The following is a 281866-nucleotide window of genomic DNA, read 5'->3' as shown; positions in this document are numbered from 1 at the left end:
CTCGGATCTTAAATACACACCAGTTGAGGATTACTACGCAGAGAAGCGTCAGGCGGCAATAAACAGAAAAGTGTTAACCTGCTTTCATGGAGGTTTGGTCATGCCTTGTTTGTACATTTTTTTGTTTTTTAAAATATGTACTCTTCTTTTTTGTAGAATTAAATATTATTTAAATCAAGTGGAAGGTTGACTGTTGACATTAGCTGATGAAGCAAATTGAGTGCCCAGGTTGGAACAAAAGATACAAAGGTTTTCATTTAAAAAACCCCAAACACCCAGCAACTCAGGCAAAACCCAATCTTTGACAGTTTTTTTTCCTGGTTGGTGGTTCTTCAACCCTTTGCCAGCTACACGTGTCTTCTAAAATACAGGTTTCTCTGACAACCCAGTTGGGTAATCTTTTTCCTTATATGTGCTTTGAAACACTGAGCATATTTCAGGAATTTGAGCAAAGAATTATCCTTCTGTTATCTGATAGAACTTTACAAATCTCTGAATCACTCACTGAAAAGAAGCAAAGTGAATCCAGGAAGGAACTGGTAACTCTTTGACAGTTCTGATATGGGCTGCATTTAGTCTACATTGCTTGAGCAAAACTGGTAGTGAGAAGTCTGATTTTCACACTCACGTGTCTTTGTTCCCCACCCCAAATTCCTAGACCCAGTTTGCATCAATATAAACACAGTGCAATGAAGCACACATTTCTTTCTAAAAAAACAACAACATACACACACAAACGAAACATGAAGAGTTTTTCAAGCTTTGATTTGTCTACTTGTCATGAGATGGTCATGGATGTATTGTGAGATTGGAGGAAATTGTGGCTAATCTGTGGGAGAAGAAAAGTTGCACTAAAATCTCACAGGAAATTGTACTTAAAAAAAAAACAAGGGTTGTAGATTCATCCCCTACCCTGCCTATCGTAGCTCCACCAGGGAAATGTCATGGTAGAAGGTTTTTAAAACAACATACCTATCAGGTAAAGAAAATAAATCATGCTCTTACTAATCAGGGTGAAACTTTCACACAAGCTAATGCTACATGTCACACTTTTCTGAAGAATATTTACTTAAATACAGTAAGAGCACCAGCGTTGCTGATCATAGTTTGAAACTTTATGTTGAAATGAGCTCTTGGTAAGACAGAAGTCATAGTATCAGCATAGCCAATGACATAACACAAATGGAAGCAAAGTTGCTGGGATGTGTGGTGGTGGGTGGAGCTTGATGAATTCCATATGTTTTATTTGTATTTTTAATATGTTTGTACTTCTATATAGCAAATTCTGCAGATAAAATGGTTACCTTCATACATTTTTGTATTGTGTAGAAATGCAGATTGTGTTTATAGCTTTGTATGTTTTCAGATCTTTAATGTCTTAATGTTTTGATAAATTTTATAAACCCTCCTCTCATTCTGGAACACTGTGATAGATCATCAGTAATAAATGATGGAAGGACAGCACAGTCATGGACTACTTTTGTTCTTGTTGGGTTGCACTCACCTTTCAAACTGTGTGATCATGCTTCACTGACTTTGCCGGCAATGCCTCATGTGGATTATCTCCTAAGAAAAATGTTCTGGACCTGCGATGCTTATAAAAATTTAAAAGAACTCTACGAGAGGTGCTGCACCGGACTCTTACCAGAATCAAGAAGTGGAATAAATCATTTAAACTTCTAATAAGTCTCCCAGTTTAGAAAAGCAAAGCCCAAGTAGGTTAAATGTGTAAGGGCTTAAACATTGTAAGACGTATCAACATGTACAATTCTTTCTCATGGCTCACTCTTTTTGAGAAGGTTTATGAGCTATTTGGCTGGTGTGAGACTCACGACCCACTCCTGTTCTCTCTATGGAATTGTAGGTGCTCAGACAGGTAACCTCTGCTGCTACTGTCTCTTTTTATTTTTAATTTTTCTCTGTTCTAGGAATTCCTAAAATGCAAATTATTGTAGGATTAATAATGAAATGTTACTTTTTTCCTTTAGTTTTCTTTTACTTTTATTTTGAGTCTCCTGACCTTGGAGGGTGATTTTTGGGATGATCTGATGGTGGCTTGGACCATTGTTGGAAGTTTCCATACTCCCCTCATGTACCAGTTTTCAGTTGAATGTCTTTTATTTGATTAATGCACTGTCCATGTTTTAGGGTGGGAATTTGTAGTTCTTGGGGAACACTGTTCTGCTATGTAAACTTTTATATACATAGAATTCATTTTGCTGATGTTTCTAACAGTTCACACTTTCTTACTGTTCTTTGCAAAACTTTTCAGGAGCCAAAAAAGTCAAACAATCCAGAGAAAAACTTCCCTTCTCCCCTTTCTGATGGCAAGAGAAAGAGCTTGTGAAAAATCCTTGAGAATGTTCCTCCCTAAACTTTTCCCCCCTGTGGTAAAACAGTAAACGCAGCAGTTTGGTGGCATCCAGTACCGACCTGTTGGCAGGTAACTTTCAGCTCTTTTGATCATCCCATGTTTGCTAACATTGCTTTCCTTTCTCCTAACACCCTAGTTTTAATATTATTACTGTCCAGAAAGAATGAGGCTTAGGAAGCATGTTGAGTTCTTCTTGTTTTTGTTTTTTGCTTTTTTTGCTAGAGCCATGTTTTAATAAACCTTTTCAGGATCCATGTGTTCAAGTAGGATCATGGCAAGGATGAGTTTAAACAACATGCACTGCTTCAGAAAGGAGTGGTGGGATGGTGTGTAATTCCATAAATTCTGCCATCTCCACCCTCCCATGTTCCTGTCTTGCTCTTCTCACTCCCTTCCCCCTCCCCCCCATATACACTCTTGGCTTAAGTTTTTACAGGGCTTTGGTGCTTTCCAGGGGCACAATCAGCACAAAACTAATCGGCATCAATTAATAACAGGTATGAAAAACTAGCTGTACAAAGTTATATATAAAATTAATTTCTTATAGCAGGGCTGGGGGGGAGGAGGGTGGTTTTCATCCTTTGTTAAGGCCATTTGAGGGTGACGTTTTCAGACATTTTTAGTATGTGCTGTTGAGGATGGTACTCATGTCAGTAATACTTGGTGATTCAAATGATCTTTTGATAACTTTGAAAACAATTTATTAGCAGCCCGAAACTTGTATAGTACTGCAACTACAAAGATATAGCCTATATTGAAGGTACTTTCTAATGAGGAAGAATATAATGCTTCAGATAAACACTCTTAAAATCATTTTTGAGTCTACAAGTTGGAAATAAGTCATTTTTCGATGTTGCTGTATTTTAACATTTTGTGTGCACACCGCCTAAAGCAAAACGTTTCTTTGCCACTTTAACCCCATAGCACATTTTGAAATTTGTAGCTTGGGACATCTTTTAAGCAGCACTAGTGCAGGATTTGCCTTTTTATGTTTTAAGATTTCACAGTTGTTATTGCATATTGTTTTTACTGCTTCTCCTTTTCACTTGGCATGGAAGGGTTACTCCTGAATATATTTTTGTCCTTTGATTGCTGTACCTTTCAGAGCTAGCTGAAGAGGGCACAATAATTTTGCGAACATTTTGACATATGCACCCCCTCTTGTGATTTTTGTTTTCTATGCAAAATGGGACAAAAAGTGTGTGTGTGTGTGTGTGTGTGTGTGTGTGTATGTACACACACACACACACACACACACACACGCATGCATGCTGGTGAGGGGGCTGCTTTTGCAGTGTATTCCCTCCTCCTGTCGATTTGCAAACACCTGGCTAATTTAAAGGAGGTAGTTGAAAGCCTGGTGAGGAATTAAAGCTCTCCTCTTTCGACTTGCAAACAGATTAAGGAAAAGTTCATGCTGCAGATTGCTTCCTTTAAATTGGCTGCACCCTTGTGAATTGACATCTTAAAGGAGATAATCAGTTGCAGTCCCTTTGCTGAAAATAAAAGTATTCTCAATGCATTAGGAACACCTCAGGAAGCATTGTCCCTGCTCCTGGGGGACAGAGATCCAAGGGGGCAGGGAGAAGGATGAGAGTGGTGTTGAAGCAGTAGGAGTCTGTGGGAAGAATGTTTGTGAACAGTGCCCAACAAAGGTTAAAACAAGGTGCTACTTTTTCCCCCTTTGGGAGCCCAGGAAGGTGTTAACGTCTTCAGTAAAAGTTGTTTGGTTCTGTGATGTTCTATGTGGCTCAGGTCGTGTGTTTCAGATCTGTAGCTACTCATATGCTATAAGAAAGAATTAAATAGCCTTCTAGGTTCTACAGTACCTGGAAATTAGTTGAGCTCAACCCAACCAACAAAGCTGCTGCATACCCCTTCCTATTGAAATGTATGGAAGTCACATGGTAGCAGTGCCAGGTGGTATTTGCCTATCCTATTTTAATCTGTCCTTTATCCAGATAGTTCCATCTGTAGGGAGGCCTTCCAGAGCCTGTTACTGAGTATCGTCTGTCCAGAACTCTTTTTGAAGGGTGTGGGTGGATATGGGGGAAAGCTTGAAATAAGCTTTGGTGCCTTAAAAGGATCCCCATTGTATGATTTTTCTGCAAGCTGAACAAGAACTTCTTCTATATACCCTTGTGCTGCAACAGAGTAATAAAACTGGTAGGTGGCAGCAGAAGAAGGAACTTATTCAGATGGCACCCGTGAACTGAGAATGCTGCCATGTGTGGAGAGATGGATTCCAAAACATTAGCTGGTGTAACGTGCAAAGATGAGAGGCAGCTTCCCTGACTTGTCAATCTGCATGGTGAGTCTGACTCTTGGTCAATTCTTATCCACAGTAATGGATCTTTACAGTCCACATTTCTCCTTAATCTGGAATACTGACTGAAAGCCATTATGGAGGGGCTGACAGACCTGTGTGTGCTTGTCTGGATTTCATGTTACACAGTACTTTAAGAGATTGTTGCTGACTAGTTTATCACAACCTTCCCCTGGGGCATTCATTTGCTCATGTTAAAAATATGTAACACTTTCTTCCAAAAAGTACTGCTAGATTGTATTTTTATCACTTCCATTTCAAAGGCATTTTCCATGTAGCATTTATACTTCATATGTATTTCAAGGTGAAGGAAATGACTCTGTACAAATTTCATTATAACAGAAATGGAATGTGAAATTTGACATTTGATCTCACTGTGGCCCAGATTTTCAGTTCCAAGGAATGTTCTGCATTAAAGAGCCATTGGCTCATACTTCATGTAGGCAATGCTGTGTGGAATGAGCAGTTAGAAATAGAACTCATTGGGGAAAATTGTCAGCAGCTGAGTGGAATGAGAAGCAAATATTTATGATCTCAAAACATATTACAGTAAGATTTCTTCGACTTTCATATTTTCCCTACAGACTTTTTCCAAAACTGCCCCTTGAAACTTCATATATTGGAAATCAATTGTAGCTGTACAAACAATTGCCATAAGAAATCTTTTACAACTATTTGCTTGCGATCATTACTGTGCCCATTAGATCACAGTTAATCTGGGAGTTAATGTGCCACAGATTTTAAACACAAGATAAACATTAATAATAAACCTATGAGACATTTCCACCAAATGTTCATGGTTTGCCATCTGAACAGCTTTGTGAAAGATAAGAAGAGTTAATGTGCAAGTGAATGGCTTGTGATTGCAGGAATCACTAGAATCCATGCAGTACTGCTTGTGGGTAATAGGATTCTGTGGAAACAATTCATTGGTGCTGCCACATATGTGAACTTGTTCTGTGTTTTCTTAGACCAAGGTGCCCCTTGCTTCTCAATGATTTTTTGAGTGTCTGAAATATGACACTTCTGAGAAGCACAACATGAGTTTTGGGCTGCCTGTTATTTCAGGGGGGGAAATTGCATGGAAACTGGATATGCTTACAAGACAGAACTTCAGTTAGAAAAAGCAAGGCAACCCTGAATGATATAATAATGCAACAAGTTACTGTATTTTTTGCTCTATAAGACTCACTTATAAAAAAAAAGTAAGGGGAAATGTGTGTGCGTCTTATGGAGCGAATTCAGGCTGCGCAGCTATCACAGAAGCCAGAACAGCAAGAGGGATTGCTGCTTTCACTGCGCAGTGATCCCTCTTGCTGTTCTGGCTTCTGAGATTCAGAGTATTTTTTTTCTTGTTTTCCTCCTCCAAAAACTAGGTGCGTCTTGTGGTCTGGTGTGTCTTACAGAGCGAAAAATACGGTACCTTTTTCCACCTACAGAGCACATAGCAGGGGTGCCTTAGAGGAGCAGGTATCTTAAGCACCCTTTTTGCATTTGAAGAGACTTCCAAGAGATATATGGCAGACTGACTTAGAGAAACAGTGGGGTGGATCAAGGCCTTTATTCACAGTGCAATGTTCAACAGTCATGTTGGAGGTGCAGAGCGTGGGGAGGGAGAAAAGCTGGAGCAGGAGGAAGCAGTGGAGCAGGTGGCAGCTGGACACATTTGCTGATCTGTCTCAGGCAGCAAAACATCTTGAATAGGCCCTGGCTCCCCCCACCCCAATGATATTTACTTGAACTTGCTGAGTGATGGCCAAGAATTTGGGTTGAAGTGACCTTAGTATGTGGGTGTCATCCAACTCCCTCTAATCCAGATGTGGCAACCTCATTTCCAGTAATGGACTGGATGTGGGCTAATAAATTGAAGCTCAACCTAGATATGCTGGAGGTGTAATTAGTGGGTGGGTAGGGGGCATTCAGTTTGTGCAAGATGGGATAGCACTCCCTCTTGAACTGGTTCACAGCTTGAGTGCAGGAAGCTCCTGCAGCCAATCAGAAGCCGCGCCTTGGTTTTCGAACAGTTTCAGGAGTCGAACAGACTCCCGGAACGGATTAAGTTCAAGAACCAAGGTACCACTGTATTGCAGAGTAGCAGGACTAGGAAAGAGTGATGTGGTGCTGGTTATCTCCCAGTGCACCAACTTAACTGTAGTTTAAAGTGATGTGTGAACTGGACCATTGATTGTATGCCTCCCTAAGCTCATTTCGTATAAAAACTTGCTAAAACCAATGTAAATAATAAAATTAAATGCAGTAAAAATAGTCATGCACTAGTCACCTGTGTCTAAGGAGTAATCGATAACCTAGCATCCTTCTACCCAGGTCCTCTCTTTTTAATGTAGCTAAAGAATGCTGATTTCAGTGCATACTCCAAACATGCCTGTAGTTTTTCCACCACACCTGCTTTTCCCAGCTGGCATACCCGATGAGTGTGTTCATGTCACTGGAGGGCCAGGGGAAGCAGCTGGGAGGAAAGCTTTGTAAGTGAAAAGGAGAGAGGAGCATTAGGAACCAGCACTGCAATCTTCCTCTGCTGCTGTGCCACTGTTTAACAGAGACCCAAGGTGTCCGCCTGTCTGCCCCCCGCCTGATATGTAGGTCTACATAAGTACTGCAGACCAATCTCTCAGTTGAGTACTTGTAATAAAATGTGATTTGTGCTTAAAAGGGGGAGTAGAAAAAAGCCAGAGACACTGCACTCTCATGCATTTTTAAAAAAATATTTGAAATCATTGCTACAGCCAGATCCTTCACTGATTGAGTTAATATGCAAAATTCTTCCTCTCCCACCCCCATCTCCCTCTAGTTTCCAGAGCCCCTTTTATGTCCTGCCTGATACAGCTTTCCTTCAGTGCCTTCATTTCTCCAACCCATGCTTCCCTTTGCTCTTCTTTTTCATGGTCCTGCACATAAGGGCTGTTGTTGTTGTTCACATCTGTCTGTCTTGATAGACAACGGAGTGTACCTCTAGGGGCACAGCCAAACCGCTGCATTAGCAGTATTAAAGTGACATCCCTGGGAAGCAAGCCTGGGCAGTGTGTATGGAGGTCCTGGGCTGCCCAGATGACAAAACCCCTGTCTTGGCCTTGCTTGGCTGCAGGATTTGCAGGAAGGAGACGTATCAGGCACCATCCAACCATCTTAGACACTCCATTCTGGATTTGTGTAGGGTTTGCTCCTTAGCGTGCTCTTCTCCTGAATATATCTCATGAGCCAACAGAGGTTTAGGATCAGAGTTTGCCTTTTCCTAGGTGAGCTACCTTCCCAGGTTGGCTAGTCCCATCTGTCCCTCACTTCCCTCTACAGCACGTGCAGAAACCGCCTTCTTGACCGATGGACCCACTCTTGCTCAATCCAGTGGAGCCTGTATTCGCATTCAGGGGAAGTACCTAACTCACCGAGGGTTTGAGACCCATCAGCTACTCTCACCTGGTTTAGTCAGCCAGTCGATGCTGTTCCTGGGATGTGGCCGCTGTCGCTCTGACAGCTTCTAGGAGCCACAGGTGAGAGCTGACTGCAGGGTGGGGACGAATGGTGGACGAACTACCCCAGAAGGAGCATGGCGTGTCCCCCACCAGAGGCACTACTTCTCCCCCAGCACCCTATACACGCCTCATAATGGCTAGTAGTGGTTTAAAGCCACACAAAGCTCATAGAAGCTCCAGGCACACTGCCTTCAGTTCTGTCATGGAAAAAAGGTGTAATTTGAAATAACTTGTCCAGCTTTTTTACACTGCCCTCCTTCGTGCCTCTAGGGCTCCCAAGACCTCAGCTACTTTCTTTACCAGGCACTCCTGTGTCTTCTCAAGATTCCTCCCTCTTGCTCCCTACAGCCTCATCAGTCCTTGGGCTCCGCGTGAAGCTATTCTTCCATCCAAATAGAAACTTTGAACAAAAGGTGACGTGACCATCTATGAGTCAAACTAGATGTGACAAGACAACCGTGTACGTGTGTGTTGTTCATATGCAGAACAGGGGGTTAGGCTGGATCTATTTTTGCATGAAAAGCAGTGTCAGTAAAGAGAATGAAACCCCTCTTGCCTTAGCTTGCTACATTCCAGTATTTCTAAAAATTCACCGCTTCTCCTGCCCAGTCAAGCCCTATTAGCAAAGGAAGCTGAACTCTAGAGAAACTCTTGCTGCAGTGGAATGCAATAAGAGAAGGGAGGAGCTTAGTTTCCCTCAAGTGCATTTTAAAAGAACACGTTCAAATTGCTTACTTTGTGCAACCTGCAGAGTTTATTCCACTTGTGTCCTAACAGTCTTGAGTTCTTGGGCTACTGGATTTTTAGTTTTGACTAAAGCAGACTTTCAATCATATGGTTAGTCTGCAGGTACTGGCAAATACTGCAAATTTATTTGATAAAGGAGCAAAGAGAATTGCTACTAAAGTGTTTTCCCCTTCCTTTCACATGAAGATTTCACACAGACTCACCTATCCCTCAGAAAAGTGGGTAGCAGGAGCCCCACCAGCCTCTGACCCAGTGTTTGGAGGAATAAGCAAGATTACAGTTTGCTCTAGAAGGCCTTGGAGGCAAAACTGCTTCTCCACGAATTCCAGAACTGTTTTTGTTCCAAATGACATTTCCAGAGGCAAGCTTTGTAACTGCAGGAGAATAGAGTACTGTTGAGCTTGTGAAACTACTTATGCACTCCCCCCCCTTTCTATGCAATATTTTCACAGGACTCTGATGCTGGGTCAGCAGCCCCAGAGACTGCCACTATCTCGCCAGAGGACAGGTAATGCATGGCAGGGGGGTAATGGTAGCAACATGCTTGTTTGACCTGAGCTCATATTTTCTACTATACCTCTTTCTTCCCCAATAATGAAGAACCATCTTCAAGGCTAGTCAGTATCCTTGATGAGTGTCTGGTGGCTACCAACGACGAAGCCAACTACTCTGATGGTGGTTTTTGTGCTACTTGTCTCTCCATTCCCCCTCCCCAGCATTCCAGTTCCCTGGTTTTATATTACGGTGACCATTTCTCTCTTATTTCTGTAGGGTATATGAAGCATCAAGAGACCTTCCTTCCTTCTTTTTATGGGTTTTGTTCGTTGCCCTTTGTTTCTCCAGTTGTGAAGGGAATGGTGCAGGGTGGCATAAAGTCCAGAGACTGAAACAAAATGGCATCAGTGGGAATAACGTTTTCATCATATAATAGAAGATGCTCAATAAACTGCAATTAAAGAAAATTATGTGTATGTGATTCTTCTGTAACTAATTGTGGTCAAATCAGTTGGCTCCTCGGGCAAGTTGACCTCTATGTTACTTTGATCAAGCCTGCATCCCAGTGTTAGTACTATACATGTGTACGGATTCTGAAAACATGCCAACAGTGCACAGCTGCCTTCTGTGGAATCTAAGGGGATCTGCAAAGCTTCATGTCCTAATGGGAATTTGTTAGATTATTAGAGTTTAGAGCATGGGGGTGGGGTTTGGGTTTTTTACTTCTCTCATTAACAGCACAGTTCATCCTGATTATTTAGAAATGATCAAGCCTTGGCACTGGAAGTTTTCCGCATGTCAAGAAACAAATAGTTTGTGCCTCATTCCACCTAGTCTTGCATACCAATCAAGACATACACAATCTGGTTTGGGGAGAGGATTGAAGGAGGAATCTGTATCACTTTAGCAAGTCATGTTTCTGTAGGGAGTCTTGCCTCGCAAAGCAGTATCCCTAGATTATTGTAATTATGAATTTATTTTTGTCTGAAGGCTTAAGGCCTTCAAAATTTTTGTTTCTAATGGAAAGTTGCCTTAGCAACTATGACCATAAAATCATTCTGTACAAATATCCCACACGTTGATGGAATGTAGGCTATCATGAATATCCATGACAGATATAGCCATGACCATTTTAAGTATTTCACTAGTTTGAGTATTTCAAATTTAATAATACCTTTAGCAGTTTTGGCCAAATAATGAACTCTAAATATATCTGTTCAGATCCTTTTATCATGGACAAACACTAAATTGCCATCCTAGAAGAGTGGACAACTAAGTATGGTAGTGGACAACTGAAAGCCCCAAATTACATCTCAAGAACAACTTCAGTAAAGCAATTAATATAAAATGCACAGAGTCCCCATGTTCTTGTTTCCCCTTACCAAGAGTATTGTACCCATCCTTGAGAGTGGTGACACCTGAGATAAGCTACATGTGAAAGTCATGATAGCTTAGGGACAGCAACCCAACTCAAAAGTATTGTTTAGTGGCAACCAATGAATAGCTGAGTACCAGCAACTAAGATCTTGCAAAGAGAAGCGGTTCATCACAAAGTGGGTTGGGGAAAATCTCACATAAGCCTGCCAATACATTTTAGGGAACAGTTCCTTTCGTCACTATGGCACTCTGGTGGAAAATGCTGTTTGTTAAAATTTCCTTTCTGTGCTATTAATAAAGCCAGGAGTTTTTACAGAGAGCCTGCTGAATCAGACCAATGGCCCATCTACTCCAGCTTCCAGTTTTCACCAGATACCTGTGGGAAGCTATCAAGCAGGCCTGTGTCTTGTCACATGAAACATACAATTTTGAGATTGTATGTTTGTTCGTTTGCCGTATCAAAGGTTTATGTAGGCTGAAACCCTTCTAATTGTTTAGTGCAATAGGGAGGATTGCTTTGGTGAAACTTAAAAAATGATTTGTTACCTGCTTTTCTGATGAAAACCCGAGCAAATGTGGGATTCTGCCGCTGCATTTTATTCCTATCTTTGTACATGGCCTTGCCCATTCTCAAACGCTAACAGGAAGAATGTTACGAAAATGTTTCTTGTATGCATGTCATTCCACCTAGTCCTGTAATCTAGAGTTTGTGGTATTGGAAAGCATATTTCTGGCAGAAGAGAAGCCAAAATGAGACATTTAAAACACCATTGCCTTGACCCGAGGAAGATTGGCGCCTCTGGAAGACGATAACAGGTTGACCTCCTTCCCATCTTTGATGCCCGGTTTTTTACTCAGTAGTTCAAATGCACAAAATCGCAGATACCACTCCTGCATCCTGCCAGAATAGTTCCCTGCATTTTGTTCTCTGCCTCCTTTTACTGTTTAGTTACTTTAAAAAAACAAAAACACTTTACAACACAAAATAGGACAAAACTATACACAGTATCTAGAATAACCTTTAAAAAACAAAAGCTGCATATTTCATTATAAAGTGTTCGTTTTACAAAAATGAATAAAAGGAGATAAGTTTACAGTAAATTTGCTCCATAGTTGTATTTTTCCTTTTTCTCACATGGTGAGTTTAAGTTCAAAATCCACCATTTGGTTTATCCATTAGCTGAAGGAGGGTGTAACTTGTATTCTCAAATATTATGCACAGAGAATCCTGGCTGTTGTGACTATGAGGGGTGCTAATTCTTTGGTTTTGATTATTTAGTTCATTCATGCAGTTCGTGTGTGTGTGTGTGTATGTACAGTGTATCCAATAGAGCTGAATACACTAGGATCACTCTTTAAAATAATTTTTCCAATGCCTTATGTGCCATAAAGCATTCCTGCCATTTTTGTTAAATTCTTTTTTCATATTTACTTTTTATTGAAAATTTTCAGTGGGAAAGGGAAAAGACAAAAATAAAAAGAATACTTGAAACAGTGATACGGTTGTGGAGTATAGATATATAAGCAATACAGTTATTCCAACTACTGGGGGGGAAATGCTAGCAAGACATAATTTTTATAAATGCGTTTTTCTTAAATTCTTGTCCTTTTTAAAATTTCCAACACATTGCAAGTTAGGTGGGGATGAGTGAACCAGATGAAATGGAGGCTTATTAATATATGTCATGTGGGAGAGGGGGGTTTTCTGTTGTAATTATTTTATATACTGCATTTTTCGCTCTATAAGACGCACCAGACCACAAGACGCACCTAGTTTTTGGAGGAGGAAAACAAGAAAAAAATATTCTGAATCTCAGAAGCCAGACCAGCAAGAGGGATCGCTGCGCAGTGAAAGCAGCAATCCCTCTTGCCGTTCTGGCTTCTGGGATAGTTGCGCAGCCTGCGTTCGCTCCATAAGACGCACACACATTTCCCCTTACTTTTTAGGAGGGAAAAAGTGCATCTTATAGAGCAAAAAATACGGTATATGGCTGTGGACAGGATGCCTGGATTGCAGGGAGTTGGACTAGCCACCTTGATCAAAAAGACACCTACGCCTCTGTCTTATTAAAAATACAATATGCATTGCCTGGATAAGTACTAGATAGCAGCACTCTACAACAGCCATATAACATTGATCATACCGTCTGTCAAGATCAGACCTTTCTTTATAGGAAAGGTTGAGATGTGGTAATGATGAATTAAACAGATGGCTATATCAGAGGAAACAGCAGCACTTTCCCTCTTGTGATTGTGTCAAATTGTGTAAACCCACAATACATTTTGTGCCAACGGTTGTAACATGCAAAAAGCTTCACTCCTGTGATATCAACGTGTTTTATGTTTATTTAGCTCTGTTGGTTGAAGGGGTCTTGGCAGTCAATGCACCTGTGTTGCATCCAGGAGGTTCCAGGTCCAGTCCCATGTAGGGCTTGAAAATACTCCTGCCTGACAACACTCAGACCATGACACAGTTAGCTAAAACCAGTATTAAGGGTATGTATATACAAAGTAATGCCCAGAACAGATCGTCCATATGAAATGCTAAATAACCATTCTTCAACTGGCTGGCTCTCCTCCTCCAAACCCTTTCCCTGCATTTCCATTCTCCCTTTCTTCTCATTCTTTGTCCTCCGTTTTTTATCTTTCCAATTGCCAGTCTCACCAGACACTCCAGCTGCTTCTCTGATTCCAACTGTGGGATAACCAGCATCATACAACCAACATGCTGAATGCATGAAGTGGTTAATACCATAAAGTAAGCTGTCCTTCCAGGCTTAACCTAGGTCACTTCCCCTCACCTTGGGAGGAAATAGGTAAACAAGCTGATTGTTCCCCCCCCCCCTCCATCTGTCTGATGAACTCGGTGTGTAGAAAACTGGTTGATCCAGCTTAGCTGCATGGCTCTCACAAGCCACTTTTGTGTTCCTATACCATTTAGGAATTTTCACTACATTCTAACTAAGCCACGTTTTACTGGCTGTGCAGTTATCTGAAGTCTACAAACCTGACCTTTGAAGAGTTTGGAAGTAAAGTGATTTTTATGCTGGGGGGAGAGGGAAACCTGAGAAAGCAAGTTTGTAAAAGGAGACATTAAGGAACTCTTTTTAAAGAGCATATTTTAAAGGTCTAATCACCTATATTTCCATGCTGTACTTTGCTCCTTATTTTGCGATTTTAAATATCTGCTGGAGTTCTCATGCCAAAGAGTACTTGCCCCAAACCTGGCATCCAGGAATTCTCCTTTCTATATAGTGTTCTGAATTAGGGAAGTTAAACTGGATGAAAGACCCCACTAATCACTGGAACCAGCAAGTGATAAAATCTAAATCAAGCCAAACTATCTTCCTGGTGAGGTGATAGCCTGGGTGATGAACCATTAAGCAGGATTAAGGGATAGTGTGGGAGATCGCAAATACCACCCCTCAATTCAGGGCGGGGGAGAGCCAGGGTTGAGTGTTTGGGGGGGGGGGCAGGGATGTGACCTGGAAGGAGAAACAGCAAGCTGGAGAGAAAGAGAACAATTTTTCATGTTTGTTTGAATCCAAAGCCGTGGCTATGGGAGGACCAATACCCTTTGGGGTGTTAGCTGTGAACCCCTCCATCATAGTCTCAGGTTGTATATACTTGTGAATAAACCATATATCATAAAGACACCACAGTCTCCACTATGCCTCATTCCAAAAGGAAACATGAACCCTAGGTAAGCACCTGGAATCTTGCAGCCCTCAGAGTTTGGGTGGTGTGCATCAATATGTTCTGCACCAGCTCCAAACAAGACTCCCATCGCTTTCCTCTGCTCTCTGGCATACTTCGGCTTATATCCCCTTCTTGATGCTTCCAGGACATTCTTGGGGGATTCCTCCTCACACAGGATGGGATAGTCCTGAACAGATTGTACTGTGTATGTCCCTAAATCTTGTCAATCCTTTTCTTTTGGAGGGAATTTTGAAATTCCTCCATGTGATGTGTCATAAAACAACTGAAAGGGGCGTCACACAAACTCACAGAAGTGATATTCCACACTGTCGCTGTGGAGAACAGGCTGGTCTTCGTGTCTGCCTATAAGACGTGAAAAGGGCTATTTTGCCAGAATTGGAGCAAAGCAGATGCTCCAGGGAAGCCCTACCTGGAGATGTTGATGAGGATAGAACTTCTGCGTGGAAGGAAGGCAGGTGCTTTGCAACAAAGCTGCGGCCCTTAATCCACCTTTCCCATTGGCCACACCCACTTTTCTATGATTGTCTGCACAGAGAGCATAAAGAAGAACTCTTAATATCTTTTAAAATTCTTATCATTGCTGTTACAACGGCAACTTGTTATAATACGCGGATTTCCTTTCCTTTATATTATACATTTTTGCAATGCTAACCCCTTGAAGTGTTATGAAGGTGGCCTGTAGATTCGTAGGATAAATTGATTAAGTGAAAATAAATTGAACACATTTATATGGGTCTTGGATAGTTTTATTTCAGTTTCGACTAGTTTTCAAGATAATTGTGTGACTGGTCGTGGTATTGGTGCATCATCTTGTAACATTTATGGGAATGAGATCCAGCTGATTTTCTTTCCAAATGGGAGGGTTTAGCAACTTTGATTCACACCTTTGCAGTCACACACAGTTCCAGGTTCAAGTGTCTTACTCATGCATCTGCGCAAGAATCTGTGGAATAAAAGAGATAAGCTCTCAGAGCAGGATGTGGAATTGGGACCAAGATACAGAATGCAAGTAAACACCAACCAGGGGCAATCAAGAAATACGTCATACTACTTATTTCCCCAACATAAACTACCTTGATCATCATTGCTAGAAAATTGTGATCCGTTTTGTTTAAAGAAAAAAGAAATTGCATCACTATTTATCTCAAATCTGGAAATAATAAGGCATAAGAGAACCTCGTATTACCAGATCTCTGAAGATAGATGATCTTGTCGACAGACAGATTTATTGACGCTGCAGTCTCCTTGTATATATCTATTGCTTCTGTTGATGCTTCCTCTTCCCTGACTTCAGACCCCCAAAAAGTTGTCACATTGAGAAATAAGAGGGAGAAAAAAGAGATGGAACATACTTATTTTGGATCCCAAGCAACAAATGCATTTTGGATCTGAAGCACATAGTTAAAGGATGAAATCTGCCACGAAAAGAATGTGGATGGCTTCAGAAGGAAGTTTTTAATGGCTGATGTTTTATTGTGATTTTAATATTTGGTTGGGAGTCACGCAGAGTGACTGGGACAACCCAGTCAGATGGGCGGCATATAAATAATAAAATTATTAGATTATTATTATTTTCAAAAGGGGATAGGGGAATAGAACAGACAGTATAAACAAAACATGCTGTGCGGCTTCCCAACATTGCAATGCAGATGCAGTGTATAATATCACATCAGTATACTTTGAAATATCTGCTGTGCTGGCTGAATAGCCTTTCAAATGCTAACTGCACCACAGCACTAAAATATGCTGGACTCGTTTTGGCTTAGAAAGTCTTCAGAGGCATATGGTGGGAGAAGAGCTTCTTGTGTGTGCCTTCACGGAGCCAATTTGTACAGCACATTATGCTGCTGCAGATTCAGAGTGCTCTAAAGCCCTTCTGCAATGCAATGATGCCCAGGCCCAAAAGACTCTGTTTTCACTTTGCTCCTGCTCTCCTGTCTGTGTCTCTGTACCTCCCTTTCTCTAGCTATATCCCACTAGAGAAGACTTTATAAGACAAAACACATCTGGCATGTATGGCAACTACCACCCCCAGTTCCAAACATTCCCTTTTCAGGAAAGGTGCTCAAGAGAACATTGGCTCTGTGGCTTCAGGAATGCTAAGAGGAAACGAGTCATCTAGGCCCATTTCCGGTTGATTTTTGATCTGGGATTGGCACTGAAATGACTCCGCTCAGCACAATAGATTACAGAAGAAGGAAAGAAGAGAGTGGGCCTGCTCCTGCTTCTTCATGGTGCAGTGATTTTGGATACCATTGACCATGGTACAGTGGCCTAGCATGGGTTGCCAGCACCTGGAGCCTTGCAGAGAGGCGGGAGGGAGGGAAATGGATGGAGGACGCATGCGCATTCAACTGCCTAACGGCATTTGTGTCACCTGCAGAGATAAGAAGAGTCGTTCCATTGTCTGGAGAGGTCACTTCCTGGTTTGCATGGAGAAGCTGTTATCAGTGGAGCCCAGCAACAGAAGCATGCTGCTGTATTAAAGCAGCAGCAAGTGTTGAAAATTTGTTCCCCCCAACAATTTTGCACCTGGGGCAACTGCCTCTCTGCTGCCTCCATGCTACACCAGTGCCATCATATTCTCCTGGACCAGCTCTGTGGTTGGGGAGGTAAACACTACTCATTTTGAAAGAGGAGCTTTGGTGGAGGTGATTTGGAGGCAATTTGGATTCAAATTGCACAACAGAGAGTGGAGGAAGGCTTTCAGAGGATCTAACACTCTTGTATATTTGCAGCTAGCCAGTATACCTGACACATTCAGTAGCCTCACATTTACATCGCACAACACACTCTTTCCCATCAATGAAGACACATACCGTATAGCTGCAGGACCTCCATTTCTTTTGTGTAAACGAAAATAATGGCGTAATGGATGTAATCTGTCTTCATGATGTAAACGGTGGTCTTCCCTGCATCTGAATCAGAACCACAAAAGAGATCCTTTAAGGGCACACACTTCTCTTACAGTTTGGAGCAGCAGTTACCTCAGATGCCTTGGGGGGGGTGGCGGTTCCAAGTAGAACTGATTCCACCCCCACCCCAGTTCTCCAATGTATTGTCAATGACATCGCCATACAAGGTTTTGCTGGAGAAAGTGGATAGAAGCTTTCATTCTTCTCTCGTAACACTAGAATTCATGGGCATCCAGTGATGCTGAATGCTGGAAGACTTGGGTCATTTAAAAGAAAGCACTTTCTTACGCAGTGTGTACTTAAACTAACACCGGTCTTGAAAGACCTACATTGGCTCCCAGTACGTTTCTGAGCACAATTAAAAGTGTTGGTGTTGACCTTTAAAGCCCTAAACGGCCTCGGCCCAGGATACCTGAAGGAGCGTCTCCACCCCCATCGTTCTGCCCGGACGCTGAGGTCCAGCGCTGAGGGCCTTCTGGCGGTTCCCTCATTGCGAGAAGCAAAGCTACAGGGAACCAGGCAGAGGGCCTTCTCGGTAGTGGCGCCCGCCCTGTGGAACGCCCTCCCATCAGATGTCAAAAAGATAAACAACTACCTGACATTCAGAAGACATCTTAAGGCAGCCCTGTTCAGGGAAGTTTTTAATGTATGACATATTGGTGTATTTTTGGTCTTGTGGAAGCCACCCAGAGTGGCTGGGGAAACCCAGCCAGATGGGCGGGGGACAAATAATAAATTATTATTATTATTATTATTATTATTATTATTATTATTAAACTATGGAACTCCTATAGGAGGCAGTGATGGCTACAAATATGGACGGCTTTAAAGGGTGGGGGAGATCTATCGATGGCTATTAGTCACAGTAGGTATGCTCTGCTATCCACAGTTGAAGACACCAGTGCTCCTGAATACCAGTTTCTGGACCCCACCACCCGCATTAAATCAGATTTCCTACTTTTCAGCGAAAATCCAATGTTAAATAAACCCATTGTCAGTAATCCATTTGTGATTATCTCAAGTCCCCAACTGCAACATGAAGCCCCCAACTGGAAGCCCCTGTCAGAGGGGGATAGAGGTGGATTGGAAACAACTTGGCTTCCCATGGGAGGGTTGTTGGAATATTGTGATTTCCTTCCACCCTGAATGAACAGTAAATCACTTGCTGTTTACCTGTCCTGTATATTCCAGGCTGCTCATCTGGGGAAAAACGAGTCTGCAATCTTTTACACTCCTTCCCTCTGGAAGGAAAATATAAGATCATGGTGCTTCTGCAGAAGTGAGCTTCCTCCCACTATTTGTACCTGCAGCAGCTGAAATTTGGTATTGGAAGCCTCTCCAGATCATTGCATTTTAGTGCCCCCACCCCCGCCCCCGCCCCTTCACTCCAGCAAGTGAACTGATGGGCCTTGCAAAACAAAGGAAGGTGGTCTCAAAGTAATTCAAGAGAACTTACACTGGAACCCGTGTTTTGAAAGCGATGACGCCATTATCAAGCACAACTGTAGTATGAATCCTGTTGTCATCTGATGGTTGACCTTCTTTCATAGCCAGTGCAATGAGGTTCCATTTTCCAGCAAACTAGAAAGAGGAGTTAAGTCAATTTCCTCGCCATAAATGCATGCATTGGAATGATCCTCTTTCCACTCACATCAGTTCAGGAAGCAATGCTCACTCTTTGATGGTAGTGGGGGGGGCGGCGGAAAAAGTATATAGAAAGGAGAATTGCTGGATGTCAAGATCCAAGTTTGGGGCAAGAACTCTTTGGCAAGAGAATGCAGCAGATATTTAAAGTCATAAAATATGCAACAACAACCCCCCAAAATTATTTATTTATTTATTTATACATACCCCACCCATCTGGCTGGGTTTCCCCAGTCACTCTGGGCAGCTCCCAACAGAATAGCAAAAACAATAAAACATCAAACATTAAAAACTTCCCTAAACAGGGCTGCCTTCAGATGTATTCTAAAAGTTAGATAGTTGTTTATTTCCTTGACATCTGATGGGAGGGCGTTCCACAGGGAGGGCGCCACTGCCGAGAAGGCCCTCTACCTGGTTCCCTCTAATCTTGCTTCTTGCAGTTAGGGAACCAGCAGAAGACCCTCGGAGGAGGACTTCAGTGTCTGGGCTGAACGATGGAGGTGGAGACGCACCTTCAGGTATACTGGGTTGAAGCCATTTAGGGCTTTAAAGGTCAGCACCAACACTTTGAAGTGTGCTCAGAAACGTACTGGGAGCCAATGAAGATCCTTTAGGACCGGTGTTATATGGTCTCGACAGCCACTCCCAGTCACCAGTCTAGCTGCTGCATTTTGGATTAGTTGTAGTTTCCAGGTCACCTTCAAAGGTAGCCCCACGTAAAGCACATTGCAGTAGTCCAAGTGGGAGATAACCAGAGTGTGTACCACTCTGGTGAAACAGTGTGCAGGCAGGTAGGGTCTCAGCCGGCATACTAGGTGAAGCTGGTAGACAGTTGCCCTGGATACAAAATTAACCTGCACATCCATGGACAGCTGTGAGTCTAAAATGACTCCCAGGTTGTGCACCTGGTTCTTCAGGGGCACAGTTTCCCCATTCAGGACCAGGGAGTCCCCCACACCCACACATCCCCTGTCCCCCCCCCCCAAACAGTACTTCTGTCTTGTCAGGATTCAACCTCAATATGTTAGCCACCATACATCCTCTAACCACCTCCAGGCACTCACACAGGACCTTCACTGCACTCACTGGTTCTGATTTGAAGAAGAGGCAGAGCTGGGTATCATCCACAAACTGGTGAACACCCAGCCCAAGCCCCCTGATGATCTCTTCTAGTGGCTTCGTATAGATATTTAGGGTGTAAATATAGGCTGTTAGACTAAAGTTTGCCATGTAAAATGAGTTCCAAAATCCTCCCTTTAAACAGTTTCCTTTCAAGGTTTCCTGCTTCTCCAAGCATAGGAAAAAGACCACATGTTGGGTAAGTGAAAAACTGGTTTCCTTACAAACCCTCCAAAGGTCAGATTCATGTGCTTCAGAAAAGGTTGCACAGGCAGTAAAACACAGCATAGCTACAAATTGATGAAGGTTCCTAAATCAGTGGAATAGGAACTCAAGAGTGGCTGATGAGAGCCATGCAGTTGAACTGGAGCAACCAGCTCAAACCTCTTTACATACTGAGCTTCCCAGGTAGACTTAAAGGAGAACAAAGCTAAGGCTGATGGGACAGCTTATGCTAAAGTATTAACCCCTTCATGCATTAATTAAGCATATTGGAAATTATATATATATATATATATATATATATATATATATATATATATATATGTCAGAGCTGCCCGAGGTCCCAGCTCACAAAGGACCAACGCCACTTCGTTGTTAAATACGCAAGTCTTTATTGAAGTTCAGTTTCACTTCCAGAGCCGCAGCGTGCAGCTCTACGTCTCAACCTTTAGACCGCTGATGCTCCGTCTGAGTCTCCTCCCCCCAGACACCAGTTTAAGACTCTAGCCTTACTCCACCTCTTCCTCTGTTCTTTCCGCCTCTGGTTCCGCCTGTCCGTTGGGGTCTCGCCCTTTCTAGACTCTTCTGACGCTGAATCCCCTGAGCCTTCCCCCTCCCTCCAGCGGGCTTTAGGAGCTGGTTCCCAATCCGGGTCTCCTGCTGTCCCCCGCGCCTGTACATTTGAACTTGGCGCGCGTGCCCAGCCGGCAACTTTCCTCCTGACCGTTTCACTGCTGCTGCCACTGCTTCCCCCTTCGGGGAGGCTAGCTGCAACTGACCTCCCCTCCGTTCCCCCACTCTCCGATGGAGGCGTGGTCAGCCCTGACTCACCTTCTCTCCCCGCTGGAGGAGACGCTGGCCCTGACACATGTGACTCTTCCCCCCCACTACGCTCTGGTGGGGAAACTGGCCCTGATCCCCCGCTGCTGCTTCGGGGTTCCCCGCTGGCTCCTTGTTTCTGGTGCGTCCCCCCTGGGACCCCCCTTGCCCTGACCATCGGCGCCCCCTTCTGGGAATCTTCTGATTCGCTGGAGAAGCTCATGGAATCTCTCGGGCCACTGTCATACTCCCCTACGCTGCCCTCGGATTCTTCCCCTTCGCTCTCCATTTCCTCTCTCCCCTGTGCTCCTGCTCCTGAGCCCCTGACAATATATATATATATATATATATATATATATATATATATATATATATATATATATAAAATGTGTGTATATAGGCACACAAACAGCAGAACAAAGATAACATCCTCTCACTCACTTGCATATAGTTCACAGCTACTGGAAGTGCTCATAACTTCCATAAGAGTAAATAAGAGACCAAATCCCATTGGCTACATATGTCAAAGATCTCCATGTGCTACTATTTTGTGCCCTCCTTAGATTAAAGGATTGTTGGGATATCTCCTACCTCCTGCCCGCAGCCCAAGACAGGTGGTCATTGTGTTCCAAAGTTCAAGGACCCAAAATGGCAGTGTCAAATCATAGCCTCACTGTGGCTTTGGAGCCTTGAACTGACTGCTGGGAGGCATTCAACACTTCTCTTGCTGCCACAACACTGCAGTAGCTGCCATTTTGTAATGGGACAAGTGTCTCCATCAGAAATAGAGCTGACAGATGTAGTGTCCGCTCCTACCCTCTACTTTCTGCTCTGGTCTGGATAAAAACACCCATTTGGAGATACGTTTGTGGTTACCTTTGTGATATCGAAGTCTGGCTGAACATTGACAAGGGCTGAAGCATGAAGCAAGTATAGACAGGTCAATGCCAAACTCAACAGTCGATGTTTCATCCTTGCAATGGTCTCTAGCTGGGCAAGATCTGCAGTGTCAGTATAGATCTTCCTTCCTCAAAACTTATCCAAGAGTATCCACCCACCCATCTCTTTGAAGCTATTTCTGCACCGGAAAGGAAGATTACTGGGTTATTTTGAGAAGTACCGGTAATTGTTTCATTAGTAGGCATCATTTGAAACATATAGGACACTGTGCTCATCACCACTTCTTCTGCTGGGAATCTAATGAGTCAACCTGTGACTAGATCCCACTCCAAAGGTCAATGGGAATATTGCCAACCTTCATCAACGATTTTAGCACCCCCTTTTTATGGAGAGGTGGGAAAGCTTTGGTTGCTCTCAGCAGCCTGGAAGTGTCAATGTTTTATTTAATTATATTTTATGTTCTTCTGCTGAGTCCAGGCATCTGTGGGTGTTGCTATTGAATGTCATGTCGGCTCACAATAAGACCTCCCTCACCCATGATCTGATTATGGATGAGGAGGCTTATCTGGTCTATATAAATGAGACTTGGGCTGCTGAGCAGGGTGCAGTTGGTCTCACTCAGTTGTACCCATCATGCACCTGACCCACCAGGCACACTTGAGGGTTGGGGAGCGGGAGTTGCTGTAGTCTATAGAGATTTGAGGGAGCGGGTGGTGCTGAGGTCTAAACCACTGAGCCTCTTGGGCTTGCCAATTGGAAGGTCAGCGCTTCAAATCTGTGCAACGGGGTGAGCTCCTGTTGTTCTGTCCCAGCTCCAGCCAACCTAGCAATTCAAAAGTGTACCAGTGCAAGTAGATAAATAGGTACTGCTGCGGCGGGAAGGTTAACAGCATTTCCATGCGCTCTGGTTTCCGTCACAGTGTTCCGTTGTGCCAGAAGTGGTTTAGTCCTGCTGGCCACATGACCTGGGAAGCTGTCTGTGGACAAACGTCGGCTCACTCTGCCTGAAAAGTGAGATGAGTGCTGCAACCCAATAGTCACCTTTGACTGGACTTAACTGTCTAGGGGTCTTTTACCTTTATATTTTTTAAAAATAGAGACTCTCTCTCTCCAGGTTCTCTGTCCAGCTGGCAGTGATCTAGTGTGTGTTGGGACAGATTTGGGATTCTGCTGGTTTACCACCCACCTCACTGTCCAGCAGTCTCCCTGCCTGAGCTCAGAGGGGGAGCTAGCTGCTCTGGCACCCAGAGTGGCACACATGCTGTGTACCTGGGGGCAGGGTCATGGGGGAGGGGCAAACGTCCCAGGAGGGTGGGGCGAGACACCCATGGGGCAGAGAAGACACCGCTTCCTGGGCGGGGGGGGGGGGTAGGGAGCTGCGCCGCTTTGCCAGCAGCCTTCCTCCCTTCTCTCTTCCTTTTGACAGCTCTGAGGAGGCTCCCCCCCCCCCCAGTAAGCAGCCCGAGAGCACAGGGCAATGGTGCTCCACCCGCCCAAGCCTCCCCTGAGCTGTCAATGTTATGTGATGAAGTTCTCACCCTGGGCCAGCAGGGGGATACTGTACATAGTTTTCACTCATGTCCACATATGCAAATAAGGGATTGAAAGTGACGTTCAGTGATTGGATAGTTACAGAAAGTGTTACAGTTGCATTGTAGTGGAGCTCTATATAAGCAGGCTGGCTGAACCCTTCAGTTCAGTTCAGTTCTGGCCTGTGAATAAACAAGAGCTGTTTGAAGAATCGCTTTGTCGTCTGATATGTTCACCCACAATCTAACAGTCAAAATGAAGGGGTAAGCGGCGAAGGCCACTGGCAAGGCGGCAGAGCTCTGTCCCTTCCCCAACGGCTTGGGGTAGGCTTGGGAGTTGCAGGCAGGCTCACAATTTCATGACTGCCTCTTAACACTGGCAGAGGAACGGTGTCAAGGAGGGAGCAGACCGCCCCCGGTACTACTATTCCAGTAGGGTGCCATCACAGCGTTCCCCCCAGATACGCACCGTGCACCACCCTGCATGTGCCCGGGCGTCACGCCACCACAGGCGCCACATCACACCCCCATAATGCGCATCACGCCCTCGCGGGCGGCGTACCATGCCCCCAGGATGTGCACCACGCCCCCCAGGGCGCATGCCACACCCCCTGCCTGCTCTCTGCCCCCAGTAGTGGAGCATGCAGCTTCACCACTGCCTCTTAAGATAGTTCAGAAATTTCAGCTGGTTACAGAATTTGGTGACTTGATTGCTCACTGGGGCAAGATGGTTGAGCATATTACACTGATCCTGGCCCAACTGCACTGGCTGCCAATTATTTTCTGAGGCAGACGTATGGATCATCATTACATGCTGAAGGCTGAGGAGAACCTGACGTCAGTTTGCCTCCCTTGTTGTTGTCTGAATTGATCAAAAATACTTTCAGAGGTTTAGGAATGGGAAGTCCTTCACTGTGCAGAACTGGTTATGCTACTGTCCACTTCTTTCCCCCTGTGATGCCTGTGAGGCTTTGCTTTACACTAATGAGAGCATCATCTTATGTCAGAGATCATAAAGCCGAGATGTCATGACTCAACTGCAGGTCATTGGTCCTGGGGTTGGTGTGTATGATGCGATATGGCACTGTATGGTGCAATCAGGAGTATGAAATGCAATGTTGCCAAATGAAATCATGTACACAATGTGGACTGGGTCGTTTATACATGACCATCTTTGTATCTCCTCAACAGGAGCCGGTCAACAAATTTTATTATCATTATTGGGTTCAGCGCCTTGAAATTAGGAAAAGGGAGAGGCTGTTTTCATTTCAGAGGCATTTTGTGAATTGTGAAATTAAGGAAGTTTCACTACTTTCTAACTAAGTTTTACTGCCTATGCAATTTTCTGAAGTCCATGAACCTGACCTTTGAAGAGTTTATAAGTAAATTATGTTTTATTTTCCAAACTTGTGGTCTCTTGGGGGAAGAAGGAAACTTTAGAAAGGTTTTTTTTTTCTAATGGGGACATTTTGGAATTCACTTTAGAGAGCATATTTTAAAGGTCCAACAACCTATATTTCCATGCTTTACTTTGCTGCGCATTTTGTGATCTCGACTGGAGTTCTCTCACCAAAGAGTACTTGCCTCAAGCCTGGATCTTGGAATCCAGGAATTTTCCTTTTTATATAGTGCTATGAATTTGGGGTGTACACATAATAGTTTTTTTTTCTCTTAGGCCAACAGAAGAGAAAACAGTACCACTTATGTGATTAGAATACCATTTATGAATATATATCTGATCCAAATGATTCAAGTTTTCTTTCCAAATGGAATGGTTAACAATGGTGGTTGATATTTGCAATGCAGGAGGCAGATTCCAGGTTGATTCCTCCATCCCCATCCTCACGCAGACATCTTACCCATGTTATTTTTGGCTTTCTGCATGGAATTGCAAAAGACAAGAGATCCCGTTATCACAGCAAGAGGTGGGGACCTTGGCCCATGGAGAAAACCCACAAAAGGTTGCAATTGTATTCCTCTGGACCCTGCTCCTGGTCATTTAACAAAAGCCTGATTTGCCGATGTTTTCAAATGATAATGTTCCTACTCTCCAGGCCATAGGTGATAACTGCCCGGAGACCTCTGGGTAGAGGGTAGTACATAAAATCCTTATAATCTTAATAATAATATCAGCAAATCAGCAGGAAGATGTCAATGTCAGATTCAGTTGCTGGAGGAGTCTCAGGTCTGAACTAGCTAAAATTATCAGTGTTCATGGAGACTTCTGCCTGATGCCTGGGGCTACCTTTGAAGGTGTCCCAGAAACTACAACTAATCCAGAATGTGGCAGCTAGACTGGTGCCTGGGAGTGACCGCTGAGACCATATAACACTGGTCCTGAAAATCTTCATTGGCTCCCAGTATGTTTCCGAGCACAATTCAAAGTGTTGGTGCTGACCTTTAAAGCCCCTGGGACACGAGCCAGCCCCACCCCTGCCTGCTCTCTGTCCCCCGGAGCTGGAGCATGAAGCTCCGCCACTGCCTTAGATGTGTCTACTCATGAGTAAACACCACTGAATTCAATAAAGCTTTTGACCTCCCGGGTAAGTGTGCAGAGGACTAATTATCTTACCTTTTCCATATCTTCTTATATACAGAGATCTGTGGATGAAAACAAATGCTGTCAGTGAATGAGCAAGATGTGGGATTGGGTCCAGGGAACAGAACAAGTTAAGGATGATGATGATGATTATTATTTTGTTCCTTATGGGCCATGCTCCATAGCCAACAATAGACTGGCTCTCAGATATCAGTAGGGCTTCTCTTTTTTAAAAGATCCATAATGCTTATCTACATGTGGAGAAAACCTTCTCTTGATAAAACCTCAAGGGCCGCTTTTCTCCACATAAACCAACCTGGATCCTGCAGTCATCATGTGAGGCCTTTCTTCATGTGCTTCTTCCACAAAAGGTCTGGAAGGTGGCAACACAAGAACAGACTTTTTCTGCAGTGGCTCCCCATTCTGTGGGCATTCTCCCCAGGGAGGATTGGCTGGAACCACCGTTATATGTATTTAGGCACTGGGCAAAAACATTCCACTTCACCCAGGCCTTGGGCTGATGAACAGTCTATGTCCTTTTACATGTGTTTGTGGGAGGGATGGCTTATGGGTAGGGTTTTTTTGTTATTTTTCTCCTTTTTATTATGTATTTTTGTGTTTTTATATTGTATTTTTATACTGTGAACTGTCCCGAGATCTTCAAATTTAATAAATCCTAATAATGTAAGAAAGTACTTCCTGATGTTTAGTTGGAATCCCCTTTCTTGTAATTGGAATCCACTAGTTCAAAAGCTAGCCTCCAGAGCAGGAGAAATAATAATAATAATAATAATAATAATAATAATAATAATAATAATAATAATTTATTATTTGTAACCTCGCCCATCTGGCTGGGTTTCCCCAGCCACTCTGGGCGGCTTCAACAAATACCAAAAATTCACTAATATGTCATACATTAAAAACTTCCCTGAACAGGGAAGAAAAGAAGCTAACTCCATCTTCCGTGTGACAGCCCAGGAGACATTTGAAGAGGACTATCCCATCCTCTCTCAATCTCCTCTGCTCCAGGCTAAACACCACCCAACTCCCTCAACTGTTCCTTATCAGGCTTCATATCCAGATTCTATAATACCTGGTGATCTCTAGAGTCCAAGCGGCTAGCATCATCATCACCATACCTTCAAACCAGGGCGGAGAAAATCTTAAGCATTAATTGCCCTTACTATTTTCGGATACATAGGCGATTGCATCTGGATCGAATTGCAAATCTGTGGCCAAAGTTCTAAATTTTTCTTTCACTTCATCTGACACAGTCTGTTCCCTGCCTTAAGACACAAACAAGGAGTTGGCATTGAGAATCAGCATCATAGTGCAGGAGGATAGATCATAGAATGGTACAGTTGGGGTCATCTAGTCCCCTGCAATGCAGGAATCTCAGATAAAGGATCCATGACAGATGGCCATCCAACCTCTGCTTAAAAACTTCTAAGGAAGGAGAGTCCACAACCTCCTGAGGAAGTCCATTCCACTGTTGAACAGCTCTCACTGTCAGAAAATCCTTCTGGATGTTTATTCTGAATCTCCTTCCTTGTAACTTGAATCCATTGGATTGAGTCCTACCCTCCGGAGGAGAAAACAAGCTTGCTCCCTCTTCCATGTGACAGTTCCTTTCGATATTTGAATATGACTATCATATATTCTCTCAGTCTCTTCTCCAAGCAAAAATCCCTCAACCATTCCTCATAAGGCTTGGTTTGCATTCATTTGATCACCTTGGTTGCCCTCCTCTGCACACATTCCCGCTTGCCAATATCCTCCTTAAATTGTGGCTCCCAGAACTGGACACTGTATTCCAGGTGTGGTTGGACCAAGGCAGAATAGAGTGGTCCTGTGACTTCTTTGGATCTGGACACAATACATCTGCTGATGCAGCTGAGATTTGCATTAGCTTTTTTTTGGTGCTGCATCATGCTGTTAAGTATCTTGACAAATACCTCTTGCCTCACTCCTTACTTCCCTGCCCACTTTTTAAAGAACAACTTCAGAAGGAGGAGGTTTGAAATGAAAAACCAGAAGTGTAGGGCAAAGTTCCTTCTCCATTCTGAATTGTCCCATCCTGATGCAACCCTCAGGGGCTTGTGAGGCACATTTGCACAGAGCATGCCAACCAGCGCCTTAAGCTCCCCTGCCTCGCAGGGTTGGCGTGGGGACGAAAATTTGAATTGCCAGTAGATTATGGCAAATTTGTTGTTGGGGTTTTATCGTGATGCTCCAATTATTCTGACAAATCTAGCTGTGGGGTGGTGGTGGATTACTCTATTGGCAATTAGTGGTGGTGTTTACATATCCCTAGACCAGGCATAGGAAACCTTCGGCCCTCCAGATGTTTTGGCCTACAACTCCCATGATCCCTATCTAACAGGACCTGTGGTCAGGGATGATGGGAACTGTAGTCCAAAACATCTGGAGGGCAGAAGGTTGCCTATGCCTACCTTATACAAACTGGGAGGATGGGTGAGATTTTCAAAAGCTGACAGGTGTGCCCATTGTAACCTAGGGCACCCAAACAAGCTCCAGACATACCATAGAGCTGTAGCATGCCCATATGCTCCATTAGGAAGTGGATGATATGGTAAGTCTCATAATCTGTATCCACAATGTGTACTGTAGTCTTCTCATCTATTGAAAAAAGAGCCGCAAAAGATCCATTAACAGCCATGGGAGTCACTTACACAGATGCGAAAGAAAGGGCGTGCGTGTGTTGATGGAGATAATGGAGAAATCTATTAAACTTACCTTCAGTATCAAATTCGGCCCGCTTTATAGGGTATAGAACAACTCTTCTACGCCGACATTCTCCATTTCTGGAAGGAAAGGCAGGGTTGTCAAGTTGCTTCCCCACCCAATCAGCACGCCCCCCTCCCCCAATCACTGCACAAGATTTCAAAGGGGTTCCAGGTGCTCAGCCAGGGCCATGTTTCCTCTGAGAATCAAGTTGTAGTGCCTTTAGGGAATATGGTTTCCTCTGTCCCTGCCAGAGAACAAATTTTCCTGTGACATCATCCCCATCAGCAGCTTGGAGTTGGCCAGTCCTGGAGTTCTGTGGGGCCCATTGCCTAGTTTCAGAAGAAGAGGGAGCAACGGGAAGCTGCCCAATAGACATTCAGAATCTCAGCTGATGTAATTGACTTTCGGGGATCAGGGATGCAGCTAAGGCTGGACCCCTGGGTGTATGACCTAGCCTCCCTGCTGAAAGAGGCAGGAGTAGGTAGTCAACAGGCCAAGCCTCAGGACCCTTCCCTTTATACTGTGAAGGTAGATAATGATCATAGCAGTGGATGCAGACTTACTTAGGAACATCAATTTTGAGGACCAGTTCTCCATTCTGTTTGGGCTCCATTAAATAGCCATAGACTTCTCTCGTCTGTTTGTCATACTGTACCGTTGCAATAGGAAACCACTTACCAGTGAGCTACAAAGAAGAGGTTTGTGTGTTATTGAGAAAGACATTTTAATATATATTGTAGACTGGTAGCTAAAGTAGCATAGTGGTCTCAGACTTTCCACTCTGGGCCTCTCATTCAGAATGAACATTTTTTCAAGCCACATCAAGTTTTATTATTATTATTATTATTGATAAGAAATACATTTCAAAATGAAAAGAAGCAACTCCTAGCAGTGCTTGATTAATAACACAGAATACAACTACTTTATAAGTACAGTAGCACTTTGGTTCTCGAACTTAATCAGTTCCTGGAGTCCGCTCGCCTCCCAAAACCGTTCGAAAACCAAGGAGCAGCTTCTGATTGGCTGCAGGAGCTTCCTGCAGTCAAGAGGAAGTGGCATCAGACGTTCGGCTTCCGAAAAACTTTCACAAACTGGAACACTTATTTCCACTTATTATTATTCCACTGGAACACTTATTTCCACTTATTTTCAGGAGCCAAAATGTATGAGTACCAAGGTGTTCGAGAACTAAGGAGAACTATATACACATACTACACTGAAATGTTTAAACGTTTCTTTATTGGTCCTTGATTCTTCCTGATAAACTTGCCATCCTCTCCTGCCACACCAGTGTGGCACAACACAGCCTTGGAGAACCACTGGGTTAGGGCATGGGAGAGACCAGGATTCAAATTCCTCTTCGGCCATGAAGCTCACCGTCACTGCCTCTCAGCCCAATCTACCTCATAGGGTTGTTGTGGGGATTAAATGAGGAAGGGGAGAACCAGGTACATCACCTTGCACTCCATGGAGAAACAGGTGGGTTATAAAGAGGGCACAGTCAGCTTGCAAAGTCTGTAAGCAGGTGAACAAGGCTGTGCAAGCTCAATTATTGCTAAATTTGTCACCATCCCTAGTTATAAGTGAAGGAGAGAAATGCTCCCGTTACCTTCTTCAGATTCAAGTCTGGCATCATCGGAATGGGTACAGGAACCTCGTACTTAGGAACTGCTGAGCAGGTGCCAGCAAACACAATAAGAATCAGCACAATTTTCATCCTTGAAAGGCTTTGCAGCAGTTCAGGAATGTCTGTGACTTCTGCAGAGACCTTGGCTCTTCAAGCGATGCCTGGATTTATATCCCTCTGCTTATGTCCACAAATTTCATCTAATGCAGTACAGCCCTGCCATTAAAAGAGGTCGTGGGGTGTTTGAGAGAGAGAACCAGGTGATTTTCAGAACTAATTGTTATCCGTGGTGAGTACATTTTCTAAAAACCCTGGAACACTCTGCCCATCGATGCTTGTTCTGAAGGACTCCAAGGCCTGTGGCCTCCCCTGTTAGTTGTGGGTGGTGGTTTATGGTGAACCTCACCACCAACGGAGGCCTGGGCTGTGATCAAAAGGAGCCGAGAGCCAGTTTTAACTAATGTTAGAATAAGGTTTGCATCTCCAGACCACATTCCTCACCAGGAACATCCCTGGGGCAGGTGTTGTGCGAACAAAGGAAATTCAAATTGTGTTGGCCTTTCTATTGCCTTTCTTCCCCTCCCCCCCCCCCCCCCCCGCCTCTGCTGCTCCTTGTCCTCTTCATGGAGTAAAAATGACCAACACCTGAAACGATAGTGTTTTTCTAATTTTATTATTAAAGTCAAGTGAGTTGATCTCTTACATGCAAGGCAATTAGGAAACAGCTAGATTCCTGCTCAGTGGTCCTCACAGTGCACCCTGAGTCATGTGGGGAAGGGGAGCGATGTGGAATTTAGATTAGACACATTACCAGTGAGACCATCAAACTGGTAAGAGCCAGTTAAGGAGGAACCTAACGACTTTCCAGTTGGTAGAGCATGAGACTCTTAATCTCAAATTGGCAAAAATGTATAAATTTAAATCAAATACATGTTGCAAATGTCACATGAAATAAGATTCTTTTTATCATATGTGGTGGTCTTGTAGTAAGGTTAAAGCTTACAGTGGTACCTCAGGTTAAGAACTTAATTCGTTCCGGAGGTCTGTTCTTAACCTGAAACTGTTCTTAACCTGAAGCACCACTTTAGCTAATGGGGCCTCCTGCTGCTGCCGCGCCGCCAGAGCACGATTTCTGTTCTCATCCTGAAGCAAAGTTCTTAACCCGAGGTACTATTTCTGGGTTAGCAGAGTCTGTAACCTGAAGTGTCTGTAACCTGAAGTGTATGTAACCCGAGGTACCACTGTATTGGGAAATGATATACAGTCATACCTCGTGTTGCGTCCGCTTCATGTTGCGTCTTTTCGTGTTACACCCCATGGCAACCTGGTAGTACCAGAACGGGTTGCTTCTGGGTTTCACCGCTCGCGCATGCACAGAAGCGCCAAATCGCGCCTGTGCAGATGCGGCGCTTCAAGTTGCGGGCTTTTCATGTTACAGACGGGCCTCCAGAACGGATCCCATCCGTAACATGAGGTACAACTGTATACTGAATTGGAAAAGATGTTTAAACTAATGTCTGTAAAAGAAACAAGAACCCAGAAGCTTTCCTTATGTGAATTATAGAGAGAGAACTGCTTAAATTGTATAGAAATTTATTTATGTATGCTACTACAGCAGCAAGAACGTTACTTGCCCAAAAGAGGCAGAAGTCCCAATAAAGGAAGAATGGATACGAAAACTCATGGAATATGCACAAATGGTGAAAATTACCAGAGGATTAAGAAATCAAGATAACAAACTTTTTATAAAAGAATGGAAATGGTTTATTGAATATTTACAGATAAATTATAAACGGATAAAAACATTAGCAAGATTAATATAACAACCTGCCATTTTATAAGAGTATATATCTATAGCTGATAAAGAAATGAGTAAGTTAAATGAATTTGGATATGCAGAAGACAGAAAAAATGTATTTAATGAACCGCATAAAGAGGGGGAAGGAAGTCAAAATTTGAAATCTTAAATTGAAAGGGAGGGTAGTAATACTTCGACACCAATTTTGTGACAGTTTTCTTATAATGTCCAGCTGGCATTATAAGTGCGTTCATGGGTTGGAGGTGCATGATGGAGGTGGTCTTTTGGCAAAACTGATGCTTCCTCTCTCTTCCACCAAGGCACTTGAAGGAGAGGAAACTTGATGGAGGTCGTCTGTCACAACAAGAGCCAGCCCACCCATAAGGCAATGCAAAGCGAGCGCCTCAGGCAGCCGGATCCAGATTGGCAGCAGATCCTGTGTCCAGGGCAGCTGTCTACCAGTTCCATCTGGTACGCAGGCTGAGACCCTACCTGCCTGCAGACTGTCTCACCAGGGTGGTGCATGCTCTAATTATCTCCTGCTTGGACTACTCACAGGGATCTCCAACAGGTCGATCGCGATCTACTGGTAGTTCCCATGGAGGTTAAGGTAGATCGCAGTTTCTTGGAAGTTGGCCACCCCTGGACTATTGCAATGCGCTCTGTGTGGGGTTACCTTTGAAGGTGGCTTGGAAACGACAATTAATCCAGAATGCCGCAGCTTGAGTGGTGACTGGGAGTGGTCGCCAAGATATAACACTGGTCCTAAAGGATCTATACTGGCTCCCAGTATGTTTCCGAGTATAATTCAAATTGTTGGCACTGATCTTTAAAGCCCTAAACAGCCTTGGCCCTGTATACCTAAAGGAGTGTCTCCACCCCCATTGTTCTGCCTGGACACTGAGGTCCACTTCCAAGGGCCTTCTGCTGGTTCCGTCAGTGCGAGAAGCAAAGTTACAGGGAACCAGGCAGAGGGCCTTCTCAGTAGTGGCGCCCTCCTTGTGGAATGCCCTCCCATCAGATGTCAAGGACTATACAGCTTTTAGAAGACATCTGAATGCAGCCCTGTATTGGGAAGTTTTTAATGTTTGATGTTTTGTTATGCTTGTATATGTGTTGTGAGCTGCCCAGAGTGGCTGGGGCAATGCAGCCAGATGGGCGGGGTATAAAATTATTATTATTATTATTATTATTATTATTATTATTATTATTATTATCCAGCCTCTAAGGAATGCATCACCTGCTGCTGCCACCATGGTAGCAGCAATGGCTCTGGCATGAAGAACAATAAGAACAATATTATAAAATAATTTTTCTTTGCCTTTGTTTGTGCATGTTCAGTAGTAAATATGGATAAACTGTCAAACTCAAAAGAAACCCCCCCATTTCCCCCTCCCCATTCATTCCATGTGTACCCAAGAAATAACAAAAACCAAGTTATACAAAAATACATACGTACATTGCAAAAAGGGTCAACTGTGAGCAATTATGGCTTTTAAAGTGGCAGCTTCTACCTACCGCATGACTTCATACTGAAAACAAGGAAGGCCTGAAACATGAGAAAAGAGGCCCCGTGGAAGGGGAGGAAAGAGAGGAAGCAAATGCATTTTTCCAGCTGTTGGGCTTAGGAATTTCATGTTTGGGTGTGTAATAGCAGTCAGTAATCACCACCACCCCACAGACGTACATTGATCTGGAGGTTAAATCAGCAGATTTTGATATGGCCAGAGGTTTTCTGTGAAAATCTTTTGGCTACAGCTCAGCTTAGGAAACAGAATTTAATGGAATTCCAGGAAGTTTTATACACTTCTACTGAAGGCATGGACGCGGGTGGCGCTGTGGGTTAAACCACAGAGCCTAGGACTTGCCGATCAGGAGGTCAGCGGTTTGAATCCCCGTGACCGGGTGAGCTCCCATTGCTCGGTCCCTGCTCCTAGCAACCTAGCAGTTCGAAAGCACTTCAAGTGCAAGTAGATAAATAGGTACTGCTCCGGCGGGAAGGTAAACAGCATTTCCGTGCGCTGCTCTGGTTCACCAGAAGCGGCTTAGTCATGCTGGCCACATGACCCGGAAGCTGTACGCCGGCTCCCTTGGCCAATAAAGCGAGATGAGCACTGCAACCCCAGAGTCGGCTACGACTGGACCTAAAGGTCAGGGGTCCCTTTACCTTTACTGAAGGCACCTCAGAAACAGAGGTGTCACATGGACTCCAGTTCTAGCTCTACCTGACTAAAATCTTCTTTTTAACTGCCCATTTGGCCAGGTAGCTCTCTTCCTCGAAGACCTAGAGCGACTGGCTGAAGAAGACTTCTTCAGAGCCTCAGGACAAGGTGCAATCCGGTGACAGCAGCTTCACCACTACCCAAGTCAATGAGGGGGCTTTAAAAGAGGAGTAGACAAATTCTATCAGTGGTGGCCAGGTTCTACTGCCACAGTCTCTGAATGCCTGTTGCTGCAAACCACAGGAGAAGCTCTCAGGTCCTGTTTTCAGACTTTTCATGGGCATCTAGTTGGCCATTGTGAAAACAGGATGCTGGACTAGATGGGCCATTGGTCTGATCCAGCAGAGCTTTCCTTATGTCTTTATGAGAGCTAAACAAACCAACCCCTGTGTTGCAAAATATGAGTCAGCAATATCAAAAGCAACACGATGGGCAGAAACAATAACAATGTTAAAAAAATTATGGAATAATTCAGAACATCAAAACTAAAAAACTGAAGTCGCTGAAAGTCTCTGAAAGTCCTTAAATGAACCACGGTGCCAGACTTTACCTGGCGGAGAGCAAGCTGTGAAGCTTTGTATAATCAGCAAATGTCCAGTTCTGATGTCTAACTCTGAACTCTGCTGAACAGTGTTTCCGGATAACAACTACTGTTTCGTTGAATTCTTCACCAGCCAATTAGTTCAACACTTGTAAGTGAGCATGAGCATTGTTCCAGAGTATTTTTCATTATATCTATTCAAAAAAAAGATTGGTTAATGAAGAAATTACATACCTTTTCACTTTCCAGTTTGAATTATACCATATAGTTTTTCACATTGTTATTGTTTCTGGACACCGTGTTGCTTTATGAGAGCTAAAACTGACCCATGTTGCTGGCCTCTCGTTTCATGCTGTAACTGTGAGACTGAATTTTAAACGTTTCCCAACAAACAAACAAGGCAAGAAAAGCATTAGCCCAGACTTCTCCCTGACATGTGTGTAGAGATTTACAATTTACAATTTATTTACGGCTATTAGCCCATAAAATATGTACAAACATAAAAACACAGGGACATAAAAACAGATATATCCGACAACAGAAGGTGAACACCACGATGCAAGGGTGGGTCATTGAGCAGAGCCAAGTGACAGCTTGGGGCCAGGAGAGCTCCAAGGGACAGATCACAGGAAAAGGAAAACTGAAGACGAACATGCTAGATTGTGGTTTTCTTTTCTTTTTTTAACATGTAGGGAAAATATTATAAGGGAACCAAGTCAAATCTTTCCCAATTTGCAGTGTTAAACAACACAGATTGGGGATCGACATATCTGTCAGTTTCAGTTTCTCAGCTTTCCAGTCCCAGATTTTTTTGTTTGCTATATTTCTGCATCAGTTCTTACGATTTCCCTCCAAGCATTTTAGTGTGCATTTCTCCTAATTTTTTGCAGGCAATATTTCCTAACACAATGCATTTTTATATGTTATTTCCACTTACTACTAATAATAACAATAACAACAACAATATTTTTTATTTATTGTGTCCTGGCAGAATGATGGGGATGGAGATGCTCCCTCAGGTATACTGGGTCGAGGTCGCTGAGGGCTTTAAAGGCCTCACTTTGCTTTTTATACACATTTTCACCTGGTTTATGTATTTTTGTAAACATTTTTTGGTTGAAGAACTGGTCTGAAAAAATTAGATAACTGACAGTTTGATACAGTGGTACCTCTGGATGCGAACAGGATCCGTTCCGGAGCCCCACTCGCATCCTGAAGCGAACATAACATGTGACTGTGCATCTGCACGTGTGCGGGTTGCGTTTCGCCGCTTCTGCGCATGCGTGTGACGTCATTTTGAGCGTCTGCGCATGTGCGAGCAGCAAAACCCAGAAGTAACGCATTCCGTTACTTCTGGGTAGCCACGGAGCGCAACCTGAAAACGCTTAACCTGAAGCGTATTCTTCCCAAGGTATGACTGTATTTCAGTCCGTTTGTTAAAATGCCCACCAAGCTGAATCTATCTCATGCCCCTTGTACAGACAGAGACCACATTGGGGTTTTCTGCTCTTCTGTTTGTGTCTAGTCTCATGGGAGTCATTTCTGAAATTCTTCACATTCCCTTTTTCCTATGTGACAGGAAGTCTTCCACGTAGCTGTAACTTAGCTGTTGTCCAGATGAGCAGATAAACCAGTTGGAGAGATGAGGAGAGAAGTAGCGAACGGGTTTCACTCCACTGAGGCAATGCTAGCCAGTTCAACCAGCAGCTGTGGTTATCAAACTATTGGCTTGGGGAGGCCTGGAGTTTTGGAAATACTGTGAGGTGGGGTGACTGCTGTCCCATTTGAGAAGCAAACAGGCCAAATTGCTTCCATCTCCTCCTACCTTTCGGCACATCTCTGTGGGCAACCTTTCTAGGTCCCCTCAGGCAACAAAACAGGTTGTGGATGTGTTTCTTTGCTTCTCCGAAACTGGCAAATGGTCCTTGTTTTGTTTCCCCGTGGATGAGTTTTGCTTTTGCTTCCTGAAGTACTTGCTGCTGTCAATATGATCATTTAAAGTGTAGATTTGTGTAAGTCTACCTAGAATTGCTGATAATTCCCAGGAAGTGGAGTTTTCCAAGGCCCAGCCCATATACGTGACACAATAATTCCATCAGCTCCGCTGAGGGACAAACTCCACTAGGAACCCTCTTCCTCAAATGCCAGCTGGGAGCAGCCATTCCTTCAAGTCAAGGTCAGATTAAGTTGGGCAGGGGGCCCTGGTGTGGTTCCCAAAATAAGTTTGTCCCTGCTTCCCTCCTGCAAAAGGAGCAGGCAGGGTCTTCACTTCAGCGACATGCTAAACTGGTGGGTGAAGTAGGGTTGCAATATATCCTGAATTTCCCGGACATATCCAAAATATTGCAGTTGGAAGCAGTGTCTGGGTGAAAGTTGCAATAACATCTGGGAAAATCTGGATGTGTGGCAACCCATGTCGGCAGTGTCGTTTTTGGTGATTTTCAAAGAAAATACCTCAACAACTTTTTTTCTTGCAAAAAAAAAAAAAGCTCAACATCGTTTCTGTCTGAATTTTCACTGTTTGAAATATTGCAACCCGCTCCCCTCCATTAAACCTTGCTGCAGGTATGCTTAATGGGGGAGAACTCCATTACATGGCTGTTCCATTACATGGCTGAAAAGTGCTATAAGATGGCTGCAAAAGGGAACTTAGCACTTGTACAATGGACATCAAATTCAAGTTTCTTTAAGCAGATTGATGCATTTTTGTTTTTATAAAAGGCTTGTGTTTTCATTGCCCCGCCTCAGAGAGGCACAGTTCCAAGGCATCAACCAATCTCAATCTGGTCTGATTATTGTGTGTTTTAGGTCCCCAAACTCCCTGTAACACCCCCCAAAAAAACCCCTGCTCCCATTTTCCACTGTTTTGCTCTGGAAATAAACAAGCCTAATCAAATGCATTTCAGTCCAAGGACATTCAAAACCCACATTCAGGGATGAGTTTTAATGGATGAATACTAGTCTATTCCTTTTCAACTGAACAACCAGATACCAGTTTCTGTCCTTGGATGGTGGTGGAGTGGGTTGGCTTTAATTATGGATTTAATTTCATCATCATCATCATCATCATCATTATTATTATTATTATTATTATTATTATCACTTTCCTTTTCTCATTTATTTCATTTCATTTTAATGGCCGCATTTTGTTACAAAGAAAGTATGAGTGGGAATGCATAATTCAAGTTCCTTGCAGGAACGGAAATGTGTGAGTAAACACTATAGGAAATTCTTGGGATGCTTCCAGATTATGGCTTCATAGCGCATTTATCTGGATTTGTTTACAGGAAAAGTAGACGGAGCTGGCGACTTAATTAGTATTCCTTCTCATTTGTATATGGGGAGGTTACATGATCTTGCATCTCAAATTGCATCTTGTTATCTCAAACTTCCAAGCGCATTTCCCCATCACGTTCCTTATTGTAACAAGTCCAGTTGTGGGTTGTGCAATATCTCCATATCAGCCTTAACTGCATGATCAGAATGTGCCGGCTTGTGATGGAACCCCATTCCAAAATAGCAACAGTCTAGAAGAGACCTTGGTCATGGAGAAGAAGGTTGCTGGGAAAATGCAACACTATATTTGGAACATATATGGAAGTTGCATTTTAATTCTGCTTCCAGGTACTGTACTTGCAAAATAGCAACATCTTAGCAGTGCTTTAGGGTTCTAGTGTGGAAGTAACTATACTCAAGCTCTTATTACCAGGGGTCAGCAAACTTTCTCAGCAGGGGGCCAGTCCACTGTCCCTCGGACCTTGTGGGGGCTGGACTATATTTTGAAGAAAAAAATGAACAAATTCCTATGCCCCACAAATAACCCAGAGATGCATTTTAAATAAAAGCACACATTCTACTCATGTAAAAACACCAGGCAGGCCCCACAAATAACCCAGAGATGCATTTTAAATAAAAAGACACATTCTACTCATGTAAAAACACATTGATTCCTGGACCGTCCGTGGGCTGGATTTAGAAGGTGATTGGGCCTCAGTTTGCCTACCCATGCCTTATTACAGTCCAGCTGTGAATATTAATTCCCCATAGAGCTCTCCTTCGTTTTGCATCCAAAAGCACAATTCCGAAAGTCACGTCTTCACATCTGTGAAAGGACTGAGCAAAACACAGGCTTGACTGCCACATCTGCACTCATGCTAAATATAGTCTGGGCATGGTGCCAATTTCTGTGCTCTCCCATCAGAGACAATTTTGAGCAAATATCTTCAGCGTAAATATTGTTCCAGGTGTTTTCTGAGGTTCTCTCGCCCCCTGGTGATAAATTGTTAAAACTGTGCTGCCCCCATTTTTTCCTCTCTCATTGCACTTTCTATTGACATTTCTTCCTGCTTCTCCAGGCTTTAAGATGTATTATTTGCCTTCCCAAAATGATAAGAGTTGCTGATTCTTTTGAATCCAAAGTGAATGTATTTGGATAAGAAAATTCATATATCCCCTAATAACAAATTGTAAATAAATATTTCCAGGAACATTTGTGCTAAAAAAAACCAACTTTCCTCCTGCTTGTCCAGGTTTTAAGATGTAATATTTGCCTTCCCAAAATGAAAAGAGTTGCTGATTCTTTTGAATCCAAAGTGAATGTATTTGGATAAGAAAATTCACCTATCCCTAAATAAAAAATTGTATATAAATATTTCCAGGTCCCTCGGGTTAAGTACTTAATTCGTTCCGGAGGTCCATTCTTAACCTGAAACTATTCTTAACCTGAGGTACCACTTTAGCTAATGGGGCCTCTGCTGCTGCCACACCGCCGGAGCACGATTTCTGTTCTCATCCTGAAGCAAAGTTCTTAACCCGAGGTACTATTTCTGGGTTAGCGGAATCTGTAACCTGAAGTGTATGTAACCTGAGGTACCACTGCAACTACTTTTCCCAAAAGAAAAGCAGCCCCAAGAAGCTGTAAGAGAGATTGTCTGTTTGCAAAAGCATCATTAGATTCCTCACTGCTCAGGCTAAGGAAAAGAAAGAGTTTGGTTCATGTCTCAGTTCAGAGATTTGCACAGATTGTGTATTTGCAGGTAGTGAGGCAGAAGATGCTGGTGATGGTGAGATTTTTTAAGGACACAGCTGTATGGACTATCAACTTGCTGTTAAGTGCTCCCAAGTTTGGCCCAGCCGCTACTGGAAAACTGAAAAGTTGACATCCCTTTATGTGTGCAGTGTGAAATAAATAGTCACTGCACAAGCACCTTTCAATGAGAGTTGCACAGGAGAACTTCTTGTTGGATTACGTCCCACATGGGAGTAGGGAAAAATCAGTGTTTTTCTGGCACCAAAGTGTCATTGGACAGCTCTGTCACCTAGTGAACCGATAGAGGGAATTTTATGCTGAGTATTAATGCTTCCGAAGTATGTGGAAGCTAGTTGCTGTAGCAGCACAACATTAAATATTGAAACAGTGGCTATATTGGGTCTGATTCGACCAAAAATAAGCTGGCATGCACGAGGGAAACAGATGCTTTGCCGCCCCCCTCCTTCCCCCCTTTTAGAGTACACATACTTTTAAAGCAACAGATCAGCATTTTACAGCTGCTTAATGTTTCCCATTATAAAGCTCTTTCGGAATCGGTGCATCGAGAGAGGCTGAGAGTGCAGTTCTGCTAATGCAACCACAATAACAGGTTGAGGCCTTCAGTGAAAGTGCTGCAGTGCAAGTCTGTGGAGAGTCTTCCAAACAGGGTGGGTCCATTGGACCGTAGGTAAGCTGCTTGCAAAGCAATTTCTTCACAAGGATGAATAAGTCAGCTGTGAAACCGCTTCTGCTTTTAGCGATCTGTGCCCTCATTCCTGAAGACATGTGCCTCTTTCCCTTGCCCACTCCATATCTTTGAAGGTCCCACATCTCTCTACTTTCTCCTTTTGAATCACCTTACTGGTGCTGCTGGAGAAGAATAAACAGGAACGGGAGGAAATAGACTATGTGTATGGGAAATGTGGACTTTTTCAACTGGGAAAAGGAACTCATGGCCGTCGTTGCTTTTAGGATCTGTGTCCAGTCCTCTTTTATTTCCTCAAGCATTTTACCATTTGCTCTGTTCAGTCCTCATAAGCATACTCACACAACATTCAGAGCCAAAGTGTCCATTATAATTCCATTTTGGCACCATAAGCATGTTAGCCAGGACCTTTCAAGTGCTCTGATGGAAGGATTCAATTCAGCTACAGTGGTGCCTCGCAAGACGAAATTAATCCGTTTCGCGAGTCTCTTCGTCTTGCGAAGCACGGCTATTAGCGGCTTAGCGGCTATTAGCGGCTTAGCGGTTTAGCGGCTATTAACGGCTTAGCGGCTATTAACGGCTTAGCGGCTTTAAGAAAAAGGAAACAAACTCGCAAGAACTCGCAAGATGTTTCGTCTTGCAAAGCAAGCCCATAGGGAAATTCGTCTTGCGGAACGACTCAAAAAACGGAAAACTCTTTCGTCTTGCGAGGTACCACTGTAATATTAAAACTCATCATCACTCCATAGTACATATTCTTCAAAGTGCTATCTATGCTATTTGCTGCCCTCCCAAATCCACACTCCACACGCACCTTTGCTTGAATTCTTCATGCTGTGATTCCTTCTAAACGTAAAGGGACCCCTGACCATAAGGTCCAGTTGTGGCCGACTCTAGGGTTGTGGAGCTCATCTCACTTTATTGGCCAAGGGAGCCGGCGTACAGCTTCCGCGTCATGTGGCCAGCATGACTAAGCCGCTTCTGGCGAACCAGAGCAGCACATGGAAACGCCGTTTACCTTCCCACCGGAGCGGTACCTATTTATCTACTTGCACTTTGACGTGCTTTCAAACTGCTAGGTTGGCAGGAGCAGGGTCCGAGCAATGGGAGCTCACCCCATCGCGGGGATTCGAACCGCCGACCTTCTGATCGGCAAGTCCTAGGCTCTGTGGTTTAACCTACAGCACCACCCGTGTCCCAAGTGATTCCTTCTAGGACCTACCCGAAACAGATTCTGGCAGGAATCTGTTTCTACTAATGAAGACTGGCACTAGTGTAGGCAGCATTTTGGATCATAGGCCTTTCTTGATCACAAGCCATTGGAGAACTTTTGTAGATGGAGCTTTGAGCGGAGAATATCTGGCTAAGATCTGTGCCAGCTTTCTCTTTCTAAAAAAGCAAGCTTCTAGCCTTATGGTTGTGAAGGCAAGCTTGCAGTTATGTGATCATAGCCTTGTAAAAGCTCAGAAGCGAGAGGATTTTACAGATTGAGATTTTCAGTGGCTTTGCTAGCTTGATAGCTCCTTGCTCTTCCTCAACACTAGAAGAAGCAAAAGTAATTATGCTGAATATGTGAAAAATTGCACAATTTTTACTCTTGCATAAGGCAACTTGTAGTGACCTAGAATGTGGGTTGCAGTGGGCAAGTCCACCCCACTTTTTCTTTAGCTTACACACAGTCCCTCATTATAAACCATCATTTTAACTTATACAACAAGGCGCTGCCAGTTGTTATCAGTTTGGGTAGCTAATATCACCTTGTCCCAACTGAGGGACCCTCCATATGTAAGCTTTCTTGAGAACTAGAAGGATGTACCTCAGCTTTTGGTAGACTTAGGTAAAGGTAAAGGGACCCCTGACCATCAACTCTGGGGTTGTGGCACTCATCTCACTTTAATGGCCGAGGGAGCCGGTGTTTGTCCGCAGACAGCTTCTTGGTCATGTGGCCAGCATGACTAAGCTTCTGGCAAACCAGAGCAGCACACGGAAATGACATTTACCTTCCTGCCGGAGCAGTACCTATTTATCTACTTGCACTTTGATGTGCATTCGAACTGCTAGGTTGGCAGGAGCAGGGACCGAACAACGGGAGCTCACCCCGTCATGGGGATTTGAACCGCCGACCTTCTGATCGGCAAGCCCTAGGCTCTAATTTGCGGACAAATTCGCAGGCAACCTCTGGATTGGTTTGCAGACTCTCTTAAAAGGCAGCAAGGAGATCTTCTCCTTTGGACACTTCTCAGAAAGTTTTCCAAAGCTCCATAAGGTATTGCTTGCATCACTTTGTAAATCTAAAGAGACAGAAATAACCAGTTTAGCTATGATGATGTCCTAGCAACCTTTTTCTAAAACTGGTGTAACCTGTCCAGGATGCCAGAACTTCAGCTTTGATGGGACCCTTCAAGGTTAATTATCACCCCAAGGACGTTGCAAGGGAAGAGGAATGGGACTGGCAGAAGCCCTGCTTCAGCCAATGTCAGGGGCTGGCTGGATGAGAAAGGTTGGTGGGAGCTGCCTACCCAAGAGCGCCCCAGGGAAGGCACAGAAGAAGGCGACTTAAATCCTGGATCCTGGTGGTGGGAAATTGGCCACACCTCAGAGAAGGGGACAAGCTGGGAGGTAGTAGCAGCAGGAAGAATGAGGGGTCGCAGAGAGGCAGAAGTAGGCAGGTGGCCCAGCCCAGGGAAGGGTGATGAGGTTTCCAGTTTGGATTCAGACTCTGACAGAGACAACAGAGGGGAACCAGACCCTGCATCTCTCCCACAGCTCCGACAGGACAGCCTCTCTGGGCCCATTGACTCCCAGAACATGAAGGATATTACGTGCTGCTGAGCAGCAGGCCAGGCCAGTACATAGACAGGTTCCTGGGGTTCACCATAGAAGACTATTACAGAGGATGAGCCCTGGCTCGGAGGGCTAAGGAGCAAAGGAGGGGCTGGACGCCAGTTTGAGCAACTTCTTCACTGGAAGGGTTGCTCCTTGTATTTTTTCTGTTAGCCTCGCATTTCCCTCTCTTACCCGTGAAGGACCTGATCATCCTGTCAGTGCCTTGAAGGGATTTACAAATGTACTTACCATGCCAAAAGCTGTTTATTTTCCCCTCTGTTTTTAAGGGTTGGCTAATAAGTTCATCGCTTGATGAATGAAGAATCAAATGTGCATGTGCGAATGCACCACCACAGATCTAATACAACATTGTTGTTGTTGTTGGTTTCTATTGATTTATTGGTTTGTTTGTTGCTTGTATAGGATATTTTTTATATATATATTTGATGTTTTGTTGTGTTTTTATATATGTTGGAAGCCTCCCGCAGTGGCTGGGGAAACCCAGCCAGATGGGCAGGATATAAATTTAAAAATTATCATCATCATCATCATCATCATTATCATCATAGATCTGGCTTTTGAGTAAGCCCAAGCACAAGGATTTTCAGTGGATTCAGTGGAGTCAGTTTACCTATTTGTCTATTAATCATATAAAACAGGTTGACTTGTGTTACATGCATCACTTGCTTTCTTGGTCCTTGATCACTGTACCCTTAAAGATGGGCAGCAGAATGTGTGAGCTGACTCAGTTGAGAAAAATAACTACACAACTTTTAGAAGACGTCTGAAGGCAGCCCTGTGTAGAGAAGTTTTTAATGTTTGATGTTATACAGTGGTGCCTCACAAGACGAAAATAATCCGTTCTGCGAGTCTCTTCGTCTAGCGGTTTTTTCGTCTTGCGAAGCAAGCCCATTGACGGATTAGCGGATTAGCGCTATTAGCGGCTTTTAGCGGCTTATCAGCTTAGCGGATAAGCGGCTTAGCGGCTTAGAAAAAGGGGGGGGGAAGGAAAAAAACCCCGCAGGAACTCGCAAGACATTTTCATCTTGCGAAGCAAGCCCATAGGAAATTCGTCTTGCGAAGCACCTCCAAAACGGAAAACCCTTTCGTCTAGTGGGTTTTCCGTCTTGCGAGGCATTCGTCTTGCGGGGCACCACTGTATTATGTTTTTATATGTATTGAAAGTCACCCAGAGTGGCTGGGGCAACCCAGCCAGATGGGCAGGGTATAAATAATAAAATTATTATTATTAAAATTATTGTTATTATTATTAGGCTTTACTCCATAGCCTTTTCTTCTTCCAAAGATATCCTGTAAGGCAGGCATGGCCAAACCTGGCCCTCCAGATGTTTTGGGACTACAGCTTCCATCTGTTGAATGGTTTCTTTAAATTTTAGGTTTCATGATTGTTTCACAAAATGTGTATGTCTTTAAGGGCCAGAGCAAATAATGTGACCTAGTTTTACAGCTGTGAAGCAGTATAGCAGGTGCTGTTAAGTTGTGTTAATTAAGCTGTTGGGTGTGGTATATAAAGAGCAGCATGTAGCTCTCTCAGTACCCTGGTGAATGGGTTGTTCTTATTGATATATTGTAATTTAGTGTAAAAGGAGGTTTTTGTTTTTGTTATTAAAACCTAGCAAAAGTTATTTTGCATTTCTTGAATGTGTGGTCTCCCCAGCATGCTTTCTGCAGCGCAACTCATCTGCAAAATAACCAACACCACCATCCCTAGTTAACAGGACCAGTGGTCAGGGATGATGGAATTGTAGTCCCAAAACATCTGGAGGGCCAAGTTTGGCTATGCCTGCTGTAAGGCAATGGAGGTTTAGAATCAGAGTATTCCTTCTCCTAGAGGGGCTACCTTCCTAGGTTGACAAGCCCCATCTGCCCCTCACTTCCCTCTACAGCACCTGCAGAAATCACCTCGATGATGATGATGATGATGATGATGATGATGATGATGATACCCCGCCCATCTGGCTGGGTTTCCCAGCCACTATGGGCGGCTTTCTGGGTGACTCACAGCATATATCAAGACATAATAAAACACCAAACATTAAAAACATCCCAATACAGGGCTGTCTTCAGATGTCTTCTAAAAGTCATATACAGTGGTACCTTGGGTTACAAACACTTTGGGTTACAAATGCTTCAGGTTACAGATTCTGCTGACCTGGAAGTAGTACCTCGGGTTAAGAACTTTACCTCAGGATGAGAACAGAAATCCGGCAGTGGCGCAGCGGCAGCGGGTGGCCCCATTAGCTAAAGTGGTATCTCAGGTTAAGAACAGTTTCAGGTTAAGAACAGACCTCCGTTCTTAGTTCTTAACCCGAGGTACCACTGTAGCTGTTTATTTCCTATTGGTCTCACCCACTCAATCTGCCAAAGCCTGTCTTCTCATGCAGGGGAAGTCCCTAAGTCACCAAGGGTTTGAAACCCATTGGCTCCCCTCACCTGGCTTCGACAGGAACATGTAATTGGGCTGAGAGAATTAATTGGCACTTGAGTATTGTCTGTGAAGGGTTTTCATTCAAAAACAACCACGGAATGCTAAAGTATTTGTTAACAGAACATAAAGGTTTCAGCAGATTGCATAAGACGTTATCGGGTTGGCATTTCTGCAAATTATGCCCATTGAAGCAACCAAAAGCATCTACAAAGGAGGAATTGTGCCTGACCTATTGAACATGCAAGCGGCTTAAGTTGCATACTGAAATATGAATTGGAAGCCTTCAGCCGCTGGGTGACTTTGGCTAATTTTAATGCAGCAGAAATGATTGGACCTAAATGTCAAAGCACAGACCACACAAACACCTGATCCTTATCTAAAAGTAAACAAACAATGGCTCAGAAACCGCAGTCGCTAACCCCCTGAAATAATAGCCTGCAGAAACAAGTCCTCAGTGATAAGTAAAAATGCTGTTGGTCAAGAACCCTATGCAAATTCTTTCATATTCCACCTATTAATGTAACCTATCATTTTCTCTTTGAGGGAGAGGGAAAACACTGGCTTCTGTTTTCTATGGTGTCATTGGTGAAATCAGAAAGGTCATTCATTCATTGAATTCCCTCATGCATAACATGCGCTGCTCACTACATCTATTTAGGAGAGAAACCAGCCCAAGACCCAAACAGGAAGGCTAGGGCGAACGAGTTATGCTTTGCCAAACTAAAGAACCGCAATCTGCATATCATAATACAGTATATAGGCACCAATTTAGAAATAAATACTATAATTTGAATAGATATACATCTCACCATGGTGGGGAAGGCACCAGGAGATTCCTGTGCCTGCTTAGTCTGTTGACCAGACTTGGACTGAACAAATAGAGAACACCTTCAAATAGAGGACCACCCTCTGTAAAGTGGGACACTTGGCAGACACATGAAAAGACCCAGTGCCCTTCCCTCTTAGCCACAGGCTGTTGGACAGTACAGTGGTACCTCGGGTTACATACGCTTCAGGTTACAGATTCTGCTAACCCAGAAATATTACCTCGGGTTAAGAACTTTGCTTCAGGATGAGAACAGAAATTGTGCTCCAGCGGCAGCAGGAGGCCCCATTAGCTAAAGTGGTGCTTCAGGTTAAGAACAGTTTCAGGTTAAGAACGGACCTCCGGAACGAATTAAGTACTTAACCTGAGGTACTACTGTACAAGTCATTTTATTCAGTAGAAATAAGGTGTGTGGGTTTTTTATATATAAATTTATTGAATTTTTGAATTTACAAACCATCATCAAGCAACCAAAACAAAAAGATAATTCCATAAATTCCCATGGACTCTCCTCCTCCCCTTTGTGGGTCCTTATGTTAACTTTTTTCTCCTACATCTTCTCTGTTGATCCAATTCTCTTAAGTCTCCCTTACAACCATAGCCCAACATCCAACCACAAATGTCATTCCAATCCTACTAATAATTTTAATTGTTTACAATGAGTTTTAAGATAAATTATATATTTCCTCATTCCTTATTAAAATTTTGATGTCCCTGATTCCTAATTCTTCTGGTCATTTTTGCCATTTCTGCATAGTCCATCAGTTTAATCTGCCATTTTTCTCTGGTAGGGACTCTGTCTTCTTTCCATCTCTGGGCCAGTAACATCCAGGCAGCAGTGGTCACATACATAAGAAATCTCTTCTGGTCCCTTAGTATTTCCTAGAAGAAATGCTTTCGGGTTTTTTTTTTAGAAAAGGTTATTTTAAACATTTTTTTCCAGTTCTTTATATAAGGTAAAGGGACCCCTGACCATAAGGTCCAGTTGTGGCCGACTCTGGGGTTGTGGCGCTAATCTCACTTTATTGGCCGAGGGAGCCGGCGTACAGCTTCCGGGTCATGTGGCCAGCATGCTTCTGGCGAACCAGAGCAGTGCACGGAAATGCCGTTTACCTTCCCGCCGGAGCGGTACCTATTTATCTACTTGCACTTTGACGTGCTTTCGAACTGCTAGGTTGGCAGGAGCAGGGACCGAGCAATGGGAGCTCACCCCGTTGCGGGGATTCGAACTGCTGACCTTCTGATCGGCAAGTCCTAGGCGCTGTGGTTTAACCCACAGCGCCACCCGTGTCCCCTAGTTCTTTATATATCATCTCCCAAAATTATTTTACTACTTTACAGGTGGTAAAAGGTGCCCTCTTTTTCCTTACATTTCCAGCATGTATTTGACCCAGTAGAAATAGGATGTTAACAGGTATGAGTCTGAACCCACACATGTGTCCTGCACTCATGTGCATTCCTGCATGCACAACTAAGATGTTTAGGACCTTTTGCTAAGGGTTATAAAATACGTTTGTTTTGGATATGTGCTTGCCCTTAACCTTATGCCCACAAGAAGTTCACTCACAAGTGGAATAAAGAAAGGTTGGCTTATTACATGAAATGAGTGTGACAGAATACAGTCGTACCTTGGATCCTGAACACCTTGGTACTAGCACGTTTTGGCTCCTGAACGCTGCAAACCCAGAAGTGAGTGTTCCGGTTTGCAAATGTTCTTTGGTACCCGAACGTCTGACGCAGCTTCTGATTGGCTGCAGGAGCTTCCTGCAACCAATTGGAAGCTGTGCTTTGGTTTCCGAATGTTTTGGAAGTCAAACGGACTTCCAGAACAGATTCCGTTCAACTTCCAAAGTATGACTGTATATGGAAGTTGCTTTGGACAACAAAGTGACAATATAAGCAGGTAGCAACTCATACTTGATTCAAAGAGCAGAAGAAGCACCTCTATCAAACGCCTAAGGAGAGAGACAGAGAGTGACATTTGTCGTAGCCCTCACACGAAAAGGAAAACAAGGGCATACCTGTCCTGAAGCAAGGCATAGTGTCAGGTGGGCCTTGAGACCTTAGGGTGAAAAGGGGGTCCATGCTGGAGCTGTAAGAGCAAGCCCACCATTGAACATCTAGGGGTTTTGTTCTTCCATGTATATTGCACAAACATTTAGACCACTGCAGTGCATAGGTGTTTGCATGCTCTGAAGGAGAAAAGGGAAAGGGGCATGTTAGTAAGTGGTCTGGCCAGCTTCTCAAGACACACCTGCCTCTGTCCCAAAGCCAGCTTCTTTCACACCTGCTGTATTTGACTTTCCTTCCCTGTTCTCTGTGTGAGCCTCAGGTGGCGGATCATATTTCTTAAACACTGGGCATAGAGGCCACTTAAGAGTCACACGCCAGGCAGAATGAGGATATAAAATGAGGATCAGATAAGCTGAGAGGCAAGTTAAGGGAGACGTCGAGTCCTCCCTCTTCCAAGTTCCTGCTTGGACATTTGCGGTGCCCTCTGCAGGCAGGTCTCCACAGAAATGTGGCTCTTCCTCATTCTCAGTGGCCTTGCTCCCTTCCTCGAGTTAGCTGATGCAGATGACTCCATCCCGTAAGTTGTTATGTGGTTGGAAGACCTGTGATCTCAGGGAAACGGAATTATAGAGGACATGACTGGGAGGGAGAAGCTGGTCCTTATGAATTCAGAGTTGTGAGGGCCATGAAGGAGTATACTGAGCAGGGGGAGGGGGCTGTTAGGGTGAATGCATCACTGGGGAAAAGAACAGATGGAAATTTGCATCAGTGGTTAAGAAAGGAAAAGCAGAAGGGCTGAAGGAGGCACCTGCCTGCAAGGGAGAGTGAAGGAGTAAGGTTCACCCAAGAGGGAATGCTAGGTAATAGTTGCGGCTTTTCCTGGAGCAACTTATAGTCTTCTGAGAGGAAGCTCAAAGTGGAATTTTATGACAAAGAAAAGTAGAGTTGCTACCAATTTCCAGCTGTTGAAACATTTGGAGGCAAATTTGGAGGTTCCCATTTGAGTGAAACATCAGAAGACTTTCTGAGGGAAGTCAAAAGTTGTAATGGAGATTATCAAAAGAGGTGGGTTGTCCGTTATGTGTTGTCCAATCATGTAGCTGCACCATGTTTTTCAACCTTGGGTCCCTAGATGTTGTTGGACTACAACTCCCATTATCCCCAATCAGCTTAGCCAGTGGTCAGGGATGAAGGGAGTTGTAGCTCAACAACATGCGGAGACCCAACATTGAAGAATACTCCCAAGGCTGGAGAACAGTGATGTAGCAAGTAGGCACAATGCCGGAGACTCATTGGGCTTTTCCACACTTCCTCTTGTCCCGCGGGGGAAAATGCTCTTTAGCGCTCAATCAGAGCAAACAGCAATTCACATTTTCCTGGATTGCCATTTGTTCTGATTGATCACTAAAGAGGTGGTTTTCCCTGGGAAACAAATTGGGTAAGGGGAAAACCACTTGGACCTGTGCTTACTAGGCACAGCACAAGCAGGAGTGTGGATGAGCCCAATCAGATGGACCCCTGAGACAAAAGCAGTAAATGTAGTTTCCTAAGCAGAATTCTAATGAAGGGACAGCTTTGTTCATTTTCCACTTCATTTGAACACATGGAGCTGCTTTATAGCATCAGACTGTTGGTCCAAGACAAGCATTGGCTACTCTCATAGCAGCTCTCCTCTAGAGCCTTGGACAGGCACCGGTTCTTCCGCAACGCTGCTGCACAAAATCTGTTCATCTGGAGAGTCTTGCAACTAGGAAAGTACAGATGCTGTTGCTGTTCTGTTTGTTGTTGTGGTGGTTACACTTACAATTATTAATTATCCTGCCTTTCGGAATATAAATCCTTCCAGGGTGACTCATAAATTATACTGAGTACCACTCAAGTCTTGTGATGCTCTAGTTTCACGCCGTTGCTCAGATATTCTGCTACTTTCTCCATACTATCATGCCCACAGAAATTCAATAAACCCTGCAGGAGTCAGAAGAATTTAACCTCTCTTTCAGCGTGGGGATCAAACATTTGGACCCACTGCTTTTTAACCTTACTATGCCTGTATAGTTTTATCTGTGAACAGATGCCAAGGTTATGTTTTGACCCACATATTCCCGTTTTCTCTGTATGCCAATAGAGGTTGATTATTGATTGAGTTACGTTAAAATAAAATTAAAAATTAAAATACAATAAACAATAATCAGCATGTGCAAAATCATCATAGGAACAGAGGAAGCTGCCATACACCAAAGCAGTGTTGGATTTCAGGAAGAAATCCCCTTTAGAGTGCAAATAACTGGACTAATTGCCTGCAAATAATCTCACTCCCTAAAGAAAGGTGTGTTCTTGTTCTCGTCTCTCTCCCTCTCATCTTCTGCATTCAGGAAATACATGCTGGTCCTTCCAGCCCGTCTGAACTACCCATCCAGTGATAAGTTGTGCATGGACCTAGGTGATGTGGAAACATCTGTAGTGCTCAGCATCACCTTGGAGACTAAGAACAAGACCCACGTTCTGCTGGATGGATTCAGATGGCATGAGAAACAGCTGAAGTGCTTGACTTTCACAGTGAGTGATGTATACCAGCAGTAAATCTGGTCTGGATACATGAAAAATAATAATAAAGTACAGAGTATAAATCAGAAGCATCAACTGTGCTTGTGCAGAATGGTGTCCTTTGATCTATACCATGCTGCTTCACCTCTGACACTGATTAGCTGAGCTGGTGTGGTGTCATGGAATGCACAAGAACATTCCACCTGCTCAGAAACGTTTTTAGAATTTTTGTCGTCCAACTTCTAAGAGGCCAGGAAAAAAGTTGTCAGTTTGACCGAGAGTAGTGGAAACACTAACCTGAGGAAAGGAAGAAGTGGCACCTTCCTCCTGTAATTACAGTGGTACCTCAGGTTAAGTACTTAATTCGTTCCGGAGGTCCGTTTTTAACCTGAAACTGTTCTTAACCTGAAGCACCACTTTAGCTAATGGGGCCTCCTGCTGCTGTCGTGCCGCAGCCACATGATTTCTGTTCTCATCCTGAAGCAAAGTTCTTAACCCGAGGTACTATTTCTGGGTTAGCGAAGTCTGTAACCTGAAGCGTCTGTAACCTGAAACGTATGTAACCCGAGGTACCACTGTATTTGAATTGTACCCCATTCTATAGACTGTAGTCTCCTATCACTCCAGTCTGCGCTTGCCTGAAGAGATGCTAGGAGTAGGCTTTATTTTATTTTATTTTATTTTATTTTATTGTGGGGTGTTCCTGCCACAGAGTGAATGAGTCCTTGCTGCTCAAAGAGCGTCCCTTCAAAAGGGTTCACTCTTTCTTTTCCACATCCAGTGACACAAGGTTCAACACAAAACAACAAAAGAGGCAGAACCAGCAGATCAGCCAGACAACTTTTGTTCTTGGGTGGTATATAAATCTTATTTATTTATTAAAAAATATCTTTATTCCTCTGTGTCGTAAAAATATATATCAAAGTGGTTTACAAGAATGAAAGCATAAAACCACTGAGAGGTTAAAAACAGACATCAATTAGCCGTTGTGGAAGAATGTATTCTTAATTGCCTGCATAAGCCTGATGGAATAGAAAAGTTTTCAGCAGGAATGTGGAAGTTGGCACAGAAGGTGCACATCAGCACACACTGAGAATGAATGAAACAAGTTTTAAATTAAAGGCACAGTAGCCCTTTAAAGCATGGAGTGCTTTGTCTACCACACAAAACACTGCAATTGCACTTTAAAAATCACACACGGAAATGCCTTTTGTGATGGCCAAAGCCCTGTCCATTGGGGAAGTCATTGTGGTTTGGTGTTAAGGGTGTTGCTTTTGGCTGTAGATGTGTCTGGTTCACAGCTCTTCTCATCCATGAAACACATTGGGTGGTTGTGGGTCAATCTCTCTCCCTCTCAGCCTACTTGGCAAGGCTAAACTGCAACAACCCCATAGATGCTGCTTTGAGTTCCATTCAGGGATGGAACATACAATAGTTAAATCATGCTCCCACATGGAGGTCCAGTGTTCAGATTACTGGATCCTGCCTATTCTCTTCCCGATGTGGTCTCTCCGTCATGCTGTCCTTTGTTAGAAGTCCAGGACAATAGGAAACATCTGTAGGGGGTTTGACCTGTGTGCGTCATAGCCCTCCACCACCGCCCCATTCTCTCCATTTCCCTGCTCTTTCATTCACCCTTTCCTTTCAAATGCATGCATTTAATCCTTCCTGGATTGGGGAATAATGCTAAGTGACTTGTGTAAACCAGGTACCACCCCCTGCAGATGGCTCGGAGGAAGTTGCTGCCATCCGACTTTCTGATGCCCAGGGGAAGATAGATGAGCAGAAGCAGGTTCTTATTCAGAAAGCGGAAAGTGGCACTTTTCTGCAGATGGACAAGCCCATCTATTCTCCAGGACAACTGGGTAAGGAGAAAAGAGTCCCTAGGGCTGGTGGGCTGGCTCTTAATACGTAAGCAGGGCTAGTGGCAGGCACTTTTGATAGTAATGTGATAGTAAAAGAGGGCATACCAGCCCTCCTTCATTTTGGGGCCATGACACCACTGGTTACTGCAAAGCTGTGCGTAATCCTAATGTATGTGTGAAATATACTCGGAGTCCTGTAGTGATTTCATGCTCTTTACTGCAGCTTGTAAAACAGTGATTGACTTGCCCCCAAAACCTCAGGCTTTTATATACATTATTTACACAATGAGTCCCATCTGCCTGCCTGATTCTGCTCCCCTCCTGGAGCCTGATTGGTCTTTTCCTACAGGCCAATCAGTTGTTGCATTCTACGATCCTACGATCCTACCAGCCTAATAGGCTGATTAACTTCCTCCTGGAGCCTGATTGGTCTTTTCCTGCAAGCCAATCATTTGTTGCATTCTAGGATCCTACTTGCCTATTGTTTTAGGATCCAAGCTTAGTACATAACAGTTTATATATCTCTCCATTAGAGCATGTTACAGATATGAGGCAACAGACTCTATTAGGGAATTGTAGAAATCAATAAATGGTAGGATTTTGATTATCTGGGCATATGGAGGGAAAATACAAGCTGCAGAGGAATTCCTGGGTTACCCCAGCCCATTTAATACATTAAAACATAGTAAGACATCAAACATTAAAACCTTCCCTAAACAGGGCTGCCTTCAGATGTCTTCTAAAAGTCAGATAGTTGTTTATTTCCTTGACATCTGATGGGAGGGCGTTCCACAGGGCAGGCGCCACTACTAAGAAGGCCAAGAATGGCCAACATAGTACCATTGAGGGCCACTGGCAATGCAAGAGAACTGTGCTTGCCCTTGTCCTGAGTTATGAACAGAGACAGGTGATTTGGCAGGTTGTCGGGTTAATTGGGCGTGATGTCCTTGGAAGAGTTTGGGGCCTTAACAGGAGACTTGGGGGAGCTGAACAAAGATGAGAACAATCTCGGCTGGCAGATGGCAGGCTGGGAGAGACACACTGCGCTCCAGCACTGCACTGTTGTGGGGAACGAGACCCTCTCGTAAGATCTGCACTTTAAGAGGGTCATTTTGTGCATTTGTTCTGTTGCAGTGCAATTTCGAATCATCACCCTGGATGAAGGATTTATGCCGTTGGCTACTGAGGTGAGAAATGTGAACAGGGTGTGGAGGGGTGTGGGGAGGAATAAGCAAGACAAGATGGGCATGACCTGGGCTGGGCACTTCTCCTCCACCATTTATATTTCTCCTCACCTGAGTACAAAAGTATTTAGTGATGAGTGAAACAAATATGTGTGTAACAAAACTCTTGACAGCCGCTTTTGTTAAAGAAAATCTGCTCTGAGAGCAGCTTGCGCTTGCATGTAGTGATCGATGGTGCATTTAGAAGTTCCCAATCCACAAGACGGGGGGGGATTTTTCAGAGCTTTTATTTCGGTGAAAGAAAGAGCCCAGCTCTTTCTTGCAAACTTTCTTTCTGGCCTGGTTCCAAAAACAGCAAGATTGTAGGTTTTTTTTGGTAATCGCTAGAAACACGAGCTGACAATGTGCTCATAAGTGATAGGAATGAGAGGAAGGTTGAACCAACCTCCCAAACGGCTTTTATTTTATTTTATTTCCCACGCACCAGATGTAGAATCCGTGGAGAAATGGTTTGTCTGAACTCAGAACAGGTCAAAAAAATAAAAAATAATAAAAAGCCCCAACAAAGTTCAACAGATCTTCTGTGCTCAGTTTTCTGAACACCTGGCAGCTATGGGGAAGCTAAATAGGGAATCTTCAGTTGCTTGTCATGACATTGTAGCTATGGCAACAGTATGGGATGTTCAGGAAGTTTCTGAATGGCTAGGATTTATTGACCCAGAGGGCATAAAATCCCAGAGTGTAGAGGCTGGGGTGCCATTTCACTGCAGATATTAGAAGCGGAGGAGCAAGAATATGCCTTTCCTCCTCTCTGCCTGCCTAGCAAAACGTGTTTGCAAGAGAAAAAAAAATCCATTATCTGCAGTTAAAGGTACTTGCTCATCCTTTGCATCTACAGGAGTGAGCAAGCTGCAGCTCTCCCAATGTTCTTGGACTCCAATTTCTGTCAGCTCCGGCCAGCACAACCAATGGTCAGGAATGGTAGGAAATGAACTCCAGCAACATCTGTAGGGCCACAGATTTTCCATCCCCTCCCCTAACTTGATGAGTTGCAGGATGGGAATTGTAGTTGGACGCATTACTCCTGCTGGAGACTAAAGGGATTGCCTTTTGTTTTCTTTTTTAGCACCAGCTGGTGGAGTTGCAGGTGAGTACCCTCACGTTTCCCAGGGATCTTCTTCAGATGTAATTTGAAACTCACACACCAATGTGGGGTGGAGGGCAGGGGAGAAGGCTGAGGAGGTTGCAGAACTCCCACCCTTTCAGAGATGCTTCCCAGCCCTCCTTTAGGAGATACTCGAGTATGTGCTGCAATAATTCATGTTTTGTTTTTTTAAAAATGTGGTTGCAGGATCCTGCAGGCAACCGAATTGCACAATGGAATAATGTGCAACCAGACAATGGGGTTGTGCAACTGTCCTACCAGTTGGCTGCTGAACCAATGCTGGGGGTCTACAGAATCATTGTGGATCATGGGAAGGCTTTCTTAAGCTTTGAAGTGCTTGAATATGGTATGAAATGAGTTTTGGAGAAGCATTGTCTCTTCCATTCATCACTAGTTAGAACTCAGTTTCTGTCAGCAGATATTGGGGACAACATCTGCCTCAAAACGCTACCCACTGATTTGGGAGCCTACCTGCCTGATACCTGGTGAACAAAGCCTGTTTAAAGGTGGTAATGTTCCATTGGGCACACCTGGTACATGTTAAGCCATAGTTCTAGTTCAGACTCTGTTGATGCAGGATGAAGTTCTGTTTTGTAGAGTCCTTTCTACCTCTGCAACACAGCCTCCATAACAGCATCATAAAAACCTCCCAGGTGAAGTAATCCAGTCTCTGCTTATTAGAAAATGTCAGTTTGGAAAAGAATGCATGTAAACCTGTAAACTGCCTCTATATCTAAGTTCGTAGTGCTTAGTAGAGCCAGTGTGGTGTAGTGGTTAAGAGCGGTAGACTCATAATCTGGTGAACCAGGTTCGCTTCCCCGCTCCTCCACATGCAGCTGCTGGGTGACCTTGGGCTAGTCACACTTCTCTGAAGTCTCTCAGCCTCACTCACCTCACAGAGTGTTTGTTGTGGGGGAGGAAGGGAAAGGAGATTGTTAGCCGCTTTGAGACTCCTTAGGGTAGTGATAAAGCGGGATATCAAGTCCAAACTACTACTACTACTACTACTACTACTACTACTACTACTACTCTTCTTCTTCTTCTTCTTCTTCTTCTTCTTCTTCTTCTTCTTCTTCTTCTTCTTCTTCTTCTTCTTCTCATAAGTAAAAAGGAAAGGCAACAGTTTGAATCAACCCACTTTAAAACATGCCAAATGCCAACACACCTTCTCTTCAAGCTGATTCATGGTGTACCGTGTAACAGTCTCTTCTCTTTCTTCTTCTCCAGTGATTCGCAAATTTGAAGTGGTGGTGGTACAGCCTGCTATCATCTATTCAGCAGACAGCAACTTTCCTCTAAAAGTCTGTGGCAGGTATACATATCAGAGCACTCATCACTTTATTTGGGAGGGCAGAGCAGAGCTCATGACCTCATTTGAGCGTTATTTAGCTGTTTATCTACTTTTTCTCTGTTGGAATGAGACTGGAGTAGTCCACACCTGCAAGTATTTGAACTTATCTATGAGGAACAATTTTGGTCTTTCCCGTTCATTCCCTTTTGTGTTTGCCCCTGTCTTTTGGTTTGTTGATTTTGTTATGTCGTCTAAATGCCAATAGGGCATGCAAGCTGCACATGCACCTTGTTTTGTTTTTTAAATTCCCAGGAAGTGCACAAAAGCACACAGTCAGGCAATTGTAAATTCCCAGCACACACTTTTGCAGTTTCCCGGTTTTGTGCAAATCTGATAGTTGCACATGCTCCCCAGTCTCTGAGCAAGGAGCAACTCCAGGGGGTTCCAGTGCTTTCCAGGGTCCAGTTTCCCTGGAATGAAGCTCAGTGGAGACTGTGGTGTTTTTAGGATATATGGTTTTATTTACACATATCTACAACCTAGAATGGAGGGACTCACAGCATTAACACCATGGATGCAGACAAAGGAACTAAGATGGATCTAAGCGTTGAATACAATTAACTACAAAAATCGAAAGTTTGATTCCTTTGGAATAAGGTTTATAAATAACTAAGAATGTTATTTTTAGCTGAAAGCAAAACAATGGATGGTTTTCAGGCTAAGTGGAGAAGTATCAATTAAAACACTGTCTGTGGAAATTCAAGGAGTATCACGGCATAGCTGAAGTCTATGTGAGTGGCATAGCAGGGCAGGAATCAGATTATCAGCACACACCTCCTCCGAAAAGGTACTCATGTACCTTTAGCATTTGTATGACAAGTACAAATTTAACCAGGGAAGATTTCCCTTGCATTAATATAAAGCAATAGGGAAAGTTTCTCATCTTAATTTTCCATCTTGCTGCTATTAAAGACATAGGAGACCTGCCAAAGAAAAGCTGGCAACTCTAGGCTTGTGTGCAGCACATAGAAAAAGGAAAATAAAGAGTAATGGCTGGATTTATCTCTACTCCCCGCCTCCCCCTTTCTAGGTACACATACGGCAAGCCTGTCTGGGGTTTAATGCAAATATCCTTGTGCCAGAAAGCTTACCGTTATTTCTGGAGGTTACCAGATACAACAGCTCCACCGCCTACAGACATCTGCCAGGATTTCAAAGGGCAGGTAATGGTGATCAAGAGGGGTTGGTGGCATAGCTGTCAACTGTCCCTTATTTGGTGGGAAAGTCCCTTATCCCAGCGCCGTGTCCCGCTGCTGTCCCTTATTGATGATGTCCCTTAAATTTCCCGGGTTTCAAAGGAAGCAGCTCCTCTCCCTCCCTCCCTGCCGGCCAGGGAGGAGGGAGGCTCCAACTGGGTTGCTTGGCTGCGTTGCTTACCCAATAAGGAGTCTAAGAACGACTGGGGGGTGGAGCTTGCATGCTTTGTGCCGATCAAATCGGCTGTGTTGCCTGGGGACTCGCCTTTGCTCAGCGCTTCCCAGCAGAGAGGTGACGGTGGTTTTCCTTGCTGCATCCCCTTTGCCGGGTTGCTGCGCTGTGGGAACCACCGCTTGAGGCTTCGTTTGGTTGCTGGTTGACTAAAATCCCTTATTTTGGCCGATGATCCCTTATTTTTGAGGCTGCTGGTCCCTTATTTTCAAATCTGTAAGTTGACAGCTATGGTTGGTGGTATGACTGGGAGAGAAAAAGCTCTAGGGCTGGAGGACAGTGGAAATGAGGGGGCTCAGGAATAACCTGATACTTCCAAAAATCTTAAATGTGCCATCCTAGGTGAGGCCCTGGCTTGGAAAGGAAGCTTATCCTGTATTTTTCCACTGGCCTGAAATTTTCTCTTCAGTACTCCAATTTATTAGCTAGATTCTGACGTTCATTAATTTCTACTATTCACTAATAGACTCTAGTACCCCAAATCTGTAACAACCTTCTGAGGAGTAGGAGGAAGGCTCCATGAATGTGTGTTCTTTCCCGAAGCCAATGATTGGCATCTTAGCCACCTTCACTGACTGTTTATTTCAGACTGACAGGACTGGCTGCTTCTCTGCTACCGTGGATTTGTCACAGTTCAGACCTTCGAGCTACGAATACAGCCACAGCATAGATGTGGAGGCCTCCTTGGAAGAAGCTGGAACAGGTAAGCTCTGGTGTTTGCAGGCATATGAGGAGCGAGGGGTGTGTGTGTTGGAGTGCAGGTGAGAGACTGAGCAAAGGAAATGTCTCCTTTCAAATCTGCTTGCAATTTGGGGAACGCCCTCACCCAAAAGAGAGAGATAACGCAATTAAAGGAAGGCATGATTATCTGTGGAGGAGAGGCCACAGGGCCATGTACACCACTCAACTTCAGAAGAAGAAAAGGCTAAGGAGTAAACCCCACACAAATCTGGAGTGGAGTCCCTAAGGTGGTCAGATGGTATCTTGTACACCACCTTCTGGCAACTCCTGCAGCCAAGCTGGTGCCAAACATATTGCTCTGATTTCCTTTTGTTGTAAACAAAATCTGCCCCTTTTCCATTATGGGGTATCCAGGAGCCCGTATAGAGTCCTTACGTGGGTTCCCTATTGGTAGGAGAAAATAACAGGCCAACCAGAGAATATTGAGAAGTAAAGCAGCTAGTAAGCCTGATCTTTATTGGTCTGTTGCAACAGGGTGCTCCCCTCACATGCAGGAAAAGAGGAGGACCCAGAATCAAGGTGTGCCTGCCCTTATATAGACATTTTAAATTCCCTGCCCTGGAGCTCAAGACCACCCCTCCATACATCATACATACATCACAGAAGGGGTGTAGCCCAAGACCACCCCCCACAAACATCATACCTACATCACAGAAAAGGTGGTCTACAACAGAAATTTGAATGTTGTTGTTTTTCCTGTCTGTCAGCTTATCTGATAATGCCTTATCTGATTGCCTTTCCTGGTAGTCTGGCCATTCCTTTGAGATGGTGATTTCCCAATTCCTGAGACAATGGGAAGGTTCCCTCACCCCCCCTCCCTCCTTGCAGAGACAACATTTGGTCAGTTTGGGAGTCAAAATGGTTTCAGGTCGGTCTTCCTGTGCTGATCTATGTATGTGCTTGGTTGGTACATTTATGAACATTTATTATATATATAAGACCTTAAACTTTATTATTACACTTTTGCACCACAACAGCAAGGCTGAGAGGGCAGTCTTGTTGTCCGGGCAGCCCAGGACCTCCATACACACTGCCCCAGAGATGTCACTTTGGTACTGCTAATGCCGCGGTTTACTTCACCCCTGACGATTGAGACAATAGGGTGCCAGCAATGAGTTGCTGGCCCAACTTGGGCATTTGTCTTATGCATTGAAAAGTTCCTGCTATGTTGCACAGTGAGCCTCCTTGTGTAGAACAGGCTCCTCGCCGGGCAAATGGTTGCCCTCCAATCCATGGAGCAGGAAATGGCAACTGGGGGTGGAGTTATCCCTTCTCTCTCCCTTCCCCCACCCTCGTGTTGATTCAACACAGAGAACTTATGCCTGAATAGGGCTATTGACAAGTAGTGTTCTTTCTCCCTGTCATCTGCAAAGCCAAGTCTTAGTTTCTGTTTCTTGGTTGCACAACAGAATGCTTAGAACCAACCTTTTTAAAAAGAGGAAGAAATAACCATACGTTGGCATCTACTGAGTGCCAGTACTCTAAGGTCTCTACTACCTATGGTTGAATAATCCACCATCATTGACTAGTTCTGGTCTGTATCAGTTAGGATTGCAGAGTATTCTGGTTAATATCGGAGCTCATTTTTTCTCCCCCCAGGACGATGTGTGCATGCTGTGTTATACGCTGCAAAAATATCCGACACTGCTAGGCAGGGTTTTCTGTGTTTGTTTTTTACAGGAGTACAAGCAAATGTTGCTCGTCAATTCTATATGTCTGATCAAGCTGGATCTATGAACTTTGTGGAGACAGATGATTACTACCATCAAGGTTATCCCTTCAGGGGAAAGGTAATTCCTATAATTTTCAAGAACTTCCTAGTACTCTTTGGTGCAATATTACAAATGAGCTCAATTGACCACATGACTTCAAACAAACACTCTCCTGCCAAACCTCCTTGCCCTCCCTTTACACCTGGTGAAATCAGCCATCCCTTTATACCTTGCCAACCCTTCATAACTCTCCCTTTACATCTCACCTGCCTCAGAACTTGCCATACTTCTTCATCTTGCCTGGTCTGTGGTCCTGGGTCACTTCCCTGCGTGTGTATCTATCCTCCAGTTCCCTCCTCTTCATCTCACCTGGGTCTGCATCTCCATCTCTCATCTCTTCTTGCCACACCTGTGCCATCCGCCCTCCTAGCAGCTCAGCAGCTCACCACACTAGACTTTGCAAAACCACCTGTCTGTGGCCAAGCAAACGGCCGTGTGACAACATCATTACAATTTTATATATTGGAGAGAAAACCCATCTTCTCCCCCATTTTGGGAAGATTCTCTTTGCTCTGAAAGTCCTCTTTCTTTTGCATCTGATCTATCATCTAAACCCTCTAATAGAGGACTTGTTTTCTAAATGTTTCTTGAAGACTATGACGGATGTCATGAGGCAGCTGAGAAGCAACCGTGGATAATTTCGTGATGTAAGTAAATCTCAGCTCTCTTCCTCTTTCTCCTCACAGCTCAAAGCCCTGCAAAGAGACGGCTCCATCATGAAGAACCATGATGTGTTCTTAGTAATTAATTTAAATAACAACCAGACCAATATGCTGCTTACTACTGACAGCAATGGCATAGCTGAGTTTTCGTTAGACACAGAAGCGTGGAATGGAAAAGGGGTCTCTCTGGAGGTGAGGATACTGCTCTGCATTCTGTGTACACCACATAGCAAGAAGCAAAGGCATGGCTTCAGAACAAGATTCCAAAAACATTCTCTCCAGACTTCCTTGTTTCCATGAGAAACCTTGAATGGAAAAGCCATGCTTGGAATTTGCTCCAGCTCCTAGACTATAACACATAGTAAAGTTTGATGGACAAATGGCTTTTTTTCTAGCTTCTCCTTCCAATTGCCTATTAATCAGGAGAGAACAAAGTACATCTGGAGGATAATTAATGTAATGCAGTTAGGGTGGTAAAAATTATTTCTATGCCACTTTTCTGCTATAGACCACCCCTCTCCCAAATCAGAATGTGTATGGTTTAAAATACAGAATAAGCAATGATATCAAACTTTCATTAACATTCTATAAACCAGGCTTGTTCAACTTCCAAGAGACTGCAATCTACTCCCACTATAAAAAAAAACTGGCAGTGATCTACCCACTGTATTCTGGATTGAACAAAATTGTTGAGCTTTTTTGGGGAGATCATCAAAGTTGTTTTTAGGGGGGGAGGGGTCCCGAGATCTACCATGATCTACCACAGGCACCCCGCATTCGTGATCTACCTGTTGGCCATATAAACCATAAAACTCTAACCAGTGTGCCTAGCAGTAAGGTGGCGCTGTGGGTTAAACCACAGAGTCTAGGGCTTGCCGATCAGAAGGTTGGTGGTTTGAATCCCCACGACGGGGTGAGCTCCCATTGCTCGGTCCCTGCTCCTGCCAACCTAGCAGTTCGAAAGCACGAAGTGCAAGTAGATAAATAGGTACCACTCTGGCGGGGAGGTAAACGGTGTGTTTGTGTGCTGCTCTGGTTCGCCAGAAGCGGCTTTGTCATGCTGGCCACATGACCCAGAAGCTGTACGTCGGCTCCCTCGGCCAATAAAGCGAGATGAGCGTCACAACCCCAGAGTTGTCTGCGACTGGACCTAATGGTCAGTGGTCCCTTTACCTTTACCTTTAAGGAAGCAGAATAAGGCACAAGTCCTCAGCAGCCAAACATGAGACAAGCATGGCAGGTGGAGCAGAGTCCACTCTGGATATCATAGCAGGGGATCAGATGCAGGAAGGGAATCGCTAAGAACTGGGTGGGAAAGGAGGAGAAGCTAGGAGCAGGAGCTGATCGTCTTTATACATGAGGCTTAAATTGCCTGTAAGCCGCTCTTGTGGTGCTTTATGGAAGAGGAAGCAGATGGGAGGCATACTGTGAAGGAGCACTCTGTGCAACATGGGTCTTGCATTGTCAATACAATACAAAGCCATTTTGGGACAGAGATGTTCTAGGCCTGAAGTGTGATAGTGGCTGTATCCTCTTTCATACAGGATCAGTTCTGCTTCTCCCCACTTCCCAGCAGATGGTAGTGTTGCATCAAACATATCTTGATTCAAGACAGCTGCTAATTTAATAGACACAAGCAGGGCTTTTTGCAGCCTGAACGCATCGGAATTCCGTTCCAGCCCCTCTCAGGTGGGCTCCCCATTCAAAGAGAATGAGGGAGGTGTTCATAGTGAGTTCCGGCACCTCTTTCTCTAGAAAAATAGCAGTGGATGCAACCTTCTAATTACGGCTGTCTCCTGAATCAATCAATCAATTAAATAACCCTGTATACATTTACATATGAATAGAAAAATTATTTTGAAGAAAGAAATGCATACTGAATTTGGTTTTAGGTGCTGCTTACTGCAACATACGCTCTCCTAATCTTAGGTCTTAACTTCACATGCCAAATGGTTAGCAGTAAAGTTGTGGATTTTATTATTATTATTATTTGGTAAATTAAAGACCAGCAACATCCCCCTTACCCCAGATTGTTGTCACAATCGCAGCATATGGAGAGGGGAGGTTTAAACCTTCTCTCCCCATTCACCCCCCCACACACAATTATCGTTTAGGGCTCTTCCATTGGCACCAATGTGTGGGTTGGGGATTCAGAGATCATGGATGGGGAGGGAAGCACTTAAATCTCCCCTCCCCATGTTCTGTGCTCCTGATAATAATAGGGGAGGGAAACCTAGAATGTATTTATTTTTTCACACACAACGTGATTGTTTTTGATTTGAGTTTCTACTGAAATGAGGCTGCATTTTAATGTTGTACTTTAATCTTGTTTTTAAGTTGTATTTTAATCAATTGTTTTTATACCTGGTGTTTGCCACCCTGAGCCCGGTCTTGGCTGGGGAGGGCAAGGTATAAATATTATTATTATTATTATTATTATTATTACTATTATTATTATTATTATAATTAATGCCATCAATGTTATGTATCGTTTGAGAAGAAGCATTCCCTCATTATGAGAGTGAAGGGTAATGCCTCTTTTAAGACTTTTAATATTTTTAAGATGAAAATTAAAGATCCCACATGTCTCCTGATTTCTTAGGGAGTCTTTCTGTTGGTAGTCAAAGTTTTTTGATCAGTCACTCTAACTGGTTGTTTGACTAAAGGCTGCAACTTTATCTCTTTCCCAGGGAAGACTCCATCTGGAGGATCCAGTATATGAACCGGGGAAAATCAATCAGTACCACCAGAACGCTTTCCTCTATCTACAGCCTTACTACACCACAGCAAAGAGCTCTGTGAAAGTCCGGCGGGTGCCAGGAGTGCTGCCTTGCAATCAGGAGCAGGAGATTCAAGTGGATTACAGCATTAAGGACAGTGATCTAGGCGAAGAAGGCAAAGCGAAAGGAATCACCTTCTCTTATTATGTGAGCATCCTGGCTGAGGACAGAAGGTGCCAGGGTTGGCAAGACAAAAAAGCAACAACCCAAAACTAGCTGGCCAAAGAGAGAGGACAGGACTTCAGTTTTCACCCTTCCTGGTTCAGTTCTTGGAGTGTTTTCCAGGAGTGTGATAATAATAATAATAATAATAATAATAATAATAATAATAATAATAATTTATTTGAACCCTACCCATCTGACTGGGTTGCCCCAGCCACTCTGGGGGGCTTCCAGAATATCTAAAAACATAGTAAAACATTAAACCTTAAAAAGTTTTCCTATACAGGGCTGCCTTCAGAAGTTTACTAAATGTTATATAATACTTCTTGTTGTTGTTGTTGTTGTTGTTGTTGTTGTTGTATTCATTCATTCATTCATTCATTTATTCATTCATTCCCTGCCCATCTGATGGGTTTCCCCAGGCACTCTGGGCGGCACCCAACAGAATATTAAAAAAAAACGATAAAGCATCAAACATTAAAAGCTCCCCTAAACAAGGCTGCCTTCAGATACCTTCTAAAAGTCAGATAGTTAATTATATCCTTGACATCTGATGGGAGGGCATTCCACAGGGTGGGCACCACGACCGAGAAGGCCCTCTGCCTGGTTCCCTGTAACTTGGCTTCTCACAGCGAGGGAACCGCCAGAAGGCCCTCGGAGCTGGACCTTAGTGTCCGGGCTGAACGATGGGGGTGAAGACGCTCCTTCAGGTATACTGGGCCGAGGCCGTTTAGGTCCTTTCCTCTGTTGCTTCCACACTAGTGCCCTACTGTCTATGGCATCAAAACATCTGCCGCCTGAGAAATATGTCTCTTAAGAGTGTCCCTTTCTGGATGTTTTCATCCTGTATATGCCTCTTCCTTCCCCAGGTGACAGGAAAGGGGAAAATCCTTATGCATGGACAAAAGAATGTGGGTGGCGATGGTGGAAGTAAGTGTATCTGTCAAATCCCTCCCCACTTCTGCATGTTTGACTCGCTCACAACTGGGTATACACATGGCACTGGGAAATAGTTAAATAAATCAATTTAAACTGTAAAAAGGAGCTAAGGGAGGGGGAATGGCCTGAAAATAATGGGAAAACTTCAAAAATTGTGTGAAAAGAGTGGGGGAAATGGCTAGCAATCCCAGGAACCTTTGCAACTGCAATTCCACTAGTCTTTGCACCAACCTTTGAAGCCTGTGGAGAGTTGGAGTTTCAGAAAGGAGGTTTGGAAGACCAAAATTCTAATAAGAAAAGATATAATTTACTTTAAAAACCATTGTAAACAATTAAAATTATTATTTGTAGGATTGCAATAATACTTGTAGTTTAATGTTGAATTTCAGCTATAATGGAGATTTTAAAAATTTGGATAAATAGACAAGATGCAGGAGGAAAATGTTAATATAAGGACCCACAAAGGGGCGGAGGGAAGTTCAGGAGACTTTTCAGAATTCTCTTTTTATGTTAAATAAATTTATTTTATTTTATTAAACTAAATAAAATTTTAAAGAGAGAGAGGGGGGAGGTTTGGAGGGAGCGTTTGTGATGGAGTTCTGTGACTTTTTGGCAGAGTTTGGCTTTTTAGATGGTGTCCCCGCTAGACTACAGTATTATAGGGACAATACCTGGGAATGTAAGTGGAGAGAAAAAAGAGTGAAGGAGGAGAAGTCTGGGGTTTGATGTGGATTAAGGAGTCATACTGATGACTGAATTCTCCACTCAGAAACCTTCCTCCCCTCTTTCAGGTCTGCAAGGAACCTTCTCCATTTTTTTGACCTTCACCTCCGACTTTGCACCACAACCATCCTTGGTCGTTTATTCTCTCTTCCACGATGGAGGCGCCATTGCAGACAAAGTCAGCTTTGAAGTGTCCATGTGCTTCAAAAACCAGGTGAGCTGCAAGGCCATGGTTCCTAGCAACAGAGTACTGGCAAGAAGGAGAGCGTTAGTGTTAAATGCCTGAGTGCATTCAGAATCAGAGAGACAGCAGAAATCGTTCCGTCTAGCCTAGCAGATGTTTTGCAGATGAGGTGTCTACTCTGGAATTATCACTCACTTTTTATGGGACAACCACACAATGTCATCATGATTGTTGACCTTGAGAGTTTCCCCTAGACTGCTTGTGTATTTTAGACCATAGAAAATATCCCCGCCCCCTTTTCCCCCAAGTCCAATATCTCTGATGTGTGGACAGTCAGAAGCAGAGTTGAGGCTCTTGACACAAAAGGCAGCAAGCTGTTAGTTATTTAAGATATTGTTACTGTCTTTTTACTGCCAGGGAAGGGGAAGCGGTGCTTGTGGGAGGTACTATGTATCTTCTTGACTTGGAACACAATTTGCTTCCTCAGGCAGTAAAATGGCTTGAACAAATCCTAGGAAAACCCAATAAGTAAACATAGGAATCGGCTATACAGCTGCAAATAAAAGATTTTAAGTGTGTTGAAAAGTGCATTATACAAATGTGGCACTAGATGGCGATGGTGAGCTATGGCGATTTCAATATATTTTTCAAAACTTTTTTATAAAAAGCATTTTCACAACGTTTTTTATGTGTGTCTAGATTCCACCACAGCCTGTTATGCATCTGTTAGTCACTACTGATGGGGAAGCTTGCTAGTGTTTATTTTGGGTGGAGAGTTTGTCATATGTGTGGTGACATTTTGGCAGTTAGCCTCTAAAACCACATCCCTACTTCCAGTTGCTCCTCACCTGAGCACAAAGGAGCCATTTTGCTTCCAGTGGCCTCCAGTACAAAAGGAGGGGGGGAACTATTCCCATTGGCTGCCTCAAAGGACTAAATATGTCCCAGGTTCAGTTCCCAGAATCTCCAGTTAAGGTCAGGAGAGACTGCTACCTTAAAACTTAGGAGGCCCACTGCCAGTCAGTGCTGAACCAGATAGACCCAATGGTGTAACTTACTTTAAGGCAGCTTCCTGTATTCATGTACCTGATTCAGAGGAGATTTTCTCTCAAGATCTGCAAACCGTAAACATGAGAGATTATCTGAGAGGCTGTGATCCCAGCTCATACATCTGGCACACACACACCCTTGATATTGAGGTCTTGCACAAGTCCTCTTTATCACTTTTGCACTCTTGTGCAAGACCTCTGGATTATTTTTTTAAATGAAAAACAAAGGGTAGCTCTGTTTTTTAATCCCTTCTTTGATAGCAGAGTCCTATGACATTACAGTTTCCTGCTTTCCTTTGTGGGAAGGGACAAAAGCCACAGCCCAGGTACATTCCATCAAGACCTACTTACTGGTGTGGATGGCAAGCAGCAGAACTGAATGTCATCAGACCTGACTGGGGGGAAATAACCGGAATACGTGGGTGTGACGTTAACATATGAGAGTGCTGGATGTGAAATAGTTAAACAGGTTACCCAATCAGAACCCAGGGGGGTGGAGTCAGAGGGATTATAAAACCAGCTCTGGAAGGGGCGAAGGAGGGAGTTTGTTGGGAGTTGGGTGGTTGGTTGGAGTGGGAGTGAATTGGGATCGAGTCTGTGGGGAGGTTGAGTTAGTGTAGCGAAATAAGCTGAGTCAGGAACATCTAGGGACTAGGAAGACAAGTAAATATCTGAGAGGTGGTTTAGTGAGTGAGAGCAGGTAGCGGAAGTTATAGGTCTGGATAGGCACCCCATGAAAGTAATTGACTGATACCATTTATGAAACCACATGCTTGTTAAATTGCAATAAATAAACAGAAGTTTATGTTCCAATTTAACCCTGACTGGACTCAGTATTGTACCAGGTAGGGCCTGGGTGGTGGTAACGAGAAATCAAGTGGTGGCACAGGGATCAATAGACAGTGAAACGTCTGGGGACCCTGTGTGATCGCCACAGGAAAGTGGCTCTCATGCGCCAATCACGTACCCAGAAAATGGGGGGGGGGATCCAAGCTACCCCTTTGCAAGTACACTGCTGCCTTGAAGCACATGGAAACTTGATTTTAATTTTTTTTTAAGGCAGGGAAGGGTAAGGTTTTTAAAAAGTGGTGCTCAGGTCAGATGATTTATATCCTCCCCTCTCCCACCCACACATGTGTGTCACATCCACTGGTGTGGACAGAACATAGCAGGGTGTGCAGACTCACAAAGTATGGTACCCCCAGCTGTGTGGAAAGTCAGTTGCAATTCCCCATGTCTCATACAGTGGAAGAGCAATGAATGGTGTTAGGAGCTACCATCATGATTGGAAGAAATATGATTTGGGACTAATACACACACACACACACAAGCGAGGAAGGAAGTAGCTGGAGCTGCCATACGTCTGGATTTTCCCAGACACATCTGGGAATCGGGTTCTGAAAATGGCGTCCGGGTGGATTTTTGCCAAATTGGCAAAATGTCTGGGATATCTTGGACGAATGGCAAGTAGGGTGATTAAAAATAAAAAAGCTTTAAAAATTAAAAAAAGCCTAAAAACTTAATGAGGGGGGGAGAGATGTTCCCCCCAAAAAGCTCAAAGATTTTGTCCGGATTTTCACTTTTGGGAATATGGCAAACCTATAGCAGCACTGTAGAAAATTAAGAGTTATTAAAGGGAGCTTATTGGGGGCAGGGAGATCTCATGTGAGGTGCACTCTCCCTGAGGTGCATTTTCTCATGTGAGTAAACAGTAAAAATAGTCTATCCAGTCTTAATCTGTTAGTAAATGTTATATCTTCTTCTTTATTTATATATGCCTTTTTTCCAGACTGGAACTCTCGGTGGCTTACACAAATTAAAACAAGACAGATAAAACACACAGAGCTAAAAAGATATACAGGATAATTGTGAAAAAGAAATTAAACTCTCATACAATGAAAATAATATACAGATTAAATACATATATTTAACACAACGTTTAAAGGTTAGAGAAAGTTTCATGCACCAGTGCCACAACTGAGTCAGACAGATGTTTTCTGGGTTGCCCCTTCTAAAATAGGATTGTCTGCTTGGTAAATACTTGTCTATGGTTTTATGCCCCCTGCTTTGTTTTGGCACTTCTGATTCTCAGCATTCACATCTGCAGGTCAGCCTGGGGTTATCGCAGCAGCAGGAGCTTCCCGGAACAAGCATCAACCTTGAACTGAAGGCAACACCTGGGTCACTGTGTGCCATTCGGGCTGTGGACCAAAGTGTCTTGCTGCTCAGGAATGACAGAGACTTCACCAACACGACCGTAAGGCAGAGAGAGAATGAATGAAACTGAGATGCGATGGGCAGGGTTGGGCACTTATGCACTGTACATGTACTCCCATTACACACACACACACACACACTAACATAATTGTCATTCACAATAAAAGGTTGAACTGTTCACAGGATGAGAGAATAAACTTCTTAAGAAAACAGCTGCTGAATTTTCCACCCCAGTTCCTGGGCATTTGTGCATCAGGTTCGTTTGAGAGGAGCACAGAGAAAGGCGTTCTTGAGAAATTTTCTCAAGTTTTCCAAGAGCATTTTCCTAGCCATGGCGGTCTTTCTCCCCAAAGTCCTTTTCTGGGCAATAACATATCACTTGCTAGTGCATTCTCTTGCTTAATTTGAAAAAACCTCACTTGCACCCACTTGCTTTTCCCCCTGTAGATGGCTGGAAAATAAGTGTCTGTGTATTATTTTGATGTAGTGCATCGATTTCTTCTTGGGCAGCCTTTCTCCATAAATGAGCATTTGCTGAATTTCTTTGCAATCAGAGGATTCATGAGGCTGCATTGTCCTTGCAGTGTAGGACAATCTTACTAGTGGAATGCCATTACTAGCGCTTGTCGGGATGCTGTCAGCGGCTCCCGGCTGGCTGGCCCAGGAAAGTATAAAGGCAAGGAAAAGTTTCTTACCATCCTTTTTTATTTCAGTCTTTACAGAGAGAGGCTATAGAACCCAGCCTCTTGGATAATGGCCTTGTCCCGAGTGAATCTCCACCCCCTTCTCTCCCACTTCCTCATTCGTCACTTCTACGGGTGCTGCTACACACCCTCTGTCTTTGAGCTCTTTGCTCTCCTACTTTTAAGGCTTGCCGGGTTCTGGGAGATGGAGGGTCTAGAATGCTTTCTAGTGACAACGTGTCAGCCAGCAGCCCCTCTGATTCTGCCTCCTCCTCCTCTCCCATTATTTCCCAACTTTCCCCCTCATCTGCCTCTGAGTTGTGACCTCCTGCAAACCACTATTGTAAACCTATACTGTCTTCCTCTTCCTCCTCCCTGGAAGGGTCAAGATGGGGAGGTGGTCTCCACCATTCCTCCTCTGCCCAGTCCCTGACAACGCCTGGTATCCAGATTTGAAACTGCATCAGTATCCTCATCACATTCAGAGTTTGGCATTTCCCCATCCCGCTGTCCTTTGACCCCTTCATCATTACCGCTGCTAGGAGTTTGGAGATCTACTCCTTCTCCTTTCTCATCTCCAGATCTACGTGGTGTAACTTTGGAAATTGAATTTGGTTATTCAGTTGTAAGTTTTGGGAAATATATGAGAACTTGCGATTTATTCTCTGATGGTTTAGAATCGTCAGATATAGATCCTTTCATATCTACCCTCAGCAACTTAGTTCACATCCTTTTGCTTGACACGCCATGTGTTCCTTTGCAGGTGTATGACAGGTTCTACTTCCTAGGAGGGTATCCTTATCAAGTCACTGAGTACGATCACTGCGATGGACTAGGACCAATCGGCGACCCTATGCCACTGGCACGAAGCAAGCGCTACAGCTGGAGACCCTGGTTTGATGATGGTGGGGTGGACTTCTTCAGTTTCCTCAAAGTAAGTGCCCTTTATTATGCAGTCTTCAACTGGAATAGGGGAGTTAGTGTAGAAGAGGCACTGAACTGCATTCAGGGATTCCCAGATCCAGATTAAATTTAAGAAAAACCAGGCTGGCATTTTGATGATGAACCTGTGCGAAAATGGCACACGCCAGCTGTTGATGTTGCCCAGCAAACTCCCTTTTGGAAACAACCCAATTTTCCTTTCATATCCCTTTAAGAAATTATGTGTGTCTCTAACCCTAGAGAACGGGAGAAGGAGGGAGGAAAGGAAGACATGAGTGCTGTGTGGATAGATGGAAGAAGGTATAAAAAAGCTGGCACCATTGACCTGCGCAACTAATGCGATTCCTTCCCTTGGTCTCTCTCACCACTGACAGGTTATGGGGCTGAAAGTCTTGTCAAACAACAAAATTAAGAAGCCAGCAACATGCAGGCATCACTACTCTCCCTATGGCATGGTCGCTTCAAGTAAGGAGGTTTACAATTTCAGATTATTGGTGTATGTATCTGTGCTCACCATGTTGAAGGTGGTTTGACACAGGGCTTAGCCACACACATCTTTTGCCCCACTCTTTCAAGGCAGAAGTCTAAGCATTTCTGTTTTGTTGGAGCAGGGTTGCTTGGAGGAGGTTTGCAGTCAGGGAGTAGACCGGCCCTCGCATCTGAATCCCGTCCTTGGTCGTCGGATGCAGACGTAGATGCTCAAGTCCGTCAGAACTTCCCTGAGACCTGGATCTGGAAGCTGTATAATGTTGAGTAAGTTTTGATTAATTCCTGAGCATGGGCATAGCCTGGGGAGCAGGGAGGGGCAGTTCTGTTAGGATATAGTTCCGTTCCACCTTAAAAGGGTACAGGCATGACCGCTGTGTGTCACATGCCCGTTTACTTCCAGCACATATCTTGCTGGGAACTTCCATTTGTATATTGCTTTTGTGTTACTGCTGTTTTGCTGGAGACGAAGGGAAGCAGACATGTTTTCCTCTGTTCCTGAACTATGCTGAATAAAATGCTGTACAGTGGTACCTTAGGTTACATACGCTTCAGGTTACATACGCTTCTATTCATATGTAAATGTATACAGTGGTACCTCGGGTTACATACGCATCAGGTTACATACGTTTCAGGTTACAGGCTCCGCTAACCCAGAAATAGTACCTCAGGTTAAGAACTTTGCTTCAGGATGAGAACAGAAATCGTGCTCTGGCGGCACGGCGGCAGCAGGAGGCCCCATTAGTTAAAGTGGTGCTTCAGGTTAAGAACAGTTTCAGGTTAAGAATGGACCTCCAGAACGAATTAAGTACCGTATTTTTCACCCTATAGGACGCACTTTTTCCCCTCCAAAAATGAAGGGGAAATGTGTGTGCATCCTATGAGGCGAATGCAGGCTTTCGCTGAAGCTTGGAGAGCGAGAGGGGTCAGTGCGCACCGACCACTCTCTCTCTCCAGGCTTCGGGAAGCTATCCGCAGCCTAGGGAGCCCTGCGGGAGTTCCCGCGGCTGGGGGGGGATAATTTTTTTTTTCTTTATTTCCCCCCCCCCCCAAAAAAAACTAGGTGCGTCCTATGGGCCAGTGCGTCCTATAGGGCGAAAAATATGGTGCTTAACCCGAGGTACCACTGTACATTATGCTTACACATTTCTCTGTCCACCTCTTCTGCTGTGAGAAGATTTACACACTCTGCTGATAGAGCGTGCACGGGTCTCTAAACGTATCTGAGGCTCATGTCACTGATTGATGCTGTTCCAAGGGAGACCGTCTGCCGGCTGGTGGCTGGAGCCAGCTGGGGGCTGCCTGATGCCCCCGTCTCCCTGGCAGTATCCTAACAAGTTCCACCCCCCCAATCAATTAAAATCAATAAAATACATAGCAAACTGAGATTCTGCCCCCTCCCAAAGACCTGCCCCCCACAACAAAAATCCTGGCTACGCCCATGTTCCTGAGATGGGCTTCTCCCAGATCTTGCATTTAAATTACCGTATTTTTTGCTCTATAAGACGCACCCAACCATAAGACACACCTAGTTTTTTAGAGGATGAAAACAAGAAACAAGAAAGCAACGCAAAGCCTCTTGAGGGAAGAGGCAGGAGTGCTCCCGCTGTGCTCAAGAGGCTTTGTGTGGCTATCCCTGAAGCCAGAAGAGCAAGAGGGATCGGTGTGCACCGATCCCACTCACTGTTCTGGCTTCTGGGATAGCTGTGCAGCCTGCATTCGCTCCATAAGACGCACACACATTTCCCCTTACTTTTTAGGAGGAGAAAAGTGTGTCTTATAGAGCAAAAAATACGGTACATTTCTCCCAGTTTTAAGTGACATAAATACGGCAACACTAATTGCAGCCAAATATATCGCGCAATACTGGGATTTCTACTCGCATTTCTATTCCATGGTACATGCTCATGGTCAGTGCTTTTTTTCCCTAAAAAATGTTTAGGGGTACTCTCATTTTGACTCAACAAAAATCACCATTTTCTAGTTCAAATCGGGGGAAATGGACAAAAGTACAAAGATGCACAAAATGTTTAGGGGTATGCGTACCCCTGTGTCTCCCCATGAAAAAAAAGCACTGCTCATGGTACATATCAGGAAGGAAGAAGAAAATATGAAAGCTTGTCCTAACTCCAGAAAATACTAAGGCCTTACATGATGCTAAATGTGCAACTGCCAACCATATTTGAGGTTTTTGGTTTGCTTGTTTATTTAACAGAAATCATGAAGGGACTCAGTTTTTATTGGGACTGCAATGCATGGGGAGGTTTTACCCTTCCCCTATTACCAAATGCAGCTAAGGGAACTTTTGCAAGGGCCTTGATCCAGATTGGGGTTCTGCTGCAGCCCAGGATCCAGACCAGCCTCTCTGCCCCTGCTATTTCCATTCAGTTGTTGTGAATGGGAACACTTCATTCAAATAGCTGGAGAGGGAGGGGTAAAGGGTTAAATCATCCACTCCCACCCACCCTGTCCTCCCACGCCAGGTTCCTGACCTTGCTGCAAAAGCCATTCATGCAAACACATCGAGTTTGGCAACGATTTTAGACTGCCCTTCAGTAAGACGGAACCTGATAAAAGGGCAACTTAACATTCAGTGCAAAGAAAAACATATTTGCCTGGAACCAAAAAGTCAGTACAGCTGCTACTTCCAAATAGGTATACCTGGGGTGGACAGGGGTTGCCACCATATCAGTGTCCACCTCCCACCTGTGAGGTTACCCATAATTTGTCAAGGCCAGCCCTACCAGGTAAAGGGAGGTGGTACATTACAAGGTGGCAGGTTTTGGGATACCCCAAAAAGGAAGTGCATTGTCACTGATTCAATTTATCATTATATTTGACCTTCCTGAATGACAGGTGCCATTATTTGCCTCAAGCATCAAAAGGTCTTATGCGATCTCTGGTCATGTTCATCTAAGGGCCAAATTACATGGACTTTGACCATGTGACCAGCTGCTTTTCTTCAAACCCCTAGAGTGGTGAAATAAGGAGGCCTCAACCTAGGACTTGCCGATCAGAAGGTTGGCGGTTCGAATCCCTGCTCCTGCTAACCTAGCAGTTTGAAAGCACGTCAGAGTGCAAGTAGATAAATAGGTACCCCTCCAGCGGGAAGGTAAATGAGCGTTTCCATGCGCCGCTCTGGTTCACCAGAAGTGCCTTAGTCATGCTGGCCACATGACCCAGAAGCTGTACGCCGGCTCCCTCGGCCTATAAAGCGAGATGAGCGCCACAACCCCAGAGTTGGTCACAACTGGACCTGATGGTCAGGGGTCAGCATGGAAGAAGCATTTTAGTTTTTCCTATGGACAATCATGTTTTTGTTTGTTTCAATTATGCAAACAATAATGCAAATAAGTTGACACGTCTTACACTATTCCCCAAACATATCAACAGTAAAAAGCAAGCAAACAAACAGATAGATAAATACATACCGTATTGGCCGGAATATAAGCCTCACTTTCCCCCCAAATTCCAACCTTGAAAAGTTAGAGTGCGGCTTATATTTGTGACCTTACAGTATGTAGCCAGGAGCGTGAGGCAAACAGCACCAGGAGCGCAGCAAAATGGTGGCGCCCCACGCATAGTCCCCCATCCTCTCCCCCAAGGCCGGGAAGGGGGAGAGAGAGAGCGAGGAAGGGGAAAGGCCACTGGCAATGCAGCGTGGCTCTCCCCCCCCCCAAGTATGCAGCCAGGAGCAGCGAGGAATGGAGCAGCTTATATTCGGGTGTTTTTTCTTTTTCTTCTCCCTCCCCTCCAATTTTAAAGGTGCGGCTTATATTCGGGTGCAGCTTATATTCGGGCCAATACGGTATTAACCAAATGTGGGCATGCACTTTTGAAATGCACAACCTCTGTTGGGGCAGCGGCGGGGAGAGAGAGAGAGAAACCTCCCTTTTGCAAGGCAAACTGCCATCTCCTGCCCTCACTTCCCACATTCTTTGTAGTCCTTCAGGTGAGAAGTCAGTGGCACTCACAGTTCCAGACACCATCACTGAATGGAAAGTCAGCATGTTCTGCACCTCCCAAAGCAGTGGGTTGGGTATTTCCTCTCCGGCGAGGCTGACGGTCTTTAAGCCTTTCTTTGTGGACGTCACCCTGCCCTATTCCGTGATTCGCGGAGAGTCGTTTCCAATGATCGCCACCGTCTTCAACTATTTGAAACACTGCATGTGGGTAAGGAAGATCTTCATTAATTCCCCATGCTCTAAGAATTCAATTGCTTGTTAAGTAGAGCAGGTGTATCGCCTCTTATAAGTCAGAGGGTTGACCAGGTGCCTCAGTGAAAGGAGGGAGGGCAAGGGATGTGCAAGAGTTTATAGTAGCCCAGGAATATAATTTTCCAATTTTGATAGCTGTTTTGGGATTTATTAAAAAAACAAAAACAAAGAAAAACTAGATACATGTATCATTTTCATCTAAATCAAAAGGCTAATGAACGAACAAATTATAAAAATGCTAATAGATACAGTGTAAATATACCATATGTATATGCATACACACACACACACACACACATACACAAATATATTATGGCATAAACTGCTGTGGACTTCAAAAAATATTCTGAGTATTTGGAATTCCACATTTTAAACTGACTTAACTTATCATTGATTTTGCTCACTTCCTTCAGCCAGCTACCAGAACCCTCACCTACAGTAGCTCACATGACTCTGAAAATATGAGGTATAAGACCGTTGCAAAGAGGGAGTTAGTGCTTATGTTAATGGCATCAAATTTTGATTCCTTTGCTTTCACGGGCTAAATAGTAAAGAAAAGCAGAGAATCAATGTTTCTCCTAATTGTTGAGTTTTAAAACGAAAATAAAACCTGCTCTCACTTTCCAGTGTTCTGTCCCAATATCAAAATCACTGAGATAACAAACATCATTTTAGGGCATCCTAAACCTGTTCTTGGGACGCGGGTGGCGCTGTGGGTTAAACCACAGAGCCTAGGACTTGCTGATCAGAAGGTTGGCGCTTCGAATCCCCGCAACGGGGTGAGCTCCCGTTGCTTGGTCCCTGCTCCTGCCAACCTAGCAGGGCCAAAAAGAGGTATCAGGAATGAAAGGCAAGCTGCATTCACCACCACTTAGGGCTTATCCACATGTGTGTGTGTGTGTGTGTGTGTGTGTGTGTGTGTGTGTGTGTATTGGGGGGGGGACTGCTTTTTAGCACTCAATTGGCAATTCAGGTTTTCCCTGAATCGCCACTTTTTCTGATCTATCACTAAGTATTGGGTTTTCCCTGATTAGGAAACAAAACAAAACACCAAATCGCTGGTGCAGGGGCGAGGACTGAGCTGGAACAGGACAGTGGCCTGGGGCGGGGGAGAAGCTTTGCCCTGCTGCAGCCTTACCCCCACCTCTGAATTGTTCCTGCCTATCCCTGCTAAAGGGATGCAGGTGGTGCTGTGGGTTAAACCACAGAGCCTAGGACTTGCTGATCAGAAGGTTGGCGGTTCAAATACCTGCAACGGGGTGAGCTCAGTCCCTGCTCCTGCCAACCTAGCAGTTCGAAAGCACGTCAAAGTGCAAGTAGATAAATAGGTACCGCTCCAACGGGAAGGTAAACGGCATTTCCGTGCGCTGCTCTGGTTCTCCAGAAGCGGCTTAGTCATGCTGGCCACATGACCCGGAAGCTGTACGCCGGCTCCCTCGGCCAATAAATTGAGATGAGCACCGCAACCCCACAGTCGGCCATGACTGGACCTAATGGTCAGGGGTCCCTTTACCTTTACCTTTAAACCTGTTCTGGGGGGTTCTCCCGATCCTCTGGATCTGATTTGTGGAGGGCAGGGGTGGGGAGGGGAAGAGGGTGTTAAGTCCCATTGTACAAGCTGAAGTCATTCTGCTTAGGGTCTTGGCTCTTGCAGGCATGCGCCGTGGTAAACCTGCTCCAATTGCACCATTATAATCTGGCCATGAGCAGAATCTGGAGTAAAACTTCCTTCCCTCTTTCCTTTCCCCACTGTTGCATAGGTTCAGGTTATCCTGTCCAAGTCTGAAGATTATCAGGTGCAGCCATGCAAGGACTGTGAATACACAAGTTGCTTATGTGCTGGTGAAGCGAAGACTTACTCCTGGAATGTGAAGGCCTCTAAACTGGGTGAGGTGGCCTAAGGAGAGATGGGCAGAGAGAAGATGAATCCACCTGGTCATAACAGTGTTCCACCTTAAGCAATATCCCTATCTCCTTTCTGTATGGCGACCATTATCCCTCCCACAGTCTGAGCCATTCCATCTGTGCATCTGTCACTAGGCTACATTCTGGAACCCAGAATTCCTGCATCCCTTATCTAGAACTCCTTTACAAAATCTGATGCTGGAGGAGGGGAATGAAGAATCAGCTCAGCTGCAATAGCACCTGAGTTTCTGGGTGTTAATACTTTGTTGCAGTTGGGGACTTTCCTCCTTGATTCTAAGCGTGATACAGTCGTAACTTGGAAGTCGAATGGAATCCGTTCCGGAAGTCCATTCGACTTCCAAAACTTTCGGAAACCAAAGTGCGGCTTCTGATTAGCTGCAGGAAGCTTCTGCAGCCAATCGGAAGCCGATCGGAAGCCCCATCAGATGTTCGGGTTCAGTCGGAACACTCACTTCTGGGTTTGCAGCATTCTGGAACAAAAATGTCTGAGTACCAAGGCGTTTGGGATCCAAGGTAGGACTGTATTTGTTGATGTTCTGTGCCTCTCGCCCAGTGGTACAACGAAAGTACTGAATGGGGAAATAAAATAAAATTACTCCACAGAGGGAAGCCTCTTGAAGCAGTCTATCACCTATCTGCAATTATGAGCTGGGCTCATTAGGAATTATCAAGGAGATCAGGAGGGAGGGAGGGACCTTATAGAAATTGTTCCATTTCTGATTTCTGAAACAGCGTGTTTTTGCAGGGATGAACGCATTTTCTGTCATTTGCCATCAGGTGTGATGAACTTCACTGTCACCACAATGGCACTCAAAAGTGAGAAACTCTGTGGTGGTGAGCAGACCGCCGTTCCTGAAAAGGGCCGAAGTGACACCTTGATCAAGTCTCTCCTTGTCCGGGTGAGTCTATAATACAGCATTTCTTCCCTCCCCGTGACTATATGGATAGCTCATCTGGTTAGAGCATGGTGCTGATGACGCCAAGGTTGCAGGTTCAGTCCCCATATGGGAGAGCTGCATATTCCTGCATTGTAGGGGCTTGGACTAGATGTTCCTCAGGGTCCTTTCCAATTCTACGATTCTGTGATTCCCCTGACACGAGGCTGCTTGAAGTATGAGAAGTGGGACGTGACCTAATAATAATAATAATAATTTATACCCCGCCCTCCCTGACCAGAGCCAGGCTCAGGGTGGCTAACAACAGTAAAATTACAGTAAAAATATAATAGGGAAAAGAAAAAGAAAAAAAAAAACAATTTAAAATACAGGTTAAAATGCAATTTAAAATGCAGCCTCATCAAAACCATAAGGGGAGGGAAACATAAGGGTCAGACTGAGTCGGAACCGAAGGCCAGGCGAACAGCTTTGTCTTGCAGGCCCTGTGGAAAGACTAGTATTCAGTGTATATATATATATATATATATGACTAGTATTCATGGCTACCTGTGCCTCACCTGTTCTTGTGAGAAGGAGGACATGTTCTGAATGTTCAACAAGACATGTAAAAGGGGGAAAGCAATTATTATTTTTGGAATGGCCCCTAATTTCAGGAAAGAGCCTTTTCCTGGGCTTCCCTGGAGAAGAACTGTACACACTCAGAAGTGAATATCTTTATTGTCCCCAAGGGGTCAGCTCACAAGCAGAACTTGGCTGCAGAAGCATCAGAGAACCTTCTGTCCATTTCCTTCTCAACTGCTAGCAAAAAGAATACCATCTTTTTATTGCTGCTTTCCACTGGCTGACATTCTTCCACAAGGTGTCTGGGACTAACACCTTCAGAGGAGCACATATTACTCTGCTGATTCTGAATGACAGGGGTGGAGGGACCTTTTGAGACACACACACACCCCTGCATAAAACACAACAGGTGTTTAAATCTGAAGGCTATGTTGAATATGTTGATGGTTTGAAAACTGTTTTTTTTTTTTCTCTCCCCATCCCTGGCAGCCTGAGGGCATCCTGGCTGAGAAAGCTCATAGCTCTCTGTTGTGCCCTGAAGGTCAGTAGCACCTAACACCTTTTAACCTAAGGGCCAAAAAGAGGTATCAGGAATGAAAGGCAAGCTGCATTCACCACCACTTAGGGCTGGGCGGATTTGTGGAGTGACCCAGGCAGTTAATTGGGTCGCTGGGGAGAATTGCTTGTTGCCAATTTTGAAGGAGGGGTCAGAGGTTTTAAATATTGGACACCCAACTTAGGGCGTCCTCTTGGCTGTTTGCACCGGATCACCCGCCCACCCTCCTTGTATTGGGGGGGGGGTTGTTTGCTTGACCTTGCTATGCCTGTCATGGGGTCGTCTGCTTTGAGGCAGGGGCCTTGTAAGAATTTTGTCCATTTGGCTGATTGGCTTGTGCCATTTGGTTTTTGCCTACTGCGTAGCAAATCGTCACAACTTGTAAGGTTGGCGGTTAGGCATTGGTTCAAATTGGTTGGTGGAGGGGTAAGTGCCTACCCCTCCAATGGTGGTGCGGAAAGGGAATTTCATTAAAGGAATCCAGGGGCTTGCCATTCTTTTCGTCCTTGTCCCTGGCATCGGACTTGGGCCGTGCAAGCCACCAGGAGCATGAGGGTGAGAAGTGAGGGACTGAGGCCCTCAATTTCTCCCCAAAATTTGTTTCCCTGACTGGCTTCCGCTGAAATCCGGAAGTCAGTTCTGTCCCTGGGACAAGGACAGATAGTCGTAACCAATGCCTAAGCAACCACTCACGTGTGTGTATTTAAATAAAGTTGTGGCCAAAATCGTGCCAAAAACCCAAACCAAAATTGATGTGTGAATTATTGGGGGGTGGCTTGGGGACCTCGACACGCAATTCAGGTTTCCCCTGAATTGCCATTTTTTCTGATCTATCACTAAATAGTGGGTTTTCCCTGATTAGGAAACAAAACAAAACACCAAATCGCTGGTGCAGAGGCGAGGACTGAGCTGGAACAGGACAATGGCCTGGGGTGGGGGAGAAGCTTTGCCCTGCTGCAGCCTTACCCCCACCTCTGAGTTGTTCCTGCCTATCCCTGCTAAAGGGACGTGGGTGGCGCTGTGGGTTAAACCACAGAGCCAAGGACTTGCCGATCAGAAGGTTGGCAGTTCGAATCCCTGCAACGGGGTGAGCTCCCGTTGCTCGGTCCCAGCTCCTGCCAACCTAGCAGTTCAAAAGCACGTCAAAGTGCAAGTAGATAAACAGGTACCGCTCCGGCGGGAAGGTAAACGGCGTTTCCGTGTGCTGCTCTGGTTGGCCAGAAGTGGCTTAGTCATGCTGGCCACATGACCCGGAAGCTGTACGTCGGCTCCCTCGGCTAATAAAGCGAGATGAGCGCCGCAACCCCAGAGTCGGTCACAACTGGACCTAATGGTCAGGGGTCCCTTTACCTTTACCTTTATCCCTGCTAAGCAGAATGAGAGGAAAGGCCCCACTGTTGCCAAGGGAAGAGCAGGCATGAGGACTGGGGGCGGTGAGGAATTCCATTGCGGTCAAATTTGGCTTCACTTGCAGTGCTTTCTGTGTGCACTTCTGTTACCCTCAAACTAACCACGTATTCATCTTATTGTCAGGAGGTTCTGCTTCAGATTCATTCTCCTTGGAGCTTCCTGAGGATGTTGTGCCAGATTCTGCCAGGGCCCAGGTGTCTGTTCTTGGTAAGAAATCGAGCTGCATGCTAAGTTTTCAGCAGGTGTATACATACATGAACAAATGTGGTAGACATAAGGAGATAATGAGAAGACGTGCAATGAGTCTGTAGCCCCTGTGCATGCATTCCTCATGTGCAAGGCATAATTGATTAGAGACTGGATCAGGGGCACACACTGTCAGCCCTGGCTCTGGCGTCAGAACTTCTTTCTTCAACAGCCAAGTGTTGCGTGTAGTTGTATGGTAAACCCAAGAAAAACTTGTTCACAGGCTTCATTCAGTTAGGAAATTGGCTGCTGAAGAACAAAGACTCGACATTGGTGGCAGCGCCCTGCTCTTGCTTTACAAGAAGCTGCCTTCCATGCAGCCACAGAGCAAGCCAATCAGGTGCCTGGGGCGGCGCATGTGTCCTGCGCCCAGGGGCGGGGCCAGCCGCGTCACTCCCAGGAATGTGGTGGTGAATGGTGGAGCATATTGTTGTTGTTGTTGTTATCTCTTCCTGCAGACTTGTAGGGCAAAAAGATGGCTGCCCCCAGGCACATATGGCAGCCATCTTCATTTCATACAAGGATGCTGTGAGCTGCATGTTAGCCAGCCCAGGGAGAGAAAAAGCCTATTTAGCTAGAGAGCATTTATCTGAACTGCACCTAATGTGCTTTGCAAAGCTCTCTGGGAATCCATTTTTGTGCATTTTTCAGGCCTAGTAGCCATGGCGTTATGCCATTCAGTCACCTCCTGGGAGCATTTTAAAAGGGAATCCCCTCTGCATGACCACAGAGCTGCTCTAAGCAGCTTGAAGTATTTTAAAGTTCAAAGAAAGAAGGTTTGATAGAGCTTCTCCCCAGGTATGTGATTGCAGTTAATGAGGGATTACATTGTAAACAGAAAATCTCACATTGCAATGCAATCAAACCGAGCTGGTTATGTGAGGGCCATCACTGCAGATAAACACAATCAATTGCAGACCCTATTTTCCAGGGACAACCCCAGATTTACAGAAGCCATCCCAGTTTCTGATTTGATCCCATAATTTCCCCCTTTTCCTTGGGACATCCCAGTTTTTATTGGAGAAATGTTGGAGGGTATACAATTATTTTGCCCTCTCTCTGAATGCAAGGGAGGGAATTTATCCTTAATGCTGACGGCTACTGGGCTGATGCTCCTTCTTTTGCCACAATGTGCCGAATAGGCACATAGGATGCTGACTTACACCGAATTACCATATTTTTCACTCTTATAGATGCACTTTTTCCCTCCTAAAAAGTAAGGGGAAATGTGTGTGCGTCTTATGGAGTGAATTCAGGCTGTGCAGCTATCCCAGAAGCCAGAACAGCGAGAGGGATTGCTGCACTCCCTCTCGCTGTTCTAGCTTCTGGCTTACCTGCGCTCTGTCCCTTCCCCCACCTCCCAGAAAAGCCCGCAAGAGCTGCACTCCCTTTAAAGAGCTGCGCAGAGCGTGTGTGTGGCTCTTGGGGGCTTTTCCCTGAGGAGGTAGAAGGGCAACCCTTCTCTCCTCCTCGGGGAAAAGCCTGCAAGTGCCGCACACACAATCCACACGGCTCTTGAAAGGGAGCACTGAGCAGAGCATGGGATGCATACAGGCTCTGCTCAGCGCTCCCTTTAAAGAATATTTTTTTTCTTGCATTCCCCCTCTAAAAACTAGGTGCGTCTTATGGAGCGAAAAGTAGACCAATAGTCCATCTAGCTCAGCATTGTGTACACTGCTTTCAGGGGTTCCAGGCCAGGTTCTCTCTCAATACAACCTGGGAATGGCAGGGATCGAACCTGGAACCTGGAACCCTCTGCCTGCAGAGCAAATACTCTACTACTGAGCTATGGCCCTTTGCTTTTGGTTTCATGAAACTTTGGTCTCGTTGCCTGGGCAACAGGATCAGAGTTTCACCTATCCTGCTCTTGAACATCATGAGCATTTCCACTTCCTTTTGCAAGGGGATTCTTTTCGTTTGTGCAAGCTTCAGTGAAAACGCCTATGCCCTTCTTTTTATACAGAAATACAGTAAGGGTAAGCGATGCGGGTGGCACTGTGGGTTAAACCACAGAGCCTAGGGCTTGCCGATCAGAAGGTCGGCGGTTCGAATCCCCGGGACGGGGTGAGCTCCGGTTGCTCGGTCCCTGCTCCTGCCAACCTAGCAGTTCGAAAGCACGTCAAAGTGCAAGTAGATAAATAGGTACCGCTCCAGCGGGAATGTAAATGGCATTTCCGTGTGCTGCTCTGGTTCGCCAGAAGCGGCTTAGTCATGCTGGCCACATGACCCGGAAGCTGTACGCCGGCTCCCTCGGCCAATAAAGCAAGATGAGCACCGCAACCCCAGAGTCGGCCACAACTGGACCTAATGGTCAGGGGTCCCTTTACCTTTACGTACAGTACAGGGTGTGTGAATGAATAGTGTGGCAATGGAAGCAAAGGCCCCTGAGTTGGGTGCATGCCGTTGGTGATGGGGAGGGGGCATTTGGAACAAATTCTGGGATAGGGTTCGTCTTTTGTGTCATGTGACCGAGGGGGGCAGAGCAACGTCCAACCAGTCGGAAAGAGGGTAACTTTGTATTCACATCTGGCCAGGTGATATCATGGGGACGGCACTGCAGAACTTGGACAAACTGGTGCAGATGCCCAGTGGCTGCGGGGAGCAAAACATGGTGCTGTTTGCCCCCATCATCTACGTGCTGCAGTACTTGGAAAACACAGGGCAGATGGATGAGGAGCTGAAGACGAAAGCGCTGGGCTACCTGCAGTCAGGTCTGTCATTTGCTTCTCTAGAGTCCTTTCTGTTGGGGATAATTCAGACTGAAATTCCCAGGTGTCAAAAAAAGGTTATTTGTGTCTGCCACTACTGCAGCCCATGTTTTTTTGTTAGCCCCAAAATGGAAAATGAGAGAGGTCCCAAACAAAGAAGAGTGGCAACTTGACAAAATATGCACAGCTTTCAGATTTAACATATAACATAAGAGAACAAAAATAACATACGATTAAAGAAGACTGGAAAACATTTATTGAATATATGGGAAACTTTTAGAAGACATCTGAAGGCAGCCCTGTTTAGGGAAGCTTTTAATGTATAATAGGTTATTGTATTTTAGTGTTCTCTTGGAAGCTGCCCAGAGTGTCTGGGGAAACCCAGCCAGATGGGCGGGGTATAAATAATAAATTGTTGTTGTTTTGTTGTTGTTGTTGTTTTGTTGTTGTTGTTGTTGTATACAGCTGGAAACTCTGGCAGCAGCATTAAGATAAATTCACCTGTGTAAATAAGCTTTGATAGATGCAATAATGGAATACTGAATGGTATAGTTTTTGTAAAATATGCATTGATTTATGATGTCTAAAATGAACCATGGAAAGAGTTACACTGCACAGGAAGCTCATGGTGCAAGCTCAGAGTTTTGCATCAATGGGCCTATATAACAATTGTGGGGCTGGGTGTGTGTTGTGTGTTGCGCAGATGTCCAAAGTCTTTCACCCTCTGATCCTCAGCTTTCTTTTTCTTTCCCCCCGACAAGGGTACCAGAGACAACTTCAGTACAAACACAGGGATGGTTCTTATAGTGCATTTGGAGAGAGTGATGGGCAAGGCAATACCTGGTGAGTCATAGAATTGTGGAGCTGGAAGGGACCCCATACAACTCCCATCAGCCCTAACCAGCATGTCCAGTGGTCAGATATGATGGAAGTTGTAAATTAAACTTGTATAAGAGGGCAGGAAAACTTGAGGCAGCTGAAGGCGGTCACATTTGTGAATGGGGATAAACAACCCTGAATCAGTAGCCTTTGAAAACAACCCAGCTATTATTTGCTTTCTCCATCTCTTCTCAAGGCTGACAGCTTTTGTGATCAAGGTTTTCAGCAAAGCTGAGGAATATACCTTCATAGATGATGAGGATATCCAGGCTGCTTTGCGGTGGTTGGCAAGTTACCAGCAGCCCGATGGCTCCTTTGCCAATGTGGGGAAACTCTTCCACAGAACAATGAAGGTAAGAGTTCAGAGGGGTGCAGTCTTTAATGAAAGTGCTTTCATTTGCCAGACATCAATGTACAGTAGTACCTCGGGTTATGTTATGTATTGAAGTTCTCACCCTGGGCCAGCAGGGGATACTGTAGATAGTTATGCAAATGAAGGATCGAAAGTGACGTTCAGTGATTGGATAGTTTGTATGCAAATGAAGGATCGAAAGTGACATTCAGTGATTGGATAGTTTTAGAAAGTTGTTACAGTAACAAGGTACTGGAGCTCTGTATAAGTAGGCTGACTGAGCCCTTCAGTTCAGTTCAGTTCTGGCCTCAGAATAAAGAAGAGCTGTTTGAAGAATCGCTGTGTCGTCTGATATGTTCGCCCACAATTTAACAGGTTAAGTACTTAATTTGTTCCGGAGGTCCGTTCTTAACCTGAAACTGTTCTTAACCTGAAGCACCACTTTAGCTAATGGGGCCTCCTGCTGCCGCCGCTGCGCCACCGGAGCACAATTTCTGTTCTTATCCTGAAGCAAAGTTCTTAACCTGAAGCACTATTTCTGGGTTAGCGGAGTCTGTAACCTGAAATGTATGTAACCCGAGGTACCACTGTACAATTGTTTTTCACAATCACATGCTGTTGCAAAATGCAATAAAAAGTGCAGTAGGTCATGTGTATCATATCATCTATTTTTTTTTAAAAAAAAGTCCCATGTATGTGCACCCCTGCAGGCAGTTAATGCAAGCTAATGAAGCAATACCTCTGTTAATTTGCACAGGGGGAAAGAAGAAACTGGATCCACAGAAATGGCTAGATAGGGAGCAATCTCTGGTTAGAGAGAGGTGTTTAGAAGAGAGATTCCTCTCCCGCAGCAGAATTAAGCACAATGACAATTGCTCCAAGCACATTGAAACTTGGTTAGATTTGTGCCTGCCCTCAGCCACCTTTAAACTAATGTTCCCCACAAAAAAAAAAACTTAGGCTAGAATAAATCACAGCCACTTAGCTTTGCAGATAAGTGAATAGTTTACTCACAGAGTTTCCAGATGTTACAGCAAACAAGTCTCCATCCATTGGCAGTAAAATGAAGATGGAAAAGGATCGTGTAATCTCTGAGGTAGCAAGATGCAGGCTATGAAATCTCCTTTTAGAGAGATTCAGATCACATGCAGGGAGCCAAGGCCACATTGCTTCTTGCTTGTTCTAAGAAGCAGGAAGAAAAAGGGATTGAGAAGAGGGGTTGGGAGCAAAGCCGACTGAGCGCCTTCTAAGCCACACCCACTTCCACCCTGAGCTCTGGGCTCAGGTTAATTCATTAATGCATACAAGTGTGAGTCAAGAACTGTATAGTATAACAATTTGTCCCCCACTCCAGCAAGGACCCTGTTACCCCAAGGGTCTCTGTGAGGGGCAGGACTTCACTTACCAAGGTGCCCTTCCACTGTAGCAAACATTTAACCTTGCGGTGTGGTTGTCACTCCTCCTTGCCACAGCCTCTCTCTCTCTTCAGTCCTTTGCCTAAGGACAGCATATTGTACTAGACTAGGTTGAGCAGTATAAATACTACTGTCCCTACTGACTCCTGAAAGATCTTAGCATCCATATTAATTGCTGTTTCATTTCTGCCCTTCATGCAAAAATCATCTCATGGTCTTGTTCCGTCTTTCTCTCTTTTGCCATGTGCTTCACAGGGAGGTGTAAATAATGTGATCTCTCTTACTGCTTATATCATTGGTGCGCTCTTGGAGGCCAAAAAGCCACTTGAGGTGAGTGTTGTTCAGTCTCGGGCCATGCGTGCATGACCATTTGCTCAGTCTCCCGTGTTCTCCCACCACTGGTGATTGAAGCCAAGTGCACATGACATTAGCTGCAATCCATATGTATCCTGTAGATTCTTGAGAAATACTCCTGTCTGATGCTTTCCCCCCTCACACCAGCTCCCGTCCAATTTGAAAACGCGAGTTGTGGCTTAGCTGAGACAGGCGCACAGCTGACGGCATCCTTGAATATGAGTTCCATGGCTTGTAAGGGCAGGGAAACAAATGAGGCAGTGTCAGGGGCACCGACTCCAAGGAGCTGAGCTCCTTTGAGCTTGCTCCTCCCCCCCATATTTGTTAGCAGGGGCTGGCCCCCCTCAATGTTTGTCTGAGTGGGACGCCTCGATGTGACACTGTCACACATGATGCCTGGACTTTGCATGCTTGTGCGAGCCAGGAATGTGTTGGCTCTTCCTCCTCCTCCTCCTCCTCCTCCTCCTCCTCCTCCTCCTCCTCCTCCTCCTCCTCCTCCTGCCATGGAGGGGAATCAGCCCCCAGCCCATGGCCGCGGTGTGAGGAGGAGGAGACGCCAGCCATGGAAGCTGAGCTGCCGCACGACCCCCAGATGTCTATAATAATAATAATAATAATAATAATAATAATAATAATAATATCTTATTTATACTCTGCCCTTCCCTGCCAGAGCTGGGCTCAGGGCGGCTAACACCAGTAAAATTACAGTAAAAACATAATAGGGAAAAAACCAATTTAAAATATAGGTTGAAATGCAGCCCCATTTTAAAAGTAGCCCATAGATCAAAACCAGAAGGGGAGGGAAACATAAGGGTCAGACTGAGTCCATGTATCATGGACCATGTCCAACGTCCGGGTGCCACAGACGACATCGTGACGTTGTGTGTGATGCCTCAACATGACATTATGATGTTGTGCATGATGCCAGCCCCCAGCCCCCCAATTTCTTTTGGAGTTGACAAGCCTGGGTAGTGTGCATTAGGAAAAGACATCCCCAGCCCCTCTCTGGTGTGTGTACAGGAAGCGCAAATGCAACTTGAAATACAGTGGGTCCGGGAGGGGGTGGGAGAGTGACCTTGCTGTGTTTTAATCCTGACCAGCAGGGTGTGAGTTTGCTTGCAGTGGCCAAGAGCTGAATGTTTCGCTTCCTTGGATGCCATAGAGCAGACATGTTCAACTGGCCAACCGCGATCGACAGGTAGATCCCCAGGGTGTTCCTGGTTGATCGGGGGTGTTCCTGGTCGGCCGCGGGATTAAGTAAATTGTCAAAGGAATGCCTTCGCCCCTTGCCCCCGGCGCGAAGTCTCTCTGCTGCTGCCGCAGCAGCAGCAGCACAGAAAGCTGCATTCGGCAGAAAGCGCAAGTAAGCATGACACTTCTGAGTAGCAGCACTGGTCAGGCTGATGATCGATCTTCTGCATCCTCCCCTAAAATTTAAAGCTAAAGAACCTGCCCCCCAAAAAAGAAGCTTCTCTGAACAACTCTCCCCCAAGAAAGCTCAACAACTCGGAGCAACCCACCCCACGCATGCTCCTCCTCCCTCCAATTACAATGGCTAGATCACTTCCAGTTTTTTTATACTGGGAGTAGATCGCAGTCTCTTGGCAGTTGGACGTGCCTGCCATAGAGTAAACCGTCTATTAGTCAGCTGAGACAAAAACAAAGCAAAACAAAACAAAACACTGCTTTCAAGATCATTGGACACAGTCATTTCCCTGAAGTCTCCTTTGACTGGATACACGTAATACAATGGGAATATTGAGTTTCCAGTCTTGACATTTGGACGTGCTCTTTCTCATAAAAAGCTAAGGCAATGATCAGACATCGCCCCAGGGAAGTGCCACCCCACGCTTGTCCACACTTATCTTTCCAGGGCACAGGTCCGCTCTTTAAAGCTGAAGCGTAACAAACAGCCATTTGGGGTTTCTGCAGATTGCCATTTGCTCCGATTCAGCAGTAAAGAGTGGATTTTCACAAGGAAAGCTCTGAAGCCGGGGGAGGGGGGGAGAGTGTTCAGACAAAGAGTTGTAAAGCATGGACCATAACTGGAAAGCACAAAGGAAAGGAAAACGTTGATAAGCCTTCCCTTTAAATGAAGAGCTCACTTTGCTGTCTGCAATCACAACTGAGGGCTTGTCCACACTTCTTCTTGTTCTGTGCTTAGAAAGCATGGTTCCAAGTGGCGCTTTGTTTGTCCTCCTGCTTCCCCTGGGGAAACATGCTGCTTACTGCTGGACAAGCATCAGTTGGTAATTCTGCCCATTGACGTTTGTTCCAGGAGAAGCATGGATGAGACCAGGAAGTGGAGTTCTAACTAGTGACTGCCCTTGGGGTTTGGTGCAGTGCAGCGGATTCTGCTTTGTCCTAAGGAAATAGCTGGTGTGAACATGCCTGGTGTTTTACCTTTCCAGTGGCCCACAATCATATTCAATCACTGCTACAAGGACAGGTCTTCTTAACACTTTGCCCTGCTACTTGTTTCTTTCTCTTCCAGGATCCAGTGGTGAAGAATGGCTTGGACTATCTCAAAACGACTGTCTCAGACACGACAGATATTTATGTGCAGGGATTGTTGGCATATGTCTTCACATTAGCTGGAGATGTAGCCATGAGACAAATGTTGCTTACCAAGCTAGACCAGCAAGCCATCGAGTCAGGTACTGAGGAGAATATGATGTCAACAATCATGGTCTAATAGTTTGTCTTCAGATTGAAATCCAATACACAATTCGTACAATGCACTATTTCTGATTGTGTGCGTGTAGGGGTGAGTCCAGTCCTATTTTTCTAGAAAAAGAGGTGCCGGAACTCAATATGAACACCTCCCTTGTTCTCTTATAATGGCAATAGCGCCCACCTGAGAGGTGCCGGAACTGAGTTATTGAGAGTTCCGGCTGAAAAGAAGCCCTTAGTGAATCACATATTGTGCATCACTGTCTTGATATTAAGTACATATTAAGTAAAGTGTGTTCTGTCCACCAGCTAGATACAGTGGACACTTGGGTTGCCAACGTGAACTGTGCGGGAGGCACGTTCACAACCCTCAGTGTTCGCAACCGCAGCAGCGCGTCTGCGCAAGCGTGGGTTGCAATTTGGTGCTTCTGCGCATGCGCAAAGCGCGATTTAGCACTTCTGTGCATGCACAACCACCGAAACCTGGAAGTAACCCGTTCTGGTACTTCCGAGTTTTGGCGCGTCCGTAACCCGAAAGAATGCAACCTGAAGCGTCTGTAACCTGAGGTATGTACTTTGTTTACAGTGCATTAAATAAGCCCATTAATTCTGAGCACAATTCAAAGCACTGACCTTTAAAGTCCTAAATGGCCTTGGCCCAGTATACCTTAAGGAGTGTCTCCACCCCCATCTTTCAGCCCGGACAGTGAGGGGGGGGTCTGCCTCTGAAGGCAGTTCGGAAACTTCAGCTGATGCAGAATTCAGCAGCCAGGTTGCTCCCCGTAGCTAGGGGTGGAGGAAGGGGGGTGCGGGGGTCAGGTCGCCCTGGGTGTCACCACTGAGGGGGGTGACAAAATGCCAAGTGGCACTCACTGTGGGGCCTGCAGCGCACCAGAGCCATGTGTCTCTCCTGGGAGAGACGCAGTGGCTTGGGCACGCACAGGCTCCATGCTGCCCCAAACGGTCCGCCCACTGCCTCCCCCTCAGCTGTAGGGCAGCTGATTGGGAGGAGGCAGGCAGACTCTGGAGGCCCTGCAGTGCACCCCGCCCTCACCCCACCCCTATGGGTGGCTCGCCTCACCCCTGGGCTCGCTGCACCAGGCACCTGAGCGGCTTCCTCTGCTGCTGCCCTTGGCAAGATGGTTTGAGCATATAACCCAATCCTGGCTCAAGACCACATTACCTCAAGGACTACCTCTCCCCATGTGAACTGACCCGGAGCCTGTGATCATCATCTTTAACCCTTCTTTGTGTGCCTCCTTCAGGTGATGTCTTCGTTGGCTCTCCACTTGTGGGGTGCTCTCCCCTGAAAGGCTTACCTGACGCCTTTACTACATATCTTTAGGTGCCAAGCAAAAGCTTTCCTCTACAACCAGGTCTTTGGCCTTAAGCTATCTGTGGCCTTTTAGAAGTGGGTGGGATATTTTAAATATATTTCTTTTTCCTCTTGATTTTAATGTATCTATGTGAGTTAGTTGGTTTGCTATGGATGTTTGTATGTGATGTCAATAAAAGGTTTGATGATGATGATGTGTTGGTTGGTCTGGCTGGCTGGTTTTGAGCTGCTTTGGATTGCCCTGTGCAAAATAAAGCGACTAATATATTCAATAAGATTCAGTAAAATAAATTTCAATAAAATGAAACATTAACAGTTTACCCTGGCTCAATCCTAGCATGAGGAGTGGGTTTAAATTCTATTCCTGAGCGCATCTTCCCACTGTTGGTGCATGTTCACAGGAGTAACTACAGGCCATGAGCTCGCCCTTAACCCAAAACCCATTTCACCAACCTCAGATTGGCTCTTCCAAGCTTACAAGTTTCATTTCTTTGGTAGGAGGGCAGATATATTGGAGCCCAAGGACTGCCCCAGCATCCACCGAGAATCCTTGGTCCCAACCTGAGTCTGTGAGTGTGGAGCTGACAGCATATGTGCTTCTGGCTAGGCTTTCACCCCAAAACGTGAGCAAAGAGGATATCAAGAAGGCCACAGACATTGTGGCCTGGCTGGCGAAGCAGCAGAATGCCTACGGAGGCTTTGCCTCAACTCAGGTAATGTTTCCTCTCTCACAGCTGGAGCCTGCGTATTCTGAAAGATCACTTTCCCCCCCACATCTGGCTGTCTCTTAACAACAAGCCGCACCTGCTGAAATTCCCTCTTCCAAAAGACTCAGGATTTACTTATGACAGTTTAAGTCCATCTATCCTCCAAGGAGGTGGCAGTTCATCCCATTTCCAACAGCCCTGCTAGGTAGATAGGTTAGACTGAAAGATAATTATTGTTATTTATAAAATGTGTACACCGTCCATTGTCTGAAGATCCCAGGGCAGTTCACAATGGAGCAGCAGATTAAAGCAGTGGCATTAGGACTATGTGCAGAACTCTTTCTTCCTGAGCCCTTTCCCCAGCGAGTTCTCCAGCAAGGTGTTTCCAGATACACTGCAGAAATGATCCCTCTGCAGGATACATTTTAAGAAAACGCCAGTGTTCCTGAGAGGCTGGCCCTAGTGATAAAGCTGGGTGGGTAGACCATGTGTCATGCTCTCACAAGGCAATGCACTGGACTCCCACAGAGATCCTCCCTGCCCGCGGACTGTCTCACCAGAGTGGTGCATGCTCTGGTTATCTCCCACTTGAACTACTGCAATGCACTCTACATGGGGCTACCTTTGAAGGTGACCCAGAAACTGCAATTAATCCAGAATGCGGCAGCTGACTGGGAGTGGCTGTCAAGACCACATAACACCAGTCCTGAAAGACCTACATTAGCTCCCACTACGTTTCTGAGCACAATTCAAAGTGTTGGTGCTGACCTTTAAAGCCCTAAACAGCCTTGGCCCAGTATAACTGAAGGAGCGTCTCCACCCTCATAGTTCAACCCGGACACTGAGGTCTAGCGCTGAGGGCCTTCTGGCGGTTCCCTCACTGTGAGAAGTGAAGTTACAGGGAACCAGGCAGAGGGCCTTCTCGGTAGTGGCACCTACCCTGTGGAACGCCCTCCAGTCAGATGTCAAGGAAATAAACAACTACCTGACTTTTAGAAGACATCTGAAGGCAGCCCTGTTTAGGGAAGTTTTTAATGATTGATGTTTTTAATAACTGGTGTTTTAATGTATTTTTAATATTTTGTTGGAAACCCAGCCAGCTGGGCAGGGTATAAATAAATTATTATTACTACTACACTGCAACTGTTCTCCTTTCCCAGGACACAGTGGTTGCACTCCAAGCCCTCGCCAAATATGGAGCAGTCACATATACTAGATCTGAAGACCTATTGATAACGGTGAAATCTGACAAGACCTTCCAGCAATCATTCCATGTGGACGACACCAATCGGTTGGTTCTGCAGCAGGCTACCCTCCCAGACATACCTGGGGAGTACACCATGCAAGCCTCTGGCAAAGGCTGTGGGTATGTCCAGGTGAGTGATGGTTCTTCAAGGAAGGCAAGGCAGCAATTGATCTTCCAGAAATAGACTGGAAAGAGAAGTTGCTGAACTGCAACTTATTACCAAACTTAAAACCATGGAGAGACCTGGTCTGAATAGAGATATTGGATTCTTATCTCATTATACATGTTAGAGCTATTTTTAGCCATCTTACCCCTTGCTTTTTCCTGTAAGACCAATTGCAGTCATTAACAGTCGTTTATCACACCTATCAGCCAATTACCCATTCCCACCACCCTTCTGAGTAATACCCCTCCCCACCCTCTCACTATATATAAGGGTCTGGTGACTTCTGTTCAGTGTATCTGAAGAAGTGCGCATGCACACTAAAGCTCATACCAATAACAAACTTAGTTGGTCTCTAAGGTGCCACTGGAAGGAATTTTCTTATTTGTATGTGTGCCTAATGCAGTATACTCAAAACTACAAACATAGTAAAAACAGAGGTAGGTAAAGGTAGGTAAAAACAGAATAACTTTTCAAACATGGGTGCACATTGATTAGAAAGCTTTGCAAAGATGCTGGTTTGTTATTTAAGGGAACTGAGAGGGAGCCTTGCCTGAGATCATAAAGGATTTCACGGTATCCGAAAAGCTTTTATCCTAATGGACTGAGGGGTGGAAATGAGTGACTGGTAGATGCAAGGACCCTAAAACGTTCCTAAAAGGCGTGAGCTTTTGAGAGCTCCAGCCAGACTGCATGTTATTGTTATGCAACTCTACAACTGTTGTGTTTTTGGTGCCTGTCCCATATCAGGCAGTCTTGCGATACAATATCCCTCCCTCGAAGAATGAAGACACCTTCACCCTGGATGTGAAAGCAGTAGGGAAAGGATGTGGACAAGAGGCAGCCCCTCGCTTCCTGACCCTTCACATCAGTGCAAGGTGAGAGGCAGCGAGCTTGCCAAAATTCATGTATGCCTATCCCTGAATGTAGACTTGTTCAGCTGGTAGTGATCGGTTCCACTTCAAATTGAGCACTGTTTACCTAGAAATCTTGGTTGAGTTGTAATCAAACCAGGCCTTGGGCTGATTAACATTCTGTGGCCTTTTAAATGTGTTGTGGGAGGGGGGGTTAGTGGTTTGTTTTGCTATTTTCATTATCTTTCATTCTTATCTTCTTGCAATTTTATGTTGTGAACCGTCCTGAGATCTATGGGTGAAGAGCGGTGTAATTTTTAAAATAATAATAATACCACCGAATTGTAAGAAATGTCAATTGGTTTTTCTGAGACTCTTGAGTAAGGGCACTTCTAGAAGGACCTGCTTATTGAACATTCAGCCTGATTTGTTTGCAGATAGATGAGGCTATTTAATGAGCACCCATTCTAATTTGCTTGTGGGAAGGTTAGATGACACTGCGTCAAGGGAAGCGTTTGTTGGAATATTCTAAAAAGACTTGAAGAATTGGTCTTGAACAGGTTGCCCGGCAACAGAAAAATCTACCCAGCAACAGGTGTCTTTATTAAGGGCATGTGATCAATAAGGGTCAGTGTAAAAGTGTCAGTGTGTAAATGAGCGTGAGTCAGCATTAGGTCTCTGGCCGGATGGCTGGAAGAGGAAAGGATTGTTATTCATATTCAACCAGTGTTGATTTTTGTAAATAATAAAGCTACTCAATTAAAAAAGGAAACTCTACTGCAAGTCTATTCAAAGAAGAAAACCCAAGAGTGGATGGTGCACACACATCAACAGCATTCTCCCTCATGTTCCAGGGACTGAATCCCACCTGAAAATAGTGATAGCCTGGAAGTGCCCTAGGAGTCAACAGTGCCATGGGGAAGTTGGTGGCTGGGACTTGAAATGGCTTATGTGCAACTCTTCCTCTTCTCTTGGCAGTTACGTGGGCAGCCGTGGTACCTCCAACATGGCCATGATAGAGGTGAAGATGTTGTCTGGATTCCATCCTGTCCAGGGAACTAACCACGATGTAAGTCAATTTTGCCTGCCTTAAGTACCTCTGGTCTGGGGATGGAGGAGAAATTTGATTCAGTACACATTCAAAATCAAATCCTGTTAAATATCTACTTTCCCCAAAAAATATGTCGACCAGAAGGCAGCTATTCTTCAGTTCAGTTCAATTTATTGTGTTTAGCAAGCAGCCATTACAGATAATAAAATAATAATAACAAGAATGTTGCTAATAATAGTGGTTTACATTTCTACTCCCTGACCTTTACAGGATAAATTATTTCCCATTTCCCCTTTAAATTTTATTACATGAATTTGTAAAGCCTTGGCAAGAAAATTGATGTTCTAAAATATATATTCTTCTCTAAATCAGACAACAAAAAACAGGTCTTTGCAAGAGACATCCTGCAATCTTAACAATGGGTGGATGTAATTGTTTTTAGGGTCATTATAAAAAGGTCATTCAAGGAGTACATGAGTTATGTCTTCTATTGACACCATTGCAGCTGCAAACTTCTTAGGAACTCCTTTATCAGCTGTTCTTCAAAATTTGCACATCTGAATTTTGCGATGCAATTCTCCCTCCAACCAAAGTTTACAAACTGCACATTGCACAGGAAAGTGTGCCTAAAAATGAAGATGTTACTGAAAATAACATACAAGAATGCATTGTATCAGGGAAAGCGGCTTGCAAAAATGTGTACATGAGTCAAAACTGCGTGTAAAATGTGTTTATTAGGAGAAATTCATACCAAAATGCTGGTGAATTTTCGTGAGGATTTTTAAATTTTTTTTTAAATCTGCAAATTGCTGCAAAATGTGAGAACTGAATTTAAGATTGGGAAAATGAGAAACAGAGAGAACCAAAACTGAGAGATCCTTCCATCCCTCTGTCCCTTTCCTCCCCTACCTGACAGAAATCAGTTTAGAAAGACAAAGTCCCTCTCGATGAACATAGGTAAAGGTAAAGGGACCCCTGACCATTAGGTCCAGTCGTGGCCGACTCTGGGGTTGTGGTGCTCATCTTGCTTTATTGGCCAAGGGAGCTGGCGTACAGCTTCCGGGTCATGTGGCCAGCATGACTTAGCCGCTTCTGGAGAACCAGAGCAGCACATGGAAACACCGTTTACCTTCCCGCCGGAGTGGTACCTATTTATCTACTTGCCCTGGCATGCTTTCAAACTGCTAGGTTGGCAGGAGCAGGGACCGAGCAATGGGAGCTCACCCCGTTGCGGGGATTTGAACCGCCGACCTTCATAGCAGGTTCCAAATAATGTATTGAACAGGAGGAGGAGGGGACAATTTATTGCAGATAGGACTGAAGCCAACAATAGGCTGGGCCTGGTACAGGGTAAAAAATGGGTGGGGCTTTCCATTTTCTCTCTTTTTCTGACTCCTCTCACGTTCTTTCCGCTACCCGCCATCCTCTCTCTCTCTCTCACGCACACACACACACACACACACACACACACTAACATGTTCCTCTATTTAGTGGGCTGCTGAGAGAGAGAGAGAGAGAGATCCCTCTTACCCATGGTCTGAACAGATTGCTTGCAGAAGGATATCAAAATGTATGATTTTGCAAGGGACATAATTCCTGATTCCCTTCTTTCAAAGATTTGCCACTTATTCCTCAAACAATGCAAGCCGCGAAAGACCTACGAAACCTCCCTTTGGTGACAAAACTGGTGCCATGTTGGGAAGGAAGCCTTAATTCTTCCATTCTGTATCCTCAGCTTAAGCAACAGCCCCTTGTGAAAAGAGTCGAGATTGCGGAGGAGCATCTCACAATCTACCTGGACCAGGTCAGTACGGGGAAAAGAAACACAGCTTTGTAACAGGCAAGCACACACATCATTCCACAACTGGGCCAATGGCACTGCTGCATTGTAGTGGCCCCCTTCACAAGTCGCCTCGCCAGGCGAAAAAGAAGACCAACGGTAACAGAAAGGGGCATTTCAACAGGTCCAGCTTGCCAAGTAAACAGCATTTTCTCGAATTTCCTCTTCTGCTTGCAGCATTCTTATGAGAACAATCCAGGCCTGTTAATAGGGAGAGTTGTTTAAATTGTCAGTTTAATTATTGATCTAATTAATAATTCATTAAAGTGTCACAACGGAAGGAGGAAGAAGAGCAGCGAAATGCAGATCAAGGTAACTTTTCCATCTGTTTTTTGCTCCCAGTCTCTGGTGTGAGCCAGCTGACCCACAGCACTGCTCGGAACAAAAAAAAAAGTGTGGCTTTTGGCCCCATGCTCTGTCGTGGACAGTCTATTATACATAAAATCTGTTTTTATTCTATTAATGTTTAATTGTTTTTTAAGATGTTTTTAGTGAATCTTGTTTTTATTTGTAAGCCACCTTGTGTCTCCGTCGAGGAAAAAGGCAGGTTATAAATAAATAAATATACAACAACAACAACAATTCAAACAGATGTCCTCTGAAACTAGAGCCATGGATTTTCTTTTCTCATGCAGAAAGTATCCTATCTACGTAGCCAGCATATTTGTTTCTGCGGTTTCACCTCCGATGGAGGTGATTGCAGGATGGCCTAACCATTTAGTGTTGACCTCAAGCCCACCTTGTCCTCAACTTCTCTTTACATCCAAAGTCTTTCTCTCAGCTAGGAAAGGAGAGGCAAACGTATACCTTGGCCATGAGCCAAGACATTCCAGTGAAGGACCTGAAGCCAGCAGCTGTCAAAGTCTATGACTATTATCAGCCAGGTAGGTTATTCCTCATGTTGAAAAATAGTAGCATTTTTAATTCATTGTGTTTCTCACAAGTCTGTGCAGCTTGTGACCTGTCCAGCCAAATAAAGCCCACCATCTATGTACTATGGCCTTCAGGCGTTCTGTAATCACCCTGTATTTACAGTCTCAGTCAATCAGCAAAAAAATGTGGGCCATCATAGGTGCCTTCAGCTTAGGGAGACCACACGTTATGAAGTCTAAGTTCCAGTTTGGAATCATATGGTTGATGGGAAGCCAACAAAGTTCTAGGCCTAATAGATGGAATAGCAACCGGCAAATTCTTTGGTCTGGGTGGTCTCCATCCAAGAGTTCTCAAAGAACTCAAATGTGAAACTGCTGATCTTCAAACAAAAATATGCGTCAGGAAGTGGCTTAAGTAGCAGGAAGCAGAGTGTAGGAAAAAATAGACAGTTCTCCTGCGGGAAGTATGTGGGAAATGCAGTCCTCCAAGGTTCGGTATTGGGACCTGTGGTTCTTAACTTGTTCACGAACGATCTAGAGTTAGAAGTGAGGTGGCCAAGTTTGCTGGTGGTACTAAGTTGTTGAGGGTCATTAAAACCAAAACAGATTGTGAAGAGCTCCGAAAGGACCTAAGTGAATGGGCTGTAAAATGGCAAATGCTAAGGATGCTGTCCCATCAAGAATTATCATGGGTCTCTCCAACTAGTTGCTTTATGTTGCCTTTCTGCATTGCAGAGGGTTGGACTAGATGACCCCCAGGATCTCTTCCAACTCTACAATTCTGTGGTTCTATGGAAGAATGAAGAGAGGCATCAGGAAGTGAGGATATCATGATTGTGGCCAGTGCTGTGTTTAATGATCCGCCTTAATTTCTTTCAGATGAACAGTCCACAGTGGAATATGAAGACCCCTGCTACTGAGGTGAGTCATGCATAGGCCTGAAGTCAGACATCTATGCTTTAGGCCTCTGTGCATATAGTGGTTTTGCCTTTCCGCCATTTCCCCCCGGAAAACCCACTCTTTAGTGCTAATTTGGAACAAACAGCAATCCACAGAAAATTCCATTTCTGTTTGTTCTGACTCGGCTCTAAAGACCAGGTTTCCCTGAGGGTAATCGGTGGGGCAAATGGAGTTATGGACAACCCCTATGTCTATAATGCTCTGTGATGCTAACAATGAACTTCTTTATTTATCCTAGGCTAATTTGCATTTCATATAGTGGATGCAGATTTCACAGATATATAAGGCCTTTTCCTTCAGACTAGTAGGCAGAAGGGAAAACCTATCTGGATTTATTATGTTCCCCTCCCTATTCCAGGAGAAGAAATGTGACTTCTATGTGCCCTAAAAGGATCCATTCCTGCATCTCCCACTCTGGATCCCATATTGAAGAGAACTTACATTTCTTTTTCTTCTTCTTGGTTTAGATGGAGAAATTCCTATGGTGCAACAGGCACAGGATGGGAAAGAAAAGGAATTCAGACGAGCCAAACTTAAGGAGCTGGGAACCGTTTGGGGGGAAAGTGGCTCTGTCTTTTACAACATGAACCCTGCAATGGAACTCTAGTTCAGAAAATAAACAGAAACTTGAATTGCTTCTGTGGTGCTTTCTTCTATCAGATACCTTTGGTTGACTATTCCCTCCACAAGTTTATATAAAACCTTATAGATTACAATTGCCTCATCACTTAAGTTCTAGTAGCCTTGCCAGCTATTGAACCCTGACTGTTCAATGGCTGATGCCAATCTCAATGTACTATAGTCTGGCCAGTCACTGACCCACAGATCACTCTCCCTCCATGTTTACCTGTCCTTCTTAGCACGTATAAAGTTCACTTTGAATCTATTCCGTATCATTCAAGGCACACGTACATGCAGTGTCATAATCAATCAGTCCATCTGGCAGCCTCCTTCCTGACAGGAGGCAGAGTACAAACAAGCCAGCTGAGGGGGCCTGAAACTATTATTCAGCACATCCAGACCTTGCAGTATGCAAACCACGTAGCCTGAGCTCATTCTTTATTGGTTTCTCCACCCAGAGGGGATGGGGAAATATTGGGGGGTTTGCATCCAAACTACACAGACCGTATCTTGAGCACACATTTTGCAAGAGTTCTAAATAAAAGGAGATAGCAGAGCTTGTGCAGGTGGTGTTGTCTGCTTAGCCAAGTAAGTTCTATCAGTTCTGGGTAGCACACCTGCAAGCCAGGGTATCTTCTAGTTTTTTTTTTAAAAAAGAAAAAAAGAAAAAAGCTCCCAAAAGGAAATATGGATAGCTTTTTTGGAGTCTGAAGGACATTTGGCCATCTGTCATAGATGCTTTAGCTGAAATTCCTGCATTGCAGGGGGTTAGACTAGATGGCCCTTGAGATCCCTTCCACCTCTACAATTCTACAATTCTATGAACATATTGCCCTACCCTTTTGGTTCCCAGGCCTCCAAGGATTTCCCACAGTTATCCAATTTCCTATCTAGCCATTGAACACATCATATATCTCAATAGGATGATTCTTGGTTTCTGAATATCTTTTCCCTCTTCAGGTGATGAAATCACAGAAACACTGTAGGCCTGGGGAAACGGGTATATATGTGTTGCCATTTGGTTGGCCCTCCTTAGATTCTGGTTCGATGTTGTTGTTTAGTCGTGTCCGACTCGTCGTGACCCCATGGACCAGAGCAAGCCAGGCACTCCTGTCTTCCACTGCCTCCCGCAGTTTGGTCAAACTCATGCTGGTAGCTTCGAGGACACTGTCCAACCATCTCGTCCTCTGTCGTCCCCTTCTCCTTGTGCCCTCCATCAGGGTCTTTTCCAGGGAGTCTTCTCTTCTCATGAGGTGGCCAAAGTATTGGAGCCTCAGCTTCAGGATCTGTCCTTCCAGTGAGCACTCAGGGCTGATTTCCTTCAGAATGGATCGGTTTGATCTTCTTGCAGTCCATGGGAATCTCAAGAGTTTCCTCCAGCACCATAATTCAAAAGCATCAATTCTTCGGAGATCAGCCTTCTTTATGGTCCAGCTCTCACTTCTATACATCACTACTGGGAAAAGACAAGATAATCTGTAGTCTTGTCTCCATGGACAAAGACAACAGATTCTGGTTCACACCATTTCTAATCCCTTCTCAGTTTGCCTTGAAGGCTGGCAAGCAGTGAGTGGTCTCTCTTTCATCTGAACAGTCGCAGCCATCTCCCTGCATGGAGCTGAAGGGAGGAGCCTCAGGGACATATGGTGTTTACTCTGAGGAGGAGGAGGAGGAGAGTCAATATTGACTCAGATGAAATTAAGTTCATGTGCCTCGTGGGTGAACAGAGGAATCACTGGGCGACTATTTAGGTCTCTACACCAGCGCTGGCTGTTCTGAGCACCAACGGAGATCTCTGCTGCCCATCACAGCTCTAACTATGGGGGCAGCTATGTTCCTCTGGGCCCTGGCTCTGCTCTCACTCACAGCTCCAGTCATTTCAGACCCGTAAGATGTTTATTTTTCATTTCTATTTCCTGGGCAGATTTTTAAGTGGGATGTGCATATTCCTCTAAATACCACTTGCTGGGGATCACAATTGGAGAGAATGCTGTGGTGCTCAGGTGCTTCTTCCAAGCATCTAGTTGGCTCCTGTGAGAACAGGATGCTGGTCTGGAGGGGCTTTTGATTTGCCACAGTAGGGCTCTTAATAATAATAATAATAATAATAATAATAATAATAATAATAATTTTATTATTTATACCCCGCCCATGTGGCTGGGTTTCCCCAGCCGCTCCAGGCAACTTCCGGAAGATATAAAAACAGAATTATTGTGGTCTTGGGTGGTTATTATGAAATTGCTACTCTTTGTTTTCACTTTTCTTCTGGGGAATGTCATCATCAAATTGTTTCCCTGGGCTTTTTCCATTACTTTTCGGAGCAAGGCTGGAGCTAGACCTCGGAGTTGCCGCTTACGGGTGCCTCACCCTCACAAACAAGGCAGAGCCCTTGCCCGCTACCACATGCAAAGGCAGCAAAGCCCCCACTCCCAGGCCACCCCACCTCCCAACACCCATGACAGGAAAATTGACATGGCTGCTGCTGTGCACCATCCATTCCTCCTGCTGGGATGACAGATCCATACATAAATGTACAGATTTTATAGATCTACAGCCTCAGTATAAATTGATCTATATATGTTCTAGGTCTGCAGTCCAAGTACAGTGGTACCTTGGGTTAAGAACTTAATTCGTTCTGGAGCTCCGTTCTTAACCTGAAACTGTTCTTAACCTGAAGCACCACTTTAGCTAATGTCCTTGGATGATCTGTTGCAAACGCTTATTGTGCTTTGTGCTCTGTACCATGCATTTGTGTGCTAGTGTGATAAGGATTTTAGCTGTTCTCTGCCCCGTTGGGGCGATGGGCGCTTGCAAAGCGAAAGGCATTCTCAGCATTTTCTCAAAGCGATGTTGTTGTTGTTGTTGTTCAGTAGTTTAGTCGTGTCCGACTCTTTGTGACCCCCTGGACCAGAGCACACCAGGCACTCCTGTCTTCCACTGCCTCCCACAGTTTGGTCAAACTCATGTTAGTAGCTTTAAGAACACTGTCCAACCATCTCGTCCTCTGCCGTCCCCTTCTCCTTGTGCCCTCCATCTTTCCCAACATCAGGGTCTTTTCCAGGGAGTCTTCTCTTCTCATGAGGTGGCCAAAGTATTGGAGCCTCAGCTTCACGATCTGTCCTTCCAGTGAGCCTCAAAGCGATAGGCTACTATACGTTCCCTCTTGGTGGTGGTTCTCACTTTGTGGAATGCCCTCTCTAGTCTTGCTCATTCTTAACCTTCAGGAAGAATCTAAAAACATTCCCTAGGCATACGGTGGCTGAAAGATTTGCCCACTGTGATATTATTAGCTGTTAGAGTCAGTGGTTGTATATGTGTAGTTTTTTTTCTTTAAGTTCTTAACTTTTAAAGAAAATGGTAAGTGCTTTTAGAAGATTTTTTAAAAACTGATTTTTAAAACTATATTATTTTATGGATGTGTTTGCTGTTCTGGGCTCCTTTGGGAGGAAGGATGGGATCTAAATACTATAAGTTCCCTTTTAACAGTCACACTCGGGGGTCCACATTATCACATATTGGGGCCCTTGGGGTCCCCCAACAGTAGCTTCTCATTTCCCAAACAGATGAGGGTATTCCAGGTAACAAGCTTCTTCTTTGTATGGCAAAGAGAGGGGTAAGCCAATTAAAATCTGACAGGTATATGAATGTGATTTGCAGGCGGCCAGCTGACCATCCCTGCACCAGATAGCAACAGTTGAGTGTCCTTTTAGCTGCTTCTCTAAAGGCCAAGAGCAACTTCTTCAATGGTCCTTTCTTCTTCTCTTGCAGCCACTATCTATTGACCTTCCCGGCAGTCATTCAGCATCCGGATACCGAAGAGTTCTGTGTGCTTCTGAGCAACCTCCCGGAGACAGTCCACCTGAAAATAACATTGGAGATGACATTGCAGAACCACACCCTGCTCGAGAAGGATGTGGAGAAACCAGGGACCTATGAATGCACCAGCTTCCAGGCAAGTTTCATAGATTGCAAGCAACTCAATGGCTTCCAACTCCCGTCTGCCCCAATTAGTATGGATAATGATAAGGGATAATGGAAGCTGTATATCTGCATGTCAATGATATCTGCATGGTCACACCCCTGCAGCAAAGGGAGCTCTCTTTCACATTATCTTTGTTTTTCAAATTATTTTTATTAATTTTCCAAATTATTACAAATCAACCCGAATTACTTAAATTTAATACAATTTCTTAAAATCAGGTTTCCTGCTCCTGTAGCAAACATATGTTGATCATTTCCTCCCGTAGCTGCATCATTTCTTATTTAATGTCCAGTTGTCATCCTTCACTTGCCACTCTTACAGTTGACGGCTTTTTCCTCCTTACAAACAGTTACATCTTATAAATATAAAATCCATTTCACGTGTGTAGTCTGTTTCACATTATCTTGCTTGTGCATCATAGTCATGAGCTACCATGTGAAGGCTGCTGAGAATAGCCTTATTGTTATTATTATTTCCATTTGTAGACCGCTTACTAGCCAAAGATCTCAAAGTGGTTTATAATAGATAAGGTAAAAGTAAAGGGACCCCCAACCATTAGGTTCAGTCGTGGCCGACTCTGGGGTTGCGGCACTCATCTCGCTTTATTGGCCGAGGGAGCCGGCGTACAGCTTCCGGGTCGTGTGGCCAGCATGACTAAGCTGCTTCTGGCGAACCAGAGCAGCGCACAGAAACCCTGTTTACCTTCCCGCCGGAGCAGTACCTATTTATCTACTTGCACTTTGACGTGCTTTCGAACTGCTGGGTTGGTAGGAGCAGGGACCGAGCAACAGTAACTCACCCCGTCGTGGGGATTTGAACCGCCAACATTTTGATCGGCAAGTCCTAGGCTCTGTGGTTTAACCCACAGCACTACCCATGTCCCTTACAATAGATAAAATACAATAAATAAGTAAAAATGCATAAATTTATACAAGCATAATAAGTGCAATAAAAAACTATGTCAAATGATTTGCATTAAAATAAAAAATGCATAAATAATATCAATATATAAACACAATATCAATATCAATAAAGTCAGAGAAAAGCCATGTCTAATCCACCCTACATCCTGGACCACCTGCGGAAGGGATACCTAGCCACAATAGTGCATGCCCCTCTCTTGTACTCACTGCCAATAAGAGATTAAGAGATCAATTATTTGCCAGGCTGCTCATTACCAAACAGCCTACAAAATTTCCCAGGGGTCTCTCTGAAGCCTCCTTAGGTAGGGTGATAATAATAATAAAAATAAATAAATAAATTTTATTACATCCTGCCCTCCCCAGCTGAAGCCGGGCTCAGCTGTAAAACTGCAAGTTTTGAGAGTGTTTGGAATAATCAAAGATCACACAGGAACAGGAAAATAGTGTGTAGGATGAATGGGAGCAGCAGGAAGCGATGAAGTATAAAGCATGCAAATGTTACAGAGAAATTACAGAATATTCCCTTTGGAGCAAAAACAAATTAAAATTGGTTAAGTGCAAACCAATTGCTCTAGTTGAAAAGAGTCCCTAAATTCACTAGGCTCTGAGTAGGATTCCTTGTTCATAAGTAGGCCTTTGTCTCTTGAAGCCTTCCTCCCAAGCTCACCAAAAAGTTCTGCATGTTACCTGAGGCCACTTTGATCTACTCACCTCCTAGGTATCTATCTTTTCCCCCTAGACCTTCCTTGTCAATCATGTGCTCCTCCCCTTGGAACACCTGCTCAGAGAAGTTTTCAGATTTCCTGTCTTTGGAAAGAGAGAAATGTGCACTTTGGCACACCAGCAATGGTGGACACCCATGCCTTGGTTTTATGAACTTCAGGGCACCAGCAGACAGGCAAACATACGCATTCCCATTTTATACACAGACGGTCCAATACATTAAAGACCACATCCTTTACAGAGAGCAGCTAGAGCTGGAGCAAAATTCCCAGACGGAGCTGGTGAAGAGGCAGGTGTGGGAATGGGTCTAGGAATGATGGTGGGGTGGGGAGCAGGGATAGGTTTATGGATGAAGACAATGGCCTCAACTGAGCCCAGGACTAGCTGGCCAAACTCCTCTATGGCAAAAATATATCCCATGCCCAGATATGTTTCAACATGGTAAGAAGCAATGCTTCCTCTACTAAATCATCTTTATAGGTTAAATCTACCCAGTTTTCACAGATGCTTCTCATATGTTTTCTGCTTTAATCTCTTACCTTTGTTATACTTAACCCCTTTTCTTCCATCCCTCCTATGGGATATAGTCCATTGGAAGTCAAGTGCAACACTCCTTATTTCCCTAGAGTGAGCACAGGCAAGGGGATGTTACTCCAGTCAGTGTAACTTCCTGTTCCACTGGTCTGGAGCATCCTCCCCCTGCATGTGATCTGGGAGATGGGCATTGCTCTGGCTGACTCCATAAAACAGCCGAGTCATGCAGCCATTTTCTCTCTCTTGATGCTGATCTCTTGCTTGCTGATCTCTTGCTGCCATGCTGCTCTCCTGCAGCCATTTTGTTCTCTTAATGTAATTTTGCTGTCTGCTGGCTCCCAGCCAGCAGCACATGAGCTCAATCTCCATATGAGACAAACTCAGACTTTGTTATGTAACTACTAAGTAAAGCCTGCCTTTCAGGGATCAAATCGTGAACTGAAATGTGAGTAAACTTCTTGTTACTTTTAAAGGAAAGACTCGTCTCTTTATTCTTTTAAGCGGGATAAAAGGAGGACACTAGGAATAATCCATCTGGGCAAGCCATATTGGATTACTTAACTAAAGAGATTCAAACGAATCTGCAAATTAGCTTCCTGCTATATTGAGGGGTCCGTATAGTTAAAGCTATGGTTTTCCCAGTAGTGAAGTATGGAAGTGAGAGCTGGACCATAAAGAAGGCTGATCGCCGAAGAATTGATGCTTTTGAATTCTGGTGCTGAAGGAGACTCTTGGGGGTTTTTTTAAATAATATTTATTACTTTTAAAGATTACAAAAAAGAAAAAGAAAAGAAAAGAAGACAAGAGAGAGAAAAAAACAAAAGAGAAAAAAAGCAATACAATACAATATATAAACAATACAAAACACAACCTAAACACATTAAACTAAACACATTAAACTAAACTAAACAAAACCCTATCCCTAACCCTAACCCTAAATAAAACAAGACAAAAACAATTTAAAAACATACATCACACCTTTTCCATACTCTATCTTTCATTCCCTTGTTTCCTCGACCTCCTCTCACCTCCCTTTTTGTATTCCACTTCTATTAATTGTTTCAGCAAATCCTTTCCATCTTTCTCTATTTTCTATCATATTATAAATATCTCAACATATTTTTAACCTTATTTTCCATTAAGACTAAAATACTTATATATGCTTAACTCCTTATAACATTTCTGCTAAGGCCATAAAATTTCATTCCACCATTTTTCTATCACTCATTAATTTTACAGTATTTCTATATATAAACTTTAAATTTTCCAATCTTCTTCCACCATCTCCTCTCCCTGGTTTCGGATTCTGTCAGTCCTTTCTGTCAATTCCATATAGTCCATCAACCTGGAGATCTTATGTCCGAGGCTCTTAACTCTTTTCCAGGTCCCTTCTGCAGGTCTTCTTCATATTCTTTAATGCTAAAGAGCAGATCTCGGGAAGACTCCAACCTAACAATACTTTTATTCCTTCTGGACAGGTCAGCCAAATTTCCATAGTTGAAGCTAAGATCCATAAAGTGTTTCAGGACATGTTTCAAGATTCCTCCAAATCCAAAGGCCCCCAGAACTTCAATCTCCTCCAGACCCAAGTCCATGTCCCAAAAGTCAGTTAATCCCTGCATAGAGGGATCTTTCCAACTTTCCTTCTTCAGTCCAGGCCGGGATCCGATCCTCAGATTCTGACTTTTTCTAGATTCGATCATAAAAGGCCTCAACTTGTAGTCCTCAATTTTCTTCTGTAAGACTGAGGATCCCGCTTGTATTACTTTAGGTTCAACAACAACAGCTTTCTCCTTCTCCTCCACAATTTGTCCTGCCAAAGTAGATTCCTGTACCAAGTCCTGAATTATTTCTGTATTGGTGCTCACTTTTTGTCTCATGTTAGTCACTTTTTGTCCCAAGTTGTCAATTTTAAAAGCTATGTCATCCGTCTTCTTATGAAGCTGTTCCAGCGAATAGCTTATCTTGCATAATACAGTCACTATGGCTTCTCCTGTCAACATTTTTAAATGGTCCAAGGTCAATCTCTGGTTCTCACAATTTCTTATCTTGCAGCTGGAGATTCCCCAGTTACACTCCTGTAACAGTTTCAAAAGCTCCCTCTAGAGGGAAACAGTCTCCACTTGTATCAGTCCTTTCAAACACAACTCAAGCCATAAAAGATACTTTCAATTTTCAGTTACTTTTCCTCCTTTTTAAACGCAGAAGAGGACAATGGAAACAGTATCTTTCTCTTATTTAGCTAGCTGTCAAATACTTTCTGTTCACAGTCAATTAACTCTCCCAAAACGTCACTCTTTCTGGCAGCCCTTTTCCAGGTTCAGAGCAGTGGTAATTTGATTTTTCACTCTCTCCTGCAGGCTCGCTAGGTCCAAAATTTCCCCCCTCTTCTCCTGCTTCCAAGGGGGGTTTTGTAATTTTAACCGATGGAAATTTAATCCTTTACCAAAGGCTTTCCAAGACTTTAGCTTGTAACGTCTTTGCTTCAATCTATTTACAAAAGAGGAAGGCGGACTTCCTGTTTAAGACCTTCCCGTTTCGGTGCCAAATTAAGGTATTTAAGGATCCAATTTTCCATTCTACTCACGGGTAGTTGTTTAAAGTCCAATTGTCCACAGGAAAAAGTCAGCGCTCTCCGGCAACAGCAATGCGGCTTCACTCCGTGAAAGAAGCATTCAATTCGAAGCACCGCGCCACTCACCCCACGTCGCTCCGGATCCCCAAAACAGGGTTTCCCCACGAGTAGGGGAGGCGCAAAAGGTGCCAGCTGAATCCCAGGTTCACAAGCTTCTCCCGCTTGTGATTTCAATGGGTCTCTGCCTTCGCCGTGGCGGTCAGACCCTGCTTTCCACGGAGCAAGTTCCTCCCGATCGGAGGAGCTCTGCCATTGCCGGAGGCGCCAACCCGGAAGTCCGTTGAAAGAGACTCTTGAGAGTCCCATGGACTGCAAGAAGATCAAACCTATCCATTCTGAAGGAAATCAGCCCTGAGTGCTCACTGGAAGGACAGATCCTGAAGCTGAGGCTCCAATACTTTGGCCACCTTATGAGAAGAGAAGACTCCCTGGAAAAGACCCTGATGTTGGGAAAGATGGAGGGCACAAGGAGAAGGGGACGACAGAGGATGAGATGGTTGGACAGTGTTCTCGAAGCTACCAGCATGAGTTTGACCAAACTGCGGGAGGCAGTGGAAGACAGGAGTGCCTGGCTTGCTCTGGTCCATGGGGTCACGAAGAGTCGGTAACGACTAAACAACAACAACAACAATATTGAGGGGAATCTGCTCTGCTACATCACTCAGTAGCGTGAGTGAAGGAAGGATAATATTTATTCAGTATATCATTTCCTACTATCGTTAACATTCCCACACCTCCATCTTGCCCTCTTCAGGTACCAGCCTTTGTTGCCCGGAAAACACAGAGCTACTACATTCCATTGGTAAGTCTTGCATTTCCCAATCATTCCCTTTCTTTCATGCACCCTTGGCACTGGGAGAATTTAAATTAGAGAGGAAGGGGGGAATGACTTAAGAGGAAGAGAAGAGAAGGGGATAGAGAAGCGGATGGAGGTGGAACTGTACTGAGAGAACATGGATGAAAGAGAAAACCAAGATGGACATGCAAAGAGAGAGAAGGGGATGTGTATCTATTGGGAGGGGGAGTAATAAATGGAAGTGTGTGTGTTTGTGTGTGGTGTTGACTCCCTGATCCCTAGGGGAGAGCAAAGTTGGTAGAAGAGCAAGGGGCAGTTTTTGAGACATACCCTCTCTACTGCAAAATACTTTTCTGTTCTCGGTCCTCCTGCTAGAACCTGTTTTGCTTTTCTCTTTGGCACTGTGAAGGAAGGAGAAATGGCCCGTGTTCACATCCTAGTCCTACAGGGTGACAGCGTGAGCTTTAAGGGTTCCAAGAAGGTGCAGGTCAAGAGCTCTCCCACAATTAACCTGATGGATCTAGACAAGCCCTTTTACAAGCCTGGAGAGAGAGGTGGGTATCGGAGTGGCCATGGAACCAGGAAGAAGACTGCAGCTTCTGTCCCATCTTTGGGGATGGAACGGTGTTCCCGGCAAACAGGAATCAAATAAGCAAACTCAGTGTTCCAAGAACTAAGCTATTAAACCAAAGCCGAGTGCCTTTCAAGAGCCCAGATGCTCTACAGATTTGCATACAAAAATAAGTTGACATCAACAATTTGCCTTGCTAATTCAGCAGGGGGTGGAAATCTAGTCCTTGGTTTTAAAATGCAACAACATGAAGGAAGTATGTGGGAGCAACAACAAAAACCAGAAACGAATAATCTCTCTGTTTGTTTGTTTTCCCCCTTCAGTAAAACTTCGAATTGTGCAGCTTGATGATCAATTTAAGGCCCGCAATAAATCTGTAAGTATTGGTCTCTTATTATCATCACAGACTATCAAATCCTCAAAATGTCATAAGCCCAGGAAGGTCTCCTTACTGGACCCAGAGACAAATACTTTGTTATTTCTCAAGTGGTGGAACATCTTTAGGAGTTTTTCATGCTTCCATTCGCTTGTGAATTGGGCCCAGAGTCTCTGCGGGACATTAGCTCTGTATTAAAATGCACTGAGGAGCATTGCAGTGGTGATGAAACATGAGGAATTAGTACACAAACTTCACTATACAAACTGCAGATTCAGATATCTCAGATATCTACATCCAACAGGTAGATTGTGATTACTGGATGTCTGTGGTAGATCACTGGTACCCCCAAAAAAGCTAAAACAAGGTCAACATTTTTGCCCTGCACCCCGCCAAAAATGAGGCTTTCCTCCTCCCTAAAAAATCTTTGAGTAGATCGCAGTCTCTTGAGAGTTGTCCACCCCTGAGAGATCTGAACCAGTGGCGTAGCGTGGGGGGTGCAGGGGGGGCCGGCCGCACCGGGCGCAACATCTGGGGTTAGGGCAAATCCACGGGTTAGGGGGCGCAAATCCACGGGTTAGGGGGCGCAAATTACTTGCCTTGCCCCGGGTGCTGACAACCCACGCTACGCCACTGATCTGAACAGCCAGACCTGCGTGTGGTGCTGTAAACAAATAACGTAAGCAGCCTTAAACAAGCCTTACTTTTTTGTGTTTTGCTGATTCACGACAGCCGTTTCACCATAAACCATGGTGGAAGGAAGGGAAAAGGCCCCCCCTTCCTTCTTTATCTTTTGCAAGGTTTCCAATGGTTTTCCTATTTTCCCCTTTCATTCTGGGGTCAATATTTCACGCATTGGAAATTTCCCCATAGGAATCAAATCGTCAACTTGTTATATGAACGCTTGCCTAAAAAACGATTTCCTGAGTTCGGATAGTGGGACTTGTATGGTGCATCCACCAACCAGAACCCTTTCATTACATGCCCTCTAGTGGTCACATGATCAATATCAGCATGATGGGGGCTGGGGCTAGAACAGATGTTCCCACATATGTAGGTCTGTAGGGGCAGGTACGGTCTCCCTTGGGCGGTGGTGGACTCTCCTTCCTTGAAGGTTTTTAAGCAGAGTTTGGATGGCCATCTCTTATGGATGCTTTAGCTGAGATTCTTCCATTGCAGGTGACCCTAGATGACCCTTAGGGTCCCTTCCAATTCTAGAATTGGAATACTAGAATTCTGATTCTATGGCAGAAGATTGGCAAGCAAGGCAAACAGCTGACCCAGCCTCATTTCCTATAGCCCACAGATGGGTTGCAATTGCTATCTTATCACGTTGCTAGTAATGTCAGTCTGAGAGTGCAGGCAGGACAGAACTGTCATTTCCTTGGCTGGTTTTACAGAATGCTGGGGGACTTGGAAGCTGCTCTGTTTCTCATTGACACTGACTTTGTCCCTCTCTCTTGTCATTTGCAGATCCCTTTGCTAGAGCTCAGAGTAAGTACCGGTAACTAGGATTGGTTGTGATGTTTTCCTTCTGTTCCCATCCTGTCCTTTGAGACCACTTGAACATCAGGGCATGTCTACACTACACATTTAAAGTAATATGGTTGCAATTGTAAACCTAGGAACTATAGTTTTGGCTTGAAGAGGCTGCTGGACAGGGAAAACAACCCCAATGGTCCCTTCTGCGAGTTGCTCTTGTTAAAATAGATTTGCTTTGGGCTTGAACTTAAGTAGGCATACCATCAAAGAGCAGTGGGTGTGAAATGTAGGTCTAAGCTGCCCCTTTCTATGAACATTGTCATTTATTAAGTACTTACCACCTGTTAGGCTACAGGGAATCCTATCCCTCCCACGGTGGCAGTCAAGAAGCAGATAAACAAGAAAAGTTCTTACCAAGTAGTTTAGTCAATATTCACAGAGAGAGACTTGGTGTTGCTCCAAGTCCCACCCCCTCAGTCTCCCTTATCCTACGTCATCCCTGCTCTGGCTGATCTGTGCTTTCTGCCTCTGAGCTTTCTGTTCTACTACTCTCAATGCACGCCAGGTCCTGGGAAAAGGGGGGGGTCAGGAATGCTTTCCAAAGACACTGAGTCTGTCAGCTCTCTCTCCCCTGGTGCTTATTCTTCTTCCTGCTGTTCCTCTGCCAATATTTCCCAGCTTCTCCCCTCTGCAGCCTCTGAACTATGCCCTTCCACAAACCACTGTTGCAAATCTATACTGTCCTTCTCTTCTCAGGAACGTTCATGTTAAGTTGTGGGTGAACATATCAGACGACACAGCGATTCTTCAAACAGCTCTTGTTTATTCAGAGGCCAGAACAGAACTGAGCTGAAGGGCTCAGTCAGCCTGCTTATATAGAGCTCTAGTACAACGTTACTGTAGCAACTTTCTAAAACTATCCAATCACTGAACATCACTTTCGATCCTTCATTTGCATAACTATCTACAGTATACCCCTGCTGGCCCAGGGTGAGAACTTCAGTACATAACAGTTCAGGAAGGGGAGGCGATCCCCACCATTCCTCCTCAGCCCAGTCCCTGACATCACCATGCATAGATATCCACATGATAAGCCAGTTGTCTATATTTCCCTGCCAAATTATGAGAACTGAGCCATACACCTGTACTTCTGCATTCTCCTATTCATGGGATGCAATACAATAGTGGAATTATCCTCAACCTGTCGTAAGACTCAACAGAAGGTTATATGCCTCCACTGTGGTAAATGTTAATAACTATTTGGTCAACGGTTGCCTGCATTCACCCCAACACCCGCCAGCAACTGCTAAAGCAATATGAGAAGCGCCACAAAAAGATGCCAATTGCCTTTCTGAATTGGCCCCCAAACTATTGCAAACTAAATGTGATGTTAATTGCCTGAATGCAATCAAAATGCACATTTTTACTATATAAATGGCAGCCTCAGGACTGTGAGGATGGAGGCAGGGAGGGGGGGATTTAACTTTGTCACCCTTCCAAGTTCCAATAAAAGAAAACACCTCCCCAAAGCCGTTTTTTGGTTTTCAAGGGAAGATTCCATTGGTAAGCGTGGAAGCGTCATTTGAAATGCAGCGCACCTGCATCATACATGCATATTATTAGCGTGAATTCAGCTGTGGCAGCAGGAGGAAGGGGAGGGACCAAGTCAGAAGGGAAGAGAAAGAAATCTGTCTCTTTTGGCTGCAAGACGAGGATGGAAGAGAGTGTCTCCTGGGAAGAGAGATTGCCTGCTAAATGACTCTGGGAATGGTAGCTCTGTGAGGGGAATAAGGGGATCTCATAAGGACTCTCAGCACCCTTAACAAATGACGGTTCCCAGGATTCCTTGGGAGAAGCCATAGTGGCATGATACTGTTTTGAATGTGTTATACAGGGGTAGGGGGACTCCATTGCAACAGAAAAAATAAATATCTGCCTTGCTTTTCTTCTACTGGTTATAGCCTCCATGCCTTCTTCTCTGGACTTAGGGGACTCTGAGCCCCTTGGGGAGTTGGGCCGTAAAGGCCACCCCCCAATTCTGTGCAACAAGTATATGGTGCAGACATGGGTGTAGCCAGGATTTTTGTTAGGGGAGGGAAGAAACTGAGCTATGCATTTTTATTTATTTTTATTGATGGGGGCAGCTGCCTCTCTCTTGCACCCCTGAGCTACGCCAAAGGGTGCAAATGGAGACAAATCCATTCCGTTAGGAGAAATTGCTTTGCCAAAGTGTGCATGTGTGGAGAAACTTGCACCAAGATGCTGATAAATTTCCACAAGGGCTTTAAAATCATCCCCATCATCTAATGTGAAAATGTCAAGAACTAAAGATCGGGGAAAGTTAGAAACTGAGAGGATTCCTTTATCCCTACCCCAAATGCAGCTTAGGACTAAGGTGGGTCTCAGGTTGGAAAAAGTTGAAGACTGCTGCCATAGAGGACTGTCCTGTCATCTTTGTTGACTCTACAGTCATACCTTGGTTGTCGAACGCCTTGCAACTCAAACGTTTTGGCTCTCGAATGCTGCAAACCCAGAAGTGAGTGTTCCAGTTTGCGAACATTCTTTGGAACCCAAAAGTCCGCCACAGCTTCTGCAGCTTCCAGTTGAGTGCAGGAAGCTCCTGCAGCCAATCGGAAGACGCACTTTGGTTTTCGAACATTTCCGGAAGTCAAACGGACTTCTGGAACGGATTCTGTACGAGAACAAAGGTATGACTGTACTGCCAGTCTAGTCAGCTCCTGCTCATGGTTTGCAGGGACGGGAGCTCAGGCAAGAGCATTTCTTGGGATAACCCAGCCTCCTTCAGGATGTGGTTCATCTGGTTATGTGAACATTGCTATTGCTGCAGCCAAGCGAACGAACCTCACAGTCCTTTTGGTCTTATCCCAGGATCCTAATGGGAACCGAATAGGCCAATGGGTAGACGTGAAGCCTCACCATGGCATTGTGGATCTGTCTTTCCCTCTGGCCTCGGAAGCGGCCCTGGGATCGTACACCTTCAAAATGGGAGAGGACTACAGAAATAGGAAAGTATTCACTGTGGAGGAATATGGTAAGTTTCTGGGGAAGACCACATGGCTTGTGAGAATCGTTCTAAGAATAAAAGGAAGCATATGTTCAGGGAAGTTTTTAATGGTTGATGTTTTGTTGTGCTTTTAATACTTTGTGGGGAGATGCCCAGAGTGGCTGGGACAACCCAGTCAGATGGGTAGCATATAAATAATAAATTGTTATTGTTATTGTTAGGTTCCAAGTTTATGGGGCTGAGGACAGCTCAGCCCTACCCCTAAGTATGTGGGGATGGGCCTAAGTCCTTCCAATCTTGAGTGGCTGAGCCCCGTCGGGCCTCCCCACAGCAGCAGAGGGCCCCATCGTCCCTCCCTGCTGTGGCGGAAGGCCCTATGTCGGCAGGATTCAGAAGTAATGCCCTTTTGGGGGAGAAGAAATTACTCTAAGCAAGGAAAGGGTAGTCAGAGCCACATCTGTGGTTGGCCTAGCACAGATGCTTGGGGGCCAGTGGCTCAAGTCTTGAACCAGCTAACCCCACCGGTGTCTTGGGAAGCCGAGATAGCTGAGTTTGGAGTGCCAACTCCTAATGCCATGCTTAAATGCTTGGAGGCAGCAGGAATGGGAGAGAAAGTGGGGCAGGGCTTGGATGGTTTTTGCTGACTGCTCTCCGAGATGTATGGCAGGAATTAGAAGCTACTTGGAAGAAAGGTCAACATCTGGCTGGCAGGGCGCCCATAACGTCATCCGTATCAGCAACTCCTGGGAATACAAATATCTTCCGGATAGATTGCTCATATACATGGGGCCATCTGCTGTGGTAGCGGGCCCCCATGCTGGTGGAGGGCCACATCAGGCCTCATGGCTTCCTTCCAATGTGCGTGAACTTGGCGCTTCTGAAAGGAAGAGAGATTTGCCTGCCCTGAAGTCCCTTTCAATACTGCCATTTTCAGCTGTTCAAAATGCAGAAAGCAAACACAACAGCAGGGATCTCTACACATTGGTCGTTAGGTCATCTGCAGAAAAGACTCATGCCTGTACAGTAAGCCTGCAACTTACACACATTTAGCTTTTGCACATCCAGCTTTATGTGCTTGGCAAAAAAATAAAATGGGGGGAGAGCAGAAAGGGGGCAGGTGTCCGGGGGAAAAGACTTTGGCGATCTCACCCACCATTGAACCCAATGTATTTTGACTAGATGCGATTTTGGTTTCGGGCTGATCACTGGAACATAACCCCCGCCATAAGTTGAGGGCTTACTATACAACTGTGGAGGGGGGGGTCAGGGGGGCTCCTGCTTGTGTTGCCTTGTGCACATGCTCATTCCCCATGCTAATTCTGTCTAGACATTGTGAATGGTTACTAGCTCTTCAATATGTTGCTGTCTTTCCTGGAACAAAATGCAGCAGTGATGTTCTAGAGAAAAGATCTGGGAGGAGGTAGAAATGTGAGGTGCTTATTTTAAAGAGAGACAGACAGACAGACAGAGAGAGAGAGAGAGAGAGAGAGAGAGCTACATTTATATCCTACCTTTCCTTCAATGAGCTCAAGGTAGCATATACAGTGGAATCTCTGGATACGAATGGGATCCGTTCCGGAGCCCCGTTTGCATCCAGAAGCAAATGTCACTAGCGACGGCATGTCTGCGCACACGCACATTGCTTTTCGCCGATTCTGCGTATGCGCGTGACGTCATTTTGAGCATCTGCGCATGCATGAGCAGCGAAACCCAGAAGTAACGCACTCCGTTACTTCTGGGTTGCCATGGAGCGCAACTCAAATGCGCTCAACATGAAGCATATTCAACCCGAGGTATGACTGTATAGTCCTGTGAGGTAGGTTAGGCTGAGAGGCGACAATTGGTCCAAAGTCACCCACCCATGGCGGAGTTTGGGGCGGGTTCAACTCTGGTATCCTTGGTCCTTATCAAACACTCTAAGCACTGTACTGGCTCACAAATGCATCTCATGCAATGTCCCAGTGAACACAGTTGGTGAAGAAATGCATACTAATTTGACACCTGTCACTTTGCAACCATCCCACATGCAACAGAGGAAAAACGAGGAGATCAAAGTTAGGTCAAAACCTTATTGCATCGCCAGCTGGCTATGATAATATAATGCTAAAAAATGACCCTGAAGGAAGGCAAAACAATGCCTCCTTTTCCTTCCACCCACCCGCTAAATTAAAGCACCTACATCTATAGGTGTGTGCATTTTAAGTTCAGTTTAGGGTCAAGCAAGATATGATATGCAAGATCCATACAGAGGATCTCTTCTGGTTTGGAGTTTTGTTAATTTGCTTTTAAAATCAAAATACACTGCAGAAGCAAAATCTGACCAGACAGCAGCACTTGCTGGAGTTAACGTTCTCCTCTCGTATCTTTTAACCAAATGCAATTACCCCAGAACTATTGGTCTTGGTGTTTTTAGCAATCTGCTATTCCAATTCTTCTTCTTCTTCTTTTTAAAGCATCCCTTACTGCTCTTCTTCTTCTTCTTCTTCTCCTCTCCATTGCAGTGCTGCCAAAATTTGAAGTGCTGTTTGAACTTCTGCAACTTGTCACCAGAGCAGATGAAGAAGTTCAAGTCAAAGTGCTTGGCAGGTGAGCAAAATCTTGTGTGTCCTCAAAGACCATGCCAACGGTTGATGGAGAATATTTCATCCCCAATAATGAGGACAAAATAGGCAGACATCAGTACTGTGTCCTTTTCTCCTGCTCTGTTTCTGGAGGACTAAATTGCAGACGAAAAAAAGGATATTCCAAGCACCTGAGGTATTTGGTAAAGCAAATCTGTTTGTTCCAGTCTGGCTTCTTTCCTTTCACTTTTTTCTCTCTTTCCCTTCCAGTAACCTATCAATTATGGTCTAGTTTTTTGTTTGTCTGTCTGTCCAGAAAGCTTCTTTTCCTTTCCTGTCACTTTGCAGAAAAAGTCAAGCACCACTTCTTCCCTCCCTGCTCCCTCATACACATACTTTCCACATTTCCTGCATTTCTCCACAACAGGCCATCAAGTAATCTTTGCATCTGTATGTGAAACATTATTGGGAATGATTCTGCCGCAACTGTGGAGTCGAAAAGCTATAACGACTAGTGAAATTTTCATTCCCTTCAGAAAGTCTCTGGGTGGTATAAAAGGATTGTTCTGGCATGTCTGCCTCCAGTCTTTTCTCAGACAGCGTGGGATCAGGTCAGGAGTTCCAGCTTGGCCCCACGACTGTGGGTGCCCAGGGCTGTGGGTGCCATGCAGCGTGCATGGCCCTGGCACCAAAATTTGTGGGTACCCGGCCCTTCATGGGGAATTTTGTGGGTGCTCAGACACCGAAGGCCCCAGGGAATCGGCACCTATGGATCAGGTGTTCTTTCCTTCAGTGTGAATTCACGGGGGAAATCTCTCCCTAAGGCTGGTCCACTCTTTCATTTACCGTATCCAAAATGCATGAGCTTTGCTGTGATAAAATGGCTGATGTGTTGTTTCTCAACTCAGCTTGGAAACCCTGAAGCTTTTCCTAGCTCATCTGTAGCCAAGACATGAAAACACCTTTTCATAGGGATAAAGCAGGGATCAGCAAACTTTTTCAGCAGGGGGCCAGTCCACTGTCCCTCAGACCTTGTGGGGGGCCAGACTATATGTTGGACAAAAAATGATGGAAGAGCACCACGAGCCCCGGTGGCTGCTTACCTGTGTCTTGTGAGCAACAGGGGCTGGCGGTGGCGATGGCGGAGGGACAATGAGCGGCGTGCAAAAGGGCTTTGGAGAGGGGCTGCTTAAAATGGCGGCTGCTCGAGCGCTGCTGCTGCTGGCACCAACAAAGCCCAGCCCCTCTCCAAAGCCCTTTTGCACGCCGCTCAACAAAGACAGTCATGGAACCGAGAAATTGCACAAAACAAATGAAATACCATGAAAATCCCTGAAACGAGAAGTAATCGACTAGAAATCGATCCCGTTAAGGCTTTGTTCAATTTTAGGTTTTTCTATTTTTTCCCTTAAAGTTTTTGATTTTTATTATTTAGTTTATTTCCATAAGACAATATTTCTAGTTGATTACTTCTCGTTTCAGGGATTTTCATGGTATTTCATTTGTTTTGTGCCCCTTCCTCCTCTAGGCAGGGCAAGGAGAAGCCAGGAGGAGGGAGGGAGGAGGCGCCGCTGCTGCCGCTGTGTGAGGGAGAAGGAGAGAACGCCCGTGCTGGCAATCCACATGGCGATTCCTGGACCGTCCACGGGCCGAATCCAAAAGGCAATTGGGCCTGATCTGGCCCACGGCCCTTGGTTTGCCTACCCATGGGATAAAGACATCCCTGCCCTGTCAATGTCCATAGTGTGTTACACAAGCAGAAACAAATCTCACACTGTTTGAGGTGTGTTTATGTGAACAGCTGGGAGGAAAGTGCTGGAGTACCACAACTTTGCTGTGCTCAAAGGCAGTAATGTGAACAACACACCCTAAAGTGATTTTCCTACCATAAACTGTTCAATCAAGAAGTCTCTCTGTTTTTTTGGTGCTACCAGCTCCATTTCCACCACCACCACCACCCAGACAAATTAAAGCTGACTGTTTGCTTTAGGGGGTTTACTTTATGATACTGTTCTCCCACCTTCTGCTGCAGGTACACATATGGGAAGCTTGTTCGTGGGAAAGTAGACCTACATGTAACTCGAGACGTATCATTTTACTTTTTTTACGATACGCCAGTGAGACAACTCGATGCAATTCAAATGCACTACACAGGCCAGGTAAGCTAACTGAAGGGCTGGGACGACTGGCCATACTCCTGCCCTGAAATGCTATTCTGCTGCCCTTGGCTCTAAAATGAGAGTCCTTAAGCAGCTGCCTTTGCCTCCAAATATAATTTTTCATCTCTGTTTCCTCAGACAGACAAGAATGGTTATGTTTCTTTCACAATTAATGCAACCGATTTAAAGCTGCCTGAGAGAGGTTATACGGATTTTGTTCAGCTTTCTGCGGAATTTGAAGAAGAAGGAACAGGTACAGAAATGGGGAAATAGAAGCTTTGATGTTTAGTAACCTTCCTTTGGGTTGCGGGTGGCGCTGTGGGTTAAACCACAGAGCCTAGGACTTGCCGATCAGAAGGTTGGCGGTTCGAATCCCCGCGGCGGGGTGAGCTCCTGTTGCTTGGTCCCAGCTCCTGCCAACCTAGCAGTTCGAAAGCACGTCAAAGTGCAAATAGATAAATAGGTACCGCTCTGGCGGGAAGGTACACGGTGTTTCCGTGCGCTGCTTTGGTTTGCCAGAAGCGGCTTCGTCATGCTGGCCACATGACCTGGAAACTGTACACTGGCTCCCTCGGCCAATAAAGCAAGATGAGTGCCGCAACCCCAGAGTCAGCCACAACTGGACCTAATGGTCAGAGGTACCTTTACCTTTACCTTTAACCTTCCTTTAGACCTCATACTCTTGTTTGATCTTCTCTTTCTCCCTTTCTACTTTCACGACATTTTTACAGTTTTTAAACAGTAGATTTGGGGGAGGTGGGCATTGCTTCTGTGTGGTGCATTTTCAGGGCCTCAGATCCTTCAAGTGTCCCTGTCTTCCAGGAACAGTCCCAGATTTACAGACGTCGTCCCAGTTTCTGATTTGATCGCAGAATGTCCTGCTTTTCCTTAGGACATCCCTATATTCATTGGAGAAGTGTTGGAGGGTATGGAGCTATCCAACTCTCGAGCCATCTGAAGGCAGCCCTGAATGGGGAAGTTTTTAAATGTTTAATTGTGTTTTTATATATGTTGGAAGCTGCCCAGAGTGGCTAGGGCAACCCAGTCGGATGGGTGGGGTAAAAACAGTAATATAATAATAATCATAGAATCTTAAAGTTGGAAGGGACACCAACGGTCATCTAGTCCAACCCCCTGTAATGGAGGAATCTCAGATAAAGCATGCATGACAGATGGCCATCCAACCTCTATTTAAAAACCTTCAAGGAAGGAGAATCCACCACCTCTCGTGGGAGTCTGTTCCACAGCTGAACAGCTCGTACTGTCAGAATGACCGCTCCCCGCATAAAACGGGGGGGGCGACCTTTGCGTGGACGGGCGCAGCCCCTGGATCTGGAGCGGCTCCATTCAGCATAGGCTTGGCTTTGCCTTCCCTCAGGTGGGATACCTGGAGGTCTCCGCCTACCCCAGTCAGTTGTCCAATCCCACCTGGGGGAAGCGTTGCCAAGGAGATTAGGCCAGGTGGGGGAGGGATTACCTGCCCACACAATAGAGGGAGGATCTTACCTGGGAATCCTCACTTGGCTCCAGAGCTTCTCCCACCCTACCCACCCTCAGTTAATGCCTTATTTTGCAGGTTAACTTTTCTTCACAGGTTTTGCAGGTTAACTTTTCTTACAGGTGTGCAGGCGCTGCTACGTTAAGGTCTCTGTCAAAGGGCCGGAAAGGAATTTCTCTGCATTGGCAGGTTTCGCCTTTCCCGTAGCAAAACGTCACAACTTTGGCAGTATCAGGCCTTGGGTGGAATCCTTTTGTCCATCTTCCTCTTTGCGGCGGCGATACCAGGGTTCCCCGTTAAAGGGGGTTTCTGAAGGGAGGCTTTGACCGTACGCCGAAAGATTGTCATTGCTCTCCCCTGCGGCGCATCCCCCCCCACACACACACACACTGGATAACCCTGATGCTCCCTAGGTCCCCGGCTGGGGACTGGGGAGGGAGAACGCCCAATGCCTGAGCCAAGGCCTACCCACATTTGAAATTTAATAAAGTTGTGGCCAATTTAATCCCATAGCACGTTGTCTTGAGTCGTTATTCCACATGACGGGGGGGGGGGCTGCTCGGGACCTGGGGACTCCGCCTGTCCATGCAAAGTTTTTCCAAGTGTTTAGTTGGTATCTACTTTCTTGCAACTTGAAGCCATTGGTTTGAGTCCTACCCTCCAGAGCAGGAGAAAACAAGCATGCTCCCTCCTCCATGTGACGGCCCTTAAGATACAGTGGTACCTCACATTACAGACACATCAGATTACAGACACTTCAGGTTACAGACTCCGCTAACCCAGAAATAGTACCTTGGGTTAAGAACTTTGCTTCAGGATGAGAACAGAAATTGCGCAGCAGCGATGCAGCGGCGGCGGGAAGCCCCATTAGCTAAAGCGGTACCTCAGGTTAAGAACAGTTTCAGGTTAAGAACAGACCTCCAGAACGAATTAAGTTCTTAACCCAAGGTACCACTGTATTTGAAGATGGCCATCATATCTCCTCTCAGTCTCCTCCTGCAAGAACAGTGACAGTAAGGTCACTGTTGTTTCTCTCTCCTACAATTTTTACCCATATACTGTCAAACTGCTTTTCATGCTCAGGCCATAGATTTCTTCACAAGTGTACACATCCTTTATATACAATGCTGCTACTCCTCCCTGGTGTGGGTGGGTGGGTGTCACACACTTCCCACAGCTGCGCTGAGTCAGGATGTCACCTCTCTTTTTCAGGAGTGAAAGTCGCAGGAACCGGTAGCTTCTCTGTTGTCGCCAGAGTAGCAAACGTGCAGTTCCTAAATCTCAATCCATTCTATAAGCATGGATTTCCATACACTGGAAAGGTGAGGTCCTAAATACAGCTTTGCCCAATCTCTCTCTCAGCCAGACAGCTGATGAGACAGCTCAGTTGCGTAAAATAGCTCAATATCTGATTGGAAGGTTGGGGAGAGGATGTTTTTAAAGGTGATGCTCAAGGTTTGAAGAGTGGGGGCAGCAAAGAGATAAGGAAATAAACAAATTTTTCACCTGGGAGGGTGTCCAGCGACGTTTAAATGCTAATTTCTATATTCAAGCTTACATGACCAAAAGCCATGTAATTTAGGAGCATTTGTCAGATGTAAATTATAGAAAATGTTCTGAACCAAGACCACTCTTTTGTTTCTGTGAAGAGACTTGTGCCTTTGGTGTGCATGCATACCTAGTTCATAGATCCTCCTAGTATGCAAAACTGTATCTGTCTGCTTGGAGGTCACCCTCACTGAGTTAAATGGGACTGACTTTCCAGCAACAGCATACAGGACTGCAGACTTAATTATATATTAAATTCAACTTTACTTGAAAGAGCCTCTTTTAACAAATTATATTTATATTTTGTCCAATTTAAGAAAGAGGAAAGTTGTTTCAGTAAATCCAGTTACTTCTTATAGCCCACCTAATTGCCATCAGAGAAGACTAACATGGCATTAATTCCCAGTTTGTTCTTGCAGATGAAATGCACCATCAACGACGCACCCTTCAAGAATGAGACGGTCTATCTTACTGTCGATATCAATGATGTGGAGACAAACATTCCTTACCGCACAGATGAGAATGGCGAAGTTGCTTTCTCCTTGGACACAACAGAATGGAAAGATACCCCGGTTTCTCTACGGGTGAGTCATGAGCATATTAGCAAAGGAGTAGCATTGTAGTGGCAAATTCAGAAGCGCAGAGCCACACCCTTTCATAGCTGTGCCCCTTCTAAATTTGTAAGTTTGTGGTTTTCTTAAGATGTTTAGCATGGATTGGGGTGTTATCATGGTTGGTTTGTATCCAAGCTCTGTTACCGTAGTGTGTGTGTGTGTGTGTGTGTGTGTGTGTGTGTGTGTGTGAAAAATTATTTTGTTGTTGTTGCTAGCAGCGTATAATTTGAAATAACAAATACCCGGTAAAGGGTTTCTTTTGTTCCTTTTCACTTTTGCTTATTTATCCTATGCAAGTGCCTGCTGGAACTTTTGCAAATGAGCCTTAATACACTTTCCTTTTATCATTAACCTATGTCATCATTGACAACTCATCAGTACAATTAACTTTCCAATTTCTTTTGTATTTTAACCTCTGACGTGCATCTGGTTCTTTCAGTCACCAACCAAAAACCTTTGACCTATTGTTTGTTTCTGACGCCTCCTGTCCCTTTTTGCTTTCTAGGGCAGGTACACTATTTTAAAGCAGCCTGGGGCCATTTCCTTTGACTTCCTGGAGACAATACGGAATGAAGCTTTCGTATGGCTGATGCCCTTCTACTCAGAAAGCAACAGTTTCCTGGAGATACAGCATGTGGAGGAAGAGCTGCCCTGTGGAAAAGACCAGGAAGTGCTGGTGGATTACATCCTTGATCGGAAAGAGCTGGGCCCGGAAGCCGACCACGTAGATTTCTATTACTTGGTGAGTGTCTAGCAATTGGTGGAAACGCCTGGAGCAATATGAGAAAGAGAAGCAAATCCTGTACGGGGGGGGGGGGGAGGGAAAGAAAAAAGGAAGAAGAAGAAAAATGCAAGCTTGAAGAAGAGACAATATTAAAGAAGGTGGGAAAGAATCTCAGCATAGAGAGAGAAAACAGAAGACTAACAGGAAAACTGTGGGAATGTTCAGGGATGCAGGAGAGGATATATTGTTTGATTATATCCTTTCCAACTTGTGTTAACAATTTCTACAATTTAGCAGAGTAACATTCCCCTTTTTAAACTTGCACAGCGGATGCGTTTGCTCAGACTCGCTAAAGCCTCTGAAATAACTATCCTTGGTAATTTCCCCTTTAGTCCCTCATAAAAAGATAGACACGACACAATCTTCTATAAAAGTATAAAAAGAGTTTACTCACTCACTCATTCTGTTCACAGATGGATCCCAGAAGGCAGACTTAAGTTACAAAAGTAATATACCTGGAATCTATCCCATAAAGAGACAGCTCCTTTGTCCTCTCTTGGCTGGAAGTCAAGAGAGCACCTTAGGCTAAGCAGATGTTGCTTCTTTGACGAATGTAGTCAGAGAGATGGCAGCCTCTGCTGAGGTATTTTGCTACCTGCATAGGTGAGGTCACGCCCACCTCTGGTCACATGTAGAGGAAGTCTGTCCCAGCCTAGGAGGAAACAGGAAGTTCCGACTGGCTGGTCCAGACATCCCCTTTTTATGTCCACTCTAGGGATGTTGTACTTGACTGCTCTTGTGTTTCACATCCCACCAAAACTGCTAAAAAAAGCTTTTCCTCAAGCAGAGATTTTTCTCAGACTTATGTTGATGGGGCACTTTGCCGCTGACTAATATTGACCTGAAAGAAGTAGAAAACTTGGGGAGGGGCAGAAACAAGACATCATCTTTGTTGCACATTCATGGCCATTTATGCTCATGATCCTATTTGTGTGGCTGCAAGCAATCCCATTTACAATACTGTTTGCACTTGGAAAGTTTTGGGGTAGTCACACCACTTCACTTCCAATCAGTGCACATCCTGTAACTTCCTGCTGAAACCCTGTAACTTTATATACCACCAGTGTTCGGGTTTATGTTTGTTCTTTTGGTGTGCTATAGCCCCTCCAGACAGCAATAATGTGGAAGCATTGCAGAACAAACTAAAACAGAATAAATCCACCATCCTTAACACACCATTACTGTGTCAAGAACACACTGAGGAATATACCCCCAATAAAATACTACTGGGCTGGAGTGGCCCTTGATTTGCATCAGATTGAATATCATGTGTAAGGGATGTGGGTGGCGCTGTGGGTTCAACCACAGAGCCTAGGCTTGCCGATCAGAAGGTTGGCGGTTTGAATCCCCGCGACGGGGTGAGCTCCCATTGCTCGGTCCCTGCTCCTGCCAATCTAGCAATTCGAAAGCACGTCAAAGTGCAAGTAGATAAATAGGTACTGCTCCGGCGGGAAGGTAAACAGCGTTTCCGTGCACTGCTCTGGTTTGCCAGAAGCAGCTTAGTCATGCTGGCCACATGACCTGGAAGCTGTACGCTGGCTCCCTCGGCTAATAAAGCGAGATGAGCGCCCCAACCCCAAAGTCGGCCACGACTGGACCTAATGGTCAGGGGTCCCTTTACCTTTACCTTTAATATCATATGTGAAGTTCAAACCTGCATATATTCTCCAGAACATCCAAATATGAAAGTGTCAAGTGCCATAAGTGTCGTGTGTGTGTGTGTGTGTGTGTGTGTGTGTGTTGGGGAGGGGCAGACAGGTACGATTTAAGGGAAGTGGGCAAGGTTTGATGCCACTAACCTGAGGTTAAATTAAATTGTAAAAGAGAGATCTAAAAGCAGGGGTCGGCAACCTGTGGCCCATGGGCCACAAGCGGCCCACGGGGGTCATTTAAATGGCCCATGAGCTGCTCCTAAACCGAGCCACCCGCTCGATGAGTCCCTGCGTGCTGTGCTAAGCCAGTGCAGTGCAGAGCGGGGACTCGCTTCCGCGGTGCTGGAAATCGCGTCTGCGCAGATGTGATCCAGCCCCCAGAGTGATCTCTGCGGGAGTGAACCGGCCCAGGTGAGGTAAACCTTGCCGACCCCTGTCTAAGAGTATTTGTTGTGGTTACTTTTTTAAACCTTGTAAGGCTGATATTAGTGTTATCAGTATAATATGAACAGGCCCATTGCTTTTCAGAAGCGAAGGCATTTTGCTCTTCGCATGCACACCTAGTATATAGGGGTTTCAAAATCACAATACAGTGGTATTGTAATTCGTTCCGGAGGTCCGTTCTTAACCTGAAACTGTTCTTAACCTGAAGCACCACTTTAGCTAATGGGGCCTCCTGCTGCCGCTGCGCCGCTGAAGCACAATTTCTGTTCTTATCCTGAAGCGTATGTAACCCGAGGTACCACTGTAACAATAAACAGGGAGCTGGCCAGACACAGAGATGCTGCCGAGGAAAAAGCTCGTGTGACCATCCCATCCCATCTCAACTCTGTTCTCTCCTCCAGCCCCAGCTGATTCCTGTCAGCATTCGTCTTCTGTCCTCTGGGTCTTGCTACAACTCTCTTACTTCTTCCTTGACCACCTCACTTCCATCTAAGCTCTGCAGGGGCATTTCAGAAATAACATTGTGTGTGCGCTGAAAGCAATAAAATAGAATGAATGCCATTCATGGTGTGGAAAGGGTGTGTGTCAGGACTAAGGTGCCAGGACAGAAGTTTCCCCAATTAGCGCACCGTTCTCCCAATTAGCATTTTTCTTCTTCCACAGCTGCATTTGCCATAATGGTGAAAATATATAGTTATCAGTATTCCCCGCCTCTCTGATCTGGTGTTCTCCTCCTCCTTCTCCTCCTCTTCTTAGAAAATTGGGAGACCCTGATCCCATATCTCCTGGGCTACAAGTAATTTGGCCCTCAGGTGTTCTCTCTAAAAATGCATTGTGTGAATAAGACAAATGTCTTTTCAGACACCTATATCAGACACGCAACTGCCATGGTATCTGTACTGTGACCACATCTTTCTCTCCCTCGAAACTCAAGATATCTCAAAATCTCACTGCTAGCCTATGGTCTTCCTACAGCAAAATCCATGACTCTAGTCTTTCCCTGTCTCACTCCCCTCTCCCTTTTTCTGTATCTCTAGTGCCAAAGAGGTGAGGGCTGGCTCTTGCTTTTGTCCCTGGCCTAACATATTGTCTCCCTGCAGGTTGTGTCCAAAGGGAAGATTGCCTTCAGTGGAAAGAAGCAGGTGCCAATTGGCCAGGATGAGAGTAAGTGGGAGAACTATGCTGTTCCATCAAATAAGCCTCATGGGAAGCAACAGGCGTTATCAAGATGAACATGCTTGGTGCACCTGATCTGCCTGGTCTGGTGTTTCTTTCAGTTATTATTCAATTTCAAACCCACCTTTCAAACAGGCCATTTCAGATCTGCAAGGCAACCTATGATAAGAGCAGAATAAAATAATAACACCATGCTAAAAATACTATAAAATTTCAAATTAAGGTATCATATCAGACAAACATTGCCAGCAGCATGAGATCTAGTAAAACAATAGCACAAAACATGGTGCCTAAGAGTTTATGTCTGAACTGAGTCCTAATGTTCTGCTTTCTTCTTTGGCCCATTACAATTATACAGCAGAAGATCTGAACTGACATGAAAAATCCCAGATAATCTCCCTATTTTAATTGTCCCTCCGTGTGTGTGTGTATTTCTGTTTAGATATCATAAAAAGGTAAGGTTGTCATCACGCAGCAGTTTGCTTGGCTTCCAATAGGTGGCATTGCAAACTGCAGTGTGATCACAGCCTTCTGAGAACTGCTGAGCCATCTTAGCAGCTTTGGAGTATGAGAAGAGAAACAGAGGCAGGAGACAGAAGTGGGCATTCCAGGGGCACTGGAACAGCTCTAAAGGTAGTAGGAAGGGGTGGTTTGGCAAGTTCTCAGGAGAGGGGGTGGGTGGATTTTGCAAGGTATAGAGGAGGGGTTGGTAGTTTTGGGGGTTGTGTGAGGAGAGGAAGCATGTTTGGCAAGGTGTAAGAGGCACGGGTGGCGCTGTGGGTTAAACCACAGAGCCTAGGACTTGCCGATCAGATGGTCGGCGGTTCAAATCCCCACAACGGGGTGAGCTCCCGTTGCTCGGTCCCTGCTCCTGCCAACCTAGCAGTTCGAAAGCACGTCAAAGTGCAAGTAGATAAATAGGTACCGCTCCGGCGGGAAGGTAAACGGCGTTTCCGTGCGCTGCTCTGGTTTCGCCAGAAGCGGCTTAGTCCTGCTGGCCGCATGACCCGGAAGCTGTACACCGGCTCCCTCGGCCAGTAAAGCAAGATGAGCGCCGCAACCCCAGAGTCAGTCACGACTGGACCTAATGGTCAGGGCTCCCTTTACCTTTACCTTTAAGAGGCAGTAGGTTTGGTGAGAGGGTTGGGGTTTGGTGCAGAGTTGGTGAGTGAAGCGACACAAGCAGGTGTGCAGCCCCAGCTTGGAGAACATGTGCAGTGCTAGACATAACTTCCTGACACTGAGCAGAATTAAACCTTAGGGGCGATTCCTGAGGTTTTTCACTTGGCAAAGATCTCATTCTAAAGGTTTTGTTTTTAAGCAGTTGGTATCAGATCCACAGTCAGTGTCTTCAGGTAAGGTGAATTACCAAAGTGGACTGCTAGGCGGACCTAAACAGATGGACACGGGTTTATTTTAGAACTCACCATGTGGTGCAGAACGGAATTTCTTCTTGGCAATAAACCAGTTATTAGGTTGAAGACATGAGGGTTTGAATACTCCTGCAATGCGCTGGTGGGCTGGCTGCATTTGGGGTGGATCTCCTTGATTTTCTTTGCTTTACCACGATCTGGCAGAAGTGAGATTCACAGAGATGTTTTTTCTCATGCTGTAAGACATGGTTGCTCTCCTTCTCTTTCCTTTCCCACCATTCTCCCTTTCCCCTGATCTAGCTCTGAAAGGCACCTTCTCCCTCACCTTGTCTACGAGCTCTGACCTGGCACCCACAGTCAGGCTTCTGCTGTACGCTGTGTTTCTGGATGGCGAGGTGGCGGCTGACGTGGATAATTTCAGAATAGAGAAGTGCTTCAAACACAAGGTTAGTACATCTAGTTCCTGGGACAGCTAAGTGGCGCACAGGGCAAGAAGGGAGCACATATTATACATATAGATTCAGGTAGGTAGCCGTGTTGGTCTGACGCAGTCAAAATATATTTTTAAAAATTAAAAAATTGTCCAGTAGCACCTTAGAGACCAACTAAGTTTGTTCTTTGTATAAGCTTTCATGTGCATGCACACTTCTTCAGATGCCAAGGACAAACTTAATTGGTCTCTAAGGTGCTACTGGACAATTTTTTATTTTTTTATATATATTATGCATATGTGTGGCTCAAGGCAGATGGGCTGAAAGTTCTGTGATAGAGCCATCACTCTCCATATTTGCACCCATTTTGCTTTCTCACTAGGATGGTTTAAATCACACACACAAACACACACATTGGCAAGCATTAAAATAGTGTGTGACGTACAGTGGTGTAGCATGGGGGGTATGGCTATACTGTAGTGCTTTGCTAGTCCTGCTCAGCATGACCTGAGCATTGTCCATCGCTGTGGCTGGAGAGAGCAGCGTAAGATGGGGGAAAGGGCAGGAGAGTCCCAGAAGCCGCAAACTCAGCTGCCGCCACCTTCTCTCCAGTCCACTCCAGCGTGGTGTAGTGGTTAAGAGCGGTACACTCGTAATCTGGTGAACGGGGTTCGCGTCTCCGCTCCTCCACATGCAGCTGCTGGGTGACCTTGGGCTAGTCACACTTCTTTGAAGTCTCTCACCTCACAGAGCTGCTTTGAGACTCCTTCGGGTAGTGATAAAGCGGGATATCAAATCCAAACTCTTCTCTTCTTACTCTCTTCCACGCCTATCCTTGACCAGCTCCATTCTGGCCAACAATTGGCCACTTCTGTTGCTCTGCCTCTATTGTTAGCTCATTCTCTGAGCATCCAGCTGTAAGAGCATTGCCACTGTAAGAAAGAAGGAAAGGAATACACTGGGGTGGTGTTTGCAAGGTGGATTCGAAGTAGGAAATGCACAGAGTTCTATGGGATGCAGCGTTTAAAAATAAAGCAATCAATGTATGTGGAACAATCCTGCAGTACACTGGAGCATTGTATTATGTACAGTGGTACCTCAGGTCAAGTACTTAATTCGTTCTGGAGGTCCGTACTTAACCTGAAACTGTTCTTAACCTGAAGCACCACTTTAGCTAATGGGGCCTCCTGCTGCTGCCGCGCTGCCGAAGTACGATTTCTGTTCTCATCCTGAAGCAAAGTTCTTAACCTGAAGCACTATTTCTGGGTTAGCGGAGTCTGTAACCTGAAGCATATGTAACCTGAAGCGTATGTAACCCGAGGTACCACTGTATTTTAAGCACTGGCAAAATGAACAAGGATTGTTCTGCACTTCGGTTCCCAGACATGGTAAAACTTACAATCTCTGGATTTCTGCAAATATTAACTTCACACACAAACACACTTCCTAAATTAAGTACAGCCGTACCTTGGTTTTCGAACAGCTTAGTTCTTGAACGTTTTGGCTCCCGAACGTCGCAAACCAAAAAGTGACTGTTCCAGTTTGCGAACTATTTTTGGAAGCCGAACATCCAACCGGGCTTCTGTGGCTTCCAATTGGCTGCAGGAGCTTCCTGCAGCCAATCAGAAGCCACACTTTGGTTTTTGAACGTTTTGGAAGTCGAACAGACTTCCGGAACGGATTCCATTTGACTTCCAAGATATGACTGTAATGCTGTTGACCGTGGTTAGGCTGGGTTTCACTGGAGTTGAAGACGTAGGGTAACACATAATCACCAGCAACATTACAGATCACCCCTCTGAAATAATAGTGTGTTTCACACCTGAATAAATAGCACTGTAATTATGGTGAAAATTTTTTAAAAGTAAAAGTAAAAAAAACCTAGATGACGTGACAATAGTGGGGAAACATAAATGCAAAGGAATGCAGTGTTCACAGTAAACATCATCTAGATCAGTCAGTGCAACCTGCTGCCCTCCAAATGCCTGGGGCTGATGTGAGCTGTAGTCAAAAACATCTGGAAGGAGGGCACCAGGCTGATCTAGATTCTATATAAAAACTGAGTGAATGAGAGGAGAAAAATAGTAGTCTTCCCTCTGCATCTTTTCTCTCTTTGGTGTTCTAAATTATTGCTTTTCAGTTCGGGTTTTCCATCTGAAAATCTGTCTCCATCTGCAGGTGACTCTGGGCTTCTCTGAGACAGAGGAACTTCCAGGAGCAAAGGTCAACCTGCAAATCGAAGCTGCCCCTGGTGCACTGTGCTCTCTCCGTGCTGTGGACAAAAGTGTCGCGCTGAAGGGAAATGGAACACTGACCCCAGAGGAAGTAAGAAAGCTCATCCTTCCCACATAGGCCCAATCAATTCCACTATTAGTGCCTCTGATAAGGCCTGATAAGTTTTGATGGATGCAATAATGTAATACTAAATGGTTTAGTTTTTGTAAAATATGCAGGGATTTATGATATGCAAAATGATCAATAGAAAGAGAAGAAGGGGAGTCATTAATATTTTAAGATTGTTTAAATGAGTTTTTTAAATTGTAAAACAGAAATTTAATAAAAATTACATTTTTAAAAAAATAATAATAATTCTACTATTATTAATTCCAGTATTATTCCTCCTCTACCATTGACCTAAAAAAAGAGGCAGGCTACATTATAGTGCAGGAAGAACACTTGTCAACTCAAATACAATTTTGTGGAGATAAGTTCCTCTGTAGTTAATAGGGGTAGCAGAATGAATATAAACACAGCAGATACCACATCTTAATCCCAAGAATGAAATTAAATGGGCGTGACCTGGAGTAAGATGGAATGAAATTCAAGGTTATGCATTTTGGGATAAAAAAATGTTCATATCAACTGTGGGACTTGTTAACTGGTCAGCTCAATCCAGAAATCTCTGCTTTCAGGTGTATCAACATATTGAGTCTAGTCTGATTGGCTCCAGAGGGTTTTACTTTGACCTGGAAGACTTTGAGCCATATCCTTGTCTACCTTCTGAAGGTCCAAAGACAAAACGGTCCATTATGGCCCCCTGGTTCCAAACCCAGGCTGATGCCTACAGCCTGTTCAAAGTGAGTACCATCTGTTCCTAATCCAGTCTTCTCTGAAACCTCCTTTGTTTTGGGTTGTCAATGGCATACGTTCTGATGGTTCCCAGGATCATTAAATAAGGAGGAGCTTCCAAGGTTTGTCCTGTGCTTTACAGCTCATGGTTTTTCTGGGACTGTTAAACTACAAACCCAGATTCAGATGACACACTAAACCAATCTATAAATAAGCTCAGCGCAGCAACAACTGAGGAGCAAAGAGAACTCAGTGAGTCAGGAACTCTCTAAAGCTTGCATTTTGCAGGTATGTCATATAATCTGGATGCCATATAATTGTAACAGAGACGGAGATGGTTGAGGCTAGTGCATCATCTTGTCATGTTGCTTGAAAGCATGTTGTTTGTCATGCTTTCTGCTTGTGCATGCTGAGAATGTAGATAGTTTCCTTGAAGGGATGAAGCCTACCAGCTGATCCTTGCCCTTCTTGGCTAGTGAAATCTGCCAGACCTGGGCAGGGATGTGGACTTCAGAAGTCCTCCTGAAGACTTATTTCCAGTCTGGCTTCAGACTCAGTTTTGGAACTGAAAAGGACTTTTCCTGCTTCTCTTGGATCTTTCAGCAGCTTTTAGTACTATCAACCATGGTATCCTTCTGGACCACTTGTCCAGTCTACAGCAGCTCCAGTTCTTCTTGGAGAATTGGTCTCAGAAAATGGCGTTGGGGGATTTCCATTCCAATGAGATTTCTTGGGGTTCTGTTCTATTGCCCGAACTTATCAGTATCCACATGAGAAGTCATTTGGAGGTTTGGGCTGAAGTGTCATTAATATGTAGATGGAACCCAGTTTATACCTCACTTTTCCACCTGCTTGTCTCAGGAGGGGTGTTGAAATTATGAATCAGTGTTTGGAGACTGTACAAGGTTGGAAAAGCGTAAACAATTGGAACTTAATCTTGACAAGACTAAGGTGCTGTTGGTGCTACTTGGGAAAGCTTATATGATGGTGTTGGCCAGGGATACCTTATTACCAGCCTCATCTGTTATGCTAGCTGTAACCCTATTTGGAGAGCACTAAATTTACAATTGTTGTCCATGCACTAGTGACTTCCAGGCTAGACAAGTGCAGTGCACTCTTATTTTGAAGATGGTTTAGAAACCTCAACTATGGCAGAATGCAACCGCCTGACTACTAGTTAAGGCTGAGTGGCTGAATATTGTGCCACTAAGGCAGGGGTAGGCAACCTAAGGCCCGTGAGCCGGATGCGGCCCAATCGCCTTCTCAATCTGGCCCACGGATCAGCGTGTTTTTACATGAGTTTTTACATGAGTAGAATGTGTCCTTTTATTTAAAATGTATCTCTGGGTTATTTGTGAGGCCTGCCTGGTATTTTTACATGAGCAGAATGTGTGCTTTTATTTAAAATGCATCTCTGGGTTATTTGTGGGGCATAGGAATTCGTTCATTCCCCCCCCCCAAAAAAAATAGTCTGGCCCACCACATGGTCTGAGGGACAGTGGACCGGCTCATGGCTGAAAAAGGTTGCTGACCCCTGCACTAAGGCATTTCCAGGCCAAGTTCAAAGTCCTGGTTATGACCTTAAAACCCATTAATGATGGAGGACCAGGTTCTCTTAAGGACTGCCTGCACCTGTTTCAATCTGCCCATACCTTAAGATCCTATTTGGAGATTTCTTGAGTTGCCAGTCTGTGCAAATAATTAGGCTGATGGACACACACAACAGGGCCTTTTCAGAAGTGGCCCCACAATTATGGAATATGTTTCTAAGTGAGATCAGGCAAGCATTAAGGCCCATTGCTCATTTTTAATGGGCCTTAATGACCCTTTTTATCATGATTTTGGGAAGCTAATCTGGATTATCAGTGGTGGCAGTTGTGGTGATGGTTGTTTTAGAGCTATTTTGTTGGTTTGTATGTTCGCAGGATAGAATTGGATGTTTTAATTTTTCAACTGCCTTTCCTGTTGGATTTTATGAATTTGAGAGGCAGCTTGCCTGAAAAGTGGTCTATAGGCCATTCAAATAAAAATAAATAAATTGTGTTCCACAAAGAACAAGGGGGGAAAACATGTTACAATGCACATGAAGTGGGAAGCATAACACACCAGTGTGTTTCTGTGAAACGTGTGCCCATGTGTGCCTATAAATCTGGAGCTACATTTTTTAATCTTAAAAGAGGAGCAGGCTTCTGTTTTGTGGTCCATATGTGCATTCTTGTAACGTGGGAATATAAAGTAGTGACCTAAAAATGTCAATTTCAGAGTCTTCAGAGAAATTGTTTTCCTTGAGGCAAAGATACGAAGCCAACAGGGCCAAAAATATTGCCTAGCTGATCTTGATGAGAGCCAAATGAGCTTTCAGATAAACCTCATCTCCTCCTCTATTTCCCTTGATTGACACCTGAGCAGAGATCAATGTTGTAACACAACGTAATATGCAGCGTGTGAGTCTCAAATCATTTTTGTGGAATTGTGGGTCAAACCTTGTACACATCCATTATTGGAACGCAGAGCATTTTGCAATGATTTCTCTGCCAGAGATTCAAATGACCTTGCCTCATAGAATTTTTCTTTCATTTCATGTTGCTCTCATATGCCATCCCTCACTTTTCTCTTTGATTTTTACAGCAATTAAATATGAAAGTTATAACCAACACCAAAATTAAGAAGCCAGTGTCCTGTAGATTGCCAGAAATGACACCTGTTCACTATGGCTTAGGTGAGAATCACAATCATAATTTTCTCAACTGGAGCCTCCCTTTGGCAGGGTGGGATATAACAAGATTCATCCTTTTTATCTACCTTTCCTTTTATTGAACCCTTGGCTAGAGACAGATCATGCTTTTAAAGAGCGGTATAGGTTTTTGAAGCATTGCAGAAGCGCAAGCATGCCAAATCTGTGAACAGAAATAATTATGGGAGGAATTTGCAAATATTTATCATGGGAAATGATTGCCCTATTATATTACCTTCAGATTCCAGGATGGGGTGGATTTCCATTCCCAGTTCTCTCCTGCTTGACCATCTTTGATTTCTGCTTCTTTGATTTCTGCAAAGGAGCAGGAGTAGGTGGCATTGCACCGGGTGCGCCTAATGTTGCTTCCAGGAGTGAAGTGGTGCCTGAGGCTTTTTCTTCGGTCCCCGGGAAAGCAGAGGAAGCCAAACCCAGGACGTACTTTCCAGAGACTTGGGTTTGGGCTCTGGTCCCTGTCAAGTAAGTAAAACTCTGCTGGGGAGGGAACCAAATGCCATGTGGGAACAGGAAGTATCTTGCTTGGCCATCACTCATTTAGCGCTCACCTTTTGCTCCATGCTTCCCAGGCACAGACCCACAACCTAAAGCTCCTTGTGCAAGCCTTTGCTTTTGTTTGGTTTTGTTGCTCTGGAGCTTTTCCCACCAAAAACTTGGTCTTTGAAGTGCAACAAACATCTATTTGGGTTTTCTGAGGCTTGATGTTTGCTCCAATTTGACATTTTGCTCTTCTTCCAATCAGCTGGCATTATCTTAAGGCTGTATTTTGTATTGTACATTGGCGTTTTATATAATAATTTCAAAAATGCATCTTTCTAATGTTTCTCCGAAAGCCTGCCCAGCGCCAGAAGTTTATGCTTATATCACTTACGAACCAGAGGTGTGCATTTGTAATTTTGTGCGGCTTGGATGGTGTCATTATACTGCTCATTATCATGCAGTATATACTTGCTCTACGGGAGCACAGGGGGCGGGGGGGGGACTCTAGTAAAGTGGAAAATTCCACAAAAATAGGCAACTGTTCTGTTGTTCCCACTGATTGCAAATTTGTACCAACAGCGGGGGGGGGGGAAGTGGGTGGCGCTGTGGGTTAAACCACTGAGCCTCGGACTTGCCGATCAGAAGGTCGGGGGTTTGAATCCCCGCGGCGGGGTGAGCTCCCGTTGCTTGGTCCCTGCTCCTGCCAACCTAGCAGTTCAAAAGCACGTCAAAGTGCAAGTAGATAAATAGGTACCACTCCGGCGGGAAGGTAAACGGCGTTTCCGTGCGCTGCTCTGGTTCGCCAGAAGTGGCTTAGTCATGCTGCCCACATGACCTGGAAGCTGTACGCCGGCTCCCTCGGCCAATAAAGCGAGATGAGCGCTGCAACCCCAGAGTCGGCCACAACTGGACCTAATGGTCAGGGGTCCCTTTACCTTTACCTTTACCAACAGCGGGAGCACAGACCTCTCTGTAATATATCCTGAATAAGGTTTCCTTTTTGTTGAGGCCCACAACATTTTCATAAACACCAATGGCAGAGAGTATAACCTCTTATACTGCCATCTTCAAATTCCTCTATTCTAACTGAGACCTAGCACAGAACTAGAGGCTTGGTTAAACTCATACTCGGAGGTGTGCTCCTCTGACCAAACAAACTTATATTCTGGTGATATCGGTTTTGCCTTAGCAGTGAACGACTCAATTTTCTTGTCACTGAGGGAGTGACCTCTCTTCCTGTTCTTCAGTGAGGAGGGGAAAGCAACTTACCCGGTCACCGCTCCAGACACGATCACGGAGTGGAACGCTGATGCCTTCTGTGTGGCCGACATTGGCTTCGGACTTGCCCGGCAAGCCAAGTTCCGGGTCTTCCAGCCGTTTTTTGTGGATATGAGCCTGCCGTATTCTGTGGTCCGTGGGGAGACCTTGCTGCTAAAGTCCACTGTCTTCAATTACATGAAGGAATGTATCCAGGTTAGTGTCCATTGAGAACAAGCAAACAAGCTTCCCTTATATGTGTATCCAGAAAGAAAGGGGTGGGGGGGGGGAACCCCACAAGATAGAGATAGAGGCTGGGGGGCTGGACCTCACCAGGGCCTTGCCCTTCCTACACCTGCACTCACCTGTCTCTCCCAAGGGACAGGTCAGTACTTTTCCCTCCTCCCCCCACCACTCTGCGTTCAGTGTTGAGGGGACAGCTTGCATTTCTTGCTGTGGGTGAGGAAACAGAAGCTCCACTTTGGATGTGCCACAGAAGTGTGGACAACAGGAAGCGCAAGGCAGCCCCATCCCCTTCATGGCAGAAGAGGTCCATAGAGCACATTCCCTCCTCGCCCCCCGGTCCTGGGAACCTGCAGTTCTCCTCCCACAGCAACCCCTGAGTGTGCTTTAAATGTGTGGTGTGTGCACAGCCCCATATGCAATACAGCCTTATTGCTGCAAGAGACCAGAAGAGGCCAGAAAGCCACCCAGTCTGATCTGCTGACAAGGCCTAGGGGTGCCCATCTGCTGCCCCCTTCCTCTTCCCCACAGCCGCAATTCAGGCCACCAGCTGAGGGGCTCACAGAGGAACAGCCATGAGGGGTTTGTGTGAGGAAGCCAAGCCACCCACTCATAATCCCGAGGGTTTTTGCAAATGGCATAGAGGTCTTCCTGTAAACTTTGTTGAGTGAATAAATCTCGCCAGTCTAATCTGGGGTGGCATTCCTCACAGATGCTAATATGGTGCCCCAAAAGCACAAGGAGACCCCACTTACTGAGGTCTTACTGGGCACAGTCTATGCCCTACTCAACTTCTCAGTGTGGGGCACCCCTAGGCATGTGGTCTGGCTCTTGCTTCTGGCATAGACCCACCTCCTGTGCCTCTTCTCTGAATGTTTGCCCCTTGCTTTGGACTCGCTGCTCTGCCTGCTTCACGAGGGTCATTTTGCTGCATCTCCCAGGTGAGAGTGAATCTGCTGGAGTCGCAGGAGGTGGACGTGAAGCCATGCCCAGCCTGCCAGTTCAGCACCTGCCTCTGTGCTGAGGAGGCCCACACCTTCTCCTGGAACGTGACGGCGACTCAGCTGGGTGAGGTTGAGGCGCCTGAGTGGGTGGGAGGAGACTTGCAGCTGCCAAGTGTCCCTCTCTTTCTTCCCCAAAGACCTTGTCATCTGAGGACACTTGGCAGAACCAACGGATTCTTCTGTTTGGAATCCAAGCAGGCATTAAGTGGAATATGGAAAGTAATAAAAATGTCCCCTGCTGAATGTGCTATGGGTTTGTTTCCTACCCATCCAAGATGGCGTCACTCCCCAATTTCTGCTAATGGCAGCTGTGCATCAGGGCAGATTTGGGGACTGGCTACAAAGGAGAGGTTGGGGGTCCATCTCCATTCAAGAACCCTCTATAATAATAATAATTTATTATTTATACCCCGCCCATCTGGCTGGGCTTCCCCAGCCACTCTGGGCGGCTTCCAATAAAAATATTAAAATACTGTACTACATTACTATACTCCGACCTCTGTCCCTTACATCAGCCTCTTGCCCTCCCTGAGCTCCCGGCACTCATCATGGGTCTATGCCAATTTTGCCTTCCTCTAGGGCACGTCAATCTCTCGATCACCGCTGAGGCAGAGGAGACACATGAGCTGTGTGGCAATAAGATTTCCACCACACCTGCGCGAGGCCGGTCAGACACAGTGATCAAATCCCTGCTGGTCAAGGTCAGTGTCTATGTGGCCTTCAGCCCCTGATGTCCAACTTTGGCTCACAGCTATCAAGTGCCAGCAACTGATTCAGAACTCTGGGTCTCCCCTAAGCAGATGTTTTATTTATTTATTTATTTATTTATTTACGGCTATTGGCCCATAAAATATGTACAAACATAAAAACACAGGGACATAAAAACAGATATATCCGACAACGGGAGGTGAACACCACGATGCAAGGGTGGGTCATTGAGCAGAGCCAAGTGACAGCTTGGGGCCAGGAGAGCTCCAAGGGACAGATCACAGAAAAGGAAAACTGAAGACGAACTCCGACATGCACTCTCATCATAACAGTTCGATTAGTTTTGATGTTGTTGTTGGTTTTTGGTGGTTTTTGAGTGTGAGATAACCGCATTCAGAAATCTCGCCACCTGCAGAGTTACAGAAGGATCTGTATCCTGCAAAAGCAGTGCGGCGTGTGACTCAACAGGCCTGCCAACCAAGCGCAGTAAAGCAGGACCCAGGAATTTAGCCCTGGCTACGCTATGTAGGGGACAGTTGAACATTATATGTGAAAGAGATTCAACAGTTTCCCCGTCACACACACATAGCGGAGACACCAAACCCTTGGAAAATCTGTGGTTCAGCAGGTTCGATGGAAAGACATTGAACCTTGCACGAATAAATGCAAGCAGATGTTTTTTTGAGGGGGGGAATTGTATTCATTGGGTGCTGGGCAGGAGAGGGCCTTTGGATTTTTGCACAGCCTCCCTGTTTCCAGGTCTAAGGTAATGTCAGCCAGGGGCTGTGGTCAGTTGGAAGGCCTGGCAATTGCGAGAGCTCTTACACAGAGCGGGGAAAAGGCAGAGAAGGTAGAAGGAGACTATTCCCCTGAGAGAGCAGCCCCACTCACCCTCCAATTCTCTTTTCCTCCCACAGCCAGAAGGCGTCCTTGAAGAAGAGACCCACAATGCCTTCCTCTGCTCTTCAGGTGTGCTTAGGCTGCATCCCTTGCTCAGGGCAGCTTGGCTTGTGATGGGGCCCCAGAGAACGCAAGTTGGAGAGAAGATGAAGTGTTGCTCTGGTTGTCATTGGGCTGGAGACGTGTCTCTTCCCTAGGGCAGTAGCGGGATGCAAAAGAGACCCAAGACACACACTCTGTCTCTCTGCTTGCCAAGGGGAGTAGGGATGGGATGGAGAGGGGGCGGAACGACAGCTGAGAGAACACAGTGGCTAAAAACAGACTCACTGAGCTAGCAAGCGCCTAGTCCCATCTTCGCTGTGTGCAAGTCCAACTGCAGATTATGACCACTTGGTTAGTGTTTTCAACTGCATTAATTCCTGTTCTTCATCTCCTTTCAGGGGACCCAGTTCACGATGAGGTTTCTCTAAAGCTGCCTGGAGCTGTTGTGGAGGGCTCTGGCCGAGCTACCGTCTCCTGCATTGGTGAGGAAATTTGCCCCCATATTCCTTCGCCATCTCTGGCCACATGAGAGATGAGAGTCCATTACCAATATTCAAACCACGCAGAACAAAGATGGATAAGAGAGAGAGGCAGCCTGGGGGCAGGCTCTGTCCTGTGCACATTCCTTTAAGTGTCAGAGGAGAGCCAGCACAATCAGGAATCCCGGGGTCTTGATCATAATCCCCACATGTTTAAATAAAAGTGCATAGTGTTGGAGGAGAGCCTGTTGTCTCCACATGCACATTAAACAAAAGTAATGTCCCCCACACAACCTCCAAGGCAAAAACATGCTTTAAAGGATATTCCAGATCAGATGCCCATGTTGATGCCTGACAAGGCCTTGGACGCATGGGGACTTCTTGACAAGTCTGGCCATTCAGATGCTGGGCTTATGCAAGCAGATTTTATTGGACATAGTTCTCTGAATTTTAGGTGGCAGGTTGCTAGCAGAGAGGAGATTTTTCCTAGATTCTCTTCAGGAGTTTGGGGAAAGTGCTCACAACGTTTTCTTCCATCGTTTTGTCAACATCCAGGAGACATTATGGGTGCTGCACTAGAAAACATAGACCAGCTACTTCAAATGCCCTTTGGCTGTGGTGAGCAGAACATGGTAAAATTTGTTCCCAACATCTTTGTCCTCCAATACCTGGAGAAAACGAACCAAGTGACTCCTGAGATCAAAGAGAAGGCAATAGAATACATGAAGAGTGGTGAGTAGAGCATTTCTCTGTCACAAAAATGAGGAGAGGGCTGGCATGGACTGTGCAGATAGCAAAGGGATGGAATAGCGGTGCTATTTTTCTAGAAAAAGCCCCATGTATACCAGCTGTTAATTGCAAGGATAGGATACAAATGAGAGCCACTGTGATGTAGTGTTTAGAGTGCTGGCCTATGTGCCTGTCCTTGTTTACTGTGCCTTCTGGCAGTTTCCTCACTGTGAGAAATGAGGTTACAGGGAACCAGACAGAGGGCCTTCTCGGTAGTGGCGCCCGCCCTGTGGAACGCCCTCCCATCAGATGTCAAGGAAATAAACAACTACAGTGGTACCTTGGTTCCCAAACTTAATCTGTTCCGGGAGTCTGTTTGACTCCTAAAATGGTTCAGAAACCAAGGCATGGCTTCCGATTGGCTGAAGGAGCTTCTTTCACTCAATCGGAAGCCACGTCGGACATTCAGCTTCCGAAAAACGTTTGCAAACCGGAACACTCACTTCCGGGTTTGCGATGTTCAGGAGCTGATTCGTTTGGGAGCCAAGCCATTCGAATACCAAGGTACCACTGTATCTGACTTTTAGAAGATATCTGTAGGCAGCCCTGTTTAGGGAAGTTTTTAATATCTGATGTTTTATTGTGTTTTTAATATTCTGTTGGGAGCTGCCCAGAGTGGCTGGGGAAACCCAGCAAGATGGGCGGGGTAGAAATAATAAAATTATTATTATTAATTATTATTATTATTATTACTCACTGCATCCAGCAAACCAGCCTCATTAAATTGCACATTCCCAAACTAATAGTACTGATTCTTCCCGGTTTCCTGTAGGGTACCAACGTGAGCTGCTCTACAAACATGACGATGGCTCCTACAGTGCCTTTGGGAAGAGTGATGCTGAAGGGAATACCTGGTGAGTAAGCTGGGCTGGTGCCAGTCGGGCAAAGCTGTGGCTGTTGCCTTGAGTGGGTCTGAGACTGGAGCTGATTCTCTCCTCCTCCGCTTTCTCTCCCGCTCTGCAGGCTGACAGCTTTTGTGGTTAAGGCCTTGGGCCATGCAAATGCCTATATCTCTGTTGATGAGAAGCACATTCAGGAGGCTGTAGGCTGGCTGGGGAAGCACCAACTTCCCAGCGGCTGTTTTGAAAGTGTGGGGAGGCTCTTCAACAATGCCCTCAAGGTAAGAGCACTGTGAATTATGATAACAGCATCATACTTTTACAAACGTTTGGTTCCTCCTCTCTGCTGAGCAGTAGCAAACTTACAGGGGGTTCCAGGGCCTGTGATCCTTTGGAGAATTGAGACGTGTCAAAGACTCTCGTGGCTTTAAGAAATATGGTTTATCCACCTACTTCCACTTTTCGTCTGCATGGAAGGAGACCAGATCTTACAGTATGGTCACTTCAAGAGGGGCTTGTTGTCCACAGCAGTGCAGCCATGGAGTCCAAGACATCTCCCCAAGCCAGCCTCCCCAAAATGGATCCCACTCTTTCTTCTTCCCAGAACACCCTGCTAAAAACTCTCTTTTCCTGTCACCTCACACCCAGTTACCCTAGCAACCTTCCAAACCCCCAGTCTCTGTTCACGCCTCAGGGCAAGAGGGGGGCAGTTCTCTTGCATTGCCAATGGCTCTCAATGGTCCTGATCTGTTTCTTAATGGCCCTGGCTTGGTCTGGTCATATTGCACAAGTTAACTCAGGGATTCCTCTGGTGCCCTGTGTATGAAGCTTCTTGAACATGCTGCTAAAGACATGACAGATATTCATGGTAAAAAGGTAAAAGGTCAAGGTCAAGGACCCCAGGACGGTTAAGTCCAGTCAAAGGCAACTATGGGGGTTGCGGCACTCATCTCACTTTCAGGCCAAGGGAGCCAGAGTTTGTCCACAGACAGCTTTCTGGGTCATGTGGCCAGCATGACTAAACTGCCTCTGGTGCAACAGAGCACTGGGATGGAAACCAGAGCACACAGAAACACCGTTTACCTTCCCGCCACAGTGGTACCTATTTATCTACTTGCACTGGTGTGCTTTTGAACTGCTAGGTTGGCAGGAGCAGGGACCGAGCAACAGGAGCTCACCCCCTCGCAGGGATTCGAACCACCGACCTTCTGATCTGCAAGCCTTAGGCTCTGTGGTTTAACCCGTGTTGTTTTTACTTGGAGTAAAAATCTCTGTACACCTGAAACAGGAAGCTGATATAAGCCCATAAATCCATCCCCAGGTTAGACCATGCTGGTGCTCTCTTAATAAAGGGGTCCAGAGGAGCAATCGTTAGCAATGCTCCTGTTGCCTTTTGTCTTGAGAAGTGAAAGAAGGGAGCTGCCTGTCCTCTCTCAGCATCCTTACAAGGTCAGCAGTGGAGGCTGAGGGTCACTCCCACCCTGCAATTGCGTTTCTCCGTCAGGCAGAATCTCTGGTGCAGAAGAAGGCAGCTTGCTATTTCCTTCCTGCGAAACAGCAGTAGCTGATGAACAACCGAGGCCCAATATGTTTCTGGTGCCTTTGTCAGATTAACAGAAAGAACACAAATTATAATGAATGTAGTTCTGCAAGATCTCTCTCCTGCTTCCTGTGCTGCCTGACCGATTCCTCCTGACTAATGAATGTTTTGGCCACTCCTTGTATAAACTTCCTTGGGGCGTGGGCGATACCTTGAAATTACCTTTCCTGACATTTAAGGTGGGAGTTTCACACAGACAGGAGTGAATCACGTTGGTGCTTATAAGTGATGCTTAAAATAGTCATATACTCAAGGCCTGATCATTGCTTTCCAAACTGTGAGGAAATGGCTCTCATAGTCCTCTGGCTTGACTTCTCTCTTCCATTCTTAGGGCGGCGTGGATGATGACTTCTCACTAACAGCTTACATTGCTGCCTCATTGCTGGAACTGGGCAAGAATGTAAGTCCCTCTGGCTTTCCCTCTGGGCCTTCCTCATTAGTCCTTTGTTAACCCAGGATCCAAAGGATGAACTTTATAAACAAGGAATAGATGTGTTTACTGGAATAGACACATGGGCTGTGTGCACATTCAAAGGACATTTCCCACCTCAAAGAATTCTGGGCCCTGTAGTTTGTTAAGGGTTGCTGGGAATTCTAACTCTTTGAGGGATAGAATTAGAATTGCCCAGATTTCTTCAAGGAAAAGAATGCACTTTGAGTGTGCTTTAAAGATATTTATACATGCCACCCCAATCTCCATGCAGCAAGAGATTCCTGGGGTTCAAGCACTTGCCCAGAGGTCAGATTCCTTGGAATGAAGGTCAGCAGGGACTGTCTTTAGGATATACAGTTCTTTTTACCTATATATACAACCTGAGCATAGGATGGAGGAGCATTAACACCCCAAAATATATTGCTTCTACATTAGTGTGAGCTTTGGAAGCAGCACAGAGCAAGCATGTCTCTGTGTGTCCGTTTCTAGCAACTCGCACAGAACTCTCTGGTTGCTGATTGGCTGCTCCTGCAGGCCAGTCAGGTCGCTGATTCACTTCCACCTGGAGCTGGATTGGGTAGCTCCTGCAGACCAATCAGACTCTCTGTTTAGGGAAGCTTTCAATGTTTAATAGGTTATTGTATGTTAGTGTTTTATTGGAAGCTGCCCAGAGTGGCTGGGGAAACCCAGTCAGATGGGCAGCGTATAAATAATAAATTCTTCTTCTTCTTCTTCTTCTTCTTCTTCTTCTTCTTCTTCTTATTATTATTATTATTATTATTATTATTATTTTGTCCTTGAAATATACTCAGAGTTGAGTGTGAATTTCATGCTCTTTATTCAGCTCATAGTAGCAATGAATGAAACTTTCTAGCTTTATATACATTATTTATACAGTGGGCCCTGCGTGATTGGCTAATTCCGGGCTGCTCCTGTAGGCCAATCAGGTTGTGGATTCACCTTCTCCAGAAGCCTGATTGGCTGCTCCTGCAGACCAGTCAGGTCACTGATTCACTTCCACCTGGAGCTGGATTGGGTGGCTCCTGCGGACCAATCAGACTGCTGCATTCTAGATCCTGTTGTTCTAGGATTCAGCTCAGTAGATAACAGTCCTCCTACTTAGCAGTCAGGTGAGGAGCAGGGAAGGGCCTACTCATTTGTTCTACGCCAAAGAGCAACTTCTTTTGTTATGCTCCTCATGGTGCTTAGCTAGTCAGCCAACGCCATTACCTAGACAAAGGAATTGGTTTGCCAAGCTTGCTGTCATGCATACTACCATAACAGATACAGGATTCTGAAAATTGGAAGGGACTCAGGGCATCATCCGGACTGACACCCCACCCCCGCAACTCATAACAGTATGTTGTGCACACTTTGCAACTGAAGCCATCAATGCAACTGAACTGATTCATCCATTTCCTGGCATTTAGGCAGTTGAGTGAGCATTGAAAGCCCTTAACATGCTAAACCAGGCTTCCTCAACTTCAGCCCTCCAGATGTTTTGAGACTACAATTCCCATCATCCCTGACCACTGGTCCTGCTAGCTAGGGATCATGGGAGTTGTAGGCCAAAAACATCTGGAGGGTTGAGGTTGAGGAAGCCTGTGCTAAACCATGGGTAGGCAAACTCAGGGGCTGGATCTGGCCCAATCGCCTTCTAAATCCAGCCTGCAGACTGTCCGGGAATCAGGGTGTTTTTACATGAGTAGAATGTGTCCTTTTGTTTTAAAATGCATCTCTGGGTTATTTGTGGGGCATAGGAATTCGTTCATAATTTTTTTCCAACATATAGTCTGCCCCCCCCCCAAGGTCTGAGGGACAGTGGATCAGCCCCACGCTGAAAAAGTTTGTTGACCCCTGTGCTAAACCATGTTTATTCCGTTAACTGAATTTGATTACATTTTGAGAAGGCTATGCCGAAAACTTGAAAATTAGAAGCTGGTTTGTTGGGTGACCTTAAGCAAGAGGTCATTTGGCCTTCATGCTCTACAATCACCCCAGTTTATTTCTCTGCTTTGTATGAATGTCAAAGGTGCAGGAGCATGCCTGACTGGGGATTTTCAGGTCAATAGGAAAGAAAAATGTGCACCGCTTGTCAGCTTGTTGGGTTTAAGCAATTTCTTGCTCAGCATCCTGAAGCTTACCTCTCCAACACGGCCAACATTCAATCAGCATTTTTAACAATTTTCTAATTATAAACTGTGGCTCTATAATATAATATAGCATTATGTGGATTTTTCTGCTGCCATATCATCATAATGTCTTGGGGCGACTAACAGCAATTTATTTCCCTATATTTTATGCAATTCATTTACATAAGATGTGGTAATATAAAGCCTGCCCCCTCATATAGGATATTATTAAATCATATCCAAGCTGAAAGCTAATTGAGTCATTTTATATTTTTTAAAAAAATTGCTTTAAAGGATACCATGGTAGAGAACGCCTTAGCCTGCCTTAAGAAGAACTTAAGTTCTGCAGAGAGCAGCTATTCCAAGGCTTTGCTAGCTTATGTCTTCACTTTGGCTGGAGATACAGAGATACGGCATCAGCTCCTAACAGCCTTAGATGAACAGGCTGAAAAAACAGGTAGGAGGAATTATTTCATTCAGTACAATCTTTGTTCTGGAGGTTGCTGTTTTGCAAGCCTGGTTTCGAGGCTTCCTTTTCCGATGCCCCATTCAGAATATTAGCCGTTTCCTCTGAAGGTGCTATGGGATAACCAGCCTCATATAAACAACATGCTTAAGTCTACTTAATGCATGAAGGGGTTAATACCATAGAGCAAGTTGTCCTGCCAGGCTTAGTGAGGCTACTTCCCCTTACCTTGGGAGGAAATAGGTAATCAAGCCTTTTCACTCTAGTCTATCTAAGAAGCTCAGCTTGTAAAGAGGTTTGAGCTGATTGAGTTAAACTGCATGGCTCTCACAAGCCGCTCTTGAGTTCCTATATTCTGAGCACTTCACTTGCTGCCTTTCCCGTCTAAACTTATACATATGTCAATTCATGTCTTTTTTCAATCTCTGCGAAATAAGAAAATAAACCCTCCAGAATTATCAGGGTCTTTGGATTCTCAGGAATAATGGAGAAGGATTTGGGTTATTATGGAGCAGTAGAGCTGGCTTACTTTTATGTTCTGTTACTGAACGATGTTCTCCTTCATTCTTTCCTCCTCCTTTGTAGATGGGGCCATATCCCTCTCAGATGTAGAGACAACAGCCTACTTTCTCTTGAGTTACCTCTCCAAACCAGAGGTGTCCACCGATGAAATCAAATATGCCTCCCAGATTGTGCGTTCCCTCACCAAAGCACAGAATCCATACGGAGGCTTTTCTTCCACACAGGTAAGAGGCAAGATTTTTCCTCTGTAGAAAGGGGAGGCATCTCAGACAAGGAGAGCTCCTCTTTGTCGAGTACATTTTGGTTTTTCCATAACACAATAACACAAATATATTCTGGCAGCGGAGGCTTGTCACACTAATTTGAAGGACTTGAATTTGCCTCGGCTAATGCAATCAGTATTGGTGACAATTTTTGTTTTAAAATGTTTGTTTATTTGTCAAATTATTGAACATGATACTAAGTGGACCACATAAAGTAAAGTGTCATGGGATGCAATAAATGAATAAGGGAACTGATTAGATTTTAATCTTTCGGCAAATCACACTATTATATGCCTTGTGTCAAACTAGGCCACAAAATCATGGCGTGGAATGAAGACCCACAAAAATATGATGAAGAAGGATAGCATTTGGAACACTTTGGAAAAGGGGAATGTAATATTTAAGAGAGGCATGTTGCATAATTCAGCACAGGACTGTTCCATGCAGATATGCACATGAAGATGTGCAGTCACATATCTAAATAATCAATAACTGTGCCTGTTTATAATCTTCCTACACATTCATTCATTGCAAACAGCTACACTTACCTATGCATGAGAATGATTGCTACACATTGCCAAAATTCCCAGTAATGGGTGATTTATCTGATGGTTTTAAAGAAGACTCTTGCACCTACCACACCCAAGATGATGGTTTGCTTTCCCCAGGACACAGTGGTTGCCCTGCAGGCTTTACCCAAGTACGCAGCCTTGACCTATCGTGAAACAGGCGATGTGAAGGTCCTGGTGAAATCCAGTGGGGGTTTCCAGCACGAATTCCATGTGGACAAACAGAACCGGCTGGTGTTGCAACAGGCCCCTCTCGCAGAGGTTCCTGGTCAATACAAAGTGGAGGTGTCGGGGGACGGCTGTGCTTATGTACAGGTAATCACATGGAAATCACAGGGGAAGAGTAGCTATGAAAATAAAGGTGTTTCATTGAAATTCTACTTGATATTGATCCAGAGCTCCAACGTATAGTTAGCAGGGTAAAAATTTAAACACGTTGCGGGATTCCCACCCCCCAAAAATAGACCAGAGGCAATTGTATTTCATCCAGCAGAGCTTTACCGCCACTGAAGGCGAATGAGCATAATGGTCACAAATCCAATACATCCAGGATTGGCACTGTCCATAAGAAATCCAGTTGCAGCAGACTTCACTTAAACTTACAATAACTTATAATAAGACCAAAACGTAACACCATATACAGAACACCACACCAGAAGGAAGAGAGATTGAAAGAGAAAGTGAAACCCAGGCTCCTTCTGGCCTTCCTTTTATAGTCAGCGTTACCTTTCAGAAAGAGATAAGAGAACCAGTTTAAGCCAGCTGTACTCTGCTTCTCTGAAGGAATAACCCAAACATCATGAGCCTTCTGTTTGTTTCTTTCACACAGAGAAGCTTCCAGAACCCTCTTGAATTAATTAGAATAGGAAAGATCTCTACACATCAGATCAATACTTTCTGTACTAAGAAATGCAAACTGGCAAGGATGATACGTATGTTTCATGTGCATGCAAGCCTCACAGCTCTATGCAAATATACCACCCCTAGATCTGTCCACTGTGCTTTTTAAGATTGCAAGGATGAAAAGCTTTTTCTCCACAATGTAGTACAGTACTTGCTTGATATTGTTGCTACAAGGTAACAGGAGCTGGGAATATAGCATTCTTTTTTCTTCACCTAGACTACCCTTCGATTTAACTACTCACCTGAAAAGACCAATGTTTTTGCTTTGAGTGTGGAGACGTCGCCAAAAGAATGCAACCAGGTTTCCAGGAAATTTTTCGACATCCATCTACAAGTGAGGTATGGAATTTTACCCCGGTTGGTTCCTGAGCTCAGAGAAACACAGGGAGAAGCAGCCTGTAAGGCTTTAGTGGCATGAAGAATTGCACCCAGCTCCCCTAGGAAGCTGTTAAGAAATGCTAACCATTGAGCCTCATCTCTCCCTGGGTTGCTTTCTTTACTGAAACTTGACTCGTTTCCTCCGATAGCTACACAGGTCAACGGAAGACAAGCAACATGGCCCTGATAGAAGTGAACTTGGTATCAGGATTCATACCTCTCAAGAAGTCTGTGAAGAAGGTGAGAAAGTCTTCTGAATCTCCATCTTCTGCCCTTCCTCAGTGTATGCAAGATGCATTTGTTAGTGGCCATATAAATTGTACACTTGTAATGATCTGTTAGGGGACACGGGTGGTGCTGTGGGTTAAACCACAGAGCCTAGGACTTGCCGATCAGAAGGTCAGCAGTTCGAATCCCCACGACGGGTGAGCTCCCGTTGCTCGGTCCCTGCTCCTGCCAACCTAGCAGTTCGAAAGCACTTCAAAGTGCAAGTAAATAAATAGGTACCGCTCTGGCAGGAAAGTAAACGGTGTTTCCATGCGCTGCTCTGGTTCGCCAGAAACGGCTTAGTCATGCTGGCCACATGACCCGGAAGCTGTACACCAGCTCCCTCGGTCAATAAAGCGAGATGAGCGCCACAACCCCAGAGTCGCCCACGACTGGACCTAATGGTCAGGGGTCCCTTTACCTTTAATGATCTGTTGGGAGATGCTGCTTTAGGCTTGTTGTGAAAAACCAGTTATGGCCATTTACCTCAAATCCTCTCAGATTGGCACCATATCCGGCTTGCTGGAAGCATCTACCCACTGAAGAATCTGAAATGTTCCCCTGGCAAAAGAAAAAGGAGAACACATGTCTGAAGTGTTGCTTATACAACCCATTAGGCGTCCTTTCTAGTGCAAGATGAGATGGAGAGACATTTGTTCGAAATTGCTCTCTTATGTCCTGTCTAGGCCAAAAACAGTGTGCAATTTCTGATGGCAGGCAGCCCTCCCAGGCGCAAAGGTCTTGGGGCATTCTCCTCCTTTGAACAAATAAGGGTTTCTGCCAGGTGGAATGTATGGAGGCTCAGGTCTGCCTAGCAAAAAGATCCAGCCAGGGAAGTAACGGGGTAGAAACAACCTACAGGCCACAATTCGGTCATCCCTAGTGTTAAAACAAAGATGCAAATCTGTAGGTTGAGCAGCCCACACCTCATCTTTTGCATGACTGCACAGATCTCATGAGTGGCTGTAGCACAAGGCTGGTATAAACAAAAATCACAACCAAGATGTTCCTTAACTGTCTCCTGCTGTTCTATATTCTGACAGCTGGAAGGGAAAGCCAATGTAAAGAAGGTGGAATTTGACCCCGACAAGATCAGCATCTACCTGGATCAGGTGAGAACTATGGTATGAAACTTGGACCAGGAGCACTTGGGAGGGGGTGGCTGAAGAGACTTCATTCCAGAAGTCTAGGAATGTGGAAAAGCAGGTATGTATAATAGGATTGTGGTCTGTAGGAGTGGTTGCAAGAGCTAGATCTGATATTTTGCCCCACTCTGTTTCTCTTTAGTTGGACAGCACTGTTCAAACCTATGTTTTCTCTGTGGAGCAGGAAACTGACGTGCTGGATCTTAAGCCAGCGATAGTGAAAGTCTATGATTATTACCATCCAGGTAAGCATCTGATTGGTTACTCCCTGTTAATGTGCAACTGCATCATGACTCCACAAGTCCTGCCTTTTTGCTCCCACAGAACTTTGTCAGGATGCTTCAGTCTCTCAGCTGCTCTGATTCTGTGGTGGTTTTTTTAAAAGTTGTTCTTCCCCAGTACCTGGCATCCATGGGCAGCTGCCAGGGCTCTCCACAGCTTGACAGGGTCCACTGCGACTGACATTTACGCTAGGCTCTAAGTAGCCCAAGATCGCTGGGTTCTAAGCTGCCATTTTAAATTCCCACCATGCTCCCAATGTTGTGTCATTCCAGGACATTGCAAGAAATGTAATTAGTAGGCACTGTGGGTTAAACCACAGAGCCTAGGACTTGCCAATCAGAAGGTTGGCAGTTCGAATCCCCGCGATGGGGTGAGCTCCCGTTGCTCGGTCCCTGCTCCTGCCAACCTAGCAGTTCGAAAGCACGTCAAAGTGCAAGTAGATAAATAGGTACCACTGTGGCGGGAAGGTAAATGATGTTTCCGTGCACTTTGGTTTCCGTCACGGTGTTCCGTTGTGGCAGAAATGGTTTGGTCCTGCTGGCCACATGACCCAGAAATCTGTTGTGGACAAACGCCGGCTCCCTTGGCCTGAAAGCAAGATGAGCGCCACAACCCCGTAGTCGCCTTTGACTGGACTTAACTGTCCAGAGGTCCTTGACCTTGACCTATTTGTGTTCTAATTTTGGGGGGTTGGTTTTTTTTTTATTGCTTTCAATATGTTACTGATATTTTGCTCTCTTAAACGTTGCTGCACATTTTATTTCATTGCCCTGGGTTTGGGGCTGCAAGGTGGCATAGAAATAAAGGAGAACGTAACATCTCACAGGCAATTCTTCTCTCTCGCTCAGATGACCATGCAGCTGTCGAATATAATGCCCCCTGCAGCGCAGGTATGGAACAAAGCAGCTCTTGTGACTTGCTGGTTTGTATGGCTTGAGTCGCTTCTCAGGAAATCACCAAATCAGACCATTGATCCATCTTGCTCTGTGTTGTCTACACTGGACCGGTAGCCGCTTTCCAGGGTTTCAGACAAGGCTGTCTCCCAACCCTACCTGAAGATGCTGAGGATTGGACCTGGGATGTGAAGTTGAACCAGACCTATTCAAGCACCCTGTTTATTTATTTTTATTCTTCCATTAGCACTTAACTCTCCATAACATGGGAATCCTCCCCTCCAGCCCCCCAAATTGCTATCTTCAAATTTCATCCGCAACAAGGCATTTCAATGGAACTTATAGTCCAAAATACCTGAAGAGTATCAGGTATGGGAAGGCTGCTTTAAAGTGTCCTGTGATCTGTAAAGGGGAGGTGAGGGGTATTTTTGTATCTTGTCCCCCACCCTTAGTTCCCCTTACCTTAGCGTGCTCAGCTGCTTTGAACTACATCATACCTTCTTTCAAGAGCACTTAACTTTTAATTACAGTCGTACCTTGGTTTTCGAACAGCTTAGTTCTCGAATGTTTTGGCTCCTGAACACCGCAAACCCGGAAGTGACTGTTCCAGTTTGTGAACTATTTTTGGAACCCGAACATCCGACGGGACTTCCGCAGCTTCCGATTGGCTGCAGGAGCTTCCTGCAGCCAATCAGAAGCCGCGCTTTGGATTTGGAAGTCAAACAGACTTCCAGAACGGATTCCATTCAACTTCCGAGGTATGACTTCTAATTCCATTGTATCATTAAGAACAACAGCACAAATACATGATGGAATCATAACTTTTAAAAGCACAAGGAAAGGGCAGGAAATCCATTTGCCTCCTTAACAAAAAACAACAACAACAGAGCCACTCTTGTCAAGAACCTGCAAGAGCTTTAGGAAAGGAAAGCAGGGTGAGGAAGAATGTCTCCTTCTCACTCATATAACTATTGTTACAAAAGTCTGGCACCTGTCCCTCTCTCTGCCAAGCCGTGGCAAGAGCGCATAATAGGATCTCAGGTGCCTACATAGGGTCTGTGTCCCTTTTGAGAATAGAAGACACAGTGGTGGCAGTTGTGCTTTAAGTAATAGATTTCCCACAAACACACACACCTATTTACACGCTCGGTCTGCATGGAGCGGGTCCAGATTTTACTGCATAATCCAAAGCATTGCGGGCAGTCCTTCCTTCTCTCTTGCCAAGATGGAGCCCACCCTTTCTTCTTCCCAGAAGCCCCTTGCCCTCCCCCAGAGCAGTTACCCCGACAGCCTTCCAAATCTCCAGTCTCTGGTGTCTCACCTGAGGGCAGGAAGTACCATTGTCTTGTTAACAACCCACAATGGCTCTCTTAACTGCCCTAGTTTGGCCAGGCTACCCAGGAATTCCTTTGCAGCTTATATTCTCCCCTCAGATCACAAATAACCCCAAATCCTGTTGTTGTTGTTTAGTCGTTTAGTCGTGTCCGACTCTTCGTGACCCCATGGACCAGAGCATGCCAGGCACTTCTGTCTTCCATGCCTCCCGCAGTTTGGTCAAACTCATGTTGGTAGCTTCGAGAACACTGTCCAACCATCTCGTCCTCTGTCGTCCCTTTCTCCTTGTGCCCTCCATCTTTCCCAACATCAGGGTCTTTTCCAGGGAGTCTTCTCATCTCATGAGGTGGCCAAAGTACTGGAGCCTCAGCTTCACGATCTGTCCTTCCAGTGAGCACTCGGGGCTGATTTCCTTCAGAATGGATAGGTTTGATCTTCTTGCAGTTCATGGGACTCTCAAGAGTCTCCTCCAGCACCATAATTCAAAAGCATCAATTCTTCGGCGATCAGCCTTCTTTATGGTCCAGCTTTCACTTCCATACATCACTACTGGGAAAACCATAGCTTTTACTATACGGACCTTTGTTGGCAAGGTGATGTCTCTAGAGACACCCCAAATCCTAGCATTTATTAATTCCAATGTTTAGGGGGACACCCCCTTGCGTAACACCATATTCTGTCCCCTAGAGTGGACAGAGCACTGCAGCCTATGCAGAGGTGGGGAAATTGTGACCCTCCAGATGTTGTTTTTACTCCAACTTCCATCAGCCCAGACAGTGTGACAGATGGTCAGGGATGATGGGAGTTGTAGTCCAGAAATGGATCTGTGTCCTGTCCAGGACACAGGTTCCCCAGCCCTGCTCTAAAGCCTTGGTAGTGTAGACAGTCAATTGCAATTTTTCTTACAGCTTTCAGTGGTAGTGTTAAAGGCTTCCTGCTGGAAGCACCACCAGTCCACTAAAATGCTTGATATAAAGTTGAGGTATTGTACTATAGACTGATGTACGTATGCATGCTTTAAAAATAAACTTGTGTTTCTTTCCACAGAAACCACAAAGGACGATAACCACTGAGACAATCAACCATTGTAGCTGAAACACCCCAGTGAACAAAGAAATTGTTACAAAAGACTGTTCTCGTTGTGTGTCATTTTTTTGGGTGCTGGGGGGTGGGCGGGGGTGGGTCTGCTTATTTTTTTTATCACAAAAGCACTAAACAGTAGAGCTGGAAATTGTAGTTAAATTCTGCTCAGTATTGATCCAGGGCAGATTCCAGCATATAGTTAGCAGAGTAAAAACTTAAACATTTAACTTAAACTTACAATAACTTGTAATAAGTCTAAACCTTAACACTAAACATACTGTCTACAGAACACCACACCAGAAAGAAAAGATAGAAAGAGGAAGTGAAACCCAGGCTCCTCTAGCCTATTTTTATATTCAGCATGACCTTGACAGAAGAGATCAGAGAACCAGTTTAAGCCAGCTGTGCTCTGATTCTCTCTGAAGGAATAACCCAAACTTCATGAACCTTCTGCTTGTTTCTTTCACGCAGAGAAGCTTCCAGAACCTTCTTGAATTAATTAGAATAGGAAAGCTCTCTACACATCAGATCAATACTTTCTGTACTAAGAAATGCAAACTGACAGAAATATCTGAGGATTGTTTTATCTGAGGGTATTTAGTGGGAATGACGTTTAGAAAATGAAACCCAGAAATCTCAAGTGAAGAGGCACTGCCACAAATCACAGGAGACAGAGACTTGCCTCAAGGCAGACAGGACGGCACATCTCTCTCATTTCAGAAGAAGCATGGTGCTGGAGGATTTTTCCTTTCATATTTTTACCTTTCCTTCAGAATCCTGTTTTGGATTCTGGATGGCCTGGCTATGCTAATGAAATAGACTAGACTCTGTCACTGCAGAAAGCTTCAACACAGGTTTGCTTCCCTCAAACAGTGGGTACAAGCAGAGGAAAGGAACCGCTGGACACTGGTTAAGATAGTGCAATAATGCAGGAGGACACACACACCAAACTGGTGTTGGGTGGGAGGAATGATCTCCCCTGGGCACTGTCGTGGGAATTGGAGGAACACTTGTCATTTGAATGCTGATACAGTGGTACCTCGGGTTACAGATGCTTCAGGTTACAGACTCCGCTAACCCAGAAATAGTACCTCGGGTTAAGAACTTTGCTTCAGGATAAGAACAGAAATCGCTTGGTGGCAGCGGGAGGCCCCATTAACTAAAGTGGTACCTCAGGTTAAGAACAGTTTCAGGTTAAGAATGGACCTCCGGAACAAATTAAGTTCTTAATCCGAGGTATCACTGTATCTGAAAAACAGGAAAGTGCTAGTTTAAACAGTTTATGGAACAGACAATAGCAGGACAAGCTTTGCCTTGCCATTCTGGAGGAAAGTTTGGAATGGAATGAGTTGCCAACAAAAGTGTCTGGATTCTCTGCCAAAACGGAAGGAGTGAAAGACGGTCACTTCAGAAAAAGGGATCTCTTACACTAAATGCTCATAGCCAGCAGAATCACAGAATGTGACTAAGCTGCATAAAGAGTGTAAACACACCATCAAAACCTGTGCAGGATTTGGAACTTGATTCCCCTGTAGCCTCTTACTGCAAACTGAGTAAATCCTCTTATTTTCCCCCCACCCTGGTGTGGTTTATTGGGCTTGCCACCACAGCATTGGACCTTCTGTCTCGCAACATTTCTGGTAACGTGGGGTAGGTCTTTTGTTCATCCTTGGTGTCCAGAAGTGGCTGGAGTGAAGAGCTTGCAGCCCCCATCACTCAGCGCGCACCAAACTGAGTATTTGGAAGATCTGCCATGAGATAATAATAATAATAATAATAATAATAATTTTATTCTTTATACCCCGCCCATCTGGCGCTGTTTCCCCAGCCACTCAGGGCGGCTCCCAACAGAACACTAAAAATAGAATAAAACTTCAAACATTAAAAACTTCCCTAAACAGGGCTGCCTTCAGATGTCTTCTAAAAGTCAGATAGTTGTATATTTCCTTGACATCTGATGGGAGGACGTTCCACAGGGTGGGCGCCACCACCAAGAAGGCCCTCTCAAACTTTTCACCCTCTGGGTCACTGGTGAACTCAAAATCGGGGGGGGGGGGACTTACTAGTTGGAGTCAAAGACACCTGTATAGACTGAGGGAAGATGATGAAGCTAAGTCCTGAAATGACAGAGTTTTTATGTGTCCCATGTTCTCACATTCAGGAGATGGGGAAGTAGATAGCTCTGTGTGGGTTTGTACTCCCCTGGAAGGATGTTAGGGGCTGTGTTGTTTACAGGAAGGGTAAATTCTCTGCTCTGCCCCTCCAACCCACCCCCCTCACTTTGCAATTGCTATTACTCCAAAGCTAGCCCTCCTCAGAGCAAACCCAGTCAAACTTATGGACATGACTAACTTAGGTACATTAATTTCACTGGGTCTTCTCTTATTGAATTCTACCCTAATCCTTGACCCCAGGGCTGCAGGCACCATTGGCCAAGACTCCAAGGAGGTGCCATGCCCCAATCTGGTGTGCCCACCTCATGCTCTCTCTCACATAGTGGAACAGGAGGTTTGCACATGCACACACACACAGATCCATCAAGCAATCTGGGAATCCATCAAGCAATGACTGGGAAGGGATGCCTATCAATCAATAACCACGATGGCTATGCTCTGCCCTCCACGGTTGGAGCCACTAAATGCCTCCGAATACCAGTTGCTGGAAATCACAGGAGGGGAAAGGGCTCTTGAGCTCGAATCCTGCTCCCTGGTTAACCACAGGCACCCGTTTGGCAACTGTGAGAGCAGGATGGACGGGAATCCCCTCACGCAAACTGCCCTCAAACTGAAACGGTTAAATCTGCTATGATCAAATGGGCACAAGATATTGGTTATAACATTATGTTTGCTGACTGGGAACAGTTGTGGACCACCGGTATGAAATTTACGGCATGTAATGCCTTGAGAGAGAATATTATGAAAATGATATATAGGTGGTACATGACACCAGTCAAGCTTGCAAAAATTTATCATTTGCCCGATAATAAATGTTGGAAATGCAAAGAAAATGAAGGTACATTCTTTCACCTTTGGTGGACATGCCCAAAGATTAAGGCTTTCTGGGAGATGATCTATAATGAAATGAAAAAGGTATTTAAATATACCTTCCTGAAGAAACCAGAGGCCTTTCTCCTGGGCATAGTCGGCCAATTGGTGCCAAAGAAGGATAGAACTTTCTTTATGTATGCAACAACAGCAGCAAGAATACTTATTGCAAAGTATTGGAAGACACAAGAGTTACCCACCCTGGAAGAGTGGCAGATGAAGGTGACGGATTATATGGAATTGGCGGAAATGACTGGCAGAATCCGAGACCTGGGAGAAGAGTTGGTGGAAGAAGACTGGAAGAAATTTAAAGACTATCTTCAGAGATATTGTAAAATTAATGAATGTTAAAATGATGTTGGATTGAAAATAAGTGGCATTAGCAACAAAGTTAATAAGAATATGCAAAAATGAATTGATAATGGATGAAAATATAGAGTTATAATATGTTAAGATACAGAGTTAAGATAAACGAAAGAGGGTAAGGATTTGCTGATTTGATTATTTAAATGGGAATACAAAAAGGGGAGGTGTGAGGAGGCCAAGGAAATAAGCTAATGTTCAAAGTTATAAAAAACGGATTTGTTTTTAATTCTTTTGTATTTTGTATTTTTATTCTTTTTTCTTTTTCATGTATTTTTCTATGTTCTCTTTTTTGTATCTTTTTCTTTTTATATGACCTTTTTTATTTTGTAAACTTATGTTTTTGTAAAACTTCAATAAATATCTTTTTTTTAAAAAACTGTCATGCATCGCTGAAGTTCTGTGTCAAATCTGGGTGTGGTGAGAGGTTGCTCTGAGGTAAAATTCCAGTTCTGTGGGTGGATTCAGTGATTGCACACTTTTTTCTCATCATGCAATGAATTCTCGCCTACACACACACACACACACACACACATTGCACAATTATCACTTTTGCAGTCCCTCAGTAGTTGAAATACAGCACGTGATGAACATACTTACAGTGGTACCTCAGGTTACATATGCTTCGAATTACATACGCTTCAGGTTACATATGCTTCAGGTTACAGACTCTGCTAACCCAGAAATAGTACCTCGGGTTAATAACTTTGCTTCAGGATAAGAACAGAAATCGGGCTCCGGCGGTGCAGCGGCAGCAGGAGGCCCCATTAGCTAAAGTGGTGCTTCAGGTTAAGAACAGTTTCAGGTTAAGAACAGACCTCTGGAACGAATTAAGTACTTAACCTGGAGTACCACTGTATATGATAACATCCTGGCAGTCCATCGGGTATTTTCACACATACCTTTGAAAATCTCTTACCTTTTCATCGTAGATCAGTCTATTATCGTGAATCAAGGGCCCGTGAAAGGCAAATGTGCTGACCAGGGCCAGTCCCAGGATCAAGAGCAGAGCTTGTATGGTTTGGCAAAGGGTCTCTCACACTCAGTCAGAACTGGGAAGCTAAAGGGATGACTCAGCCCTGCAATAACTCCTGGCTTTATAATCCCTTGTCAAGGTTTTGCCAAGTGGCAGAAGGAGGGAGCTCCACACAGAGAGAACAGGATTGTCTTGAGAGGAATCATTACTGGAGACAGGGCATGGGCATCATCTCCTGAAAACTCAGATATGTTCAGCATACAATGACTTGTTCTTCAAGCTGCAGGTGGCTCCCAACAAAAGATTAAAAAGACATTAAAACGTCAGATATTAAAAACTTCCCTAAACAGGGCTGCCTTCAGATGCCTTCTAAACATCAGATAGTTGTTTATTTCTTTGACATCTGATGAGAGGGTGTTCCACAGGGCAAGAGGAAATTGCGGGCACAAGCGCTAAACCCTGTCTGTGGTGCCTACACCTTTACCCCAAATGATGAGACAAGAGACCCCAGAGTATGGGTTCAAATTGGCCACAACTTTATTGCACTTCAGAAGTGGGAAACTTGGCACAGGCCTTGGCAGGTAACCCTCTCAGCCTGCCTGGCTGAGGATATGCAGGCAGATGAGGTCCAGTGAGAGGGGACTGCAGAGCGCAAACTTACACAGCATGCCCTTCCACCGACCTCGTCCTGGGAGTTTGACCTACATGCCGCTGCTCTAGGGCCAGGGACTCCCGGTTTTTGCCCTTTAACGGGCCCTGCATGCACCACCACATGGGGAAGGAGCATGAATGCATTCCCCCCGACTTGATGTTAGACTAAAGGATACCATGCCAAGGCCTAAAACCCCCATAGTTGTGACAAAATGCTACGTGGAAGGCGAAACCTGCCAGTGCAGGGAAAATTCCTTCCCGGTTCTGAATACAGCAACCATCTTACGACCGTAGCAGCACCCACTTGTGATAGGAATTTTGAGGTCTTAGATATATGTTAAATGTTCATAAGTGTACCAACCAAGTACATACACAGATCAGCACAGGATGACCGACCTGGAACCATTTTGATTCCCAAACTGTCCCAAACTGAGCAAATGTTTTTCTCTACAAGGTCAAAGGAAAATGGAAAAGCCTCCCCATTGTCTTTTCTTTCACAAATCCTGTCTTAAGGGTATGTCTGTGTTTGAATATTTGACCAAACTGCAGGAGGCAGTGGAAGACAGAAGTGCCTGGCGTGCTCTGGTCCATGGGGTCAGGAAGAGTCGGACACGACTAAACGACTAAACAACAACAACAACGTGTTTGAATAGGGTGTGAGCCTGTGACCTGGCCCAGGAACTAAGTATTTATCATAACAAAAGACTGGCCAGGCTCCCCAGGAAATCCAATCAAGTAACCTGCCAGACAGGAGATAAACAACGACAGGAGAAAAACAACATTCAAATTTCTGTTTAGACCGCCTTTTCTGTGATGTAGGTGTGATGTATCTGAGGGGTGGTCTTGGGTTACACCCCTTCTGTGATGTAGGTATGATGTTTCTGGGGGTGGTCTTGATCTACAGGGTGGCAATTTCAAAAGTCTTTATAAGGCCTTGCGCACCATTTTTCTGGGTTCCTCCTCTCTCCTGCAGGTGAGGGGAGCACCCCTGTTGCAACAGATCAATAAAAATCAATCTTACTAGCTGCTTTGCTTCTCAATATTCTCTGGTTGGCCTCTGTTATTCTCTCCTACCAATAGGGAACCTATGTAAGGACTCTATATGGGCTCTTGGATCCCCCATAAGGGAAAAGGGCAATTTTTGTTTACAATACGCTGACCTGGAACGCAAAATATTAGCCTGTAAGGAAAGACTCATTAACTTGAAGACTGCTGACCTAGGATGAAATTATGGCGGCAAGAAATTATTAATTTGAGGGAGGGAGCGTGGGTGGGTGATCCTGGAAGAAAAAACAGCAAAAGAGGCTTGGACAACGGAGTCTGCCTCTTTTCTTTTGGCCTTAGGTCCACCCCCAGCCGGCCGTCCATTGTCCTCCCTGGCCAAGGGCAGGTCAAAGTCCGGCCCAAGCAGGTGGGTAGCACCCGCCCAGGTGAGCGCCGCTCGGTGCCGCAAACCCCAGCCACCTGTGGGGAAGGAAGGGCGGATATTATCTCTTCAGGCCTTGCACACATGTGAGTGGCAACGTCCCAAGGTCTTTATCCCTGAAGCTGGTTTGTGAGTTGGTCAAAGAACAGAAGGATCACTTGGTTAGGCAGGAAGAAAGGAACAAAGGACCAAATGCCCAAATTTAGAAGATCTTTTCTAAAGAGCTGGGTCCTCTTTTTCAGGTGGCCAGCCTAGGGGGAAAGGGGTGGTAGACCCAGCCCCAGGTCTGTGAAGAGATATTGAAAGGGTTAACAGTTGAGAGTCAGCTGGAAGAGGATGGAATCAGTGTGTGCTCCTTGGGGGTGGAGGGGAGAGTGTTCAGCAAGGAAAAACTGAGAGACAGTAAAGGGTTGAGGAGTTGGAAAGGGATTATTGTATGGCAGGGAGAATTCAGTTCCTATCTTAATGCAAATCTATCTAGTTCTCCCTTAGGTGACCAAAACACAGCTTGTCCTTTGAAACATATGGTTTTTGAAGTGCAGCAATCCAACCTCACAATGGGTTTATTTGGGGAATACAAATATTTCATAAATGTCTGCAAAAAAAATGCAGATATCTGCGAAAACATCGTACACAGATGCAATATTTATTGGGGGGGGATGCATTGCAAAAAATGTGAGAATTATTAGGAATTGCTGTTGTTTGCCACTGTTTATGGTGTGAATGTAATTTGTATTTCTCCTTAATTGTGGTGCTTTTGTAACCCACCCTGGGACTTTCTGCTGAAGGATGTGCTATCAAATAAATAAGTAAATAAATAAATAAATGCTGGAGTTTCGTTTGTTACCATGAGCCCTTTCTGGGGAAAAGAAAGTGAAACAAAGAATGCTTGGTATAAAAGAAGCAACAAGTCCAGATGCTTGAAGCACAGCAAGATGGATCAACAGCTGCCGACAGGAAGAGGTAAAATTCCAGTTCTGTGGGTGGATTCAATGAGGGCATGCTTTTTTCTCATGAATTGTCATGAATTCTCAATGAATTCTCACCTACCGCCCCCCCCATTGCACAATTATCATTTTTGCAGTCCCTCAGTAGTTGAAATACAGCATGTGATGAACATACTATATGTGGGTGGTGCTGTGGTCTAAACCACTAAGCCTCTTAGGCTTGCTGATCGGAAGGTCAGTGGTTTGAATCCCTACAATCCTCGCTGGCCCAAGTAGGACAAATTCAGCCAGCTAGCCCTGGTGATTATCTAAAGCTTATTAGATGGATTTCCCCTAAATTGATTTCTGAACTTTGAATTTTATTGTTATTCATGTTTTTATACTGTATTTTATGCTGCTTTTGCAATAAGTGTTTTAGATTTGTTGTTAGCCATCATGAGCCCAGTTTTTGAACCAGGAAGGGTGGGGTATAAATAAATTATTATTATTATTATTATTATTATTATTATTATTATTATTATTACAATGGGGTGAGCTCCCGTTGCTCTGTCCCAGCTCCTGCCAACCTAGCAGTTCGAAAGCACACCAGTACAAGTAGATAAATTTGTACCTCTGTGGCGGGAAGGTAAATGTTGTTTCCGTGCATTCTGGCTTCCATTACGGTGTTCCGTTACGCCAGAAGCGGTTTAGTCATGCTGGCCACATGACCCGGAAAGCTGTCTGTGGACAAACACCGGCTCCCTCGGCCTAAAAACGAGATGAGCACCACAACCCCATAGTCACCTTTGACGGGACGTAACCATCCAGGGGTCCTTTACCTTTACCTTTACTATATGACAGCACATCCAGCTCCCAAGAGATTGCGATCTACTCCCAGTATAAAAAAACTGACAGTGATCTACCCATTGTCGTTGGAATTCTTGAGCTTTTTTTAGAGGGGAGTGGCCAGAGTTGTTGAGCTTTTGGTGGGAGGGGGAGGAGTTTTTTAGTCCAGAGATCGCTTAGGATCCCGTGATCGATAAGGATCAACAGGTGATCTACCGGCTGGACATGCCTGCTATATGATAACATCCTGGCAGTCCATAGGGTATTTTCACACATGGGACTTAGAGGCTGTAGTTTGGTCAGATTTGTAATAGGAAGATATAGCCTGCATTAACCAGAATACTGTAAAGAGAAGAGGTTGCCTTACAGTCAGATCCTGCCTGTGAAATTGCATCGTGTTTGCATATATGTGTATAATCTTGAAGATAAAGCTGTTTGGCTTAAGGCTCAATCAGACTTCCACTTGTCCTGCCGCTTTCTCCTGGGGAAACCCAGTCTTTACTGCTGAATCGCAGGGCAAACACCAAACCACTTGGACCCATGCTTCCTAGACACGGGACAAGGAGAAGTGTTGACAAGCCCATCTATATGCATCTTCGTCAATATATATTGTCTGTCTGTCTGTATATAATCCATGAGCAGATCATAGTGCAATAAGAAGTATTTTTGCTGGTTGTCACCTATGACAGCATCAGCACCATTCTGTAGTCCTTGGAATGCTTTGTGGGTCTTCTGTTTTGCAGCTGTATTGCCCTACATTCTGATTTATAGCCATTTCAAAATCCCCTCTATGTGGTCTTTGGCTTCCGACATTCAGTACAAATCATACAGGAAAAGGGAAGTCAAACAGAAAACTTGTCATAATGGGGTTGTACGTGCTTAAATGTAATCGATTTCAATATGTGTGCATAACTGTGCATTGCCTTGTGGCCATTATTTTTAAAGTGACAATTCTTTAGAAGGTTTGAAAAGCCATGTTGCTTAATTGTGTAATTTACTTCCAACAGGTCCATTAGTCAGAGGCAACAACCATAGGTAAGAAAGGCAATTTTGTATATTGCACTCGAAACATAGAAAGCAACTCAGTCGTTCAGCCCGGACACTGAGGTCCAGCTCCGAGGGCCTTCTGGTAGTTCCCTCACTGTGAGAAGTGAAGTTACAGGGAACCAGGCAGAGGGCCTTCTCGGTAGTGGTGCTCACCCTATGGAATGCCCTCCCATCAGATGTCAAGGAGATAAATAATTATACAACCTTTAGAAGACATAGGGAAGTGTTTAATGTTTAATGTTTTACAGTGGTACCTCGGGTTAAGTACTTAATTCATTCCGGAGGTCCGTTCTTAACCTGAAACTGTTCTTAACCTGAAGCACCACTTTAGCTAATGGGGCCTCCCACTGCCACCAAGCGATTTCTGTTCTTATCCTGAAGCAAAGTTCTTAACCTGAGGTACTATTTCTGGGTTAGCGGAGTCTGTAACCTGAAGCATATGTAACCCGAGGTACCACTGTATTATGTTTCTGTATATGCTGGAAACTGCCCAGAGTGGCTGGGGCAACCCAGTCAGATGGGTGGGGTACGAATAATAATAATAATCTACATTGAGGAGGCAGAAGCACTAAGAACCAGCTTCAAACAAATTATGCGGTAACCAGAAGTATCAGATATTTCTCTTTGCAAATGTCCACTTCTGCAAATGTACAGTAGTTCTGATCCTTTTTGTGTCAGTTTTTGTTTTTGCCTTTTCGTTGCATTTCTTTACCTTTCTGCTTCTGAGTCGTGTTAGTGTCAGGGACTGGGCAGAGGAGGAATGGTAGAGACCTCCCCTGCCTGACCCCTCCAGAGAAGAAGAAGATAGTTCAGAATTACCACAGGGGTTTGAGGGATGTCACAGCTCAGAGGCAGATGAGGTGGGAAGCTGGGAAATAATGGGGAGGGGGGAGAGGAAGCACCAGGAGGGCAACAACTGACAGACACAGTGTCTTTAGAAAGCATTCCATCTCCCAGAACCCGGTGAGCCTTGAAAGTAGGAGAGCAAAGAGCTTAGAGGCAGAGGGCACATAGCAGCACCCATAGAAGTGATGCATGAGGAAGTGGGAGAGACGGAGGGGGTGGAGATTCACTCAGGGGAACGCCATTATTCCAAGACTCTGAGTCGTGTCTGACTGGTATTGGGGTTCTTTAGTCAGGAGTTACATAGCAGGTAAAAATAATAAAATTATTGTCGTCGTCATCTGTGCAATAGATCACTCCACTGAGTAACCTCACTGCAACATCCTGCACCAGTGACAGCTTCTGGATCAGTCCTAAGGGAAGCCCTATGTAGATTAAGTACATTACAGCATGACAATTTAGAGATTACCAGTGCATGAGTCACAGTGGCCAGGCAAGCCTGGTCCAGGAACGGTTGTAGCTGGAATAGCAGCCAAAGGTAGAAGAAGACACTTCCGGTCATTAATAGCTTCTTGGGCTTCCAAGGGCAGAAATGAATCAAGGAGCACTCCCAGGGTGCATACTAATCCATTTAGGGGGATTCAAATCCAGGCAGGTCGGACACATTACTCTACTCCTAGACCTGGGAACCACCCAGCCATAGGAACCAAACTTCCCAGGATCCAGTTTCAGCTAATTGTCCATTATTGCATCCAGACACTGGTTCGGAAAATGCATGGCATCATGTGATTCGGACATTGATGAGTGATGAAATGTTGACTGTCTGTTGTCTCATTTGCCCTAAAGGTGGCAACTCAAACCAGATGTGTTTTGGCGGAATTACACCCCTATAGGACGACCCGAGCGTACTCATCTCCTGTATGAAATCCGCTGGGGACAAAGTCACAGGTACTGGAGAAACTGGTGTACAAGCAACAGCACCCACCATGCTGAAATCAACTTTTTGGAAAATGCCTGCGAGGAGATAGACCGTCGGACAACAACCCCATGCACTGTCACTTGGTTTCTAACATGGAGTCCTTGTGGTAAATGTAGTGGCCGTATAAAGCAGTTCTTGCAGGAACACCCACATGTGACCCTGGAGATACGTGCTGCAAAATTATTCAATCATAATTTCTGGTTCAATCAGAAAGGCCTCAGGGACTTGGCTAATTTTGGAGTCCGGATATACATCATGCAGCTGACTGGTAGGTTGCAAGCTTAATTTATAATTAGCAAATGGATGGTGGACAAAAGACTAGGCAGGGGGTTGATAAACAATACGTCTTGTATGGCAAACCCATTTCCCCATAACTTTTGTGTCAGGGACTGGACTGAACACGAAGGCTGGGAAGTGTCCTCTTGGTCTGCTCGGCTCCTCTCAGGAAAAGAGGGGGAGTGGGAAGTTTCACCTTCCTTGTCTCCAGCAGTTTAAAGTGGAGGAGACAGGGTTGAATTACAGCTGAATAAAGACTAGCCTAGTTAGGAGATGGTAGAGGAGGAGGTGGAGGGAGGGAGAGAGCAGCCAGCAGAGACCTCCCTGGAGAGTCTGGGGGAACCTCATTCTCCAAGGAGAAGAACAGAGAATGCAAAGGAGTGTAACTCTTGGGAATTTCCATAGGTACTCAGGATGTTGTTGGGGACAGAAGAGGAGGGACTCAGAGTAGGCAATGTCTCCTTTGCGTGGAGACATGGATTCTTTGTCTTGCACCCAGATGACTGAATAAAAACCATAAATACGAACTTGCTTGTTCTTCTTGCCTTTGATGCTACCAGGGGAGAAGGGTATTCTCCATGCCTGACATTTTGCAAGAAGGAAAATTATGGGCGATCGGGTTTTCCATGGGTTGCAATTGCTCTGATTCAGCAGTAAACAGCAGCGTAGCATTGTTTGCTGGTGCCCGGGGCGTTCAGGCGTCAGGTGGGGAACAGAGGATGAATGAAGCCCGCCACACCGGCCCAGTCCTCACCACCAGAACCAAGCAGGGCTGGGCTGTGCCTCCTGCCCACCTGTGCAGGGGGAACCTGGCCAGCTGATGTGGCCCTTGGCAAGCGAATCCACTGATGCCCATGGAGAGGAACACTGGGCCGGGCCATGCTGAGGTCACTCCTTGCCTGTTTCCCTACACCTGCACCCATGGCCACTCACCATCCAAGGGAGTAATGAGCGAGTGCTAGGCAGACAGCCATTCCGTAAGGGGGCCAGGGACATGGTGGTGAGGCCAGGCTGGACTCTGGAGCCCAGGGACCTGCAGCAGCAGGCAGGCCTGACAGGCATCCCTGCATGGGGTTGCCTGGTTTATGCCCCCTCAAAATTGTGTGCCCAGGGCCATGGCCCCTCTTTCTGTTAGGATATTTCCGTTCCACCTTAAAAAGGGGACAGGCTGTTGTGAGTCACAGCCTGCGTACTTCCGACTCACAGGAAGTTTCTGTTTTGTATATAGCTTTTGTTTCTCTCTGTTGCCTAGATACTAAGGCAGGCAGTCATGTTTTTCCTTTGTTCTGACCAACGCTGAATAAAGTTGTAAATATGCTCTCCTGGGTGCATCTTTCGTTGTGGAAGCTCTGTGAAAAGGGCATGCATGAGTCCTGGAATGTGGACAGCTATTTCCAAGGCTCGTGTCGCTAATTGACTGATACTGTTTCCACGGAAGACCGGGAGACAATGTGGAGGCATGATGGCCTTTGTCTCCCTGGCAGTATCCCAACACTTCCCCCCCACACACATGCTACACCCCTGGCAATATATAGTGTGTTTTTCAGGGAGGGATTGTGGGACAAAAGCTTAACCACTTGGACCCATGCTTTCTAGACACAGGTCAAGCAGAAGGGCGGACAAGCCCTTAGACTTACAACCTATTTATTCCCTCAGATTATTTATATTGTTGGAGAACATTTGTGGCTCACCAAAGGAATGAAGAATACTTTTCGCTACTGTGGCGTTTCTTGCCTTCAATAATGTTTTATTCCCAACAACTAGACTCCATCCTCAGGTAAGTTCTACTTTGAAAGAGATGAGTACAAAACGTGTGAAATTTCCTTGAGGAAACTTGCTTGCCCTTCCATACTGCTATTCCCAAAATGCCTGTAGCTACTTTCAGGAGGAGGAAAAAGATTCCCTGGGTGTCTGGGTTGCCCGAGCTTTTGATAGAGCCGCCCCAATCCTTTTGCCTCTAACTTCTGCCCACTAGTATCCTATGAACCTTGCTCCTTTTCTCTCTGCAACAGCTGTCATAGAAGAATCCTGCTCCACCCTAAACTCTCCAACTTCATCTCTCTTCACAGGCCTTTCTGAGTTATCCCAGGTGCTGTAGACCATCACCTTCTGCTGTCATCAGAGGATCTGTGATCTCCTTAAGAGCAGAAAGTTCTGATGATTCTTTTGCCAAGCCTTAAATATCTGTGTATTTCATGGGTAAACTAGATGCGATAGCAAACACATTTATAAAGACATTGACCAACGACGGGCCCAGGATAGCACCCCACTTGTCACATTTTTCCAGGATGACAAGAAAGCATTAATGAGCAGTCTTTGGGTTCGGCCAGCCAACCAGCTACAAATCCACCTAACAGTTACCTCGTTCACCCCACGTTTTACAAGCTGCCTCGCAAGAATATCATGAGCGATTTTGTCAAAAGCCTTACTGAAATCAAGATACACTATGTCCACAGCATTCTCCTGATCCACCATGCTTGTAACTCTGTCAGAAAAAAGATATGAGCGTCGTCTGGCATGACTTGTTTTTGAGAAACCCATGCCGGGTCTTAGTAATCACTCAATCCTTTTCTAAGTGCTCACAGACTGATTGTTGAATTCTCTTTTCTAGGACATTTTCTGGTATCGATGTCAAGCTCAAATTTGTGGAAGACAAGGCTTTTATTGGCTACTAGGCAATGTGTCCTTGTTCTACCTCCTCTGTCAGAGGCAATATGCCTCTGAATTGCAGTTGCTAGGAATCACCAGTGGGGAGTGCCCTGTTGCTCTCATGTTCTGCTTGCCTGAGTCCCATCTGGTTGGCCACTGTGAGAACAGGATGCCGGACTGGATCGGCCTTTGGCCTGAGCCAGCACAGCTCTTCTAATGTGCTCGTGAAGGTAACCTCTGAAAATCACTGTTAGGCACAATTAACTTCCCTTTCAAGGGTAATAGCAACTGCAGGGTGTGGAATGGGTTCTTCAGATCACAGCAGGGCAGTAGGATAAAACCTCCCCTGCCTGCTTGCCTCCAGTAGTCCCAATTAAAATTGCCCCCAGGCCTGCTATTAATTTTAAAATGGACATTGATACGATTTAAAATAATGTGTTTAGCATCTCGTTTGTCCACTTGTGTCTTCAAATGATTGTTATGCTTTTTAATAAGTTAGGAATTATTTTTATGATGTATGCACTTAAGTCCTGATTTTTCTGTGTTCCTCCAGTCAAACTTCTAAAAATAAACTTTACTACTTTTCTTATGAACTGTGTGACAGACAGCGCTGTCTTAAGCATATCTGGCACCGTGGTGCAAAGCTCCCTCTGCCCCCACCCCCGGTTTCCCAGAGTTTTTTAGGGAGGACGGCGCTGCCGGTGGGGCTGGAGGAGGTGGGCAGTGGCTGGAGGGTGGCTCCTCCGGTGGGGAAGAGGCGGAGGCTGGACGCGGCACCTCCCGGCTCAGCTGGCGCTCAGCTGGGCGAGGGAGGCGAGCTGATGCCGGGAGGTGCCGCATCCAGCCTCCACCTCTTCCCTGGCACCCTCCAGAACTTGGTGCCCTGGTGCCCCACGCCACTAGCCTCTATGGGTAAGACGCTCCGGTGACAGACACCATCGCTGAACTGAGGCTTGGTTCCCAAGCTTCAGCAAAATGTAGGATCAATTATATGGACTCTAATACCATAGCAATACAAAGAGGCACAAAACAAGGATGCCCACTGTCTCCCTTCCTATTCATCCTAGCAATCCGAATCCGGGCAGCCCCTGACATCAAGGGAGTGGTAATAAAAGGCAAAACCTATAAATCAGGGCTCTTCTCAGATGACCTGATGGTCACAACACCAGACCTCACAAACACAGCAATCACACAACACATTCAGAATGGTGTCAGGCTTACAAGTAAAATGCCAAGTCCCAGGCTATGTGTTTCAACACCCCACCTCATATACAAAAAGAATTTTCCAACATCAGAAAGATAAAACTCTGCCGTACGAAATTCAGATACTTTGGGGCACAAATAACCAGAAACCTCAACAAACTATACCTCCACAACTACAACCCCCTGTGACGACAAATTAACAATGGCCGGAGGAGATGGAACAATACTAACTTCACTCTCTCAGAGGAAATAGGTAAAGGTAAAGGGACCCCTGACCATTAGGTCCAGTCGTGACCGACTCTGGGGTTGCGGCGCTCATCTCGCTTTATTGGCCGAGGGAGCCGGCGTACAGCTTCCAGGTCATGTGGCCAGCAAGACTAAGCCACTTCTGGCGAACCAGAGCAGCGCACAGAAACGCCGTTTACCTTCCCGCCAGAGCGGTACCTATTTATCTACTTGTACTTTGATGTGCTTTCAAACTGCTAGGTTGGCAGGAGCCAGGCCCGAGCAACGGGAGCTCACCCCGTTGCGGGGATTCGAACCGCCAACCTTCTAATCAGCAAGTCATAGGCTCTGTGGTTTAACCCACAGCGCCACCAGCGTCCCCTCGGATGAAATAGCCAGGATCAAAATGATCACCCTTCCAAAACTGACCTGCCCTATTCCAAACCCTTCCAATCCAGATTCCACCAACCCAACTCCGCAAATGGCAGAAAAGAACGCACTCATTGATTTTAAAGAGCTGGACATGGCTGCCTGCACGTCTGTAGCTGGCTGTTGGTTCTCCATCCCATGACTGCCACGCGGCAGCTGCCTTAACAGCATCCTTGTGGAGACACCTATTCCATTTAAAAATACTAATTTGCCTTAACATTCAAAAGCAAAAGCAAAAACCACCTTTTAATATGTGATAATACAGCTTCAATTTAAAGAATGAAAGTGTGCCGCTCTGTTAAAATGCCACTTCCTGTTGGACTGCCGTCATGGGAATGTGGGCAGGTTGGAGGTGGCAATTTATTGTTTCCCCCTCTACATTGGGTGGTTGTTGCATAGGGGGTGGTTCTACTCGCCTGAGATACCTCTAATTCTGTCCAGTTTGGGTATCTGCACTACGGTAGCAGATGTGTAGCTTTCCACCAGGACATCTGAGCAGTTGTACTGGTTCACCTTATGGCAGTGGTACATCTGGCATCGCACCAGCATAGTGGGACTCCTGCCATAAATGCTCAGCACCTTATCATACAGAAAGAACAGAAACACTCTTTTTTATTTCATCATTGCAAGCAGTATAATTGGACAAACTCTTCAATAATGTATCTTCTTTATACACAGCAATTTTCATAGTGACTGTATGGCAAAGCTATTTCGAACCCATATTTGTTCTCTTTTTAACCTGCCCCATCCAAGTAAATAATACATCTTTGAAAGTAGAAAGCATAGCAAACCCCGCTCCCCATCAGAATCAGTGTCTGAAAATTCCAGAGCTTCTCTGTGAGCTTAATAGACTTCAAAAATTGGAAAGCTTGCATGCATCAAAACAAACTTTCCAGCTCTTTTCCTATATTCTGAATGCATCTGCCTGTTTTCAAGCACTCAGTTTCTTTCAGCCGATTCAGAAGGTGGAGGAGCTGGAGGCAAGTGAGAAGAGGTGCCAGAAGTTGTATTGTACAGAGGCTCTGGCATCAGGGTTCACCGTACCTGGGAAATTGTAGTCTGCATTCTACAACATTTGAAAGCACTTTCTCAACATGAAGCCCTAAGCTTTTTCCTGCATAGGAACCCGGTCAAATGGCACAGCAATGCTATCATTACTGCAGTCATACCTCGGCTCCCGAATGCCTTGTCATTTGAATGTTCAGGCTCCTGAATGATCGAAACCCAGAAATGAGTGTTCTGGTTTTCTAACATTCTTTTGGAAGCCTGATGGGGTTTCTGCGGCTTCTGATTGTCTGCAGGAGCTTTCTGAAGCCAATCAGAAGCCGCACTTTGGTTTCCAAACATTTCAGAAGTCAAACGGACTTCAGGAATTCAGAAGTACGACTGTACTACATCTCAAACAGCAGTATGAATTGGCTCTCAAAATACTACTTTAAAACACTGCTTTAAAAAGTGATGCATTCACTGTTCTGAAAGAAGTACCGTATTTTTCGCTCTATAACACGCACCCGACCATAACACGCACGTAGTTTTAAGAGGACGAAAATCCGTAGGCATGCCACCCGTAGGCATTCCCTCCATAACACGCACAGACATTTCCCCTTACTTTTTAGGAGGACAAAAGTGAGTGTTATGGTGCAAAAAATACGGTAGTTTATAAAGCCTTAAGTATTTAATAAATCAGACATAAGAGAACCTCTGGCACCCTAAGCCCCATTTTCTATACTAGATTGGGAGGGAGGCATGGGGGGGGTCCCCTAATTGTCCAGCCCACCCCCAAACCGTCACATCTCTGTGACCTATATGTGTCCTGCCACTTGCTTCTACCAGCTGCTTTTAGTAAAGGTAAAGGGACCCCTGACCATTAGGTCCAGTCATGACTGACTCTGGGGTTGCGGCGCTCATCTCGCTTTATTGGCCGAGGGAGCCGGCGTACAGCTTCCAGGTCATGTAGCCAGCATGACTAAGCCGCTTCTGGCGAAACAGAGCAGCGCACGGAAATGCCGTTTACCTTCCCACTGGAGTGGTACCTATTTATCCACTTGCACTTTGACATGCTTTCAAACTGCAAGGTTGGCAGGAGCAGGGACCGAGCAACGGGTGCTCACCCCGTCGTGGGGATTCGAACCACCGACCTTCTGATCGGCTTTTAGAAACAGATTAATTGCTTAAGGATGAGGGACAAAGGTTGAACTGGGTGACCTAATTTATTCCAGGTCATCACATGATTCTAACATGTGTTCAGACATTTTTTCCAAACGGTGGGGACCACTGTAACACGGGGAACTGGTCATACATACATTACAGAGATGTCTCACTGGCAGGAGGGGGAAGGCTCATTAACTTTCTGTCCTAAATCTGAACCCTAGTCGCACCTGGGATGTGTTTGAAATTGACTGGACCAGTTTGTTAGTAACTTCTGGTCTAGTCAATCTCACTTGTCGTGAGCATTATCCAATAGGCACCTGTAACACGTATCTATTGCAAATTTGCTGGTTTCTCTTCTGGGGATATATAGCAACTCTTTCAAGACACTATATGGGCTATTGTAAACACCTGCAAAACTTGCCTGATCAGAGAACAATCTGGGGTCCAAAGAAAAAAGAACTTGTATACTGTAGTCAATTATGGCAATAGCACCTCTGCACAGGTGTGGAAAGCTGCTGGTTTCCTCCCTTAACTGCAGTGGCTTGTACTCACACACAAAAAATCTGCTTCAGAGGGTTGGCAGAACCTCCATGGAGCAGCACATGATGCTGCATTTTAGGAGGTGGAGGAACTGCAAGCAGGAGGGGGGAATCAGTGGGCTCCCCACATACATGAAGAAGTTCTTATGTAATGAAGTTCTCACCCTGGGCCAGCAGGGGGATACTGTAGATAGTCTTCACCCAGGTCCACATATGCAAATAAGGGATTGAAAGTGACGTTCAGTGATTGGATAGTTACAGAAAGTGGTTACTGTTGCGTTGTAGTGGAGCTCTATATAAGCAGGCTGGCTGAACCCTTCAGTTCAGTTCTGTTCTGGCCTGTGAATAAACAAGAGCTGTTTGAAGAATCACTGTGTTGTCTGATATGTTCACCCACAACTTAACAGAAGCGCTATTCTTTAAAAGTTTAAAAGGCGCAAGGAGATAGGAGAATATTATATTAAGGATGGAATAACAAATAAAATTAGTAACGCAACAATAACAAAAATAATAGTAGGCACAGAAGATCGCACACGTACTGGGTGAAGTACTGGGTTGTGGGGGAGGGAGGTGAAGAGATTAATTGAAATTGTTAAAGATTGGTATAGGATTTAAGAGATTTAAATCTCTTAAATTTCCATAAAGATTTAAATTTCCATAACGATTCTATAAGGGAAGCAGAAAGCAGCAAGAAATATCAAGTAAAGGTATTGGAAAGGAGATCAGTGTAAATTAAAACATGAGACTTATGGTTTTACTATATATGATTTTATTTTGGAGTTGTCTGTTGTAAAGAATGTATATTATGTGAAGAAAATAATTTTAAAAAATTTAAAAAGAAGAAGTGCTTTTGTGCTTGCACACAGTGATCTTTGGAGCCAAGACATCATGTGTACATGACCAAACAAAGCAGACTCAAAACAATGACCTAAGATGGGAGATCTCCTGCAGCAATTGTGCTGTTCATCTGGGTTTGCTTCACGCCTCAGATGCAGAGCTAGTGGTGGTCTTTCTTTGTGCTCTCTGTCGGAAGAAATACGAAGAATATAAGGCATCATATATTAAGCCTTTGTGGGTCCAGGCCAGCCACCCATCATGATGTGGAGGGAGGAGAGTTCTCCTTTCACAGTGGATGCCTTCACGATTCCACCTAAATCTCACCAGAGGCCATTATGAGCTGCTGTGACTCTCCTTTCTGACATGTGCCCAAGCCTCGTTCCATCCTTACCTGTGCTGCAGGGAGCGTTATATTCAACCTCCGCACTGTCTTCTGTGTATGAGAGAGAACAATTCATGAGACAGAGATCGAGCCCCAGAGCAAACCTCTCTCCCACCCCCATCAGCAGGAAGTCAGGGTCCTCCAAAAGTTTCTGAACTAGAACTCCCATCATCCCTGACAATTGGCCGTGTTGGCGAGAGCACATGGGAGTTGGAGTCCCATGGCATCTGGAGGACCTGAAGGATAGCTGAAGGATAACATGAGACTTCTAATCCCAGGGTCATAGCTTTGAGCCTCACATTGGCCAAGAGATTCCTGCATTGCAGAGGGTTGGTTTAGATGACACTCGGGGTCCCTTCCAACTTTACAATTCTATGATTCTGTGTCCACAGGTTCCTCATCCCTGTTGCGGAATCCCACTCAGGGAGGGCAGTGTGAGAAGGACACAATGCGCCCTTCCACCCCAGCCTCGCCCTCAAGGGGCTGGTGTCAGGGAATGGTCTGAAGATGAGGACTGGGGAATGCATTCCACGGCAGACCAGCTTCTCTCTGATGGAGAGCTGGAGAGGGAAGAATTGTGCACTCGCCCCCTTGCCCACAGCATGTTCAGAGAGAGAGAGGCAGAAGCTGAACAGCTTGGGGGGGAATTACCCAGTTACGAGATAATGACGACAGAACAGAAAGGAGGGGGCAGCTAGCTGAGACATCTCTTGAGAGCATGGAGGGTTCCCCTCCCCATGGACTTGGAGGTCTGAACGTATCAGAGAACAAAGGAGTCGGAGGGAGGGAGGAACTTCTCATCGGCGCCCAAAATGCAGCGGAAGCCAGAACGATGATTAGACTAGCAACCGTTCTCCTTGCGGAGAGCTGTGTATTTGTGCTGGCAACATGACGCTGTAATAAAAGGACTATAAATCTATCAGCTGCTCGTTAATTCTGATCTGTGAAGTTATCAAAGGGAGGGGAGGACTCTCCACGCCTGACAGCTGGGATCGAAGGGTGTACGGCTGCTGAAATCCTTCTCACGCCGCCCTCCCCAAGCCGTGTTGCGAGGCTGGGATCCGTTCAGATCGCAGCATCACAACGCAGTGCAGGGATGGCTCAGGGATGGCAGCGTGAGTAGCGCTCTCCCCTACCCCGATGCACCCAGGGCAATTGCCCTGGCAGAACCCGCCACCACCACCCTTGGCAAAGGTAAGTGTGGAGAAGTCCAGCTAGCATGACTTCACACATGGAGACACTTGGCATGAAAACAGACGTAGAAGGATCGCAATGAAGGGTTACTGAATGTCCCTGGCAGAGTTCTTTGGAGCGTGTATGCTTAGGGAGAAGGGGATTGGGAGACAGGCAGGATTGGGGTGATCTATAAATGCACTTTGTGATGAATGGTACCCATTTCCAGCAATGAGATGCTTACCTGTATGGTAATAATCATACACTTTTACTATTGCTGGCTTTAGATCCATCACTTCTGTTTCTTGTTCCACAGACACACTGTAGTTTTGAACTTCGCTATCCAGCTGAAGACAGGAAAGAGGGGTAGGAAATAAAAATGGCAGGAAGTCCATCAGAAGGGGTGGGGTGGCAAACAAATCTAATTAGGATCAACTACAATGTGGGCTCGTCCACACCTCCATTTGCCCCACTGCTTTTGCCCCCAAAGAAATCTGGGGTTTACCGCTGAATCAGACCAAATGGCACTCGGGTTTTCCATGGCTTGATGTTCATTCTGACTTAGCAGCAAAAAACAGGTTTTCCAGGGGAAAGCTGCTCGAATCCACATCTCCACCCCCATCATTCAGCCCGGACACTGAGGTCCAGCTCTGAGGACCTTCTGGTGGTTCCCTCCCTGCGAAAAGTGAGGTTACAGGGAACCAGGCACAGGGCCTTCTTGATGGTGGCGCCTGCCCTGTGGAACGCCCTCCCATCAGATATCAAGGAAATCAACAACTACCTGACTTTTAGAAGACATCTGAAGGCAACCCTGTCTAGGGACATTTTTAATATTTGATGAGCCTCCCAGAGTGGCTGGGGAAACCCAGCCAGTTGGGTGGGATATAAATAAATAAATTATTATTATTATTATTAATATTAGCAGAAGACAAGCAGAAAACTGCCCAGAACTGTACTTTCTAGGCATGGGGCAAGCAGCAGTGTGGATGAGCCCTCTGATAGGCAAGTTTTGGAGTTCCCCAGGACACTTCTTCTGGCTTAAGGAAAAAGAGGGAGTAAGGAAAGGTCTCCCAGCTAGGGCGGGCTTTGCTTTGGTCCTTACTTCCATGCCCTCCTTGCCTGACTCAAAGGTGGAGCATTGCCCCAGAACCCCTTCCACGTATCCCTGATCTTTGTCAATCTGATAGAGATCTGAGTAGGCCTCACCTGATCCAGGTAGATGTGGATCTTGTCAGGCTCAAACTCCACCTTTTTGACGAGGGGCTTCATTAGGAGCTGTCAGAATATGGAAGAAATGGGCACTGTGAATGAACAAATCAAGCCAGAAGCCCTAGGCCACCACTGGTGGGCTGCCATCCCATAAAACGTGGGCTCGTACAAAACAAGGACAACAGTTTTATAGATCCTCACAGTTGTTGCACAGAAAATGACTAGAAGGTTCAGCACTCTGAGACACCTTACTGACTGCAGAATATGATACATATATGATATACAAAAGAGAAAAGAAGGATAAATATGAGTAAACGGGACACTTTATAACATGCTTCATACAGGAACAGGGCACTGTTTGAAATGTGGAACTTCCCACACCTAGAAAAATAGGGTCTGAGTGTAACTTTAGATTGCGGAGACACGTAGCAGCAGATTGCCACCAGACACCTTAATTCTGTCCACATCTTTGTCAGGATTGGCTACTTGGGGAGAGGAGTGGGCCACAGAACCTGTGGGAAATCTGGGCTTTGGGCATTTCTCCCGCCATCCCACCTTCAGAAGGACAAGGCCAAACACTCGCCTTCTTGGGCCTGAGTTCAAGGCCAATGCCCTTCCATTCATTTGCAACAGGAGTTGCAGGAAACAACCCAGCAAAGAAGCTTTGCGCTGATCAGATACCGTAGATTCCGGAGTATTAGGCGACTGGGCGTATAAGACGACCCCCAACTTTTGCTGTTCAATTTTAGAGTTTTAGAGTTATAGAGTTTGAGCGCCACCAGAGTTGGAGCGCGCAGCCCTCTGCTGCCTCTGCCATCACAGCAGCAGCAGCAGCCCGAGGCGAGGCATTTGGCGGGAGGGTGAGCGGGTGAGCGCTGCGCTCAGAAGGACTTTCCGCGTCCCCTTCTGTGGGGAGGGAGGAAGAGTGACGGCAGAAGGGGTGCCTCTGCTCACCGGCTCCCTCTCCTCCTTCCCAACGCATATACCCGGCGTATAAGACGACCCTCGACTTTTGGGGTGATTTTCCAGGGATAAAAAGTCATCTTGTTCGCCGGAACATATGGTAGGTGTTATTGGTGGATAAATTCTGTTATGTACTGAGTTGAATAGGATCCAAAAGGCAGCAGTCTGATTGGTCCTAGAACAATAGGATTTCATGCTCTTTATTCAGCTCATAGTGGTGAGGAGGAATGAATCGAAGTCCCCTCAAAGTATCTGCTTTATATACATTATTTACACAATGGGCTGCACATGATTGGCTAATTCCGGCATTCTACTGTAAGCCAATCAGGTTGTGGATTCACTTCTATCTGGAGCATGATTGGGTGGTTCCTGCCAACCAATCATACTGCTGCATTGTTCTAGGACCAATCAGACTGCTGCATTCTGAATCCTATTATTCTAGGACCAATCAGACTGCTGCCTTTTGGATCCTATTGTTCTAGGACCAATCAGACTGCTGCAGTTTGGATCCTATTCAACTCAGTACATAACAGATGCACACAAACACACACGTCAAGCAAGCAAGCAAAAGCAGGGAAGTGGTACAAACACACTGCCCTCTGCACATCCAGACAGTCTACCTCATTGCCTGATTCCGAAAGGAGAGCAGAGAAGAGAATGAAATATGTGGAAGGACCAGGGGAGAAGGATGTGCCTGAGAACTGGAGATCAGCTGGTTTAGGAGGAGGAGGCTGGGCAAGTGGGGATGGAGTCTGAGAATTAGTCCTGGGAACTGGGCAAGGGAGCAGGGATGAAGAGAGATGGATGAATTAATGGCTGAAGCAACCTGGAGCTTGTGTCTCTTCCTGAAAATGGACCCTCAAGAGCCAAGATCCCTCCTGAAATGCTCTGCTAACAGCTTAAGCTGTTTTTTGGACATCTTAATTTCATTCTTCAGTTCTTACTGTTGCTTGTGGATCTTAATTTTGCTTTTGTCTTCTAGAAGCCGTTCTGAACGACTCTACACAGCAGTGTTGTGGGACGAAACAACTAAAACAAAAGGATTACTGAAAGATGGGGAGAAGCCAAACCAAATGGTCTTACCTGCTTCACAAACTTCTTCACAGGGATATACCCAGACAGCATATGCACCTCTATCAGGACCATGTTGGTTTCGTTGCGCTCCCCTGTGTAGCTAACGGGGGAAAGGGAAAGGAGTTTCCATAAGAGAGGCAGATGAAAAATCATCTGGGGAGATTTGGGATCCAGTACAGTCGTACCTTGGTTCTCAAACACCTTGGTTCTTGTACATTTTGGCTCCTGAAGTGTCCGAGTTTTTGAATGTTCTTTGGAAGCTGAACATGGCTTCTGTGGCTTCCAATTGAGTGCAGGAAGCTCCTGCAGCCAATTGGAAGCCGGGCCTTGGTTTTTGAATGGTTCCAGGAGTCAAATGGACTCCCAGAAGGGATTAGGTTCGACAACCAAGGTACCACTGTAGTGAACTTCCTTCCCCACTGCCGCACAAGTGAGCAGCCTGGGGGATGGGTTTAATCAATGTCTCGCTCTAGGCAGGGCCACCCTGAGGTGATTGCTGATGAGACTCACTACCCAGCTTGCTGCTGAGACAAAATGGTGGCTACAGCCATCAGAGCTAAGTGCTCCTCTCAGCCTGGGTGGCTGTGACCAGCAAGTAGAGGCCCATCACTCCAGAGCCTTCCCCTTGCTCCCATTCAGCCTGGGGCCTAAATTGAAAGAGCAGACCTCAGAAGATGCATAGCCTCAGGCATACATACTACCGCCTCCATTCCTGTTCTTCGCAAGTCTCCCCCCTCTTCCCTTCCAAATTCTCAGGCTCAGGGACTTAAAAGCAAAGAGCGAGAAGGCTTGCAAAAGCCTTTGCTAGTCTTTCCCTCCCTCCTTTCCCTTATAAGTCTCCATTCCATTGCAAGTATAAGGGATTTTGACAAGTGGGCAGCCCTATTAGCTTAGACAAAGCTCATGATTCTGAACCCGACTCCAGGGGAACTCCAGCATGGGATGAGCTGGGAGGCAGAATTTTTTATTTTTTTATTATTTTGCAAATATGTTGTAAATAGGCAGAACATATTTTTGCATGCAACTATTCACATGTTCCCAAAGCTTCACAAGCTGCTTCACCAGAGATGTGATTTTTGGAGCCCCTTCAGAAGCAGCTTAGCAGAAGTACAGTACCTGACTTGTACATGAACATCAAAATATTTCCTGGTAGTCTGGTTGCATTCCTCTGGTGATGTCTCTACACTCAGAGCAAAAGCTTCTGACGGTGGAGGCTCTTTGTGGTATCGAAGAGTAGTCTACGTGGGAGAAGAAAACTGCTGTATTCTGGGCTGACTTCTGGCATCTTCTGTGATGTGTATTATAATGCTTTCATCAATAAGGGTCACTATCTGAACGATAACCTTGCTCATTTGATTGCCCTTTTTACACATCACTGTCTTTTTATTTGTATATATTGCTTGTTTTATGTTGCCATGGCCGTTGGCTAATGCAAATAAAGTTTATCTTATCTTATCTTTCATCATGTGCACTATACAGTGGTACCTTGGTACTCAAACGCCTTGGTTCCCAAACGCCGAAAACCTGGAAGTAAGTGTTCTGGTTTTCGAACTTTTTTCGGAAGCCGGACATCTGATGCTGTTGTTGGCTATTGTTTCTGGGGCACCTGCACCAATCAGAAGCTGCACCTTGGTTTTCAGACATTTCAGAAGTCAAACAGACTTCTGGAACGGATTAAGTTTGGCACCTTTGTTTTTGCTATTTGTTTTGCGTTTTTTCTTTTGAGGCTTTTTCAGTTAATTTGTTTTTGTGACTGTGTGGAACCCAGATCAGCTACGGACTGATTGATTGTGTGACTGTGGAAATGGATACAAGCCCCCCCCCAATCCAATCAAAGACTATCATCAGTGCATAATTTTAATTTTTATCATCTACAATACTGTCTTATTTCTTTTATAGTACAGTACACTGATTATTGCTTTCATTTTATGGATCAATGGTCTCGTTAAATAGTAAAGCTCATGTTAAATTGCTGTTTTAGGGGTCATTTTTAAAAGTCTGGAACTGATTAATCAATTTTGCATTACTTTCTATGGGAAAGCACGCCTTGGTTTTGGAACGCTTTGGTTTTGGAACGGACTTACGGAATGGATTAAGTTTGAGAACAAAGGTACCACTGTAATATGTTTTTAAGACCTTTCTGTTGGTTGGTTGGTTGGTTGGTTGGTTGGCTGGTTGGGGCTATAACCCGTATTTGGCTGACCAATAAAATCTGGTGATGGTGGTGATGATGATATACAATATGGGCCACTCAGTGAGTGTTCCATCACGTCGTTTTCACCAGAAACTCTGTTGGAACTCTGCCCTATCCTAGCTATTAACTGTTGACCAACTTATACTCCCATTTATTTATCTAATTCTTTCTGTTACTGACGTTATTAACAACCCATGGCAAGAACCTCCATCTGCTGAATCTGTGCTAAGGAATTGCCTTTCCCTTCAAACTTGCAAGAGTCAGTATGTTTCATTGGATATTACCCAGCTATCCTGCTGTGGAGCACGTTGAAAACGAATGCTCTTTTCATTTTCTCAGGACTGCTCAGGATCTGAGACATGCCCCCCTCCAGCCTCTCCCTCCTTTGTGACAATCTGAAAAGTGCCTCAGTCTGTTGCTTCTATCCTGCTCCCCGTGGATCAAAGGTGAGCCTTGTTTGTGCCTTTGTCCCCTGAGATTTCCATGGTTTACCTGCACATAGGCACAGCCGTTCCCTGACACATCCAGCTTGTATTGACCAGGAATCTCTGCAAGAGGGGCCTGTTGCAACACCAGCCGGTTCTTCTTGCCCACATGGAACTCGTGCTGGAAACCCCCACTGGATTTCACCAGCACCTTCACATCTTCTGCCTCACGATAGGTCAAGGCTGCATACTTGGATAAAGCCTGCAGGGCAGTCACTGTGTTCTGGGGAAAGCAAACAGTCGTCTTGGATGGTGGGGTGGAGATCCAGGAGACAAATTTTAACACTTACTGAGATCTTATAAACAATAACTCCTTTTGTCCCTCATCCTGCCACACCACTGCAGCCATTGAACATGGTGAACCTCAAACGATGGCTTTCGAGAGCCCAATAATTTTCACCACTTAAACACCAGCCCTGTGCTAGAATGTGCATTTCAAGGTGAATACCCAGGGATGACTGCAAGCCAATAGCAAAGGACAGTGGGCACTCCCCCTAAATACTCCCTCTAACTTTTTGGCAGAGTATATTCAGGTGGATTAAATCTTTCCTCCTTTAATCCTTCCCATCTCTTTCCTCTCCCCAAACTAGTTTTTGTTCTGGAGTCATCCCTGCATTTGGCACACCCAAATATGGAAATTTGGTACCCTGCTGCACCTCTTCCCTTGAGAAACAGCTGTCACTACCTGTGTGGATGAAAGGCCTCCATAAAGACCCTGTAGGCTGGTGAGGGAAGGCACAACTTCAGAGGCATGGTTGAGGACATCTGTGGACACCTCAGGTGTGCTGAGGAGAGCCAGCAGATAGTAGGCTGTTGCTTCTACATCTGACAAGGATACAATTCCATCTATAGAGGGGAAAGAAAAGAAGATGGGCTCATTTCAACTCCTGTAATAATAACCCAGAGCAATAATTGGAGTGGGAACTGCTGATGCTACTAAGCCTTTGTTTGTTTGTTTGTTTGTTTGTTTGTTTGTTTGTTTGTTTTGCATTACTAGGCTGGCCCCCTTGGATTCATTCATTCCAGGCACGCGGGATGGGAGCAGAGATTTAAAGTCTAATCATCCCAGCCACCAGCTCAGTAAATATTGAATCTTCTCCATTTACACAGTACAGCAATTAGCCTTGGGGGGGGGGGAAGGCTCCTGTTGACCCCAATGGAGGCTTTTCGTGGCGCAAATTGCCGCAGCTGCATGCAGTTGTGATTTTTATTGAGATGGCCGCTATGGAGAGAAGACTTATACTTCCCCGTCCTTTTCAAAAAACTAAGCAGTGGGATTGCCGGGTTGTTGCGTCAAGTGTAGTTAGGCCCAGAGGTCATTCAGACTTGTTCTCTGCAGTGAGTCATGTTGGGCAGGGCACCACACCTTGAGTCTAGTCCCAAACCCCAGCAGAAAGATATCTTTGTAAGGAGGCTGGAAAGGGGTATGATATGGCTTACATTGCTATCTGTAAAATGGGAATAATAGTGGCAGGTCTCAGAAGACTGCCCTTATAAGACGAAGAGTTGGAAACATATAAAAACACTCTGAAATCCTTCATCATCACAGTAATTGTGGATAATTAATTCTGGGTCACCAAAGGATTACCTGAATTGACATGTTTGTTTAGAAATAATAGAAACTACTGGGGAACTCAGAATTTACCCCAATAGCCTAAGCAGAAAAAGTTGCTACTCCAGATGTGGCAAAACAGCCGTCTCTGGAACAAGGGCTGTGTACACACGCCTGTCTTCTCTGCATGCACTGCACTCCCCCTGCTAGTTCCCCACCAAAATCAAATCCTGTCCATGGTGCGAAAGAGCACAACCTTGCTGCATTTTAGGTCAGTTAATGGGCACACAGCCTTCCTTTGCTCTGAATGAACCCCTCCTACCTGTTTTGTCAGCCCCTTCGCGCAATTCTTTCAGGAGGTGCTGCCGTATCTCTGTGTCCCCAGACAATGTGAAGACGTAAGCCAGCAAGGCCTTGGGGTAGGCATCGTCCACAGAACTCAAGTTCCTCTTCAGGCAGCCCAAGGCATCATCTACCATTGTACGCTTTAACACAATTTTAAAAAGACTCTGTTAGGTTGCTGAGTGGGATATGATCCCAGTCCAAGAGAACTGCACTTCTCTTAGGAGGTCCTGGGGGTCTTCTCACCAAAGTATAGTTCCCCGGGAATCCACAGGGGAGGCCATGAGAGCTATAGTGGAAAGATATACAGTGGTACCTCGGGTTACGTACGCTTCAGGTTACATATGCTTCAGGGTACAGACTCCAGTAACCCAGAAATAGTACCTCAGGTTAAGAACTTTGCTTCAGGATGAGAACAGAAATTGTGCTCCGGCAGCGCAGTGGCAGCAGGAGGCCCCATTAGCTAAAGTGGTGCTTCAGGTTAAGAACAGTTTCAGATTAAGAATGGACCTCCGGAACGAATTAAGTACTTAACCCAAGGTACCACTGTACAGTGGAACCTCAGTTTTCAAACGTAATCCATTCCGGAAGACCATTCAACTTCTGAAACGTTCAAAAACTGAGGCGCAAAGGGCAGTCTGCCAATTCAATAGAGAAAATTGTGGGAAAACAACAGATACACACAGTGGAAGCCATTCAACCTCCGAGGCGCGTTCGAAAATGGAAGCATTTACTTCTGGGTTTTCAGTGTTCGAAAACCGAAGCATTCGGCAACGGAGGTGTCCAAAAACTGAGGTACCACTGTATAATTATCAGGTCAGACATCTCCCTGGTGTTTCTTAGATGGACAGAAGGTGGAGATCATGTACTCCTGCCCTCTTTTGCAGAGACTTCCAGGCTACAAGGAATTTCCTTCCAGCATCTGGACACAAGTTGAACATAAGCACATACCAATGACTCAGCAAAGAGTAGCATTTTATGACACATCTGGTGCAGATGTGGTAATTTTGTGCCCATTATCTGCAAGTACCACCATCCTACAAACTGGGGTCAGAGATGTCCCCCCCCCAACTTGAGGGCTGCATTCCCTCATGGACAACCTGCCAGTAGTGTTCAGGGCCAGAGGCAAAAACTGGACAGAGCAATGGAGGGAGCTTGTATGGCTACATTTGAGGCATGCAAAGCCAGGTTTCTACAGAAGCATCAAGAGGCATCATGACTACAGTTTGAGGCATGTCTCTCCATCCAGACAAACTGAAGGCACACCAGACAGGGTGGGTGGCCAGTTACTAGAACCCGTGTTGAAAATCTTTGCCAGTAAAGTGGTTTCCCAGATGCTTCATGGAGTAGCGATATGGGGCATGGACCCAAATGCCTTAGAAATAGTGCAAATACTGAGCTGGTAGTTCTGCCCTGAGCATCAGAGTTGTACAAGGATTGATGGGGAGATCACAAAAACTTGTGGAAATCCTAAGGAAGGACTTACATTCTCCTTCATGTTGAGCTCCAGCAGTGAGGCAGCAACGTAAGCTGTTAGTGAAATCTCATCATCCACGGCACCCTAAGGATGTCAGGGGAAACATAAGAGAAAAGTCAAGGCGCTTCCAGACTCCCACAGAGCCAGTGTGGTGTAGTGGTTAAGAGCGGGGAATCTGGGGAACCGGGTTCGCGTCTCCGCTCCTCCACATGCAGCTGCTGGGTGACCTTGGGCCAGTCACACTTCTCTGAAGTCTCTCAGCCCCACTCACCTCACAGAGTGTTTGTTGTGGGGGAGGAAGGGAAAGGAGAATGTTAGCCGCTTTGAGACTCCTTAAAGGGAGTGAAAGGCGGGATATCAATCCAAACTCTTCTTCTTCTTCTTCTGTTTTGAGTGGGATTCCATGACATAACAGAAAATGGAAGTTGTGCAATTGAATCAGATTCGAGACAGCAAAGCTTCTCCCCACCTCTCCCCAAACTGGACCTTTTGTGATCAGGAAAGTAACAGGAAAATATATTGGGAAGTGTGGGATAGCAATTGCTTGATCTCATGTTGTATAACCTCCCCGCAAGCAAATGAATGCTCAGTGAAGGTACCTTTATGGCATTGTTGAAGACTCTTCCCACACTTTCAAAGCAGCCACTGGGAAGTTGGTGCTGCCCCAACCAGCGCACAGCATCCTGAATGTGCTTCTCATCAACATAGACATAAGTCTTGGCATGGCCAAAACCCTTAACCACAGCAGCCGTCAGCCTGTGGGATTGAAGCAAGAATAAATTTTAAAATGAGGGGCAACTTCTGAACTACAAGGGATCATGCCCCACTATTTTTCATCTCAGCTTTTCTCCTGCAGCACTGAACAGAAAACAACAAAAGTGACAGAAGCCGTAAGGAGAAAGCTACTAACTGATGTTCCATGGGGATTTCCTTCCATCGTGGCACTGACGTAAATTAAATAGGTAAATCAATGTGGGGAAAGCAAAATGTCACTTAAAGAAGAATCTGAAATAGTTTCCTTGAAGCTTTAAATTGTTTTATTCTGGATTGTTTTGTTTCATGTGTTAATGGAGCGTTTGGAGATTTTTTCTTTAAAATTTAAAGTGGTATAGAGATGGAATTAATAATAATAATAATAATAATAATAATAATAATAATAATAATAATAGAAGAAGAAGAAGAAGAAGAAGAAGAAGAAGAAGAAGAAGAAGAAGAAGAAACATGTTGGTCATAAGGTTAGGCAATGCTGCGCAATAAAATGCTACACTAAACCTCAATTTTAATTCCCATTCCACCTGATTCCAGAAGTAGTAGTAGTTTGATTTTGCCTCTTAGGGGACACCCAAGACCACCACCCACCCACCCACAAATTGATGGTAGGCTTCTGCCTCTTTAACAAGCAACATCACCCTGAGGCCAAAAAAGGTGCTAACTGGGAACAAGGGCTGGCAGATCGCAGGCTGCAGAGTTGCCTGTATCACCTCCTTCTCCAATTGCTCGTGACAGCAAATTGCTCAGCCTGAATGCCCACCCTGACAGCTTGGGCTGGCTGGTTCTAGCTCTGCTGCTAACTCACCAAGTATTCCCCTCAGCATCATGCATCCCAAAGGCACTGTAAGAGCCGTTATCGCGCTTGTAGAGCAGTTGGCGTTGATACCCTGGCAGAAGAGAAGAACAAAGTAGCACTGGCAATGCTAGGAGGGACCCTGATATTACCCGCTTATATATTTAAGGGATTTACAGTTTTTTAAAAACCACCTGACTAAGTGGCCAACGAAGTTAAAACAAAACAACAATCAGCACAGAAAACAATGTAGGACTGCAGCAGTGGGAAGATTATTATAAACCAGTTACATAGGCAGCTCAGCATCTTAAAAGGCCTGGGAAAACAAAATAGAAAGAAGTGTTCTTCCGGTGCCGAAAAGACATCATGCGCCGCACAGGCAAGGTTTTGTTAGGGCAAACCTTGTATTAAGTGTCTATGAGACATTTGCAGTGAAAGATTTGTCTGGTTATATTTGGCTGTTTATACTACATAGGGCTCATAAAGAGAAAACAGCTCCAGGCTGTAATGCAGGCTGTGGGGAGTGAGAGATCTCTGATTTTAGGCCTTAGAGTTATTTTAATTTAGTAGGAAGATAATCCCGTGCTGGACATGCACATGATGCTATTCAACTACTTAGAGGTATCATAATTTGTTTTCTGCTCATAAAACTTGAAACATTTCCCCCTTTTCCCCTTTCCTTGTTTTTCTTTTTTCTGTATCACTTTACCTCTTTATAACTGAAATTCCTTCAATAAAATATTAATATCCAAAAAGTGGACCAAGGGATAAAGTGGTTGTGGACTGGGGAAATTATAGGACTACGTCAGTATCTATTAAATGGTGAAAAGAACCACAAAAAACACAATGGATTGTGATTGCAAATTCGCCATGAAATCTCCACTCCCAGCAAACACTTTTTGATCTATGAAGAACAATCATAAATACATCCTACAGATAAAACTGAAATTCCTTTCTCCAAGGCTTCCAATGTCTTCTCAAGAGCACCTTCCATTTGCATGAACAAATTCACAACAGTCTCCTCAACTTCCCTTCTCATTCGGCCAGTGATCTTCCAGATTTTTACTATTCGCACAGTTCTTGCCAATGAACACCTGCCTTAAGCCACATTCCGAGGAGGAAAGAGGACTTACTCACCACTCTGTATGTACTTTATTACGTCCTCTTTGAAGGTGGGGGTTGCCTGGTTCGTCTTCTCCAAGTACCGGAGTATGTGAATGTTAGGAACAAACTTCATCAAGTTCTGCTCACCACAGCCCAGGGGTCGCTGAATCAGAAGGTCTATATGTTGTATTGATGTGCCCATAATGTCCCCTAGATGTTGAGAAGATTGTTATCATTACCACCACCATCATCATCATCTGGAAACTGTCTTTTGAGGAAATGCTGCAGGAGTTGGGTATGTTTAGCTTGGATAAGAGATGACTGAGAGGAGGTCTGGTGGCCATCTTCAAATCCTTAAAGAGCTGTCACATGGAAGATGGAGCAAGCTCATTTTCTCCTGCTCCGTGGACCATATGAGGAAAGGAATCAATGGCAGCCAGAATTGCACATGGGTAACTTGCATTATGATGTAGTGGAAAGAAAAGTCTCCTCCTCTCCAGATCTCTCATATGGGCAGAGATGGGGAAGAAATATGGGGGCAAATTTCCTCACCAATGCAGGAGACGGTAGCTCGGCCAGAGCCCTCCACGACAGCTTCAGGCAGCTTTAGAGAAACTTCATCGTGAACTGGGTCCCCTGAAAGGAGATGAAGAACAGGAATTAATGCAGTTGAAAACACTAACCAAGTGGTCATAATCTGCAGTAGGACTTGCACACAGCAAAAATGGGACTAGGAGCTTGCTAGCTCAGTGAGTCTGTTTTTAGCCACTGTGTTCTCTCAGCTGTCGTTCCGCCCCCTCTCCATCCCATCCCTACTCCCCTTGGCAAGCAGAGAGACAGAGTGTGTGTCTTGGGTCTCTTTTGCATCCCGCTACTGCCCTAGGGAAGAGACACGTCTCCAGCCCAATGACAACCAGAGCAACACTTCATCTTCTCTCCAACTTGCGTTCTCTGGGGCCCCATCACAAGCCAAGCTGCCCTGAGCAAGGGATGCAGCCTAAGCACACCTGAAGAGCAGAGGAAGGCATTGTGGGTCTCTTCTTCAAGGACGCCTTCTGGCTGTGGGAGGAAAAGAGAATGGGATGGTGAGTGGGGCTGCTCTCTCAGGGGAATAATCTCCTTCTACCTTCTCTGCCTTTTCCCCGCTCTGTGTAAGAGCTCTCACAATTGCCAGGCCTTCCAACTGATCACAGCCCCTGGCTGACATTACCTTAGACCTGGAAACAGGGAGGCTGTGCAAAAATCCAAAGGCCCTCTCCTGCCCAGCACCCAATGAATACAATTCCCCCCCTCAAAAAAAATCTGCTTAGGGGAGACCCAGAGTTCTGAATCAGTTGCTGGCACTTGATAGCTGTGAGCCAAAGTTGGACATCAGGGGCTGAAGGCCACATAGACACTGACCTTGACCAGCAGGGATTTGATCACTGTGTCTGACCGGCCTCGCGCAGGTGTGGTGGAAATCTTATTGCCACACAGATCAAGCGTCTCCTCTGCCTCGGCGGTGAGCGAGAGATTGACGTGCCCTAGAGAAAGGCAAAATTGGCACAGTGCCAGGAGCTCAGGGAGGGGAAGAGGGTGCTTGGGGGCCAGAGCCCCAGTCCAGCCCCACATCCGCCAACATGTCCACCGTGCCTTCAGTCTGGAGACAGATGTAAGGGACAGAGGTCGGAGCATAGGGGGTTCTTGAATGGAGATGGACCCCCAACCTCTCCTTTGGGGAGGGACACCATCTGGGATGGGGAGGAAACAAACCCATAGTACATGCAGCAGGGGGCATTGTTATATTTTCCATATTCCACTTAATGCCCAGTTGGCTTCCAAACAGAAGAATCCGTTGGTTCTGCCAAGTGTCCTCAGATGACAAGGTCTTTGGCAACCTCAACACCGCAAGTCTCTTCCCACCCACTCAGGCGCCTCAACCTCACCCAGCTGAGTCGCCGTCACGTTCCAGGAGAAGGTGTGGGCCTCCTCAGCACAGAGGCAGGTGCTGAACTGGCAGGCCGGGCATGGCTTCACATCCACCTCCTGCGACTCCAGCAGATTCACTCTCACCTGGGAGATGCAGCAAAATGACCCTCGTGAAGCAGGCAGCGCAGCGAGTCCAAAGCAAGGGGCAAACATTCAGAGAAGAGGCACAGGAGGTGGGTCTATGCCAGAAGCAAGAGCCAGACCACATGTCTAGGGGTGCCCCACACTGAGAAGTTGAGTAGGGCATAGACTGTGCCCAGTAAGACCTCAGTAAGTGGGGTCTCCTTGTGCTTTTGGGGCACCATATTAGCATCTGTGAGGAATGCCACCCCAGATTAGACTGGCGAGATTTATTCACTCAACAAAGTTTACAGGAAGACCTCTAATCAAAAACCTTTGGGATTCGAGTGGGTGGCTTGGCTTCCTCACACAAACCCCTCATGGCTGTTGTTCTGTGAGCCCCTCATGAAGCTCTTCAGCTGGTGGCCTGGATTGCGGCTGTGGGGAAGAGGAAGGGGGCAGCAGATGGGCATCCCTAGGCCTTGGCAGCAGATCAGACTGGGTGGCTTTCTGGCCTCTTCTGGTCTCTTGCAGCAATAAGGCTGTGTTGCATATGGGGCTGTGCACACACCACACATTTAAAGCACACTCAGGGGTTGCTGTGGGAGGAAAACTGCAGGTTCCCAGGACCGGGGGGCGAGGAGGGAATGTGCTCTATGGACCTCTTCTGCCATGAAGGGCATGGGGCTGCCTTGCGCTTCCTGCTGTCCACACTTCTGTGGCACATCCAAAGTGGAGCTTCTGTTTCCTCACCCACAGCAAGAAATGCAAGCTGTCCCCTCAACACTGAACGCAGAGTGGTGGGGGGAGGAGGGAAAAGTACTGACCTGTCCCTTGGGAGAGACAGGTGAGTGCAGGTGTAGGAAGGGCTAGGCCCTGGTGAGGTCCAGCCCCCCAGCCTCCATCTCTGTCTTGTGGGGTTCCCCCCCATCCCTTTCTTGCTGGATACACATATAAGGGAAGCTTGTTTGCTTGTTCTCAATGGACACTAACCTGGATACATTCCTTCATGTAATTGAAGACAGTGGACTTTAGCAGCAAGGTCTCCCCACGGACCACAGAATACGGCAGGCTCATATCCACAAAAAACGGCTGGAAGACCCGGAACTTGGCTTGCCGGGCAAGTCCAAAGCCAATGTCGGCCACACAGAAGGCATCAGCGTTCCACTCCGTGATCGTGTCTGGAGCGGTGACCGGGTAAGTTGCTTTCCCCTCCTCGCTGAAGAACAGGAAGAGAGGTCACTCCCTCAGTGACAACAAAACTATGGATCGGTTTTCTGAAGGCTGAAGTTACATTCCAAGGGAAAACCAGGCTCCAGGCTATGAGAAAGCCCAGGCTAGTCCAGACAGGGATCTGTGGAAAATAATTCTGTCTGATCCTTACACTGAAGAAGAGCTTGGATCTCAAAGGGTTCACCCCACACCCCCACACCCCTGCTACTGATATCCCAGGTAGATGGCATCATCTCAGCAGTTATCGTCCTTACCTAGCAAGGTTCACTTACTTCACTGATACTAAATCCCAGACCCAGGTCTCTGGGAAGTGTGTCCTGGGTTTAGCTTTCTCTTCCTTCTTGCTTTTTGTAGAATCAACAGCCTGAGGCTTCTCGGAAATCACATTCTCATGCTGAACAGTTGTGAGCAGGCCTGGAGATAGGACAAAAAGATGTCAAGTCCATCAGTAAAGATGAATCCGCAGGAGTGTGGCCAAATTTCTGAGGGAGATTATGATGGCAGTGATACAGCGATGCACTGCACCCAGCAACGAAACCATTGACTCAGGGGATGGGATGTCGAGAGGGAGATTCCGCAGGAATCAGTGGAAATAAAAGCCTTGAAAGGCAGAAACAACAAAAACTGATTTCTCTACTTGGGGACTTTCCAGCAGCGAAACAAGCAAATGACTGTGATTCGCACCTGTTTTAAAGCCACTTTTTAAACGTCTTGTTACTGGCAGGTCACAGGAAACAGGCTTTTTAACTTGCATGTTGGTGAAAACTTTCATTCGCATAAGCTGTGGGAAACCAGGAGAGTGGAAAAGTGAGGTGTGAGTATTTGACTCCCAGTAAATTAGCAAAGATGTATAAGAATACAGACCACTTCAGGTTACAGACACTTCAGGTTACAGACTAACCCAGAAATAGTACCTTGGGTTACGAACTTTGCTTCAGGATGAGAACAGAAATTGTGCTCCGGCGGCACCGCAACAGTGGGAGGCCCCATTAGCTAAAGTGGTACCTCAGGTTAAGAACAGTTTCAGGTTAAGAACAGACCTCCAGAACAAGTTCTTAACCCGAGGTACCACTGTGCTTCAAATATGTGTTGGAAGTGCAAAGAAAAAGAGGGCACCTTTTATCATATGTGTTGGACTTGTAAGGAGATAAAAGCATATTGGTAAATAATATATAATAAGTTGAAAAAGATGTTTAAGATAACCTTCATTAAAAAAAAGAAGCCTTTTTATTGGGAACAGTAGGCGCAGAGAAACCCAAGGGAGTACAAAAGACTTTTTATGTATGCAACGACAGCAGCCTGGATAGTCCTAGGCCAAATATGGAAAGAAGTCAAAATACCTACAGAAGAAGACTGGACAACAAAGCTGATGGACTATGCAGAGATGGCCAAAATCACTGGAAAAGTCAGGAACCAGGACGATAAAAACTTCAATAAAGACTGGGGAAAGTTTGTAACATATTTGAGAGCACAATGTAAACAATTAAAAACATTAGCAGGGTTGAAATAACACTTGTAATGTGAGAAGAACTATGGATTTAAATAAGAGTATTATGAAAATCTGGAGGAAGATATGATATGCAGTGAAAATGTTAATAAGAGGACTCCAGGGAGGGGAGAATGGAAGTCCGTGAATTCAGAAAATTCTACAATTTATGATTTTATTTTATGTTTGAATGTAAACTTGCATTGAAAAGCTAATAAAAAATGATACAAAAAAAGGAAAAGTAAGGTGTGAAAGACCCAGCATTAGGAGGTGGTCCAGTCTGGCACCAGTTCCACCTCCCTCCCAGTCATGATACCGCCCCTGCTTCTGTTGGGGTTCTCCCATTCTCCCTCGTGGGGGAAGGAAGTCCTGCCTATTTGCCTAGAGCAGATTTCAATGGGCAGAGGGGTGAGAGAATGAGAGAGAGGAGTCAGGGTGTTATGTACTGAGTTGAATAGGAGCCAAACTGCAGCAGTCTGGTTGGTCCTAGAACAATAGGATCCAAAAGGCAGCAGTCTGATTGGTCCTAGAACAATAGGATTCAGAATGCAGCAGTCTGATTGGTCCTAGAACAATGCAGCAATATGATTGGTTGGCAGGAACCACCCAATCATGCTCCAGATAGAAGTGAATCCACAACCTGATTGGCTTACAGTAGAATTCCGGAATTAGCCAATCATGTGCAGCCCATTGTGTAAATAATGTATATAAAGCAGATACCTTGAGGGGACTTGCATTCATTCCTCCTCACCACTATGAGCTGAATAAAGAGCATGAAATCACTTTGCGACTCTGAGTATATTTCACTGGCGACGAGGATGGGATCCCGCTGAGCTGACTGCCACACACAGCACCGCAGCACCGCCACCTGCCGCACCGCTGCCTCGCACCGTGTATCCAGGCTTCAGCTCCGGGACACAAGGAACCCAGAATGGCAACCGACAGCAGCTTCTCGCCGTTCAACCCAGCATCTGGAGACTGGGAAGCGTACGCCTCCCGTTTCACCTTCCTCCTAGAAGCCAAAGGGGTCACCGATGAAGAAGACGCCAAGAAGAGGGCAATATTCTTCAGCATCTGCGGAGAGGAGACGTTTGAAATCGCCCGGGCTCTCCTTGCACCCGAAGACGTCGCTACTGTTCCATACAAAACAATAATGGAACAGCTGAAGGGGCACTTTTCGCCACAGCCCTCTGTGGTGGCTCGTCGAAATGCCTTCTATGCAAAGCGGCAAGCCCCTGGGGAAACCATAACTGGGTTTGTGACCTCTCTCCGCCAAGCTGCCCGGTTCTGCAACTTCTCAGAGCTGGAGAACATGCTTCGTGACCGCCTCGTCGGTGGCCTGAAGGATGAGAAGCTGCAACGACGCCTCTACGCTAAGAAGGACCTAACGTTCCAGGTCGCTCTGGAGGAGGCCCTGGCAACGGAAGCTGCCGAGAGGTCGACGCAAGAGGCACGGCCGAGCCAGCCGTCCCAACCGAGGGTCCACCACGAAGACCTCACCGACGACTCAGGATCCAACAGGGAGGAGGTGCACCGAGTACAGCAGCGCACTCAAGCAGCCCACATACCACAGCTGCCTCGACGAGAAGCAGGGAACTGCGCAAGCTGTGGAGACAGTCACGAGAGGAGGACCTGCCGTTTCCGCAACGCAGAGTGCAGGCAGTGCAGAAAATTGGGACACATCGCCCGGGTGTGTCGAGCTCGGCCCACCCGACGCCAGGCATCAGATGACCAATCCAAGAGCCCCAGGTCCCGGGGCCCAACACACCAAGGCAACGCGACGGAGCTCACGGACTTCCAGGTATACCAGTTGCCCCACCCCAACGTAGAGAAAATTTATGTAGAGGTACAGATAGAGGGGGCCCCATGCCGCATGGAGCTTGACACGGGTTCAACTCTATCCATAATCTCGGCAAGGACCTTAAGGAAACTGTGTCCTACTGGGGGTCCCAAACTCAGGCCGGCCCCATTCACCCTCCGGGACTTCCAGAAACGTAAGGTCCCCACAATGGGGGTGGGGACCTTCAGGGTGCAATACCGAGGGCGGACGCGGCAACTGGACTTGCTTGTGGTCAAGGGCCCCTACATTAGCTTACTGGGATTGGCATGGTTTGGACCACTGGGGCTAGCCGTCACCGGGGTGAACCACACTACCTTACAAGTGGACGTGGACGCCATATGCAAGGAATTTCCGGGGGTTTTTGATGGGAAATTGGGACAGTATACGGGCCCCCCCATTGCTCTACAGCTTGACCCCGCAGTACGACCAGTCAGGCTCAAGGCCCGCCGGGTCCCGTTCGCCCTGAAACCCCGTATAGACGAGGAATTGGACCGACTCGTGGAGCAAGGAGTGCTGGAGCCGGTGCCTAATGCCCCCTGGGAAACCCCAATCGTCACACCCGTCAAGCCGAATGGTTCGGTCCGCATCTGCGCAGACTACAAATGTACCATAAACAAGGCCCTCACGGCCCATGCATACCCAGTGCCAGTGGTCAGCCATGTCCTTGCCACCCTGGCTGGGTCGAAAATTTTTGGCAAGCTGGACTTGGCCCAAGCATATCAACAACTGCCAGTAGATGAGGCCACAGCAGAGGCACAGACGATTGTGACGCACAGAGGAGCGTTCAGGGTAAGGCGGCTGCAATTCGGTGTCAGCGTGGCACCAGGCATATTCCAGAATCTAATGGACTCTCTCCTTAAAGGGATTCCTGGCGTCACCCCCTTCTTCGATGATGTGTTGATTGCTGGGCCCACACCAGAGGAGTTTGAGGACCGCCTCCGCACCGTTCTGCACCGTTTCCAGACGGCGGGTCTCAAGGTGAAGCGGGAAAAATGTCTACTAGGAGTGCCTCAGGTGGACTTTCTGGGATTTATGGTGGACGCAGAAGGGGTCCACCCGACTGGGGACAAGGTACGGGCCATTTGTGATGCCCCAGCGCCCAAGAACAAGACTGAACTTCAGGCCTTCTTGGGACTATTGAACTTCTACCATTCCTTCCTTCCCCACAAGGCGGCGGTAGCGGAGCCCCTACACAGACTCCTGGACAAGCGGGCCCCTTGGGTGTGGGGCCAGCGCCAGGAGGCCGCATTCCAGGCAGTCAAGGACTTGCTTGTCTCAAACTCGGTCTTGGCACACTTCGACGAGAGGCTGCCGGTGGTGCTAGCATGCGACGCCTCACCCTATGGCATTGGCGCTGTCCTGGGACACCAACTCCCGGATGGAAGAGAGGTACCGGTGGCATACTTTTCCCAGACACTCAACGCAACCGAGCGGAACTACTCGCAAATCGACAAGGAGGGTCTGGCAATCGTGAAGGGAGTAAAAAAAATTCCATGATTTCTTGTACGGGCGGCCCTTCACCGTGGTGACTGACCACAAGCCCTTGCTTGGCTTGTTTGCCCCCGAAAAGCAGACCCCCCAAGTGCTGTCTCCTCGTGTCCTCAGGTGGTCAATTTTCCTTGCCAGCTACCAGTATGCACTGATTCACCGCCCTGGGAAGGCGATGGGCCATGCGGACGCCCTCAGCAGGCTACCACTACCGGAAACAGGCCCCGACCCAGCACCTGCACAAGAGGTTATGAGCCTGGAGCTGCTTCCCGACCGCCCCATTCAGGCACAAGAAGTTGCACACCATTCCAAGAAAGATAGGGTCATCTCCCGGGTCCTGGACTGGGTGTGGAGGGGATGGCCCAGCAGCAGCCCCGGGCCAGAATTCGCCGGCTACACAACCCGCAAACACGAACTGTCGGCCCACAAGGGGTGCCTGTTATGGGGAAGCAGGGTCGTTGTTCCCCAGCCCCTCCGCAAAAGGGTCCTCACAGCCCTACACGAGACACACCCAGGGGTAGTAAAAATGAAGGCCCTTGCCAGGAGTTATGTGTGGTGGCCAGGGATCGACGGAGAGATAGAGGCCTGGGTCAAACACTGCCAGGCCTGCCAAGAATCCCGCCCAGATCCCCCAAGGGCCCCAGTCCAGTCCTGGGAGTCCGCCCGAGCACCATGGTCACGCCTGCATGTGGACTTCGCTGGCCCCTTTCAGGGGAAAACATTCTTCATAGTGGTGGACTCCTACACCAAATGGCTGGAAGTCGCATTGGTACCGTCCACTTCTACGTCCGCAGCCATCCGGGTACTACGCAGGCTGTTTGCAACCCACGGGCTCCCTGACACTCTCGTCTCTGACAACGGGACTTCATTTACGTCAGGAGAATTCCAAACCTTCACAGCGCAGAACGCCATCCGCCACATCCGTTCGGCGCCATTCCACCCTGCCACCAATGGCCAAGCAGAACGCATGGTGCGGACCACCAAGGACACCCTTCGCCGCATGACGCAAGGGGATTGGGAGTACCGCCTTGCCACATTCCTCCTAGCACAACACAGCACCCCCAGCTCAACGACTGGCCGGAGCCCCGCTGAACTACTAATGGGTCGGCGCCTTGCAATCAGATTGGACCGCCTTCACCCCGATAGAGCTCAGGATGAGGTAGTGGTGGGGGAAGGCAGGAACCCCCGGACCTCGAGGCCCAGGACCCAGTGTACGCAAAGAATTTTGGGGCAGGCCCAGCATGGGTACCCGCCACAGTCACCAGGGTCACTGGTCCCGTGTCGTACGAGGTGCTAACGGATGGGGGGCAATGCTGGCGCCGCCACTGCGACCAGATACGGCGACGATTCCCGGGAGAAAACCAGGAGGAGGAAAGGTCAGAGGAGTCCCAAGGGAACAGAAGGGCAGTGAGGCCCATAGAGCAGGAGGGGCCAGCAGGAGAGGCAGAATCAGTAAATACAGAGAGGACCCGCGAGGCCGAAAGGACACCGGAACCAGAACCACGACTGAGCGAGCTGGTTGCACCAGACCAAACAGGCCCATCACAGCCAGCATCCTTGGAACATGAGCCAGAACCTGAACCCCGGACCAGGGAACACCCCAGGCCGCAACGCACACGTAGGCCACCGGCGTACCTCGAGGACTATGAATGCGACCTCCCGGGCAGGACTGGAACTTAGAGGGGAGGGGTGTTATGTACTGAGTTGAATAGGAGCCAAACTGCAGCAGTCTGGTTGGTCCTAGAACAATAGGATCCAAAAGGCAGCAGTCTGATTGGTCCTAGAACAATAGGATTCAGAATGCAGCAGTCTGATTGGTCCTAGAACAATGCAGCAATATGATTGGTTGGCAGGAACCACCCAATCATGCTCCAGATAGAAGTGAATCCACAACCTGATTGGCTTACAGTAGAATTCCGGAATTAGCCAATCATGTGCAGCCCATTGTGTAAATAATGTATATAAAGCAGATACCTTGAGGGGACTTGCATTCATTCCTCCTCACCACTATGAGCTGAATAAAGAGCATGAAATCACTTTGCGACTCTGAGTATATTTCACAGGGCCACCCATCAGATGTGGTTTCTTTAAACCTGGGACGGTCCCTAGAAAATAGGGGCACTGGGAGGGTCTGTAGGGTGCATCTCATGGAAATGAGCAAGGCACCTTTGGGAGAAGCTAAACTCGGGGGCAAATTCTACTCACCTTGAACAGGCTAAAAACATCGGCCTCACTCTGAGACCAATGGGCTACCTTCAGGGCCCTCTTTTGCTTTTGGCTTGGAGCCAGAGGAGGCAGGCAAGGATATGGCTCAAAGTCTTCCAAGCGATAGGGAAATCCTCTTCCAGAAGTTAAATACACGTAATCGTAACTAAAATGACCGAACACCTGAAAGCAGAGAGTTGGAAGGGAGGAAACACGTAACTATACAGTGGTACCTCAGGTTACATACGCTTCAGGTTACATACGCTTCAGGTTACAGACTCCGCTAACCCAGAAATAGTGCTTCAGGTTAAGAACTTTGCTTCAGGATGAGAACAGAAATCAGGCTCCGGCGGCGTGGCAGCAGCGGGAGGCCCCATTAGCTAAAGTGGTGCTTCAGGTTAAGAACAGTTTCAGGTTCCGGAACGAATTAAGTACTTAACCCGAGGTACCACTGTATTCAGTGTTGATAAAGCCAAATCATACAGGTTGAGCCCCAAGCCAGACTGAAGCCCCTTTTTGTCTGCTGACAAAAGGGAGGCCACAGAGGCAGTTGCCCTGGGTGCAAAATTCCAACACAGAGAGCTGCGTCGATACGGCCACGTTCTTCCGTCACTGGGCTCCATTGCAAACGGCTTTTCCATGCAAACTAGGAAGTTACATCTCCAGACAAATAATCGACTCTATGGCTGCGATCTCCTGGGTGATATGGATGCTTTAAGCAGTTGAATGTGCATATGTACTCCGTCCGTTTCCGTTTCCCTCCCACCCTCCACCCACCTCTGCACGGCCCCGGCAGCTGGCAACCCATGCTACGCCACTGTGGATCAGTATTTCATTTGTAAATGCAATTGTGCCGCTCAGGCACTGCACTGCATGGAATACAACACTGTATCTCCCTTCTTAATGATGTGCTTGTCAGGCAGCAAAGGAACCAACCCCCCACGGCAGGTTGCCAGGAATGGACAAGACAAGGGAAAGTCCTTACCATCTGCTTTTATTCAATATTCACAGAGAGTGGCTTGGGAATGTGATCTCTTGGAATAATGGCGTTGCTCCAAGTGAATCTCCACCCCCTCCCACTTCCTCACGAGTCATCTCTACGGTGCTGGGACGTGCCCTCTGCTCTCCTACTTTCAAGGCCTGTCGTGTTCTGGGAGAGAGGGTGTCTGGAATGCTATGCTTTCTAAAGACACTGAGTCCGCCAGCTGTTGCCCCTCTAGTGCTTCTTCTTCCTCCTCTTCCATTATTTCCCAGCTTTCCCCCTCATCTGCCTCTGAGCTGTGATCTCCCTCAAAGCCCAGATTTTGACCTTTAAAGCCCTATGAGGCCTAGGACCCACGTACCTACGGGACCGCCTCTCCTGGTGTGCCCCGTGGAGGACCTTAAGGTCCGCAAATGACAACATTTTGGAGGTCCCAAGTCGCAAGGTGGTTAGATTGGTCTCAACTAGGACCAGGGCCTTTTCAGTACTGGCCCTGACTTGGTGGAACGCTCTGTCACAAGAGACTAGGGCCCTGCAGGACTTGACATCTTTCCACAGGGCCTGCAAGACAGAGCTGTTCCGCCTGGCCTTTGGCTTGGACTCAGCCTGACCCTTATGTTTCCCTCCCCTTATGGTTTTGATCTATGGGCTATTATTAAAATGAAGCTGAATTTAAAATTGTATTTTAACCCGTATTTTAATAAATTGGTTTCCCGCCCCCCCCATTATGTTTTTATTATAATTTTACTGGTGTTAGCCCCCCTCAGCCCGGCTCTGGCCGAGGAGGGTGGGATATAAATAAAAAAAGATTATTATTATTATTATTATTATTATTATTATTATTATTATTATTATTTATTCTGAACTGTCTTCTTCTCTGGAAGAGTCAGGCTGGGGAGGTGGTCTGCACCATTCTTCCTCTGCCCAGTCCCTGGCAGTGCTGTCATGCTACACACCATAGTATATCATGGGTAATACAATAAAAAAAATGGGAGGTTCTTAGCATGGACTGTACAGTGGTACCTCGGGTTACAAACGCTTCGGGTTACAAACGCTTCAGGTTACAGACTCCACTAACCCGGAAGTAGTACCTCAGGTTAAGAACTTTACCTCAGGATGAGAACAGAAATCGCGTGGCGGCCCCATTAGCTAAAGTGGTACCTCATGTTAAGAACAGTTTCAGGTTAAGAACGGACCTCCGGAACAAATTAAGTTCTTAACCCGAGGTACCACTGTATCAAGGAAGGCCTTAAAGATAATGGAAGCATGGAAAGATGGGATTTGGTGAAGAATTGAAGAGGGATGGAAGGAAGGGTTGCTAAAGTGCTACAAAGGCAGAAGGGCTGCTGGGATTCATAACCAAGGCCTCTGCTGCAGCTCATGACATGGAAGGGAAAAGGCAGAAGCTAAATAATGGAACCAACCATCTGTCAGTCCAGGAGTGCTAACTTGAATAAAATATTGGGGGCAGGAGGGGATGGGAAGCCCTGCCCACAGAATTGATCACATGACATGGTGCGCACACACACACACCATTTGAATGGCAATGCCCATCAACTGGGGGGTCGGTCAGGCATGATTGTGGTGTGTCACATGCCTGTTTACTTCCTGCTCACTGGGAGTTTCCGTTTTGTATATAGCTTTTGTTCCGTCTGTTTTCCTGAACACGGAGGCAGGCAGGCATGTTTTTCCTTTGTTCTGATCTACGTTGAATAAAGCTGTAAATATGCTCTCCTGTCTGAATCTTCCATTGTGGAGACTAATAATAACTGAGAAGGAAGAGCACCCTTACTTTATTTGGTGTCAGCGTATCATCTTCCACCAGGAGGACACTCTTGTCGACAGCACGGAGAGAGCACAGAGCACCAGGGGCAGCCTCGAGTTGCAGACTGACTTTTGATCCTGGAAGCTCCTCCGCTGCAGAGAAGTCCAAATTCACCTGTGGAAGGAGGCAAACAAAACAGGAATGGTCAGTTAGGAAACCTGCGGCGATGAGAGTGGATAACAGGCAGCACCAGGGCTAGAACGTCATGGAGGATGGTGGAGAAAGAGTGAGTATTGTGAACAGCAAAAAGGATCTGAAGATTTGCAGGATGCAAGGCCTCACCCTGCCCCACTTGCTTCCTTACCCACCTTGTGTTTGAAGCATTTCTCTATCTCAAACTGATCCACGTCAGCCGCCACCTCGCCATCCAGAAACACAGTGTACAGAAGAAGCCTGACTGTGGGTGCCAGGTCAGAGCTCGTAGACAAGATGAGGGAGAAGGTGCCTTTCAGAGCTGGATCAGGGGAAAGGGAGAATGGGGGGAAAGGAGAGAGAGAGAGAGAGAGAGAGAGAGAGAGAGAGAGAGAGAGAAAGCATTCATGTCTTACAACATGAGAAAAAAACATCCCTGTGCATCTCACTTCTGCTAGATGATGGTAAAGTAAAGAAAATCAAGCCAGCCCCCCTGTGCACTGCAGAAGTGTTCTAACCCTCATGTCTTGAACTTAATAACTGATTTATTGCTAATAACAAATTCCATTCTGCACTACACAGCAAGTTCTTTTTTTAAAAAAAAAATCCTATTTCCATCTATCAGTCTGCTATGGTAATTCGCCTTACAGTGGTGCCTCGCAAGACGAAATTAATTCGTTCTGCGAATTTTTCCGTCTAGCGAATTCTTCGTCTTGCGAAGCACGAAATCCCATAGGAATGCATTGAAAATCAATTAATGCGTTCCTATGGTCAAAAAAAGTCCAAACAAAGCCAGATTTGGTACAACAAGAGTTTATTAAGTGCTCTTTAAAGTCACACATACTGTAAAGAGCATTTCAAAATTCAAACCCAGAAATTTTTTAAAAAAACAGCAGAGTGGCCCAATGGTCACAGAAAATCATAAAAATGCAGAAAAAACCACAAGCTTCCAGATTCTTGCAAACCCCTCCCCAACTGTTCCCCCAGCCACCCAGCACACAGAAATTCAAATCCAGAAATTTTTTAAAAAAAACAGCAGAGTGCCCCAATGGTCACAAAAAATCATAAAAATGCAGGAAAAAAACACACAAGCTTCCAGATTCTTGCAAACCCCTCCCCAACACCAAGTCCTTGAATTCCAAACACCCCAACCTAAAATCCAAACCCCCCAAAAAAAGTTTTAAAAGCTTGACTTACCAAATGGCTGCAAAAGAAGTTTTGGAAAAGCTTCAAAAATCACCAAAGTCTTTAAAAACCTCAAAAAAGGCTACTATGTACACTGCGTTCTATGAGTTGCTCCTCGACGTCAAGTCGCAACTGTATTAATGGTGTTAAGAAAAAGGAAACAAACTTGCAAGCAGTTCAAAAAACGGAAAACCCTTTCGTCTAGCGAGTTTTCCGTCTTGCGAGGCATTTGTCTTGCGGGGCACCACTGTACTTGGAAGACACTGACTGTGAATCGTATGCCAACAAGCACTTTAGAATGAGATTCTTTGCCAAGTGAAAAAAACTCAGGAGTCATTCATAAGATTTAAATCTGTTCAGCGCCAGAAAGTTGTGCCCATGATATGTGTGTGAGAGAGAGAGACACACACATCGGATGTGCATTGACTCCTGACAAATTCTGGATGTTGGGGCTGTCAAAAGCAGGGGAGGAGGGCAGCCAAGCAATCATCTGTTGAATCTGGGCTTTAAACCCTGAGGGTTGTATTCAATTCACTTTTACTCAGAGTACACCCACTGCAATCAAGGGCTATGACTAACTTAGGTCCATTCATTTCAGTGGGTAAAAATTAGTTGCATGCAACCTTCATGAACCACGCGGTTGGCAGGGGAAGCAGATGGTGCAGGTGAGAGTCTCCCACTTGTGGTAACTGCATGTTTAATTATGGTTTCACATCTGAATCAAACTTGGAGTCGTGGAAGGCCCCAGTTCAGACTGGGCCCAATCTGAGGTGTTGAACCAGATGGGGAGACAGACAGCTGCGTAATGTAAGCTGAGTGGTTAATACATTTTAAAAGTTTCCTCTTTTGAAGTCAAACGTGACTGTGCTAAGATTGCTTGGTGATGGTCCACCAGGCACAGTGGTGTCTCCAATTGGTTCAACACTCTCATACCATGTCCTGGCTGCTACTAAAGTTCGTGGCCATCTCCTCATTCTTGAAAGACACACCAGACTACACAGATTAGGCCCACCAAACATGATCAGCTTGGCCAAGTGTGGTGCTTCTCCGATGGATCTCTCACTTACTCTCATCCTGGCCAACAGGAACGGTCTTCTGTCCACTGGAGACAATCTTCCCTTTGGACACAATCTGCAGGGAGATGGTTTGTTAGGCCAGGGGCAAAAGGAAAAGCCTCCCCACCCTCTTTGGCAGTAGAAATACAAGAAAGGGAGAGAGAAATGTCGGACAGGAAGCAGCCTGCAGAGACTGTGCGATGGGTTTTACTAGGGGAGGCTCATAGATTAATAGAAACCGCACTTGCTACTTCAGAACATGAAATTGGGGGCAATAACCAGGAAAGCCTGCAGCTCCCTGTCTTCTGCGCACTGGGCACAACAGCAACTGTTGCGTGTGAAGCCCTTCACTTTTATCTGAGATCTCAGCAAAGCTTTCCACGCAACAAGCCACGGATGGAATGAACCACTGAGGCTGATCTATCTCAGCTCAGCTTCTGCTATATCTCTGCTGATGGCTGGACAACCCATACAGGAGCCACAAAGGCCACTGGAAGGTCCCTGCTGTTTGGATCCAAACAGATTCACAATGAGCAAGAGAAACAGAAATACCGGTACACACTGCAACACAAATACTATTCTCAATTCTGCCCTTTTCCGTCTTCTTGTTATTTTATTCCATTTTCATTTCTCCATTTCAACTGTTTCTGCTGTGTTGCCTTCACTAATCATTTAATTTTATTCCCATTTTTCTCTCTCTCTTTTTTCCTTTTGCACTCCCCTTTCCTTTTGCATGTACCCATTATTCCTCCATATACGCCATTCATTCTTTTCTCTCTCACACAGTTCTCCACTGTCCACAAAGAATTAGAAGGGGGTGGCCCAGCTACAGCCCAATCCGTAACCTCAGTCTAATTTCAGCAAGGAGAGGGGCTGGAGAGAAACAGAGAGAAAGAAGGAGAGGTATACCTCACCATCGGCAGAGCATATGCCCACGGTGCTTGAGACATGCAGGCATGGAGGGCACCCTCCCGTGTGCCACAGTCCAGGGGAGGAAAAGAGCAGGGAAGCTGCTGCCCACTCTCCTCCTGCCCTCCGCCGCTAGGCAAGGCCTGACCCGATGGTGGAGCTGCTGCAGCTGGGTGCACTTCGCCATGACCAAGGAGAGCTGATGTAATCCACTGGGAGCAGTCAAGTACAACATTCCTTGTAATGCTAGAGCAGACATGCGAGGGAATGTTTGGTCCAGCCAGGCAAAACTTCCTGTTCCTCCTGGCTGGAACATCCTTCCTTTTGCATGTGACAGAAGGTGGGTGTGACCTAACCTGCCCAGGTAACAAAAGGACGAGTCACGCAGCACCTCTCTCTCTCTTTTCCATCTTCCTTTCATCATGTGAACTGCCGGACTTCTAGCTTGCAGTCACTGGGATTATTCCCCCATATGGGGTAGATCCACATGTACATATTTGTAACTAAGTCTGCCTTCAGGGATCCAACTGTGAACCGATGTAAGTAAACTTCTTTTATTGACCTTAAATAAGATTGTGGCGTCTTTATTCTTTTAAGAGGGATTCAAGGGAACTTACCAGGAACTTACATTTCAATCTGAGACAGACTGAACTGTATAATCGTCAGAGGCTCACACGAGCCTGCAACCAGCTATCGGCTGTGCTTTGTAAAGGGGAAGGCACTCTGCTAAGTAAAGGAACTTGCTAACACAAGTTAGGAAGGATATAAATAAACAATATATCCTCTCCTGTCACCATTAACATTCCCACACGCACACCCTGGGTCAAGCGTGACCTGGGGACAGAGCTACTGCCAAGCATGAGCGCCGCAGCCTAAGTGCAGTGTCTTCTTACTTGGAGCCAAACTCCAATGAAGGAGCCTGCTGTGGATAGGTGCCTGTTTGCGCCCCCTCACAAAATTGTGCCCAGGCCACGGCCCCCCTCCACTATGCCCCTGTACCTCACTCACAGACTCCCATGAGAGGTTGTGGAATCTCCTTCCTTGGAGGTTTTTAAGCAGAGGTTGGATGGCCATCTGTCATGGATGCTTTAGCTGAGATTCCTGCATTCCAGGGGGTTGGATTAGACCCTCGGGGTCCCTTCCAGCTCTACAATTCTATGATTCAATTCTGGCTCTGGCCCCCAAATAATTTAGTCCTCGACTTTCCCTAGACCAGATGCTCACCAAATAATAGAAATCTACATGGTCAGCATCAGGGCCCAGTTCTTTCCGGTCTATGACGTAATCCACCAGGACTTCCTGGTCTTTTCCACAGGGCAGCTCTTCCTCCACATGCTGGATCTCCAGGAAACTATTGCTCTCAGAGTAGAAGGGCTTCAACCACATGAAACTTTCAGATTCCGACATCATAAGACTCTCAAAGCCAGTCACATTCTCAAGGGTGTATCTACCCTATGGAGCAAAAAGAGAACAGCAAGGATCATAATTAATTTAGGGTGTTTGGGGTGACAATCAACAAGAGACAACTGGGTGGCAATACAAGGCATGTGAACCTAACATTAGGGCACAGTATATACTACACATGTAAACCAGTCTTCACATCTTTGTAACTGTCGTGGCTCCCAGCTAAGAATCATAGAAGAAAGTAACAATCTCTTCAAGGACTTCCTTTTCATTGTGGTGATTTGTGCTTGCAATGGCATTGAGGCAGTTCTGCACGATCCTGCTTCCGATATTGTCTGAGCCTGCCCAGTGTTTTGGGGCAGACATGCTGCTTTGTTTGCAACTACTACACGCTCCTAAGCTTCCTACGGAAATCCTGCAACTATGTAAAAGGTAAAGGTAAAGGAACCCTGGATGGTCAAAGGCGACTATGGGGTTGTGGCGCTCATCTCGCTTTCAGGCCGAGGGAGCAGGCGTTTGTCCACAGACAGCCTTCCAGATCACGGGGCCAGCATGACTAAACCGCTTCTGGCACAACGGGACACCGTGACGGAAACCAGAGTGCACGGAAACACTGTTTACCTTCCTGCCGCAGCAGCACCTATTTATCTGCTTGAACTGGCATGCTTTTGAACAGCCAGATTGGCAGGAACTGGGACAGAGCAACGGGAGCTCACTCCATTGCGGGGATTCGAACTGCCGACCTTCCGTTCTGCAAGCCCAAGAGGCTCAGTGGTTTAGATCACAGTGCCACCCACATCCCAATAACTACATATACCACAAATGCTCCCATGCCCAAGAAATTGGCCAATTCCCTACCCTCAATGGTGTTGTACTCTGCCTGAGGGAGCAGATTCACTGTGGTGCTTCTGGACCCAGCTTTGTCACTGAAAGTTCAGGTACCGTGACTAGAACACAGGTGCCCCAAGGCATTTCAGCACCAACTTCAAGATTCTACTTTTGCTAAATGAAACCATTAAAAGCTTGGATCCAGTTTCCCTGTGAGATAGTCCTGTTTCATATATGTCCACTCAACTGCTGTGATCTGTGGAACTGGCACAGTTACTTGTGCCACACGCTAAGAAGACCAGGAGAAAAGAACTGGATAAAATAGTGGTCAATTGCAAAGGTGATTCGGACATTTAAGCTGGCACATTCTATCTGAGAACCCCCTGCTATTCTATCGTATGCAACAAATGATTTCTAGGAGACGTGACCGTGGTCTATTGTATTTGCAGTCCCTGATGTTTTGGTGGTTTTTATGGTTATTGTTGTTTTTCTTTTTGTTTCCTTTGCGAATGGTGCCATGGCCTTTGGCTAGTGCAATAAAGTTTATGATGATGATGTGCCACACAGTATTCATGCTGCATTTGCAAAACACCAACCTTTTAGTGTGGTAGCACTTTGGAACTCCCTGCCTATTGACATCCCAGAATAAGCAGAAGTGTGGACAAGCCCTAAGTTCCAGAAGTAAATAATAATAATAATAATAATAATAATAATAATAATAATAACAACAACAACAACAACCTATAGGAAAAGCAACCCTAAGGAAGTGGGGGGGGGGATGCACAGGAAAATGCATCTCTTCACCCCTCCTCTTCCTTAAGACATGTCCAAATATTTAACTCACCCTTAAGGAAACCATGTCGTGCCACTTAGTTGTGTCCAGGGAGAAGGAGACTTCACCATTCTCATCTGTGACATAGGAAGTGGTTGTCTCCACATCATCAACGTCAACTGTGAGATAGACAGTCCTGTTCTTGACAGGCACTTTATTGACTGAAACCATCATCTGCGTGAATAAAAGGGAAATAAGCCAACCGCCTAACTTCTTTACAGCCAACTGTTCTCGCACGTAAATATATATATATATATATATATATATATATATATATATATATATGCTGAGGCATTTGTTTAGTCTTGTGGGCAAGAGCACAACAACACTATTCAGATATTGCCCCTCAAGGTCTAATGATAAGAAGAGGGGCTCTGAGCTATCTCGGGATATGAATGCTCTCCTCCAGGTAGTCTGTCTGTCTGTCATGGACTGTAAGATTTCTGACTGGCATTTCTGCTGCTAGAAGAGGCAGTTCTAGGGCAGTGCAACCAGTGTGGCTGCAGGGGGCACCCCACTAATGCTATAAGGTAGGGGGTGCTGAATTTTAGCGTGGCACAGGGCACCACTGAAATCTGAAAGCCCAAATTCTGCCACTGCTGCTAGCCCTCTTCCCTATTCTGCTTCCCTACCACAACATACAATATAAAGGAAGAGGCATCATTTGTGGCTGATTCACACATTTATTTGGAGGTTGTAAAGCCTGAGTGTTGTAAAGGCTGACATTACTACCTTGTTTTCATGCAGAGTGCTGTTTATATCAAATAGTTCCTCCCCGTGAAGAATTAAAAGCTTACAGTTAGGGCCGAATTTAGGTTTGATGAGGCCCTAAGCTACTGAAGGTAATGGGGCCCTTTATATGCCCAGCTGTCCTTTGTCAACAACAAATTGCCGCTGTTTTTGTGTGTGTTGAATATAAGCTATATGGTAATTTATGGACCTAACAGGTATCTAAAGCCATTTGCACATAACAAAATATGTATTTTATCAAAGTACATCCAGTTTTTTTCCTTTAAAGTTTTTTGGGGGCCCCAAGAGAGTGGTGCCCTAAGCTATAACTTGTTTAGCTTATATGTAAATTTGGCACTGCTTACAGTGGTGAAATGGCTCAGTGCGCCTGGCTGTTAACCAAAAGGTTGCTGGTTCAAGTCCACCCCCGGATTCCCACATTGCAGGGGACTGGTTTAGAAAACCCTCAGGGTCCCTTCCAGGGCTTTTTTCAAGCCAGGACTCACCAGAACTCAGTTCTGGCACCTCTCAAGCAGTGGCGGAACTTCATGCTTCAGCACTGGGGGGTGGAGAGCAGGTGGGGGCGTGATGTGCATCCTGGGGGTGTGGCATGCCGCCTGTGGGGGCATGGCACCCACCGCGGGCAGGGGGGCAGCTGTGATGGCACCCCACCAGGATCACTCTGCTGGGGGCAGTGCGCTCCCCCTGCACTCCTCTTCCTCCGCCAGTGCTCTCAAGTGGGTGCCATTGCCATTAAAGTTGTACCTTGGATCCCAAACACCTTGCGACTCGAACGTTTTGGCTCCCGAAGGCCGCAAACCCAGAAGTGAGTGTTCCGATGAGCAAACTTTTTTTGGAACCCAAACATCTGGCGTGGCATCTGCAGAGTGCAGGAAGCTACCTCAGCCAATCGGAAGCTGCGCCTTGGTGTTCGAACGTTTTGAGAAGTCGAATGGACTTCCGGAATGGATTCCGTTTGAGAACCAAGGTACGACTGTACAAGAAAACAAGGGAAGAATTCATAGTGAGTTCTGGCACCTCTTTTTCTAGAAAAATAGCACTGGTCCCTTCCAACTCTACAGCTCTATGATTCTAAGATACTTCATCAGAGAAAGGCTGCTTTTCAATGTATTTTTTGGGAAGGTAAACTTTCATAGAAGGGCTATGTCACAAAAAGGTATCGTTTCAGTGCCTACTTCAAAAGTAAGAGCAAATCTATCCTAAAGACTGCTTTATTAAACAGAAAGGATAGGATGTTACCTCTCCTGTGTATGGGAAACCTTGTTTGTAGAATGGATTGAGTTTGCTAAACTCCACCTTGACTTCCTTTGCGGCAATAGGCAAGACACCGTATCCTGTCTGAATCACTCCTGCATAGAGAACAGGCGGGTTGGTTTAGCACAGCAACTGGAATGCTACAAAAAGGACAGCGGTAGGTTTGACATTTCTGCAAAAGTTCTAGACACATTGTTAACTAGACCTTACAAAAAACTGCAAGGACGTCACTCTCGTGAGCATGTGTACATGGAGGCTTCCAGACCTCCAGTTCTCTTAAACAAAAAACTGGTGTCACAGCTCACTGAGTCAGATATAACGACTTGTGAGAAATGCCATTTCTCTTGTGGAAACTGTACCACCAGGACAAAATTTGTTGTGTGAGCTGCAGAGGATCCCTAGGTATCTGCAAGGCAGGTCATGTGTGCCTTGAAAAATCAGATGAAATGCAGGAATGAACCCCAGCCCTGTAAATAGCCTGATACAAAAGCAACTTTCAATAGCCTAAGGGTTTGAAAACAGTTGACTGGAAAAAATCAGAAAGGCAAGGCTATCAAGGGGGGTGTGGGGGTGTGGACTGATTTGCCAAAGGTGAAAATTGTATGTTCCCATTTCTTGTTATTTCCTTTGTACCTGTTCCTTTCTCCTCCAGTTCTGCCACAAAGTTGACATACTCATTATAGCCGCTTTGAGAAAGATTTAAATCAGACCCATTGATGGTAAAATAAGCAAAGCCGGTCTCATCTGTCTGGAGATACAAAGAAAAGAAAGTACATTAGAGACTTCCTATTTGTCTGCCATGGTGAACGGCTGCGCCCATTACATGGGAGCCTTTTCATGCAGAGTTCAAGGATAATATGGGAGTAATTATCCTCCCAAACCCTCCCCCCCCCAGGGCTGGGGGGGGGCAGCTCCACCCACTGATCATCCAGCACCTGCTGCCCATCCGGAAGGAAGAAGGGGCAGGAGGCACTGGGTGCAATGTACTGTATGTTATTGGCAACTTTCCAAAGTGAGGGTCGCCGAAGAGAAATGTTGGATCACAACAAGAAGATAAAGAAAATAAAGAAGAAAAACTAATTTCACACAGAACTGCATAGGACTAATCCTCTCGCAAAATGAATTCAGAGGCTGTTAAAAATAAATGAAGGATCAACATCGGGAATGTTTTATTGGGACTACCTGGGTTATTTAAGGAACGCAGCGCAATGTGAGATCATCACTCCCTGAACGTCAGAGCATGGGAAGTCACCCAGATACAAAAATCGGCATAAAATTTGGTCTTTTTGATTGTATTATAATTAGGAATATTTTTAATGTGGTTTTTATTGGATTGCTAAAATGGAAAATTTAATAAATATTATTTTAAAAGAAAGTACATTAGCAAAGCTGTACGTGTAGCTTCTGAGATACTGAGCTGCCGCACCCGCTGTCAATCAAGTCAGCCTATACACTATCTGGATGGGATGGAGCAGAGGAATTGCAAATAAAAGGTGATCTGAAGGCACAGGAGGCCATCCCCTGGCTGAAGCTGAGCAGGTCTGAGTCTGGTGGTGGGATATAAACACAACACAAGAAAATAAATAAATGGCTGGTTGTCTGCAGCCAGGGTAACATTCCATAAGGCATCATGCAGTAAAACTTGGTTGGTTGGTTTCTAGATCTGGTGTGCCTTAGCCTTGCACATATTTTTTCAGACTTGTACTAGCCATGCAAAACAAGAAGCACGAGTCAGGCTCTGTTGTGGCAAATGCTCATTTGCCCCTAAAGCAGCAGCTGTGCATCTTGTTCTCCCTTCTCTTGCCATGACATTAACGTGTTATCGCCACATCCACCTAAGCTATTATATAATAATAATAATAATAATAATAATAATAATAATAATAATTTATTATTTATACCCCGCCCATCTGCCTGGGCCTCCCCAGCCACTCTGGGCGGCTTCCATAGAAACCAAAAATATAGTAAAATATCACACGTTAAAAACTTCCCTGAACAGGGCTGCCTTAAGATGTCTTCTGAATGTCAGGTAGTTGTTTATCGCTTTGACATCTGCTGGAAGGGCGTTCCACAGGGCGGGCACCACTACCGAGAAGGCCCTCTGCCTGGTTCCCTGTAGCTTTGCTTCTCGCAATGAGGGAACCGCCAGAAGGCCCTCGGCGCTGGACCTCAGCGTCTGGGCAGAATGATGGGGGTGGAGACGCTCCTTCAGGTATACTGGACCGAGGCCGTTTAGGGCTTTAAAGGTCAGCACCAACACTTTGAATTGTGCTCGGAAACGTACTGGGAGCCAATGTAGGTCTTTCAAGACCGGTGTTATATGGTCTTGGTGGCCGCCCCCAGTCACCAGTCTAGCTGCCGCATTCTGGATTAGTTGTAGTTTCCGAGTCACCTTCAAAGGTAGCCCCACGTAGAGTGCATTGCAGTAGTCCAAGCGGGAGATAACTAGAGCATGCACCACTCTGGCGAGACAGTCCGCAGGCAGATAGGGTCTCAGCCTACGTACCAGATGGAGCTGGTAAACAGCTGCCCTGGACACAGATTTGACCTGTGCCTCCATGGACAGCTGTGAGTCCAAAATGACTCCCAGGCTGCGCACCTGGTCCTTCAGGGGCACAGTTACCCCATTCAGGACCAGGGAATCCTCCACACCTGCCCGCCTCCTGTCCCCCAAAAACAGTACTTCTGTCTTGTCAGGATTCAACCTCAATCTGTTAGCCGCCATCCATCCTCCAACCGCCTCCAGACACTCACACAGGACCTTCACCGCCCTCACTGGTTCTGATTTAAAAGAGAGGTAGAGCTGGGTATCATCCACATACTGATGAACACCCAGCCCAAACCTCCTGATGATCTCTCCCAGCGGCTGCATGTAAATGTTGAAAAGCATGGGGGAGAGGACAGAACCCTGAGGCACCCACAAGTGAGAGTCCAGGGGTCTGAACACTCATCCCCCACCACCACTTTCTGAACATGGCCCAGGAGGAAGGAGCGGAACCACTGTATGACAGTGCCCCCAGCTCCCAGCCCCTCAAGACGGTCCAATATTATTGCTATTATTATTATTACTTATTAAATTAAATTAAATTTCTATACTGCCATTCATCCGAGGATCACAGGCCAGTTTACAATTTACAATATGTATTAAAGCAGAGACATCACCTTGCCGACAAAGGTCCGTATAATTAAAGCTATGGTTTTCCCAGTAGTGATATATGGAAGTGAGAGCTGGACCATAAAGAAGGCTGATCACCGAAGAATTGATGTTTTTGAATTACGGTGCTGGAGGAGACTCTTGAGAGTCCCATGGACTGCAATAAGATCAAACATCAATTCTTAAGAAAATCAGCCCTGAGTGCTCACTGGAAGGACAGATCGTGAAGCTGAGGCTCCAATACTTTGGCCACCTCATGAGATGAGAAGACTCCCTGGAAAAGACCCTGATGTTGGGAAAGATGGAGGGCACAAGGAGAAAGGGACGACAGAGGACAAGATGGTTGGACAGTGTTCTCGAAGCTACCAGCATGAGTTTGACCAAACTGCGGGAGGCAGTGGAAGACAGGAGAGCCTGGCATGCTCTGGTCCATGAGGTCAAGAAGAGTCGGACACGACTAAACGACTAAACAACAATATGCAAGGTGCAATAATAATGGTCCTCATCTTTAGAAATAGCATCTTGCATCTGTTACAGAATCACATGATTAGGGGTGTGAACCACACCTAGCAAAATAGGGACTGTTATTGTATGAGGAGCACTGAATGCTCACTACCAAATGGACAAAATAAGATACTGAGGCATTCTCCCTATAGATCAATCTGGCACAAAGCAGATGTTTCTGATCCTCTCCATCCACCTTCTTCGTGGACATAGAGAAATGGAAGGCAAGCGCAACAGGATGAGGCCTCCAGTCTCTGAACCAAAGGGTAGGGGCAGATAACTCATCCCAGCTTCCATTCTGTCCAAAGTCAGCCCCTTCCCATTTATCTCACCTGAGCTGTGTACTCGTGTTCAATGTCTGATAATGTTTCATTTGTATTACGCATATGAAAAAAAAATGATAATCCTCTAGTGAAGCGGAGCTGCACATTTCCTTGAACACGCTTCCCATATGTGTACCTAAGGCACAGGTGACAGAGGAGAGAGGGAGTGAAGGGAGATGGAGAGAGAGAGAGAGAGAGAGAGATCGAGAGAACACCAATGAAAGAAATATGTTTTAGTCTAAAGCAATTTGTCTTCAGGAGCTCACTAGAGGTCATTCAATAAGATTATCACCAGTGGCATAGCAGGGGGGGCAGTTGCCCGGGGCACAAAATTGTTAGGGGAACAAAACATCAACACCCGGTGCTGCCTCAGTACAGCTACACGCTTCCGTTGCTGGGCTCCATTGAAAACAGCTTCTCCATGCAAAGCAGGAAGTGACTTTTCCAGACAATGGAAGACGCTTCTTTTCTTATCTCTGCGACTGCGATCTCCTGGGTGATGCAGATGCTGTTAGACAGTTGAATGCACATGCATACTCCATCCGTTTCCCTCCCACACATCCCCTCCATGTAGCCCCGGGCACGAGCAACCCATGCTATGCTACTGATTATCACTACTGGCAGAGAGGTTGTTCTCCATTGTTGATTCCCCTTTTATATGTGCTAACCACAGGAGAGAGCTAGGTATGATCTCAGAGCACTCAGCTCATGTGGAATGATAGCAAGTACATAGAGCGCCCAGTATGAATTCAAAGTGGCTGCCCCAGAAAACTTCCCGAGAATTTTCTGCGGCACACAGAAATCCATTCTCAATGTGCAAGGAAGGATTCCCTGACAGACAATTTGATGTGCGGAAGGGTTCTCTGAATGTAAAAAGCTAGCGGGGGGAGCACAAATGCAAATGAACAGCTGCTTCCATAAACAGAATGAAGTGAGCCAAAATAACCATTTTAATACAGAGGGGGAAATCTTGGAAGTTTGGGCGCCATAGCACATAATTTTATTTTCATTTTTAGAAGTACAAAAATGGGGGTGAGAAGGGACAAGAGCAAACAATATACTGGTGCTACCTTACAAATTTATATTGGTTCTACTCTGATTTGACAGTCATAGTTTTACCCTCTCTTCCAAAAAAAATAATGCCTGAAAATCATAATTTGGCTCAGGTGCTAAGCATTCTCTAGCACATTGCTTCTTTCTTGTGGTTCCCTACATGGAAGGAATAGCAGTTAAACAAGCATGTCCCTGCATTATAAATGTGCATTGAGACATAGAATGAGAAAAACAAATAGACCCAAAGGGATGAAGAAACACATGTCAACACAGTAAAATTGGATCTGGGAAGATCCCACTATAGGAACATTGTTTACCATGAAATTTTACTTACTTGCCACACACTTTGACCTGGAATTCTTCATCTGCTGTAGTGACCAGTTTCGGAAACTCAATCTCAACTTCAAATTTAGGCAGCTCTGTAATGAGTCAGGAAGAGAGACGAAGAAGAAAGTGAGTGGATAAAAAGTTCCACATGCAGCAGTTGCATTACCAAAACTGAACACTGCTCCTTCTGCACTTTAAATTATTTTTATTATTTTATTTATATACCATTTCTCTGATAAATTGGCTTCTAAGTGATTTGAAAGTAACAAAACATCTTTTTTAAAAATCATACATAAATAAAATGTACAATAAACCAATTCCATCAAAATAGTAAAGCATGCATAGTTAAAACAAAGAATAAAGCAAGCCCATTAAGAATCATAGCAATTAAAACAGTTAAGAGAGTAATTAAAACAGGCATGTCCAAAGTCTTTAAAAAATAATCTGGCCTGCCAGTCGGTATAATCCAGCCTCTGTGGCAGTTTATTTCCTGAGGTGAAATCCTAAAAAAAAAGCTCAACAACTTCAATCTTGGGTCAGCCCTCATGCATGTTCACTTCATCAAATCTGGCCCTCTTTGAAAAAAGTTTGGACACCCCTGAATTAAAACAATTAGATAAGGAAGTTCAATTTGAGAGGAATGCTTGTCTATACAGGTGTGTCTTTAAGAACCGGCAGAATGCGAATACTGATGGGGTTTCTCGTATTTCAGCAGGGAAGGCAGTCCACAACAGTGGCATCACCAGTGAAAAAGCCCATTCCCATGCTACCGCAAGCCAAAAATATCCAGGCCATGGAAAAGCTATCAGGGTTCCATTTCCCAATCTTAAATGCCTTCACTGGGCAGTGGAGGATAAGGGAGTTTTCCTAATATCCCAATCCAGAGTTGTTTAGGGCTTTATACGTAAACAATAGGATCTTAAAACTGGTTCAGTAGCTAATAGGCAGCAAGTGCAAATCCCTTAGCACTGGCGTGATACGTGCTAATAATTCACATTTCTGAATTCAAAGTCAGGAATCATTCCTAAGCTTTTGAAGCAGCGTTTTAAAAAAACTCCTTCACCTGTGTCTGATGCTTACTCAACATTGCTCAGGACAGTAAGTATAGGGCTCTGCATTGGGGTGCTTTCTCGTGGTTCATACTAAGGGTTTACTCTGAAATTACTTTTTGTTCACTCACTTTTTTATGGGGCATTTACATGACCTGGTCACCAAATTATTTCACCCTTCGTTTTCCCTATGGCCCTTATGACTCTTTTGGGACCTCACAGAATCTGACTGTTTTTGGAAGGAAAGGAACAGCTATGTAAATTGTGTTTGCACTATTCTTTCATCTGTTGGAAGGGGTGTGGTTTCAGCATGTGCGGTGCCGTGGCACCCTGGGGTGCCTTGAATGATGGTCAGGGGTGCTGTGGGCAACACTGGCCTCTGTCCCTCTTTCCTTCCCACCCTCTCCTCTGATGCCTTCTTGCGTCTCTGCCTCCCAAAGGCTTGTGCGACTGTTGTGCAGCCCTGGCTACAAGCTCCGCAGGCAAATGGTGCCTCTGGGGCTGGCCAGGGAGTGCTGGTTACTAGGAGCTGAGGCGGCCTCCAAGTGAGTAAGCAAGCAAGCAAGCAAGGTGAGGAAGCCTAGTCAGCCAGTCTCCCTGCCCTTGCTTTTGAGAATGAGCAGACAATTCCCGGGCACCTGTGGGTCAGTGTGAGGAGGCACCTCTCTTTGAGGCGGGTGGGGGGCAACTCAGAGACCAGGGGCGGCAGCACCAGAGGACTCCCAAGGAGAGGGGAGAGGAAAGGAGGCCGAGGGAACACTCCCCAAGGGAGGGTGTTCAAAAACGGGTGAGCGGCTGCCAGCTCTGCAGGCAAGGGGCGATATAACTGGGTTCCTGAGCCCCACAGGGGTGCTGCGGGAAGAATGTGGTTGGTCAAGGGAGCCGTGGACTCAAAAAGGTTGAAAACCTCTGCCCTGGGGCAATTCCTTTGGCAGAGTTTCCCAGAGCTTTGGAGAACATCACTAAGGTCAACTGAAGTCTGCCGCAAGTGGTGTGGGAATGGGGGAAAGTCTGCATCTCTGCATCAGTAGTTCACATCCTGGGTTCAGATTATAAACAGATGTTGGTGAAGGGAGCTTCTCCCTTCATCTCTCTGCCCACGTGGCAATGAGAGGAGAAATGGCAAGCAATGGCACTGAGTGATTTCAGTTTTACACCGCCATCTTTTGTGTGCCAACTCACATATAAGAATAACAGTTTTTAAGATGGGAGTCTAATTAAGGAGCTTGCCTTTCTTTCACTTTTTATTTAATAAAATAAAATTTTAAAATCCAAACATCTAAGGCAACTAGGATTCCTAGCCAGGACAGGTATGCTGTAAATTCAATCAATAACAAAAAATACTGTATCCCTATCGCTACATATTATACCAAACAGAGTGAAAGGAAGGAATAATAATAATGTAATAGCCTGCATTCCTTTTCTTGTTGGCACATGCGTGAGCGCACACATACACACACACACTGCAACCAAAGTGGTCTCCCTTTGAAATCTCACCGTATTCTGCCACCATGAACTCTCTTCTTGAATCCCCATGTGCAAAAAGTAAACTTCCAATTGCTATGATGTACTGTCCCTCGACTGCTTCGGAGGCCAGAGGAAAAGTCAGGTCCACAAAGCCATTTTGAGGCTTCACATCCACCCACTGGCCTATTCGGTTATCATGAGGATCCTGGGCACAGGGATAAGACCAAAAAGACTGTGATGTTTGTGTGGTTTGTAACATTAAAAAGCAGTCAAACACAACATTTCCTGTTTGCCCAGAGCGGACACACAGGAGAATGTTGCTCCAGCCAGGAGGACTTCCTGTCACACCTGGTCTGGAGCATCCTCTCCCTGTATGTGACCAGGTAGATGGGTATGACCTTCTGAGACCCCATAAAAGGGCTGGTCACACAGCCATCTTTCTCTTGATGCTCTTCCTCTTGTACTATCTTAATACTTTTTGCTGTGTGCTGGCTCTCGGCTAGCAGCACATGGGCTCATTCCTCACAAGTGGATGAACCCACACTTTTCTCTGTATCTGTAACTACAAGCTAAAGCCTGCCTTAAGGATCACACTGTGGACTGAATGTGAGTAAACCTTATCATTACTTTAAAAGAAGATAGTAATCGTCGTCGTCGTTTTAAGAGGGAACAAAAGGGGATTTACCAGGAACAAATACAATCCGGACAAACCAGACTTGCTTAACTCAAGTGATTCTCACGAATCCAGTCATTAGCTTCCTGCTATGTACATGGTAATGCTACAAGCTCACTAGCGTGAGTGAGGAAGGATAATATTAATCAATATATCCTCTCCTACTGTCCTCAACATTCCCACAGTTCATTCACTTGGCTGCAGTCTTCAGCAATACTGAGGCTGTGCCCCAACAGAGCACTGTGCAATTGGCCCACAAAAGTCGACATACCATATTTATCTGTGTATAAGACGCCCCCATGTATAAGACGCCCCCTACTTTAGGGTACCACAAATTTAGAAAATGGGCATATGCACTATCCGTGTATAAGACGCCCCCACATTTTAACCTTACTTTAAAGTAAAAAAAACCCTAGTCTTATACACAGAAAAGTACGGTACTTCTGTTTTGTCAGTCAGCATCTTCCTTGATATTCTGCCGCTTGCCGTCTACGCCGGCGGATGGGGCTTGGGGGGGGAAATATCCTAGCCGTGGGTTTGCTACCTTGCTTGTTTTTGCACCTGCAATCATTTCCCTTCCATTCCACTACTCTGTTGCTAAAATCTTTATCAGCTCCATTCCTTTACCCACCAGATCCCAATATCTGTAGCTATATGACGGACTGATAATTATTATTATCTGCTATTGCACCCACTTCTGAGTGTACCCACAACACTCCCTCCTCTGCGAAGGGGCAGAAAGCAAAACTCATGCAAAGGGGTTTTATCTCCTGGGATCTGTGAAGGAGTGAGAAGAGAGCTGTCACAGAGGGAAGATGCTATTTAATATTGTTGCATAATACACTCTGCAAAAAAACAACAACATGGAAGGGACAGTATTGCATACCGTATTTCACCGCATAATGGTCACATTTTTTGTGCTGATTTTTCCTTTGCAAACAAAGGGGGGGTGCAACCATTACATGAGGAAAAACCTGGTGACCATGTAGGGTTGCCATGTGTCTGGAATTTCCTGGACATAGCCTAGATTTGGCTGTTGGAAACAGTGCTGATGGAATTCAAGTGAGGTCCCAATCAAAGAAGAATTTAATCAACTTAAATTGATGGAATATGCGCAGCTTGCAGATTTAACATACAAAATAAGAGAACAAAAAGAATATACATTTAAAGAAGACTGGAAAGTGTTTACTGATTATTTGGGTGAAAGTTGAGTACATTTAAAAACACTGGTAGCATTAAGATAAATTCAGCAGTGTAAATATGTTTTGATGGTGTAACAATGGATTACTGAATGGTTTAGTTCATGTTAAAATATGCAGGGATGTATGGTGTGCAAAATGAACCACGGAAAGAGAAGAAGGGAAGACATTAATTTAAGGTTGTCCAAATGATTATCTTGATATGCGAATTAGAAAAACTTAAGAAAAACTATTTTTTTAAAAAAGGAAACTGTGCTGAAATATCCGGGAAACATATGACAGCCCATGTCAGTAGTGTAGATTTTGGCAAATTTCCCTTAACAACAAAAAGCTTTGCCCAAACCAACTTTTGTGTCTAGATTTTCACCTTTTGAAATATGGCAACCCTACATGATGTGGTGAGAAAACAAGGTGCTCCATGCCCAGGGCTGGATTTAGGTTTGATGAGACCCTAAGCTATTGAAGGTAATGGGGCCCTTTATATGTCCAGCTGTCCTTTGTCAACAACAAATTGTTGCAGGTTTTTTTGTGTTGAATATATGCTATATGGTAATTTATGAACCTAATAGGTATCTAAAGCCATTTGCACATAACAAAATACATATTTTATCAAAGAACCTCCTTTTCTTCCTTTAATTTTTTTTTTTGAGCCCCCAATAGAGTGGAGCCCTAAGCTATAGCTTGTTTAGCTTATATGTAAAGCAAGCACTGTCCGTACCTTAATGTATCCACCGTACAGTTTAGATCTCGTGGGAAGAGGCATGTCTTGTGAGTCTCTTGTGCCTCACTCTCCCCTCTTGCTTGCCTGCCTGCCCACCTCCACCTGTTGCCTTCGGCCAGTAAGAGCATGCGCGGTGAAAGTAGCCCTGCAACTATTATGTGGGGACTACTCTGGGACACGGGTGCCGCTGTGGGTTAAACCACAGAGCCTAGGACTTGCCAATCAGAAGGTTGGCAGTTCGAATCCCCAGGTCGGGATGAGCTCCCGTTGCTCGTCCCTGCTCCTGCCAACCTAGCAGTTCAAAAGCACTTCAAAGTGCAAGTAGATAAATAGGTTCCGCTCCAGCGGGAAGGAAAACGGCGTTCCCGTGTGCTGCTCTGGTTCGCCAGAAGCGGCTTAGTCATGCTGGCCACATGACCCGGAAGTGTACGCCGGCTCCCTCAGCCAATAAAGCGAGATGAGCACCGCAACCCCAGAGTCGGCCACGACTGGACTTAATGGTCAGGGGTCCCTTTACCTTTACTCTGGGACCATTTTTGGGGGTGGGAGTGACTATTACGGGGTGGCGACTTGAATGTGATTAAATACAGCACTTCCGCACGGTTTGTTACTATAACAAATAATTCTCAGTCTCTCATATAGCTACAATTATTGGGATCTGTATATAAATTTTGTAATTTATGATTCAATCGCTCTCCCCTCCCCCCCCCCCCCGCCATCTTACATTTTATTGTGGATTCAATCGCTCTCCCCTCCCCCCCCCCCCCCCCGCTATCTTACATTTTATTGTGTAGATATGCAAAGAGGTCTCAAAAGGCATGGAGGTTGCGTTCTGGGTCAGTGTGCATGTGTGTGAAAGTGAAACGCCCTTTCCACCCCATTCCACCCCCACCCCACCCTTTTCGTGACATCTTTTATGACATTTCCAAGTCACTTCTGGATTTGGCACTGTGCGCATGTGCACGATTGTGCACCAATCGGTCACGCCTAAAACGGCAATTGCCTGTACTTACAGTCAACTGTATCAAAGGGATCTGCAAAGAATGAAGGAGAGAGACAAGAGTCAGAAAGAGCACAAAATCAGCCTCATGAGGAAAAGAATAGCCTCCAGTTCCCGCAAAATTCTGCAAAGCCAGCAAAATAATTTAGATCCAGTGAACCTGCCTTGCGTAAACCAGTCATTTCTGACCTGCTGCCCTCCATACATTTTGGACTACAATTCCCATCATCCCTAGCAAGGCCAGCCTACCCATGAGGCAAGGTGACTGCCTTGGGTGACAGAATCCACCAGGACAGCAGATCTCAATATTGATCTTTCTTTCCCCCCATTGTTCCTGTTGTAGATCTCCCCTCACGCTTTCTTCCTTGGTAAGGAAGGAGACGCTATTTTGGCCTCAGGTGCCATAATGTCTTGGAGCAGAGAGGCAATGACAAGACCCTTCTGGTATGAATGTTTCTGCACAGACCTTGAATGGAAAGCCTTCGCTCCTTGTGATACAGGGAGTAATACTCACCGTTTCATCAATGGCCTTAAATTCTTCATCAAGCCTCACAATGCGAAACCTGACTAAAAAAAGCAAATGCATGCATGTTATTTGCTATTGAAAAGAATTTTTTAAAGAGTAGATGTTCTTCTGTCTTAGGCTCTGTCTTATTTGAGTTTCATTCTCTACTTCATGTTGCTGTATATTTTTTTTTAAAAAAAAGAAAAGAAAACAGAAGTAGGTGCTAATCTTTCGTTTCCCCTTCACTTCTGTTTTTCCTGCTATGTTATTTGCAACATAGATTTTGCTTATGCTAATTTAGCTTGTGTGAGCTTATGTTCACCTGCAGATGATTAGGGTCTACTGTGGCTTAGCAGCTTAGCTTTTACAATGCTTATTGTAATAGTTTCACATCACCCCACCCCAAAAGATGCAACAGCTGCTTCAGTCACCTTCCAGGTTCTTCTGGCCACTCATGCAGACCCTCCAAGTGTCCCTATTTTCCAGGGACAGTCCCAGATTTACAGAAGCTACCCCCATTTCTGATTTGATCCCAGAATGTTCTAATTTTCCTTAATGTAAAGGTAAAGGGACCCCTGACCATTAGGTCCAGTCGTGACCGACTCTGGGGTTGCGGCGCTCATCTCGCTTTATTGGCCGAGGGAGCTGGTGTACAGCTTCTGGGTTATGTGGCCAGCATGACTAAGCCGCTTCTGGCGAACCAGAGCAGCACACGGAAACGCCGTTTACCTTCCCGCCAGAGTGGTACCTATTTATCTACTTGCACTTTGAAGTGCTTTTGAACTGCTAGGGTGGCAGGAGCAGGGACCGAGCAACGAGAGCTCACCCCGTCGTGGTGATTCGAACTGCCAACCTTCTAATCAGCAAGTCCTAGGCTCTGTGGTTTAACCCACAGCGCCACCAGCGTCCCCTCGGATGAAATAGCCAGGATCAAAATGATCACCCTTCCCAAACTGACCTGCCCTATTCCAAACCCGAGCAACGGGAGCTCACCCCGTCGTGGTGATTCGAACTGCCGACCTTCAGATCGGTAAGTCCTAGGCTCTGTGGTTTAACCCACAGTGCCACCCGTGTCCCTTATTTTTCCTTATGACAGCCTTATTTTCATCAGAGAAATGTTGGAGGGTATGGATTTATGTGACCCCCCCGAGCTAAGGAGATAAGTAACTGCACAATTTTTAGAAGATATCTGAAGGCAGCCCTGTATAGGGAAGTTTTTTAATGTTTAATGTTTTATTATGTTTTTATATGTGTTGGTAGCTGCCCAGAGTACCTGGGGCAACCCCATCAGATGGGTGGGGTATAAATAATAAAATTATTAGTAATATTATTATGGAATAAAGAAAAAGGTAAAGGGACCCCTGACAGTTAAGTCCAGTTGCGAATGACTCTGGGGTTGCGGCGCTCATCTCACTTTACAGGCTAAAGGAGCTGGCATTTGTCCGCTCCGTAGACAGTTTTTCCGGGTCATGTGGCCAGCTTGACTAAGCCGCTTCTGGCGCAACGGAACACCAACACTGCACTTTTTGGCATGCTTTCGAACTGCTAGGTTGGCAGGAGCTGGGACCAAGCATCGGGAGCTCACCCCGTCACAGGGATTCGAACCGCCGACCTTTTGATCGGCAAGCCCTAGGCTCAGTGGTTTAGACCACAGCGCCACCCGCGTCCCTTTATTATGGAATAGGACATCCCTATTTTCATCAGAGAAATGTTGGGGGGTATGGTCATGCCTACCTGTCTCTCCAGGCTTGTAATAGGGCTTGTCTGGTTCTATAATATGCCTGACATAAGCGTCCTGAACCAGCACCTTCTTCCTCTCGATAAAGATGGTGTCACCCGCTCGTATTAGGACACGCACACTGGCCAATTCTTCCTTAACAACATAAAGGAGGGGGGGAAACTGTTTCAACAGCAGGAGGACTGAGAAGAGAAGCATATTTTTCAGCTGGAGAAGATACCAGAGCATCCATCCAAAATTGTGACCCTCTTCCCCCCAGGAAATAGGGAAACAAGATCAAAAATTCTTCCCTTTATTATCCACATACAAAAGCCTTCTTTGCTTCCCTCTCTGCCCAGACACACTGTGGTTTGCTCCTCCATACTTGTCTCTGCCACCCCATTTCCTCCCCCCTCCGCCTCACTTTTCCCTCTTCCTCCCGAGTTGTTCACACATTCTCTCCCTCTTCTTTTACGCGAATCCTTCCAGTGATCAGAATGAAGGAATGGTTGGAAGCAGCAGCAAAGACTTACGGGTGATTGTTGTTCTTCCAGTGGCTTCTTCCTGGGAACAAAGGCTGGGACCTAAAGAGAAAGAAACTGATTGGTAGATGAAAAAGAGGGGAGAAAAGTAAAATTCACACAGAACTTCACCTGTGCCATAGAATTGTAGAGTTGGCAAAGACACCAAGGGTCATCTAGTCCAGCCCCCTGCAATGCGGGAATCACAACTATTTAACCTTAATCATATTATCACAATCAAATTCAAAAATGCACCTAAATAAAATTCTAATACAGTGGTACCTCGGGTTACATACGCTTCAGGTTACATACGCTTCAGGTTACAGACTCTGCTAACCCAGAAATAGTGCTTCAGGTTAAGAACTTTGCTTCAGCATAAGAACAGAAATCGTGCTCCGGCAGCGCAGTGGCAGCAGGAGGCCCCATTAGCTAAAATGGTGCTTCAGGTTAAGAACAGTTTCAGGTTAAGTACGGACCTCCGGAATGAATTAAGTACTTAACCCGAGGTACCACTGTACATTACTTGGCAGCGTTGGTTTTATTTTTAAAGGTACGCCCAGCTATTTTTGACCTCAGAACACGTTCAGATTGGTCCACAATAAATACATCCACATGAAACAGGCTTATAAACAGGAACTTGCCTATTTGCCTGGAAGTGGTTCTGAGGATGTGTAACAATTACCATTTACTCTGGCTCCAACGTGCTCTCGCCACTAGTGTTTGAAACCGAGTACACATGGCGTGAGCAGCAATCCATCTGAACCCTGTAATTCCTGAGAAATACTGCTGGTTGGTTTGCTTTCCCTCGAACCCGCTTCCATCCAATTTAAAAGACATAAGCGACAGCTAAGCTGAGGGGTGTAGATTTTCAACATCCATTCTGATTGCAGAAATAGATGATGGCTTCACTGCATAGGCAGCTAGTCAGAGCTTTTTCCGTCCTTTCTCTTTCAGGCTATGGGTGTTTGCCCCAAACAACTTACACTGATATTTCATTTATTGAATTTATATCCCATCCTTCCTCCTGAAACAGCAAACATGTCCACATTTTTTAAAGCATCCTAAAACAGTTGGAACATTCTAACAGCCGTTGCAGTTAAAGACATGTAAAACATCTGTGTGGGCAGATGAGCGCATAACAATTGTCATGGGTTCAAAGCATTTGCGACCTTACTTGCAATAATAGGATAATATTCGGGGGGGGGGAATCAGCTGTTTTGGCTAGAGGATGGGGACAGGAAAGTGCTTGGATGAATGCAACCTGTCACTCCCAGTACGTTTCTGAGCCCAGTTCAAAGTGTTGGTGCCAACCTTTAAAACCCTAAACGGACTCGGCCCAGTATACCTGAAGGAGTGTCTCCACCCCCATCATTCAGCCCGGACACTGAGATCCAGCACTAAGGGCCTTCTGGCGGTTCCCTTACTGCGAGAAGTGAGGTTACAGGGAACCAGGCAGAGGGTCTTCTCGGTAGTGCCGCCCGCCCTGTGGAACGCCCTCCCATCAGATGTCAAGGAAATAAACAACTATCTGACTTTTAGAAGATACCTGAAAGCAACCCTGTATCGGGAAAATTTTAATGTCTAATGTTTTACAATTTTTTATGTGTTGTAAGCCGCCCAGAGTGGCTGGGGAAACCCAGCCAGATGGACAGGGTATACATAATAAAATTATTATGATTATGATTATTATATTGCTGGACCCCTCGACCGGACACTGATATGACTATTTCCACAGATAAACTGTTGCCCCTGCAATATTATCTCTCACCTACCCTGCCCCCACTTCTTGCCATAGGTTTACATGGGTTGGACTGGGGCAACTCGCCATACGATCATGGCACCAACTCACGTGGTGTGTTGTACTAAGCCTTAGGAGGGGTTCACTGCAGCGATGGCAATCTCTACCACAGCTAGTGTGCTGCCTTGTTCCGTCCTTCACTGTGACCCGCTGCCCTTATCTAGCTAAGAAGCGAGAGCATCTTCTACTGAGTGGCTTGCAATGGATGAAACTTGCCTGGAAGCTGATGCATTCGTGGGTCCCTGGCTTCTCCACATCCTTCTCCAGCAGGGTGTGGTTCTGCAACGTCATCTCTAACGTCACTGTCAGGTGGCCCGTCTCTGGCAGGGACATCAGTTGCACACAAAACCTTTCTGTATTGGGATGGCGGATGATTGCAGGGAAGGCCACCAGATAGCGGCTGCGAGAGAAAAGAGAGGGGGGCATCCTATGATCTGTTAGTCCTTTCCTGACAGTTTTGGAGAAATTGTACTTTAATAGTTCTTGCAAAGTTGCTCTGTGGGATCCAGACAATTTTAATTAAGTTATTTTATTTTTAAAAAATTATTAGTTTTACATTAATTTATACATAACATGGGTGGCACTGTGGGTAAAACCACAGAGCCTAGGACTTGCCGATCAGAAGATCGGCGGTTCGAATCCCCACGACGGGGTGAGCTCCCGTTGCTTGGTCCCTGCTCCTGTCAACCTAGCGGTTCAAAAGCACGTCAAAGTGCAAGTAGATAAATAGGTACTGCTCCGGCGGGAAGGTAAATGGCATTTCCATGCGCTGCTCTGGTTTGGCAGAAGTGGCTTAGTCCTGCTGGCCACATGACCCGGAAGCTGTACGACGGCTCCCTCGGCCAATAAAGCGAGATGAGCGCCACAACCCCAGAGTCGGTCACGACTGGACCTAACGGTCAGGGGTCCCTTTACCTTTATACATAATAACTTTAACAATTTCAAATCATAAAAAGAAAAGGTTCTTTCGAACCTTCAGACCTCCTCCCTTCCCTCCATGGGTTCCATTTCCCCCAAAAAATAATCTTTTTCTTTTACCGTTATCCATCTGTTATATAATCGTGGATACCAAAGTTCATTTCACATTACAAGTGTCATTGTATAACTGGCAAGATTTTAATTAAGTTATAGTCCCTTATCGGGGGGGGGGGCATTTCTCAGTACGGTAATTGCTAAGGCCTGTTGGCCAAACAATAAACTGAAGCAAACAAACAAAACAACCTAAAATAAAAAACTTTTTTTGTCATTGTGTGAGGGATGGAATTCTCCTGGGCAGCTGCAGGGTGTGGCAGATAAATTAGAATTATAGAATTGGAATTAGAGCTGGAAGAAATAGAGTTCGAAGGGACCCTGATGATCATCTAGACCAGGAGTAGTCAACCTTTTTATACCTACTGCCTACTAATGCATCTTTCCTGATGGTAAAATTTCCTTACTGCCCACCAGCCTCAATGGAAGGAGGATTCAGCTTGTGCCGTAGAGAACCCCCTACCGCCCACCTAGAATCCTGAAACACCCACTAGTGGGCGGTAGGGACCAGGTGGACAACCCCTGATCTAGACTAACTCCCCAAAATGGAGGAATACGCAGCTGTCCCATACAGGGATCAAACCTGCCACCCTGGTGTTATCAGCATCATGCCCTAACCACCTGAGCTATCCAGGCTCAGCTTAAAGGTTAGGCATGAGGGAAAGTCACAAAATTGGGGCAGGAGATTAGTTTAGATTATGTATGGTGTGGGGAAAGTTTTCTCCTAGAACCTAACGGAGCTGAATGTTGCAAGAAATAACTCCCCACAGCATACAGTTAAGCTATAGAATTAGCTCCAGCAACAAGCAGACTTCTATGTCATTCAGTGGAAATTGTTTCTGAGTAAACATGCATAAAACAGAGCTGCATGCCTGGGAGCAGAATACCTGGAGGTTCTCCATTCAAAGCAATTCAACAAGTCAATTTAAACCCGGTGCCTGAAAGTGCTCTAAAATCTGCCTCCGTGCAGAAGATAACCTGAGCCAATGCGACCCACATATGCAAAGGGAGCTCAGAATTGTCACTCTCTGCCCCATGCGCCCATCTGCATTCTTTTTTAAAAGTTTTTTTATATACTTTCCAGATTTATACATCTCATTAACTTTACAATCCATTTCACATTTCAAAATTTGACTTCCCTCCCCCCCTTTCTGCGGTTCCTTAAATTTATTATTTCATATCTTCTGCATATCCAAATTCATTTAAGTTACTCATTTAATTATCTACTATAAATAGATACTCTCATGAAACTGCAGGTTATTACAATAACCCTGCTAATGTTTTTATCTGTTTACAATTTATCTGCAAATATTCAATAAACCGTTTCCATTCTTTTATAAAGAGTTTGTTATCTTGATTTCTTATTCTTCAGGTAAGTTTTGCCATTTCCTCATATTCCTTAAGTTTTTGTGCCCGTCTGCACTCCTATTCCACTATGAAACTGGCTGAGCATAGAGAAATGGAAAATTAAAATCTTACGGTTCCGATATGACTGGAGCTGTGAGTGAGAGTACAGTCAAGGCACAGAGGAGTGGGGCTGCCCCCATGGCTGAGCTGTGATGGGCAGAACAGGCTGGTTCTCCAGACACCCAGCACTGGAGATGCAGAGATCTAAATACCCTCCTAGTGATCCCTTTGTGGGTCCACCCCTGTATTTACTGTATTTACTTTGCTAAGTAATCAACGTCCTCTCCAATGTCTCCTGCCCCCGCTGTGACTACGTGACGACAGGGCAGAATAATGCAGCTAATACAGCCAATAATTTCTTGTCAATAGGGCATTGCAAAAAATTTGGTGCAGTTTGACTTTGAGATGCATCTGAATTGAGCCATGCAAAGGGCAGCATGCAGAGAGACTCATGGAGTATCTGTGACACGGATACGCCATTTACCTTCCTGCTGCAGCAGTACCTATTTATCTACTCGCACTAGCGTGCTTTCAAACTGCTAGGTTGGCAGGAGCTGGGACAGAGCAACGGGAGCTCACCCCATCACGGGGATTTGAACTGCTGACCTTCCAACTGGCAAGCCCAAGAGGCTCAGTGGTTTAGACCACAGCGCCACCCACTTGCTAGAATACAGCAAAAATAGTGTTGGAGCAGAACAAACAATGTACAGTATTTGACGAGAAGAGAAGAAGAAGAGTTTGGACTTGATATCCCACTTTATCACTACCCGAAGGAGTCTCAAAGTGGCTAACATTCTCCTTTCCCTTCCTTTTTTTTTTTTTTTTTAATAATTTTTATTAACTGGCCAATCACATCAAATTAAATCACATCACATAAATTCCAAATTACAAAGCCAAATTTTTAAATTTTGTTGGGGGAACCCATACTTCAAGATCCAAAGGGGGATTCAAATCATCTTCTTATTACTGCGTTAGTGTCCAAATCAGTCCCAATCAGTCCAGACAAAGCTCATAATTCTATCCATAATAATAATAATAATAATAATAATTTATTATTTGTACCCCGCCCATCTGGCTGGGTTTCCCCAGCCACTCTGGGCGGCTTCCATAGAAAACCAAAAATACACTAAAATATCACAGATTAAAAGCTTCCCTGAACAGGGCTGCCTTAAGATGTCTTCTGAATGTCAGGTAGTTATTTATCGCTTTGACATCCGATGGGAGGGCGTTCCACAGGGCAGGCGCCACTACCGAGAAGGCCCTCTGCCTGGTTCCCTGTAGCTTTGCTTCTCGCAATGAGGGAACCGCCAGAAGGCCCTCGGCGTTGGACCTCAGCATCCGGGCAGAACGATGGGGGTGGAGACGCTCCTTCAGGTATACTGGGCCGAGGCCGTTTAGGGCTTTAAAGGTCAACACCAGCACTTTGAATTGTGCTCGGAAACGTACTGGGAGCCAATGTAGGTCTTTCAAGACCGGTGTTATGTGGTCTCGGCGGCCGCCCCCAGTCACCAGTCTAGCTACCGCATTCTGGATTAGTTGTAGTTTCCGAGTCACCTTCAAAGGTAGCCCCACGTAGAGCGCATTGCAGTAGTCCAAGCGGGAGATAACCAGAGCATGCACCACTCTGGCGAGACAGTCCGCGGGCAGGTAGGGTCTCAGCCTGCGTACCAGGTGGAGTTGGTAGACAGCTGCCCTGGACACAGAATTGACCTGCGCCTCCATGGACAGCTGTGAGTCCAAAATGACTCCCAGGCTGCGCACCTGGTCCTTCAGGGGCACAGTTACCCTATTCAGGACCAGGGAGTCCTCTACACCAGCCCGCCCCGTCCCCCAAAAACAGTACTTCTGTCTTGTCAGGATTCAACCTCAATCCATTAGCCGCCATCCATCCTCCAACTGCCTCCAGGCACTCACACAAGACCTTCACCGCCTTCACTGGTTCTGATTTGAAAGAGAGGTAGAGCTGGGTATCATCTGCTCTTATCTTGGTGTTTCCACATCATATCTTGTTCATATAATTTCTCTTTTTCTTTTACGATCTCTTCTGTTAGTCTCCTTAAGCCGATAAGCAAATATAATAATCCTGTGTGAATTTCCCGTTCTTCCAATTTAAGTCCAGATGGTTTCCATATATCTCCTTCGTAGATAACATCACTCTTTCCATCATAAATCAGGCATTTTTCGCTCTTAAGTCCCACAGAGAAGTTAATCCACGATATGTAAACAGCTCTATTTCTCTCTTTCTCCTCCCAGACCCAAGAGCTCCAACAATGCCTCCCAAGATGGCGACGGCATTTTTAACTGCGTCATTCCAAAACTCTTAACTTTCCAGCTTCGTCTTGAAACATTGCTTTGGTTCGAAAGTTTATCTCCACACAGCCTTAAATCACAGCTTAAGTCCTTAAAGTTCTAACTCATTAGGGGAGGGGATTCTTGTTAATCACATAAAGAGGATAGGAAAGTTTTTATTTCCCCCTCCCCCCTCAGTCATTTGCAATACCGTATCTTGACGTATCTTCTCATATTTTGTTCTTGCCTTGTTATCAGAGATCTCTTCTGTCAGCAGTCTTTACTCCCCCTTTTTCCTTGAAGTATGTGCAATTTATCTCGTCCAAATTGTTTCTTTTGAAGATTCTTGCAAACTAGAGGCGCGGATCAGGGACGGCGTCCAGGAGTGCCGGAGTCCCACAGGAGGGCTTTGTGCCTAGTGCCCCCACCCCCACAAATTCGGGGGTGGTATAGGGCACAGCAGGCAAGGGCCGTCCCCCCCATAATCCTGGGGGGGGTTAAGGAGGCTAATTACCCCCATCATAGCCTCCAAATTACCTCGTGTGGGTCGGAGAGATGTTATTGTCAGCCATCTTCCGATGCGCCACCTAGTGGCCCCCCTCTCCTTTCCCTTCCTCCCCCACAACAAACACTCTGTGAGATGAGTGGGGCTGAGAGACTTCAGAGAAGTGTGACCAGCCCAAGGTCACCCAACAGCTGCATGTGGAGGAGCGGAGACGCGAACCCGGTTCACCAGATTAGGAGACTACCACTCTTAACCACCACACCACCCTGGCAAGGAGAAGCCCCTCCACCACCAAGCCCTTATTTAGAACCAAGAGAAACGGTGTCTGTACAGTTAAACTGGGCTGTTGTAGTTCAAGGGACATAGAGATTTGTTTTTCCCTGTGTGACATGCTTTCCTGAGAACTACCAGTCTCAGAGTTCCTTATGCAAAGGAGGAGGGAGGGGGAAAGAGTCACGAATGCAGATCCCAGGGACAATGGAAGCCAGTGCTGCTGGAAGGACTTACAGGATAGATGGATAGATAGATAGATAGATAGATAGATAGATAGATAGATGATGATAGATAGATATAGATAGATAGATGATAGATAGATTCTATTTTCAGTTATGGATGTGCTGTTTTGAGGAACAACAGAAAAGCCACCAGTAGTTATTTCAGATATAGCATATTTACTTGAGTCTAATGCACACCTTTTTTGCCAAATTAGGCTGCGAAAAATCGGGTGAACATTAGATTTGATGGTGCATTAGACTTCAGTAAATATAGGACTTGCATCTGAATAAACATGACTGGGACTGCGCATTGCTGTCCTTCTGGAAATATGTTATATCCTTTCAGCTCCAGAATGTAAGGGAACATCTGCCTGAAAACTACCTACCGGACTTTTCCGTGTATAAGACTAGGTTTTTTCCAATAAAGATCTTGCTAAAAAGTGGGGGTCGTCTTATACATGGGTAGTGCATAGCATAGACGTTTGATTGGTTGCTGCCATGGCTGTCAATGGCTTTTGTGCGTGTTATTGGTTGCTGTGTGGGTGGTGCTGATTGGGCAACGCTGTGGCAATTTGCAGCCTCTGCTGGCTTGGGGACAGATAAGAGGCGGATTTAGCGGTGCGTGCTGGTGAGCGATTGTCAGCATAAAAAGCTCAACAACTCTGGGCAATTCTCTGCATAAAAGATCAACAAGTTTGTGCCATTTCACCCCATTTTCTAAATCTGAGTCCCCCAAAATAGGGGGCGTCTTATACATGGGGCGTATTATACACGGAAAAGTATGGTACATTTCAGGTTTGGGAATCAAAATCAAGGGATAAAAATGTTGGGGTGCAGGAAAATCCAGCACTTGACATAACTTCCTGAGCTGTGCATTTCATCCCACAAAAATCAGCAGTAACATCAGGCACGTTTACTCTCAGCCTGTTGTTTATGGAAGTTTGAGTAAGGATCTGGGATCTATGTGACTGTATGTCTTGGAACAGATTTAGAAATGTGAACTTTATACTTGCTGAGAAGGACAGTTAAACATAGTTGGAAAGTACAATGGGTCAGTGACTCCCAGTCACTATATCAAGATTGGCATCAAGGTGAAGCCTTCAGGTTCAATCCCCCATAGATGTTTCAAAAAGCTTTGATAAAGTCCCTCACAGCAGGCTCCTATAGAACCATTAGCATATATAGACTGAGGGCCAGTCTTCTGACAGACAGGAAGGCAGCTGGTTGGGGATCCAGAAACAGATGGTCGGAAGAGTTAAAATGGAACAAACGGTAGTGTTCCAAGCAAGGGTACCAACTTGAATAAAATATTCAGTGGAGCCAGGAAAGCCTTGCCCTGCATAATCAATCGCAGGTGCACACCACTTGAATGGCAATGCCCATCAACTTTTTTTGGGGGGGCAGCCCCTTCAAATATTTTATTGGGTGGGAGCAAAGGGACCTTGGCCCCCTAGGAGTCAGCTCCTATGGTTCCAAGGAAATAAAGATAGTTGGAAGGCAGAACAGGGAATAGGGATTGAGCCTGGGCTGGATGGGGGTCACACTGCAGACACAGGTTTGCAGTTTAGGTGTGCTCCTAGATGCCCAGGTCTCTGTGGTGGCCAGGAGGGCATTGGCACAGTTATAAAGCTAGTGTGGCAACTGCGCCCCTTCCTTGAGATGTCTGATTTGGCCGCAGTAAAACACATTTTAATTGCATCCCATTTGGAGTACAGCGGTACCTCAGTTTTCAAACGTCTCGGAAGCTGAGAGCTTTGGTTGGTGGAAGTAGTTTCGGTTTGTGGAAGTACCTGCTTCGGTTTTCAAACACTTTGCGGAAGCCAAACTTGCCATGTGGCTTCCGTATTGAGTTTTCCGGAAGTAAATGTTTCCGGAAGTAAATGCTTCGGTTTTCAAACATTTTTGGAAGCTGAATGGTATTTCGGAATGGATTACAGTGGTACCTTGGTTTACAACCATAACCCTCCAAAAAAAAAAAAAGGGTTGTAATTAAAAAGAATGGGTTGTAATCCAAAAAAAGGGACACACACTTCCGGGTTTGACGTGGTTGTAATCCAAAACAGTTGTAATCCAAAACAGTTGTAATCCAAAACAGTTGTAATCCAAAACGGTTGCAAACCAAGGTACCACTGTAGGTTCGAAAACCGAAGTACCACTGTACTGAATTGCACTCTGTGTGGGGCTGAATTTTGAAAAGTTTGAAAAGAGCTGCAGCCAAAGTGTGGACCAGGGCTAGTTGTAGGGAGCAGACAGCTCTCTTGTTACAATAGCTCCACTGGCTACAGGTTTGTTTTCAGGCTCAATTCAAAGGTTATGACCTATGTAGCCATCCAAGCTCTCAGGCCGTATTCCCTCACACAAACCTGCCCAGGTGCTGAGATCCTCAGGGGAGGCCTTTCTCTCAGTCCTGCCACCCTCACAGGTATGCTTGGTGGGGACGGGAGAGAGGGCCTCCTCGGTGGCTGCTCCCAGGCTGAGAAACTCCCTCCCTAGAGAAACTAGACTGGCTCCTTCCTTGAGGTCCTTCCACTGACAGATGAAGACTTCCTTTCTCCAGCAGGTTTTGGGGAACTGATTGCTTTTAATGAAAGGGCTGGTACCATGCTGTTTTTATTGTAACTATTGTATGGTTTTTTTCATAGGTTTTACATATAGATAGTTTTAATTATGCTTAAACGGTTTTTTAAGCAGTTCTTATTTTTATCTGTAAGCTGCCTTGAGTCCCTGCCAGGGGGAAAGGCAGGGTATAAAAATTAATAAATTTTGGGATCAAAAGTAGGGTGGTCAGGTGCAGAACAGGACAGGCCCCTCCCCCTGCACCTTTGACAGTTGTGTAGAAGAGGGAATTTCTGCAGGTGCAGCTTGTCATGGCTGCATTTCCCCTCACACAATTCCCCTCACTGAAACTAGGCTTGAAAGAAGCATTTTGTTGTGGCCAGAATAACAGTTTGTGGTGTGTTGTTGGCTGCAGTGTTGTGTGGGGCCCAAGACACTTTCTCTGGTTTGCAAATTTACCCAGAAAGGTAGATGACCTGTGGTAAACAAACCATGAAGGGCCAACCCAAGGCTCTGTACACATTACCAGCTTAGAACACAGTGAGATCGTTTTCCCTCACCTTCAAGTCAAATTTGCATGTACAGATGTCTTCATACAATTTACCTTACTTTTTTGTTTCCCCCATACTTCCAAACCCACCAGCTCCTATGCAACAGCAGTCTCCAATGAACACACCTCAGCTTTTCTGAAATGCATGTGGCTTATGTTTTCAAATCAGATGGAAGCTGGTTTGAGGGAAACACATCAGACAAAGGTAGTTCTCAAGGAACTGCAGGATAGCGATGGATTGTAGCTGACATCGGCTTCAGACACCAGGGCTAGCTGGAGTAAACAGACGTGTACACAGCCTTAGTCTGAACTCAAGATTGTGGCTTGTTTCACCCTACCAGAATGTTATGAGTTTGTGGATCCCTGGATCCAGCAGGTGCTAAAATCTAAACAAAGCTCTGTAAGCCAGGCTACCTTCCTATTTGGAAGGAGAGATCCTGAAGCTGAGGCTCCAATACTTTGGCTACCTCATGAGAAGAGAAGACTCCCTGGGAAAGACCCTGATGTTGGGAAAGATGGAGGGCACAAGGAGAAGGGGACGACAGAGGACGAGATGGTTGGACAGTGTTCCTGAAGCTACTAATCCGAGTTTGACCAAACTGCGGGAGGCAGTGTGACCACCACCCCCATCCAGCCCAGGCTCAATCCCTATTCCCTGTTCTGCCTTCCAACTATCTTTATTTCCTTGGAACCATAGGAGCTGACTCCTAGGGGGCCAAGGTCCCTTTGCTCCCACCCAATAAAATATTTGAAGGGGCTGCCCCCCCCAAAAAAAAAGTTGATGGGCATTGCCATTCAAGTGGTGTGCACTTGTGATTGATTATGCAGGGCAGGGCTTTCCTGGCTCCACTGAATATTTTATTCAAGTTGGTACCCCTACTTGGAACACTGCCGTTTGTTCCATTTTAACTCTTCCGACCATCTGTTTCTGGATCCCCAACCAGCTTCCTGTCTGTCAGAAGACTGGCCCTCAGTCTATAAATGCTAATGGTTCTATAGGAGCCTGCTGTGAGGGACTTTATCAAAGCTTTTTGAAACATCTATGGGGGATTGAACCTGAAGGCTTCACCTTGATGCCAATCTTGATATAGTGACTGGGAGTCACTGACCCATTGTACTTTCCAACTATGTTTAACTGTCCTTCTCAGCAAGTATAAAGTTCACATTTCTAAATCTGTTCCAAGACATACAGTCACATAGATCCCGGATCCTTACTCAAACTTCCATAAACAGCAGGCTGAGAGTAAACGTGCCTGATGTTACTGCTGATTTTTGTGGGATGAAATGCACAGCTCAGGAAGTTATGTCAAGTGCTGGACATAAGCTGCACCCCAACATTTTTATCCCTTGATTTTGATTCCCAAACCTGAAATGTACCATACTTTTCCGTGTATAATACGCCCCATGTATAAGACGCCCCCTATTTTGGGGGACTCAAATTTAGAAAATGGGGTGAGATGGCACAAACTTGTTGATCTTTTATGCAGAGAATTGCCCAGAGTTGTTGAGCTTTTTATGCTGACAATCGCTCACCAGCATGCATCGCTAAATCCGCCTCTTATCTGTCCCCAAGCCAGCAGAGGCTGCAAATTGCCACAGCGTTGCCCAATCAGCACCACCCACACAGCAACCAATAACACGCACAAAAGCCATTGACAGCCATGGCAGCAACCAATCAAACGTCTATGCTATGCACTACCCATGTATAAGACGACCCCCACTTTTTAGCAAGATCTTTACTGGAAAAAACCTAGTCTTATACACGGAAAAGTCCGGTAGGTAGTTTTCAGGCAGATGTTCCCTTACATTCTGGAGCTGAAAGGATATAACATATTTCCAGAAGGACAGCAATGCGCAATCCGAGTCATGTTTATTCAAATGCAAGTCCTATATTTACTCAAGTCTAATGCACCATCAAATCTAATGTTCACCCGATTTTTCGCAGCCTAATTTGGCAAAAAAGGTGTGCATTAGACTCAAGTAAATATGCTATATCTGAAATAACTACTGGTGGCTTTTCTGTTGTTCCTCAAAACAGCACATCCTTATGTACACATAACTGAAAATAGAATCTACCCATCTATCTCTATCTATCTATCTATCTATCTATCTATCTATCTATAATCTATCTCTCTCTCTATCTATCTATCTATCTATCTATCCATCTATCCTGTAAGTCCTTCCAGCAGCACTGGCTTCCATTGTCCCTGGGATCTGCATTCGTGACTCTTTCCCCCTCCCTCCTCCTTTGCATAAGGAACTCTGAGACTGGTAGTTCTCAGGAAAGCATGTCACACAGGGAAAAACAAATCTCTATGTCCCTTGAACTACAACAGCCCAGTTTAACTGTACAGACACCGTTTCTCTTGGTTCTAAATAAGGGCTTGGTGGTGGAGGGGCTGCTCCTTGCCAGGGTGGTGTGGTGGTTAAGAGTGGTAGTCTCCTAATCTGGTGAACCGGGTTCGCGTCTCCGCTCCTCCACATGCAGCTGTTGGGTGACCTTGGGCTAGTCACACTTCTCTGAAGTCTCTCAGCCCCACTCATCTCACAGAGTGTTTGTTGTGGGGGAGGAAGGGAAAGGAGAATGTTAACCGCTTTGAGACTCCTTTGGGTAGTGATAAAGCGGGATATCAAGTCCAAACTCTTCTTCTTCTCTTCTCGTCAAATACCTTACATTGTTTGTTCTGCTCCAATACTATTTTTGCCGTATTCTAGCAAGTGGGTGGCGCTGTGGTCTAAACCACTGAGCCTCTTGGGCTTGCCAGTTGGAAGGTCAGCGGTTCAAATCCCCGTGATGGGGTGAGCTCCTGTTGCTCTGTCCCAGCTCCTGCCAACCTAGCAGTTCGAAAGCATGCCAGTGCAAGTAGATAAACAGGTACTGCTGCGGCAGGAAGGTAAACGGCGTATCCATGTCACAGATATTCCATGAGTCTCTCTGCATGCTGCCCTTTGCAATTCAGATGCTTCTCAAGGTCAAAGTGCACCGAATTTTTCGCAATGCCCTATTGACAAGAAATTATCGGCTGTAGTAGCTGCATTATGCTTGTCAGGGAGAGGCAAATGGGAAAAGATGAAAGGACAGAAACCAGCAGTTATAGAGAGCCTAAAGAGATTATCAGCAGCTTCTCATCTGACAGTGGGTCTGACGTAGAGGGGAAGGAGGATGATCCGGGAACAAGTCATTCTGTACACAGAGGAAGTAAGGGGAGGAGTTTTCGCAGACTTGCATGCTGGGTGCGGAAAAGGAAGAAGAAAGATTAGAGGCAGCAACTGCGCCCAAGAGGAAGGACACTAATTGAAACGCTGGAGATGTACGTTTGAACTTTGTCAAATAAATCAAATGGTTTGGAACTGGCTGGGAGCCCGGAGACTTATCTCTGCCAGCTGGGCAGCTTTAAGTTTCTGACAGCTTGCTGCCTCTCACACTTTTTCTGCTGGAAAGCTGGTGGAATAAGGAAATAGCTTCAACATGGAGAAGGAGCTGTTGGAATTGAAAAAGTGAAATGTCGCTCTGGAACAAAGATCCCAAGACCTGCAGAGCCGTTTGGAGGAAGCCCAGACTGCTCAGAGAGGAACCCAAGGTGGGCTATCGGCAGATGGGGGCAGGTGCGTGTGGGTGGAACGGTTCCAGGGAGACATGGAAAGTTACTTGGATTTCAAAACAGAGATGAAATATTTTCTGGAACTGGAAGGAGATAAGTTTCAGAACGATGCAGCAAAGGTTGCTCACATCATTAGACATCTGCTAGGAGGGGCTCGAAGCTGGATCAGGCCGTTAATAGCCTCGGGGAATGAAGCCCTCAGAAATGAAGCCAAATTTTGGCAAGCAATGGATTTTATCTATGCAGATCAGAGTTTAATTGACAGAACGCAGGAGGAGCTGCTGGCTTTGAAACAAGGCAAATCCACGGTACACAGTTACTGGTCTGAGTTTGCTATGCTTGTACAGAAACTGGGGTGGGATTTAGAGGCGGACCCAGTACAAGCGATATTTTAAAATGGACTTAATCCAGAAATTAAGGACGAGCTGGCAAGGGGGCCACGACCTAAAAATATGGACGAATTAACAAAGGCTGCTCTTGGGGTGGGTTTGAGACAAGAAGCCAGATGGCAGGAAAGGAAGCAAGGCAGAGAGCGGAGTTTCCATGGTGACCGCATTCCTGAGATGCCTGCAGCTGCCTCAGAATGTCAACAAGCGCCGGAGCCTATGGAGATAGGCACAGCCAGGGCGCAGGAGAGTTTGAAAGCCCAACGGTCGGGCAGGAAGGGAAAAAAAGACTGGCAAGCGGGAAAAAGATGTTTTGTGTGTCAGAAGACTGGGCACTTTGCCAGAGTGTGTCCAGAGCGTCATAACTGGCAGGGAATGGTGGGGGCCACCCAGCAGGCAGAGGGAGAGGAGCTCCAGCATTCGGGAAACGCAGAGGCCTGGCTGGTGGGAAACCGGGGCAACAGCCAGGCGGGAGCAACACAGAAAGTCCCCGGCTTGGACACCCCAAAGCAAGCATAATGTTGAAGGTGGTGCTAGAACTCCCCGATGGTCAGACGGTGGAGGAGTTGGCGCTAATTGATTCTGGGGCCTCAGCATCCTTTTTCAGCAAGGAGTTTGCGGCGCGACACCAACTGAACCTGAGGCCTTTGGATTTTCCGCTGCAAGTGACAACAATTGATGGAAGACAACTGCTGGGGGGTGAAGTGACGCATCGAACACCCCCAATGTGAATGTGTGTGGCCACCCACTCTGAGGTCATCGCCTTTCACGTGGCCACACTGGCGGGGCCACCTATCATATTGGGCATGAGCTGGTTGGCGTTGCACGATCCGATGTTTTCCTGGCACCAACGGTCCCTGACGTTTGGCTCGATGCACTGCATGGAGAACTGCCTAGCTCAAGAGCTAGATTGACAAAGCGAGGGCAGGAGGGCAGCAGCATGCAGAGCGGGGGCGAGCGAGATTCCGCCGTGTTACAGGGATTTACAGGAGGTGTTCAGCGAGAAAGAGGCGGATGCGTTGCCACCCCATCGGCCATATGACTGTCAGATCAACCTGGTACCGGGGTCAACGTTGCCGGTGGGGAAAACCTACTCCATGTCGGAGGGAGAGCTTAAGGACCTAAAAGAGTTTATTGAGAAAAACCTGAGAAGGGGTTTCATCAGGGAGTCCAAGGCGGCAGGAGGGAGTCCCGTGTTTTTCGTCAACAAGAGATCGACGAAAGAGCGACGCCTGGTGGTGGACTTTCGAATTTTGAACAGCCAGACGGAACCGGTGGCTTTCCCGATGCCGAGAATCGACGACGTTTTGGCACGGGTGCGGAAGGGGAAGATTTTCACCAAACTGGATCTCCGAGGGGCTTACAACCTTATCCGAGTACGAGAAGGCGATGAGTGGAAGACCACCATGTTCACCCCGATGGGGGCGTTTGGGTATTTAGTTATGCCCTTCGGTTTGCAGTGCGGAAGTCACTGTTTCCAAGCCTTCATGCACCACGTGCTAGGACCTTTGCTCTACAAAAACTGCGTTTGCTTTTTAGACCATCTACTTGTGTATTCGGAGGACGAACAACAGCACGTGAAGGATGTACGTCAGGTCCTGAGCAAACTCAAGGAGAACCGCTTGTGGGTCAAGCTGGAGAAATGTCAGTTCCACGCAAAGGAAGTCGAATTCCTGGGGTACCGGCTGTCGGACCAAAGGTTGGCCATGGACCTGGGGAAAGTGAAGGCAGTGGTGGAATGGGAGAGTCCCAAAACCAGGAAAGATGTTCAGCGTTTCCTGGGTTTTAGCAATTTCTACAGGAAATTCATAAAGAATTTCGCAGAATTGACGGCGCCAATCACAGACTGTCTCAGTGTTAAGAAGAAGTTTCAGTGGACGCAGGCGGCCCAAGGGGGGTTTGAGAAACTAAAGAGGGCTTTCGCTTCAGAGGAGCAACTAATCCACGTCAACCCTGCTCAACCACTACGGGTGGAAACAGATGCGTCGGATCGGGCGATTGGGGCGGTGCTGCTGCAGCCAGATCAAAAAGGGGAATGGCATCCGTGTGCCTTCTTTTCGCGGAAACTCAACAAATCAGAGCAGCATCTACGATAAGGAATTGCTTTCGATAGTGGCTGCTTTTAAACAATGGTGGCACTTCCTGGTTGGGGCAAAGCACCAAATTTTGGTGTGCACTGACCACAAAAACTTGGAGTATTGGCGTACGGCACGGGTGTTGTGCCAGAGACAGATAAGATGGGCAGAGTTCTTTGCCAACTTCAACTTCAAGATCCAATACGTGCCGGGAGAGCAGAATGCGAGGGCGGATGCGCTCTCCCGGAAACCCAAGTATATGATGGGGGAAGGGCCACCTGTAGCAAGACTGATGTTCCTGGAGAGCAAATGGTTGTGCGGGGGGACGTTAGTCAAGGACGACGAACTGATGCAAATGCTCAGACGATGCCTTTGCCAGACAAAAGATGGGGGAGTTAAGAGAAAGAGGGGGTGCCGAGGGGGGTTTTGAGGTGAAAGAGGGGTTACTGTACCACAAAGGGGCCTTGTATGTTCCAGGAGAAGACCTTCGGGGCCGAATCCTCAAGCAACTCCATGACAGTTGTACGGCGGGGCATTTTGGACAGCATAAGACCATGCTACTGGTCACACAGGAATTTTGGTGGCCAAGGGTGAGAGAGGATGTAAAGGAATATGTGCAAGGATGTGACACATGTCAGAGGGCCAAAGGGGAAAGGGCGGCACCAGCGGGGTTGCTGGAACCATTGCCCACACCTGGGAAGCCGTGGGAGGTGGTGGGCGTGGACTTTATCACTGATCTGCCCAGATGTAAGGGTAAGACAGCGGTCATGGTGGTGGTTGATCTCTTGACCAAAATGTGCCATTTCGTGCCCTGTTTGCATGCCGTAACGGCGGAAGAAACAGCTAGGCTGTTCGTAGAGCACGTGTTTAGGTTACATGGGGTACCTGCAAGGGTGGTCTCGGACCGGGGGGCTCAATTTACCTCACGATTTTGGTGCAAGCTCATGGGGCTGCTCCAGGTGGAAGTGAGCTTTACAACGGCAAGGCACCCCGAGACCAACGGGCAAGCGGAGAGGGCGAATGCTGTGTTACAACAGTATTTGAGGTGTTATGTAAGTCAGAAGCAGAATGATTGGGTGGACAAACTAGCCCTGGCAGAGTTTGCTTACAACAACGCGGAGAATGTATCCACAGGGATGACACCATTCTTTGCCAATCATGGGCTTCATCCAAGGACCTTCCCCGGGAGGGGGGAGGAGTCGTGGAGTGTTCCAGCGGCCGAACAGTTTGTGGAGGAAATGGAAGCGATCCACAGACAGCTGCAGTTAAATTTGGAAAGGGCTAAGGAGTTATACAAGAAGGAAGCCGACAAACATCAATGATCAGGGGAGGTTATCAGGGTTGGGGACAAGGTGTGGTTGTCCACGCAAGGATTGCCTTGGAAAGGGGGCTGTAAGAAACTCAAGCCCAGGAAGGTGGGGCCCTTTGAGGTTATCCAGCAAATAAATCCGGTGGCGTTTAAGCTCAGGTTGCCAGAAAGCATGAGAATCCATCCGGTGTTCCACAGGTCACTGCTGTTCCCCTACAGGGAGGGGGGAAGGAGACCGGGTAATGGGGGAGTGGAAGGCTCACCACCCGAAATGGAGGAAAGGGAGCAGTGCAACGAGGTCACGGAAATACTGGACTCTCGTTGGAGAGGGGGGAATGTGGAATATTTGGTGGCTTGGGAAGGGGCCCCGGCATCGGAGAATACCTGGGTTCCGGAAGATAGTATGTCTAACAATGAACTGGTAGAGGAGTTCCACAATTTTTTCCCGGACAAACCCAAAGGCAAGGTGAGGTCCTTACAAGAGGTGTTCGAAACAACAGATGACGAAGAGGAATTCGAAGGTTTCCCAGCATTGGATGAGGAGGAGGAAGAAGACGAAGGAGTAGACTGAGGAACACCAGGACTTGGGGGTTGGAGGAGTGTGTTCGAAGAGACAGATGAGGAAGAGGGTAGTTTTGCGGGGTTCTCCCCGACCACCTCTGAGGAAAGAGAAGGGGATGTAGTCGGGTCTCCGGAGCGGGAGGGAGCCTTTGAGGAGGGGGTGGATGTCAGGGAGAGGCAAACGAGAAAAGATGAAAGGACAGAAACCAGCAGTTATAGAGAGCCTAGAGAGATTATCAGCAGCATGTCGTCAGATAGTCATTCTGATGAAGAGGGGGAGGAGGAGGATGAGCCTGGAACAAGTCATTCGGTGCCAAGATGAAGTAAGGGGAGGAGTTTTCGCAGACTTGCATGCTGGGTGCGGAAAAGGAAGAAGAAAGATTAGAGGCAGCAACTGCGCACAAGGGGAAGGACGTTAATTGAAACGCTGGAGATGTACGTTTGAACTTTGTCAGATAAATCAAATGGTTTGGAACTGGCTGGGAGCCCAGAGTCTTATCTATGCCAGCTGGACAGCTTTAAGCCTCTGACATCTAGTTCTCAGGCACATCCTTCTCCCCTGATCCTTCCACATATTTCATTCTCTTCTCTGCTCTCCTTTCGGAATCAGGCAATGAGGTAGACTGTCTGGATGTGCAGAGGGAAGTGTGTTTGTACCACTTCCCTGCTTTTGCTTGCTTGCTTGCTTGACATGTGTGTTTGTATGCATCTGTTTTAGGTAAAATTGTATATGTATTTTTACTATCCTCTCTTAACAAATCACGTTCTTTCCTGATGTGCTGCTGCTGCTGCACTGCATAATATACAACATTGAATTTATCCACCAACACCTAACTGATCAGCGCAAAACTTCTTTGCTGGGTTGTTTCCTGCAACTCCTGTTGCAAATGAATGGAAGGGCATTGGCCTTGAACCCAGGCCCAAGAAGGCGAGTGTTTGGCCTTGTCCTTCTGAAGGTGGGATGGCTGGAGAAATGCCCAAAGCCCAGATTTCCCACAGGTTCTGTGGCCCACTCCTCTCCCCAAGTAGCCAATCCTGACAAAGATGTGGACAGAATTAAGGTGTCTGGTGGCAATCTGCTGCTACGTGTCCCTGCAATCTAAAGTGACACTCAGACCCTATTTTTCTAGGTGTGGGAAGTTCCACATTTCAAACAGTGCCCTGTATGAAGCATGTTATAAAGTGCCCCGTTTACTCATATTTATCCTTATTTTCTCTTTTGTATATCATATATGTATCATATTCTGCAGTCAGTAAGGTGTCTCAGAGTGCTGAACCTTCTAGTCATTTTCTGTGCAACAATTGTGAGGATCTATAAAACTGTTGTCCTTGTTTTGTACGAGCCCACGTTTTATGGGATGGCAGCCCACCAGTGGTGGCCTAGGGCTGCTGGCTTGATTTGTTCATTCACAGTGCCCATTTCTTCCATATTCTGACAGCTCCTAATGAAGCCCCTCGTCAAAAAGGTGGAGTTTGAGCCTGACAAGATCCACATCTACCTGGATCAGGTGAGGCCTACTCAGATCTCTATCAGATTGACAAAGATCAGGGATATGTGGAAGGGGTTCTGGGGCAATGCTCCCCCTTTGAGTCAGGCAAGGAGGGCATGGAAGTAAGGACCAAAGCAAAGCCCGCCCTAGCTGGGAGACCTTTCCTTACTCCCTCTTTTTCCTTAAGCCAGAAGAAGTGTCCTGGGGAACTCAAAAACTTGCCTATCAGAGGGCTCATCCACACTGCTGCTTGCCCCATGCCTAGAAAGTACAGTTCTGGGCAGTTTTCTGCTTGTCTTCTGCTAATATTAATAATAATAATAATAATTTATTTATTTATATCCCGCCCAACTGGCTGGGTTTCCCCAGCCACTCTGGGAGGCTCCCAACAGAATATTTAAAACATGATAAAACATCAAATATTAAAAATGTCCCTAGACAGGGTTGCCTTCAGATGTCTTCTAAATGTCAGGTAGTCCTTGACATCTGATGGGAGGGCGTTCCACAGGGCAAGTGCCACTACTGAAAAGGCCCTGTGCCTGGTTCCCTGTAACCTCACTTTTCACAGGGAGGGAACCACCAGAAGACTCTTGGAGCTGGACCTCAGTGTCTGGGCTGAACGATGAGGGTAGAGACATGGATTCGTTCTAGGTATAGATTCGAGCAGCTTTGTGCTTGCCCTGCAGCTTTCCCCTGGAAAACCTGTTTTTTGCCGCTAAGTCAGAACGAAATCAAGCCATGGAAAACCCAATTGCCGTTTGGTCTGATTCAGCGGTAAACCCCAGATTTCAGCAGGGGCAAAAGCAGTGGGGCAAATGGAGGTGTGGACGAGCCCACATTGTAGTTCATCCTAATTACAGTGGTACCTCGGGTTAAGTACTTAATTCGTTTCGGAGGTCCGTTCTTAACCTGAAACTGTTCTTAACCTGAAGCACCACTTTAGCTAATGGGGCCTCCTGCTGCCGCTGCACAATTTCTGTTCTCATCCTGAAGCAAAGTTCTTAACCTGAAGCACTATTTCTGGGTTAGCGGAGTCTGTAACCTGAAGCGTATGTAACCTGAAGCGTATGTAACCTGAGGTACCACTGTAGATTTGTTTGCCACCCCACCCCTTCTGATGGACTTCCTGCCATGTTTATCTCCTACCCCTCTTTCCTGTCTTCAGCTGGATAGCGAAGTTCAAAACTACAGTGTGTCTGTGGAACAAGAAACAGAAGTGATGGATCTAAAGCCAGCAATAGTAAAAGTGTATGATTATTACCATCCAGGTAAGCATCTCATTGCTGGAAATGGGTACCATTCATCACAAAGTGCATTTACAGATCACCCCAATCCTGCCTGTCTCCCAATCCCCTTCTCCCTAAGCATACGCGCTCCAAAGAACTCTGCCAGGGACATTCAGTAACCCTTCATTGCGATCCTTCTACGTCTGTTTTCATGCCAAGTGTCTCCATGTGTGAAGTCATGCTAGCTGGACTTCTCCACACTTACCTTTGCCAAGGGTGGTGGTGGTGGGTTCTGCCAGAGCGATTGCCCTGGGTGCATCGGGGTAGGGGAGAGCGCTACTCACGCTGCCATCCCTGAGCCATCCCTGCACTGCGTTGTGATGCTGCGATCTGAACGGATCCCAGCCTCGCAACACAGCTTGGGGAGGGCGGCGTGAGAAGGATTTCAGCAGCCGTACACCCTTCGATCCCAGCTGTCAGGCGTGGAGAGTCCTCCCCTCCCTTTGATAACTTCACAGATCAGAATTAACAAGCAGCTGATAGATTTATAGTCCTTTTATTACAGCGTCATGTTGCCAGCACAAATACACAGCTCTCCGCAAGGAGAACGGTTGCTAGTCTAATCATCGTTCTGGCTTCCGTGGCATTTTGGGCGCCGATTAGAAGTTCCTCCCTCCCTCCGACTCCTTTGTTCTCTGATACGTTCAGACCTCCAAGTCCATGGGGAGGGGAACCCTCCTTGCTCTCAAGAGATGTCTCAGCTAGCTGCCCCCTCCTTTCTGGTTCTGTCGTCATTATCTCGTAACTGGGTAACTCCCCCTCTAAGCTGTTCAGCTTCTGTCTCTCTATCTGAACATGCTGTGGGCAAGAGGGCGAGTGCACAATTCTTCCCCCTCCAGCTCTCCATCAGAGAGAAGCTGGTCTGCCATGGAATGCATTCCCCATTCCCTGACACCAGCCCCTTGAGGGCGAGGCTGGGGTGGAAGGGCGCATTGTGTCCTTCTCACACTGCCCTCCCTGAGTGGGATTCCGCAACAGGGATGAGGAACCCGTGGACACAGAATCATAGAATTGTAAAGTTGGAAGGGACCCCGAGTGTCATCTAAACCAACCCTCTGCAATGCAGGAATCTCTTGGCCAATGTGAGGCTCAAAGCTATGACCCTGGGATTAAAAGTCTCATGTTCTACCGACTGAGCTATCCTTCAGGTCCTCCAGATGCCATGGGACTCCACCTCCCATGTGCTCTCGCCAACACGGCCAATTGTCAGGGATGATGGGAGTTGTAGTTCAGAAACTTTTGGAGGACCCTGACTTCCTGCTGATGGGGATGGGAGAGAGGTTTGCTCTGGGGCTCGATCTCTGTCTCATGAATTGTTCTCTCTCATACACAGAAGACAGTGCGGAGGTTGAATATAACGCTCCCTGCAGCACAGGTAAGGATGGAACGAGGTTTGGGCACATGTCAGAAAGGAGAGTCACAGCAGCTCATAATGGCCGCTGGTGAGATTTAGGTGGAATCGTGCAGGCATCCACTGTGCAAGGAGAACTCCCCTCCCTCCACATCATGATGGGTGGCTGGCCTGGACCCACAAAGGCTTAATATATGGTGCCTTATTTTCTTCATATTTCTTTCCACAGAGAGCACAAAGAAAGACCACTAGCTCTGCATCTGAGGCGTGAAGCAAACCCAGATGAACAGCACAATTGCTGCAGGAGATCTCCCATCTTAGGTCATTGTTTTGAGACTGCTTTGTTAGGTCATGTACAGATGTCTTGGCTCCAAAGTTCACTGTGTGCAAGAACAAAAGCACTTCTTCTTTTTCTAATTTTTTATTATTTTATTCACATAATATACATTCTTTACAACAGACAACTCCAAAATAAAATCATATATAGCAAAACCATAAGTCTCATGTTTTAATTTACACTGATCTCCTTTCCAATACCTTTACTTGATATTTCTTGCTGCTTTCTGCTTCCCTTATAGGAGCTTTATGGAAATTTAAATCTCTTAAATCCTATACCAATCTTTAACAATTTCAATTAATCTCTTCACCTCCCTCCCCCACAACCCAGTACTTCAGCCGTGTGCGATCTTCTTTGCCTACCATTATTTTTGTTATTGTTGCGTTACTCACTTTGTTATTCCAACCTTAATATAATATTCTCCTATCTCCTTGCGCCTTTTAAACTTTTAAAGAATAGCGCTTCTGTTAAGTTGTGGGTGAACATATCAGACAACACAGCAATTCTTCAAACAGCTCTTGTTTATTCACAGGCCAGAACAGAACTGAACTGAAGGGTTCAGCCAGCCTGCTTATATAGAGCTCCACTACAATGCAACAGTAACCACTTTCTGTAACTATCCAATCACTGAACGTCACTTTCAATCCCTTATTTGCATATGTGGACCAGGGTGAGAACTTCATCACATAACAACTTCATGTATGTGGGGAGCCCACTGATTACCCCCTCCTGCTCGCAGTTCCTCCTCCTCCTAAAATGCAGCATCATGTGTTGCTCCATGGAGGTTCTGCCAACCCTCTGAAGCAGATTTTTTTTTTTTTGTGAGTACAAGCCGCTGCAGTTAAGGGAGGAAACAGGTGGCTTTCCACACGTGTGCAGAGGTGCTATTGCCATAATTGACTACAGTATACAAGTTCTTTTTTCTTTTTTCTTTTTTGGACCCCAGATTGTTCTCTGATCAGACAAGTTTTGCAGGTGTTTACAATAGCACATATAGTGTCTTGAAAGAGTTGATATATATCCCCAGAAGAGAAACCAGCAAATTTGCAATAGATACGTGTTACAGGTGCCTATTGGATAATGCTCACGACAAGTGAGATTGACTAGACCAGAAGTTACTAACAAACTGGTCCAGTCAATTTCAAACACATCCCAGGTGCGACTAGGGTTCAGATTTAGGACGGAAAGTTAATGAGCCTTCCTCCTCCCGCCAGTGAGACATCTCTGTAATGTATGTATGACCAGTTCCCCGTGTTACGGTGGTCCCCACTGTTTGGAAAAAATGTCTGAACACATGTTAGAATCATGTGATGACCTGGAATAAATTAGGTCACCCAGTTCAACCTTCGTCCCTCATCCTTAAGCAATTAATCTATTTCTAAAAGCAGTTGGTAGGGACGCGAGTGGCACTGTGGGTTAAACCACAGAGCCTAGGACTTGCCGATCAAAATCTTCTGATCAATTTGGGGGATAATCCATCTAATAAGCATTAGATAACCACCAGGGCTATCTGGCTGAATTTGTCCTACTTGGGCCAGCGAGGATCGTAGGGATTCGAACCGCTGACCTTCCGATTAGCAGTGGTTTAGACCACAGCACCACCCACATATAGTATGTTCATCACATGCTGTATTTCAACTACTTAGGGACTGCAAAAATGATAATTGTGCAATGGGGGGGGCGGTAGGTGAGAATTCATTGAGAATTCATGACAATTCATGAGAAAAAAGCATGCCCTCATTGAATCCACCCACAGAACTGGAATTTTACCTCTTCCTGTCGGCAGCTGTTGATCCATCTTGCTGAGCTTCCAGCATCTGAACTTGTTGCTTCTTTTATACGAAGCATTCTTTGTTTCACTTTCTTTTCCCCAGAAAGGGCTCATGGTAACAAACGAAACTCCAGCATTTATTTATTTGCTTATTTATTTATTTATTTGCTCGTTTATTTAATAGCACATCCTTCAGCAGAAAGTCCCAGGGCAGGTTACAAAAGCACCACAATTAAGGAGAAATACAAATTACATTCACACCATAAACAGTGGAAAACAACAGCAATTCCTAATAATTCTCACATTTTTTGCAATGGATCCCCCCCCCAATAAATATTGCATCTGTGTACGTTGTTTTCACAGATATCTGCATTTTTTTGCAGACATTTGTGAAATATTTGTATTCCCCAAATATATCCATTGTGGGGTTGGATTGCTGCACTTCAAAAACCATATGTTTCAAAGGACAAGCTGTGTTTTGGTCACCCAAGGGAGAACTAGATAGATTTGCATTAAGATAGGAACTGAATTCTCCCTGCCATACAATAATCCCTTTCCAACTCCTCAACCCTTTACTGTCTCTACTAAAGGGGCCAGGGCAGGATCCACACAGGAGAAATCATAGCTCTTCTCATACGTGACCAAAGGAGCTGCTCTCAGTATATCTGCGTGACTGGCCAAAAAGCACAAAGGCCGTTCTTGCCACAAGCCTTTGGACAAATAATTTTTCCACTCTCCTCTATAACCTACCACAGGTGACCGTTGCTCCCTCTTTCCCTCCCCTGTCCACCTAGTGAACTTTGTGAAAACAGAAAACTAAACTGAATTTCCTACTAAAGTTGGGATAGGCCTGATCTCTGTTCTATACTATTCCAACGCATGCAGAGGTTGTGGAGGGAGAAATGCCAACCAGGCCTGCAACATCCTCATCAGCTCAAACTCCAGCTTTTTCTGCACTGAGCACAAAAGGTCTGGAGGAATCAGTACATTTCCAAGCACAATTCAAAGTGTTGGTGCTGACCTTTAAAGCCCTAAACGGCCTCGGTCCAGTATACCTGAAGGAGCGTCTCCACCCCCATCATCCAGCCCAGACACTGAGGTCCAGCTCCAAGGGCCTTCTGGCAGTTCCCTCACTGTGAGAAGTGAGGTTACAGGGAACCAGGCAGAGGGCCTTCTCGGTAGTGGCACCTGCCCTGTGGAACGTCCTCCCAGCAGATGTCAAGGCAACAAACAACTATTTTACTTTCAAAAGACAACTGAAGGCGGCCCAGTTTAGGGAGGTTTTTAATGTCTAACGCTGTATTGTTTTTAATACAGTGGTACCTCGGGTTAAGTACTTAATTTGTTCCGGAGGTCCGCAGTGGCGTAGTGTGGGTTGTCAGCACCCGGGGCAAGGCAAGTAATTTGCGCCCCCTAACCCGGTAGGGGCAGAGAGCTGCGAGTGTGAGCATGCCCCCCCCCAGATGTTGCGCCTGGTGCGGCCGGCCCCCCCTGCACCCCCCACACTACGCCACTGGAGGTCTGTACTTAACCTGAAACTGTTCTTAACCTGAAGCACCACTTTAGCTAATGGGGCCTCCCGCTGCTGCCGCACCGCCGCCACCACGTGATTTCTGTTCTCATCCTGAAGCAAAGTTCTTAACCTGAAGCACTATTTATGGGTTAGCGGAGTCTGTAACCTGAAGTGTATGTAACCTGAAGCATATGTAACCCGAGGTACCACTGTATTCAGTTGGAAGCTGCCCAGAGTGGCTGGGGAAACCCAGGCAGATGGGAGGTGTATAAATAATATATTATTTATATTTATATTTATATTTATATTTATATTTATATTTATATTTATATTTATATTTATATTATTTAAGTGTGGGCAGCCTATGTGCAGCAAAACAGAGACCTAGCATGGTTCCCTCCAAGCAGTCTGTTGCACCAGGAGGGGGATGCACTTGGTGGCTAGGGCTCAGAAGAGGAAGGGTGAGGTGAGACTCTGCAACAGAGCCCTCTTGGTGTGCCCTCACCTTACCACCGCTAGGGGCTGCCCCTTCCCCACTTGTGGAGGGTGAGAAGGGCTTAGGAGCACCACCTGCTCTGACAGAGAGGGGAAGTTTAGAGAGTTGTGTGGGTCCAGTGCTGTTTCCCAGGAGAGGAAGAAAGAAAAGAGGCGATTCAGGCCCCCAGGTGGAGCATCCGCCTGCTGGGATTTCTGCAGAGACAAGGATTCTCAAGAGCTGCTGAGTGTCCTCTGCTTCTGCTCTTGGCAGGCAGATGGTGAAACCCGCTGGAACAACTTTGCAGGCCCCAAGCAGTCTTGGAACTCTGGCTATGAATTTTAGACTCCTGAAGCTTCGCCTTGCTCTCAAACCCAACTTCCTTACACCTTTGCCTTGCAAGAACAACTGGACTAGATACTGATCTTCCCTAGCTGCTGAGTTGGTACCATTATCCCCCCCCCCCCCATTATTTATAATCACACTTTCATCCAGGGATGTCAAATAACTTACCAAAAAAAACCATTCAGTCGAAAATCTAACAATAACATGCATCAAAATCCTCCTCCTATTAGTTATACATAACAGTATATACTTTTGTCCCTACTCATTTATCCTAATTTTCCCCCTTCCTCCCTCCCCTTTAACCCCTCCCCCCAAAACTTGTTCTCTCTTCAGATCTTTAACCATGTGCGCAGATTATTTATTCAAATTTGAATGCTTGGGTTGGCTCCTCCCCCCACACACTATCCAATTCCTATAACTTATTCAAAATCTTCCGTCGTTACTGGTTCAAATATATCAGATTGTATATATTCAAAAACATAGTCATTCCATTTTTCCATTGTCCATTTGTCCTTTTCTTTCCATCCTAATGCAATAACAAGCATACCAGCTAATATCATAATTTTATACCATTAGACCAACTATAGTAAAAGTTCTGTGCTTTACTGGCAAGTAAGCGCATCCATTGTTGGTTATGATGGATTGTTGGATAGGGCACTATCACACAAAACACCCCTCAAGCAAAGATTATCCACTCAAATCTCCCCTGGGTTCCCAATTGCGTGGCGAGTTCCCGCCCCCCACCAAGGATAAATAAAGACACCAGACACCATAATTTAAGGTTAAATGGGCGAATTAGGCCTCAACTTTATGGAATTCAGGAATGAGAGGCATTGGCTTAGGCATTGGTCCTATCGACTATCTGGCTCCAGCCCATTTGCTGAAGACCGGGAAAGGTTAACACCATAGAGGGGGAGTCTCCTGCTGAGGCACGTCAACTAGGAGCTCCCCCAGGTCACCGCTGGGGAGGGGCATGCCTTAGGCCCACACCTCCATAGGCTTCGGACAGGGCCACGCCCCCCAGAGTCCTTTATCGGACCACCCTTTGTTCACTGGGGGGAGGTGATGGCGTTCCTCCCCCCACACACACCCTCTTAACCCCTTCTTACCAATGCCGCTCGCCGCCAATACTCTCATGCCTGAAATCAATCCCTTATTCCCTTTGCTATGTCAGTCAGCCAAATATCATTTCCCGCATCCGAAAGATGCACGCCATCAAACCGGTAGAGGGCCTCGCAGTTGAAACGTATGCCCGGTGGTCAATGACCCTTCCACCCAGGGCTGCCACTCTACGCACCACCACCCGATCCAAGGCTTTCCTAGCCCTATTTATGGCTATCGGGCACCTGCAATCTCTCTGCCTTTCCATCAACGAGGCCCAAATAATGGTGATGTTTGGATAAGAGGCCTTAAGCTCCTCAAAGTCAATAAAGATGTGCCACATCAAGTCGACTGCCTTTCGGCAAGCTAGGTCATTTTCTCCTAATTGGATAAGTAAAGCATCCGGGGGGGCCCTCCACTGCCGCTCTGGCCTTAATTGCGGGCAACATTTCGGCCCAGTGCATTCCCCTCCGAGAGATCCAGGATATATTGATGCGAGGCAGTAAGTCAAGGTGCAGCCTGAGACCGGAATTGATGGCGCGGACCCTGGCCCAATGCACAATGCTGTGCCCAATTATCCAAATGCATGCCCTCATAGCTCCTGCAAGAAAATTGAAAGAACAGGCCAAGGTCAGGTAACCCCAGGTAAGCAGTCATAAGTTTTTTCTAACATAGCGCTTGTAAGCATCCGATTTCCAACGGCCCAGGTCCTTAATCCTCTCAGCAGTGAGGCCCAGGTGCATTGCTGTGGTAGCCGCTCCTATCCTAAAAGAGTGCGCTGCAAACTCCGCAGGGGGTAAGCCGCATGCTGCCACTGTTAAGCGCATGACACGAGTGAACTGGTGCCGTGTCAGTGGTAAGCCATCTGCATGGATCAATAGAGGCCCTGCTGAATTAGTCCTCAGAAATAAGAAACGCCTGGTATCATTAACTGGGCATGGGCCTGATTTTCCGGTTGCCAAGAGCCGAACCAAAGCCCCCCTCCCGTACTGATCTGTTTTGGAGCTGCGTATCCTCAAAACTAGATCCTCCCGTGATAGCGTAACATCGCTTAATACCATTAGACCAACTATAGTAAAAGTTCCGTGCTTTACTGGCAAGTAAGCGCATCCATTGTTGGTTATGTTGGATTGTTGGATAGGGCACTATCACACAAAACACCCCTCACGCTGCAGCAAAGATTATCCACTCAAATCTCCCCTGGGTTCCCGATTATGTGAGAAGCCTCCTCAAATTCACAAAGCAATGGTGAACAGGGTTACTCAGTCCTATGGCTGTTTCCTTGGATGTTAATCCTGCTGGATTCAATGGGGCTCATTTCAAAGTTAAGTGTGCTTGAAATTGAGTCCTAAGAGTGAGATCCAAACCCCATTCTGATGCTCTGTACTGGGGGAAGTATGGATAAGGCAAGAACCTTCTGGCAGTGGACAACTTAATAGAAATTTAATAAACAAGAGGGAGGAGAGTATAAATTAAAAGAATTTAAGGAATTATGTGGAAAATTAACAACATACAATATCATGATTTGAACTAAGTATTTAAGAAAGATAGGACACAAGGGTTTAGGGAACAAATATCACAACTAGAGAGAGACCTGTTGGAATGTAATGTAAAAGTGTCTAAAATGTATAAACTATTATTGGAAAGGGAGACAAAGGATGAGCAAGTAAAATCCTCAATGATACACTGGGCAAGAGATATCGGTAATAATATAGATATGGAAGCATGGGAACGACTGTGGAATATGGATGTAAAATTTTCAACGTGTTGTGGTTTAAGAGAAAATTATATGAAAATGATATATCGTTGGTATCTAACACCAAGTAAACTAGCAAAAATGTATAAATCTAAATCAAACAAGTGTTGGAAATGTGAAGAGAAAGAAGGTTTTTTTATCATATGTGGTGGTCTTGTAGTAAGGTTAAAGCTTACTGGGAAATGATATATAATGAATTGAAAAGGATGTTCAAAACAACTTTTGTAAAAAAGCAACAAAATACAGAAGCTTTTCTTTTGGGAATTATAGGGACAAAGCTACCTAACTTGTACAGAAATTTTGAAAAATAGCAAGAATGCTACTTGCCCTAAAGTGGAGATGAGCAGAAGTCCCAGCAAAGGAAGAATGGATACAAGAACTTAGGGAATGTGCAGAAATGGCGAAACTTACCGGAAGAATAAGATATCAATTTTTGTAATAAAAGAATGGAAATGGTTTATTGAATATTTACAGATAAATTGGAAACAGATAAAAACATTGGCAGGATAATTGTCATAACCTGCAGTTTCATAAGAGTATATCTTTCTAGATAATTAAATGAGCAAATTAAATGAATTTGGATATGCAGAAAATATTTTTTTTAAAAATATATTGAAGGAACCGCAGAAGGAGGGGGAAGGAAATTTGAACTTTGAAATGTTAAATTGACTGTAAAACTAATGACATGTATAAATCTGAAAAATATAAATATATATATTTTTTAAAAAAGAACCCTCTGGCAGAGAGAACCTGGCAGGTGCTCCTTAAGAGCAAGAACTCATCCTCCTGCCCATGGACAGGCCAGCAGGCAGCTGAGACATCCTCCAGCTATTGGGCCAGGGAAAGGCCACAAAAAAGGGCATCCCAAGGACAGAGAAGTGCCATGGCAAGGGGTGGGTGCAGTTCTGCCACATCCAAACCCCTGTCAGATGGTGGCCACTCCCTTGCAACCTGGCAGATCCTCTGCTATTGTCAGAGCTGGCCGAAGGAGAATAGACCTCACGAGAAGGCCCAGCAATGTGTGCGAGGGCTCCTTTTTGCTGGCACTGTCTGCTTCTGGGTCTGTTTGGGCTGCAGTAAGCATTTCCGCGATTCCAATCAAGGCCTTTTTGCCATCTTAAATGGCAGCAAATGTCAATCTGATTAAATTGCCCTTCCAACCATGAATCCAGGGCTCAACTGCACGCAGAAGTGAATTGTGCTCCTTTTACTGGCATGCGGGTGCATTGCACATTTTTCCTTTTTTTGCAGAAAAAAAGGTAAAGGTAAAGGACCCCTGACAGTTAAGTCCAGTCGTGAACGACTCTGGGGTTGCGGCGCTCATCTCACTTTACTGGCCAAGGGAGCTGGCATTAGTCCGCAGACAGTTTTTCCGGGTCATGTGGCCAGCATGACTAAGCTGCTTCTGGCGAACCAGAGCAGCACATGGAAACGCCGTTTACCTTCCTGCCAGAGCGGTACCTATTTATCTACTTGCACTTTGACGTGCTTTCGATCTGCTAGGTTGGCAGGAGCTGGGACAGAACAACGGGAGCTCATTCCATCACGGAGATTTGAACTGCCGACCTTCCGATCAGCAAACCCAAGGAGCTCAGTGGTTTAGACCACAGCGCCACCCGCAGATAGCAGTTGTCAAAAGTGAAATGGAACCATGTCCCACTTATGGGTTCCTCAGAGGCAGATACAGGTTTTTGATACAGGTTTTGTCCCCCCCCCCCCCATTATTTCCTTCAAGGAAACTGCTTGGAGCACTGGCTAAGCAAAGTAACTTCAGACACAAACAACTCGCAGGGCCATGTCATGGTTGCTTTAGCCGAGTTTCCTACATTGCAGGGGGTTGGACTAGATGACTTAGGGTCCCTTCTAACTCTACAGTTCTATGATTTGCACTACCAGAAAAGTTTGTATATTATTATTTATTGACCATTCATTTCTGGCCACAGAGGGCAGCAGTACATTGGCTTGGTGGGATTTATTTATTTATTCATTCATTCATCATTCATTCATTCATACCCCGCCCATCTGGCTGGGTTTCCCCAGCCACTCTGGGTGGCTTCCAACAAAATATTAAAAATACAATAAAACATCAGACATTAAAAACTTCCCTAAACAGGGCTGCCTTCAGGTGTCTTCTGAAAGTCAGATTGTGCTTAATTTCCTTGACATCTGATGGGAGGATTATTTTCAAATTTTCTACCTTCCTTCAACTAGTTTAACTTTGGACACTTGCAAGTGCTATACAAGTGTTATTGCTTTAGGGAAGAATGGCTGTCAGACTACTTAAAGAAATATTATAGTACGATGAACTCACGAGCAGGATTTGAGCTATGAGCAACAGAAGTAATGAGATTATTGTATTGTGGTTATGATTTAACAGACAGGAGATAAGGTGCAGCAGAAGAGGAGAAACTACAACTCCATGGAAAACAGGGTGGGGAGTCCACAAAAATAAGAGGAAAAAACGTAATTGTGCGTTGGATTGTATATGTCAAAAATGGTGCAACTTAATAAAATGTATTCATTTTTAAAAAGTGTTATTACTATTGTTATTATTTCTACTACAATCAAAACATAACGCCAGGAAAACAGATGACACCTTAAGGAACAGTGTAACAAAATATACAAGTTACAATAAAAAAAAAATGTCTACACTATGAACACAAGGGAACAATAGCAGCAGCAGCATCCCATAAACATGCAGAAAATAAGCATGAGGAAAACTGCTCTCCAGATGAACTTCTACCTGCCTTGCAGCTGTTAAAGAAACATACAGTAAGCAAGGTCAATACAAAAACAAAACACACAACAGAAAGCCAAGGAGCAGCCTTCTCTCCATGGCTTCCCCTCCCTTTATCTTTTTATCTCCTCCAACAAAAGCAGGTAAACTGCCTTCTTCCTTCAGTCCCAGACATTCCCCCACCACTTCCATTCCACAGGGGAGAACTTTTCCAAACCTCCATTCAGATGGAGAGGAGCTATTTGGCCAAGGAGCCTGAGGCTCAAGTACTTGCTAATCGGCTATGAATGAAGCTTGGGTCAGAAGAACCCAGGCTGGGATGTGGGGTTCCACCAAACGGGGGGGGGGGGCTGCATAATATTGGGAATCTTTATTTTATTATATGCTTGAGTAAGAAGCCCAAAGGCACCTGGTGAAAGGGACAGCAGGTTGAAGTCTGAATCCTTGTTTATTTGTAGCCACTGAATTCGGTGGAGAAAAGGAATGCTGTATGAAGGCACCATCCTATGCACATTTACTCAAAAGTAAGCCCTCTTTATTTCAAAGGGACTTCTCAAGTAAGTGTGCAGAGGCATGCAGCCTGATCTCTTTCAAACACGTTGCAATGTATTGAATAAAATAAAATAAGATAATAATAATTTATTATTTGTACCCCGCCCATCTGACTGGGTTTCCCCAGACACTCTGGGTGGCTTTCAACAAAGATTAAAAACACATTAAAATGTCACACATTAAAAACTTCCCTAAACAGGGCTGCCTTCAGATGTCTTCTAAATCTAAATCAAAATTAGAGGCAAAATAAAGCAAGTAATCATATTTTAACTTAAACGTAGGGAAAGTGCTATATAAATACTATACTTTATAAGATAAATACTAAGCTTTATAGTAACTATTGTCAAAATAAAGCACATCTGAGGGATGCAAAGCAAAAGACCAAATTCACTGCCAAGCAGTGCTCTTGCTTAAAATTAATCATGTGACATAATAGTTCATAATTTCTTTAAAAATCATCTCAGTAGGGTTTGTATTATACAATCTACTGCTGTACACCATTGGGAAGTTAGGTGCTAATTTATAAAAGCAATTTGCAGTGCAGCCCCCTATATATACTTACCAATGGGTACGTTGCATTGAACATTGTGAGATATAAACATACCACAGAGTTACACTGTTTTTTAAAAAACAAAAACAAAGTTTTATTGGTTTTTAAACAAATACAAATACAATAACCATTCTGGGATGTAGAAACTACTTTGTTAGAAGCTAAATTAACCCTACAGTCACATCATACAATTCAACCACTTTGCCCATTTCAGATGCTTGGAAACATGGTAAAAATGTATAACAGATTCCTATTTCTTCTTCATTATGATTTCTTAACTTTTTCAATTTAAGCTATAATATTGTACTTGGTTACTTTAATTTTGCCTTTAATTTCGATTTAATTTCATATGCTACAGTGAATTTGAAAGAGATCTGTCTATAATCCTCCACACACTTACTTTGATAAGTCCCTTTGAAATCAGCAGGACTTATCTTTGAGGAAATGTTCTCGAAACAGGAGTGAGCAAGGAGGTAGCAATGCTTGATAACAAATCCTTCAAGGGGGTAGGTACTTTGTCAAAAGCTTTTTGAAAGTATATAATATTCATATGATCCCATTTTAATGTTTTAATGTTGCATTTTAATCTTGTTTTTAAGTTGTATTCATTCAACTTGTTTTTATTATTGGTTGTTAGCTGCCCTGAGCCCGGAGGAGGGCGGGGTATAAATAAAATTATTATTATTATTATTATTATTATTATTATTATTATTATTATTTACTTATTGACAATCACAAGTAAAGATTAGTGAGACAGAATTTAGCCTTGTAGAAGCCATATCTGAACTTTGTGAAATGTTCTCCGATTCCATTGAAGAAACTGTACTGAACTGTCCTCCTTTGGCAAAACAGAGCGGCAGGCCCCTGCCAGGTTTGAGGTTGGCAAAAAGATCATGGAGCCTGTTATTGCTGCAAAGCACTAGGCTCTTGTGAACTGCTTTCAGGAGCTGGGAGTCAGGAGCAGATCAGCAATAAAACACCGTGTCAGCCAAGTTAATTCTTTATTCAAAGGAACCAAAACAGCTCAGGCCTCGTGGTCACAGCAGCTCTTCCCAGTAGATCTTGCCCCAATGGGGCAGTTGCGAGGATTGAAGATCCCCACCTAAGACTCCTCACCTGGGTCCTTCCCCGCCAACCTGTAGAAGCCATGCTTGTTCTCCTTGGGCAAGACTTGTTCTTCTATATACTTATATATATTTTTAAGTATTTTCATGAGTTTTCCTAGAAAAAAACCCTTAAACTAATGGGCTTTTGGTTTCCAGGCTGCCCTCTGGATCCCTTTTTAAAAATTGGTGTTAAACTTGCCTAATAATAATAATAATAATAAATTTATTATTTATACCAAGAAGGCCCTCTGCCTGGTTCCCTGTAACCTCACTTCTCGCAGTGAAGGAATTCCAGAAGGCCCTTGGAGCTGGACCTCAGTGTCTGGGATGAATGATGGGGGTGGAGATGCTCCTTCAGATATACTGTGCTGAGGGCTTTAAAAGTCAGCACCAACACTTTTAATTGTGCTCAGAAACGTACTGGAAGCCAATGTAGGTCTTCAGGACTGGTGCTATGTGGTCTTGGTGGCCACTCCCAGTCACCAGTCTAGCTGCTGCATTCTGGATTAGTTGTAGTTTCCGGGTCACCTTCAAAGGTAGCTCCACGCAGAGAGCATTGCAGTAGTCCAAATAACGTAACAATAACATCAGATGACATTGTAACATAAGAGGGAACAATTTTAACTATTCTCATGAATGTGTGAGTTATTTCAGGCTCAATATTTGGGCATCAAGTTAGAAAAAAAGGAAAGAGGCAAGACAAAGGAAGGAAGGCCAAAGAAAACTAAGATTGATGCCTATCTATAGTTACCAAGCAAATGAGAGTAAGCTCTCCAGATGCAGGTGAGGGCCTCCTCCTTCTCCTTGCAGATTGTGTCCATCAGCCACACATTTTGAGGTGATTTTGGCAATTCTCAGTCAGAAAGCCTCTCTTACCTATGTGTCAAGTCACCACTTAAACAGACAAAGGTCACAGCCGGTTACAGTGGTACCTTGGGTTAAGAACTTACCGTATTTTTCGCTCTATAACACGCACCCAACCGTAACACGCACATAGATTTTAGAGGAGGAAAACAAGAAAAAAAATATTCTAGACGGAACAGCGGATGTATGATTTTTGTGGTTCATGCTGTGGCCACAGACATGTGATCTGACGGTGAGTTTGGGGTAGCCCAATGCAAAAATCCTGAGGATCCTGCTTTGTAACCACGTTTTAAGTGGGGAGGGAAGGAAAAGCACTCAAGGGACAAGGAACACGCGTGGGGTGGGTGGAGAAGGATGCTGTTAATAATGCAGAAGAGGGGTATAAGAGGAGAAGGCTCCTCTCCTCTCCTGCTTTGCTCCTTTAAAGCAAGCGGGCTCTCTGTCCCTCTCTCCTCCCCACTCAGCGGTTCTTCTCCCGCTTTGCTGTTTCAAAGCAAGCCACGGAGGAGGGAAGGAAGGGGGACCATGGATCCTCTGCTCACGACTGCAGCAGATCCCCCCGCCATCTGTACGCATTCGCTCCATAACACGCACAGACATTTCCCCTTACTTTCTAGGAGGAAAAAAGTGAGTGTTATGGTGCAAAAAATACGGTAATTTGTTCCAGAGGTCCGTTCTTAACCCGAAACTGTTCTTAACCTGAGGTACCACTTTAGCTAATGGGGCCTCCCGCCGCCACCACGCGATTTCTTTTCTCATCCTGAAGCAAAGTTCTTAACCTGAGGTACTATTTCTGGGTTAGCGGAGTCTGTAACCTGAAGCGTCTGTATCCCGAGGTACCACTGTACTTCTCTTTGCACACAGTGACACAATTTTTCATTTTGTGTGCAGAACTGATCCCAGGGTCTCCTCTCCTAAAACGTCCTTTGCTCCACTTTCCACACTAGACTGTGAGTGGCTAGTTCTGGCCATTCATAATCAGGGTCAGGACAAACTCCTGACTAGTTACCCAGTGTTATGATGCTAAATCACCTTGTTTTATGTGTCTAACGCTCCAGATGTTGCTGCTAGATTCCAACTGCCCTCCTCCCCTGCTCCATGACATCTGACATCCTGGATCTGCTGTCTAGGTGTGGGATGGTTTACTTTAGCAGAGTTAAAAAATCCCCTTTATAAGTTTATGCAGCGATCAGCTTGTTGCTGACTCATCTGAGTTCTACTACTAAAAATTCCTTCCTGGTTAAAAATCTCTTTGAATCCCTTTTAAAGAATATACACACGAATCTGATTCATGTTAATATAAAACTATTTTACTCTCAGATTCATTCAGGTTTACAGAACTGTACCTGAAGGCAGGCTTAGGTTACATAACAAGCAAATAAACTATACCAGAGGGAAGTTGGTCCTGAGGTGACTGCAACTGAGCAGTTATTTTTCAAAACTACCAGCAACGGACAAACTGGTTGTCGCAGCAACCGGTTAGAACATGGAGGCCGTTAGTCCTCTATCAGAATGTTGCACTTGACTGCACCTTTACATCCCCCAGATAGGAGTTGGGGGTTGAGAAACCAATTCAAGATGCTGGAAATGCACCCGAAGGAGGGAATACTTAAGGGTGCGGGTGTGGGCCCTGCAGAGGTGGGGTGTGTATTTTAGGGCTGAGTGAGCTCCTAGAAATTCCTAGTTGTGGGTGGTGAAATTGGGGGCAGGGGGAGGATTTTACTGATTTTGGGGGGGTGGGGAGGTGGTAATTCTCCTGCCATTTGGATGGAGACAAATGGAAAAAATCAGAAAATTAACCAGAACACTCCCTGGGAGCATGGGATTTATGAAGGTCAAAAAACCAAGAAGCATCTTTAAAAACTGCCCGTGGGGTGGAGGGAAGAACAAGGCTTCAGAATGTCTCCCCTCTTCTCCGCTTACCTTACCTTCTGTGGCAGGAGGGGAGGCAGGAGACCATTCTCTGGGCTTTCAACTGAGCCAAAGATAGATGTCCAAAGGAGACAGATGTTTCCGATGCCAACTGATCCAAAAAAAGACAGTTCTCTGAAGCAGACAGACATCTGCAGTGTCAACTGATCTGAAGGAGACAGTTGAATGAGCTTTTAACTGATCTCAGGATCCTTTCAAACAACTCACCGGGTTTCCTGGGAAACAAAACATTCTGCAGCCCATTGTGAAGTCAGATCTTGGCCAAGACCTCACCCAATGGACTGGGGGCTCCCTCTCTCTCCATCTCAGGCCCATGTCAACACTTGGTATCCTCATGCAACTTCCAACTTCTACACCTTCTCTCTCCACCTGGCTACTCAGCACCTCTAGGCAGCTTCCAAAAACACATTTGTACTCTCAGGGGGTCTTCCTTGGTGCTTTATTTTCACTTGAAAACTCCACATTTCCTCCAAGGAACTCAAGGTGATATACATGGTGTGCTTTCCCTGTCCAAATTATCCTCGCAATAACCCTCTGAGGTAAGCTAGGCTGCCTCCAATACTGGAAGGAGTATGAGGCTATGGTGGCTTTGAATGATGCCCCCACACCCTGGGGTGGGGAATGAGAGCTGGGGATTTCACCCTGAGGGAGCCCCAACCCCACTATTCAAAATGGTATCACAGAACTTTAAATGTGTAGCATGGATACGGCCAAAGTTTAACAATACAAAAGTAAGACAAGCAGAAACAGAAGTTACCTCAGACCCAGATCAACAGCAACACAAACAGACTTACAATGCTGAATCCCCCTTGAAAAGGAAATATAGCCCCTCGTTTACCAAATATTAAACTGAAACATTAAAAAAGAAATTAATCTGGAAAAAGTGATCTAAAACCAAAAAATGGATAAAAGCATAAAAGGAACTTACAATTTTCAACCTCCCTGGCAAGACACAGAACACTTTCTTTCACAGGGGTCATTCCATGCCAAATCACCTGATTTTAATACTCAACCGTGCTCTCACATCTCAGATTTTGTTCAAAATTTTTGTGTGTGTACATACCGATGAGATAACCTCAAATTATTTTTTTAATATTTTTTGGTCCAAAATTGGGCGCAGGAGAATTTTTTTAAAAAAATGATTTTTGCACAATTTAGGCAAATGCCATTTCTGTGTCAGTTTAGAAAAAAAACACTCCTGTTTCACTTATTTTGGTATCAAAATAAAACTATTTTTTGTCTCTTTCAAAATAAGGTATAAAAATGGTATTAAGTGCCACAGAAAAGGGTCACCAACTATTCAAAGTGAATTTTAGTCATTTTCTACCGTGGTTGGTTTGATAAGCCATAGCACGCAAACCTAAACTAGGACATGTATCATACTTTTTTTGTAGAATGGGCTAACCATATACTTGTTATGTTTTAAAAATAAGAAGGGGTTCTTTGTGGTTATAAAATATTTTTAAAAGTAAGTTTTATTAATTAATAAAAACAAAATACGTATCAGAACCCTTGTTCATTTTATTGTGTAAAACACTTCTGCTAAACACCTGTGTAGAGGAAACGGATGCTAAAGTTCAGTTCATGCATCCACCAAGTCGTTCACCAACATATTTTTGGCCAACTAACAATGACTACTGCTGGGTGCCCTATGAAAATGTAATCAGAGAAGTTCCAGTTCCTTCATCATCAACTGTATCAGGAAGGACATATATAAGAGACGATAAGGTCCACAAACAAGTGCAGAAATTGGCAAAAAGTATGATGTAACCTTTCACTACAAAGGTAAGCTAAAAGTGAAATAATAATAATAATACCCCACCCATCTGGTTGGGTTGGGTTTCCCCAGACACTCTGGGTGGCTCCCAACAGAATATTAAAAACACAATGAAACATCAAATATTAAAAACTTCCCTAAACAGGACTGCCTCCAGATGTCTTCTAAAAGTCAGATAGTTGTTTATTTCCTTGACATCTGATGGGAGGGCGTTCCAAAGGGAGGGGCCACTACCGAGAATGCCCTCTGCCTGGTTCCCTGTAACCTCACTTCTCGCAGGGAGGGAACCACCAGAAGGCCCTCGGAGCTGGACCTCAGTGTCTGGGCAGTGTCGTCAGGTATACTGGGCCAAGGCCATTTAGGGCTTCAAAGGTTAGCACCAACACTTTGAATTATGCTCAGAAACGTACTGGGAGTCAATGTAGGTCTTTCAGGACCGATGTTATATGGTCTCGGCGGCCACTCCCAGTCACCAGTCTAGCTGCCGCATTCTGGATTAGCTGCAGTTTCTGGGTCACCTTCAAAGGTACCCCCACGTAGACTGCATGGCAGTAGTCCAAGTGGGAGATAACTAGAGCATGCACCACTCTGGTGAGACAGTCCATGGGCAGGTAGGGTCTCAGCCTGCATACCAGATGACTCCCATAACAACACATGCACCGAGAGCTGTGCAACCTGTGGATTGGGGACATGTTCTGCAGGACATGTTCCCTCCCCTGTGCTTTTACAACATCTGTACAGATGAAACTCGAAAAATTAGAATATCGTGGAAAAGTTCATTTATTTCAGTAATGCAGCTTAAAAGGTGAAACCAATATATGACTCATAACATGCAAAGTGAGATATGTCAAGCCTTTATTTGTTATAATTGTGATGATCATGGCATACAGCTGATGAAAACCCTAAATTAACAATCTCAGAAAATTAGAATATTAAATGAAATCAGCAAAACAAGGATTGCAAATAGAGCAATACTGGACCTCTGAGAAGTAGAAGCATGCATATGTAATCAGTGCTTGGTTTGGGCCCCTTTTGCATCAATTACTGCCTCAATGCGGCGTGGCATGGATGCTATCAGCCTGTGGCACTGCTGAGGTGTTATGGAAGACCAGGATGCTTCAATAGCAGCCTTCAGCTCTTCTGCATTGCTTGGTTTCATGTCTCTCATCTTTCTCTTGGCAATGCCCCATAGATTCTTTAGGGGTTCAGGTCAGGCAAGTTTGCTGGTCAATCAAGCACAGTAATCCCATGGGCATTGAACCAGGTTTTGGTACTTTTGTCAGTGTGGGCAGGTGCCAAGTCCTGCTGGAAAATGAAGTCAGCATCCCCATAAAGCTCGTCTGCGGAAGGAAGCATGAAGTGCTCCAAAATCTCCTGGTAGACGGCTGTGTTGACCCTGGACTTAATGAAGCACAGTGGACCAACACCAGCTGATGACATGGCTCCCCAAATCAACACAGACTGTGGAAACTTCACACTGGACTTCAAGCATCTGGCATTGTGTGCCTCCCCATTCTTCCTCCAGACTCTCGGTCCTTGGTTTCCAAAAGTTGCTCTCATCAAAAAAGAGGACTTGGGACCACTGAGCAACAGACCAGTTCTTTTTTTCTTTAGCCCAGGTAAAATGCTTCTGACGTTGTTTCTTGTTCAGGAGCGGCTTGACAAGAGGAATACGACATTTGAAACCCATCTCCAGGATCCGTCTGTGTGTGGTGGCTCTTGATGCACTAACTCCAGCCTCAATCCACTCCTTGTGAAAGTCCCCAACCCGTTTGAATGGTCTTTTCCTGACAAACTTCTCCAGGCTGTGGTCATCCCTGCTGCTTGTGCACCTTTTTCTTCCACACTTTCCCCTTCCACATAACTTTCCATTAATGTGCTTCGATACATCACTTTGGGAACATCAAACGTCTTCTGCAATTACCTTTTGAGGCTTTCCCTCCTCATGGAGGGTCTCAATGATGGCTTTCTGCACAACTGTCAGGTCAGAAGCCTTCCCCATGATTTTGCTTCCTACTGAACTAGACTGAGAGACCATTTAAAGGCTCAGGAACCCACTGCAGGTGATATGGATTGAATAGCTACTGCACCTTTTCACAATATTCTAATTTTCTGAGATTGTTAATTAGGGGTTTTCATCAGCTGTACGCCATAATCATCACAATTATAACAAATAAAGGCTTGACATATCTCGCTTTGGATGTCATGAGTCTATCTCATATATTAGTTTCACCTTTTAAGTTGAATTACTGAAATAAATGAACTTTTCCACGATACTCTAATTTTTCGAGTTTCACCTGTATATCTTTTCATGCCATAAAGTCTCTCTGCACTGAAGCACAGGGCAGGAAGGGGGCAGGGAAGAGCATCCATCCTTTGCCCATTAGCTGCTCTGCCAACCTGTACTTTCCCCTTTCACTCTCTTTTCACACTTGCCCAGCCAAAGTCTTGTGCCCCAGGCTAGATTTTGACCCTGCATCTCCAATGCCAACAAAAGCCTTAATGGTTCTGTGATGTTCAGATAATCAGGAGTCTGAGGCTTTAATGGCAGGGGAAGCTTGTCCTCTCAGTGACCTGACAGCCCCAAGGACAAATGGGAAGCAACTGTTCATATGCATAAAAATTCCTTTTCCAGGAAAGCTGCTGCAGGGGAGAGCAATGGGAGAACCGACAGGACTGGTTTGGCCTGGTAGTTGTATTCGTCCAGGGAAAGGATTACCCGGTTTCCTTAAAATTTAAAAATTAAGGGGGGGGGTTAAGAAAAACAACACCTTTTTTATTTTGATCTGGTGCATTAAAAATGCAGGTGAAGGAACTTACTTGGCTCCTCCCATAAGCTGCAGAAATGATGAATAAAGCTATTTTGAAGGCTGTCCATCAGACCAGGTGAGAAGTATCCATGCCACTGTCATGACTCCCTCCACCACAGATACCTGGGACTTCCAAGTGTTCTAGACAGCAATGTGAGATGGGGAAGGGGGGAAATCCATCAGTGTATTTTTTCCACTTAAATGCTTCCACTTTTAGCAATGCACTGAAGGAGCATCTCTACCCCAATTGTTCAGCCCGGACACTGAGGTCCAGCTCCGAGGGCCTTCTGGTGGTTCCCTCACTGGGAGAAGTGAGGTTACAGGGAACCAGGCAGAGGGCCTTCTCAGTAGTGGCACGCACCCTGTGGAACGCCCTACCACCAGATGTCAAGGAAATAAACAACTATCTGACTTTTAGAAGACATCTGAAGGCAGCCCTGTTTAGGGAAGTTTTTAATGCTTGATGTTTTGTCATTTTTTTAATATTCTGTTGGGAGCCGCCCAGAGTGTCTGGGGAAACCCAGCCAGATGGGTGGGGTATAAATGTATTATTATTATTATTATTATTATTATTATTATTATTATTATTCCATGAAATGAATTTGTCATGTTGTTGTCATACCCCGCCTATAGGGCTGGGTTTCCCCAACAACTCTGGGTGGCTCCAAGCACATATAAGAACATAACAAAACATCAAACATTAAAAACTTCCCTGCTTTCAGGTGTCTTCTAAAAGTTGTATAGTTCTTTATCTCCTTGACATCTGATGGCAGGGTGTTCCACAGGAAGGGGAAGGCCCTCTCCCTGGTTCCCTGTAACGTCACCTATAACATGAAATAATAGTAGCAAACCAGTGATATTTTAGGGAGCAGGCTAGCAGGCGGGGCTAATGACAGGAGCCTACACAACACAAAACACTGTTGCTGTATGTAAAAAGGTAAAGGGACCCCTGACCATTAGGTCCAGTCGTGGCCGACTCTGGGGTTGTGGCGCTCATCTCGCTTTACTGGCCGAGGGAGCCAGCGTACAGCTTCCAGGTCATGTGGCCAGCATGACTAAGCCGCTTTTGGCAAACCAGTGCAGCGCACAGAAATGCCGTTTACCTTCCCGCCGGAGCGGAACCTATTTATCTACTTGCACTTTGATGTGCCTTCGAACTGCTAGGTTGGCAGGAGCAGGGACCGAGCAACGGGAGCTCACCCCATCGCGGGGATTCGAACCGCTGACATTCTGATCGGCAAGTCCAGGCTCAGTGGTTTAACCCACAGCGCCACCCGCGTCCCGTTGCTGTATGTAGGTTTTATTTTATTTGTTTTTTCTCTTATATTTTGGAAATGTACATCCAGGTTTTTTTTTTCTTTAGTTTTTTTTGGGGGGGGCCCAAGAGAGTGGGACCCTAAGCTATAGCTTGTTTAGCTTATACGTAAATCCAGCACTGGGGTTGTGGGTGGTTTTTCTTCTTTGCATTAAACGTTTCTCCAGCATGCTGCAGCCTCCCCACCTGCCAGTGCTTCCTGATCTCAAAATCATAGAATCTTAGAGTTGGAAGGGACCCCAAGGGTCATCTAGCTCAACCCCCTGCAATGCAGGAATCTCAGCTAAAGCATCCATGACAGATGGCCACCCAACCTCTGCTTAAAAACCTCCAAGGAAGAAGAGTCCACCACCTTTCGTGGGAGTCTGTTCCACTGCTCCAGTTACAGATAGGTAGCCGTGTTGGTCTGCCATAGTCAAAACAAAAAAAAATTTTTTCCTTCCAGTAGCACCTTAAAGACCAACTAAGTTAGTTCTTGGTATGAGCTTTCGTGTGCATGCACACTTCTTCAGATACTTCTTCAGATTGGTATCTGAAGAAGTGTGCATGCACACGAAAGCTCATACCAAGAACTAACTTAGTTGGTCTTTAAGGTGCTACTGGAAGGAAAAAAAAAATTTTTTTTTTGTTCCACTGCTGAACAGCTCTTAATGTCAGAACGTTTTTTTCAAATGATTAGTTAGAATCTCCTTTCTTGTAACTTGAAACCAGGAGATTCTTCAGTCAAGATTCCTGCATTGCAGAGGGTTGGACTAGATGACCTTTGGGTTCCCTTCTAACTCTACAGTTTTATGATTCTGTATGCAGTTTTACTTATTTGGTATTTATCTATCAATCGCCTCTCTATCTATCCATCTATACAGAGGAGCATAGGGAACAAAATAGTAAAAGGTGGAGTTAAATGGCAATAAAAGTGGAAACAATGTGATAATTAAATTAAAACCCATCAGTTAGTGGTGATACTATCATCATCATGACTAACAGTGCAATTCTTCGTATGTCTACTCAGAAGTAAGGGGTGGTATTCAACTAAATTCTAGCCAAACTAGACCCATTCACATTAAATTAGCCATGTTCATTCATGTCAATAGGTCTACTCTGAGTATAACGTAAGTAGGCTACAACACACTAATTTCATCATGCTGTTGCATGCGTTTGCTTGGAACAGTAATACACAAAAAGCTGATTCCATTAGATTTGGCTAATGTTGCCTCTATTCAACTTGCCTAATTTGAGTTCTGATTGGTGTCCATTAATTACTTGAAAGAGCATCTCCACCTCCATCATCCAGCCCGGACACTAAGGACCTCCTCTGAGGGTTTTCTGGCAGTTCCCTCACTGTGAGAACAAGTTTCTAGAGACTAGAGTATGAGTCTTTGTAAATTGTGTTTCTAAAGGAACTTTTGTTATTGCCAAATGCCAATGTGTTTGCATTATTAAGTTTGTTATGAATAAAAAATCATTTTAAATTAGAGCTTAATAATTATTTCACTATTAATATATTTCTTCTTAATTGTATTTCACTATTAATATACTTCTTAATTGTATTTCAGTTCAACAATTACTTTGATAAAATACATATTTTGTTATGTGCAAATGGCATTAGATACCTATTAGGTCCATAAATTACCATGTAGCATATATTCAACACACACAAAAAAACAGCAACAATTTGTTGTTGACAAAGGACAGCTGGATATATAAAGGGCCTCATTACCTTCAATAGCTTAGGGCCTCATCAAACCTAAATCCGGCCCTGAACAACCCATTTGCAAGTATAATACAAGATCAATCTCAAATTCTGAAGCAGCCTGTGAAACAGTCAGAAAAATTGGATACTCTTCCACAGGTGGAGAAAACCCTGGAGAAACTGGAGAGCAGGCTTTGGTGGACACTAGATCAGACCAAAGGTCCTACATTCTTACAGTGACCAGCTAGATGCCAAAGGGGAACTCTTTAAGTTTGCTGCAGTAAAACAAACCACAAACCCTGGTTTGGAAGCCATACATGGTTTGCCTGAGTTGTTTCTTCCATGCAAGGAGCAACTAGCCCAGATAAGGAAGTTCATGGGAAACTATTAGCAGATTGAGGTTGAATCCTGACAAGACAGAAGTACTGTTTTGGGGGGACAGAGGGCGGGCGGGTGTGGAGGACTCCCTGGTCCTGAATGGGGTATCTGTGCCCCTGAAGGACCAGGTGCGCAGCCTGGGAGTCATTTTGGGCTCACAGCTGTCCATGGAGGCGCAGGTTAATTCTTTGTCCAGGGCGGCTGTCTACCAGCTCCATCTGGTACGCAGGCTGAGACCCTACCTGCCCACAGACTGTCTCTCCAGAGTGGTGCATGCTCTAGTTATCTCTGGCTTGTACTACTGCAATGCACTCTATGTGGGGCTACCTTTGAAGGCGACCCGGAAACTACAATTAATCCAGAATGCGGCAGCTAGACTGGTGACTGGGAGTGGCCGCCGGGACCACATAACACCGGTCCTGAGAGATCTGCATTGGCTCCGAGTACGTTTCCGAGCACAATTCAAAGTGTTGGTGCTGGCCTTTAAAGCCCTAAACAGCCTCAGTCCTGTATACCTGAAGGAGCATCTCCACCCCCATCGTTCAGCCACAACACTGAGATCCAGCACTGAGGGCCTTCTGGCAGTTCCCTCATTGCGAGAAGTGAGGTTACAGGGAACCAGACAGAGAGCCTTCTCGGTAGTGGCGCCCACCCTGTGGAACGCCCTCCCTTCAGATGTGAAGGAAATAAGCAGCTATCTTCTCTTTAAAAGACATCTGAAGGCAGCCCTGTTTAGGGAAGTTTTTAATATTTAATGCTGTATTGTTTTTAACACTTGATTGGAAGCCGCCCAGGGTGGCTGGGGAAACTCAGCCAGATGGGCGGGGTATAAATAATAAAGTATGATGATGATGATGATGATGATGATGATGATGATGATGATGAAAGAAAGGTCACTATTACGATTCCTAGATTGCCATTGGGAATGTGCTGTGGCTGAGCCTTGAATGAATGACTAACGCATTCATCCATTGACCATAGCGGGAAGTGACTGAGCAGAATCAACCAGATTAAGTGCAGCCTGGCTCTGGGTGCCGAACCAAGGGGGCGCTGCAGGGCTCTGCAATGTTGACACAGTGCATGTGCAGACCACAAAGCAAGATGTCTGGGGTGGGGGGCAAAATATGACCTCGCACAGGGTGCCGCTGAAATCTGGAAGACCAAAGTCCGCCTCTGGGATGAGCCTTTCACAAACTTGCTCTTCCACCCACCCTTCTTCTGCCCTCCAGGACAACCCAGTTCAGCCTCCTACATTCCACTCCACATGGAAATTACAGGGGGTTGGACTAGATGACCCTTGGGTCCCAACTCTACAATTCTATGGTTTTAACAATCACGGGCAACCTTGCATTTGTGTTGCCCATAAGGAAACTAACCAGAGCTCAAGGGTCAACTGAAGGTGGTGGGAGGCAGATTTTCGCCTCTCCCTGGAGCTCCTCCCCTGTGCCTTGACTCTTTTAATTGGAAGCAGGTGGTGGCAGTGAGGTGGTGAGGGCTCAAATCTTCATGCTACATTTAAAAGTTCCTTGCTTGAAGAGAGAGAGAGAAAATTCCAATAAAATGTGTGTGTTAAAAATCCTCTCTCCCCATGGAACTTTGCCCAGTCCCCACACACCACTAGGAGCTGCCGCATTAAAATACCCATCCAGATATAATAACTTTATAGCTTTATGCACCTTTTGGTGCTTATTGACCCCTCTGAGAAGCAATTCCCATTTTAGAGACAAGGAGCTGTGGCTGGGAAAGCAAGGGCTTCCTCAAGAAGTCCTTCCTCAGGGTCACAGATGAGCTGAGGGTTTAATCAGCTCTTCTGCAGCCTAAGCACCACCTGTGGGTATCAGAAGGTCTCGCAGGCATGCTGCAGATCCTCTGCTTGGCCTCCTCTGAATTCAGCGGGCTTACTTCTGAGTAAACATACGGAAGATAAAGGAGCCTAGATACCAAGCCTGTCATCACATCTTTTTAGCACTTTTCCACCATCCCGGTTTCGGTGCCAACCCAATCTTAGCAACAACCACAAGGGCTGTTTGGTAATGACTTGGCCTTTGCTTTGCATCCCTCAAATGTGCTTTATTTTGGCAATAGTTACTATAAAGCTTAGTACAGTGGTACCTCAGGTTAAGTACTTAATTCGTTCTGGAGGTCTGTTCTTAACCTGAAACTGTTCTTAACCTGAAGCATCACTTTAGCTAAGGGGGCCTCCTGCTGCCGCGCCGCCGGAGCACGATTTCTGTTCTCATCCTGAAGCAAAGTTCTTAACCTGAAGCACTATTTCTGGGTTAGCGGAGTCTGTAACCTGAAGCGTATGTAACCCGAGGTACCACTGTATTTATCTATAAAGCATAGTATTTATATAGCACTTTCTTTGGTGACTTGCGTTCAAAGAAATAAGAACTGGCCTGCCAGCCGTATGCCTCTGGAAAATTAAAGGAAAGGTGTGAAACTAACGGCATTTCCCCATTGATTGTTCCCAGCACCTGATCCTTAGAGATATACTGCCCCTATACATGGAGGCTCCCTTCAGCTCTCTTGGCTTAGGTTCCTAGCTGTTGATCAACTGATCTTCCCTGGATTAATCTGCCCCCAGAATATCTGCATTAATATAAGAATAATAAACTGCTTTGAGGGTTAAAAACAAACAAGTTGCTGGTTTGTTTATTTCTTATTTTTATTATGTATTTTTTATCTTGTATTTTTATGTTGTGAACTGCCCTTAGATCTACAGATGAAGGACTACTTAATAATAAGGATTTTTTTAAATTTTGTTTCGACTACGGCAGACCAACGCGGCTACCTGCCTGTAACTAATAATAATAATATATTTATATGATGCCCATCGACATACAAAGTTAATAAATAAAATACTGAATAAATTGACATTCAATGCCCTTTTTTAAATGTGTTGGGGAGGGAGGGGGTTTATTGGGTCGTTTTTGCTTTTATTTCTCTTATATATTTCCTGTTTCTAGGGTGTGGTTTTATGTTTGCAACCGCCCTGAGACCTGCGGGTCTAGGGCAGTATACAAATTTTATAGATAAATAATAATAATAATATAATAATAAATATTTAAAAGTTAGGAAATAATAATAATAACAATAAATACAATTTTATTTATATCCCGCCCTCCCCAGCAATAAATTGCGAACGAGGGTCTCCATCCTCCGATCTCCCGCCCCTCCCTCCTGCCCCGCCCAGCAAATTGGACCCCCTTTTAACATGATAATGACTGGGGAAGTCCTGCCTGCAGCCCATAAAAGATCCCCCAGGAGATCGCGCTCGCTTCGGTGATCCAGCCACGCTTCCGAAGGGTCCCGCCGGCTCCTCCATTCATGAGCATCCCACTGGCCCTCAATGCCTCTTACCGGGTCTACCCTGCAGGGGTGGTGGCCCCCGCTGACATGGGCTACGACGGTTACTACTGGCCCTCCGTGAAGGAGGAGATGGAGCCGGGGAGCTGCTCCGGGGGGTTCCCGGCCCCCGAGGCTGTTAACGGCCCGGAAGGGAAGGCCCCCAGCAATAACCCAGGTAAGCGGATCTCCTAGGAAAACGCGCAAAGGAGGTTGCAGCCCTCTTTGCTGAAGTCTCTTAAAGTCACTTCACCCGGGAAAGCTGACTCCATTGCACCAGGGTTCCCCCAAACATGGGTCTCTAGCTGTTCTTGGGGTACAGTTCCCATCATCCCTGACCACCGGTCCTGCTAGCTAGGGAGGAGGGGACTTGTAGTCCCAAAAACAGCTGGAGACTCAAGTTTGGGGACCCCTGCATTTACTGTACAGAAAATCCCTTTCTCAGTTAAGCAAGCATTGGGAGCTTCTTGCAGCGAATGCAAAGCTTGGAATTCGCAAACTGTGAAGCAGAAAAATATACAGAACCCTTTTAAATGCAAAAGTTGGGCATTTCCTCCCTCGCTTGGTTTTAATGCACCTAGGCGGGGTTGCTTGTTCGGAAGTCGCTTGGGGCTGCCTTGGGCAAGATAAAGCGACTAACAAGTTTAGTAAGTAATAATAATGATGATAATTTCGATGGGGGTCCTTTAACCGAATTTGGATTGTGGCCTTTTCCATGATAGGCTTGAGTGGTGTGCACGGCAGTAGGGCGTAGTGGGTAGAGGGGGTTGAACCCGGGAGACCGGCGTTGAAAGGCTCGCTTAGCCATGAAGCTCTGGGTTTCATCCCCGGACTCTCTGCCTACTGCACAGGGTTGTTTTGAAGGATAAAATGGGGAGGTTGGGGGGGTGGGAAGCCATGTGCACCACCTAGAACGCTTTGGAGGAAAGCCAGAATAGAAACGCAGTAGATAAAGAAATAGGAATGTTTCCTAGGGAGCCCATTTTGCTGACTGCGCAGGGAGCAGGTTGCAGGTGCGCAGCCGGATCCTATGCAAAGTTAGGTGCGCGGCGCCTAATTGGGCTAAAAAAGTTATGGATCTGGATTTCCACGCCAGCGCAAAAGCCCAGCCCCTGGTGGAGAGGAGGTATTCAAGGAACAATTGCCTGGGTTTGAAACTGCCCCTTAACTAGGGAGCAAAACAGGGTCAGTGTTAGGAGTTGCTGCCTAGCCAAAGAAACCGCTTTCTGGACTGAGAAGAATGCGCTCACATCAGCACCACATTTAAAACGCAGGGCTTTTTCCTTCTCCCCGCCCCAAGGCTACCCTTATCTCTTAACCTGGATTATTACTGGGCACAAATTGCTCAGTTTCCAACATTTTGCGGACTCGAAATGTGAGCGCGATCTGGGTGTCAACTCGTTAATCCTACCCTTCCCTCTTGTCATGAACGTGAATTTTGCCGAAGCATTTTGCAAGCCAGTGACATACCAAACAGTGTTTTGCAGAGTCATTTAAGGATTGTCTTAAGCAAGAATTAAAGCATTGCTTACATTTAGTTCATTAGTGTTCTGCAGTCTAGTGATGCTAATGATAACTGTTAATTGATGGGCGTGGTCTGTTGGTCCTGGAGATGAGAAATGCAATCCTAGCAATGTTTACTCAGGTGTAAGTGCTAGTTAATTTACCTGGGCTTAGTCCCATGTTGGTGGAGTTAGGATTTGCAGCCTATTGAAGGTTTCCTTTTATGTTTCTATGTTCAGAGTGTGCAAACTTTCAAATATCACAGGAGGTCTGAGAAGTAGATACAGTTTGATCTTGCCTGATGCAAGGGTTCTGTATAGAAAGTTTGTGTACTGTTTTATAAAACTTATTTATCAAACACTTTTTGCATTCTGGCTTTTTAGGCCCCTTTCTGCCCTATTTATCCTTTGCATACTGTCTCTGCTTGATTCCTAGATCTCTCCCCGAGGTCTTCCAGCTCTGGGATATTCACTTATTATACACCAGATTCTGCAACCAGCCCCAACAAGCCGCCCCCCTCCCCAGATCTGACTTCTACTCCCCAGCGGTGCAAGGAGGAAAGTAAAGGAGGCAAGAAGAGCAAGAACCGCACGGCTTTCTCTCAAAGGCAGCTGCAGGTCTTGCACCACAGATTCCAGATGCAGAAATATCTCAGTCCACAACAGATCCGAGAACTGGCCTCTGCCTTGGGACTCACCTACAAACAAGTAAGTGTTTTGCTGAAGCAGGGCAGGGTCAGGCCGGGAGACCTTTGGCCAGAATTTTTTAAAGATTTGCTCTTGTTGCACTTGACTTCCAGTCAAGTCAGAATTCCAGTTGTCAGAATTCCAGTTGTTCTAACTGGTGGCGGCTCTTGCTTAAGCTGTCCTGCAGAACAGTACCTTTTCTGTCTTGAGATCCACCTTTAATATTTGTCTGCCACACAGGAGGCACTTCTGACGGTGTGTGCCTTGATTATTTGAGCCTTCCTTCTTTCTCTCCTTCTACAGCTTTCTTTCTTACATAGCTTGCTTTATTCTTTCTTGGTGGCATGCAGAATTGTATTTGTTTGCTTGTGCTTTAACTGCCATGGCTTCTCTGAGCTTCCCTGGGAGTTCTAGTTTGGTGCTGGTGGTGAGATTTCCATAAGACATCTACAAGTTTGAACTGCAACAAAATGCTGCAGTGCGGGGTTATCTTAATTAATCATTTAATCTTTTGCTTCCCCATCGCAACACACTAGTCAAAATTCCATGGCACACTTTCAGTTCTCATTAGGCTGTTTTTGAGGTCCTTCCTATTTTATGCACTGTGACTTTGCAGTTTGTTTGTTTTCTGATATTTAATTTTATTGGGTACTATTATTCTAATGGGTTATTGAATATTACATCTGATGCAAGTTGTTTATTTTAAAGTTATGTTTTTGTTATGACATTTTTGTATTGGGTCAAATTGTTATAAGGTGTGCAATCTTTGTTTCTTCTGCTTGTATACCGTCTTGTGTATAGTAATATAGAAAAGCGGTATACAAATTAAAAATGAAATGAAATTGCATGCAAGTAGTGCCAATTTGGTAACAAATCTCCACCTGCACATTGAAATGGAGGGAATGGCCGACTCTGCTCACCTGCACAGAACTCCCGGAGATCTCTTGAGAAGGAATGCCAAGTTCATTCTAAGCCTGTTGAATAAACATGCTCATTGGGTGAGCTTTTTTGCCTTCATGGCTGACAACATAAAGATCTGAGTGTGTGTTTTGTGAGTGGTGCAAATACACCTTTGCATGGATTGACTATGGATGAAGGAAGTTGCTTATCTTGTACTGTGTATTTCAGATAAAAACCTGGTTTCAGAATCAGCGGATGAAATTTAAACGAACCCAGAAGGAAGCTGTGTGGATGAGAAGAGGAATATGCCAACCTCAGGTAATAAGGCGGCCCATCTGATGGAGCAGAACTTCTCCAGCTTCTGACTCATTAAGATGCTCCAGTGTGTTGCCTTTATAGTAGGGCCTGGCCCACAACATGAGCAAAGGGTTGTAGATTCAATCCTTGGCATCTCTAGTAGGGCTGGGGAAAATCCCTGTGAAATCCTGAAAGTGCTGCTACCAAGTAGTCTAGACGATGACTGATACTGAAATCCTTAGGTCATCTATCTATATAAGGCAGCTCCTTATGGTTTTGTCCCCAAATAAATAGGGCTTTCTAAATCCAACCTAGAACCATAGAATTGTAGAGTTGAAAGGGACCACAAGAGTCATCTAGCCTAACCGCCTGCAAGTCGAGAACCTTTTGCCAAACTTGGGGTTTCAACCCACAACCCTGAGATTAAGAGTCCCAAGCTGTACAGACTGAACTATCCCAGCTTGAACCAAACCTCCATTTCTAAGCGTGGGGAGAGAGGACACAGGCACTTTTCCCCCCTTTCATGTATTGGGTTCTTCACTGACATGGGTGTCAGCATCAACAAACAAGTATAATGTCCCATATGTGTATCTCGCCAAAAAATACAAAGCAGGCCTCAGTATGACAATGGAGCTTTGAAATATTGGTCGAGGGAGCGGGTCCGTTACATAGGGAGGGGCGGTGGCAGATATCCTGACATGGACATGTGATCAAAATAGGGCCCCTCAGCAGCTGTCATGGATGCTTTAGTTGAGATTCCTACATTGCAGGGGTTTGGGCCAGATGGCTCGGGGGGGGGCGCGTCCCTTCCAACTCTTAAGATTCTATGATTCCAGGGCCGGATTGAGGTTTGATGAGGCCCTAATCTACTGAATGCAATGGGGCCCTTTATATGTCCAGCTGTCCTTTGCCAACAACAAATTGTCGCTGTTTTTTTGTGTTGAATATATGCTATATGGTAATTTGTGGACCTAATAGGTATCTAAAGCCATTTGCCCATAACAAAAAATGTATTTTTTCAAAGTAATTGTTAAACTGAAATCCAGAACTGATTAAGTTTGAGAACCAAGGTACCACTGTACAGTGGTAGCTCGGTTTACAAACAGCCTTGTTAACGAACTATTCGGTTTACAAACTCTGCAGAACCGGTAGTGTTCCGGTTTGCAAACTTTACCTCTACAAACAGAAGCCAAACGGTGGAAGGGCACCCTTGCTCCGGCAGCAGGAGGCCTCATTAGGGAAAGTGCACCTGTTTTAAGAACGGATTTGGTTTAAGAATGGACTTCAGGAACGGATTAAGTTCATAAACCGAGGTACCACTGTATATAGAAATGAGCAAGCCAGTGATATTTTAGGGAGAAGGCTAGCAAGTGGGCCCATGACTTACCAGTGTTGCTGTATGTAGGTTTTATTTTATTTGTTTTTTATCTTATATTTTGGAAATGTACATCCATTTTTTTTCTTTAAATTTTTTTGTCGCCCCAAGAGAGTAGGACCCTAAGCTAGAGCTTGTTTATCTTGTATGGCACTGTATGATTCCACGAAAAGGCCTGTTCCTAAAAGTCCAGGAGAGTGAACCGCTCACACCCATCAATTCCTCCTTCGCCCGGGTCACTTGTGGGGGCATGAAAATAACTAAACAAACTGGGAGATTTTAAACCTTAGGCTATCTGTTGGGACTACCCCCACAGTGGCCTCAGACAGACCTGACACATTGTAAAGACATCTTATCTGTCTAGACACACCATTTTTTAATCATTATTTTAATGTGGAGTGTACAGTATATAAGTTTGAAAACAAACACCCTATTCCTTCAGAGCCGGGATAGATGGTCTTATGGAGCGTTTTCAGTTCAGGACAATATTTTAATAGAAAATTTGTACAATTTAATATAAAAAGGTGGGAATTCAGTTAGGGCAAAAGGGTCTGTCTTACAATGAAACATCCTCTGTCATTAACACACAGGGTGGCATCGGGCACACCAATACTGGTCTCCCCCCTCAATCTCCAGATGGGAATGATTTTTGCCTAACTTCTCAAGTTGCCTGAAGGACAGCTGAGATAGCGGAAAATAATTTAATAATAATAAATTTTTACTTGTAGCCCACCCATCTGTCTGGGTTTCCCTAGCCACTCTGGACAGCTCTGAACAGAAAATTAAAAACATTATAAAAAACTTCCCTAAACAGGGCTGCCTTCAGATGTCTTCTAAAAGCCAGATAGTTGTTTATTTCCTTGACATCTGATGGGAGGGCATTCCACAGGGCAGGCACCAATACCGAGAAGGCCCTCTGCCTGGTTCCCTGTAACCTCACTTCTCACAGTGAGGGAACCACCAGAAGGCCCTCAAAGCTGGATCTCTGTGTCCCGGGCTGAACGCTGGGAGTGGAGATGCTCCTTCAGGTATACTGGGCAGAGGCCATTTAGGGCTTTAAAGGTCAGCACCAACACTTTGAATTGCGCTTGGAAACGTACTGGGAGCTATACTGGGATGCAATGTGCTTCTGTAGACAGGTGATGTCTCAATGCTAAGTGTTGCTATTTGGGTATGTGTTGAAACATCACTACTTTTCTCTTTACAGAACGGTTACCTGGACATAAACCCCAGCTATCACCAAGGATACGCCATCAATGATGCTAGGAATATCCATTCATTGGCCAATGCCCACGAGAACTATGCCAGCAATCCCGTCGGCGTCAACAACCAGAACTATAGCAGCGATCACAGCCAGATCTACGGCAGCCCCCAGGGTCTGTGTCCGGTTGTGGGGGAAGGAGAGGATGGAGGCTTCTTCGGGAAGGCTGCTGGGCCCTGTTATGGCCAACAGGCACTCGGGTACATCGGCCAGCAAAGGATGAACTTCTGTCATGGTTTCTCTGCAAGCCTGGAGTATGCTGCTGTGAAGATGGAGGGTGGATATCCTTTTCCCAGTGTATCTGCCACTGCTCCAGGCACCTCTGTCCTGCAACATTATCAGACAGACCCTCTTGCAAACCCAAGGACACCAGAGCAGCTCTAATTCCCAGACTTTAGGTTCTCTCCCTGCCACCCAGGGTCTCATTCTTTTATTGCTTTCTCTTCAGATTCTCTTGCTTCAAATAGGAGTCTCACTCCTATCTTCCCACCTCCTTCACTGGCATCTGTGAGGGATCTTGGCACTTGGAAAAAAACAAAACAGAAAATGGGCAGGTTTATTGTTGTCTTCTGACTCGGGGGGCTGTGTGTGTGTGTGTGTGTGTGTGTGTGTGTGTGTGTGTTGCATGTGCAGCTCTGAACTTGGCTTTCATCAGTTCATCCTGGCTGGCTCCAGGAAAAGGCACTCGATGTGTGTGGAAAACCATGTTCACGAAGAGGAATCTGCAAATGTTAGAATTAACCGTGCTCCCATCTCCCCTTGGCTGCCTGCTGTGTCACTTCCTCAAGAGCTCAAAATTTGGCTGCCCCTCCCCAACCCAATATGAAGGCAGCTTCGACTCTTAAAAAAATGGACTCTTTGTTTCTTTCCCCATTATTCTCTTTGATATTTCATGAAAGATATTGGTTCTTTCCTAACAAGAGAGCATTTACTCTTGCTTCAACTGCCTATCTGTTAAGAGTAGGATGACTTGGGGGTAGAGGACAGAACTTCTGGTTTAAGGTACATCCACTACATGGAAGCAAAGGGGTTGCCTTTCTGACCTATATGACAACCTGCTGCTATTGAACCTGTCCTCTTCTGCATCTCTTCACTTGAGGAGACCTCCAAAACCATAATGGACAGAGCCAGATATAATCAAGGTGAAAAGTGAGGTTTTCTTTATTTTGGCAGGAAACACTGTAGGGGGCTCTTCATTTCCCCTTGCACCACAAATCTTCAGGCAATAGCAAGGGATGACCTCTGCGGGTTCTCTCTGATCAGTCCTGGAAGGACTGCATAAACAATCCCACAGCAACCCTCTAGCCAAAGGCTCTCTTAGGTAGGGCTTGGTTGCTGATGGCCAACCTGGAACTTAGTATTACATGCCCCCCCAATTTTATTATAAAATATTTCATTCACCAATATGACAAGACCTATCGTCATAGGGGATCTACTGTAGCTGCCAGAAAAGATGGCGGCTTGTGTGCTTTTTTAATATGACACTGCAGGACACTGTTGATTTATTCTCTGGCTAGCCTTGCTTTTTAAGTCTTACTATGTAGTGATTACTGGAAGGGGGAGGAAACTTCTGCCTCCTATCCGGCCGTACTGTGGACCTACCTGCTTAGCAGCTGCCTAACTGCCTAGATTAGATTTTCTTTTGGAATGAGGGGAGAGTTAATGGACTTGCCAAATGTTTTTAGTGTTTCATATTCTCGTGGTTCATGTGTTTGCATACAGAACACACCTGCTTTCTAGTTAACATAGAGTGTTTACTATATTGCTGTCTCATTTTTAATCTGCACAAGGCATTGGTGTTATGATTGGTTAGTAAAAGTGCATCCTGATAACCGTGTTTCTGTTTAGCTTTTTGTTTGTTTGTTTGTTTAAATAAGCCATTGGCAAGTATTTGCACCTGTTATCGTACAAGAACCTTGTGATAAGTACATAACCTTGTTGCCCTAGGAGAAATGTTGTTAGCCAACCAATATTAGTTTTGTTGAGGTTCAGGAAACCCATTTAAGACCCCCAATTAGCCATGATGCCCATAGACTTTCTTTAACTGAAACAGGCTCTTACATTTCCCGATGATTTCATATATTTCTCAGAGCAGCTTGGATTAAGGTTACCTGAGGCTGGAAACTAGTTATCTTCATGCTATTAATAATAATAATAATAATAATAATAATAATAATAATAATAATAATAATGCAGCCTTCACTCACTCATAGAGAATCCTATTGCATCCTTCCCAGTACTGGAGCATTTTGTCTATTGTAAACCACAGAGCCTAGGGCTTGCTGATCAGAAGTTCGGCGGTTCGAATCCCCGCAAGCTCCCGTTGCTCAGTCCCTGCTCCTGCCAACCTAGCAGTTTGAAAGCATGCAGTGCAAGTAGATAAATAGGTACTGCTCAGTCATGCTGGCCACATGACCCAGAAGCTGTACGCTGGCTCCCTGTCAGTAAAGCGAGATGAGCGCCGCAACCCCAGAGTCATCCACGCCTGGAACTAATGGTCAGGGTTCCCTTTACCTTTACTCTGCTACATTTTCCCAAATATTTATGAATGGAAGGGCAAGATATCCCTGCCATGCTGCTTAATTATTTGCAATAGTCTGAAAAGTGAATTATACGCTCCTTTAAAATTACACCTTTGTGTCTATAAACTGTGGTCTAAGCCACTTTTTGAATCCATCTCTACCAAAAGAAGGGAACTCACTTTGAAACTTATAGATGGTTCCTAACACCATGGAAGCTGGCAATGATAAACCCAGGAAACTCAACTAAATGCTGGAGAGGTTGCACCAGTACAGGCACATATATCTACATGTGGTGGGAATGTTTCAAAATTCAACACTTTGACATCAGTCCTACCAGAAATCTTCAAAACCACAAAAAGGTATTAGAAGCAACTCCAGAACTGGCCCTAATATAGACAACAACATGCACTCAAACTACAAAGAACTCCTAAGCCACCTACTCTCAGTAGTTAGGAGCATCATAACTAGACACTGGAGAGGGACCTGTCAGGAGTGAACATGGGCCACTGGTACCAAACCATATGGGAAACAGCTACTAGAAAAGCTAAGCAATTAATTGAAATGAGTACAGGGACGAATGAAGGGGATGGCTTCACCCTGTGTGGCTCCCGTTCATTACACAAAGACAATCGCATAAAACCCCCCTCTCAGACAAAACTCACTGCAAGCAACTGAACGCAGCACATGCACTATGCAAAAGGAAAAATCATTGCCCCCCTTTCTCCCACCCCTCTCCACATCTTTCTCCCCACCCCCAACCTCACAATGCTTATGATAGCAATGTCTCACACCAAATGTAACTTAACCTGTAGATAGGACTCTTGTAAACTGAAAACAAGAGATGTTATATGTACCTTTGTTATCCATGAAAATCTATCAATAAGAACAATAAAAAATACACCTTGTTTTGGGTGTGGCACGCAATGCAGGGGCTGAAATTGTACCTAGATGCAACTAGAGCCATTAAAGAAAGAACATACATGGGGACACACATGACAACTAACCTAACATGAGGCAGGTGTCTTGGGATAGGAAGTTTTCTTTAGCAGTCAGCAACTTGGGTGATGGAGGGAAGGCAAGGTGATGTGAGAACAACCCCAAGCTTCAGCTTCTGACCTTCTGGGGGCCAGGAAGGGATTTTTTATAATAATAGTGTCCTGCTTTTTGCCTTTCCTGGGGTAACTTCTATAGGCTGGGAGTGGATCCTTTCCTCATGGTGCCCAACCAGAAGCATTGCTGCACTAAAACCCAGGGCAATCAATGTTTTGGCTGGGAGTAGCGTCAAAGCCAACTACAGCAATGTCCTGTACAATTAAGTGTTCGTATTAAACACCTTAATATAGGTGTCAGGACAGCAGTGGGGTGAACTTTTTGGAAGTAAATCAGGTTTCAGAAAAGCATGCCATACTGAATGCTTTCCCTAAACAGGAGGGCCTTCTGGGACAGATAAATGGAAAAGGAAAGGCAGAACCGCATACTGTCTACATGTCACATTAACCCTCATTCTAGATAGGACCAGAGCCACTAGGATGGCAACTGACATCATAGTCAAGAAAAGAGGAAATATATCACAGCGAGGCTGAGAGAGGGATCTTGTTGTCTGGGCAGCCCAGGACCTCCATGCAATCTGCCCAGACTTGCACCTTAGGGAGGTCAATTTGGTGCTTTTAACACAGCGGTTTGGCTTCACCCCCAGGAGCACACTCCATTGTCTCTCGAGACAGATGGATGCCAACAATACCAATCAGGTTTCACTTCAGGTAGCAGTGATGGACCCTCATCCACCTTCACAGGCCTGACAAGCTGAAAAGTATCCTCAGTAACATGGCTGGGCAATCTTGCCAAACGTTCATACGTGAG

At 45.4% G+C, this 281866-nt stretch overlaps 8 protein-coding genes and 1 long non-coding RNA gene across 14 annotated transcripts; 6 read left to right on the top strand and 3 right to left on the bottom strand.

Moving 5' to 3' along the window:
• Window positions 1–3620: 3620 nt before the first annotated feature.
• Window positions 3621–9897, top strand: LOC310753019. Its single transcript, XR_014543066.1, has 2 exons — window positions 3621–4685; window positions 8010–9897. It is a non-coding gene; the product is annotated as an uncharacterized lncRNA (long non-coding RNA).
• A 5354-nt stretch (window positions 9898–15251) lies between these two features.
• On the bottom strand, window positions 15252–22246 carry LOC310752955 (lipocalin-15-like). The gene is made up of 6 exons (XM_083594146.1): window positions 22123–22246; window positions 18899–19023; window positions 18616–18683; window positions 17347–17445; window positions 15714–15815; window positions 15252–15470 (listed from the first exon to the last, which is right to left on the bottom strand). The coding sequence occupies exons 1-6, from the start codon at window positions 22216–22218 to the stop codon at window positions 15451–15453; spliced, it is 510 nt and encodes a 169-aa protein (XP_083450272.1). The 5' UTR covers window positions 22219–22246; the 3' UTR covers window positions 15252–15450.
• Window positions 22247–25376: 3130 nt separating this feature from the next.
• Window positions 25377–30781, bottom strand: LOC310752954 (major urinary protein 3-like). Its single transcript, XM_083594145.1, has 7 exons — window positions 30572–30781; window positions 29526–29647; window positions 28972–29039; window positions 28759–28854; window positions 27399–27500; window positions 26248–26276; window positions 25377–25553 (listed from the first exon to the last, which is right to left on the bottom strand). Exons 1-6 carry the CDS (start codon window positions 30677–30679, stop codon window positions 26263–26265), a joined length of 510 nt encoding a protein of 169 aa, XP_083450271.1. The 5' UTR covers window positions 30680–30781; the 3' UTR covers window positions 25377–25553; window positions 26248–26262.
• An 18623-nt stretch (window positions 30782–49404) lies between these two features.
• A2ML1 (alpha-2-macroglobulin like 1) lies at window positions 49405–99735 on the top strand. Of its 3 annotated transcripts, XM_083592823.1 has the most exons (36): window positions 49405–49576; window positions 51372–51555; window positions 53252–53408; window positions 54543–54595; window positions 55719–55739; window positions 55944–56103; window positions 56985–57069; window positions 58139–58271; window positions 59125–59239; window positions 60958–61067; window positions 61736–61903; window positions 64402–64638; window positions 65523–65583; window positions 66384–66529; window positions 69656–69805; window positions 71212–71382; window positions 71765–71855; window positions 72002–72143; window positions 75821–76049; window positions 77854–77980; window positions 78797–78918; window positions 79966–80017; window positions 81566–81649; window positions 84223–84399; window positions 85158–85239; window positions 85472–85628; window positions 87298–87372; window positions 89891–90053; window positions 91904–92118; window positions 93273–93488; window positions 94272–94399; window positions 95354–95444; window positions 97162–97230; window positions 98048–98150; window positions 99018–99059; window positions 99566–99735. In XM_083592823.1, exons 1-35 carry the CDS (start codon window positions 49506–49508, stop codon window positions 99056–99058), a joined length of 4386 nt encoding a protein of 1461 aa, XP_083448949.1. In that variant the 5' UTR covers window positions 49405–49505; the 3' UTR covers window position 99059; window positions 99566–99735. The 3 variants fall into 3 exon arrangements, with proteins under 3 accessions (XP_083448949.1, XP_083448950.1, XP_083448951.1); XM_083592824.1 differs by lacking the exon at window positions 84223–84399 and having other exon boundaries at window positions 49425–49576; XM_083592825.1 differs by lacking the exons at window positions 49405–49576; window positions 51372–51555; window positions 53252–53408 and adding an exon at window positions 53896–54093.
• A 1669-nt stretch (window positions 99736–101404) lies between these two features.
• Window positions 101405–153884, top strand: LOC310752469 (alpha-2-macroglobulin-like protein 1). Its single transcript, XM_083592822.1, has 37 exons — window positions 101405–101606; window positions 103488–103671; window positions 109271–109318; window positions 109722–109866; window positions 110207–110259; window positions 111733–111753; window positions 114631–114793; window positions 117268–117352; window positions 119360–119486; window positions 119625–119739; window positions 122197–122306; window positions 122952–123116; window positions 123652–123888; window positions 127127–127190; window positions 128876–129021; window positions 131185–131331; window positions 131919–132083; window positions 134704–134794; window positions 135133–135289; window positions 136555–136780; window positions 137749–137875; window positions 138391–138512; window positions 139437–139488; window positions 139860–139943; window positions 140496–140672; window positions 141502–141583; window positions 141693–141849; window positions 143500–143568; window positions 146028–146190; window positions 146785–146945; window positions 147653–147868; window positions 148674–148795; window positions 148984–149074; window positions 150145–150213; window positions 150389–150491; window positions 151377–151418; window positions 153804–153884. Exons 1-37 carry the CDS (start codon window positions 101539–101541, stop codon window positions 153827–153829), a joined length of 4380 nt encoding a protein of 1459 aa, XP_083448948.1. The 5' UTR covers window positions 101405–101538; the 3' UTR covers window positions 153830–153884.
• Window positions 153885–161143: 7259 nt separating this feature from the next.
• Window positions 161144–168453, top strand: LOC310752920 (C->U-editing enzyme APOBEC-1-like). 2 transcript variants are annotated; one of them, XM_083594088.1, is made up of 5 exons: window positions 161144–161262; window positions 163079–163106; window positions 164808–165208; window positions 166873–166993; window positions 167286–168453. In XM_083594088.1, exons 1-5 carry the CDS (start codon window positions 161148–161150, stop codon window positions 167293–167295), a joined length of 675 nt encoding a protein of 224 aa, XP_083450214.1. In that variant the 5' UTR covers window positions 161144–161147; the 3' UTR covers window positions 167296–168453. The 2 variants fall into 2 exon arrangements, with proteins under 2 accessions (XP_083450214.1, XP_083450215.1); XM_083594089.1 differs by lacking the exon at window positions 163079–163106 and having other exon boundaries at window positions 161201–161262.
• Window positions 168454–173164: 4711 nt separating this feature from the next.
• Window positions 173165–264814, bottom strand: LOC310752467 (alpha-2-macroglobulin-like protein 1). Of its 3 annotated transcripts, XM_083592817.1 has the most exons (38): window positions 264742–264814; window positions 260136–260292; window positions 224432–224615; window positions 222430–222480; window positions 221914–222052; window positions 220189–220241; window positions 219688–219708; window positions 216112–216286; window positions 213573–213657; window positions 212195–212321; window positions 208838–208952; window positions 208190–208299; window positions 206213–206374; window positions 204361–204588; window positions 202240–202303; window positions 200164–200309; window positions 199823–199969; window positions 197049–197231; window positions 190714–190810; window positions 190302–190443; window positions 189790–190015; window positions 188694–188820; window positions 188170–188291; window positions 187776–187827; window positions 187321–187404; window positions 186802–186978; window positions 185677–185758; window positions 184700–184856; window positions 184110–184184; window positions 182604–182766; window positions 181415–181575; window positions 180737–180952; window positions 179167–179288; window positions 178060–178150; window positions 176011–176079; window positions 175049–175151; window positions 173641–173682; window positions 173165–173435 (listed from the first exon to the last, which is right to left on the bottom strand). In XM_083592817.1, the coding sequence occupies exons 1-38, from the start codon at window positions 264797–264799 to the stop codon at window positions 173410–173412; spliced, it is 4539 nt and encodes a 1512-aa protein (XP_083448943.1). In that variant the 5' UTR covers window positions 264800–264814; the 3' UTR covers window positions 173165–173409. The 3 variants fall into 3 exon arrangements, with proteins under 3 accessions (XP_083448943.1, XP_083448944.1, XP_083448945.1); XM_083592818.1 differs by lacking the exons at window positions 260136–260292; window positions 264742–264814 and adding an exon at window positions 226724–226889; XM_083592819.1 differs by lacking the exons at window positions 224432–224615; window positions 260136–260292; window positions 264742–264814 and adding an exon at window positions 222949–223436 and having other exon boundaries at window positions 222430–222699.
• On the top strand, window positions 242344–245597 carry LOC310753003 (alpha-2-macroglobulin-like protein 1). The gene is made up of 4 exons (XM_083594216.1): window positions 242344–242486; window positions 243634–243736; window positions 245088–245129; window positions 245335–245597. The coding sequence occupies exons 1-4, from the start codon at window positions 242424–242426 to the stop codon at window positions 245355–245357; spliced, it is 231 nt and encodes a 76-aa protein (XP_083450342.1). The 5' UTR covers window positions 242344–242423; the 3' UTR covers window positions 245358–245597.
• Window positions 264815–271247: 6433 nt separating the features above from the next.
• LOC310752812 (homeobox protein NANOG-like) lies at window positions 271248–279313 on the top strand. Its single transcript, XM_083593873.1, has 4 exons — window positions 271248–271640; window positions 273401–273672; window positions 274780–274869; window positions 277431–279313. Exons 1-4 carry the CDS (start codon window positions 271445–271447, stop codon window positions 277866–277868), a joined length of 996 nt encoding a protein of 331 aa, XP_083449999.1. The 5' UTR covers window positions 271248–271444; the 3' UTR covers window positions 277869–279313.
• Window positions 279314–281866: the final 2553 nt, after the last annotated feature.

The sequence above is a fragment of the Podarcis filfolensis genome, assembly GCF_964270895.1.
Source record: "Podarcis filfolensis genome assembly, chromosome: 17".
NCBI classification, from domain to species: domain Eukaryota; kingdom Metazoa; phylum Chordata; class Lepidosauria; order Squamata; family Lacertidae; genus Podarcis; species Podarcis filfolensis.
The sequence above is the reverse complement of the archived record's forward strand: the minus strand, read 5'-3'. Positions and strand labels throughout refer to the sequence as shown.

Coding starts and splice junctions, on each gene's coding strand:
- LOC310752955 (XM_083594146.1), bottom strand. CDS start 22,218: ATGAAACATCGACTGTTGAGTTTGGCATTGACCTGTCTATACTTGCTT. Junction 19,024..22,122: donor CAGACTTCGATATCACAAAG/GTAACCACAAAC, acceptor TCCTCTTTCTAG/TTTGCTGGAAAATGGAACCT. Junction 15,471..15,713: donor CATCTATCTTCAGAGATCTG/GTAATACGAGGT, acceptor TTTATTCCACAG/ATTCTTGCGCAGATGCATGA.
- LOC310752954 (XM_083594145.1), bottom strand. CDS start 30,679: ATGAAAATTGTGCTGATTCTTATTGTGTTTGCTGGCACCTGCTCAGCA. Junction 29,040..29,525: donor CTCAAAATTGATGTTCCTAA/GTAAGTCTGCAT, acceptor CTTTCCTTCCAG/AAATGGAGAATGTCGGCGTA. Junction 27,501..28,758: donor GGGCATGCTACAGCTCTATG/GTATGTCTGGAG, acceptor TTGTGTCTTAAG/GCAGGGAACAGACTGTGTCA.
- A2ML1 (XM_083592823.1), top strand. CDS start 49,506: ATGTGGCTCTTCCTCATTCTCAGTGGCCTTGCTCCCTTCCTCGAGTTA. Junction 49,577..51,371: donor GATGCAGATGACTCCATCCC/GTAAGTTGTTAT, acceptor TTCTGCATTCAG/GAAATACATGCTGGTCCTTC. Junction 61,068..61,735: donor GTTATCCCTTCAGGGGAAAG/GTAATTCCTATA, acceptor TTCTCCTCACAG/CTCAAAGCCCTGCAAAGAGA.
- LOC310752469 (XM_083592822.1), top strand. CDS start 101,539: ATGGGGGCAGCTATGTTCCTCTGGGCCCTGGCTCTGCTCTCACTCACA. Junction 119,487..119,624: donor AAATGCACTACACAGGCCAG/GTAAGCTAACTG, acceptor CTGTTTCCTCAG/ACAGACAAGAATGGTTATGT. Junction 146,191..146,784: donor TGAACAGGCTGAAAAAACAG/GTAGGAGGAATT, acceptor CCTCCTTTGTAG/ATGGGGCCATATCCCTCTCA.
- LOC310752920 (XM_083594088.1), top strand. CDS start 161,148: ATGAGCCCTTTCTGGGGAAAAGAAAGTGAAACAAAGAATGCTTGGTAT. Junction 161,263..163,078: donor ACAGCTGCCGACAGGAAGAG/GTAAAATTCCAG, acceptor TACTTCCAACAG/GTCCATTAGTCAGAGGCAAC. Junction 163,107..164,807: donor GTCAGAGGCAACAACCATAG/GTAAGAAAGGCA, acceptor TTTGCCCTAAAG/GTGGCAACTCAAACCAGATG.
- LOC310753003 (XM_083594216.1), top strand. CDS start 242,424: ATGAAGCCCCTCGTCAAAAAGGTGGAGTTTGAGCCTGACAAGATCCAC. Junction 243,737..245,087: donor GTATGATTATTACCATCCAG/GTAAGCATCTCA, acceptor TCTCATACACAG/AAGACAGTGCGGAGGTTGAA. Junction 245,130..245,334: donor TAACGCTCCCTGCAGCACAG/GTAAGGATGGAA, acceptor TTCTTTCCACAG/AGAGCACAAAGAAAGACCAC.
- LOC310752467 (XM_083592817.1), bottom strand. CDS start 264,799: ATGGACAGCCTTCAAAATAGCTTTATTCATCATTTCTGCAGCTTATGG. Junction 216,287..219,687: donor TCCCTTTGATACAGTTGACT/GTAAGTACAGGC, acceptor CCCTGTGCCCAG/GATCCTCATGATAACCGAAT. Junction 208,953..212,194: donor AACACGAGTACACAGCTCAG/GTGAGATAAATG, acceptor TTGTATCTCCAG/ACAGATGAGACCGGCTTTGC.
- LOC310752812 (XM_083593873.1), top strand. CDS start 271,445: ATGAGCATCCCACTGGCCCTCAATGCCTCTTACCGGGTCTACCCTGCA. Junction 271,641..273,400: donor GGCCCCCAGCAATAACCCAG/GTAAGCGGATCT, acceptor CTTGATTCCTAG/ATCTCTCCCCGAGGTCTTCC. Junction 274,870..277,430: donor GAGGAATATGCCAACCTCAG/GTAATAAGGCGG, acceptor TTCTCTTTACAG/AACGGTTACCTGGACATAAA.